The sequence below is a fragment of the Centroberyx gerrardi genome, chromosome 14, assembly GCF_048128805.1.
Source record: "Centroberyx gerrardi isolate f3 chromosome 14, fCenGer3.hap1.cur.20231027, whole genome shotgun sequence".
NCBI lineage: Eukaryota > Metazoa > Chordata > Actinopteri > Beryciformes > Berycidae > Centroberyx > Centroberyx gerrardi.
The window spans coordinates 26,537,201-26,785,357 of NC_136010.1; the positions used below are offsets into that span (position 1 = coordinate 26,537,201).

The following is a 248,157-nucleotide window of genomic DNA, read 5'->3' on the forward strand; positions in this document are numbered from 1 at the left end:
GACTAGAAACCAGTTGTTAACTGTCTGTCCCTGTCTCTCTCTCTCCAGCCGTGTTTACAGAGGTGCCTCATGACATGACCGCCCAGAGAGGTCAGGATGTGGAGATGGCCTGCTCCTTCAGGGGGGCGGGAACACCCTCCTATTCGCTGGAGATCCAGTGGTGGTACATCAGGAACCACCGCGACTGGACAGACAGACAGCCCTGGACAACCAATGAGGTCAGTTGTGTGTGAATGAAGCTTCACTTCTACTCTGGGCCTTTGCTGAAAATAAGAATGCATGGGTGTGGACTGGGGATGGCAGTTGGGTCTGTCTTAGCCTATGTGAGTCCAAATATGATCTTGTGATATTGCTTTAATGGAGAACAAAGATCAAGAAACGGTCCCCAGAAATCTATTTGGAAGCCATATCTAAAAAAAAAAAAATCATATCAGGGGAGCATTCAAGACCAAATAATATCTTGTCAGTTATCAGTCGTTCCACTTTAACCCCAGAAATGTAGTCAATATAAAGTGGGTTTGCAAGTTTTGGTGGCAAATGATATTAGATATAGAGGCTTTGCCACATCTTAGGTTTTAATGAACTGACACCCATGTAAGAATGTGTCCTTAGTGTGTCCAGGCACATTGCCATTTTATACCATATATGGTTTATTCCTCCAAATTGTATGACTTCTCAAAAGTTGATTAAGTGGAGTAATTGGATTAATTGGACAGTGTGAACCTAAAGGAACCAAATACAAAAATGCAGCGAAGTAAACTTTTCCATTATGGTTTGGACCAAAGACAACCAACTGTATGTTAGGGTTAGCACCCTAAGGTGCATACCGTGTACCTGTGACGTCAACTGTCCAAAGAGCAGTGTGTGTTCTTAGTCGACTTGTTTAGGTAAAGCTACAATATGCAACTTTTTGCCTTGAGACAGAAAGAATATTACATTCATAGACATATTTATCTATTGCATAGAATTTAATGTCTTGCATTCACACAAGGAGTGTTGGATAAATGTTTTATTTTTTTTTATTATTGTTTTTGTTTTTTTCCAGGTGGCACCTGAGGAAGAGATGCCAAAGGATGCTACTAAGATAAGTGTGAGTTAGCCACTATCTGCTGTCATTCTCTGAGAAAAATGTTATGTTTGCCTTGGTGTGCATCACACTCATTTTATATAATGTGATATGGCACAAAACCTTCATGTTCACATTTAAAGTTCTTGTTGTAGGTGTTCCACATAATATTCTAGTTCTGCCCTAGTGCATACAAAGGTGTGATTTTCAGTTTGTTGCAGCGTTTACCGCAATGAACGCTCCGGATGACAGATGAACATTCCCATTCACCCTCGATGGGTTAGCAGAAGCACAGCGTCAGCCGAAGAGCGGGCCGCGCTGGAGCGGGCCGCGCTGGAGCTGGTGGGCGGTTAAGTGCCTTGCTCAAGGGGACGCGGCCGTATAGCGCACGATCATCAGACTCTCATAAATCCTCCCTGCATCTTTATGACTGCAGCGCCGAGTCCCAATAATAAACCCGGGCGAGACAGCGGAGAGGTTGAGAAGTCAGCAGAACTTTTTATCTCCTCTGGTATCCATAGAGACTCCTAGCTGCTGAAACTCCAGGCTAATGGTTTGGAGAAGACAGCATGGCCTTTGCTGACACACATTATGAAATGCGTCCTACTAATTAACTGAAGCAGTAAGGAAAAATGTAGGAAGTACTACACATCACCAACCTATCCCTCTAGCTAAAGTCTCCTTCACCACCAATTAGAAACATTTCTAACCAACTTTGCCAGCTAATCATTGGTTTACAAGCAGTGATGTAGCAGTGACAATGATCATCATAGGGCAAACAACCACCAATAGAAAAAACAGTCAATTAAAATTTCAGGAAAGCATTAATATACGCTTTTTGCCTTAAAAGACCCATATAACTTAAATCACTGCTTACTATTTGTACCATTAATTTCTGCTATAAATATGAATGTCTCTTCATCAGCTACAGTATGTGAAGACTGTGGGGAAGCTTTCCTCAATATATTGCGTTCCGCTTCCAAATGCATGTACATGCGCGCTGACACACACACACACACACACACGAACATGAAGCCTCTCTTCCCTATGGATGCGCTCCCCATAGGCTAGCTGCTGCTGACTCGCTGTAATGAAAGCACCAGCTGTGGTTTGGGTGACTGTGTGTGTGTGTGTGTGTGGAGCCGTGCACTGCAGGCTGTACAGCTGGTAAAAATCATTAGGAGCTCTCCGCATACCGAATGATGGTAAACACGCGTGTTATCAAACAAAAGCATATGCTAGACGCTCACACGTACGCACCTGCCAGAGTCACACACTGATAGCGGTTATAACACTGTTAGGGCTAACACTGAAGCATGTAGACATCCGAGTCCCGCTTGCGACAGAGGGAGGAAGGTGGGTGATAAAGGAAGTAGTATTTATATCTCGGTGCGGTGTATCACGTGGAATGACGTCCCCAGACTCCCGTTATCTTTGTGAACTTGCAAAAATGTATTTTTCCTCCCAGCTGAAGTCTCTTCGTACTTTAAAGGGCCACAAATAGAATTTGTTAAGCAGCACCTGTATCTGAGAGAGTGTGTGTGTGTGTGTGTGTGTTTGTGTTGTACAGCAGGATACTGGCAAGTATAGATTTTTAGCATGTTAAAGGAGAACACCGTTATCATTTAGATTTAAATTTACTACTGTTTGTGTCTAGTTTACATTTCCCCCAATCATGCTGCATGTAATTAGGTTTTTTTTCACATTTACTTGTCTGTTTTTAAAATACAGACTTTTCAGTGTCACACCTACCTTGAAATTAACTGCTGTCCCGGCTAACAAAGATGGCCTAAACAAGAAGACAAGGAGGTGTCGATCAAGTTTTAGAGGCAGCATGTTTTTGAGGGATAATTTCCTGGAGGAGACTTCCATTTATTCCTGTGGGTGACTGACAGGAAGCGGAGCGTAACGTAATTTAGCACCGATATGAAATATGTGATGGATTATGTCGCTCTGTGGAAGTTGTTTTTCATACCGGAGAAGAATGAATAGCAGAAAATGGCTTCTTCTGAAGGGAGGGAAATGAGCGCTGATATCTCCAACTATGCTGACAGTGTGCAGACACCACAGAGGAACCTTATCCTTTAAGAATGTGTATGGAAGAAGTGTATTGGCCATTCATGCTATATACTGTACTTGTATCCCTGGATTGTCAGGGCATAGGTGGGTGTGAGATAGCTGAAGTGTATGTGTGTGTGTATGTGAGTTGATGCATTTTTGTGTGTGTGCGCTTTCGCCCACATCCCCACTCAACCTGTTTCTTTGCCAGACAGTTTTATTGACTGAGCGTCTCTTAGAGAGATTCCTGTGGGGCTGCCAGTACTGCTGAGCGCGCGTGCGCGTGCGTGTGTGTGTATGTGTGTGTGGGAAGATAAAGGCCGCTCTAAGTGTTGCATTATTGTGCATCTGTTGTGATGCGGCAAGTATTTCATTTTAAGGCTTTCAGCCACATATGCAATGAAGGACAAGGCAATGAAGGACAGGCTAATAAAGAGACGAGCTGATAGGCAGACGGAGAAAAACACGGGAAGAGACCATGAAGCAGAGGGAGAAAGACAGGGAAACAGAAAAAGACATTGCGATTCATTTTTCTGCCCCACGATACATATTGTCACATTTTTTAATTGCGATATATTGAATTTCGATATATCGTCCCATCAGCTGCTGTAATGCCCCACTTGAGTACTATATCTTTTTATGTAATAATCGGCACTTATCTTCATCTCTGTCTGCCAGGTTGTGAAGGTCGCCGGCAGCAACATCTCCCACAAGCTCCGCCTCTCCGCCGTCAAGCCGTCCGACGAGGGCACTTACGAGTGCCGCGTCTTCGACTTCAGCGACGGCGCGGGCGCCCGCCGCCACCGCGTCCGCGCCTACCTGCAGGTGGTGCCGCTGAGCGACGCCGCCGGCAACCGCAACGGCAACTTCGAAGCCCTGGACGACACCACCAAGAGGGGCGGCGGCCTCGGATTCGGCGACGGGGACGACGTCGGCTCGCACGGCGGCGCCAGGGAGCACGGTCACGGCCATCACCAGAGTCACGGGCGCCACCAGGAACACGGCAAGCAGCAGCAGCCGTCGTCGCCGGCCCACCACGGCCACAGCCAGCAGCACAAGGCGGGCAGGGAGCTGAGGAAGAGGGACGTGGACAGCAACCACAGCCCCAGTGACTGCACCAACGAGCCGAGCTGCGTGCTCTAGACGTCGGGGTTATTACAGATTACGCAAGGATCGCATAACTCATATGTATCGCAGCATGAAAACCTATTATTCCCGCACAGCGCAGGCCTGCGCGCAAATCCAGAAACGCACCCGTTCCCTTGAAATTTCTGGCTTTGTCGTAAACGGTGCTGGAAAAGTAGCTTTTTCTTGCTGCGCGTGGGTCTGGGTTAGACTGCTCATCGTCAATAAAGCCTGGCTGCACGACATTTGGCAAGGGGCTGACACGCAGGTCTAGGCAGCTCCACCGTTTCTGGTCACGGCACCAACAAAAAGACTCTAGTCTCACTATAAACCCGCTCTATTCCACTCTTGTATCTTAGATACTGTAAATGACACAGGCCTGCTTTCACCCTCATACCTCCTCCACTGCCTTATACTCTCATTTCATACACACTCAGACAAATAAGTATGATGATGTACCTTTCGGGTCCGTCCCCAGTAAGGGAAAATGTTCCTTTTTTTTCTTATCAGAAACTCCAGCTTCATCCGGCCCTATAATATCACCCGGAAATCTTCCACTTCTGTATGGTGTAAAGTCTGATTCCGTGGCTTTTATCTGCGTCGTTTGCTAGTTCCTTTCCTGAATTCCTTGAATTCCTTTTTGTCAATTCATAATAATAAGAATAATGGACTGAAACATGGTGCAGAATCTATGTACACCCCAAAGTTCAGCAAGTTGATCCATTTTAAATAAATTCACAATAAGCATGAGGAGAATAAAACATGCTCTCTTCAGCAGGAATTCATCAGTGGTAATTCCCTATTCTGCATTAGTACTGCAATAGTTTCCAACAGTACAGCAGCAATGCAGCAAGCACGTTGAAAGTGGGACTTCTATGACAGACGCGTTTGTACACTGTTTAAACTAAAGCACTATGGGCCGGAGTTTCCCTTCACTATCCCGGGTCGATCATTAGCTGCATTTACAACAGAACAGAAAATCGGATTTTTTTTTTCACCCCTCGTGCCACAGATTTGATCCGTTCGATGAAAAGATCAAATTTGTGCCACAAAGAGTTAAAAGTCAGATTTTGTGTGCCTCTAAATCTAGTCTTTATCTGACTGCAGGTCAGTAGAAGAAACGTGATCTTAGTGCATGATGCTTTTTGGGAAGAGCGGCCCTGAACTCCTATCCCGACTCGAGTCCCTATAAACTCGCTCTGTCCCAGTCCCCATCAGTCATTGACAAGGCCTCAATCCTCTCCACTACAAGCCTCTAATCCACACTGTATATATACGACTGTATAAACTGAAATAAAGTGAGTGCATGTTCAATAAGGTTTTCTTAAAAACTTTTTCAACCATACATAAGACAGCGTGTCGCTTAAGGATCTATTTTCTGTCGTTTCTTTGTCGATCATCGGTTGGGTTCGTTCAGACGTCGTCCCTCTCTGTCCTGTATATCTTTTTTCTACTATACGAGTCCAATAGAGACAACTTCTTTTCAAAGTGCAGTTTTTCTGTTGCTCTACTGCTCTCCAAAAGTGCTGTACAGACAGTTGAATGACACATTCTCTTCACAGCTGCTCAGAATGGGGTTTCCCAAAACTATCTTAGTACTTAAGGGGTGTTTCTTTTAAACGCTGGGCCGGGGTGCAAGCGCTATCTTATTTTAATAAGCCTAGAACCCGGGATGAGATGATTTTTTTTCAGTTTGGGACCTGGTCTGAAAAGGTTTAAGAGGCTGTGCACCAAATTACTCTCTCTGCTCTATTGTAAGTCGATGAATATCTCTTCTCTAGTCTGTAAAGGTGATGATACACGGGGAATATATGAGGCAATGCATATGGGAGATATCACATTCAGCGGGGATAAAAAGGGATCAAACGGGATGAAATCAATGTGGATAAAATAATGGTTAAAGCTTTGGACTTGAAGGTCTAGAGGTATGAAGAGAAAGCAGTCAGTCATCATTTTTTGGCAACAATTGGCCATCCGCACTGCCTCAAAACACTGTCTATGTCTCATGGCCATAAGGGGCTTTTCTTCTCCGCTGTATTATCCATCAAGAAAACATCACATGGCTCCTGTTCGGGGCGGTCCCGCTAGACTGGGAGGCTGCCGGTGTGCAAGAAAAGGACTGAACAATAGCGATTGTTTTTCAATCTGTAACTTTGCTTTGACGTTTTGTAAAGAACAGATCACTGTAAAAAAAAAAAAAAAAAAAAAAACATTGTACATTTCTTCTAGAATGTTTGGTCTCACACTAAGTGTATGCCTTTATCAAATCAAATAATAAATTGTATATGAAACAACAGTATGTCTAGTCATTTTCTCATTGGTTTGGAGATAGAGGATAGATAAGAGGGTCTAAATGAACTCTGAGGGGTTATTTGGGGTTGGGAGGTTTAATGACTTTCATATTCTATGTTTGTAATGGTTCTATGTCAAGAAGAAATAGCCACTGGCCATTGCTCTGTTGTGTGTGTGTGTATGTGTGTGTGGCTGTACAGGGCTGTCCCTGTGCGTTGAGGAGAAACGATATTAGGCGGTTGCCTGTGCGTAATAGGTGCTGCCAAAGCCCCCATTCCTGCTGATGACTAATGGCGCTATTGTCAGCACTGGCAGCAGGATAAATAGCAACAGCACTGGATGAGATAAAGAGGCGCCGCGCTCGCTAGCGTTACGCCGGGCCAGCTAAATACAAAACACGTGGCAATCTTGTTTCCCCCGAGCTGGAAGCCTCGCACATTCATTACGGTGCCGCGAGGTGGGGGGGCTGCGGGCTCTCCCGACGGCGAGGGGGACGGTGATCACGGAGGGGGTTTTCCCACATCCCTCATCCAAACATCTCTGACTCCAAGGGGTTTTAACGTGCCGTGCACTGACGGCGGCACGTGTGATAGCAGGTACGGTCTCCTCGTTAGTTTAGCGGACAGTTTCCCCGCTTGTCACGACACCGGGGTTCAGTTCCCTGACAGGGAGGCAAGCCGCACAAGCTACTGCACACTATTCCTACCAGATATGACGCATCTTCTGCCAACAGGCCATGCAGTGTGGGTGGCAGGACGGTGCAGTGGTCAGTGAGGTCGTCCCCTATCTGGAAGGGCCAGGGTTACGTCCCTAGTGTGGCTCTACCTGCTGCAACATGCTGAATCCTGCACCCCTACCAGAGGGACAAAAGAGAATTTCCCTCTTGGGGGAAAGTCAAAATTAAAAAGTACAGATTCTGTACAGTCCAGCAGCACATTTGTGTTGATGGTGTACAGTTCTTCAGATTGTGGGAGTTGTGTGAAAATTCACAGCTACGGAGTGAAGATTCAAATTTAAAGTTAAATTTGAGCAATAATACAATTTTTACCTCCCTTTATTAATTAGATACTGCTCAATAAAGACTAGACATGATTAGCAGAAAATGATTTTCTCAAGTGCTGTAAACCATGACGAAGTTTGATAGCATCCAGGTGTGGAGGAGGGAAGTCTCACCTCTTATTCGTTGACCTGAATTTACCTCTTCATGCCCACAGTGCCGTGACAAAAACTGGACTGATACAGATGGGATTTTGAGGCTCGTGATTGAATGATTCAAACCGGCAAAGTAGTTAAGAAAAAGGCATTATTTTAAGAAAACAGTGCATACAGTTTGCATACAGTATTTGCCAGTGCCTTCACATGACATAACATCAGCACTTCGACTGCATAATAATGTCTCCTAATGTAGAAGACCTGTCAGATTTGTTCCTGCTTTCGAGCAGTGCAGCTGGAGAGCGAATAGCAGCAGAGATGACATGAAGACATTTTTTAGTGCTCCTCCTACTGTATGTAGGTTATCAGACGTACATCTGATTGGCCTCAAGTAGAGCACAATGTTCAGATTTTCTTGGTTTCTTGGTGTCAGAAGTTCAATTTGAGTGATTCGTTCACCCGCTCATCATTTGACTGCCGAACTCCTCCCGCAGCAGTTTCAGGACGTTGTCGGAGCGCTCGTCCCTCGGTCGGCCGATCCCGCTCAGGTGTACGGGCCGGAGGTCGGGGTGGGGCGGGGCGTAGGAGAACGGGCAGTGCAGCTCGTTCAGCGTGAACCAGAAGGCGTCCGGGTCCGCTTGGATTAAGTGTCGGAAAACGCTGTGGCGAGGAGAGGAAGATAGAGAGAAAGAGCATGGGGGGGGGGGGGGGGACAAGGATTAGCGTCTGGTCCAAGGCACTGTATTCCTAAAGTGCAAAACATCTGGTATGGGTAAGACAACTTTCTGTAATCCAAAATGACAGACTGAGCACAGGGGGCACTCCTATATATTAGCGGCTGTAAGTGAACCAGCAATGTGTCTGATGGACATAATTACAATTTTTACAATAGCATGATTAACTCCATCCATGATTAAATCCCCTTCATCAGGGTGGCCTGGTGACCTGATGGCCTAGTGAGAGAGCGTTCCTTCCTGGTAAGGTCACATGTTTAATCCCCTCAACAGCCGGCGTCCTTCCTGAACTCTCCTACAGCCAGAACCTCTGTCTTGTTCAGTGCCGTCGTTCCCGGTTGCCCTTGTACTCCTCATATTTGGTGAAATGCTCTCATGTATTTTAGAGAGATATGGATGGCAAGAGACGAGTTCCCTAATTACAATGAGTCTGACTGTGTGTTGACAAGACAGCCGCTTTGCACCTTCAGTTTAACAGCTTAACAGTGTGCTCCGGTGCTTGGAAGACCTTAATCAGCATATCCTGCCCATTTGACTCTCTTCACCTGGACAAATGCTCTTGTTGCACAATACAGATAAAGGTCCATACACCTTCGGACACAGCATCCTTCGCTATGGGCTTTTATGGCTCAAGGAAGGCTCACATATTAAGTCAGTGTAACCAGGGTGAGCTCTCGGTAACGACACAGGCTTGATATTGTTTAGAGTAACTAAACCCCAAACCCAAATCTGTGTAAAGCCTGACATCTAATGGTAAAAAGCATGCTACTGAAATTACCATCCGCTATTGGCTGATCTTTGGTGCCAGGTGATGTCAGCTTCTCTAGAGTACAACAGGTGGTGACATCACCTGGCACCAAAGATCAGCCAATAGCAGATGGCAATTTCAGAGCAAGTGGGACGTTCCTCTCTGTTGCAGCCCCACTTTGTTATTTAGGCTAATAAGGTGTATTTTTACATAAAAATCTTACTTAGTGCAGCTTTAAAAGATAAAGTCGCACTGCACGGTCAATGGTTATCGCTTATATCACTGATGTCAACATCATCTGACGATTGTCAACATCATCTGACGATTGATTCGTTTTATGACATTGAGATTAAAAAGGTGAGAGTTTATGGTACATACCAAGACATGATAAACGCCTCCTATGACATGACATAGCATGCATTTCACCCAGTTCAATAACAGCTATATTTATGTCATCGAAACAGCACGGGCTTTAATACAAGGCTTTACCTTAGACAGGCCTCTTGCAGCTTGATGGGTTGTCTGCAGCTCAGGTAGGGCAGGCAGGCCTCACACACAGCATCCAGGTCTGCCTCAGCTGAGGAAACAACACAGGACCTTGGTTGCATTTCATCCTCTCTCCCATCTTTCTCTACTGCATACTATCTAATAAAGCTAAAAAAAAAGAACTGTAAAAAAGTATATATATATTTGTCTTGACAGAAACAGAGTAGAGGGTGGTGATCTTGATAGACTGAAGATCTTTATTTATATGGATTCATATATGAAGCATTTACAGTATATGACCTTGGCCTCTAATAATTGAAAGGGATGATGGAATTATCTATACTTTTGAGCTGTTTCATGATGAATCTCCAGTAACAATTTCAAAATTAGGTGTGCTAAGATCAGAATGCTCAATGTGTTTTCGTCCAATCAGAAGAATATTAGAATCACAATGGGGAATCAAACTAGCAAATGACAATACAGTACCACCTTCAACAATTCATTGAATCAAATGAACACATGACAATGAGAATGTGGAATCTGGCTAAGATGTAACAGCAAGGCACCAGCAGACAAGGACACTGTGGGAAGGGGTTGGCAAGAGAGTATATTTGAAGAAGGCGAGGGAGGAAGAGGGATAAAAGAGAGAAGATGGAGAAAAAAAAAAAAGGTGAGAAAAGGTAATGTCCAGATATGAGCTGGGGAGAAACTGCTGAGACAGCTGAGGGAAATTTCACAGCGGGCTATTTCCACACCTCTGGATTTCACACACACCCACTCCCCCCCACCCCCCCCACCCCCCCACCCCCTTCTCTTTACTGCACCTACCTCTTCTCCTCTATCCTTGCCTTCATCTTTTTCATTTTCTGCACTTTTATGTACACACACCCCCTCCCCAACCCCATCTCTCCGACTGCACCTTTCATAACCTTGCCAGCTCCTGCACTTTATAGCTGCTTCTCCCTCCATCCACTTGACTTCTCCCTCCCCCTGTTCCTCTTCTGCTCTTTCATCTCCTCTTCCCATCTCTCTCTCTCTCTCTCCATCCTCACGCTCCCAGCAGACATTCACCGATTCCCTAAGCTGCTAACTGGGCTGCCTTTCAAGCCTCATCTCAAAACATAAGTCTCCCTCTCTCTCTCTCTTTCTCGGCGCTTGCTCTTTATTTGCCAATTCAACCCACACTCCGCTCTAACCGGGGCCTGCTCGCTGTGTGTCGGCGAAGAAAAGCAGCGGTGCACATTTCAGAGTTAAATGGGATTATTTAGCGATCGCTTTTATCCCTTTTTTCTTCCTTCCCTTCCTCTGCCTTTCTGGTGCCTGTCGTCTTTTTGTGGAATCAAGGTGCTCGGAGGGAAGCGAGAAAAGCGAGAAATACTAAAAAGGAGAGGCCAGGTGCTTTTTTTTTGTGGTGGTAAATGAATAAAAGCTGGAGTCGGGAGCTGGAGCTGGAGAGTATTATTCAGTTCAGTCAATCTCTATCTCGCTCTCTCTCTCTCTCTCTCTCTCTGTCTTTCTCTCTCTGTGACTGAGGCTTGGTAATTGGCTTGCTGCGGGCGTCCCAGAGGTAAGCTGTAGCCAAGTCGGTATTCACATGAGTACCGCTGCAGCCTCTGACTCTTTCTCTCCTACTCTTTCTCTCCTACTCTTTCACACTCTCTCTACCTCCGTCTCCTTCGCTCTCCCCGCCTCTCCTTCGCTCTCCTTCGCTCTCCTTCGCTCTCTCTCTATCTTTCTGATACGGAGGAGGGGGAGGATAGTGTCAAAGCAGTAAAGCACCAGTAAGGAGAATCAGGCGCAGGGAGCAAAAGTATGAAGTAGCATCCTTCCTTTTATACGATAAGGAAGAAAGGAGCATTTCGTATTTTGTTACATCATATGAGAAGGTAGAGTGTGAAGTTGTAACTGTGTAAAGTGAAGATGCAACTTCTGAGGATCTAGTATGTGGCTGTGGTTGCCTTTTGTAGTCTGAAGTCCATTATTTCAAAGTTGCACTAGGTAATATTTTTGTGTAAAAACTCACCTAACTTATTAGCCTAAATCATAAAGTCCAAATAATCAAGTATATTTAGATAGAGAAATTATTTTCTTCAATGTTGGAAACATGAATGGTTAAGATGGATTCTCACCAGATTTTAAAATATCTTGGCTGGTGCACAAGATGCATTTTCACACCTTTAGTCACACTTGTTTTAAATAAAATAAAAGATGCAAGGTACAGACAGAACGCAATCAGGAAAGCAAGCAAGCGAGAAAAACTCTAAAGACTAATTTATAGAGATGTAATGAAAGTCTGTGACACGAAATTTCGCGCTATAAAAAATTGACAATATGCATCTTGGAGTTGGAAAAATGTTTGTGATTTCAGCTAAGAAATGAAATTATTTGAACACTAGAGAGTTTCAGCTCTGAGCCCAGCTGAACTCACTACTGTGTGACGCAGTAGGAGACCAGATGGACTCAGGCCAAACTGAACCTGAGGACGATCCATCAAGTTTTCAGTCTGCTGTGTGGCGGCATGTTGGCTTTCCAATTAAGGAAGATAATGGCAACAAGACAAAGGCTGTTTGCAAGTATTGTAAGAGAGCCTTGCTTTCAAGGTAACACCAGCAACACACTGCACCATGTCCAACCTACTCATATGTAGTTCTTCCCATCTATTCAAGGCTAAAAGAAAGAAGGCTTTCTTCTCTACTAATATCAGAACTAACTAGTACGGTAAGCATATTTGTGATTTCACATATTTTATTAAAGGCAACATGCTGATAGTAGGACATTATGCCGCCTTGGATTAACTGATTACAATAGTGCAAAGTATTACATATATTTTACATGCCCCTATGATACAATTAAGCCTGCAGCGGACCTGGGTCAAATAATATGTCCATATCATTTTTCTGGTTTGTTTAATCCTACTCAAGCACCCAGTGGGTGAGGTTTGCCACATTGGACAATACAAGTGCCAGAAAGTTGAGACAATCTGACAGTAAATTGGGTATATTTTTCTCTTTGATTGACCACTTACCTAACTGATCGGTATTGTCCACATGCATTATACCCCACCCATCTGGTACTCCAAGTAGGTTCAAATAAACACAAAGATTTTTTTGTGAATATAGTTTGAATTCAGGCCTTTTTTTGGTTTATCCTGTCAGAACGCAGTAGGTAGGGTGATTCATCCCGTTTAGAGAAGCTACCCACCCATCATTAAAAGCTTAACTTGAATGAGTATGCAACCTCTAAAGATCTAGTGTATGGTTGTGGTTGTCTTTAGTTCGGCTTTCCACCTGTGCCTCTTCTCCTTCATCAATAGTGAATTAACCAAGACAATAGACTGTCTGAGGTTGCTCATTTCTTGATTTAAAAATTTCAATCACAATACCGAGGAGGAACAACAGTGTACCAGTTCATCTGAGTACATCTAATCAAAACAATTTTCTTCATTGTTAGAGATCTGGAGGTGGACTGACTCGGCTGGTGCGCGTGATGGCTTTTCCCACTTTGTTTTTTCCACACTTCACTTAGAAGCTGCGAGGGTGAAAAGCAGTGTTTGAGGCAGCTCTAAAGAGACTGCCACAAATTGTGCCCGCCCAGGCGAGCATTTGTTCCAGAAACGGCCCTCTGCCAACCAACACCACCCACCGCCTCACCTCAACAGCTTTTGGACTGTCACCCTGTTAAACCAGCCCTGAGCACACCCACCCAGCACCCAAACCCCAGACTCTCAACCTGGATGCTGAAGTTGATGTCGTCTTCGCAGAACCTCAGTGCACATTCCAACAGACTTTACTACTGTGAACTATCTGCGTGAACTATCTGCGTTGTGTAAATCCATCAACTAAGTTCAGTTGTATTCAATATTTTCTGCATTGTCTGTTTGACAATAGAATAGTTGCAATTATACGGCATGCTAATGCTGCGGCTGATATAATTCGTTTTTGTGTAAAGTCTACTGTGTCTAACTGTATGTCTTTCACTGTCTCTTTTGCATATGTGAGTCTTTGTTTTTATGTATCAGTAAGTACTGAGTAACACTGTAACTTACTGATTTGTCTCTGCCCCAACCACACTGATAAATCCCAGAACACTCATTGTACTCGGCAAATAAAAGTGATTATGATTGTCAATAAATGTAAACAAAGCTAACTTAAATCTTTATCAAAGGAATGAGACCTATATCCATGATTGCAACCACCACATCCTATGTGATGAGCATGTTATTTAGCATTGGGAGATAGTGGCAATTTGGTCTCTGGGCCCAGCATTAGCCATCACGACACTGTACGTGGAATAATTAAACTGGTATTGTATTTGATTGTTTTGGGTAAACAATAAGACCAGATGATGATTTTTCATTGTTTTTATATGTTTCCAGCAGTCAGGTGGATGCCGCTGCTGGATGGATGTCAGAGAAATATTTGTAATATAATCATAGGTATATGCAGGCAACTCATAATTATATCATTTGTGACACACTGGCGCTGAGCCCTCATGCTGCTTTAGACGAATAAGTTATGATACTGACACTGTGTTATGCAAAACACAAACTACAGACTGTCAAATACGTAAGATCTCTGTACTAGTCACATTTAACAGCCTTCTTTCCTCTAGCTTCTTGTCTCGCCGACATAGCGCTCTGCACACTAAACAAGACACACATTAAAAGGTTCTTCAGTTGGATTTGGTGGTGAGGGACCTCGATACCCCGCTGTCTCACCAAAACAAATGTGAGACATGACTGTTTTTCACCTGATTATGCTAAAATGGAGCATTGAGAAGGAAGAGCAGCTTTCAGCACTTATTGTGTTTGCACTCATTTGTGCTGAAAAACAAATAAAACAGAAGAGGGTATAGGACATTGTTTGATGTTCACACTGAGCATGTAGTATCGTCTAGGGAATCCAATTCCATAACCAATCATTTCTAAATGTCAATTTTCCACCTCTTTCCACCAGCTCTCACTGGTTATTGCTGCTCATCATTCTCCAAACTTGACTTGACTACGTATCTCACACTATAAGTGCGTTGCAAGTTTTGTGCTGACAAAATCAAATGTTTGACAATGTCTGATGTCAGACTGGGCCAGACTGCCTCTCTGACCTGAGCTGCAGTGACGAGCCTCGAGTCGTGTAGTGTGCACCTGGCTTTAAGTGAGTGGGTGCAGAAGACTCACTGTGTAGCCCCAAAAGAAATAAACCAGTTTCAGTTTCTGAGTATGTGGTGTGGCTGTAAGACTGGGTATCACAGTACAGACTGTTGGTATTATTATTGATTGTAAGGAAACAAAAAGGTATCAAAAGTTATTAAAAACCTGCGATGTCATGGGTGGGAATCTGTCCCAGGACCTTTGTTGCATGCAAAGAATCCACCCACCCCCCATCCTTTCTCTCTCTCTTCACTGTGGTGATCCAATAAAGCAGAAATGCCATAAAAAATAATCTTACAAAATGTGTATGGTGAGATTGTAAAAAAAGCAAACAGCACATATACATGTACAGCAAATAATTCACTCTAATGCATTGTGAGACATGTTTTATAATCTGTATTTTATGAAGCATTTGAATTAGTATTGATATTGTGATGAAAAATTGGCCCAGTCCAAACCGTTGCTCATCCCAAATCGAGGAGGCTGACCAGGCTGACGCTCCACCAAAAATCTATATGTATGGATGGTATCGATGAAGAATTTTAGTGATGCACTGTGTCTCCCTTTGGCTTCCAGAGGCCTTTCCACCCAGCTACAGTCACATTTCTGGGGGAAACACTGGAGCACATCTGTCCTCAAGTCCTCAAGGGGGAACAGAGCAGGGGAATTGAGATGCACTAACACCTCTTATTGCAGTCTATTGAAAACACAGGAGAGCCAGGCTTCCATTATGATACAAGCCTGCCCTCTGGTGGTGAAAAAATACAGGTTTTTCTCTAAAGGCAAATATTCAAACCTAGTCAATTCAATGTTAGCAGCTTGTTCTGAGTGTGTGTGCGTGTGTGCGCCTGCATGCATGTGTCTTTGAATGTGTATGTGCAATGGCTCCTTCCATATGTATGAATATATATGTATATGTATGTGTGTGTGTGTGTGTGTGTGTGTGTGTGTGTGTGTGTGTCTTCACCAAGGGGCCAACCCTCGCCTTGTTTTTTGAAGACAGTCCCTCTATTGCCCTCTACTGGCTGGCTGCAGAACAACTCAATATAAGTCAATGTAACCAACACCCATCTTCTATTTAGAAATTTAAAGTCAAGAATGTTTTTCTGGAAGAAGGTACAGTCCGAATAGCTAATCTAGTTTCTGCTAAAGTGACAATTTTTAGGATATTTGCATGAATTTTAATGCATGTAAGAATGTCTGCATAATCCTGTTCTTGGCATTGAACGCCTTGAGCTAGTTCATATTAAATCAACACAGATTTCGTGGTACTCTAGTTATTTAACATAGCCCCCATAGAAGTAATTTATCCCTGATACATTCTCGTCTCACTTACATGGACACAACCGCATGCCAACTGTCATTAAAAATCTTGCAGTTTATTGTTTGACAGATTTCTGTTTGCATAGTGTTTGACAAGTCATACAAAAGCAGCATGAAAGAAATAACATTAAATATGACTGTATAGCACTGTGGGAAACCCTGGTGAGTGTGTGTGTGTGTGTGTGTGTGTGTGTGTCTGTTCTCCTACCCAGGTCGAGTCTCAGGCACAGTGAGCCCAGGCCCTGCAGCACAGCCAGCTGTAGCTTGTAGGCCAGGGTGTGTGTGTAGACGGGTCCGGCCCTGGCGCTGACCGGAGCCTGCCGGGCCAGAGAGGAGCTCAGCTTGGGGAGAACCTCTTTGGAAACCCTGCTCCTCAGGAAGTCACCGCACGACTCGCCCAGCGTGCACAGCACCTAGCGGGGACACCCGGCATGTAGCAACTGATATTGCAGCAACTACTGGATCATGTAATGACGTCTCAAAATGGAATAAAAATATATATGTTTGTGTACGTACCCTAAAGGCTCTGAGGACCGCTAGGGGGTCATCAGCTGTCAGTCTCTGTAGGAGGGCGGGCCAGCAGCGATGGGCCATAGGCAGCAGTTCGTTTTCCCTCTCACTCAACACACACACACATACCTCCAACACGTCCAGTACCTTAGGACAAAGACACACACAAGTTGATCAACATAATCAGCAATATATCATGAACGTATACACAATATAGCAATAACACCTACATACACATGTGTACAGACAGCTTTCAGGTGACTAGAGCTAAAGACAAGACAGTTTACTGTGTCACAGCAACCTACGTTTGGAAACAAATCCACCTTATCACACTATTCACTTTTACTGAGAGCGGTACTGAATGGATCTACAGCCACACCACAACAAGCTTTTTCAGAAATCTCTCCTTTTTCCAGCCTGGTTGTTCTATATTTAGACATTGTTAACTAAAAGCCAACTTTCATATGTTTCTCCATGATGGAGCCACACCTGGTTGGAAGCAGATTTGTGATGCAGCTGTGAAGCCGCTGCAGTATAGAAGGTGTAGGAAGTCTGGCCAGCTTCTTTCTACACTATGTAATGGTGAAAAGGATCCTGCACAGTGGTGTACAATCCTCACTGGAATAGAGACATCACTAGCCCCTATATACTACACACACACACACACACACACACACACGTAGTGTCAAGTACCTTGAGTCGGAGGCTAAGGCTGGGGTCGGACAGCAGGTGAATGCAGCGCTCCATAACATCTTTCGTGATGCTGAGGTGGGGAGGAAGCTCTGCTTTCACATCAGGACCGTCAACATCCTCATCACACTCCGTGGGGGGAGGGAGCACTGGAATGTCAGTGATTCATATATTATTCATATATACATTCATATATTATTACTTAATATGATGTAGTGTTGTAACTGTTGCTTGCGTTATGTTTAATGCCGCGTACAGAAACCATATTACCTGGGTCATCAGTGTCGTCCTCCTCTACTCCGATGCCCTCTGCCAGCTCTTTCTGTTTGCGGTAATCCAGCAGAAACTGGCGAACGTTGAAGACTTCCTGGTCAGTGGAGGACTTCCTGGGTCCGGCAGACTCACCGCTCTTATCAGGACTGGAGGGGAACCACCTTGCTTTAGGAGAAAAAACAACAACACTACTTAGGCACAAGGTTAGTGTGTTAAGGAGGAGGACAGATATGTGGTTATGTAGGTTCTTAGGTTAAATTAGGTTGGGCTGGGTCAGGTTACATCAGGTTAGATATGGTAAATTAGGTATGTAGGTAGGTACCACACACTCCTACCTGCTTCCAGCAACATCATTTCTATCTGATGCAACAGTCAATTTAAACTGTACTTCGTACCAGTCACTTTATTAATTGTGACTCTGTTAAAGCTGCGATACTTGAATTGTATGCTCCATCACTTTATACCTACATCCTCGACTTGACTCCTCAAGGTTTTGAAGGCCAAGACCAATATTTTAAGACTGAAGTCGCCGATAGCTGATATTTTGTGCTGAGATTGCCAAAACATTTATTCAGTGTTTTCCCCAGAATTTTATAGTTGGCAGGGTGGAAAACTCTCTATTGAAACCCAAACTAATGAAATCTTTTAGCTGGCAGGGTGACCCAAAGCATCTATTGAACAATGAAAATTAATAAATAACATGTGTAAAGAAAAAGTTTTGGTTAGCTATACCTATAGTTTTTTAGTTAGGATCACATTTGTTTTGAAATGAATCAGGTTAGTTAATATGTTAATATCCTCAGAGAGGCAATTTGCGTTGCAGCACATCACATAAAGACCAGTAAAGAAAAGACAACAATACAACATATATCACATTTGTAGTTCTAGTTCTAAAATTGCACCAGTATTCATGACTGTATATCAATCAAATAGAAGCACAGCTGACAATATAATAGGGAATATACTAATTTGGCTTCTTATCCTTTTTTGCAATCAACATATCTGTATGAAAATTAGTTTGTTAAAGCTCACCCAGTGCCTTCATGAGAGCGTGCAGCACGGAGCAGAAGAGAGCGGCTGTGTGGTCGTAGCTGAGATCCAGAGCCAACAGGACGTCCTGCACAATGTCCCCGACCAGGGGCAGCAGGCTGGGGTCAGAGTGGGCCAACATCACTGTCAGCACCCGTGGAGCCTGGACAACAACATGGGATAGGATGAAATACATGTTCAGGTCACCTCTCCATACTGAACCCCATCATGGTGTGCATGATTTCCCATAAGTCACACTTTATAGACTGTGCTAATTGTAAACATTGTCAAATGCATAATCTCCCTCTGTTAGATCATTGTTATTGCTGTTAGGTTTCCTGCTATTATGTTAATACCCACTATGCCACTTTTTATTCAATTGCAATGCCATATTAGCTAATAGTATCTCCAATTATAATACATTTGTAATATCCACTTTGCCATTTTCACATTGGATTTCTAGCTGAAAGGGGCAATAAGTACGTTTTTACTGCCCTGTAGCACAAAATGACCATAATATATCTGCAGGGGTTGATAGGGTTGTTGATCAATACCGATGACTCAGCGATTACTTGGCCAGGTGCTGAGATTTCTGGCTTTCAAAATTCACTTTCCGGCCTGTGCTCTGTTCTGGAACAAACATTCCCCACTCATTTCAAGACACTAGGTCATAGATTACTTAATGGCCCTTTAAAATGATGATGTAATGTTGTTAACGAGGTATAAGCTTAAGTTTCTACATCAGCGCTCTCCTGAAATACCACAAGGGATAATTACATCAGATGCTGTGTATTGGCAAAAGTCTACTTATTATTATAGAATTATATCCATCACATCCTTCACACTCATCCATATCCTGCAGGTGTCTGGAGTGATTAGGTTTCCCCAGTATGCTAACTCCCAGTGACACTGGAAAAGTCTGTACCATATTCATCCATTTGCATAGGTATAGTTGGGTATTGATTGCTATGTGCACAAATCCAAACAAAAGCTGAACTGAAAAAACAACAAATTACAATACAGCCACAAACTACACTTGCATGACACTTGTCCAGAAGGTTACAGTTATCTGCTTTATGGTCTATCATCATGGGAAATCATCTCAACTCTACCTGTGGATGCAGGCTGAGCCTCTGCAGGTTCAGGGACACGTCATTAAGCAGGTAATCTGAGTTGTCATTGATCAGCTCCTTCAGCGAGGCGTAGCCACAAGCCTCGCTGATACCCCACATGGAGCCCAGCGCCGCCTGGCTCACCAACAGCGTCTCGTCCCCGGCCTTCTCCAGTATGGGGTACAGTGACGTCATCAACAGGGGACGGAAGTTGCGCCCCAGGGCCTGGGCAAAGCAGGCCATGCCCTCGAGTTGGATACACAGCTGCCAGATGTTGCTGTTGAGCTGGTGGATCGTGGAGGTGGAGGATGAGGAGGAGGGGGAGGTGAAGGAGGAAGTAATCATTTGGAGGGGGTTGGCGTTAGTGATGTTGACATCACTGCTGGATATGGAGAGGAGTCTGGATGGGCTGAGCAGCTACAGAGAGAGAGAAGATAAGACGAGAGAGAGAACAAGACAAATGTCATTGTCTCATACAATGTATGTATGTATCATACAATTTTGCTAATACAATGCAGTATGTTTTATTTTGTAGACAGAAAAGCTCAAAATGAAGATGGCAGGTTTGAACGAGACAAAAATGACAGTTTTGAATGACAAAGAAACAAACATGCACCGACAGCTGGATTCACTGAGTTTTCATCACCACACACACAACAGTGCAGTGCAGAAGAACCAGCATAACTATTTTACAAGGGTGAATTTTGTTTTGATGAAGATGAAAGAGCTTTTCATCTCATCCTACTGAAAGATAAATAATGTTACATGTGTAGTTGACACTGACTGTATGATAGTTTGCTTATCCTGACAACATGATATGGATTTGTCAACACTGATTTTATCATAGAGACTTAGCTGCCTGTAGTATCTATCTTATTTTCCATCTCATGTTTATTTCATATTCCATTTATGAAGGCAAGTCATTCATATATGTAATTTGAAGTTTGGTCAGCATAGGGGCTGAATTAAAACAGGAGACCCATAATGGTCTCTGCTCAGGGACCCAAACCTCGCCCTCCACTCCTGTATATTGGGGCCCTGCATGTTTCTGGGATTAGGATCCCAGTGTGTCCACATGTGCACATTCCAAATGACATTAATGAGATATCGCAAATTTATCTACACACGAATGCAGTACTGCCAATCTTTCGGGGGCCTCTGGCGGTCCGGGGGCCCAGGGCATTTGCCCTGCTTGCCCGGTCAGTAATTCAGCCTTGCTAGTTAGTTTAGAGTAGACATTTCAAACCCCGGAGCGGTTTTCCCCTTAGTTCAGTTCGTTTGGGCATTAGAGAACACATCAATCAGACCGAGACCATGTTGTGAGGGAGGTCGCGGGACGTGTCCAAACGAACCCTGGAGCGTTTGGAGTGCAGCGAGTATGGAGTGATCTGACAACTACAGGAAGAGCTGTGCATTATGGGTTGAACATGAGGATCTGATATCACACTTTAATGTTCACAGACAAAATATTCACAGTTGTTTAATGGCAGGAATGTCAGCACAATCCCGTTTCTACAAAGTGAATTGTAAAACTGAGAAATTACGTGAAAAAGTATCACTTCAGAATCTCATTCCATAAACAGTGGCATATTTATACATAATGACCATTCCCACAGAGAGTTTGATGATCCACAAACTTAGCTGATGCTCAATGTTGGTTTACTGCACCAAATTTTCGACCAATTAAGGAACTGCCTGCTCCCACATGGCTGTGGTTGATAAAAACTTGTTCCCCGATTTGACTACAGGATTGAAAACGCTGTAAAAAGCCTAATGTTTATAAGTGTACATGTATAAATACCACAGTGTATCCTCACCTGCTGGTCCTGTCTGTCTCTGTCAGTCTCCTCACTGACAGTAACCAAGTGCCAGTTGTTCAGACTGGTGTATTCCTCGATGACAGACACTGCTGCTGCCTTCAGGTCGTCCCGAGTGGGCGGGGCACGGCGCCCCCGACCTTCGCCCTCCAACCCCCGACCCCCTGTTGCCACGGCGATGCCTGCCGCACCCCTGACAAGCTCGTTCAGCACCATGGCAGCCTGCTTTCTGTATGCTGAGGATTCTCGGTACAGATCCAGGAAGTGGTCAGTCAGCAGGTAAATGTTGCCGTAGTAACCTACAGATAGGCAGATGGAAAAATGAACTGATGAGTGAGTGAATGAATGATTGAATGAATGAATGAATGAATGAATACTATCTATAAATTTGACTTGACTATTAGGGTTAGACCAATATGTCAGTTTTCCAATATATCGGTTTGCCGATATTGGACTCCAGATCAGATATCGGCCGGTCAGTGAATCATTTTTTACTCTTTATGGGTGTCAGTCTATAAAACATTTAATAAGTCTGGCTTTCAATGGAGAGTTTTAGTGTCCCATGATGGTCTAAATGCTGTTTCAGAGGCTTTTCCACCCTGAAAACAATAAAAATCTGGGGGAAACACTGAATTCTTGTATTTTTTGGGGGGTGGGGGCATAAAAATGGTCAAATGTAAAGAATATTGGCACAAAATATCACCTATCAGCAATGAAACCTATCCAAAAATATTGGTATTGCCTTTCAAAAACTGATATTAGTCCAACCATACTATTTATCTCTGTTTTAGACTAATTTGACATACATTAGTTCAAGTAATACAGCCTCTCCCTCAAGTTCATACGAAACGGCACTCAAACCTAATGTCCGACAGATCTCCATGAGCGCAGAGAAGACCTTCTCATCCGTGAAGAACAGGAAATGCTTCCTCTGAGTGTGAGCAGCCTGGGGGTCAGGGGAGCCCGGCCCCGAGCTCGTTTCTATGGCAGCGGCGTAACTCCTCTCCTCCACGATGCGAACATCCATCACGTCCAGCTCCAGCACCTGTAGGGGGTGTGCAGCGGCCGTCATTGCGTTTTAAACAGGTCTGTATGTTCAGACGAATTGTAACTTCTCTAGAAGTTCCAACTCTTTCCTTATGCTGTTTTTGAGAAACAAATGCATGAACTGAAATTGTGCCCCTTCCCCTCATTTTCTATAAATATAGCTCCACCTGAATATGTGAAGAGGGCTGTGGCAGGTGAAAATTTGCAGATAAGGTGCGAAGATGTTACATTTTCACAGTAACAGAACTTTTACTCCACTTTTAGGGATGGGCCGATATATTGAAATTCCAATATATCGCTATACAAAAATGTGACAATATGTATCATGGGGCAGAAAAATGAATCATGATATTAGCTACATTTTATTCTGCTGTAGTAATCACAAATGAGACGCTTGACCATCACAATATCACAAGCTCTCCATTCAAATTATATTATTTGCACTTTGCAATGACATTTTTAAATTGTTGTTTACATCCTTGCAAGCCAATGCCATCGCTAGAAAGATCTGCGTCTCAGAAATAAACATAATTCTGCCTAGTCATACTTTGTTGTCACTGAACTTTTATTTATTACATCGTATCGTGGTTGTATTGAATCGTGAACCCCATATGGTGTATTGAATCGTATTGTGAGATAAGCATATTGCCCCATCCCTATTCATTTTATTAATCAGATACTGCACAATAAAGAACACACAGTAGTGTACCCAGGTATAGAGGAGTCAAGTGTTTCACTCTGATTCCCATCCACAGAGAATATGAAGTATAAAGTCCATTATCCGATACCCTGTCCCCGTTCCTACCTGCATCAAGGCTCTGGAAATCCTCTCGAGGTGCACGGCTGAGTTCAGCACCACAGTGACCAGGGGCCCCAGGAGTTTTAAATAGCCCAGAAACACATTGAGGACAAACAGCTTCTTCTGGTCGTCGGAGGTCCTCATCAGTCTGGGCAGGGAGGTGGCTAAAGCGTGGAGGTTTTCTGAGAGGACGTCCGTGAAGGTCTGACTGCTGCTGCCGCTTTTGTTGGAGCCGCCGCCGCCCCCGCTAGGCCTTTGACTCCTCTCTGATACCTCTCTCAGAACAACCTCACACCTAGAGGAGAGGAGGGGAGAGAAGGGGAGAGGAGAAGAGAGGAGAGGAGAGGAGGGGAGGGGAGGGGAGAGGAGAGGAGAGGAGAGGAGAGGAGAGGAGAGGAGAGGAGAGGAGAGGAGAGGAGAAAAGAAAGGAAAACAGAAGTGAAGATAAAACAAGAAAAGAGGAGAAAAACAAATACATCAGAAGAGAGTTAAAGGAAAGAGAATAAAAAAGACGAGTACGAGAGAAGAGAAGAGAGAGGGGAGAAGTGAAGAGAATTGGGGAAAAAACAGCAGAAGAGAGAAGAGAAGAAGACAAGGGAAGAGAATTGAACAAAAGAAGAGCAGAAAGGAGAGGAGAACTCAAGAGAGAAAACAAGAAAATAGAAGTAAAATTTATACAAGAGGAAAAAAGGAAAGACAAGACAATAAGACAAGAGCAGAGAGGATAAAAGAAGTGAAAACATAAGAATCTGTTCATCGTCATTAACCAGTATTGTTCCTATTATTCTGTTGTTGTCATCGTTTCTAGCTTTTGTTCTGTATTAAAACCATGCTTTTCCTCCCATATCACATCAAAATCAGTGTAAGTCACCTCTCTCTGACTCTGGGCTCCTCGTCATTGACCGCTCCCACCAGTGCTTCCAGCAGCGGCCCGACGCACTCTCCCAGTGACTGGCTGCACCTGGCCAGCAGGCGCTCAGCCAGCTCCACCATCTCCAGCCTCACCCTCCAGTGCTGGTGGGCCGAGGTGCAGGAGACGATCTTCTGCAGCAGTGCAGCCAGTCTCCCCGAGGTGCCCTTCGCCCAGTCCGCTGTCCGCTGAACCACCAGCTTCCCGATCCTCCCCAGGTCTGGAGATGGACTCTCCCCGGGCTCACAGGCCTGGAGCTGGCTGTCTTCCATGACAAGTCCCACCGTCCTGGACCACACCTGAAAAAATATTTGCATTACATTTGTTTTAGGATTTAGCAATTGTACCTACAGTTGGATTTCTTTGGTCCAGAAAGGGAAAGCTCACTTTATTGCATTTTTGTATTTGGTTCATTCAAGTTCACACTGCCCAATTACAAGCCAACTAGGGCAGATTAATAAAAGTCACATGACTCACAGTTTTGGTAATCTGTCATCCTGCCAGGTTAGAGATTTTGGTGGTCAAAACAAATCTGATTCCAGTCCCTTTAACTTTAGCTAAGCATGATGTCCCATTAGAATCAGTTGAGGTTAAGGTCTTCCCATAGACAGCCAGCGTAGTATTGATCAATTATACAAGAGGTATATCAATACTACCAGTGTTTCCCACACATAGACTTTACTTGGGCGGGCCGCCCAGGTATATTAACGGCCGCCAAAGTATATTTGACGACCCATTTTAGCATTTTTTATTTTTATTTTTTTATCCATCCGAGAGAACGACGCCATCCGCGATCAATTAACTAGTGGACAATCTCCCCTCGCTCTGCTCTACCCCTCCAGGGTTTCCCACACACAGAAAACTTTATATGAAACTATATAATCGTAAAACTGCGTGTAGCGCATTGATTCGCTCAGCCCCTAATTGCTCCACGCGACCTCTCTCTCTCGCTCTCTCTCTTTCTCTCTCTCTCTCTCTCTCGCTCACTCGCTCTCTCACCGGACCCGTCTGTTCGCCTCCCACTGCACACAGGTGAGGGAGATTTTTTTTCCATGCCAAGAAGACGGCCGACTGAATTCCCGAAAAGAACAACTAACAGTTAACGTTACTCGGAATACAGCTGAGTTTCCGAGATTAGCACGCTGTATAGCCTAGCTGCTAGTCAGTATCCACTGAGTGGACTGATAACGTTAATATTAACTGTTTAACTCTGACTCTGAATGTTTGCTCTCTCAATCAGGATTAATATTGAAAAATATTTTCAAAGAAGGAAAAGCACTCGTCCTGAGGAGGAGCAGGACAGTCTGGACCAGAGGAGCTGCTGAGCAGTAAAACAGAGCAGATAATAATGTCAAAGGCTGTAATGTAACGATGTAAAGATACAGGAGAGACTGACAGCAGAGAGATGCAGCAGGGCAGAGGGGCAGAAAAGCAGATTTCTCTGTAAAAGGGGACTCATTTCTATTCTTCACCTTGTAGACAACAGCAAGAAACAGACAGAACAGTGTAGCACTGTTTATATTTTTAAGTTATGTTATCTTTGACACAAACTACTTTAGATATATACAGGTTAGTTATTTGTTTGACAAATGGAACTATTTAAAATGGAGTACATTAGATAATTTTTCAGCCATCCAGGTAGTGGGCTCCTTTATTGATATTAGCCTATATATTGACAATATAAGAGAATACAAGAACAAAAAGGCACTCACCCCCCCCCCCCCCCCCCCCCCATTGCCAACCCACCTACCACCACAAGTACATTCGAATTCTGTGGGAAACACTGACTACATATATATATGCAGTATTGATCAATTATACAAGAGGCCAATATCATCCCGATACACCAGCAAACCAGTATATCCCTATAACCCTAGTTATAACTAGTTATGACACAATTAAAAATTCAACATTATACCAGGGAACATGAATTAATATATAGGGATGAGTTACCTTGATGGCCCTGACTGTGACTGCATGGCCCTGTCTCAGGTCTCCTGTAATTATCCTGGATAAAGCCATAGTGATCCCAGGTAAGAATGAGGCCATGGTGTTTCCTAGAACACGTTGCTCTTGTGCTGCTGGGACAACATGGTCCTGAGTGCAGTCACACTGCAGAGTCAAAGCCTGGAGGCACTTCAAGGCGGCTGCCTGTATTCCTCTAGATTTCTCCTGCTCTCCCAGAGCCAGAAGCAGGGATATGGCAGCTCCAAGTCCAGGCAGCATGCTCGGTTCAAAGAGTTTGAACACTATATCGCCATAAGCCGCGTGAAGCAGGGCGTCCAGGCACTTCAGCACGGACGATTTCAGCTCCTCCGACGTAGCCGCCGGTTTCCCCGGGTCGGTGGGAGAGCAGAGGCAGAGGCAGAGCTCTGAGAGGAGGTCACGGAGGACCTCCCAGCTCCGGACGCACGTGTTCTCCAGGACGTGACTCATGGCCTTGGTCACAGCCTGCACCAGGCCCTCCCTCTTGGGCCCGGGGACCTTGAGGACGAAGCGCAGGGGGAAGAGGACGTACTCCTGGAGCTGCTGCAAGGTGGCATCGTCGACGTCTCTCAGCTGGGCGCCCAGCGTCTCCACGTTGGGGACGGTGGGCTCACGGGTCAGCAGGACGCAGGCCGGCCGCAGGTAGGCGAAGGCGATCTTTGGATCGGTGATCTGAGCCATGGTTGGAGGCGTTACAACAGCGGTCAGTTCACTGAGAGAGGTGGGGAGAGAGATGAAGAGATGTGAGAAAGAGGCAGAGGGCTGACACAAACTAGTTTCCACTGTTTACTTTCGAAGTTGGCAGGGTCTGAAATTAACTCCCACCAAGTGCCAAATTTGTCTTTGGCGAATAAATCAGTAAGGGTCACTGCCACGCTGACCAGTAACTTTTTGAGATCATAACATTTGAATGCCTCAGTTATGGTCTTTGCCTGTTTGAAACTGCGCTTCAAAATTCTTTCTTGTAATTTGAGTGCTGCTGCACTTCATGACTAATAATTACAAACTTGATCCATTGTATAAGTGAGTGAGCAAGTTTTAAATGAACACACATGAACACACTTATTCTATACACAAAATATCATTAAAAACAAGTAGTGTATCATAATCTAAAAAAAAAAGTAAAATGTATATTGATTATTTTGGCCAGTAAAAATGACCCTCTCTGTGTTTAAGGTAGTTCATTCAGTCTACAGCTAAGAAAAACCGACATAAGGATTGCTTTATCCCTGCTAACAAGTTATAAAGGGAGGAGGAAGGCCATGACTATCATTTAGCTAGCTAGCATAGACTCAGTCAGTTAGTGGGCATTAAGCATGATGCTGAAGCTCCACAGAATTGCTGCCAATTCGTCAACAAACAAGCAGCTTACCTTTACATGGTATGCTCTAGTGACGGGCAGACTGCGCAAAACAACAAACACATGAAATTGCAATTATCTTAGACATAAAACTGATAATTCACATCACACACTGATGAAGTTATTTCACTCTGGTCACGTCATGATTCTGCGACGAAGACGGACGCACACGTTTTACATCATATTACATTTTGCGTCAAGTTACCAGGGTTAAGCAGAAATAACACTTCAGGTTTGGCGATTTTTTCCTTCAAAATAATCGCGTAGACAGTGCCGCTATTTGAAAAAGAAGAAGCGTGTTGTATATTTGGTGATTTTTTTTGGTAGTCCTATATCAAACAGAGGCTTCATTCTTGTTGGCCTTGGCACTGGCTACTGCATATAATCTCTAACTTGGTACTTTGTGTTACTGTAGAAACCGTTCAATGTTTGTTGAAGACTTTTATTTTGAAAAAAGATCATTCAAAGCGGAAGTCGTATGACTATTTGCAACTGCTAACTACTTTCACCTCAGCAGCAAACCTTGTCAAGTCTGTCATTTTTCTGACGATGCATATGAGCTCAGAAAATACCCCTAGTAGCTACGAAGGTATGATGATCACGGGTTTTTCCAACATTAAGAAAAGTTAGCTACCCAAGCGAAATACGGCTAGCGTTAGCTAAAAACTAGCCCCGATGTGCCATTCTGTCTAATGGAGAGAATTGTAATGTACACCATTGTCCATTCAAAAGGTGCCTACCTCATGTATGAGCTTTTACTAATCTTTAGGAACAACTCTTACATTTGGCATACATCCTATACACATTATTTCGGTAAAGTTTCAACTTTTAGAGTTGGTTCCACGTTATTCCTTCCCTTCCACCAAAATACAGTGGTGGGTGGTAGTGTGAACGTGAACGTTGAAATTCGTTTGAACTAAAGCGCTACTGGGTGAATCACTTGTATGCCGAATAAAATGTCTTCAACTGTGAGCTATGTATGTACATTTGCTGATAATAAAGGCATTAGTAAACTGTCAGATTTTGAATAGAATTTGATATGACTTGCCTTGACCGGGGCTAGCTAGCAGCGGGCCCTGGCGGCCTCGAGGTGGCGCGGTTGCTCATTTGTTAATGTTGCACGTCTTGGTCAAAATATGTAGCTAAATAAACCCAAACTGCATAACAACGACACCTTGAGGCTGTCCAAATTAACCAACAGCGAATGTTAGTTAGAACCCCAATGAGTTAGCTGTGTTAGCTAACGCTAGCTAGTTAGCAAATGTTATGCACAGGCAGTTTGTACAGTCAGACATTAGCTAGTCAGCGAATCAAGGAAATAGTATTATTCAGACTAATTTGAGACGGAGGTGAAATTCGTTATAGCATATCCCCTGTTGTGAGTAGCCACTCACCTTGTCTTTTTTTCCACTTTGAGATTATTGAGCTAACCGGCGTCTAGGCTAGCCACGGAGATCATACCTACTACAGCAACAGCAGCATAAAGGTACCCAAAGTTAGCGATATACCGTAGCTTTGGTTATTTAGTCAGAGACAGGGACTTTGATTTAGTTTCTGCCTGCCTTCACAAACAGTCAAATGAATTGCTAAATGCATTAGAGATAAGGTTAGTCCCAATACTTATCGTTCTCTTGTGTGGAGAGAACCTGCCTCCTTAGCTCCATTCAAAAACTGGCAATTTAATGTGGCCTTGCTTATCGGCACATACTGCATGAATAATAAAATATGACTCAAGACATTTTCTTAGTTATTAGGAGCCGCTCTTCATTTCGGCATATATATGAACCACCTAGCAGCACTTATTTCAATAACAGTTCAATTTATATAATTGGTACAGCCCACCACAGTGTATTTTTGGTGAAAGAAGATTGTGGGAATAATAGGTGAACCAAGTTTAAAAGTTAAAAATATATTAAAACAATGCTGCGTGGTGTAGCCGAATGATAGAGTAATAATTCAGCAAAGGTTTGGGGTCATATTTTATGAGGTGTGTACTTTTGCTGTGAAGCAAAGCCACATTAAATAGATTTTTAATGAAATTTGGCGTGGTGGTCCTTCCATTCAAGTGTGAACAGCACATAGCAGGGCTGTATCAAGGAGTCAGCTAATATCTCAGTCCTCTTACTGTTAAGTTATATTAACTTGATGACATTCTAAATCTACTGTCTCCTTTCTGTTTTGGGATCCCAGGGGCTTGATGTGGCCCTGTCCTGTCTGTCCTGCCCAGTGCCAAGTGACAGTATGGATGAAGAAACCCTCGAGGCGGCCATCGCTACCTACGGCGCCCAGCTGCAGCAGGTGGAGACGGCCCTGTCGGCAGGCCTGGATCCCTCTCAGGAGTCAGACCTGCTCAAACTGAAAGAGGACCTTTGCCAGCTGATAGAACTCACTGAAGCCAGTCTGGTGTCAGTCAAAAAGAGTCGGCTTCTAGCCAGCCTCGAGGAGAGCAACGGACTTCAGGCAAAAGCCTCGGAGGCAGCAGCCAACACGGGCGGTTTGGACACCGAGTTTGCTGCTTTCTACTCTGAGCTGGGGGAGAGTTCAAGCAGTAGCTCTGACACAAGAGAGAGAGGGAAGGAGAAGGAAGTTGGGGTGGAAAATGGCGAGGAGGAGGAGGAGGAGGAAGAAGACACACTGAGTGGTACCAAAGTGAGAGCACCCTACCGGACGACATGGGGGACACTGGAGTATCACAACGCCATGGTGGTGGGGACAGAGCCACCGGACGGAGACGAGGCACAAGTGAGGGTGCTGTACGTCTACCCCACCCAGAAGTCTATGAAACCCTGTCCCTTCTATCTAGAGGACAAGTGTCGCTTCCTGGATAATTGCAGGTAGAGTATCTTGATCTCACCCTGCTGTGTTTTTAAAAAAGTCACACTCTGAGCAGCTTGTCGGGTGAAGATGCTTTAGGGTCCTAGAAGGGACTAGCAGCCTTGACTTGCCTTTTGAAGCCAAAAGTACGAACCAAATCCTTTCCATCCTAAAATTTAGATTTGTTTTAATTAAGGTTAGTCCAATATATCGGTTTGCTAATATATGGGGAAGATTTGCCTTTTATTAAATAGCGGATATCTTACAGCAAGGGTCATCCATTGCCAATATGATAGAGGTTCCTCCCTGACCACAGCTGCATAAAAACAGTCTAAAATCTCAATGAAGTTTTATTTTCTTTGCACATTTTATTTATCCATTTAATTGCTTGATAATAGGTTTTGTAAATTAGTTCTTCATTTACAGTTTTTTCTCAGTCGCTTTGGTACATTTCTCAGATCAGAATTGAAATTCTCAAAACTACTTGTTCAACCTCCACATCATCTAGTCACTTGTGCACATCATAAAAGCAGTTTCTCATTCTTTTGAACAAATTGCAAATGCTTTGGCACATTCATGCAAATGATTATGTACAATTGTCTGCTGTTTCCTACATTATCAATTGCTCATGTCATGTTGATCAAAATGTATTATACTGGTTCTCTGTTGAATAGTCTTACCCCCCAAAACATCTAGGCATTAGTTCACTGCATAAGTCATTACATGCAAAATGGTTGAACCAGTTGTCATAATCTGTCAAGCATATTTTCTATACATTTCTATAAGACTTTTTTTGTAAATGTGTCCTGAATTGATGAATTGCTCTCAGGTGAATCTTGACTTTCACTAATGAAGGGGAATGTGTGAAGCGTTAGATCAACCAATGATCAACCAGTTCTCTAAAATAGCTCAGAGGTGCATCTCATGAACCTTCAATTGGCAAGCATATATAGACAGAGCACAACACAGTGTTACAATGTCTGACAATGGAAGAACAACAAGGAAATGAACAGGGTCAACAGCCGGGAAGAAGAAGAGGACTAAGGCTGCGTGGTGGAAGGGCAGGGAGGCAAAACAGAGGAAGGAGGTGTAGAAAGACTGCACTGTAATTCCCCATACAGCGCTGCATGTACAGTTCTGCCTAAGGGGTGTTTCCTATGTTTACATTTCTAATTTTGTATTTTTTTCCTTTGTGCTATGCAGTGCTGTAAAACAGTCTTGTCTTTTTCTTTTCTGTATCGCAATGACATGGTCTGTCAACAAATTACAGTACAAACAGTAAAAGCGTAAATGTGAATCCTGTCCAATCTCTTGCAATCAATCTCCCACATACAGTAATGTGTAACTTTGTACTGTTGAAAAATTGATATATGCCATACAGAAAAAGTGCAGCCTTGTGCATTTTCAATCATCGTCATCAAAGCCATAGTTTACATCAGAAAATACTTACAGAGTACACTGTTATATTGACAACATGGCTAAGCATTTTGACTATTTTGTTTGTAAACAATGACACAAGGACTTGTCATTCTGATGGCACTGACATGTTCATTGACATAAATATTTACTTTTGAGAGATAAACTAAGGATTTTGAGCAAGTTACAGGCTTTTGCAGGTAATCCATTGTGTGGTGCTGTTTGTAGGAATTGTTTCGAGAAATGCACTTACTGTTTTGCAAATGTTAAGGATGATTCGAGAAATGTACCAAAGCGACTGAGAAAAACTGTAAAGACCTAATCCCAGAGTTTAATCTACCATTGAACAGGAGTGGCAGGTCACCAGTTCCTGACCGTAAAAGAATTTCATTAGTCTGGGTTTCATTGGAGAGTTTTATTGTCACATGATGGTCTAAAATGCTGTTTCAGAGGCTTTTCCACCCTGAAAAGAATAAAATACTGTGGAAAATACTGAATATTTATTGGTAAAACCCTATTGTTAATCAAGGTTCTACATTTTTTCCTTGATCATTTGTAATCCATTTTTTTTATCTCAGGCTTCTTCATAGAACATTTCATAAGGTATTGTCCATTTTTTTCAGGTTCTCCCATGGCGAGGTGGTGTATGTGTCAGAGCTCAGAGAGTTCCTGGAGTTTGACCTCAGTAATCTCCAAGACGGCTCGCCCTGCTTGGCCCGACATGAGGACGGCATCTGGTACCCAGCCAAAATCACAGGTACTCCTCTGATACTGTACTACACGGTCAATGTGATGATCTGATACTATTGAGTGAGAACACATTATTACAGTACATTCCTTTGTTGAATATTCAATTCTGATTGGTTGGCCAATGAACCCATATAACAGACCTCCATTTCACATCTAATCCTGTCACTCCATAGTCAAGAAGTTTAGTCCCTATTGTGGATTTCTAATCAAGTAAATTTTTACAACACTTTGTGGCAAGAAGACTTTACAACGTGGTTACTGCAAACAGTCCTGCTGGACTAGTTTTTGGCAGAAGCTTGCAAGTTCGCTTAATTTAGCTTGTAATAAAATAATTTTAAATCAGTATTTTGTGTCAGATGGTTAATGACTTTGGTAAGTAGCTGTGTAATTAAGCTGAATAATGTACTGCGAGCCAGTCATTATTACAAAATATGCCCCAACAGGGTGATTGAAGAGCCCAATGCAAAGTTACACAGTAGCTAATACAATACATATCACAATTTCTGATATATTGAAGTGTGGCGACTTAGCCTGGGAATGGTAGACAGAACGACTGGACTTAGATTGGATGTTTTGGTGACTCTCAAATCTTTTTCCCCAATGTAGAAATTGATAATGGTTTCTATACTGTGAAGTTTGACTCGCTGCTGCTGAGAGATGCTGTGGTAGAGGCCGACGGCGTCATCCCGCCCCTGAGAGAAGACGACCCGCTGTCCTCTGACTCGGACCAGGACGACACTGGAGACGGGGATATGGCTTATGCCAGAGGTAGGTGTCAGTAACTGTTTTCCCACCCAACTGTCAATCAAATTTTGAGTGACCTTTTGAAATAGCACAAAAAAATAAAATGTGAATTAGGGGCGTTTCCATCAGAATGGTTGAAGCAAATAAATAAACTTGCTGAACGTACAATGTTGCGTCAAAAAAATGAAATGAAATGAGCCTTTCAAGAATAGATTAGTATTGGGCAAGTTGTTATTTGTCTTTAGTGTCGGCTAATGTTGTCCATATTTAATTCTGTCTGGAGACCAAAACAATTATCAACTTATCAACCAGTTCCATTCATGCCTCTTTGATACATCATAATTTGCATAAAAATATATGGATGGAGACCCAGCTGCTGTCTGATAATCTTAGTGCCCTTAAAGTCCTGAGTTGTAAAAATAATATGCATTCAGACAAAGTGGGTGCTCTTTTGGTGAATGACGACTGCTCAGAAGCAAAGTGATGGACATTCATATCTGTGAGATGATATGTCAGTGTGGAGGATGATATGAACACTTACATTCTAGTCCTAATTTCTGATTGATATTAGATAATGTAATTTTTCCTTTTATTTTCCCTTGTTACACTACAGTTTTGGACTCTACTGCTGAAGAATCCACGGCAACTTTGAGCAGCTCTAATTTTGGTGGCTGGGAGGCTCATACCAAAGGCATCGGCTCCAAGCTTATGCTCAAAATGGGCTACGAATATGGAAAAGGTGAGTGCAAGTATACAGCGTTAATCACATGTGAAGTACTCATGTACATGAGGTCCTGTCATCACAATACCCAAGTTATTTCCCTCCTTTCAGCATTGAGCAAGCTATGCTCTGTGTTGCCAAACCATGTTTTTCAGAAAATCACCTTTTTGAAGTTTGCAAAAAAAATGTTATTTACAAATGTTTCATAATCCACCCCAATATAACACATATGAACACATGAAACGGTGTGCGTCTCTGTATCAAAGAAAAGCTTGCAATCTCAATCCCATCTGTTTACAAGTTACAGACGCTGAAGTCTAAACTTGTATAGGTGCTCCATGTCCTTCCTACTCTGACTCTCACTATACTTAGTCATGCCTATCACACACACACACTCTCTTTATCTCTCTCTGTGCAGGCATGACTTACCAGGAATGGCCATTTAGCAAATCTGAGCGTGTTTCTTGGGTCAGCTCTCCTCTTGGGAAAGTGATCGTATTCCTTGTTTAACAAGTCTTGTTTAACACTAATGTCGTCAGCATCAGTGTGCATCCTCTTTGTCCTCTCTTGTCCGCCTGCTACACCTAGCCACCATTCAATTAAAAAAGCAAAAAACACACATGAGCCACAATTTGCGCCTTTATTTCCTCCTGCGTGCCGCTTCAGCACACACAGCTATAGGAGGAATGTTTCTATTTCGTGTGACGTGTTGCCCACTGTCCATACTACTGTCTTGCACTGTCCTTTTGTACTATATCTGAGGTCCTGTTCTCCTTGTACCCTGTATGTCCATATCTGAAACTCTGTAAGTAAATTTCTGTATGCATCTGCACCAATGTCACCAAGAGAAATTCCTGTACATATTAACCCCCCTTACACCTGAGATCAACTTGTTTCTCATCCACGTTGTGTCAAAATATGTTTAGGGCACATTCACACCAAACACATTTGTAGCGGTTTATTTGACGTAGAAGGAGCATTTGGCCAGGTGAGAACGATGCCATTTGAATTCTGGTGGCACCAAATAAACACACTGAGACACCTGAGAATGCGAGTTTCAGTCCTCTTGCAAGAGAACTGTGGTGTGGTTCGATAGGAGTGAGAACGTAATTCAAGCCAACTACAGGAAACAACCCCAAAACACAAGGTTTTATGGGTAACGGGAGACAGATGTTATATGTGATAGCTAGAAGTTACTCATGCATGAAAAGCCTAGCGTAACAAAATGAACCAAGGGGATGGTGAAATGCTACCTGATTAACCCCAGAGAAAGTAATTAAGGCAAAGAGCGCATCAGACTTAGCTGAAATTACAGGGACTAGAATCAGATTTGTTGGAATCTGGTTCTCTTGTAATTGGGCACTGTGCCCACATAAACAGACCAAATACAAAAATGAAACATATTAAACATTTCCACTATGGTTCAGACCAAAGGAAATGAACTGTAGGTGTGATCTCACCCTTATTATACTGGGCAATCAAAATTAATCTGATTGAATGAGAAACCTCATTTGTATGCAAAGCCATTTTGACTTCTGACAAAAAAATTTTTTTTAGTTAAATGTTTTTTAACTTTTCCCTGTATAAAGAAGTAAAAAAGAAACAGTGAGTCATGTATTCCTCACTCAGCCCCATTTTGTTTCCTCAGGTTTGGGAAAGATGCAGGAAGGTCGTGTGGAGCCGGTGATGGCGGTGGTCCTACCCAAAGGTAAGTCTCTGGATCAGTGTGCGGAGTTAACCCAGAGACGGACCCAGAGCAAGGCCGCCAAAGATGGCACCCAAACGGGCCCCAAAAAGAGGAGCAGAAAGCCTCGAGGCGGCGCCACCGGGGGGCGCCACAACGTCTTTGACTTTCTCAACCGAAAGCTGGGAGACGAGGGGACTGATCCCGGGGAGGGGGGCGCCGCGCGGCCAGCGGTGGCCGGGGTGGAGGCGTACAGAGGGGGGAAAAGCACCAAGAGGAGTTTGAACGTGAAGCTGTTCCAGGCTGCCGAGCGGGTCGCCCAGACAGAGAAGGAGATCCAAAGACTGAGCGAGTCGCTGGGCAGAAAAGTAGGCAGGTCGGTACCAGGAACGGTGTACATTATGTCACATGTTATGTTATATGTCTAATCTAATTTTTATTCTACAGAGGCTGGGAACTTGTCTTATATTAATCAGTCTTTCTGGATAGTTGTAAAAAAAACAAGTACAGATTCTGTACAGTCCCATGGCGCTATACAGACATAATCTATGGAGAATTCAGCAACATTAGTAAACATAGCATAACATATACCAGTACATACAGAGATGCACTGCTTATACAACAATGTGATTTTATTATAAAATGCTATGTATGTGCACGAGAATCGACACAAAGTAAGTTCTCTCGTCAAGTGAGGTTGTGAATTTATTTGCATATATGAAGAGGATTATGGGAGATGTGTGAAAAATTGCAAGTAAGGTGTTAAATAAGGTGTTAAGTTAAATTTCCACAATAATGCAAATATCACTTTGACTGTTCAATAAAGACATGATTTGTAGAAAATGTGTCTTGCTCCTGAGTAACATAATTTTGCCTCTTGAAGATCATAGAAGACCATGGCACTGGTTAAAAAAAAAAGAAAAAAACATGATGGACGACAAATAGAACTGGGTTTGAATTCTCCTTGATATCATTTGTTGTTTTCAAGACTGTCAGCGGGAGTTAACAGGAGCCTCTGTCGTTGGACAGCTTATTCAAGAACATTTAGCCAAAACAACTTTTCTCCATGTCTCCGTTCAGCTCCTAATCTGTCTGTACCGCGTGTCCACAGGGACGCGGCCGTGGTGAAGCAGCTGGAAGAGAAGCTGTCAGCGGCCCGCAGGCTGCTGGCCCAGCAGAAAGCCCAGGAACTGTCCATCCAGAGAGAGAACAAGAAGGCTGACACACACAAGAAAATGACTGAGTTCTAACCTCACTTCTCTCAAAGACTTAAGGGACTCGGGGAAACGCTGTTAGGCTGAAATGAACTCATGTCCCTTGCCTATTGGTGATCATTTGCTTTACCGTTTTATTTTTTAAAGTATTTTTTTATGATTAACCATGACTGGCAACATGCATTTGTATCTTCAGTATGAATTGGGGTGCTGGCTGTGGAGTTGACTTGCTGCAGGTTGGATCATTTCTGCTCCTGATATATTTTTCAAGGACTGAGGCAGTCTATTGATTGTGAAATGATGCTTTGGTTTCAAGCTCTAAGGTTCACACCGATGTTACAAACTTGTTTTTGTTTGTAATGTACATTTTGTCTCAGTGGATTTTGTTAGCGCTGAAAGCCAATGTTTTCAGAAGATGCTGTTTCTTTTCTTTCCTTTGTAATTATACACCATGCACAACTAAACTCCAGTGTGAAGAAGTGTTTCACCACCTTGCTTTCATAGAATGTTTTCTTTGTAATACTTTTCTAGGTTTACAGTATGTCAGAAGTTGCAATCATTGTGGCCAGAGGCTGCTTTTTTCGGTTACCTTGACTTGGATTTCTGTCTGATTTTGAAGTTACATCTTCAGGAGTTAGGAGACCTTTACGGAGTTTTGAAGTGAAGCCCCTACCTTCGCCCATGCCTCCTTCCAGCTCATACACAGCGTCTTTGAAGCTACAAGCGTAGCCTCTCTATTAAATAATGAATCTGTCTGCACACAGATTGGACAGACATTGTCTGTAGGCGGTGGGCGGGTAGTGATTGCATCTACCCTTCCAGATGGAAGTTTTTATCTTTACTGGTGCTCTTTTCAATTTCCCTCGTAAAGGTTGAAGTCGTTATTTTTGGGGTAACTGAATGTGGGGACGGGGGACACCTTCCTATGGGCTCATGAGGACAGATGGGCTTTTTTATCTTCCTTTTATGAGCAACTCCTGATCTGGAAGCGACAGCATAATTAGGAAGCTAATGAAATCAGAGAGGGAAGGAAAAAACTCAATAGGCTGCAGTGGAGACTGTAATCTACACAAGCCGCTAAATGCAAAGACCACTGATGCCTGTGTTCGCGGGTTCAACTTCTTCAGTGAATGCTTTACTGAAAGTTCATGGAGAACAGCTGGAAAACTGGTGACCATCAGCAATTGTTGGTTTGTGTCCTCAAGGGCATAGAGATACTATACACCTCTTGTCGAAGCAATAAGAGCTGCAGTATGATGCACTGCGCTTTGTAAGCCATCCATGAAGTCTCCGGTTGGACTTGGTGCCCTGAGGGAAGCCCTGTTCATGCTCTTCTGATCTGTTGACTGACGGCACTTTTAGATTGCTGGTGACTCCCAGTGGAGCGGCAGCACTTTATATGAAAGGATTGCACCGAATTTGCTGATTGTCGGGGAAATGGCAATGCACAGTGTGCGTTGATTTAATGGGATCCCTCGGGGGGGCGGTAGTTCACGCTTTACCCCATTTATGAGCCTTGCGTCTGCGGGGCTATCATTGCCCCCAGCAGCAGATTTTCTGTGTGTGTGTGTTCAGGTCTAGGTGTGTTGACTGCACTCATTCATAGGCGGCTGTAAGCACGTTATCTGTCTCATGTATAGAGTCTGACTGGCCCATTAGGAGAGTTTTCCCTGCTAATCGGCACCCATCACAGCCTGGATTATGTGATTAAGGAGGTGTGATGGGAAAATTGATTGGGAGGCCACCTTGACAGGTGTTTTACACAGGGATTCACACTAAGCTTTTCAACTCAGGGCTGCCAGGCTACAGGCCAAGTGGTTTGGGTTAGCCTTTGTAGAATAAGTCAAGCTCTCTGATGTTATTCTACCTGGCCTCCTCTTTTACAAATTTGCTATATCTAACTGATATACAGATAGTTATAGCAGTTGCTGAGACCTTCTCTTTAACCAAAATATTAATAGGAATAGGAACATTCTAATCCAGTTCTACCATTCGTCAATGTAAATCATGATTTTTATAACGGTTGATAATTTTTATGATTTTTTTCAACTATCCAGATTGTAAATACATTGCGAGTTCCCAACCATCTCTGAATATATATGTAGCAGTATTCCAGGTCAATCTTGTGCCAAGCATCTAATCACTGGATTTAACCCAAGTTATCACACAAATTAAAACACTTCTCTCCGTGTCCAAATTGATTATCAAACGGTTGGCATAGCCATCTGGAAAGAGAAGCCCTAAATTGAAATTAACACTGAAGGTCAATTTTTCACAAAGGTAAATTGAAAAACATGACATTTACTTGTAATAAAAAAAAATGCACGTACTTGTATGGCATTTTACATCGCTTCCTTGAGGCAGCCAGTACAGAGGACCTTGATGAGGCTGTATCACCTGACGTCATTTGTAATTTGTCTTTGTACGGGCATTTAATGACCTGAAATTATGCAAATCAAATTCTTACTGAAAGGCATGTCTTTATCTTTTAATGGAAATTAATTCATATTTTCATAAAGACCATTCTCGTTTCATTTAGGAAGCCCAACTCATAATGTACTACTGTATTGTGTTTCCAGAGAAAACTGAAAGGACAAATGAAAATTAATATCCGTTCAAATATGAATGGTTACACATGAACAAAAGACTAACTTAACCTTGTCTTATTATAAGGCAGTGTTTGGAGCTTACTTGGAACTTAGTTGCTAGAAAACCCAAGTGCTACTTTGTATCTCATACTATCCGGTAGCCTTTATTTTGCATTAACTCAAGCCACTGAGATGCAGATTATGTGCTGAAATCAATGAATAAATACACAGTACTGCAAGTATTTCACCTTGTTAAAAGTGCTGTGTTTCCATATTGTGCTTAATTGCCATTTTCTCCTCTCTGTGTTTTTCTATATACTGATCAATGGTTGGTCTTCTGCTGAGCCAGTAGAAATACAATAGTTTGTTGGCTGAGGTCAAGATTGAGGTCATCTGTTTGGGCATTCAGGTGTAACATTACATGCTTTTACCGAGGTTCAACAGCAGAATATATGGGAACAAAATTAAAATTGAAAGTGGTTGATCACTTGCTCATGTACAGTAATTTAATAATAAAAAGGCAAATAAAAAGGATACACAGAGAGGCCTAGGAACAAAGATTTTATTATTTTGAAAAGGGTTGTCATCAGATAATTTGTGTTGTTCACACTGTAAGGTATCAGTCTCCAAACAGCTGCCATTGGAGGCCCTCAGTATGCAGCTTTTCTTTCCAACCAAACACTACTACTGGCCCTCGATTGCACAATTGGACACCGCTGCTGTAAGGCATTAAGCTTTGTTCATAAGGCATTACAAAGAAGTCATGCTCCGCTGTTTGCGCACTCCTTGACTTGTTGCACATTGTGTTGTGCTACAAAATACTTTTAGGGAGTAGGATGGACTCACGTGGTTCACTTGGGGATTGCATTGCAGTCTAGTTCCTGTGTTCCTGTTCTGATGTCAAAGAAAGACAAAACAACACCTGCACTACTATATGTGAAAATACACAGAATACACTTTTGGTGAAGTTTTCTTGTGTAATTTTACAGTGAAAGTCAGTGGGGAAGTTGGACTGGAGGAACTGAAAGTGGACCCTCTGTATTTTTACTTTCATGTAGGATGGTAGTATTTATCAGGAAATGTACTCCAATGGCATCTCTAAGTAACCCGCATCCTATGCTATGCTCATATTTTCTGAATTAGAGTCAATCTTACCATTCAGATTTCATGGAGATCTATTGAAGGGACTTGATATCAGCTTTGTTGCCCAAAAATGCAGAGCTGTAACAATTTTTAATGGGAAATATTGTTCAAAGCCCATAAAAACAACCTCACTACACTATCAAAATTTGAGTAATAAAATGTATGAAATCATTTCATACCCTTTTAGGTTTAGCTTAAGTTTATTGCACATACAAATGACAAAAGCTGGAAAAAATGACAAAAGAAATACAAACCGTTCAGATGAGACAGGAAAGAAAAAAAAACACACAAGACACAGATGAATTGGGCACAAAAACCAAAGACATCAAAACTCAATACAGACCAGAATGGTACAAAAAACAATGTTTACACTGAAAGTAAAGGAACTGAAAAAAAAAAAAAGCCTCAATTTGATATCTAGATTTTTTTTTTTCACTTTGATAAAGACACGATTCAGAAAATTGTATTTTATAAGGTTTAAGTTCTCCATATTATGTGGGATAAAAAAAATTCTAGAAATGTTGGATTGTATGTATAAGGTTTACAGCCCGAGGATTTTTTGGCCATATCAGTTCTGAGTATAATGGTAAAATGACAGGTCCTCATAAAAGTTTATTTGTAGAGGGAAATGCTTTCACTTTTTCAGTATACTTCATGTTAAAACTCATGTTTATTGTTGCTGCTGTAAATCATCAGTTCATGTAGGAACTGCACCAGTCGTTTGTAAAATAGAAGGAGTGTCCTTACAGACAGATGTAATTAAAAAAACAACAAATTGGCACTTGCTACCTGATCAATGCTACACTAAAGTGTCCCTGGGGCCAAAATTGGATTCCCATTTAATATGTTCCTCAGGCTTCATCTTTTGGCTTTAATAAGGAAACTATTCAAACTTTTAAAATCCAGATTTCATGGAAATACAGCGAAACAATCTATTTCACATGACTGTTTTGGGCCACTTTCCGCCTTTGACCTCCATAGTAAAAATAGACTGATGAAACCCAGGTGCCAGTGGTAAATTTAAAGGTCATCACAACCTCATTATTACAATGTAATCTGATGACAATGTATCTGTTCCATGATGTGCTTACAATGTACGTGTGAGGCCTTGTAATGCCATATGAGCAATTATTTGAATGTTACCCAATTTCTTGATGGAAATTCAAAAAAGAGCACACTAGGTCAATTGGTATTTGCGGAAAAAATAACCAATCCTTGTTCTATTATGAATCCCAGATACACACTGTACGCAACCCATCGTCCTCTACCAAGTTGTTTCAATGTACAGTATAATTAACCTTTCCTTAACAGTTTTAGCAGTCTTTGTAAAGATCTAAGTGGTCTAATCAGTAGTCGTATTAAATTATATTCTTTTTTTGCAGTTGCAGAAGATATTAGGTAGATCTGTATTAAGAAAAGCCAGAATAGGTCAATATCAAAGTTAATAGACTGTCATTTTATTAACAATATTGGACATTCAGTTATAAATTCATAATCATTTCTGTCTCATTTCACGTATTAAAAGTAGATTTGAATAGTGTTAATAACTTAGAATGGAAATTGCTTAAAGGGGCTACGTGTAGCATTTTCAAACATCAATATGTCATCGTCAAATTATTTGTGATATCTTGGTATAATAACCATAAACAAATGAGACCATGGTGGAGACGATCAGCAGCCTCTATCTCACACCAGTGGTATTGTTAGTGGAGCATTTCCCAAAACTAAGACCACATTTCCCATAAACCCTGTTGATTCCTGTCACAAAGAGGATGTTGCCACTTGTCCCTCTTCCCTCTCCCTAGCGTCACTCCCGGTGCGTTTGTTTTCTATTTGCGTTACCTGAAGAGGATAAAATCTGAAAGTAGTATGAGAGTATATGATAGAGCGCTGCGTTCAAGCGCAATTGTCATGAAATCACAAGTTTAGCTGGTAAACGATGTTACATAGCTTAGCATTTAGCTTAGCAATAGTTACCATTTGTGTGTGACGTAGCTAACCCTCCAGTAGGAACAAGAGCAAAAACATCTCCAACAAAAGACTTCAGTGCAGCTATTTGTCTTTTAATGCATTTATGCCCTTGAATTCTGAAATGATAGACGATATGGCCTCTGGTATACAGCCAACTGCCATACTCCGCCATTGTTGTTTATTTTTCTGCTGCGTCGCGTCTCATTTACATCGCCTCGCCCCCCCCCCCTGATCAGCCTCCAAAAATCTGATTGGACTGTGATTGACAGGCCAGTAGATGCTGCTAATCTTCTTGCCAATGGTCTCCTTTATTATGGTAATTATACTTATATCTCAAAATTAATGTGGTAAATATTTATTGACGTTAAAATGTCACACGTAGCATCTTTAACTTCAAACATCAATGTCTAAAATGACCTTGATTATGGCCTGTCAAAATCATGCCTGACCAAAAAAACTGAATCAAATCAATTCTGCCAATTCTGTTCTACTCTTACTCAAACACTTGTAAAATGAAATAATGGTTAATCAGGTTGCAAAGGACTATGATTATTTTGTGAACAAGTGGTGGTTTCAATGCATTCAAAGCTACTGCACTGTCAACTGTGCTATTGTCAAGGTATGTCATTGGCAGCATGTGTGTTGTACGAATGTTAAAACCTATACCTAAAATGTACCTTTTTACATTCCACATAATCATATCAAAAGCTGGCAATGCCATTTCAGAAACATATTTTTTGTTTTTCTCTCTGGTCTTTCTGTGGTGTTTTCAGCATGTCGTAAATAGGTTAAGCCTATCCTTCACCCTTTACATGAAGGTGACAGCTTGAGCTATACAGCTCAATGTCAAAATGGAGTGGCGAGGAAGGATGTTTTCGCTGTTGGCCTTTTGCCCTCATAAAGAATTCATATGCCCACAGGAATCAATGAAAGATATTTCACCCCATTTATCCGTGAGTAACCTTTTGATAACCTGGGCAAGAGCGAAGAGCGGGACTCTTTGTTTCTTTTTAAAAAGAGAAACAGAGATCATAAATAACTGTAATAATACACAACATGTCTGTTTTTACAATACAAGAGAGAACATCGTCTTGTCCAGTGTTCTTGAATTCAGTAGTCCTATAACGGCGACGTCCTAGATCATTCCAGCCAGCCAAGGTGGAAGAAAGAGCCCCACAGATCCCAGTATACACACCAGTACAAACATCCAGAGGAATATCCTGTCAATGACCATAGCCACGTACTTCCAGTCCTCCTTCACCTATTGGAGAAGAAAGACAAAACAGAGAGGGGCATTTCAAATTTCACACCACACCACCTTCCTTTTTACCAGCTGTCAATTTCCACCCTTGATTGATTTCTCTCGAATGGCTGATTTTTTCATTATGAGGAAGCTATCTCCTAAATGTCAGTCAATCCTTGCTTGTCTTGCTTATGAAAAATTCAAGGTCAAATTATTGAAGTCCCATTGCCTGGCTAGAGCTATAAAGCGCATTGTAGTATTATACAATGACTTCCGCAATTCTTTTTCTTGAACTAATTTTACACACTCTGTCACTGCTGCTCAGAAATAACCCTCAATTCTCTCTCAAGGTTTGCAGTGACTCAGCAATTAACTGTGACTCAGTATTCTATACTTAATAGCTATTTGCTGCTTATTGGTTTCCTAATTGAAATGCATTTTCGCATTTCAAAATAATAAAAGAGAACCTTTTAACTTTTTGATGAAGGACAGGAGAACTTTTCATCAAATTATAAACTGAAAAACATGTTCATGTTTTATTACACTCTTATGGCTTGCAACAGTTCAGTCAGTGGTGTACAGTCTGGAGCTGCTCCATTGACAATGAATGGGAGATTGACTTCACAGATTCATAAATGTTTGCCTGAACTTTCACTTTCAAATGCATTTAAATACATAGAACCGGTCTAACCAGAAAGTGTACTCTTAAACTGTTAAAGTCATCTTTTCTACCACATCAGTATCACATCACTGTTCTCTTCTGTCTGGCTATGGGAGACAGTAGTGACTTTTCACTAGCACAGACGAAACTGCAGGAATAACATATCATTCCCCTTGACAACATGTGGCAGTTGCTGAGGGGATTGCAGTGTTATCAAAACTTACTGGATCAATGAATCTGGCAGACTGGATTTAAGCCAAATCAAGGTATAATGAGACCTAAGCCACTTTATCATAATATTTCTCCTAAGATTTCTTTAGATCTTTCGAAATGTATTACTTACAAGTTGAGAGATTGTTGTGTCGTATCAAGGCTGATACTGTGATAGATTGGTTATTGACATAAAAATCGTGTCTGTAAACTCACTGAAAAGTCGGCATCCTCTGCCCTGAGATGATCAGCGATGTACTGAACTCCCTCTATGGCCCGTTGCATAGCTGGGGATATAGTGGGGACTGTGGTGTCCTGCTGGGTACCTGGGTCTTTAGTGGGCTCTTTAGGGGTTTCTGCTAGGTGGTCTTTGAGGACCTGTTTTGTTACCCTCCCTGCCATCCCTTTGACCCCTGTCCCATCATCATGCAGGCAACAGTACTGGAAGCTGCGGGAGCGACAACGATGCCCAGCTCTCTGGGGGAGCTCCGTCTGCTGGTCACACATATGCTCTACGCTGAGTGAGCGGCCGTTCGGGGCCAGTGTTTTTGGTTCGTCCCTGGATAGGGTACAAAGGGGGCCCAGTGGCAGGGCTGGGGGCAAGGTGGATGACGGGGAAGACGACGAGGCCGAGGAGTTGTGTCCCCGTTGGGCCGGTTGCTCCGGGAGAACTGAATATTGGCTGGACGGGGACCGGCAGAAAAGCTGGGCCTTCAGCGGGTGCTCTTTCAGGTTGAGACCCTCAAGGGGCGAGGAGGATGGAGAAGGGGAGCAGACGAGGATGTTGGGGCTGTCAGATGGGGTGGTTGGGAGTGCGTCCCCTAGCTGGCTCATTTGCCTCAACCCTGTCTCCAACCCTGCCCAGAACGCCTGCGAGCTGCCTGTTGCGGATATCGTAGTCGGACGGTGCATCATCTCGATAAGCTTATTGCAGTTCTGCTTGGCCGTGGCTGGCGGCCGCTTCATGAAGAGGACTCGAGGCACCAAGTCCAAGAATACTCTTCGCACCCAATGAGGCATGCCGTGGGTTTGTGGCGATCGGTGATGTACGTTTAGCACAAAGACAGTAATTATAATTGAGAGCGTGACGAAGATCATGGTGAAGAGCAGGTACTCACCAATGAGCGGAATCACCAGCGATGTAGACGGTATAATCTCTGTGATCAGGAGGAGGAATACTGTTAGGGACAGCAACACTGAGATGCACAAGGTGATCTTCTCCCCGCATTGCGATGGCAAATAGAACACCAGCACAGTCAAACAGGAGATAAGCAGGCAAGGGATAATAAGGTTGATGGTATAGAACAACGGAAGTCTCCGGATGATGAAGTAGTAGGTGATGTCCGGATAGATCTCTGTGCAGCACTCATACTTTTTGGTATTGTACTTGCCCACTGCATTGATAATGACCCACTCGCCGCTCTCCCAGTAGTCCATCTGGTCCACATCGCTGGCCATGCTGATCAGATCGATCTTGGCGCGGTCGTAGGTCCACGAGCCGAACTTCATCTTGCAGTTTTGCTGGTCGAAAGGGAAGAAGGTGACGTCTATGCTACACGAAGACTTGTAGATGGCCGGTGGCATCCACTTTATCCGGCCGTCATGGAACAGGTGTGCTTTTGTCAGGTGGGTTACTGCAAAGTCACCATCGGCGCTGCAGGTGAACAACAGGATATAAACGGTGAAGGAAGGAGGAAACACATTTTTCAATGTGTAGTTATATATTACTGCATTTATCAAAAGTAACATACCACTTTAAGGCTTTACTCCTGGCTCTCTAAGTTCTTAAAGTGATTTTTTTGGATTGTCTTTTTTTAACTCACTACAATGTGAGGATCAACTTTCTGTATTGGGACTTCAGTTAATCAAAAACAAATTGTTGACATTCCTCATTACATCCATTGGGCTAGCAGCTAGTGGTATCCATTGGTTTGAATGAATGACTAATACAAACAATCTACATTTGGGTACCTGAAGGACAAATGATGAAACTTTTTTCCCATAGTGTGACATGTACAAAACAGATTGACCTTAAAATGTCAAGCTATCCCCTTACAATTTCACTCACTGTTAATGTAAGTGTACATCTCGAACACACCGTTTTAATGAGGAGCAGCCATTGCTGCTGGTTGGGTTCTAAATAAAAAATCCCCACAGCACTGGGAGAACCTGCCATTCACTGTGATGGTAATTATCCATACAAATAACTGACAGAGCTTTGAACTCAACCTCGGTATTTGCCTGGGTTATTTCATCATGAGAAAACACAATCATCTGTTTGTTTCATGACTGTGATGACATGGTGACCTGGAAATAATTATTTTAAATAGGAAATTCTGTCATGCGGTGTTGCTGTTGCGGTGTGATCCAGTTTTTCTTATGAGCTGACTTCCCTTATATAGAATGTTATAAATATGGGCCTACCTGAATCAGGCACATTGGATGCATGTTCATTTGTGGCCCTTTGAAACACAGCCAATTACATTTCATCCTCTATTTCCCAGCCTAATGTATTGCTTTGTACTATGTAGCAAGCTTTGTTTATGGCCAGATCCATTATGGCTGACCTTGTTCACATTTATCTCAGCTAAATTACTTTATGACATTGGCATAGGACAAAATATTTGGCAGAAATGCAGAATCTCCATGTTTTCCCTCCGGTCATCCCATCTGCTGGAATTAAATGATCAAACTTTGAACATTAGTTACTATGGTCATTTTTACCTTGGAAATGGCATTACTTTTTTAAGATCCAAAACTGAACCACTTTGAATGACTGTGTGAAAAGAATTTCTTACTTATTGTTGAACTTAATGACAGTATACACATCGAGCACACAAGTCCTCACTTGTTGTAGAGTACGATGTCAGGCCTCCAGATGATTTCAGAGGGAATGCGGATGGAGGTGACGTTCTCGTATTCCTCCGGGTTCCAGCGGAGTTTGTAGTCATTCCATTCCTGTGGGAGAACATACATCATCTGTAATGAGCACCACATTAATTGTATCCATATTTATTTAGATTTATGCTAGCTATTTCATACTGTATTGAGTCTGATCATTACGTACTTGCTTAACCCAGACATTTGTAGTCATCATCTGGTTCTTCTCGTCCTTATTTCACAAAAACAGAGAAGAAAATCATTGTGACATTCATCCTCTTTCAAGTTAAGGTTAAGTTAAGTCAAGAGCTTCATGACAAAGTTTTCATCGCAGAAGTAGAATTTATATAAGCATGCCGTGCAATTTCACTTTTTAAAGTCAATAACTGCATTCATTAATCATTTACTGAACAAATCAATAGACATATCCTCAATTTATAAAGATGGATTAGTTGTGTAACACACTCTGGTGAAAAATATTATGCAACAAGGCCCCCCCTGTACCTCTGATGCTTCGCTACCACTGCTGGCAAGCTCCCATACCCAACTCTTCCCCAACAACATCATGCTGTCTGACACATTGCAGAAAAGGCTATTTTGTCACTCCAGCATTGACTCTCACTACCAGGCGTGTGGAACGAGGACAGTTATCTAATTATATATCATGAGGATCATGCCCACAGGGATGTAGATCACACATATTTAGTCTTAAAGATGCACTAGACAACTTTGCATGTTGGTGGCTCCAAATGGGAGTGAAAGGTGTTTAAAAACTGTTTGAACTTCACTACCCAGAAGTCCTGTAAGGTACCCTCAGTAAACTGCACACAGCACACTCATGTTTACCAACCCGGCCGGTCTGTGATGCTTTATACCAAAGGGACCAGAGAGGAAAAAGATCTAACTTTGATGAGTCCAGCTTTCTCTGGACGGAGCGCTGCTTATTGACAGTTTCGATTTGTCAGATTTCCCGCCAGTGTCCAGAATTTAATTTGGGCAAATAGGGCAAATCTACAGGGTCTCAATTAGTGGGGATGGGACTCTCTTCTCTGTTGTATATTTTTACATAAAATCTTGCCTAGTGTAGCTTTAACCAATGGACGTACTGAGTAAAAACATGTGAAAGCAGGGGTGCTTTTGAAAGTATTATTTACACTGTTATACTGTACCTACCTGTAATAAATGGCTCCTAAACCTTGTTGAGAAAGATATCTTGTATTAAAGTCGAACAATTATGAGGCTTTACTCACCACGTCAATAAGCTGGGCGATTGACAGGCCGAAGTGGACTAGCACCACATCTGAAGTGTTTTCCACAGGCCGGGAAAGCTTATTGTAGTTGGCAAACAGATCCTGGAGCAGCCTCTCTTCAGCGTGGGCACGAGGCCCACCTTGGAGACAGGCTGAGGGGAGGAGAGGAGAGATTAGAAACATCTGGAAAGCTCAAACTAATTCTGGATGAAGTGGCCCTTGTAGCCCATAAGTATGTCAATCAGTACCTTTTTATTATTTTGTATCAGTTTCATTGTAATCATCCTTTGTGTAAGGCTGTTTTGTGCAATCAACATCTTTTATCTATGTGAAGAAATGTACTATGTTTCTATATACATGGGATTAGAATGCTATCTGTTATCCATTGTGCCCTTTTATGTCAATGGCCATCGATTTTTCTTGGGTCACTTAACAATATAACCATCACGTGTTGAAATTATTTATCTTTTTGCACAATTCTAATTAACTCTGTCTCTACTACTGTGTAGGATTTAAGTGGAATCTCTCTCTAGTGTCTTGTCATTATCTATTAATAGAAAACTGTCTGAAGTAGAAACCATGAGGTTACATACACGTGATATCTACATACGCCCAACTGTAATGAGTCTATCTCATGCGGCCATGCTGCCATAAAGAACCCAGCAGCTACAGAGTGTAATCTGAAAAGAGGGTGACCTCTATACACAGGTGGCGTATGGTTACATGAGATTGTATCTGAGAGGTGAGAGACACACAGCTGGGAGAGAGAGAGGGGGACAGGAGATGAGGAAGAGGAAAAAGAGGACGGATGAATCTGAATCGGAGGACATCCGTTGTGCCTCTAAACAAGACATGCTGATGGAGCGATCTGTCGAGACGTCTCATCCCTCGCTCGCCCCCTCGCTCTGTCTCTCTCTCTCTCTCTCTCTCCCCCTCTGTGTCTCTGTGCCGTCGGGCTCGGACGGAGGAACTCAATCACATTCCTCCTCTTTAGAATCGGCTCACATAGCACAGCCGATGACCTAACGAGGTCTGGGGACAATTAAAGAGACAAGGATCGTACAAAGGCCTGTGGAATACAATCTCCTTTGTATCCCGGTCCTCTTTTATTTATTTAATTAGACATTTTTCCATTCAGGACATTGTGTGTCTGTGCAGGTAATTTATTGGCACAGCAGTATATCATTGGCCATGATTTATCCAACCGTCCTCACTCATATTTCATAATGGCCTGGCACTACTGTATATTCCAATGTCTTTCTTGTTGTGTTCTATTGTATTTACTGCTTACTGTGCAGAATATTCATTTGTATACAAGGGGTGATTGTACAGGGACGCTGTTTTTATTTTTATTAGCTTTATTACAGCAATTTGTTATATTGTTTAGTGTCTCAAGTGTGTTGCTGTTTTGACAACTGATTTTTTTCCTCTGTGAAAAAGTTAGCTATCTGTCTATCTATCTATCTATCTATCTATCTTTCTATCTATCTGTCTGTGCTATGCTGTTGTAAGTTGTACCCTTAAAATAGGGACGCAGGTGTTGTTGGTATGCTGCTGGCCTTCCTCTCGGGTCCTCCTACCCACTCAATCAAAGCTGATGGGCTGTCCTTCAGTTGCCTGAAAACTGGCATCCTCAATTTTGAAAGGCTTAGGATCAATATCTTATTAAATGGATATAGTTCCCTTTTTTCCCCACATCCTCTCTTCCTGTTTCCACCTGAATCTGTTTGACATGCCCAGACGCATCGGCAACCTTGAGATGTCTCCAAGTTTTCAGATGAGAGAAATTGTAAAATAGCCCCTGACACAGGTATCTTTGTTTCATCACATCAGTTCAGCACGGAAACTGTTGAATGCTGCTGCTATAAAATCTGGCGACGCTACAGCGGATTCCAAAGCAACCTTGTAACTGATCCGTTTCGATGCGAGAGCTTGCAGGTTTGCCTGGCAATGAAAATGTGTGGGTCGAAGCAGTAATGCATGCAGGCCCTGTTCCTGGCAGAAAGTAGGTGAGTGTTGTTGGTCCTGGACTGGGGAAGAGTAAAAGCTCTGTGGATACTAGACCTGTTTTTTAGTTACACAGACTCTGGAGAATTGACCTTACATGCTGTAACTTTACCCTTCCAGTTGACTGGCTGTCCATTGAAAATTATGCAACAGTTTTCTGAGAAGCTCCAGTTCATCCAAAATAAAACAATTTAGTTCAATACTATTCTCTTGGATGCTGTTCAGGGGATGTTGACCAGTACATATTTACTTTTTTTGTGGTTTAGAGAATGAAAAACAAATGAGATAGATAATATTGAAACCATCCATTGATATCCACAAGACCTGGTACTAAAATTAATAGTAAGAGTATTATTAAAAGTATTATTTCTCATATAGTATATTCACAAACATTTAGTTTTACAAAGCAAACGGCATAACCCTTTCGTCCTAGTTAGTTATCTGCTATCAGTGCTACTGGACCTAGTTCTGTCCTCATTTGATTAATGCACTCTCATAGGCCAATAATGCATGAGCAGCAAATACCAATTTCTTCACACAAGTAAATGCTGTACCCAAATAAGGCAGACAATGTCTGTTGCCAGGTCAGTGAGCAACAGAGGTTTCCATCTGCAAAACATCCAATGGACAAAGTTTGTGTCCTGAAGGATACATAGCGCTTTCTGTGTTTTCGTAAATGATCTTCCTGCATTATTCATCATTTCTGATTAGTCTTCGCAGCAAACCTTTGTCTTCCTGACAGAAGAATAAATGGGACTGGAGCATCATTTTTTGCCGAGCAAAATATTGAGACGCAAAGCAACTGTAAAAGACATAAGGGGAAAGGATTTACCTTGCCAGGGGAGGGTGAAGAGAAGTATGCCCATCATTGGTAAACACTTGGAGGGATCCATAGCGCCTCCAGCAGTGAAGAACTCTATGAGCGAACTCCCTCCAACATCTATTGGACTTCAGTCATCCCAGGTCAGGTTTGTTGAAGGTGAAACCCAGGTGAGCAAATTTGGGAATCCTACACCGGAACAGCAGGTGATTCAGTTTAGGTGAGACAGTCGGATGAAGCGTTCATGTCCGTCCATGTCTCTCCATGTCTCTCCATGGCCCGGTTTCTTCCTGGTTCCATCTATCCAGCTCTTCAGTTCGTCTGCCGGCCGGTCTGAGTGTCAGTATGAAGGACCTCACACCTCTAGTAGAGTTTCCCTGATCCCACAGTTCAAAGTCCCTCCTCGTTCCCCTGGAATCCTTCAGCCAAGTGTGGCTTATCCCTCTCTCCTCCACCCTCCCTCTCTACATTACTCCCTCCCTCCCTCTCATCTCTCCGCCTCCTCATCTCCTCACCTCATCTCTCTCTCTCTCTCTGTCTCTCTCTCCCCCTCTGTCTCTGCGTTCTCTCTTTCCCTCCCACCTATTTTCTTTTCTCCCTGTCTCAGTTTCTGTCTCTCCTTCACTTTTTTCCCCCCAAGAACACCAGTGAACTTTGGGGGACATTTTTTTTGTTGACAGAGAGAGAGAGAGAGAATGTAACTATTGGATTTGAGGGGTTTCTATTATATATACATTCTGTCAGTGTGGGTTTCTGAATGTGTGTACTGAATGTGTGCAGACTGTTTATTTGTATGTGGGCTGTGTTATCAGTGTGTAAGCAGCCCTTGTGTGTGTGTCTATTCTAGTCCAGTCTGGTAGAAATGCCAGTGAGTCATAGGACCTCTAGATACTGTTCAATCTCCTCTCTAACCCATTGCCCAGAAGGATATCATCTTCATCCCTCGTTTCTCTTTTAAACACCCCTGACACCTCACCTGCTGTCAAACCTTTTTCCATGTAACGTCTAACGCACAGATAGAGATTTCTCTTTTTCCGCGACCTCTCTGCTCCCCTGCCACTCTGCTGTACAGCTTTTAATACGTCAGCAGAGCTCAATGCCAAGGCCGGCCATTCATTGAGGCAGTTGCATTTGCTGGAGGTGTAGGTACTGTTGCCATACATCTTTTCACTTGTCCCCGGCATCGCCAAGGATGTCTTATTTTGATGGCACGGCGAGAAAAATAGAGTATAAACGAAGAGAGACACTTGAAAAACAAAAAAACCTTGATTTTAGAATCGTCTGTTTACTTGAGATCGGCTCGGGCAAGCCGGCTTTTGACTTCCGACAGAAATCCATCTAACTGTGTGTTATACGACAGAGCGCAATAAAAGAGGTCTAGGCGGAGGTATCTTTTGCTGGGGTGGATGTCTTTGTCAGATGCATTTCTTTTCAATACACCGTGTGCCCACAGAGAAAAGCCTCCGCAGTGTACACATTGATTTTTTCTAATCAAAGACATGCTCTCCTGATCCAGTGATGACTAACAGTGACTTGACAGATGAAGAGATTCCTCTCACCGGTGTGCAGACACGAGGCGGATGTATGGTGTGGCGTGGATGCCTCTGACCGTCAGAGACTTGATACCCGATTATGTTCTTGGATTGCTGACAGGAAGCCAGCAGGAATACAACGCAGCTGAAGGGGGCCTCTCTAAGAAGCAATTTCACTTCCAGTATAAAGGACAGGGCGTACAAATGGCCCAGTTAAGTCCTGGTGGCTGATGCTCATACACTAGTCCATCTCACACCCACGCATAGACACATGCAATCTCACACGCACCTCAGCTGATGAGGAAAGCCATCTGTGCGCTCTGGGTTTTTGGATTGCGGGGGAGCATGAGGGGTGGCAGCGTTCACCTCTTGCAGCAGTCTCCTTAATAATTCAACTTGCCCTGATAGTGGCAAGGCTTTGGTGATCGCCGAGGAAGCACTGTGACCTTCTCCGCGTCAGGTCGTCACGACACGGCGGCGCTCACTGACCCATTCTGACCACGTTCGTAAGCAGCGGGGGGTTAGATGCAATCCCAAATGCTGTGCACTAACCTAACCTGAGTGCAGGGGCTAATCAAAATCTCAAAAACCAATCAATCTCTGAGAATGCCTTTGTCCTTATGAATTCTGAATGGCTGAATTCTTATTTAAGGCTACAATATGCAACTTTTTTGACATAAAAATAATAAATAATTAGGATATATTATACATCATCAGTGTGTGTCTGTCTGTGGCCCTGTGTGTATACCCCATTTGCCTGAAATTTGCTTGTCAATCATATTCGGGATGTTTTAAGAAACTAAACATGTGGCAGACAAGACCCATTCAGAAAGACAGTGAACATCAGACTTGTGTTTTTATTGCAGATTGGCTCCAATTCCGGTTACCTCGGCCTCAGGCTAGATGACAGCTCATCAAGATGAGTGAAAAGTGTTGGGGCGGGAACAAGACCAACTGAGGGGGAGGAGGGCGGGACTACCAATATTCTTCCTGCCTCAAGGTGAAAAGTTGCATATCGTCGCTTTAATGGATAATTATCTTCAACCTGGGCCTTTTTTCCTTTTTGGGGCTGGGAACCCCCATTATCAGAAAAAGCCCACATTTTCAAGAGAATAGGTATGTATGTATGTACATATAAATCTCAATAGGTGTTCCAAATTTCCAAGTTTCACTGAGTACAGCATAAATCTCTCACGTCGGTAACATGATGAACAAGTGCGTGGATTCTTGTGTGGCAAACTAGTGGAACTCCCATTTGGTGTGCATAATGGCCACTTTCTGCTGGTCTCTTCAATGATTTACATATTTTACTTAGAGCACTTCTAATAGTAATTAACTAGCTACCTAACCTAACTGTTGTACACCAACTGGTTTACAGTCGTTGGGTTACATTAGCCAAGGTTTGCTAGGTCTTGCTAGCTAGGTTAACATTACTACCTGAATTTGAAAGGCTAAACATAAGCTTTGTCTCTGTATGACCTTGGAAAACACTATTGCTGGTGGAATATTGACCAGAAAACACAACTATCTTCAGAAGTGGATGGAGAAAGCGGCACACAGGAAAAGAGGAGGCTTTTCATGATACACATTTTTGAAAGGTATTGAAGTGGTCAACTTGTTTTTTCAACCATGTTGTCACCATGTGTCAAAATTGTATTTATGCCTCAATTAGGCTATGAATGTAGTGTTTTTATATTAAAAAAAATTAACGCACCATTGATATCATCCAACACACACTTTAGAACATATTTAACGTGCATTGTGATGAATTCAACAGACAGGGCCAGAAGCTCAGTATACTCAGACCAGACCAGACCAGACCTGACCTGTCTGAGCCCAGCAGCAGCACATAAGTTCTGTAGGTTTTGTGGTTTCTTGTGATTTTCAACTTTTACATGACCATAGGCAGCAGGGGCAGGTGCCATATCAGCCTTGTACAATGCTGTGTGCTGTGGCAGGTTAGGGTTAAGTTAGTTAATTCAAACCCTGCTTTTTGGGTTCAACTGTTACAGCTTGCTTTGGTCCTTGAGTGTGTGTATTGGAGAGCAGCACTCCTGGGGAACTGGAGGTACATAAAGCTGAAGTAAGTGATGAAATTTTGAACACAATCAAACATCATGATGAAAATAAGGCCCAGGTGAAAATAACTGGAATTATCCATTATTAGTCATAGGTACAAGTAATATGTTCTAATTTATTTTATTTTAACAACAAATTTTAGCAACAAATTTGCTAGTAATGTATGTGCAAGCTAGCCAAGGCACTGCATGTAGGCCTGGAGGGAGGCTGTTATGTTTACCTGTTAGATGATTTGTGGTACAGACTGCATGGCAAAGGCATTTACATTATATACATATATAGATATAGATATACAGTATACGTAACCGTAACGTATATAGTGTACACGTGTTCTGATCATAGACGTATTACATGCCCATGATTATATGTACACAGTACATATATTACATATATACATATTTAACATTTCTTCTAAGGTGTAAATAAAGATAGCAGTTAAAGGCTGCTTTTTTCATATTTGTGAATGCTTCAGAAAATGCAATCTTAGAATTGCAGAGTCTGAAAAGTTTGCCATTGATTTTAAGACTTTCTACCATGGAAAGCATGGGGCCTTGCCTCTAATTTTCATTATTCATTAATGCCATAATATTTGAGCTCTCCCGTATGTGACATATCCTTGCGGCTAAGCAGAGGATAGTGTAACTAAACGTATTTATTGTACTTGTGTTGAATCAAGATGGAACGGTTTACTCTTTCTGAAAGCAAAGTAGAGTAGATGTATCACACCGGACTAACAATGATCCAAGAATGATGACCATCATTGGCAGAGATACGATGATAAGAATAGTGGGAGGGTGAGCTATAGATTTCATGTTAATCAGACAACCGACAGCAGTCATGAGGGAAATGCATCTTACGTGAGAATAGTAGCATTATTGATGCGCTCCCAAAAACCAGCGAAGCATCTGTAGTATTGATCAGTCCACAGTGTGTGTTCCCACTGAAGCAAATCTCTTTCAGGCTAGCTCCCTGGAACAGCCTTAGGATCTGTGTTCACCGGCTCAGCTAGCGCTCAACAGCGCATGCTTTGCCTGAGTGATTCACACACCTTCCTTTGTTCCTAACACACTGACATACGTCCACCTTCAGACACACCAACCCACACACAGTCATGGGGCTCATCCCATGCATGCATAAACAGGGATGCCGAGATCGCCTGTCAATCATGGGCACTGCTTCTCTAAAGAAGGGACAAAAACTCTGTGGCAGTTCCTGAATTAGCTGTGTAAAATACAGGGATTTTACATTTACTTTTCTGCTACTGAATTGTATGAATATGAATGAAAGATCAGATCTTTTGGGCATAAATAAGCATAGCATTGTTACCTTTGCTGTCACGTAGTGTTCTTTTTCCTCAAGATTGCTTTAAGAATGGAATCAAATTGGATGGAACCGGCTCCCTGAAGCAGTGGAGGTTGAATGCCATCCTGAATGCAGTGGGCAAAGGGAAATATTGACATGCTCTGATGCCAACCATGAACCCACCTGCAGCAGCCCAGGGGTGATCTGAGATGGGCAGTGAACAGGTGCCAGCAAAGACGGGGCATCTGCAGGGTGAATGCCATCTGTTAGTCACACACACATGGCCTAAACAAACTTCCATAGGAGGGTGCCATCGCTGTTGATTTCTGAGAAAAGGGTTGCATATAAATGAATGCAACCCCTTTTCTCTTTTCTTGAAAGACAGTGAGGATATTCCGGTCCGTCGAGATGATGTCATAAGAATTGAAAAGTCATCTATGCAGGCTGGCGGGTGCCATTTACCGGTCACCAGTTGAGACTGCTTCAAAAAACTCGATTAAAGCTTGACTAAGGTCATTCAGGGACAATGCTCAATTCTGATCATCCAGTTGACTTCACTGGCTTAAATTCCACTAATGTTTGAGATCAATATTATTCTGATGACAGTGAAAATCAATAGGCACAAATTCCATTAAACTAAATGATGCTATGTCCACGAACGACACAGTGGTCATGCAATTATATGTTGTATTCCATCGACTGTTTTTGGCTGATGGACCGATCATGGACATGATATTACATTCCCATGAGTGTCACATTATAGCAGTGTTCATGGATGTTAGAAGATAGAAGTAATGATAGCTATGAGATGTGCGGTGGGTCAGCTGTAGCATACACATATAGCAGAGTATAGCAGAATTAATGCTAGTGGCACCATTCATGTCACTATATATCTATATAGATAACTGGGAAAATTAACTATTTAGTTTCTAGAATCACAAATTGATGTATGTTTTAGAATAGAATAAAATGCCTTTAGTGTCATTGCACAGCAGTACAACGAGATTTTCGGAGGGCAACTCCCTAAAAGGTGCTTAAAAAAAACCATGTAATATGAGAATACAACATCAATTCAAGAAAATACATTTTTTAATCATTTTGAGAAAATAATTCCTCACTTGGGTAGCTGGTGAAGAATAGTAGATATGAGCCCAGAAATGAATAACCTGGCCTTTTTGCATTTTCAACATTGCCCTCATCATATTCTTCACCACATTCCCCCCATCACAAATATATTCTGTGCCACTCAGACTTTTAAAATAGAAGTAGGACAGGCAATTAAAATTTAAATAAGAACCACAATGAATTGATGTTATCTAATGCTAAAGGGATACCTTGACATTTTTGTATGCTATTTTTTATTTTATTTTATTTTTTGCCATGCACTTTCCACATTTTTGGAAAAAGTTTTAACATTTACTCCCCAGTGATATCTATAGCTCACCAGCTTGTGGACAGCTGTGCCCACTGGTTTCAAGGTACACCTTAAAAATGTGAACAAGCTGTTTTGTGCTGCATTTTAGATGCAGCCAGGTCTGCATACCTCTCCAACATAACTGAAAATGACTAGACTCCTTTGCTATACAATTGCAAATCTTACCAAATCACAATATGTCACTTCTCCTAGCACTCATTGCTTCAGCTTTGATGGTTTAATGGTATCTTTCAATGTAATCTTTCAAATAAATATATGAATTATATGAAGCAATTGCCTTGCCATACAGTAAAACACAGATGTACTTATTCTCCATAGTCAAACTTGCCTCTCACAGCATACATGCAGGACTTGTTTACTCCCCGTATTTGAAAGAAAACAGCCAGCAGCAGAGCCTTCTCTGTCAGGTCCCCCCTCCCTTTTGAATAATCTTCATGCATTTGTCAGGGAATCAGATGCTGTTTCAAAATTCAAGTCCACACTCAGGACCAGTACAGCCAACACTCTACCTTAACTCCCACACCAGCCATTCCTTTCCCAACCTGGCCTTCCCTGCTAAAGACAGCGTTAAATTTGCTTTGTAAATACATTGGATTTAAATTTGTTTTTGTTAACAGTGCTGAATACAGACACCTCTCCATGAAATCGAGACAACTGCCCAGTCAAGAAAAATAACAGATGAAAATTAAAAATGTTAAGGTTATTCTTTTGCGTTGCTGAGTAGCCCAGTAGAGCAGATTGGAGTTTTAGTTATAGTTTTATTTTAGTTCGCTTTCACTTCACTTACTTTTTGCCATTTGTAAGCACTCAAGGTACATACACTGTTTTTTTTAGCAGAGCAAAAGAACCACAGTTTTTCTGGCTAAGTAAACATGGCTAAGCCCATTAAAAAGACAAGGGGTCAGGGCGTCCTGGTGGGCTAAAGGCACGTACCATGTGGCAGCGACGTCCTTGGTTTGAATCTGGCCTGGAACTTTTGTCACATTTCATTCCCTTATTTCTCCCAATCTTTCCTGTCTCTCTCTACTGGGTGAAGATGGCCAAAAATAATCTAAAAATTTTTTTTTTTAAAAGTCAGTGGTAAGAGAGGAGCTAGCTAATATTATTAAGACTAGTGCTCTTTCTACTGACTGAAAAAAAAAGCAAGATATTGTTAGCTAGTTAGCCTAGCTTAGTTAGACCTTCCAAGTTCAAACTAGTCATACTTGTCATACTGCAATTTAGTTAAGCTAGTTTTCTAACCTGCTCACCTTCCAATGCGCATTATATTTTTTATTTATATTTTTTTTCTTTATTTTCCTTATTTTTTCTTTGCCATTCAAGTTTGCCAGTTAGCTAACTTACGCTCCAAAAAACTGTGGTTTCAACTGATTTGCCCTTTCCTGCCATTCTCTGATTGTTCAGACAAGTTTATCCCTTACTATAAAAATGCTTCCCTATAGGCTACTGTTTAGTTCACTGTCACTGCACTATTATTTAAACTGAGCTTGAATGAGATAACAATTTACACAACTTATTAAGTAAGACATTTCACTCAGCCTGCCAGCCCCAACATTAAAAAGGTTCTTAAAGCAATCAAACACAGACAATATTTTGAGGTAACAGCGATATTGCCTTAAGATAGGTTGAGGCACAGCAAATGGGCCAAAATTAATGTGAATAACACAGTAGGCCATATGGAACAAAAGTGTAATGAAAAAAGTGTTGGTCATAATTGTTGACAAAGTTGTATATGTCGCCTTAATATTTTCCTGTTGTAACTGGGCCTTTACTATAGCTATGGTCGTGTTGGGATTATGCAATGTCCTCATTGCACTTGTAACCTTGATTAACTCAAAAGCCACCTGAGGTTTAAGCTAATACAGTAAAATCAGTTGGTACTCGGTGGGTGCAACAAAATTCAATTACACTTTAATTACTATATACAAAAGATTCTAGCTGTACACTCTTCTGCTGCCTCTGCTGACTCAGTGTTTTCTATACAAGGTATATGTGCTTTCTGTTTAACTGCACGCAGAGGAACACCATCTGCGAAGCGCAGAGCCAAATAAGTCCATTTAAGTTTGGAGACAGACTAATTCAGCGACTCTGTTGGTTAACTTTTGACTTTATTAACTTCTATTGTATAATGAGTTTAATTACAGTGTCCCTCTACTCATACAGCTCCCTCTTTCTCCTTCTCTCTGTGAGTTTCCAGGTATCAGTGTGGCCCTGGAGGGGGGATTATCTGTCAAACACACAATATTGCTTTATATGAGACACGTTTGCATCATAGTGAGTATGTGAACGCTTGGGGCACAGCATAATTACAAATGGGAAATGAGAGGCAACTGCAAGTGTGCCACCATTGTTGTCATCCCAAAGGTATATGTTCATCCGCCTTGGTAGAGGACCACCCACTACAATGCCGATTTGGTCTTAACTGTTTGAGTGCCGGAGCCATCCTGCTGGCTCAGTCTGCTAATGTTTATCCCACGTACCTGAACTCTAGCTCACACTCTCCTATCTCACCTCACTTTCGTGTCTGTTTCCACTGTGCTGTCTGAAAATCAAATAATATTCCACCCAGTCTACAAAATTCGGGTTATTTTCAACCTGGCCTTATTTTCCTAGTTTTTGCAATCATGACAATTGATTGTGTTTGAAATTTCATCACTTACTTCACTGTAGAGTTTTACCAGTTGAACCCAAAAAGCGATTAAAACGTGGCTTTTCAACACAATAACACTCAATGGGACCTACCTACATCCGATTTCTGATTATCCATGGCCTGAAACTTGCATATATTGCGGTATTAGATATGCTATTTTAACTAGTGTAAGCTAGTTCAAGTACTCTGATGCTTTCAAGCTGAAGCAAAGAAAGCAAAGAAAGCCTGTTCTTCCCTTTCTTCCGATATGACCTCAACACAAGGAGTAAACAAGGAAGTGTGTGAGCAACCTGAAAAATATCAATTGGACTATTCAAATGAATGAACCGCATAACCTGACTTGAAAGTAATGTTGTATCTTAAAAACATCACGTTTTCTTAGGATTTGAATGAAGCCTTCCAGATCACGGGGAAAGCACAGTAACATCAGAACATCTGTACTATAGCAGAACAAGCCTGACAGTATAAGTTTCAGTCAAAAGACTCAAGCAGCAACAGGCGCTGTTAGCTCCTTAACATCCTCCAGTTCCACTTGGATTCAAGGAAGACATCCATTAGAACTGAATTACAAAAGCAGCAACAAAAGAGAGAACAATATCGCATGGGCTGAATATTATGCATGCGCGTTTTGATATGTAGGGATTTCCCATATATACATACATATTTCTAATGTTTTTTATTGCCTTATAAAGCAATAAAAAATGAATATTAGCCAACAATACGGCCATGCATCAACTTCTCATAATGCACAGAGTAAATAACCATGATAAATATTGCTCCAAGCAATGATGTGGCTGCAGAATGCGATATATCTGGAGGATGTGGTTAGAGGATAGTATAGTATGTGGGGGAGCATGGTGTGAGGTCCCTGGTGTGTCAGCAACATATCAGGAGAAACAGCTGAGGGGGCTCCTTGGGGAAACAGCGGAGAGCTACAAATGCCCTTTTCTCTGTGGGGGAAATTCAATTTGGGTTTTTTATTTTATTGTGCACGTAGGTTCATACATGCCAAATACTCCAGGAATGCCTTTATATGATCAATAAGGTTTATAATTCCTGGTGGATATAATATGGTAAAAATGATTAACTGCTAAGACTGTCAAATATGATGCAGATTACACAGTGTTCCCGTATTCTGCGCTCAGTGTGCTTTGATCGCCTTCCCAGAATCCCCGAAGTTGCTTGATGAATAAAATGTTGAATTAAAAAGACATCTGCAAAATGTCAAGCGAATTAGGGGAAATCTCCAATGCATAATAAGAGTCATTTGTCTCGGGCCACATGGAGGAGACCACACGCTGACACCAGGATCCCCGGCGTCCCTGGCTCCCTCTCTAGCATGTTGGAACAGACTCCCTCATCAATCACCAGTCAACACGACAACCCACTATGGCAGCATGTGCCGGGGCGACGTCTATGACTGTTAGCCTCTGATCCCCGTTTGCCCGTCCTGCTGTGTTTCCCAACAAGCCATGCGTGATTTTTCACAAACGGTGATCCATCACTGACATGATCAGAACGGGGAACATGTCACCATGCTGGCACCCTTGGTCCCCTGCTTTCCCCTCCATAAGGAACCTGCTGGCGAGGATGCACTGTGCCCAGTTTTGTGGCGACCCGCTGTGTGTGGCCATCGTTATCATCGGTTTATTGCTCTTCTCAGCCCAGGTTCATGTTCTCAGTCCATTTGAGAGGACTTTTCATCGCTGCTATATGGTCAACCTATTTTCTGACAAATTGTGTGAGTGTGATCCTGGCCAGTGAGGGCAGAAATCAGGAGCTCCTTGTGTTTTAATAAACTTAAAACCACTTCTACCCTAAGGTCCCTCATGCCGGTCCATCATTACAAACACATGTTTCACGGCCAAGCTTTGTTCAAACCCACAGAACTTGATTTTAAATTCTAGTCAAGATCCCAAGGTTTCCAAAGATACCAAACATGCCAGGCTGAATTACAGGGAAATGTGTATAAAATGATGCACAAACATCTAGATTGTTTTCCATTTGATGTAATGGCGCAGCCATAAAAAAATGGCATCTTGGGTTTGCACTCAATATAAGCAGCTATAGCTTCAATGAAGCGTTGTAACGAGCAGATACAGAATATGTATGTGACAGTGTCGTACAGTTTGGAAAAAATATTTTTCTAACTTTGAAGCTACTTATGAGGAAATTTAAGGGGAAACTCAGGGTCCAAGGGGTTAGAAAAGTAGTTAGAATGCAAAGTGATACATGTATCTTTTATAGCACAAAGCATATTATAACTCCAGCCCCACTACTACCCCATCACAACCCCACCCACTGCTCCACTGAAACATGAAAAATAATAATATTCACCACCTCTCTTATTAGCAGATATGTATCTTAAGTGGTGGCTCACCAACTGGAAGAGTAATAAACACAACGCCGGCGATCTCATTTCGTGGTCCTGCATAATAACAGAGGAGGAAGAGGCTGGCTGACTCCAGGCAGCGGAGCTCCTCGGAGATCGACAAGGAAGTCGTTTACGCTGCTCAGCTTTTTGGGGTGTCAACAGCCGGAGGGCTTGTTGTCTACAATTTCCACATCCACTTTATTCAGCTGTTAAAGACACTGTGGTGTTTGCGTTGGAAGTTGGGCAAAGTACAGCATGCAGCTCCATCATCATTTAAGGGATCTGACTATTTAGGAATGACGCTCCACCAGCTCTCTCCCACTCATTCTCTCATACACTTGCTTGTGTGTGTGTCTCTCTCTCTCTCCTTTCCCCTCCTCCCCTCACTCTCTCTCGTTCTCCCTCGCCCTTGTCTCACTCTCTGTCTCTCTCCCTCTCCCTTCAGCAAGCACACTACATGCAATAACGCAATAACTACGCACACCTGTATTTGCAGTGGGAGCAAGGTCAAGTTGCGGCCAGTCAGTATTTTTCATTGCAACTACTGCACAAAAACCCGATGAAGCCTTGATGCACTTCACCTCTGTATTCCCATGCTTAAAACTTGAAAACTCAGAAACCCTGGAAGGAAAGTAGTCCAACCAGGCCTCAATATTAATGTGCTACTAAATTTGCATTCAGAGTATGACTTCATGGTATTTCACATGCCTTAAACTGTATTATCTCTAACAGGATTTGAAAGATTTATTTATCTACAGGTGCTGTATATTCCCACAGCCGCTCATATAATAATCTTGGCCACTAATTTCCCTTTTTTTTTTTAGACTTTTGAGGTGAGTTAACCATGTGTTTCTTTTCAAAACAGTGAAAATGTCCTTAACTGAGAACAAAACAGTGATTAAAGGCTAATAAGATAAACTAAAAAAAAAACTGAAAGATAGAAAAATAGATGAATGTCTTCTGTGAAACTGTTGAAGAAGTAATATAAAAATGTCACTTAGTTTGACTTTCTTCCACCCTAAAACAACTGTTCAACACTAACCCAACAATCATACAGGGAGAAATCCATTGTAAAAGAAGCAGAGAGACCAATTTCTCCACCCACAGCTGCCTCTTTCTCCACTATCTCTATTTCTCTCTCCACTTGCACGTATATCCCACAGCTGAATGCAACAAGTTCATGCCCATTCTCTGGGGGTTGTCAAGGCATTCTGGGAAACGTAGGAAATCATTAACTGAAGAAGAAGTATAGACGAAGCAGGTTGAGGGAAAGTGGGTACGCCAAAAAAGTAAATTACAAAACGTCATCACAAAATAACTCCTGGAATGCATTGGACATCACAGATTTATGGGATCTAACAGTGTAAGTGTATCTGAGGGTGGTTAACTCCTCAGACAGGGACTTGGAAAGCTTATGGGCCCAGAAAGCAAAGGCCGACTACCTGAGCTTTTGCCAAGACTTCAGCTTCAACTTGAGCTCCAAGTGTAACTTAAACACTATTTCCGCTTTCTCTCCCTGTAAGTTTGTGCTAGTTTTATACTGCCTTCATGGCCACACAGTTCACTACAGGCTACCCATGGGGTAGCCTGTAGTGAAGGAAGACATCAATAAGCAAATTTGTTTAGCCAACTGAATTGAGAGAACCACATCAGTTATAATCCCAGGTGTGTCCATATGGTAACTTGCTTAAGTGCACTTTTTCTTCAATTGCATTGCATCTAGGATGTAATTTGGTCTTCCACTGGTAAGACAGAGTCACCCATGTGTAACAGAATGTGATTCCATTTTGTGTTTGGCATCTAGATAGCCGTGGACAATTTTTTTTTTTTTAAATAGCCAGTGTTCCACTTTAACTGTCATAAATACAGCCAATAACCTGGGCTGATAATTCAATTCAATTCAATTCAATTCAATTCAATTTATTGTCATTATACCAGTCCAGTATAACAAAAAGTCTTGTTCGCCAGTCTCTCTGGTGCAACATAAAAACATAAAAACATAGTGCAGACACTGACACAGTAAGAGACACACTTTCAAGACAGTTTTTAGACATAAAATACAAAAACAAAATAAGTAAATAAGAATAAGAATAGAAAAAAATTAGAATTAAAGTCATGTATAAAGAGTGCAAGTCGTCATTGGTAGCATTAAGTCATGGGTAATATTACATAGTCATCATGAAAAGTATTGCACAGTGCCATTAAAAATTCCCATTATTGCACAATCCGTGTGCATAGTCAGGTTTAGTAATCAGTGTGTCGGGTGGGTGGGGGTGGGGGTCACTAGCTTTACAGCTCTTGGGAAAAAGCTGTTCTTCAGTCTGCTGGTCCGTGACTGTATGGTCTGGTATCTCCTACCAGATGGCAAGGGGTCAAACAGGTGATGACTGGGGTGTGATGGGTCCCTGGTGATGCAACGGGCTCTTCTCAGACATATCTTGTCAAAGATGTCCTATATGGGTAGCAATGCAGTCCCAGTGATACGCTGGGATAATAATGATGCTGATATTTGATTAAAATTTGGTGATTTACCTAGAAGGAATTAATTTATGTACATTCATTTATTATATAGGCATGTTATATCCATAATACGTGAGAGAATGGAAGATTAGTAGCTACTGTGTGTGTGGGAGGGATATTTGCTTGATTTGACCTGCTTGAGAGATGATGACAGAGAGGGGAGCGGCAAAAATCGTGGACACTTGGCTACCAGATGAAATTGCCCTGGTAGGCTTACTGATTAAAGACCATAGACTGTAAAAAAAAAAAAGATGGGCCATTGAAGCCAAAAGATTGGGTTTACGATCAGCGCCATGTTGAAATTTTTTGGAGCCAGCGCAGCCAGAGCAAAGCCGAGGGTTGTCCATAGAGCCGCAGCTCCGCCTGCTAACCGGCCCGTAATCTGCGACCTGTCGATCACTCGACTGTTTTCCTAGTGATTGACAGGTCGCCTGTCGAGCGACCTGTCGATCACTCGACAGGCGACCTGTCAATCACTAGGAAAACAACCCCGTTTTATATCCATTATTTCCCGTTAATGACACAATTATTTTGAAATCGCCATAAGGACACACATTAGAAGACGTGAAATTAGCTACTGAGACCAACCTCTTGTCGAAAAAATGTATTGACTTTATATTTTGAGTGAGAAGTTGGGTTGTGGTCCCATTGACTTACATGGAGTCTTTTTGGAGCCAGCCTCTAGCGGAAGGAATTGTCGCCTGTCGCCACTTCATTATTGGCTTCAAAATTCACCCGTGGTTTTGGCTGCTTGTTAAAGACGAGCACTGTTGTTAGCTAAATTGGCTCAGTGCAGTACCTAGCTAGCTAGTGGAGCTTAGAGAGACTTAAGAACTGAGTTCAGAGGGACAGTGGATCTCTGCTGCCCTGCGTCCTAGTGCCGCCTAGACGAGCGCCTAATTCTGCCTAGTAGACAGGGCGGCTGTGGTGGCTATTGCTGGTCATGATAGCTATGACAACATGCTAACTTTTTTCTGTTTCTTCCAGACAAACTGCTGCTGCAAATGTAAAACACATCACTTCCTGTCACTAGACGATTGTTCCCAGGAAAGACATACCAGTGTTTAGAACAGCTTTCATGAACTGGCTATAGGTTGAATCACTGTTGTGTTCTCTGCACCACTAAAACGTCATCATTCAAATAAAGTCATTTCAACCGCTAGTTGCCGATGCAGCTGAAAAAAGCTGGTTGTCCTATCCCTTTCAGTGGGGAGAGGGTGACATGAGGTACTTCCTGAAAAGATTAGTTTTCAGCCTACAGTGGATGATAGCGTGACTCTACTTCTTACAAGTAGAGAGTAAGTTAGTAATTTATCAGGATAATGCAGTAAATGAATTCACTTGCCTGTTTACCTTTATAATTGTCTTACAACCTACTGTTTTGAAGCTAGGAGGATAGCTTCGCAGTCTGATTAGCTATTTCCTGCATGTTGCCATGACCAAGGTGGACCGCTAGAGACGGCACTACAAAGTGACTGGGCTGTCCATGGCTCTGCGTCTTGGGTATTCCTGTCGACAGTCTTTGGCATGAAATGTTGGAGACATTGTCTAGTTGTGTTAGGAGGTTTTTTTGTTTGTTTCATGGTGATCTTTTATTTATAAGGATAAGTCCCTCTGGAACTACAAGGAGCCAGTCCATTCTTTGTGAAAGTAGTAGGCAAAAAAGATGAATAAATAAAAAAAGTGTCATGCTTCTGGAAATGACCTCAATACTGTAAATCCCCCATTGGGTACCAAGCCAAGGTAAGTTAAGAGGATGGCGCTACTATGGAAAATATTATTATTCTTGCTGCACTCAGCTGTTTTGTGGACATTGGATGATTCCAATAAAAAGTGACACTTTCCAGTGTCTCTTTTTGTCAATTCATCTACTATGATTACTTTGTGGTGCGAATTTCTTCTGTTAAAGGTGCAGTGTGTACTATTTCTGCTTTCCTGAAGCATAATATGACTAGTAAGTATCAGCATGGGTTGATGAACGGTAGTGAGTGAAATGAAGTAAACAACTCACGATGCATCCACTCCGGAGATTTCCGCATTCAAAACCACAGGAGCGGGCCGAGGCTGTGTTTTTGTTGTTGTTTGAAGGCCCTCCTACCACTCAAGTGTGGTACCCTCCCACGCCTGTGATGCTCGGCCCCCCAAAAAAGCTTCTCTCTGAAGCAAAAAAGGCACGTGATACAGTGTTAAAAATTAGATGTATCGCAGAGAGTTTTTTGCTGGTTGTATTAATCATTGTCATTGGACCAAAATGTGACCAAATGCCATGAAATCAGGCTCAGTTTACAATTCACTTAATTCATTCAGGTCACTTTACAGAAGGCTCATGCTACATCAGAGATTTTAATTAAAAATACACTTTTCCATACATTATTATGGAATCAAGATCTCTCTAATAAATCACTTTCTACATTAGAGCTTAATTCATTCATTTGCTTGAGTGATGTCTTAAATTGGCCCAAAGAGAAGAATATACAAAAGAATATTGTATTGACAGCATCACATTTATTACATTGGAGACACATTATGTTCATGAATATAGCAAAACCACCCAAATACAATATCAGCACTAATCTTCTTTTACACATAAAACCCATAATCTAATCAACATAATACAACCTCAACATAAAAACTATTGGTACCCCACTTTCATAACTTAAAGACTTAAGCTGTGCTTAAACTTTAATTTGCCTGTTGTTTTGACTCTTTCATTAATGCCTACAAATTGCCCTATTTAAAGACCACCTCATTTTGATAGCCTTAATTAAATGGGGAATACTTAAGTGCAGCCTGAGTGACTAATGCTGCTTGAGTGATTTTAAGGTCACCCCCCTAGGTCCAATGGGAGTATGCTCTTGTCAATATCTCAGCATATTCTCAATAGATGGGTACGAGTCTTTGCTCCCTTGAGACACAGAAACATCGCTCAATGACAAATGACCACATGGCAAGTGCATTTAACAACTTCAACCCATCTTTGCTTAAGAAAGATAAGTGTTTAATGCAAATGACAGTCAGCTATGGCCAACTGGTCTATTTTTAGTCATGCAAAGTTACTTTGCTATGCAGTTAATTCGGAGTGGTGTTTAAGCAAAGCCCTTGGTCTTTATATACACCTCCTAATTCATTTGATGAGTCTTGGGCACTCGTGCCTTCGGGCTCTTATCCAGTGGCACTTTTAATTTAATGGACGTTGCTTCAACAGTGTCCAAATTGATGGCCAAACTGTTTTACACTTGTCTCACTCCAACAGTGCAATGAGGAGCCAACTTTCCATTCCTGAATAAGGACTTCTTGCAAAAGTTGAATGTTGAATGTGTGAGGTAAGAAACACAAATTGGTTCTTAAATGATTGAAGGTAATGGAACCTTGTGAGAAACCTTGTGTGGCAGAGATCCCAATTTCTCCACTGACAGTAGCCTCAATAGACCAGAATGCAATGCAGCGACAAGACATGTTGCGTTTTGAGTAAGGGACACGGCTGCGATCATAGGCCCGAATGTTCCTGAACTATTTGGCTATGTTCCTATGTTCCTTAACTATTGTATTTATATGTCTGTACGCTCTTTTTTGATTGAAAGCAACACGTTTACACCTGTTCTCTGGGGGTTGAAAGTCATTCTGGGAAATGAAGGAAATCACTAACTGCAGTAGACAAGGCAGGTTGAGGGAAAGTGGGTCCACCACAAAGGTAAATTACAACACTTCATCACAAAATAACTCCTGGAATGTATTGAACATCACAGATTTGTGTCTTGCGTCCTTTGAGATCTGAATAAGGAATTGGCAACTTGGCACTCAAGGTTGTTTCAGGACAGGTAAGAATTCAAAATTCACTCAAGCCAGTGTACCGACACTGGCTTGGTTAACCACTGAAGCACCTCTTACTTAAAGTCTCTAACTAGCCAATGCTTTTGGAGTGTAAAAACGATCAGAATGCACCGTTAATGTTGTCTACGTCCATTTGTTGTCCTCATCAGTCATTTATGTGAGGCAGAAGATCTGTTTCCTCCAATTTGGACGCCAGCTGTGATAATAATTACAAGGTGAGTACCTCTCTGTCAGTGGAGATTGAGAAGATGGATGAGATATTAAAGATGGATGAGCGATAATTGTGTTGCGGAGCTTGACAAGACTTCCTGGGGTTCGCGCTCGCGCCGTCCCTCACCACCCACGGTGGTTTGAGGCACACTTCACAGCACTGCCATCATATGCCTGGTACAATGTGGTAAAGTTCATAAAGTTGCGTGTTATTTGTTTTAGAATATATTCAACTGATATAGTGAGTTGTAATGGGCTGTCTGTGTTATTTGAGTCATAGGCTTATACAGCTCTTACAGTCAGGATCAATGCATTTCCTTGTTGGATTTAGATTGGGGTTGAATTTGCAGTTTCCCAATCTAAAATGGCTGAGAAGGTTACGTTCTCTTCTCCCATATGTCAGATCACTTCACTCAGGCTTCAATAGAAAAACCAGTATTCATTTGGAAGAGGTGTTTGCCCTCACGGATTCATCTCATTTCGATATTTCCATATGAATTAGATCCAATCCACTTGGGACTATCCCAGCAGATGACGAAAGAAGACATTTCAGCAACACAGCAATTTCTGAAGAGTCCTTTGAGCACATTAATGCTTAAGTATTGCCTTGCCAGGAAGACCAATTGCCATAATTCTACATACTGTATATTCCACCCCACCTCAAGCCTGAGGATTTTTATATTATACAGTAACTCACCGCTCTCCCAAATAACACTAATGCATCAGAGGTCAGAGAACATCACACTTGTTTTTTTTCTCTAAGAGAGCGCGTTAAATTATTTCCATTCCAAAAGCAATGACTAATGGCTAGAGGAGATGGCAGAGTGGCTGAGAAAGTTGCTGAGTTGAGATGTTTTTAAGGTGTGACCATTCCATATATCAGTCATGACATTCCAAAGCTAAAGTTTGAAATTATCCATCCTTGATATCTGAGATTGCTTTTTAATATTTCTCAATTTATTACCATACATGACCAGCAAGTATTTTGTCCCGACTCTCCTTTTCGATTGTGAACAAAAGGCTTGGAACAGCACCAATGGAACCGGTCCAAACCTTGAGAAGAGGAAGGACATTGTGTATAGACTATTCACATCAGACAATCACCATTGCATATTTCTGTTGAAACTGGTATTGATAGATGATGGCAGACAATTGGCTTACCCTGTTTGAGCTGTATCATTTTCCCAAAATGAAGGAGCACAAATCTGCACTTCTATTTCTAACATTCTCATGCTGAAGTCCTGGTTTGAAATGTCATGTGAGTAACCGTAAGACAATAGCAAGCACTAATGCAAATTTAATGGGTGATGTAGTGAAAGTTGCTCATCAATCTCATGTGAGCCAGTGTTGGGGAAATTACTTCAAAAAGTTACTTGTTAATTAGTTACATCACAAAGTTACTCTACTACTTGTTCAGTACTTTGTGTTACCCACTTCAAAAAACATGCTGCAGTGATATAGCTTGTGCTGCCAACTGTGTTGTCCATTAATTTAAAATGTAATGCAATCGCTGTTTTTAAAACAGTAAGCCAATCTCATTTATATCATGCACAGGTAGATTGCATTTTTTCAGTTAGCAGCATGTTTTCTGCACAAGATGCTGCAGGACTTTCACTTTCACTCTCACAAATGAAACAGTATGAAAGAAAATAAATAATGACATTCTAATTTTAAAAAGTAGCTAATAACATAGAAAAAAAGTAATCTGAGCCTACCCCCAACACTGGATGATTTTTTGTGACACTGTCTCTTTAGATCAGTCACCGATCACAATAAGCTGAATCACCACTTGGCCAAGTCAAAAACAAAGTAGATATCCACAACCCTAATCAACACACTCTTTATACATGCGGACGATTCCCAATGGCACCAATCGACCAGAACTAAAATCACATGACAAGCAATCCCACTGTGTGCCAGCATATAGATTAACCTTGGTCTAAACGCAGGAAGGCAACCGTGCGTGGAAACACACTGGACTATTGGGAACGACCAATTCAATGCGTCCATTATTGGAGCTCCACTGCTGGCTGAGTGTGTGATAGGAAGGCAGTGGGACATGTGACCGGTCCAAATACACTTAAATGATAACAGAGGCGCATATTGCACATTGCAGACATGCATTGGTTCTGTCACCGGCGAGGAAGATAAGGCTCACAAGATTCCTCTGCCAAGCTTGATAATGTGTTTGGCACTATTACTGTTGGAATCGCTGATATCAGGTTAGAAATTACACCGAGACGTGTCGCTGGAGTCATGCACACAGGCACTAATAAGGCAACAGGGCAGGATCGATGTTTCTGCCATCCAGTTTATAACAGCAGCTCACACTGAAGTCTGTTCACAGTAGCGGTACGCTGTGGGAGTCCACAAAGGTCATTATCACGCTATTCCCCAGAGGGACTTTTTTCCAAGGAAACTGAAAACCAGGGTTCAACCTACACGGGTTTTTTCGAAGGCCAGTACAGATATTTTTGTATTGCAGTTGCTGACAGTTGACATTTTGTGCCAATATTCAATATCTTCAAAATTTTCCATGTTAATGCCAAAAAAATTATAAGAATTTAATACATTTAGACCATCATGGGACACTAAAACTCTCCACACACACACCTATTCAGTGGTAGGGAAACTCTAGGATAGTTTACTACCTTTAAATGAGGAATTCATTTACAAAAAAACGTTAATAAATAAAATGGTCAAAGAAAATACAATTTCAGTGCAGGTTTTCCAGACTGTTTTTCTGTAGCTGTGGTCAGGGAGGAACCTCCATCATAGCAGCAGTAGACAACATGACTGGCCAATATCAGCTTGATATATCAGTCTAACTCTAGGGGAAACCACAGCCTGGTGGCTCTGACTCCCATCTGTATGAAGTGCCTGCAAGAGCAAGTCAGAGGCAAACGCATAACTAGACCTAAACACTATGCTGCATCCACATATACAGTAAATGTGGTACTGATGCCATCCTCAGCATCTCAATTCAATTCAATTCAATTCAATTCAATTGAGCTTTATTGGCATTGAACACTTCGGTATCTGTTGCCAAAGCATTCTCACGCACCTCCAAAACATTCTATCACTGTAAATAAAGGTCATGCCATGAGTGTTATTTGTGTATTTTAACTCAGCATTACTCCCCTACAGCTACCTCCACCTGTTGCCATCAGGCAGTACCACTCATTCCTGACCAGCAGGACCCAGCAGGTCCCTGTCTGAGTCTAGGGTCATCAGTATGGCTTCGCCCCAAGGCTGTGTGAGATCCATCATGCGACTCACATTGAATACTAATGAATGTACAAGCAGCCACACTGACAACTTCATCTTCAGCCGCTGCAGGGGGGGCGCGCTGCAGCTGACTCTACAGAGAATCTCACTTCAGGAATTAAAGTGCATCACGTAATCATTATCATTATTACCTTTATACACAATACACACAGCGGTCAGGTTCTGTCAGGTAAATGTTGGGGCGCACACAGTGACTGTTGAGAGTCTGACAACACCTTTACATGCTGCAGTGGTTCAGGCTGTCTGGAGCCCGGCCGGAAAGTCACAGAAAGCATTTCGCAATGTGGGATCGCTGTCTGGTTTGTCAATGTGACGGTCACAGTGAAATCTAAGCTTTCCTGTCTGGTTCAGACAGCCATGAAGGTCATCCTTCTCTTCAGTCCATTTCTGCTCATTTCAAGTGCCAGTGTATATACTCTTTCCTCCGGCTGCAGGCTGATGCTAAGGCTCCTCAGGTTGAAATTGAACACCGTTAATCAAAACTCTGTCTTCTTATAAACACGCATTTAACTGGACTTGTTTGTGCTTTTATTTTTGCTTCAGTAGCATTGGTGCTTTGTTTGCTTGGAGTTCAATTATGTTTTGTGAATTTTGCTGAGCAGGCTTTAGTGAGCCGTGGTCAGCAGTGCGAGTCTTCCCTTTGTTATAGCGGATTATAATATGTTTGTTCATTTCCTTCTATTTCACAGCACTTTGTTACAAAAAGTGACATACAAATACGTAGTACATTAATAATAAGGTTATTATTATTGCTATTAGCAGTAGTAGTAGTAGTAGTAGTGGTAGTATTTCTAATAATGGTAGTAGTGGTAGTAAAGGATGAGGCAGACCCTGGTGTAATTTGTTATTGTCACAGGTGTTATATATGGTACTGTTTTTTTTGTGTTGTTTTTATGCCGCACCATTGAGCCCAAAATAAATTTCTCCCAGGCGACAGTGAAGTAAATACTGGATCCTGACAGTATGCTGAGGCCTAAGGAACCTCTTGAGAATATAAACCAGCTGTCAGCTTGCCATTAAGTGGCCCAAACTGCGTGAAAGCAGCTCGACTACAGCGAAACTTTAACTATCTACTGTCTATCTGGTAAAGATCTGAGACGCAAGAAAACCCCACCGAGTGTGAAGTGTCACGTTATATAATTGAATATCCTTGACACATCTGTAATTCAGCTGGAGTGTTGGAGAAATCAAGGGTAAGTATGATTGGCGTGAGACATCATTAATTTTAATGTATGAAATGAAGACTAGACTTAGCTGTCAACTTCAATTTGGGGTTTTCAGTCTTAAAGGTAGCTACTGGCTATTTTAGTCATCTGTTCCTTGTATAACAACATTTTAGAGTATAGTTACCTAACTAAAAAGAACCTTTTCATGTGGAAAATGTTAACTGTAACTACCAGTGAGTGAAGTATGTTATTTAGTGAATAAGAAGTAAGAAGGGCCTTGAAAATGGCCAACAATGGCAGTAAAATGATCAATAAACTACCGAGCAGTTTAGAATTTTATGGAGTTCCTATTGTAAGTATTGATATAGCTGTGAAGACAATGGATGTCTATGAACTCTCCAATATCTCCTTGATCACTTACTTTCTTTCCTCTGCTGACTCAGAGCAACCGATCCATGTGTTTGTTTCATTTAGAAGAGATTTCTACAATGCATTACTCTCCAGCTGTCCCAGTTTTACATTAAAAAAAGTTCAATTTATTCTGAACCCAGCACTCGCATGAACCAGGGAACTTAATTGTCTCACAATTTTGGAACAAATTAATCATAAACTTCTACCTCTAACCCACAGAACATTAAATGGTCTTGTCCCACCATACATTACAGATTTGCTTACTCCCTATAAACCCACTCAGACGCTCCACTGAAAGACCACAGGACTTCAATTTCTACTTTTCCCCTTCCTTCCCTCCTCCTGTTATCAATCTGCCCTGGTGTTATAAATAACATTGCAGTTAGTTAAAGCTAGTAAACAACAGAAAAATGCCATCAGTGACCAACAGACATGGGTACTCTCTCTTTCTCTGTCTGTTGACCTTGAAGGCCTACTTTAAAGGTGCAAAAACATACAAAAGATTGTTTGTTTTCATGTTGTGTTTCATTGTGTTATGTATCTATTTCTTTACACTGTAAAATGCTTTGTGACCAACTTAATTTGAAAAGAAAAAAACACATTTCAAACTACTTTGATTTGATTTGATCATAAAAAAATAGATAGCTGCTTATGGCACAGTAGTTGAATAGGAGCTATAATTTAGGTTCAAATTAATTTTACTGGTCAAAAATGGAAAAATAGCTCAGTCCCATTATTCAGTTTGCATTATGACAATTTCTTCAGACACATTTATCTTTGTTCCTATTCATTTGTATCTAATTATATAATTATATAACTATATAGGACACTATTTAGGACACTATTTACTACGTGTCATAATAAGGGAGCAGGAAGTTTTTTGTTTTTATAAAGTAGGGTGCAATGCCCATTCATCAATTTTACTAGTGGTTCAAGCAGTGCAGTGCAGTGCAGGTACGAAGCAATGGAGCGGTACAGTAGTTGTGTCAGTACAGCATGAAGCACATTCAAAGCTATGCAAACTGAACATGGACAGTGTCCAAGATAAACAGCTGCTCCCTGAATCCACCTGGGCACCCAAGCAGCTGTAATCCCAATTCTGGCATCTGTTCACTGGTTACCTGTTGGGTTTAGAATTGATTTGAAGATTGTGGTGTTCAGTTTTGAGGCATGGTTAAGTCTTGCTGAGCTCTATCGCAGATCTTTGACCCCCTATGAGCCAGAAACCAGCCTCAGATCCTCGTTCCAGAGTTCAGGTTTAAGACTAAAGGTGAGCAGGCTTTTGGCTTTCGAGCAACCAGCCTGAGGATTTTAGGCTAAATCAGTTCTTAAAACTTATTTTTATAGACTAGAAGTAATGTATTTTATCCTATACTATTTAATTTAATTTAATTATAATTATATATTGTTTTTAAATTATGTTTTTATATTGGGGTGCCTTCTATTTTATGCTTGTTTAATTAATTTTATGATAACAATAATGATAATATGATGATAATGTCATTATTATTATTATCATTATTATTATCATTATTATTATTATCATTATTATTATTATTATTATTATTATTATTATTATTATTATATAGTGTGCATTATAGTTACACAGCAGTTTGATTCCTCTGCTGTTACAAAAGTAGGTTAGCATACCTGGTAGTGAGCGGACCTTGCTGTCTAATAACTAGTGTATCAAGCTAATTAGTCAAGTCAGGCTATACATCAATAAAATTGTCATATCCTTCCTCTTATCTGATAAATGGATGGCTACACTTGCCTCTGGCTAAAGCCTTGAGGGAATTAAGATCAATCCAATTCAGTAATTGTCTGATGATAAATGATAAGCTGTCTGTACTCAATTAGATTTAGTCTGAGGTATTATTCTCCTACAACCAATATCTGGATTGCAGAATTTTTTTTTAAATATTGTTGATACAGAATTTGTATATTGTCATTTTTAAAGAAAAGGCCGGCCACTTCACATTAATGTCTATTTTAAATGTCTGTATAAGACAAGTGCCAAGTCTAGAGGTCTAGAGGTTCACATTACATATCTGTCTGTTTTTCCATGCATTTGAAATGTGGTTACTACACATAATATTCCTTCACACATTAATGTCTCAATATCAAATTATAGCTTTTCCATTTGGGCTAGCAGAGAAAATCAAAATTGACACTAACCAAAAAGGCAATTGCATTCATGAAGTTGTTATGAAGCAGTAAAGCAATGCAAATTGCCCTTGTCACTTTACAAAGCCTTTATCTGAAACACAGTGGACGAGTAATAAATCTAAATTGTGATGTACGCTAATCGATATCATATACACAACATTTAATGCACACCTCCATCGTCATTATGGACCTGTGTGTGTGTGAGAGAGAAAGAGAGAGAGAGAGAGAGAGAGAGAGAGAGAGAGAGAGTGGGCACACATACCTGCCCTTGGTGGTCATCGATGGCATTTTGCTGATGCTAACCAACACTATACATAAATAAAATGTTTACATGGAGTCAGAGCAGACCGATACACAAACACAACACAGGGCCAAGGACACATGGCATGTTTTTCCCATCAGCACTTCTCCAGCAGCTTAAGGCTTCACATTTAATCTCGGATCGTTTTAAGAAACCAAAACAGCATAAAAGACCATTCATTCATCGTATATTCAACCCAGAGACACACAAATCCCCACCACTGATAATCTACCTCCTTGATCCATTTTCATTGCATTCATGTCTTGAGTGCCATCAGCGATGAAACATGTCAGCACACATGCCATTACCAAAATGCATAGAGTCCATCTGTTTTTTGGGGCCTCTCCTTTGACAGGCCTCTCGTACGAGTAGGATCACTAATGGTTTCATTGATTGCCGGGCCTTATCATTCATCACCGAGGGGTCAATGTCCCACCTCCACCTAATGACATTGTTTAAACACAAATCTCTGGTCTTTGAATAAATGTCCTGCGTGGATCCGTTCCGCATCACTGAATGGCAATATGACTCCCTGGTAGTAGAGAACGGCAGCAACCATAGGTGACCATTCGAATTGCATCAGCTTCAGTGAGACAATATGTTACATATATGTGAAATAGATCTCAGTCTCTGCTGGGAAAGACATGATTCTTGTCTCAAAACAGCAAGATTCAAACCTACAACCTCATACTGTATTTACTGGGGCTGTCTTCTGCACTTTGTTGTTGCAAACTTGCCCTTTGTCATGCTGATTATTGAAATTAATGGTAATGCACATGTACAATATATTCCAATTCAAACACACTGCTGGTTTACTATTAGATAACTGGCTACCTTGCATGGTCAAGATGTCTGTAATTCCCTGGATGCTGCAGAGAGTAAATAAGCCTTGAGGTGTTTGCATTACCATCATCTGACTTTTATTAATGAGCCAATCAATTCTTATTCGTATCAACCTTTCAACTAAAACCTGGCCTCAGAACACTTAACAAATTGCCTGACCTCGGGTTGAGCATATGGTATGAAAAGGCTCCACAGACTTCCATCTTAACACATGAAACCAGATGACCTATCAGTGATTTCTTTTACCAGCATCATTCAAAAATAACTGAGGCCATTGCAATTGCACATTCATTATAAATTGCTCTGGATTGGAGGATTAAATGCTTAAACTGTATGATGTTGCTGTATAGGATATTTCCTCTATTTTGAGTCATATTTTTGGTCAATGTAATTTCCAATGATTTTCACCCTCACTCACACATCCATTTTAACAAGGCCCCATATACTCAAATGGAGTTCTTGAGCGCCACCTAGTGATACTTGTGCACCATTACACCATGCTGCTAATGCCATTCTCACAATATTGTCCAACAAAGCTGGGCACGATGCACAACTGTTACTGTATTGACACAGAATGTGAAGAAGGAGACCAAAGACAACATGTTCAGTGATGTACAAAGTTTTATTATTGAAGAAGAAGAAGAAGAAGAAGAAGAAAGTGTATGCAGTTACATGACGGTGTTGAACTCGGAGCTACTGTATCATGTAAAACCTTGAAGGTCCTTTCTTTGGGTTGTAGAAAACATGCCAGCAAGCTTGTTTTTTTTTCCTTTTCAGAAAAATATGGATTGTGTGTCTTCTTTTACACGTGAATAGTCTCTATCAAAGTATGATTCCTCACATTTCATGTTATATTCAGGTGGTTCTTTGGAGTGAGAGCAGTTTGAAGAAGAGTGGATGAATGCAAATTATTAAGGTAAAGGAAAGTTTCAAGTTTGGGGTATAAAAGGCTTCCTAATTTTAACATTATTAAGGATTTAGGACTATTGGTGGCATTTGCTGAGACCCAAACGATGCATTCAAGTGTTACCTGGAACTTAAACTACTCTCAGGCCAAAGAGCCATCTAAATAATACTGAAAAATGTGTATTATTATTTCATTGGAGACTTCCACTGCTTTCATGAAATGCTATGAACTAACATGGTAATTCAGGTAGCTGTAACACCATGGATTTCGGCGTGAAAATTAAGGCCGTGTTAATTGATATTTGCAGAGGATGGTTCTCGATTGCCTCATTTACTTTGTATTGCATTTCTTCATTTATCCCAGGACTGACATAGCAGCCGAAAATCTGATTACTGCATGTGTTCCATACACTTTACCCAGTCTAACCTCGAGACTGCATGTTGCGGGATGACAATAAAAAATATGTGAGCTGTAGTCTCCATCTGAATCCATGTTTTGTTGCTATGTTGCATTAAATATTGGCCTTTGTATTGGCACTGTACATGATGTGAAGGCATATTTTGCCCGGAAAAGAAGAGCCATTGAAATCAGCAAGCCCATGTTGCATTTACATGATTGGAGTTCAAGCAAGCCCCATAATAAAAAGAACATATTCTAGCTTGAAACCAGTCATGCATGCGTATTTTCTCGTTTTAATTACCACCCTGTATGTCTGTGCAGAAGAAAAATACTTATGGAATTTTTCTGCTGAATTTCTGTTTCTGTTGTTTGGTTCGTAGCCTACTTGACACAGTCCTTAAATCAACCGTTTAACATGCCATGCAGGAGGTTCACCGGTTCATCGATGGGAACATATCTGCAATATTTTGAAGGAAACTGTTTTGTAGTATTCAATAAATGGCAAGCTGAATTAATGATGCTGAAAAACAAGCATATTCTTTTTTCTTTCTTTTTTTTAACTCAGCAAGAATCTAATTGATTATCATAAATAGGGTTTCGGCATCATAACATCTCAAGTCATTCAAAGGTATAGAAGTTATCAAGACACTATGCTAATCGTGTGATAAGATTTGAACAATCTTGCATCTGAAATACATTACTAGTTCCCACTGTGTTCTGAAAGTTCAAGTGGTGAGTGTTTAACATAAGAAGTGCTGGAATGCACTCACTACACTGACAAAAGCAAGGAGATGTTCTCTGTATGTTCTAAATAAATAAAGTTCAAGTATATGTTCAATGCAAAATAATTTGGCATACATCACACTCTCATACCAAAGTAATATTTTAAAAACCTTTCATCACTAGTAAATACAACAGAAAACATTCCCAACCACGTTAAGGAGATGTCCCTAAAGCTTCTGGTGACTGGATCTTGATAGATACAATGCTAATGCAATTTAGCATTGTATCTGAACTGTCACAGCAAAAACAAAAAAGGTGATAAAGGGCGACCACTTTGTTTCGTTTAAGAACTTATTTTTACCATCTTCGACATTAAACAACGCATCATCATCCACTTAAGTCTGCGCTATGTAATAGCATTATGAGAAACAATAGTGACTCAGTTTGGCTATGGGGTATCAGCTTGATGCATTGGCAATCCAACCACCAGCTCCTTTGACAATGAGCCAGGTGGAGCAGGTAGAGTCACTCTTGACCTATTTGCGTCCCAGCCATCCCCTCTCTCCACAGGAAGCCTCTCCGGTGAAGGACAGAGGCGAGGGAGCGTACAGGTCGGAGTCTGTGTCTGATTCGCCCTCTGCTATGAAGGGTCTAACCCTGGCGCAGAGCGAAGGTCCGGCTCCGGCTTCGGTCCCTGCCGCGTTCCCCCCTCCAGAGCCTGCGAAGAAAGAAGGCCCGAAGAAGTCCTCCTTGGCCTGGGAGATGCTGAAGCCGCTGAAGGAGCGCTCCAGCTCCTCGTGGTCCACGGAGGGGATGGAGAGCGACGTGTCGCTCTCCATGGCCGTCGTGTCCCGCTGGCCCCTCTGCCTCCTGTGGCGCCTCCTGCTCTGGGAGCGGTTGTCTCGGCCGCTGCCGCCCGGGCCGGAGGTGGAGCGGTCGTAGAGCGGGGCGGGTGGAGGGGGCAGGCGGAACAGGGAGGGCGAATGGTCGCCACTGCCCCCGATGGGCGAGGGGGTGTTGGCCACGCTGCTGTTCCAGGCCGGTTGGCTGAGTGGGTGATGCAGCTGGTGCTGCCAGGAGGTGGAGGGCCGGCCGTGGCTGCCGGAGGGAGTGCCCGCCGATCCGGCCACGGACACGCCCAGCAAGGGGTCTTTCTTCTCCAGAGACCCTTCGGAGCACACCACTTCCGCGGCCGAGCAGGTCTTCACCTCCTTTTCTTCTTTCACCTCCTCCTTCCCCTCCTTCTCCTCTGGGCTGTGGTACGGCGGGGCGGGATACGGCTCTTTGGAGTTGAAGAAGGCCTCTGTCTCAGAGTGGGGGATGCCCATGCGCTGCACATACACATTGACCAGGAAATCAAGCTTCCTGTCCATGCAGCACACCTACAGGGAAACAAACCACAGAATGAAAACACACTGCTTGTCAGGAAAAGTAAATCACAGACACTAATCTAATGATTTGACATCAGTGGAAACCAACTTAAAGTGATGTTGAACTTTGGTAGTACCTTGGGTTGTGTAACTTCCTGGCCATGATATAACCCCAAAATAGACGATTATCTGTAATTGCTGCGCGAGGGGACTGGTTAATTGCGTTATTTTTCTTTCTCCATTCACTGCCATTGTATGGCAGAACAGGTCTGAAAATCACACTTCTAGCACATAAACAAACGTGAACAAAGCAGATTCTGACAATACAGGCTTATACAAAAACTAGTCATGTTGCTCATTTGTGGTTAAGTGAATTGCTTTCTTTATGTTTATTAACCTTTCAGTTGTGTCACACCAAAATCCAGAAACTTATGCCGATGGAACGAAGAAATTAGCATGTTTACCAATAATTGTAGATAGGCGAAAAAAGTGGGAGACAGGACTTTGACAAAGCAGATTCTTCCAATGTCACTTTTGTTTCGACGATTTTGGGGTACTACCAAAGTTCAACATCACTTTAAAGGACTTTCATCTACCAGAGTTGACTGAGAAACACATTCTTACCTGTTTTTCCACTTTCACCAGACGTCCCATCATGCTCTGGTCGTCCACAGTCTCTCCTTCAGGTTTAGGACCCTTACCAACTATCTGGTCAACTCTAGCGTTTGAGAAAGGCAATATCTGAGATTTTAAAAAAAACACTCTGCCCTGCCACATCAACCTTTTTTGTAAACTTAAAAAGATTTTAGGTCATATGATGCCATAATGTGAGCAACTTTCACATGGAGAAAGAAATATTTAACAATCTACAAATAAAAAAAAAATGTTGTTGAATGAATGTAATGATGGCTTAACACTTTCTGAGAAGAAAAAGAGGATTTCCTGACAAAGTGTTGATTTTCGATGTGCAGGTGAGCAGTGTGGATGCATGCTTTATGTGATCAAGCATCATTCTTCATACAGAAAGAAAAAAAAAACACTGTCAATAGAGGGGACATTTTGTCAAATGCATCTCATGCTTTCGTTATGCTTCATGCTTCATTTCCATTGCATCCTACTGGGGGAGCTCTCCCTTTCTCTCTCCAATATGAGAGCAAGCATACAGTCATCTAGCACTGTCAAACCCCTGTTGAGTGCGGCTACATGACGCGGCTCATTAGCATAAGTGTTTGGGACGTCTCACACTATATGTTTTGCCTTTTCTTTTGAGTGGCTGGAATATACAGAGTGGATAGCTTACTGAAAAGAGCAACTGTTCCACATATATCAACCCATTTTGATTGATTTAATGTTCAAGTATAATTTGGACACAATGGGAAAGATTTTCACTCGGCCACACCATTCCCAACCCACTTATTCATTCAGACTCCAGAATCCAGAACCAACATTAAGCAGCAAATATGCATTCAGATTCATTCTGTTGGATCATGAACGTCTCATTCAAAGAAATATGAAATCTCACACATTGGTCATGTCACGTGGCTTGAACTCAAAAGGGGTTCTGTCAATCAAAACAATAGGGTAGCATGGTACCACTTCAACATTGGGACTATGATGTAAGTAGCATAATGCCGGTAAAATGGTTATTATATAGAGGTGCAGTCTATTGACCTAACCTAGGACCTTCAGTAGACTTCTTATGGCGAGGTGTTGATGGGGGAGGGGGCCCCACAATCATATCTATCCTGGCGAGGCACACAGAGACGATATGAGTGCAATGCAAATTGAAGCAACAACATGGGAATCACATCAACTATGGAAAATAAATATATATAATATAAATCAATATATTCCACGCACATGAGACATACAGCGATTCTGACTTGCTATGTGGATGAAAGTGTATACACACAGTATGCATTTCATTGTGGGAATATATTTATTCTGTGTGTTAGACCTCAAGTTATCAGAACATGTGTGGGGCTTACTTGTGGAAGACAGACCGATATAGCAAACAATGCCAATTTTACAACACTGTTATATCTAGAATGAATTTTTGAGGCGTACGTAGCTGGAGGGTTGGATCACAATATGTAGATAAAGCTCACTGAAATAAAACAGAAGCCTGAATACAACACATGTAGTTGGACAAATGAAACAGGCAATTCAATGATTTGTCTCAACATGTGTGTATCCAGTGACACCACAAACACTGATATCTAATCTCAAATGTAATCAAAGAAATCAGCCTCTTCAGTTGGGAGAAACATGAAAATGCTTAAGCCTTGAACAACGCCATACATATCATTATGAAAAATATTCTACACTATATGCAGCATGGTGTTTGATGTTTAACCTCACAAATAGTGAGTGATGATGTGTTACAAGTGTACACTAGTGAAAGCTGGAGTGCAACACGTGAGATATCCTGAAAAGGGGTGTGGCTTGGGCTAACACAGCTGCAGATACAGTATAGAGAATGTGCACTTGCCTGGACTGCAGGTTCTTGATGCGAGAGAGCATATCCAGGTGGCCGGCGGAGTACTGCTCGATCACATCCATCACATCGTAAGGCCGCAGGCTCTCTTTGAACCTCCGCTTTGACACCATGAACTTCATGATGCTGAGGGGAAGACAGCTCACTTTCAAATGTGACACACAGTGACGTGAAATCAGGGTGACGTTATACAGGGTTGGGGTCAAGTCATGAATGAACTCAGGAGTTCCAATTCACCTGAGGAATTGGAATTGGAATTTTAGAAAACCTACCAGAAACGGTATAGGAATTGAATTGGAATTTCAGGAAGTTGAATTTAATTCAATGAAATTGCATGTTTTTTTTTTTTTTTTCTTACCACATATCTGAGATTACACATAGTGCTATATATTATAAATACTGAATATCATAAAATGTTAATGGTACCTTTTGGGTAGTATTTGATGCATAACGTGTAATTGTAATATATACATTATGATTGAATGTATTTGATTTAACTATTTAACTTATTTGATTCATAATGATTATGATTTATAATGTTTAGCAAGACAAGACAAACTCTCTTAGAAGTGGAATTTCATTGAATTTAATGGAATTCAATTCAGTTCTGTTTCCTTAGAGCTGGGTGCAATTCCAATTCCAATTCATCAATGGCCCCAACTCTGGTGTTATATATTAGATGCAAATTAATGTGTGTTTTCTTTGGCCAAGTGATACTCTAAAAGACTATCAGAGCTAATAAACATTGCACCATAAATGGCCACAGCATAAAGAAAAGTCATAAACACAGACCATAAGTGCCTATTTGTCTCTGTACCACAAGCTTGCATGGGCTAAATAAACATAAAGATTGGATAGAAAACCTAACTCTTACCAGATTGCCCTTATTGTGACCTTCAAGCCTGGTGATAATTCTTGAGTGAGAAACTCACAGTGGCAACTCTTATCATCGCCTATGTCCTCTCCCGGGAGGCTGGCCTCTGCAGAACAAAGACAAGGACACTCTTAAAGCGGAATTCATTGGCCTCCACACCACTAGCGTCAACAGCAGAAGCAAAGCAAAATTGTTGTGTACGGTCTTTTTAGCTTCAAAGGTGCAAAATTCAGTTACCAAGTTGGTTTCAAGCCAGTTAGCCAGTTTGTGACCGTAGCATTGGTTGGGACTGAGGGGGCTTTGTGGAACAACAGAAAAGACTGGGTGCAGAACTGAAGGATAGTGCTGATCGGTTCCAGCTTTACAGAAACTTTTGATGACAAGTACTCTCTTCCCAACACCAATTACAGTCTACATTAGCATCTTAGCTAGCAGGTTTAGCTGGTCTGTGGGTGATAAATTGTGAAGCATATCGCATACAGGCAAGAGTGTCTAGGCATTGTTGATCAGGAATGCTATCAGAGTCAGGTAGGGGAAGTGAGGTCTCTTCATGCAAGGTAAAGTGAGGCTTTTGGACATTTTTGTCACTTTTCTATTTTCTTGGCACCACTTGACTTGAACCCACTATTAGCTTGGCCTACCGCTGATATACTGTAGCAGGAATACTTATCATGAATTGTGTCGAGTTGAAAGATCCTAATAGTTACTGGTTGTTAGCTACAGTTGCATTAGCAAAACATGCTGTTCATGTCAAGAAACTCCTAGTATCCCAATACAAAGGGTTCATGTCAAGTGAGCAAAATTCAGCGGATCTAGGCATGCATGGTTCCCACACTGGTGAAGGTGACTTGCTGTCTTTGGATTTTTTCCCCCATAGAAGCCAACCAACAAAATATCCCAATGTCTTACTTATTAAACCTTGAATTGCTGCAAAGAGAGAGAGAGGAGAGACATGGAAAGAGATTTGTTATGGATTCTAGCATGATGACAATGGCAGACAAATCAATTCCAAACATGGGAACTTATGGAGTCCACTGCATGGTTTCTGGTTCATGTTTGAAAGGGCTGGTCTCTCTTCTCTTAAGTTTACATTTACTGACTGTATATATGACATAACTGTAAAATGTGCATCTAGACATTCAAATCGTACAGTAACTAAATTGAAGACATGTCATGATGACTTGTCTAACCTGGAGAACTCTTCCGTCCAAAGTCTTCGTCCTGCATTTCAATCAGCACTTTAACATGCCATGAAGCGGAGGAAGAAAAACAACTAATGAGAATTGGTTTAAATAGTCAAAAGAAAAAAGGCAAAGAGATGGTGAAGGAGAGAATTATATTTGTCGATAGTGATACAGTGGCCTGGATGATATATGGATGTAGCTGGGCTGTCTAGCAATAAATGATGGCTGGAGATCGACATCCGGATCGATCGATCTCTAACTCCCCAGCAGAATACTGAAATGTCGGCCGAGGGAAAAGCGTCCTCGTCTTCCTCGCACGTCGGAATACGTGCAGGAAAAACTATAGTAGATGCTTTGCAACATTATCTGCATGTGCACAGTCTGCAACATGAGTGCATCTTCCGCTTGATTGTAATTAAGTGCCATCAACACCATCCTTCTAAAAACACACAGTTAGCAAGTTGTTGGGGTGAGAGCTGGCATGGAGCCATTGAGTACACTTCATCCTTCCACATCTACTGAATTTGGAGCTGAGGAATAGATCTGGTGTCAACAAAGTGAATGCTAGAAGTAAAGCTACTGTACCTAACCTTATTAATTAACAGTAGCAGCATAGACAACTTGTGAGTCATCTGAATGCTAACAGAGTAGGCTTAAAGAGCTGCTAATCCTAAAAGAATTTCATCGGTTAGGGTTTCAATGGAGAATTTTTGTGTCCCATGATGGTCTAAATGCTGTTTCAGAGGCTTTTCCACCCTGATAAGAATAAAATTCTGCAGGAAAGACTGAATCCTTGGAAGGCATGAAAATAGTCAAATTTAAAGATATTGCATAGTAGCACGAAATATTCGCCTATCAGCAGTTTCAATCCAAAAGTATTGTCATCGTTACTGGCCTTCAAAAGCCCATACCGGTCAAACCCTGGTCTGTAGATACTCTGTCACTCATTATTAAGCTGATCAGATAGTGTACTGTAATGTAGGTGGCAATTCAAGTGTGGAATTCCCTCACCCTCTGAGTTTTGGCGCGAGGTGCTACCTCGCACTCGGAAGGCGTGCTTGGGCCCTCGGTTCTTCTCATTAAAGCTGCTGCTCTTGGTGACCTTGCTGGGGCTTCCCTCGGCCCCGTCCTCTGCCCTGGGAGACTGGGCCTTCCCTTTGGCAACGAGAGTCTTGGAAGGACTGGGGAACACCTTGTCCTTCAAGCTGGCCTTCCGGCTACAGGGAACCAGGAAGCACAGCAGTGAGTGAGCAGGTAATAAGAAACGCTTGTCTCTCATTCACTGTTAAATAGCATTGTAGAACTGTCTGTAACTAAATGTTGTCTTCAGATTATCCTAATGCTGCAGTAAAGGCTAATCTTGGGTAGTGGTAATGTTCAACACTGATGCAATAGTAAATCTTACCTCGGTAGAAACGTAAAATGGGCAGCGGAAGGAGCCATGTCCATGTACGAACACAGTAGAGCATTCAGTGGATCAGGCAAGCAGCGGGAAGCAACAAGCAAGCATGCATGGGAAGCACAGTGACACTGCACGCCTCAAAAGGAAGAGCTGTGGTCTCGCTCTATGCAAAAAGTAAACACAAATCGTGCAAAAAAAGATTCACCATCATTTGCTCCACCTGATACACGGGAATCGCTCAAAGGAAATGTATGGTTAGGTACTCAGCAATATGCATCTTGTCTGCTGAACAGAAGTTTACAGGAGCTAACTGGGCAAAAAAGGCAGCAAGCAAATCAACTGCATAAAGACATTACTAAACAGAAACCATAAATCAACTGTGACAGGGCGATAAACAAAGATGTCCACCTGAGTTTTCTCGGAAATAAGGCAAGAGGTGTGGTGTTTATTTCTAGCACAATATTTGCTTGGTAGACATAATAGAATACTATACTCTAAAAACCTAGTGGCGGTTCTCAGTATCAAAGAAAGATTTTCTAGCTCAAGTGAGTGATAGACTGTCTAAGAATGGCCTAATTCTGTGCTTTCTCTACTGGGCTTTACTTCTTCGGACGTGGGAAAGGAGGTGGGAATGGAAGGTGACACACAGACTGAAATACTTGCAGTGCGGTTGTTAGTATCTGTGCAGCAACTATACCTAATGGTTCTTGGACAGCACCCACAAAGTCTGTCTCTGTGTGCATTTTCATTACTGGAGTGGTGGGCAGTAGAGGAGACACAAGAGATAGAATAGCAGTGGATCAAGTGAGTGCCTTCGTCAAATGAAAGAGCAGTGGATAAAGTGAGTGCCTTTGACAAATAAAATAGCAGTGTATGTCATACTGTGATGCCAGTAACACTTTATAATAGCTAGGTCTTGTAATTCATTTGTAAGCCCTTAGCCAATCAGCAATCAATACTACTAAATGATATTGGTTGTGCATGCCCTTTATGTTACTTTTCACATTGTTTAAATGGTTTTAAATGCCTACTAATGATTGCAAATATTCATTAATGATTGGTCAATAGTCAAGTAGGTCAACAAATAATTTGCAAATGGCTTATAAAGGACTAAGTCACCATAAAGTGTTACCACATTGTCAAAAATATTCACTTGGTTCTTTTGTCAGAAACAGGCTGATGTGGTCATGAACATTTTTCCAGAAGTGATGTTGAAAGCTACAGTATCAAAGAACAGCTTATCAGTGAATATTTAATAACGCTGTAAGTTGGTAGTCAGGCCAAAGTGAGCTGATCTTTGAGCATCAATGTGGGCAAATGCAGCATGACCGTTCTTGAAGGAGGCACTTAACACACAGCCATATCCATGTCTGACACACGTGAAGAGGGAGCATCAGCAGATCCTCTGACTCCTGGACTTACGGGAACCCCTCACACACACACACACACATACGCACGTACACACACATGCACACACTCCCCCAAGAAGAGTGCCTCAGCAGCAGCTAAGAGCTTAATTGAAGAGAAGCCAAAGGGGAGGTGAAGAGTGATAGAGACCAAACAGATCACAGACCTGGGAGAGGTTTCTGTCTGAGACTCCTTCCTGTGAGGTAGCACCCACACACACACAAAGTTAGACAATGTAATGCAATCATTCATTACGTGTCACCATGTAGCACCCATCACCAGAGCGAATGGTTAAAAAGGCCAACATTGCTGCAGGCCTTCCAGCTAAGGATGGATTAGAATCAAGGATCACTTATCAAGCAATAAGGAGCAAAAAAGGTCAAGATGAAATGTCAAGTCAAGTTGCTGGACTGTTACTGCTGCTGCAAATCTGTTTCAAGCTATTATGGAGAAAAGTATTTCAAATTCAGGCAACAATGTAGTCTGTTAAATCATTACATCATCATCATCATCCTTATAATCACCATCATCATCTTTCTCCTTATATTCATCATCATCATTATCTATCTACTTATAATCATCAGAATCATCATTCTTATCATCAGCATCCCAACATCATCATCATCATCATCATCCTTCTTACAATCATCAGCATCATCATCCTTATCATCAGTATCCCTACATCATCATCAGTATCATGAGATCATAGTCATACCACCCCATCACCAACTTAGTCATCTTTATTGTCGTATTCATACCTGAATGACTTGCCCTTCAGATTCCTCAGCAGGTCCAGTTGATTCAGCGGTGGAATCAGTCTGGGAAAAACAGACCGTTTTCTCAATCCATCAAGTCCATTTCACCATCTCGCCGCTGAAAGGCTAGAGCTCGCCTTTGGGCCTTTTAAAGCTAATTACATCCGCCAAGGAGGTTATGTTTTCGGTGCCCTTTGTTTGTTTGTTTGTCTGTTAGCAGGATTACGGAAAAACTACTGGCCCGATTTTCATGAAACTTTGTGGAAGGGTGTAGCATGGGCCAAGGAAGAACCCATTACATTTTGGAGCGGATCCGGATCCAACTCACGAACAAGCAATAATAGCACGAACCTTGGCGGAGGTCTGTGCTCTCCGAGTGCCCTTCTAGTTACATTTAGTTTAGTGGTCGTCTAGTCTCCAAGCCATCCACCTTTCCCCTCAAATTACCACTGGAACGAAACCCAACATGAAACCACTTCCAAATAGAATAGGCAAGCGGCGCTCCGACGATGCACTTGTAAAAGCATAAAAGGCAGAAATCTGCTTTGTGAAAGCCAAGCAGCTTATTTGCTGCATCCACATACTTGGACGGCAAAATAAGTGGCTAATCTTTCAGAGTAGCTACTGGCACTATTTGTCTTCTGAATGCCTTTTCAAAAAGGGCTCTGGTGTCGCTGCTAAGGCACCACCAGCACCCTTTCTCAAAATTACCCCTATTAGAGCTAAAAGTGAAAAGTCATACCAGTCTGTGTTTGTTAGATGGACTTTGGAATACAATAAGATGAGGATATTCTGTAGTTCTGGCTGAATCAGGGTCATTTTTCCAACTGGCTCCCCAACGTAAGCAAGATGGCAGAATACGATATGGGAAAACAGTGGTATTTACTGGACATGATGAATAATGGGACGTATTATTTAATTCCGGTTTGGTCAGTTACCTGTACATTGGAACAGCTACTGTCTGCTCATAGAACTCCCAAGTGCACAGTAGATCTGTACGGGAGAGGTTGGTCGCATAAAACCTCCAAGCGCCCTGGTTGGAGATATAAAAAGTCTGGTTAGCTATTTGTCAGGAGCACAAAACAGAGATTATCTCCACTAGATTGCTCTGTACAGTATGTTGCTGATGTATCTACCTGGATGAGGCCTGCTGCAGGGTTGCGTCTCTTCTCAAAGTGTTTCTGCCTGTGCTGCTCTTGGACTTTCAGGGCAAAGCCAGAACCCAGGATGCCCTGTGTGAGGGTGAGGGTAACACAGAGAGGCCATAAGATTAAAGGGGCATTAAGTGATCTGTGACCTTTATCGGCCTCTATTGGCAACCACTAGGAATTGCAACATCAGCAGAAGTAGTCTCCTCCTACACAAGTCTCTGGCACAGTCTCCCCCCCCCCCCCCCCCCCCCCACCTCTCCTGACCTTGAGGTGCTATGGCCTGTAATTGACACTTACAATAAAGTCACATTTTCACAACAGAAAAGAGTAAGCTAGCTAATTAGAGCAGAGATCCAGCAGAAACATCTAGTGAAGAGGTAATATATCACCATGCTGAATACTAGAATAATGATACTGCTTTGTCATCTGATTTATTTGGCTTGAGAACAAGCTTCCCTGATGAAGGCCAGGAGGCCACAACATGTTGGTTCAATGTTTTTAATACTCCAAGCCATGTAACCAATAAAGGCTTTTTAACTTTTGGAAAGAGACAGTGCCATTTTTTTTGGCATTTCCTTTTGATGATCTTTCTATGCATATTCTGTGGATTTTTCCCAATTGTTGTTCTTTCTCACTGAATTGACACCCACTTCCAAAGAGCACCCATCCATCCCACACTGAGGACCCACCGCAGCGCTCCTCACCTTCTGTAGTTGCTTAAGGCTTTTTAGCCTGCGGAGGTGACGTGTTACAACACCGGTCACTCACTAAGCTACACAGTCTGCCATAATTGAGCAATTGAAAATGCCAATGGTGTTTCGAAATGCCAATGGGCGAGGAGTACCGGTCAGAAAGTGAGTTTTGAAAGCCAGAAATCTCAGCACCTGGCAAAGTAATAGAGTCATTCGTATTAAACAACAACCCTATCACCGCCCGCAGATTTATTATGATCATTCTGTGCTATGGGGCAGAAAAAAATCAGACTTATTGCCCCTTTAAATGAGATGGCAGTAGTTGTAAGGTTAGAGAAGGAGGACTGTTAAATCTCTGGACTGGGTGTGAAAAAACTAGGCAGAGAAAGTGAATATATAATGCTATTGCCTCCTTCAAAAACTACCATTAAGGTGCCTTTGAGCAAGGCAACCAATTGCTCCAGTGAGCTGCTACTAGTGAATGTGTCTAAATGAATATGAGACAGGATGATGCTGAAAAAGAATGTGCTTAGCAACCCCTCCCTGGATAAATAAAGGTTAAAAAAGAAAAAAAGAAGTGTATATTGTGTATGAAAACTTATCATCTGAGTGTCTGGCCTCTTCATACTCTAATGAAGACAGTTTAATGAAGATAGTTTAGATTAAAAGAGAGATTCAAAACTGAAAATATGGCAAAAACAAATTTTCATATTTAATTTCAGATGGGACTTTCTGCCAAGCCTATAAGCAATAGAAATGTGAGAAAAAATAATGATTTCTTCCCAGCCCATTAGAAGTCAAAATGTGAAAGAAAATAGTGACTGCTTTCCTATTAACTAAACGCTAATGCAGCAGTCTACAGTAATCTTGTCCTCAGGTGACCCCTATGTGCGGCTGACAGAAGATGCAGATTGGACAGTGTCCCAAACTCTCCTGCACCAGACCAGAGCCGCTTACCCAAAGCTTACTGCTGACATCTTCAGATCTGAAACCCTGAACACTGAAGAGCCACTGACAAACACATCAGTGTGCGTATGTACAAGCTCATGGGACGAGAACATTCTCAATGTAAAGGGGGACTTCAGAACAGATAGCGGCGTTTTTGTCTCTTTAGAGGACTCTTTCAGCTTACAGCTAGGATCTAAGTACTGTGGAGGACAAATGTAATGTAACAGAATGGCTCACTAAGAGCACTTGCCTTTCTGAGTGCATTACTGTGACTAAAACAGCATCATCCAAGGCTGTAACATTATTAGGTGGCTGAGGTGCGTAATGGCACGTACCGCACACCCCCCTCCCATATATTCCTTCTCTACTTCCAATGGCAATGTTCCTTTCTGTTTAAAAAGACAATTTTCTACTTTTTCTCTCACTCTTTCTTTACGAAGCACCCCTCTATAATACATAATCATTCTAGGGACCCAGAAGTATTTGTTCCATGTATTGACTAATTAGCACTATAGCTTTAACTCTTGCTCTCCTTTCTATTGCTCCTCTGTATCGTTGATTGCTATAACCCCATAGTGATTCAACCTGTAGCCAGTTCATGAAAGCTTTTTACATTTGTTGTTCCAAACACCAGGTGTCTGGAAGGTCTTTCCCGGGAAAAACAAAGGGAAGCCTCTGCACACCTATGGAGCAGGTGACAGGTGCGCAGGAAACACCTGAAAAGAAGAAAAAAACCCTGCAGGTGCTGACTGTGCGGGAGTTTTTACTTCTTGTCAGGTCTTTCCTGGGAAAAATTATCCAGTGCACAGACTGTGATGTGTTTTACATTTCCAGGTAGTTTGGAATATACAGAAGAAGAACTAGGCAGTTAGCATGAGCAGTGATAGCCACCATGACTGAACAGACAAAGATGGAGACAAAATTAAAAAAAAAAACACCTCAAGCACTTAGCAACAAAGGTGGACAACAAAAATGTGAATCTCGCAGATTAGCACTTTAATCTTTCTACTGTTGTTCTGGGAAAGAGCATCTGCCAAATGTCTAAAATGTAAATGTAACTCAGTGAATATCCTAACCATAAATCTATAAAAACAATTCCTATACAGAAATAACGCTGGGTTCAAATGTAGCCCTGATCAGCACCCAAACTTACAGCGGGAAGTGCGAAGAAGGCCACTCCGATCATGCTGAATGCAGCAGCCAGCAAGCGTCCATTCCAGGTCTTGGGAACCTTGTCACCATACCCAATGGTGGTTAGAGTGATCTATTGAAAGGATGAATCAAAATCACTACTTGATTGTAGTGCAGTGTAGTATTGGTTGTAGAAAATGAGAAAATGAGAGGTAACTAGTTATAGATATTTTGTGGTGGAAGTAAAGAATGGAGGACATAATGGAAAATTGGTGCAATAACATTACAGTATAATAGTTTGACCCTTTTTCAGTGCAAGAAAGTTGATATTGTAGACCTTAGTACTCTCAAGAATCAGACAAGTCACTGAGAATTGTTTGCCCTTTACAATTAAAACAGTCGGTCTCACCAGCCCCCACCAAAGAGCATCGGCGTAGGTCTCAAATTCCTGATTCGAGTCCTTTTCCACAGAGTAGACCAGGAAAGAAGCCAGGATGAGGCACAGGAAGCCTATGTACCATGCAGTGATGAGCTCCTACAGGGAAAAACACAATGCAATAAGGGTCGGAGAATTCAAAGTAATAAAGTAAACGAATAAACAATTCTGGAACAATATTGGATATAATTATGTGAACTGGAAGCCCTCTGCCGCATGGCACACAGAGTATTAAGCAAAAATCTGTTCTCCGAAAATCTAATTTCCTTTTGCCCCCCTCCCACCCTCTCTCCCTCTCACACACCACACACAACCACATGTAGTGTCGCAGTTGCTATTTTTCCACAACATATTTGTCTCCAGGCTCTGATGGAAGCACAGTTGGCATCAGTACTGAACCCTGCCTATTTCAAATCTCATCTAAACAAAACCATTGCGTCACAAATCGTCTATAAACCACGGCTGGTTCCATCATGGTGGTACATCAGAAAATTGGCTGTACGGAAATAATGGTTAAATATAAAATAACCGGGCTATAAAAAGAGAGATACTTGAAAAATATTATTGTGGTGTTGGTATAGGTCAATTAATGTTTTAAGTAAAAGGGAATAGCCTGATAAGGTAATTTGTTTCCAAATTTAGATAGGCGGATACATTTGCCTTCAACTCTAACAACCTGTGTTCAATTCTTATCTGCTTATCTTATCTTATGTGAGGATGTTTTCTACTATGAGTGAAGTTTTTCTTTTTTTAACCATGACCAAAACTTTACTTTAACCTTTACCAAATAGTTTTAGTTGCCTAAGCATAAGCAAAGTTTGTTGACTAACCCTAACCTTAACCAAAGTTGTTTTACTTGCTTAACCTTAACCATTCGCTAACATTTTCACATGGCAAACAGGAGAAAATGTCAATTGTGCAAATGTGCTATTGTCATGTAATCCATATTCGTGGTGGAGGAACGTATTATCTTCACATTATTTGTGTCCACAACATGCGTTTCAGAGTTTGTGCTCATTTCATGAAATTTTATGAGACGATGACGATGAGATGTGAGCTAGCTAACTAGCAGGCTAATTTAGCAAAGCTAGAGTGCACAGCAGATGTGTTGACGACAAGACAGTGATGGTTAGCTAGCTAACAAGCTGACAAACACAAAATCAGTCAGATGTATCTCTTGAATTCTGTTGAGATGGCCAAGTCATACGTTTAGAGATACTAAACTGTTTACACGAGCTGAGGACCTCTACTATGGCCACCAGAGCGTGTGTTACGTCACTTACTTGCCCCCTCCTCTCCCCCCCATGTGAAAGGTCACCTTGCTGTGTGCGTAGACTACAGATCCCAGGAGCTTCCAGGTGCCTCCACGACGGTCCATACGCAGCATGCGGAGGATCTGGAGGAATCTCAGACTCCTGATGGCCGAGGTGGCAAACACGTTGCCCTGAGATCCGGCCGCCAGCACCGATACTGAGGCAATCAGCACCATAATGTCTGATGAGAGATAAGAGAGAAGCAACATCACAAAATAGCACACAGATGGCAGTTAGGGGAAAGCTAGAAATGTCCCTCCTATTTCTTTGGTCAAATCAGCTTCAATCAACACTTGCTTGCTTTGAAGTTTCACAATTTTGCTGATGTTTCCATAGCTATTAAAAGAGAACCAAACCACTCACTTCAGTTTCACCTTGTTTTAAGACTAACCTCAAGCCAAAGAATACAGAAAATCACATGAAAGCATAACAGAAATCCTTGCAGGAATGTGACTGGGCTGTACTCACCTTCATAGAGTGTGTGAGGGAGAGAGAAAGCAAGGTGAGAGTCGGGTGAGAGTAATGACACCCTACAGGTACAAGTTGCCCTGGTTTCCTCACCTATGACACAGAAGGGCTTTCTGGCAAATTTCAACCTCCCTCGCCATCCTCTGTATCGGCAGCAGCAGCCAGCAGCCCATAGCCTCACGATGTACTCCACTCCAAAGACAACGATGGTCACGATTTCCTGGGGAACAAGCCAAAATGGTGGGGTTACCCTCTACTGCACCACTGGGCATGGCTGCTCATTATATTGTAGTAAGACTCTGGGTGAGTATCAAATTTCCCCAAAGATTTGTCTTAACTACTACTTGTAAAAAGACTACATCAAGCAGCTCAAATGGTTCAATGAGCGTTGAACTTAAATTAAACGGAATAAAGGGCTACAGATTTTATGCAAATACATACCAGGATGTACAAGGCACTCTCTGAGCTATTTTTGAACTCTTTGATGGTGGCAAAGACTGACAGTATGAGACAGGAGAAGACCAAGAGGAATCTGAAAGAGATATGAGAGAGCACAAACACATTGATTGCTTCTTCTATCTAAAGTGTGTCAACATGTCAAACTAAGTCCCAGATTTAATAGCATGTACAGTACATCTAACCAAACAGCTGGCTTGATGTCATACCTGGCAACTTTTCCCCAGCTGCGCTATACTATAAAGAACAACTGCCATCTGTTCATGAATTTCTAAAGCCAAAGTGGGTACAGTAGGGGTTTGAGCGTATAATGAATGCTAAGGACACCGGGGCTTGGTGGTGGCCTCATCAGAGGAATCCACGCCCGATTGCATAAAGTCGATGTCAACATCTGTTAGAGTGAGTTAGTGAGAGAGTGAGAGAGTAAGTGAATGAGTGAGAGCAAAGAAGGAAGAAAGAAAGGAAGGAAGGAAGGCAGGCAGGCAAATGGACTCATTTGAAAACTTATGTTGTTCCCTGAATGATTCTGATTAATCTAATTCACTCACATCCGCCAGGAAAATAATTTAAAGCTGCTATATGAGAAAGCTCAAGTGAGTGTACACCAAGCGTACTATGTTTGCACACAACTGTACAGTAGAGTACAGTAGAATGTGGAGCCAAATCAACTAATGTCGCCATCAGCCCGCCTCCGTGTGCCAGAACTCGTTAGATGGACAGTATGTATCGGCTCTGTCGGTCAGTAGCTCCTCTCTGGAGGCACAAACACTTTGCCTGTTGACCTCCTCCCTTCAGTCTGAGCCTCTTATATGGGGCAGGACAGCGATGCCTTCTGAAGAAGTCATCAGTGACATAGTTGTTAACATCTTTGAACATGAGATGGGGGAAACAGGAAACCAACTGCATTGAGCTTTGACTTGATGAAGATGGCAGTTTATGGCAGAGGCTAATATAGTAGGTCTTGTTCAGACTACAGCAAACTAAACATCTCCTAAGTCGGGTGGAAATCTAATCTACGATCAATAAAATCTGTGATATCATTTTGATAAAATAGAAAAGTGATGGTCGATGTTTTGAGTAGACTGATGTCATTCCAGGAGAGATTGAGGAGATGTGGCCGGAAAATTGCGACAGGTCTTTTATTCGATTGGCTGAGAACATCAGGCGAGCACTTCATAGCACGGAAGCTTTAATAGAATGAATTAGCATGCGATTTGAGCAGGAAGAGGGAGAGAGGCTTGTCAAACAGTTGGAGCAGTCCTCGGGGATTTTCTTTAGAAGAGATCTTCTGGATGGGGTCCAATGCAGAGCTAATGGAGAAGGCCTAGTGAAACCTAATACTGGAACAGTGGGGGATTTTAGCAGAAGCTATCAGAGGCAGGGGCAAGCGGAATTAATCATTGCATAGAGATACTGGGAAAAGACAGCGAAGACCTCCTTAGCACAATATGAGACGTTACACTCTCAACCTCTCACACTACGCTAAAGTGATGGAATTTACCAATATACAGGATCAAATGTAACTATCCCTTGTGCGATGAGATGAGGGCATGCGTAAAAAACAGATGAAAAAAGAAGGGTAAGCAAGAAGTCACTGGTGTAATCAAGTTCAATTAAAGTCGACTCCCATCACAGATGTTAGGTTGAGTTCGGCTCATAATGAGTGGGCAACCATCCCAGGACCATCCGCTCTCAACACTGATAAAACCGACACTTACTTACCTTCGACTTACACTGCGCTGACAGTGCATTCACACTTTAGCCCACAACATCTCACCCAGTAATTTCCAACCTCACCATCAGTTTCAACAACAGGCTAAAGGGAAGGCTGATTCTTCTGGCTTGAAATAGTCTGTTAAGCAATTCAGAGGTATCATTACATCAGCAAAAAATAGTAAAAAATAATAACACCAGGAACTGCAGACAAAGTATGACTAACCACTGCTGCAATATCTATGCCATCATATGATAAATTTAGGCTCCTATCTTAGTCGTGAGATGCATTTCCATATTTTGGGCCCAGAGCCACTGGCTGCTCTGTTTGTTTGCCTCTGAAGCAGCCGTTATGGCCTTTAAAAAATCCCTTCACGTCAGAAATTGGGCTCCAGCAACAGGAGCAGAGGAGCAGCCACAGAAATGTTCTGATGAAGGCCTTCTTGGCCGAAACATCATGTTTTTAATATTCTCTTGTTAAATAGACATTTCTTTTCATGGAGAGAGTGTGGCGCCTATCCATTTGTATTTAAATAAGCCCTTATCAAATTCCTTACTCCCTGGGTAAGTTATTTGTACATGTGGCTCCATAGCATCCAATTTCCATCCTGGCTTTCCAGCCCTTCTGTTTTGATTTAAACCCTCAGTTACTGCTGCCCGACACTTGGCCATACTACCAAATATTTCTACTAAGTTATTGTGTTTGAACATGGAGGACATTTAGGGTCTTCACCTAGCCACTGGTTGAGGTTTTGGGGTGATGGCAGCACATCATCAGTTGCTCTGATGATGAACCTAATCCTAGATGCCTCCATATTCCAAAGTTCTTTAGAGCTGAAGTTCGTCCATCCATTGCGTGAGGCTAGCTTGAGAGACTGTTTTGGCTTCCTGCTAGCAAGGTATTTGCTCTCCTACTAATTTCTTCTTTTTAATGGCTGTTCCTTTGTTCCATGCAGGTTTGCTTGCACCAAGGCTTCCATGGTCCTGTTGCACTTGCCCTACCGTATCCCTATGTCTAAGTGCACAACTGTGCTTGCTGAACTGCTTCTTTAGGGGTTGAGTTGCTAGAGTAGGAGCTACATTTATTGTTGTTTAGACTCTGTCAGCATCAACTCCAGTCTCTCTGAGTCTATAAAGTTCAGGTTATACCATCTTTCGAAGCTGCTGACAGACCGCTCTGATATATTTGGAATTACCTCTTCATCAATATAGATTTGGTCTGTCAGTTTCCCCTGAACAGAAGAAATGCTTTTTGATTAGCATGCGTTAGCTTTCTTCCTGACCCATTCTAAGTCAGCTCAGTTTGGCAAGCAGTCTTTTTTGTACAGCTGCTTTAGGCATAGTTGTCAAATCATCTAGATGTGCCCCGAATGGCAAAAGGTGAAGGTGTTAAGGGGGGGATTACGCACTCTGCCATGCTGTGGAAAATTCCAATGTTGTGAAGCATATATGTAGGTCTTGAAATTAGCTTGGACCAGATTTGATGCTCTTTGGTACTCTAAAGAAATGGAATGCTACCCACAGAGTCAATTACATTTTCCAGGAACAGAAATACAACATGGGGATCCCTCTTCTGTTGTTTGTTTAGCTGAGTTAATTTGCTGCCAAGTCATGCTTTTGTACACTAAGCACCCTGAGAAGCCTTGTATTCCTGTTTTTTCCGATATTCAATCAGTCAGTCAGGAGTCAGACACTTCACTCTTTGTTAGGGTTCACAGCACTTGTGAAACTCATTTTCTACTAATAGTAGTAGACTTTATTTATTCCCTGTGGGGAAATCAACTCTGTTGTTTATTAAGCAATAAAACTTCCATTGCTGTGAAATTTTAACTCTCAGAGTCCTCTTCTTATATTCAGAAAGCTCTAGTCCATCTACTCTATCTTGATGACTCGTGTCAACATGTATGCTATTGGAAATGCATATTGTATCTACCAACAAGCAACAAGGACTTTTTGGTCACATTTCACAGCAATGTGTTTTTAATGTGTTTTAGCCAGCTTGCTTTCACTTGCAAATCCACAAATGCACCATGGGACTGTACAAAATCAGGACTTACTTGCACTGATGTGATGTGAGACTTAGTTTGTTCCTAATAATAGTACAACTAGTAATTTGACAACCTCTGCACCATTACACTAAAGAAATATCTAGACGGTCAATTAAATCCATATAAACCCAGGCGATGAGGGGGAAACACATTACATTCAATCATGTTAACACTTTAATCAAACTTCCACCTCTCATTATCCACAGTACCGAGAGGATTGTGGGCATTTACAAAACAGATAGTTTCAGTCCTCAGTTCTGACTGACTGAGCTGCACTGGACAATGTAAAATACCAAATAAACAAACACCTGTGATCATGTAACAGTTAATTTAGATAATAATGCGTTAACCAAAAATCACACTGGTACTACGTGTCACTGAGCAACCATGTTGTATAGCTACTCTTCAAGAACTACATAGCTTGGCAAAAGAGAAACATTCATTATTATTATTTAATTATTATCAATTAAAAATAAAAGATTTATTTGCATTCTTTGATTTTTAATGTAATGGTGAGTTACAGCTGTTTTTTGAAAGCAATAAGCCAGTCACTGTAGTGTTTTACAGTGATTTTAGAACAGCTAGGAGAGTGTTACGCAACACCAACACAACAATGCATCTTAGCTGTTCTTAAATCGGGTTTGCTTAAGTAAACATAAGCAATAAAATGAAATGTGGAGGAAGAAGCTGGCTGGCTTTAAGTGTAATTGGACGTCAGTTTATGCAGCACCCCTGGCCTGCCCCTGCCAAGCTCATCAGTAGCCTCTAATGAGGACACTTGCTAATGAAGGGGGTGAACACAACTTGCCTCCTGAAGCAGCCGAACAATTAGCTTCCAGATCAACTCGCCTATATCCTTCCATGGAGTCAGCGGATAAGTGCAGAGGCATCATCAAAAGACTGTGATGTCTAAAGACTCTTTTATACCTCTCCATTATGTACAGCTATAACAGTCTATGGAGGCGATCACACATAGGGGGCTATCATGGTCAAATATACATGAAGTCCTGTAGAGAGCAATACAGTAGACCAGTGGTTCTCAACGTGGGGTCCGGGGACCACCAGCAAATTGATGAATTGTTGAACTTCAGCATTATTTCATTTACAAGAAGTTAACACAATTAGAGAATGTAGAAGAATGACTGTTTTGATCATAGTTTCTCTGTTATCTCTCTACCTGCAATACAGATAGTCATGGAATTCTGGACGAAATCACATCTAACAATAAAAATATTCTCAGATTTGGGTCCGAGAGACAAACTCTCATGAAATGGAAGTCTGTGGCTCTAATGTGGACTAAATTAGGGGTCTTTGATATGAAAAAGGTTGAGAATCACTGCAGTATGCAATACACAGGAGCTGACAGCATTGCAAGTATGCTACAAACTGTCCAATTGAATAAAGCAGTTAATCTTCTATATAGTCTCAATGACATTTTAATAAAGAGCTTTGTTTTCACCAATGTATATCTTTAGACCTGGGAATGAACATAAAACAATATCCTGTATTAAATTGCTAATTAATTAAATTGCTACTCCAATATAAGTCAAATTGACCCTGTATTATTACATTATTATTCCAGACTGGTGTTCATTTGTGATATTGGCCCAATAACAGAAGGATGGATTGCTTCTGATTATATGCAGTTGGATGCACATTTCAATGAAACTCTTGATATAACAACATTGTGACGCACATAGTAGACTGGACACACACACACAAACAATAGAGCTCAATTTCCACACCATCTAATTTGGACCGCCACTTTTAGCCCCGCCACCCAATCAGAGCGAAAATCACATTCCTCTTGGATTTGCCACAGCCTCTGGGAACTAGATACCGATCCACTTGTTGCCGGAGAGGTCTAGACAGCATTTGTTGAAACGTGACTATCGATCAATCAAGATGAGGGGGCAGTTCTTGGAAGCAGGAAAAGCCTGCATTTCCCCCCCCCGAGCTTCAGATAAAGAAACATTGATTTGCCCCGCTCAGCAAGAGATTGCCCATCCAGACTCAGCCTTTCAAGCTAAATTTGGACTGCGACGAACCTGAGGAGAGCGACGGAGGAAAAAGGGGGATTTTCACTAAGCAAATTGTGCCTGTGAAGACCATGTGCCAGCACTGCGGCTTTCGCTCTGTGGGCTCCTCTGGGGAAGTTGAGGACGGTGATGATGACTTTCTGGAGCGCTCATCTGGTGTACAATAAAGACACGAGGAGGCCCGCTAACGGAGCTAACTGCTGTCAGCGTGCTGCTTATGAGTCACTGAGGAACCTGGCTCTGAATGCAAAGCAGTTTGAAGAAGTTTGCGGCCACTCAAGGTTTTTGGAAAGGTTTGCCAAAAGCTTTTATTAAGGACTCCTCACTTATATTTCAGGTTTAAGTATGCTTTTCAACAAAAGCAAAACATAAATCTGCCAAGCTCCCATGCTAAAATAATGGCCCTTGTAGCATTAGAGGGGTCAACCCAAGTTAAAGCTATCACATGATTACATGATTATTAACTGTACATGAAATAAGAGATAGAAGATGAACTAAGACTAAAGACAGGTTGCAAGAGTTATGGGAGAGAAGCCAGTTACAGTGGTTCCATAAACCACAACAGAGATCAAAGTTAGTTTGCATTGCTTATGTGGTGTGAAGTGGCACAATCAGTTCATGTGAATATCCTGAACTAAAAATTGTCTATATTGCTGACAGCATGTTTACATTTTAGAAGATTGAACAGCAGGCATTATAGACCAACTGCATTACACTATCTTACAGGTTTAGTTTTATTACCATTATTATTTGTAATATTCATTGTAAGTGGATAGATTTGAAAAGATGTATTGGTGCCATTTGGAAATTGAAGAGAAGACAGAGGGGCTTGTTGTTGTTGTTTTTTTATTGTTTCTTTTAGCTTGTTAGCAGACCCAAGAGATGGCAGAAAGAACACAATAACACAAAAATTGTGTGTATATATTTTCATGTATTTGAGAAAAACTGGATTTTGTGCTACTGACTTTTCAATGTAAAATAGCTCTCTAGAAAAGTTGTCATGTAGTTAGCTGGCTCTGCCACAAATGTGCCCATCACTACATTTACACTTAAACCAAAGTATGGACAATGTCTCTCAGTGAAGACAAAATGAGACATTGTGTCAACATCATGGAAGGAAACCTCTCCTCTCTCATAATCCAAAAATACTCCAGCTTTATGGGGCTTCTCATCCAGGGGCAGTGGGCTACAATCTCATTCCCATCCATTAACCCCATTGTCCAATATCCAGTTACAGCATAAATATTCCCTTCCTAGTCTTCCACTTCACTTGCACCTCACAGCAGAACTCTCTTCTCCTACAACATGGATCACATCTCACTGGGTTGTCAGCCAACATCTGTTGCCTCTGACTTATTTCTTCCCCAGTTTATCTTTAACTTAGTCTGGATTTACTCAAAGTAGTGCTGCAGAATGGTGAAGAACTGGACCACGTCCCCAATCTGTCTCTCTGAATCTCTTCAATAAAGTTCTACAAAAAACCAGTATCCTCTTTCACCTTCTGCATTGGCTGATTGATCATTGTCTGAACTCTTGTTATGCGTTCTCCAAGGTCTTGCCCTCCTCTCTTTGCACTCTTCTTCACTAGTTCCAGTCTGATGTGTCCTGTTTTCCATTCTGGTGCAGAAGTGACACACTTTGCAGAAGCATTTAATGTTTCTTGCACAGCTTGTATCTATGTGTGTAGCTTAGTATCGCTGCAAATATCACAGGCTATATCTCATAGCTTACTAAGTTAGGATGCCAGGTTGTTCCTCAGCTAGTCGAGACTTTCTGACAAATTTGCTATTTCAGCAATGAAAGTGTTGACATAGAGATCTGGTGTCTGAGTCTTTTTGCATATTGGACATTGACACAGGTCAGTATTGGCCTGCCTTACAGAAGTTGTGTCTACGAGGAATGCTGACAGACTGCAACTGTTCTTGCCTTTGCTGTTGTAAGCAGACAGACAAACTGTAAAATGTCTCTTCACAGTTCCCTCTTTCACTTCGTAGAAATGTTCAAACACAGGCACGGCGTGTTGGATTTTTTGCAGGACACTTAAGATGCGGATCCAAAGCAATATCCTTGACTGGAAATCTACTCCTTGAAAAATGAGGTACGCTCTGCAAGTTTGGGATGTTTTATGGACAAGCCCTCTCACGTTTGTCTCCCTGCTTTGACTGTTGTTGGAACGCTGACAGAACAGAAGGGGGCGGATGGCCTTGCTCAGAGACAGATAGATAGGTAGGTAGAGAGAGAGAGAGAGAGAGAGAGAGAGAGAGAGAGTGCTCTGCACATAAGTACTCATGTTCCACCTATCGATCATTCACACATGCATTACAAATCCGACCATGATATAAATCTCCTGCCTCACAACATAGGATACCAATCAAGAAGCAATAGCTATTGCCTAAACATGGCAACAGTGTCTATCTTTACTTTTGGAGTGGAGATAAGGAAAATGAGGGGAAGGAAGAAGGGGAACGATTTGACTGAAGTCAGCACATGATAGTTTTATAAATCAGCTGGCTGGAAGTAAAGACAAGAGTTGGGAGATTAAATGAAGTGTGGTGGCAATGAATTATGTATAGAGCAGACACAAATGGAATGGAGGCAGAGTCGTGGTTACTCTGTATGCAGATGCTCCTTTGCAGGGTGGATGGCATGTTATGAACACAGTCACTCAAGTTACTTAGGATACGCCTGCATTTAACACTATAGATCTGTCCTGGTGGCTTTCAAGATGGTCACGTGTTTTCTTGGATCAGATTTCTTTCTGACACTAATGCACATCTTGCCTTTGATAGGATTCTGGTTTAAGACAACACATATGCTGATGACCATGGCTCCAAATTCTGTATTATCCTATGACTGTGGTAGATTCAGGCCAACAGCATTGGTCAGTGATGGTTCCCAAAAAGCAAATCGGTGTGTGAAGGAGGAGCTGAGTTTTAATGGGTTGCTGTAGTATTCAATTAATATTTAAAGGGAACCCAGAGGGCCTGTGTGAGTGTGTGCAGCTTCACATTAAAGCACATGCTTACTTCTGGGCAATCCAACCGTCTCAGGGGGGCCGACATGCTGTGTATGAATTCCTTAACGCTGTGCCCATTTCAACTCCACACCAACTGTAATAACCAGCTTCTTTTACATCAGAAGGATAACCTGTCTGAGGCATATAGTGGAGGGTAAACCCACTAAAAACACTGTTTATCCACCTTTTTTTTGGCAGAATAGAGTTTACCCACCTTCCATCTTTGAACTAACTTCATAGCATGCAACATAAACTGATGTGACTTACATATGAGGGTATCTAAGAGGGTCTTTTAAGGAAATAGCAAGCAAAAATGAATGCTTTTCCCAAAATATAATAGATTTTTGCTGACATTGGTGGCTGTTTGCCTCATGATGACATAGATCACCAACCTTTTTATCATCACACCGCACCATCATACCATCAGGCATTAACTCTTGCATGACTCAGACAATGACTTGATCGCACTACACCAAACACACTGGCTGTATCAACCCACCTGAACGCTGATTTTTTATTGAGTTTTTTGCAACTAGACAGTCTTGTCGATAACTGTAACAGCCAGAAGACTTTCCTTCATTACACAGAGGCATGCAGTGGGACTCCAGCGCACACTGGGCGATGCATGACTGCAACGGCAATTAGTGAAAGTACTGACGCGGCGCGGAGCTGTCCACAGACCACGGTGCTGAAACCACATCGCACAGCACTGCCGCAACATATGGCGATAGACTACTAATCAAACTGAGTATCAATGAAAATCAATGGCGTGTGAAATAAAGGCCCATGTCAGATGTGGGCTATGGCCTACATCATCCAAAAAAACCAGTTTTAAAAAGCGACCGACGCATCATTGTCAATATGAAATAAGAGTTGCTATTGGTTATAGCCTATTATGAGTTATTGCAAGGAGTTATGCGGGAAAAGTGATAATATCCCACCCATATTCAGGCTATAGAGGTTTATAGGCAACATGCTTAACCCTTACACACCATGACCATCAATGTAGAACACCCGACACCCCCAGAAAACTCCACAACACCCAAAAATAACCGCGGCACAGTCAACAGCGACGACAGCATCAACATGCCTAAAGAAAACCCGCACTTACACATAAGCGTGGTAGATGAACGCCCATCCCCGCGGTCTCTCCAGCGCATTATAGAGGAAATTCTGGAGTTTCCGATAGCTGGCATTTTTCTTGGACGGTCGGGGTCTGCCGGCGGAGACGCTGGACCTCGGTCTGCTGAGGATGCCGCTCCGCTTGGTGCTCTCCGAGCCCGCAATGAGCAGCGCCCCGTCCCTGTTGGATTCGGGAGCGCCGGGGTCCAAGCCGACGAAGCCGACTTTGTGCTTCTTCTCTCCGGCTTGAGTTGGGTAAACCCCGCCGTTGAGAGATTTCTGCACCATTCTAAAGTCGACACGACTCTGAGCGAGAGTTTTCCGTGCCCTTGCCGCGGGGATGCATCACCGGCGAGGGGTGTGTGCTGCTGGTGAATGCAGTCGGTGTCGGACTCCCCTCGAAAAAGCAATTGCAATAACCGTGCGAAACTGCAATATGGAAGCTTTTACCTTAGCCCCGTCCGGCCGTTTGACACACACAGCGAGGGGGGAAATGCACCTGATTTTCACTCTAATCACCGAGAATTATAGCTGCATTTATTTAGAATGGCCCAGACATCTTGACTAATAATGCCAAGTTCAATAGAAGATGCAGTCATTCTAATTTCTGGCATATGGCTTGGCTGGTTGGTCAGCAGGGGGAATCAAACATCCCAATTACTTAAAGTTGCTGATTGATGGGAGAGTATTATTACTGTGTTCTGAGAATATTAACTTTTGTCTCCAAAAATCCATCCCAAGATACCCCTCCATACTCCCTCCACTCCCAAGAGAGCAAACTAGAAGGCTTTCATTTTATGATGCATGTTCATGCAATATTCATACATGGAGCTTCCTTCAGTTAGGATAATGGACACCAAAAACTATGTCAGCCTAATGTATTTTACATTTGCCTTCCTTAACATGGTCCTGCTTGGTATAGGACGTATAGGTATGCTTCCTAAAACCTGGAAATATCTCTCAACGTCAATAAGAGGTTAATGAAATAAATGGAATGGGCTGCCTAAACACTTGACTGGCTTATGAAAACCAATGGAGATCCATTTTCAGCAAACTCATACTCAGTGAATGGCCCCATTTCAATTAACGAGGATCAGTATATTTTGATTTAATTCAATTTGGCACAATAAGCATCAAGTCAGAGTGGAAAGCATCGGGTGATTAAAGATCTTGGGCACTATGACGCAACAAACAAACAAACAAACAAACAAAGTGATGAGTGGACTGAAAAAATAAACCACTTCAGCTGTAAGTCCCATTCTGCGAGGCTGAAAGCTGCACTTGTTCACGTCCACCACCGGTTAGTCAGAGGCTGCTTGCTGTAATGTGCAGAGGCTAAGAGATAAAACAGTTTTCAATGTGCACTCCTTTCCTTTTGAATCCCTTAGTGTGACATGGCAGTAATGGAGACTGAAGGCAGGATAAACATACAGGGCACAATCTGAAACAAGAAAATGACTAAATACCAGACCAACACATAGTACATGAAGGTTAGTTGCTGCTTACAAAGAGTCTTCAGCAGAGGCAAACCACTACAAATGTCTGAGTAAGCGTTTTGGCATTCCAATGTCATGTCCTCTGTTTCCTTTCTAGCACTGTAAAATATGCATATAGTCAAACACATGATCATACTGTGAACATTTTATTTACTAGCTTGTTAAGGTTCCATTTACAATGATAATTTTAGAAAGATTCAAAAAAATCCTTTGTACAGTTATTTTCAGGCAACGTAACATTGCAAATAAAGTATATACAATAATGAAACATTAGAATAAAGTAAATAAATGAGTAATCAGTGACACGTTTGCTTTTCCAGGTACACCATTAACATACTGCAGTCGTTAGCCAAATTAAACTTAAAATTGTAATAAAGCACTTAAGACCAAGATAAGGGAAAGTAATGCTGCATTCTGAGGTGAGAGCTAATATGAGAACTGGTAAAAAATGTAAATATCAGTTGATCGTTACTACATGCCTACTGTGGGACTTAAATTCACAGCGGCCATGCTAGTGCTGGGGGAGGTGTGGAGGCAATTTCAACATGCTCATTTGGGAGCCGACAGGAGCGTTTAAATAAATAAAGAGGGCTGAGTGATCTGTCTAAAGAGCGCAGCGTGTCAACACAGATCCAATGCACGCTGACACTTAAGTCGAGCCGCTTTAACAGTCGAGAACATCAACAACATCGTCAGTGAGGTTACACTTGGCCAAGAGAAACCGCTTCCCTTCAAAATGTACAATCATGAATACAAAAAGGATCAAAATGTTTTACACACTATATTATCTCCATAAAAATAATCCAATTTAAATTATAGCATTACTGTGCTGCCGTGACACATAGACCATATCCTATTTTTTTTTTCTCTCTGGCAGACATCGCTACGGTTTGTTTGTACAAGAAAATAAAAATTTCAGTAAAATAACGTTACTCAACGTGTCTCAGTCCTCAAATGATCCCTTTGTTCACATCATCCACAAACTGCTTACAGTACTTTGAGCTAACACTGCAACTTGATTGGACGAATCGTTGTGCTTTTTTTCCAATAGGCCTACCTACAGTAAATACTATGGTCTCAAGACAGTTTAAGAGCCAATTTAAAATCAACACAATGTCTGAGTTAACAGAGGGCGATCCTTCGCCTATTAACGAATATATTAATAACTTAATGATTCAATATCCCAACCTGCTGACTTGGCTGCCTATTGGCAAACATAAACAGCTCTGTATAGTTAGCTATAGCTTCCTTTCCCCTGATTCTGATTAGTTAGCTTCTATTCGTCTCCTCTCGTCTGCACTCCCTGAAGCTTAACACTTCCTGACATGATCAAATTCCATAGACATAAATAAAACGAAACACATAAGCAGTCGAGTCTAAAAAAATGGCATGCCATTGGTCCTTTAAATACTGTTCAATATGTAGGCTGGAATGCTTTTAAATTCTTTAATACCTGATATAAGTGAGGAATAAAAATGCTCCTTCCGGATACAATAAATAACTATCCTTCATATAGTGCAGTAATACAGTACTCACACTAAACCTACAGTAATTGCACATTAACCACATGCAACGGGGCCGAAGCAAGAGCAGCCCCTTTACCATCCGTCTTTTCATCTATCCCTCGATCCCTACTTCCATCCCTCTATCCTTTCACTTTCTCCGACTATTGATGTGATCGTTCAGCCAGCCATCGGACACGAACGCCTGGGTTTTCAGGTGTTCGACTTCACTTGGGGTCCAAACATCGCACCCTGCGGGACGCCGGCCTGAACAGAGAAAGAGACAGCTCTCTGGAGTTGCAGTCCAAGGCAAAATGGGCAACATTTGCATTTCGGACAAGAGTCGGCTACAGGTAGTTTGGTTAATCCAGTTAATAATAGCTCTGCTGTGAGCATAATCACTGTGGATCTCTTCTTTACTTTGAACCAGTTCCTTGATGACTTGTCAAGTCATTCATGTCAGCTTTGTCCAGACAGACAGCCAGAACGGTAACACTTCTATCTGGGTGGCTTCCCAGTACGACCGCACATGACTAGTTTTATGGTGTTTAGGCTGCATCAGTCCCAGGTAAGTGACAGGACATCAGTCGGCTGTACAGTCTTGTAGAGCTAGAAGAGTTAACCTCTGCGACTGTAGTGCCGCCATGTTGGAATGATCCCTGTGTAGTTGGAGGCAATGGGCAGGGGGGGCAAGGGTCTTGCCGTCGTCAACGTCTCTTGGAGGGAAAGCGGTGAGCCTCTTCCACTCTTCCTCACTTGTCATCTCTCATCCCATCTTCCTCTGCCACGCTCACCCTCTCATCGATGAGGCTCATGTTGATGAATAGTAAAAACGGAAAGAGTTCTAGAATGAAACCGAAGTGACACTCCTCTTAGAGTTCTCCGTCTGAGGGCGGCAAACACAGCTTGAAGAGCCTGTTGAAACAGAAAAAACTTTAAATGACAGATTCCATCTTGTCTAAGGTCACAAACGGTGCAATGTGCTGGCAGACAGAGGCGCCTGGAAGTGGTTTTATACAGTACCTTGGGGCGGTGGGGGGCATCTGGTCCATCACCTTGAGGTTTTTAGCAGAGAGCTCAACTCTTGTCCCCTGGTAGAGGAGAGAACATGCAACTGGTTGGTTAAAAGCTTCAAAATGAAAACATTCCAGTTAGTTCTAGCACCCAGAATGGTAAAGCAGCCAAAAACCTAGAATGTTTACACATACTAAGGCAGGAGGTTTGGTACATTTTCATGTCACAGATCCTCAATAGACACACATAAGACCCCCATTTGATATGTTTGTTGTCAATTTAGTATAGAACTGTATAACTGTTTCTGTACTCTGTAAATGGGAAGATAATAGTGATGAGAGTGAAACCTATGATCAGAATTGCATTCATTCTCTCATTGGGATCATTTCTAGTGAATCAAAATAGTGAAATCAAACTATTCCTCATTTTGCTGTGGGACCCCCTATAACCCCCTGAAGGACCCCTGGTGGCCCCCGGACCCCATTTTGAGAACCACTGCTCTAAGGTGTACCTGTTTGCGCATAATGTCCATGGTCTGCATGATGCAGCGGGGCATGAGGCCGTGGTTCCTGGCCAGGATCATAGCCTGCTCCAGTGTCACACTTAGGGTGCATCTGGAAAGAACACAAAGGTCAAAGGTCAACCAAAAGAAACACATAGAGTCTTGAAGGTGCAGGAGGAAATTAAGCGAGGCAAGACTGTGCCTTTGAGGTTCAGCGGCGCATGTCGGGCCGACAGAACTCGGCGCTGTTGTAAATCTTTATTTGAGCCGACAGTCCCGGCGATGCGACATGAGCGGTTTAGGACTGACCTCTGCATGCCGGTGCCGCACATGCTGATGTGGCAGGCCCCCAGGCGGTTGCACAGCTCCGAGGACACGCACAGCACGCTGACGCCCGACGGGTGGCCCTGGGCGCTGGGCCGCACGTTGACGTAGGACTGCATCAGGCGGCACAGGTCGTCCAGGGTGTTGAGGGGCCGCAGCAGCTGCGAGGAGGAGAAGGTGGAGGGGTGGGGAGGGGTGTCGGCGGTCAAATGGATTGGTGCAGAGGAAATACGATATTGCAAAATTGTCCATCCTAACAACTCATTACAGTCTACTAGTGAGTGTTAACATCTCTATTTCCTTAAAACAAGTGAAAAAAAACTTCACTTGTTTCCAATGCAGTTCAACCTGTTTTGACAATCGCAATTCACTTTTCTGCCCCATGATACGTATTGTCACAGATTTGTATCGCGATACATTGAATTTCAGTATATCGTCCCATCCCTACAAAATAATGTTACTTGATTAAAGATTGATTTATGATTTGTATTAGACACAAGTGAGATCATCTTACCCCATTGGCAGATTGTTTTCACTCGTTTTAAGGAAAACAACATTTGAATACTCCATACTAGACTAACTCACTTGTTAAGATGGATATTTCTTTCAGTGTATAATCACAGGCAGGTGGGAAATCATCAAGGATAACACAAGGAGATTTAAGAGTAACCCTTTGTGGTTTCTTTTTGAGAGGCAGACAATGAAAACTTGAGAATAAGGCTCTAGATATCGAGCTATAATCACTGGAGTCTATTTCAACTAGGGTCAGTTTGGGGCACTAAAATATTCACTCTATTCTATGAATAGGCTATTCATTGCTCAAACTCAAATGGAATCAGTTTTTAATGTTGAAGTGAATTCATTGACATGGAAGTGTTGAAGTTAGTTTGGGTTAATAAGGGAATCTTGACGAGCTACCGGGGAATAGTAATAATCCAGTGGGATACCAGGACACCAGTTCATCTTACTTTGGAAATGCTTGGTTGAAGGTCTCTAACTTCAAGGCCCAGTATCTGTGCTTGCATTTATATTCAGTCACAAAATGATAAAAGACCATACACACTGAACTGTACAGAATCTATAACCACAGCAAAAGCAGTAAACGGGAAATACTCTGAAATGACAGAAATCAGAATATGTGTGTATTTACCTGGTCAATCTTCATAGCTGTGGTGTTGGAGTCTGTAGGCAGATTGGACTTCTCCAAATAGAAAGCCCTGTTGGGACAAAAAAACACGTCTCTAGTCCAGTTTTTAGAACTCTTGTCTGACTTGATAATCTGTAGATGTGGCCTCTCTGACTCACTTTGTGTGGAAGCTGAGTCATCTAGTAGAGCGCTGCACTATATAGAGGGGGATTCTGCTACATATAGCCTTTTAGTTGATCAACAGACTTACCTGTCAGACTACAAGTTTTATGTTTGTCCACTGAGTAATTATTTTCCTTATTTATTCGTGTTGCATGAGTTATTTCCAGGATATTTAAATGTACGTCTGAAATAACAACCACACTCATTAGCACAGTAGCAATCATAGGAAATAAGGGAGAAAATAAAATAAATAAAACACATACATATATATAAATCTGAAGTATATAAATTTTAAATGCCGAAGGAATTTGTTGTTGTTTGTTTCACAGTTGTTTCCATACATGGTCTGTTACTGTAAACACATTGTATGAGAGGTGTTCTTTGAACAATTTTGAATGTTTTCGAATATGATATTTATTTATAAAGAATGATGATCAGGTTAATTATATATTTTTCACTATCAAAAATTAACTGGGTATTGTTCATGGTAAATTTGATCTGTTTTGCATAAATAGATTCTGCAAAAACATGTACTATAGTTTTCCACCTTCCACATGCACAAAAAGTACAATAAATTATAGTAAGTTCTTTAACTTTGTTTGGGAGTATATACTTATCATTCATCATTTTGCATTTTACATGACTAAATGGACTATTCATTTAGCTGGCAAAATCCTATGAATCCTATTCTATCATGTGATTTTTTAAATTTTTTTTATTTATTTTTTTTAGGGACAGGCCTGGGTAAATCCTACTACAGCGAGCGTTCACCTCCATTGAAAAATACCTGACTTTGAAAGTAGTTGAAAGACAAAAGCGACGCGGCGATCCAAGCGTGGTTTCTGCTTGCTTATGCAACAACCGGGGAGGGTGGGGTGTGTGAGTGTGTGTGAACTCTCCCTTTAAGGTGAACTATATCCAGAGAGTGCTAGTGAGTAAAGCCAGTGGAGGGCCGTGATGCAGTGCAGCGCGGCGTACCTGAGTCTGCGGTAGTAGGCCTTGACCCTCTCCAGGGAGACGGCGTTGGTGCGCTGCTGGAACTCCTCCATGGCTGTGTGTTCCTGCTGGCTCACTCCCTCCGGACGCTCCAGCGCTGGGACAGACAGAGGGGGGGCGTTTAGCTTGGCAGGCGCAGGCACGTTTGTATTAGGGAACTTGTGAGTACTAGATTCATCCCCTAACCCACATTCCCTAAACCTAATTCTAGTCTTAACCCTAAACCCAAGTCCTAACCCCAAACTAACCCCTTGCAAAAGTGAGGACCGGCCAAAAATGTCCTCACTTTGCAGGATTTTCCTCATCTTTCCATCCTTGTGAGGACACATTTGGTCCTCATAAGTGTAGAAATAGAAGAACACACACATATTCTGGTGAGCAGTGGCCACAATCTCACACCATACACCTGGGATTTCTTGAGCTGGGATGCCCGCATGCACACACACATCTGCACAAACACACACACTTCTGCATCTGCAATATCACCAAGTGCGTAATTCTCCCCCAAACTGCAGCCTGCACTATTTTCCTCTAGGTGGCGATGTTTCTCTAGATATCTGAAGCAGTGTGTTGCAGCGCTTTGCTCTGCTTTGAAGTACATGAGAACAATATGAGCTCTCTTATGTGGTTCCTGTACCAATTGGCACTTGTCTATGGAAAATGAATGGCTAGCTGGCAGACAGGAATGATGCATGATGCTATCCATTCATACTGGCCCAGCGGAGCACTGATGGGGAATCAAGAAGCGTAGCGGGGGAGGAGAACGTGAAGGTGGAGACTTTGAAATGGCCTCTAAAGGGCTTCAATATAATTTAATTAAAGCAGTTAAAACCTGACAGGAAATGTAGATGTGTGTAAAGAGACTGAGAATGATACTGGCATTTTTAAACAATACTAGCGCTTTTAAATGATAAAATGCTGCGTATTCCCTATTCAACATGTCCACTATGCTCAAGTGAGAATACACCTAATCTGACCATGCATTTGACTCTTGGACCTAACAGTAATAATGTGATATGCAGCTATGTGCATTCAAATTAATTCAAATAAACGTGCCTTTTATTTCTAATAATAACAGGGTTGTATTTTTTATCCAAAATGGCATCCACAGTGGGAACAGAGTCTCTTTAAACCCCAAACCCCTAACCCAGCCACAGTTTGTGTCATGCTCTACCCACTGAGCTACACACTGGGCTAATTTCTCCCCAGTTTCCCTCTGTCCCAGGTCGCCCAGCCGCTCACCCCTGGTGAAGAGGACAGTGTGCAGTTTGAGGCTGCCTCCATTCTGCAGCCGGCTGGGCAGCTCGCTGAAGTGACAGCTGTCCAGGTACAGGGTGACCCTCAGGGCCTGTCGGCTGCCCTCCACCTGGTAACACACCGGCGTGTCTGGAACACACACACACACACACACACACACACACACACGCACAGAGAAGTTAACATGACTTTACTGTCACAGCTTTGGTCCCTGGTAGCCTGAGCTATAAAAGAAAAGGTTTGCTGGGAATTATAAGAGCTATGAAGTTGGTTAACTTGAATTGAACATTTATTACAACCAGCTACAGAGTGAACTGTGAATCATTCATTCCACAAAAAAAGAAAATTCAACATTAATAGTTAAGATTTATCTGGAGAATAGTTTCATTCCAAAATGAGGTATGTACCATTTGGGAAATGTGATACCAACGCTGACAGTGTGATCAGCAACAAAGAATATCTCATTCTGGTGTTTTATTGAATTTTTAATTCATTTAATTTCAAAATTTAATTTACTAAATGTCTTGTTGAGAAATGAGGCAACATTTTTTTTTTAACCCAAACTGGATATATAGCATTTTGGAATTTAACAATTGGGGTTAAAAACTGAAATTTACCAAGAGAACAAGCTTAAGACATACATTTTTTTAGAATATTCTGTATTTTTGTGTATATGCGGTACACCATGCCAACTGTAGGCAGCTTGCACAAGCACCAAACTTCCTAGCCTCCTTGAAAATTGCTGCGATGCACAACAGCGACCTTTAATAATTCCACAAACAACAAACGACCAGCAATAACTCATAACAAGTTGACTTGCGCTGAATTTCCCTTTAACTAATAGTTTCCGACTGCGGCGCACCGACTAGGAAATGGAAGAGCTGACCTTTACTGAGCGACCTTTAGGGCCGGCGCTCTTTCCTATAGAGCCCCATCAAGCCGTAATGCTGTGGAATTGGCTGTGACGCTTCAGGCCGACCTCGGAGGCCTTGGACAGTATAGTGCTTACATGGCTCTGCCTAACCTATAGCTCCGAGCTCACTGAAGCCGCTTTTAGCAAATCAATACTGTCAAGTGTAGTGTAGAGCGACGCTCTGTCTGCGCTGCAGCAGCTCCGGCCGGTCCGACTGCTGCAGCCGAGCTGCTGAGGTACGCACCTTTAGTCAAAAAAATTGGCTTTTCGGCACAAAAATGGGGTTATGCATATGTATATGTACGCATGCCTGTGTTACATGCTTGTACAGTATGAATGTGTGAGTGTGTGTGTGTGTGCGTGTGTGTGCACCGTCTAACCTAGAATACCAAAATCCCTGCCCCATCCGCGGCTTCGCCTCAGATAATGGGAAGTGCGTGCGGTGCGTTTCCTTGAAGCGGCAATCTCTGCTGGCCACATTGAGGCTGCTGAAAAGAGAACCGATTCGGGATGCAGGCGCCTGCTTTTGTATCTGAACTCAGGTAGCCAGGAGCAGATAGTGAGGTAATTAAGGCGGAAAATACCCAGGTGTCTTTCGCTTTAAATAACACCGTCATGCCAGTGACGCTCGCAATTTGGTTGCACCCTCTGCTGAGACTCCGCTGCGTTCAAATGCTGACTCCCAAATAAACGCATTGTTCCCGCCTTAATGCTCCAACAGGATATTTCTCTACCGCAGCACATATATATGTTGATGCCAGTATTTTACATATTAAATATATGAATGCGTGGGTGTATTTAGTCGTATGCGTATGTGTGTGAGTGTGAAAACAGAGCAAAAGTCTCAGAAAGGGGAGCGTCTTATCTGTAACACAAGGACAACGAGGACGTTAAGAGACTGCATGCTTTGCCCTTGTTCGACATGATTTATGAAGCCTTTATAGTGTTTTAGCCTCCTATTCATCGGCTCTCCAGTGAGCAGAAAATGGAATCTGCGACGGCAAAAATGGCAAATTCTCCGTCAATAGCCGCCGCGCGCGCACATAATGGAACTTTATTCAGCACTGGTCGAGCCGCACAGCTGCTCATTACGGGCCGTCCGCTTTGAATGGGCCAGTCAGTCACGGTTGACGGAGTCTCTTACTTGCGACTAGACACTCGTCCTCCAGCGGCCTGAAGAACACAGTGACTTTGTCCAGGTCCAACAGGGCCGCCTTGGTGTCCTCCAGCATGGTCCGCTCCTCCTTCTGCCAGATGAGAGGAGAGGGAGAAGAGAGGGAAAGCTTCAGAAATCGGTCCAAGAAGAGAGCGTGGGGTAGTTTTTGAAGACAGCTGTGTGGCTAGATGAGCCGTCAAAACCCAGAACAGCATGGAGAGTAGTGGCGGCAGAGATTGTATTTGTATTGTGTGAATTTGGATTTGTCATGCTGAATTAAAAAAAAAAAAATTTGATTTTTAATTCAAAAATCCAATTTCTAAGGCACAATTTGAAACTGAATGCAATGGCTTGAAATTGAATGTGATTATTATTAAATTTAGCTTTTAGCTTTGCTTTTTCTGCTCAGCCTATGTCTTTATCCATGAATATACTGTATATAAATACCCACTATTTTGTAATCGTTTTTATATATTCATGAAAATGAGGAACGATATCCTACTGTATATGTGTGATTACTTCTGCTCAGTAAAAGTAAATCTGAGTTCACTCTCCAATAACATCTTCCCATATATCCCATATATACCTAAATGACCTATCAACCAAACCACTGTAACCCCTGCTGTCCCTCACCAGGTGTGGCGCCAGTGTGGCCTGGAAGTGCAGCAGCACGCCGATGACGGACACCTGCTCCAGCCACTTGCGGCTGGTCTCCTTGCTGTCCTCCTGGTACTCGCCGGCATTGTTGAAGCGCGCCCGCAGTGCCGCCAGCAGCTGCTCGGCCAGCGTGCACAGGGCGCCCGTCGCCGCCTGGCAGAAGATCACGTCCCGCCGCAGCTGCAGGGACGTGTCTGGGGTCGGGGGGGGGGGGTGAGGTGGGAGGATGGAGGGAGAGGAGGGGAGAATGAGTGAAAGGAGAACGATAAAACATGTTAAAAAAAAAACAGACAGGTAGCAGAGAGTGTGACAGAGATACAGACAAAACAAACAAGCTTAAAGATGAATTTCTCATAATTTCTTGCAATTTGCTGTATCTTCCCTCTCCCTTCCTCCTTGCATTGTCACGCATGTACAATCTCACCATGAATCAGCTAAGTCTCTTTTTGAAATGTTACCTGCATCCTAACCTAACCTCCCAACCTGCCACTGCAGCCTTTCTAATCAGACATGGCCTGGAGCTGCTCCAATGTGTTCCATTAGCCTGGATCCCCCAGGAGGATATCTCCCATTAGCCAGCACCATATGCCACACTGCACACTTCAAAGTGGCTGGAGCATCGTACCGCTTCCACACCTCCCTGCTCCCTCCTCCCTGTACAAACACATACGACCGGCCTCAACCCTATTCCCCAAAGACCTGGATACCACGATCGTATCTGCAGGTTTCTGAAAGTGAAACTTAAGACTTTTTAGGACCTTTTGATGTTACATGGAATTGAATTAAATGTAAAAAACAATTTGATGATGAAAGCAAAGAAAAAGGACATCGGGAAATTAAATGTTTAGGGCCATGATGCCCAACGGTTTATCAAAGCAGATGACATTTGGCACATTGTTTTAACCCAGTTCTGTATTAATCTAAAAGTGGATGTGCATGTGGATCACATTTATTGTGAAGAAAATAAGATAAAAGTAAATAAAACTGACACTACTGCCGGTTACATTCACATCTTTTGGTGAAATTCATGCCATTTGCTCTGCCTTGACTAGATATCAGTGAATGTCTAATATATAATAGATCTATCTATATCTAATTTCAGATATCAAAATGGAACTTAATTAAAAAAAATATATCTGCTTTTACATGGTGAAAAATTAAGGCTGCTAAAAACTGTTTTTAAGATATTTTAACACTATTTAGGCCTTAAATTTAAATAATTTAAGACTTTGTTCAGACTTTTTAACGATCTCCTGAGGTGAGACTGGCTGTACTGTTTCAGCATGATGGACGATCTCATTTGCAAACAGCGATACACGGCTGAAGCCATTTAAAATGCTTCAGGTACGAAGGCTTTCCTGCTGCCTGAGACGGAGGTATGCTGATTGATGACTCAGTCTGGCTTGACAACTCTCCTGGTAACAGCATGGAAACTTGAACTGGTCTATATAGGGCCTGACCATCCGCCCCACCTCGCTCTGAATATGAATGAGCTTCAGTTGTAAAAAAATCTCTACCTGTGCACTTGAGCAGAGCCAGGAGAAGCTGGTTCTTTCCATCTGTAGAAGAAGAAGAAAAACAAAGATGTAATGACGTAACTGTATATGATCACATGGCAGGGAATATGTGTGTGTGTGTGCGTGTGTGTGCGTGTGTGTGTGTGGGGTCCACTAACCGTCCACGAATCTCTGCAGGCTCTCCACCAGGGTTTTGATGGAGCTCGGCAGGTTCCAAGGGTCCTCCTGGATGTTCTTGTGGATGATGTAGCGATAGCGAACCGTCCAGTCTTCTGTATGGCGAAACTCTGTTTGCATAAGAGTGTGTAAGAGCGCTTGTGTGTATATGGTGTGTAATGGTTGCATAAATGGAAGCCTGTCGACACACCCTTTCACCTCACAAATGTAAGCAAGCAGCACACACACACACACACACACACACACACACACACACACACACACACACACACACACACACACACAGAGAAACACAAACATGTACCTGGCTGGCTGTGGTCAGGATGAAAGTGCTTAGTCTCCTCACAGGCCTTGGTCATGACAGGTCCTTTGAGTAGGCTGTTGATGGCGTCAACCTGTGCACACACACACACACACACACACACACACACACAGAAACACAGAGAAAGGCTGTCAGGTAACAATCAGTCTATGTCTGTACTTCACTCCCTCCATCAAACTCTGCGCACCTCTCTCTCGCAGCTACTTCTTTCTTTCTGTACCATTCAAACACACACACACACACACACGCTCACACACACATACACCACTCCCGAGTGGCTTCTGACTTAAGTCTGTCAATGTCGACAACAACAAGCCTGGAGTCTGAAGGCCCCCTGGGCTGCTGTTTACATGTGGAAAGAGCTGCGGGAGCCAAAGTGGTTGCGAACCCTCAGGGGGTCAAAGGACATCAAATGCCAGTAAGAGGAGATGAAAAGCTGGACGGACGCCTTGAACTTGAGCGACTGAGGCAGTGTATCAGTGCAAGTCTGCGTGTGTGTGTGTGTGTGTGTGTGCGTGTGTGTGTGTGAGAGAGAGAAACAGAAAAGAGGTCAAGTGAAAGCTGAGAGAGAAAAGCGGGATGCTCACCAGAGGAGAGAGCGCGCCACAAGGTAACTCAGCCCAGATGTTGACTGATTACTATCGCAATCATCTAAGCCAAATGGCTTGGGGGGGCTAATACTGGTGTGTATGTGTATGTGTGTGTTCACATTCCAAAACACATGACATGAGAGTGATGCTTCCTACAACCAGAAAGTTCAGCTTTGACACCAAACTGATCCCAGAAAGCTCCTTGTGTCAGCGGGCAGTGGAAGCGGCTGCAGTGGCTGCAGATGGTTACCTGGTTGAAGAGGTGCTCCAGGCAGCCGTGCAGCTTGTCCTGCTTGTCCGAGGGAATCCTCATGTCACACGGCAACTCGTCTCCTAGCAGGCAGAACCACAGAACAAGAAACAGTTAACGACAGGACAAACTTTCATTTATTCTACTGTTTGCGGTATTTTTATGATGCATCGAAACAGCAAACTTTGATTACATTTCAGTGCAAGAAATGCTTTACACTCACTTGAGGCTGACAAAGAAATTATGGGATGAATTATGATGGAAACATATTTGTCAAATAAGCTTGGCGTGATCAGCCAGACAAGTTCAATCTCATTGTACAACAGTTAAAAAGTCTGCAAAATATCTGTCCACCTCGTACATACTGCTTCGCCCATGTATAAGGCCCAGCTGTGGCTGATGAACATAAGTTGGTGTACTACAATATTGCCAAGCACATTTATGTTTTGCTCTTCAGACAGTATGAAATATGTCCAACATTAGCTGACAATTAGCTTGCACAATACTAATCAATTCTTCATTTTTTCCTTGTGGATGTCTTTTTTTCTGCCACTCAGGAATCCCCCTCTATTCACTTCAACCCAGCTGAGGGAAAAACACCTAATTCCGATTTTATTTTTTCCTTACTTTTGAAAATTTTGCTCAAACTTCACTTGACATTTTCAGTTATAGTAGTTATAGCAGGTACTCCGGATGAGAATGTCTTCCTAACTTACAATCCAATGTTTACAATATGAAAACCCCATAGATAGATGTCCGTCTCAATCCAAATTACTCTGCACACAACAGGTTGAACACTCCAGGGTCTGCCTAATAAAGTAATGGCATATATCATAGTTGGCTTGTCTTCTCCTTGAGCGCGGTGGACTACTTAAGTTTTGACAGATAGATGTCCTTTAAGTTGCACTAAAGGGGCAGTTCAACCAAATTTCCCTCCAGGACCTTCCTTCCTTACCTGACCCCATCTCGTCGCTCCCCAGGTAAGAGCTGTTGCTTCGCACACTGGTGTAGGACAGGACCGAATCTCTGTTGCTGTTGCATTCACTGGAAAATACACACACACAGAACAGTTAAAGTCCAATATCAAGCAAAGGGTTCATTCCCTTGCGAAACCGCAGGGAGAGAATTCGGAGGCTGTGTCTTGTAATTATACTGTCAAATAATCCCTCTGATTGTAACTGCCTCCGCTGATTTATGCGAGACCCAAGCTAATTAAACGGTTCTCACAAACAACAACAACCGCCGACATTCACTGCGAAGCATTCCAGTAAAATACCGTAATATGTGGCTGCGTTAACATTCCAAAACATTCAACTGATAATAAATGCGTACATGAAGCAATACAGTAAACGCTGAAACGGAGCACACTGTAAACTATAAACTGTAAAATTTTATAGATATGTTTTCTTTCTCCCTCAGTTGTCAATGCATTCTATTACTGTCAAGACAGTTTGTGTGAAATGGCTTAGTCGGGTATTTTTCGGTCACGCGTCTCCGTGATTCGACACGATTACCGTGCGCACGTGGAAGATTTATGTAGCTCAAATTAAACATTGAAGTGAGCGCGTTCTCTGTTCCCCCCCCCCCGAGCGATACTCTGTGATTCACAAGCCGAAATTACCGTGACGAATGTCCTACGAGCGGCTGCCCTGCTTGGCTGGGTGACAAAATGGGGGATAATGGGGGTGTGGGGGGGTAGGGGTAAGATATCACCTGCCGGGTTGTTTTGTGGTTCTCGACTGAGGGAAAAGGGGGGAGGTGGGGGGGGGGGCAGAGCTGCCACAAGTACAGGGACGGACCTTATATAACAAGCAGCCGGTAGTTTGGCTTGGATTCTCCCTCCTGGCTTTCATTCACACACACACACACACACACACACACACACACACACACACACACACACACACACACACACACACACACACACACAGGCACGCAAGCAACAGCATGCAAACAAACACACCGCGACACACTCATATCGACATGAGCGTATTCTAATCCACTCTTTCCCTCTTCTTCTACCTCATCCCCCCCTTTGCTTTTCTCTTCATTTGCTCTCTAATTCTCTCTCTCTCACACACACACACACACACACACACACACACACAAGCGTGACTCTCAAGAGGTGCTTTCCAAATTTAGCCTCACACACTTCGTGCCAAAAGTGTGAGCACCACCGTGACGATTATCCTGCTTCTGGTAGCAGATCTGGCTTACACACCCCTCTCTCTCTCTCACACACACACACACACGCACGCTTGGGCGCCAAAGCTCAGCGACAGACACAATGTATCCGAGTTTGGAACAGTGATTTCTCCACACAGCCTTCTCTTTCTGTCTTCTTCCCTCTTTCCCTCCCTCTCTCTCTCTCTCTGTACAAGCCAGTCTCTCCTGTCCTCGTTTTCACATAATGTTCCTCACAGGCTGTACTGAGCCGATGACCTCTGACTGCTGAGCTCTGTTGTGGTCTGTCACCACCTCCGGCTTTCATGTCTGCTTCTCTCTGCATAGTCAGGACTCCAAAAAAGAAAAAAAAAGACCCCCTCCCACACTCCCACCCCACCCCACCCCCCCGAAACACAGTAGCACTTTCCTTAACGTCCCAAAGCCTTTGAATTTCACAAGTGGGATGATTCATCCACGTCTATTGTGTTCTTATACCGCTACCATGTGTACAGCGCTTTATACACTGAGTGAATGATCTCACCAGCCGCTCTCTCTCTATGTGTGTGTGTGCAACATGCAATACACACACACACACACACACACACACACACACACACACACACACAGCAGCCTACATCTGCATTACATTCCAGTGAGGTAGTGGTGTTTCGCGCAGCGCGGCCTTAATGACAGAGTGGGCAAGGAGGCCGCACCCCGATCATTTGGCTCTATTATACACCAGCCCACCACACCAACGACCCATAACTATATCTTAGTGGGTGGTGGAGGGTGGGGCTCTGCGGAGCGCTACCCAGAGGACAGACACACACACACACACACACACACACACTCACACAGAAAAACATCTGAATGAACTCAGTGGCGAGCAACAAGCAAATGACATAACCGAGTTTGACCGAAACATTTTGAAGATGTTTTTAGCTCTCGATTCGGGTCGAAATGCCCACATCTGGAATGAGTTCCAGCCTCCGAGGGGGGGAAACGAGCGGCATCACGGTTGTGTAAAGTAAAGAGGGAGCTGCGTGTTGTTGTTCCCGTTTTATAGCCGGAGCCCGCGGAGTTAAAACAACTCCAGGTGCGAGGCAGAGGTGTCCCATGTCTCCGCTGCTGTTTTTAATGGACTGTTGCTGTACCAGGTGAATATAGCAAAATCCTACGGGTCTTTTTTTCTGACGTGAACGATTCATAGTGCTTTACATCAGGCAGCGTGCTGAAAAAAGTGGAATGACGTTAGTCCTTGGCGTAATTATAAGTTAAGATAAGAGGGTTCCATCAAAATAGTTCAGGTTGGAAACAGAGATTCAAACATGCAGAAATAACAAGAAACAGAAAATATCTCTGTTGGGAGATCGTTGTGCAATTCTCTTTCTCCAAATAAAAAGTTAGTACATTCTCATCTAAACTAGAACTACTACAGAACATCTGATTTATTGGTGGCACAGTGTTGAGCAGTCACCTGTAGGAGTCCCTGTAGCTCATGGTGTCATGGCCCGAGTCCTCCTGGTCCTCCTCGTTCACCTTGAAGCAGACCCTCTTGATGCCGCCGTGCTCCACCTTGTCCTGGTCGCAGCCCTCCTCACAGGGGGCCAGGGAGGGGGGCTGGCTGGGCTCGTACACCGGAGGCTCGCCCCCCTCCCCCTGGAGCTGCGTGGGCTCGGTGATGGACGATAACAGGCTATAGAAAGAAATAGTCATGTCGAGATGCTGATTAGTCATCGAAAGACTTGGTTAAGAACTCGTTTACATCAACAACTTAATATATTTTTCAAACACTCACTCTGAAACTCATGGTGTGCGTACCAGTGTTGGGCGGTAACGTGTTACTCAGTAATATGATTACTTTTTTCAGTAACCAGCAGTGTAAGGGATTACAATTTCAAATTTAGTGATTGCATTACAGTTACTAATCCCAGTAACACTGCATTAAACCTTAACCCCCCTTCAACCTTTTCTTTTCTCTACTTTGAAATGTTTGTGTTTTTTTTCCAAATCCCTGTTTTTTTCCTCATATGTATCTTAAGGACATGTACGGGCAGGTTAAGTCGCTTATTAGCTAAAAAAACAAAACAAAAGATGGAGGGGGAGGGAGAGATGCAGACTTTCAGCAGCTGGAAGTTTTCCCATTATTTTGAATTTATCTCAGTCAAGGATGCAAAGAACATTACGGTCCATTGTAAACTTTGTGTGGCAGTAAAACGCTTTCCACAGCGAAAAACACAACATCCAATTTATCAAAGCATCTAATAGGCAACACAGCAATGTGAAACAAGGAAAAACAAGGAGCCGCTACTGCAAACGAAACGGAAAGTAATGTAAGGAGTAATGGAACTAATTACTGCTCCTGTTGAGTAATAAGTAAAGAGCAATTGATTACATTTTCTGTGTAACTTGCCCAACACTGGTGTGTACACACCCTCACAATCACACATATGCATGTGTACATACACCTAATCACGCCCCTTCCTCAGCGCGCACACACACACACACACACACACACACACACAATACATGGTCTTTTTCTCTCAATGGTATGCTGGCTTCACTCCCTGTTCCTGTACTGGGCCTGGCCCATAAATATTTTGGGCCTGAAGAATGTTCCTTTTGTAAATCCTCAGCTTTAAACAAGGAAAAGGGCAGACAGACAAAGAGGGGCTGACGAATAGCCCCGGGAGGCTGGTCTGGGGATAACAGTTCGCGCCTTTTTATGCAGAGAGCTTTAAATGTCAGTGTGAAGGCTACGAAAATAGTCTATTCAGATATACACGCCGCTGGAATGTCAATATTTGATCACAGGACCAGCTGTTATAGCTGTGAATATCTCCAGAATGGATATGAGATGACATAGGGGCAGAAATGGCAGAAAGATGGATGCGTAGAATTGGGATTCAAAGGCATACTGTACATATGAAGTAAAAATGAAGTTTCAAAGCTGTTCAGTTGTGCGAAAATCAATATACTTACACATCGATCTGGGCGACGTACTGCCTCATCTCCCTCACGGCGACGTCCAGGCGGCTGTACAGGCGGATGTAGGCGTCCTGGGTCTCCATGTCCTCCTGTTTGAGCAGGTAGCTCAGCCCGCCCTCGCCGTGGGGCCCCCGCCGGCTGTCCGTCAGCCCGCCCTCGCCTCTGTCCGCCGTCACCTCGCCCTCGCCGTCCGGCTCCTCCCCTTCCAGGCCGGTGCAGCTCCAGGCGGGAGCTCCCATGCTGGTCACACAGTGCTGGGTGTGGGACATGGGGTTCAGAGAGGCTGGAGAGGAGAGGAGAGGAGAGGAGAGGACGAGGATGATTACTTTTCCCCCCAGTAATGAGTAATGTAACAAATTACTATTGCCAATATTACAGTAACCAATCCAGTTATTCAGCATTAAGTTGTTACTTTTGTTATCCCAGGCCTTTAAATATCAGATTCAAGTTGAATCAGTGTTTCCCACACATAGACTTTACTTGGGCGGGCCGCCCAGGTATATTAACGGCCGCCAAAGTATATTTGGCGACCCATTTTAGCATTTTTTTTTTTTTTTTTTATCCGTCCGAGAGAACGACGCCATCGATTAACGATTAACTAGTGGACAATCTCCCCTCGCTCTGCTCTACCCCTCCAGGGTTTCCCACACACAGAAAACTTTATATGAAACTATATAATCGTAAAACTGCGTGTAGCGCATTGATTCGCTCAGCCCCTAATTGCTCCACGCGACCTCTCTCTCTCGCTCTCTCTCGCTCACTCGCTCTCTCACCGGACCCGTCTGTTCGCCTCCCACTGCACACGCGTGAGGGAGATTTTTTTTCCATGCCAAGAAGACTGAATTCCCGAAAAGAAGAACTAACAGTTAACGTTACTCGGAATACAGCTGAGTTTCCGAGATTAGCACGCTGTATAGCCTAGCTGCTAGTCAGTATCCACTGAGTGGACTGATAACGTTAATATTAACTTTTTAACTCTGACTCTGAATGTTTGCTCCCTCAATCAGGATTAATATTGAAAAATATTTTCAAAGAAGGAAAAGGACTCGTCCTGAGGAGGAGCAGGACAGTCTGGACCAGAGGAGCTGCTGAGCAGTAAAACAGAGCAGATAATAATGTCAAAGGCTGTAATGTAACGATGTAAAGATACAGGAGAGACTGACAGCAGAGAGATGCAGCAGGGCAGAGGGGCAGAAAAGCAGATTTCTCTGTAAAAGGGGACTCATTTCTATTCTTCACCTTGTAGACAAGGTTGCCAACCCACCTACCACCACAAGTACATTCGAATTCTGTGGGAAACACTGTGAATTATCCAGTAAACTATGATTAACCCCATCTCCCTGATTCATTTTGCTCATAATTAGTTGGCATCTTCTCATACTACAATAGCTTAGATGAGAAATGGCAGGAATGTTGCATTCCTCTGGGTGGAAGTATTCCCATTACTTTGATTTCTTTGTGCAAAAAGATGACAAGGCTATCAACACTGTTTGGTTTCTTGATCATTCACAGAAGAGCAGTCACAATCTTTTACTGTTGTCACTGAGTAGCTTCACCCGAGCTGTGGGGGTTAAGTAGTTTGCTCAAGGGCACAACAACAACAGCTGCTAAGGGAGGAGTGTAGAAAGACTATTGCCTATTGAAGCTGATAGACAGTAAATACAGAGGGGAGGGAGGCAGTGTATAGAAAGAATAGGGCTGAATTGAATAGAAGCCTTCACTCTCTCTCTCTCTCTCTCTCTCTCTCTCAGACATCCATACCTACACCAGATGTTCAACCGCTATCAAGTAACATTCTGTTCTCCATTTTGACTCAATGCAAAACAAGTTCTTAAAGGGCATTGCAACTGTATATGCTCAGGGAGAAGACGATGTGCAATTATTTACTTGGGTAGAATGCCAGACTAAGCTGCAATAACCTCAGACATTCAAACACTGCAGACTGATTAAGTTCTTGCGACGAGCCCGGTGGGTGTAACATTAGCACACAGCAAACACTACCATTAAGTAGAGAAGCTCGTATATATTTTATGTACATTCCATGCATCCTTTAACATTCACAAAGCCACGGTATGGTGTGCAATTTTGCATCACCTCAGGAAATATCCCTCGTAATTCCGCGCGCTTTCTGGCCGCCAACGCAACGAAACTCGACGGTGAAAACCTCATCTCCGTGGTTGGTGGCCGGTTGAGCCAGCTGAATGCATACTGAAAAGCGCCAACGCTGAAGATCTCGTCGGTACAACTGTTGCGCAGATGTCTGACGGACAGACGGCGCTGAGAGGAAAGATGAGGACGAGGCGGCCTGGAACAATGCTAGCCGTCTGCCGTCTAGACAGCTGGACTGCGTTTTTGTCTTTCCTGAGACTGGAGGGAGTTCATCAGCCGGCAGACAGGCCCGAAGACACTGTTCATTAATTTCCAGCTCGCTCTCAGCAAAGCAGGGCTGTACAGACAGATGGTTCTTTAATAGTTGTTTCTGTATCAATGGAAAAAGGAATGTTTCTAGAAATGACTCCTAGGTGAGGTCACTTTCCATTTCCACTCTCTCTCTCGTTTGACCTCTGCAGTAGCAGCATGAGTGTACCGCACGCGCTCCTACATTGAAGCCTCGAAGCGCCATCTTTGTTGACGTCGTTCATTGCCTCCTCATGTCACTAACATGGGAATTGCCTGGGGCTAATGGAGGCTTAATGGCAGACCACCAAACTAATTTACTATGGGAATCCTGCTTGAGACTAATGTGGGAGGTTGGGGTTGACGCTCCCTACTCTTTGTTGTGGGATTTAATTGGTCATAGAGGGTAATTAGTCGAAACGATCACTGCGTCGATGTTAAGTGGGTTAAGCAGTATTATCATAAAGGGAACGGTTCTCAGTGAAGGCAAAGCTTAGTATAAGCTATGGACGTGAGAGACGGATTGTACTGATGTTCAAATCTTCTGGGTTGGAGTGCGTGTTGGTTGTGTGTGTGTGTGTGTGTCCTCTACCTTGGTCGGGGTCCAGGCCAAAGAGGGAGTTCTTGCGCCCGAAGCGGATGCTGAAAGTCCTGCCAGCAGAGGTAGTGCACTTGGGATAGGAGACCTGCATCAGGTTGACGTGGCAGTTGGTGGGCACAAAGTCCATGCAGCCCAGCGCGTGAGGCCGAACGCCAGCCTGCTTGAAGGTGGGCCACGCCTTGTTCCTCAATTCCAGGGCAAACTGGGCGGATAGGGAGGAAAATTATGATTCAATGACAGACTGTTGTAACACATGTGTGTAATAAGGTGAGTTTTACTGACCCAGAGGGGAAACTGGGTCATTGTAGCAGCAAAGAATAGGATATAGATAAAAATACAACACGTAAAACATATATTAAATCAAAAATATTCTGTCTGTATCAGAGGTTCCTATTGGCTAGAGATAGTTCATGACAAATTTACAGATGCTGGCAGTTTACAGATTTACAAATTTACAGTTAAGTACAATGGCCATGCATGGTGTGCAAATATACATTGTTAGGTATTCATATTATCAGATTTACAGAGCTGAAATACAGTGTGCATCATTAATTATTCACATTATCAGTTTTACAGATGTGACATATGTTCAGTAATCTGTGCTAGTCTTCAACAAAGGAATGTGTTTGAGAATATTTGTTGAGTGTGCCAGTGTGTTTAATAGACATTGACTCATGACCCAAAGGGAAAATATGAATCTGTTCTGGAGAAGCTATTTACACAGTGACAGGAGAGGCGGAGCTTTCTGAAACCACTGTAAAGCGTGGCTTTGAGTGGCGTAATGCTTTTGCAAATAAAAGCAGCAGTAAAATAAACAGGCCAGAGGAAAGGTAATAAATCTTTTATTTTTAATCAGCGATTACATTGAAATGTTGCTGTTCCACCAAGCATTTGGTATAAGTAGTCATTTTCAGTTAGTGTATTAGTGTTTAAATCTGTTTTGTGATCACAGGTATGTGTTTATCAGGTATTTTAAAAAGGCTTCAAACGTGACTCAGACAGTCAGAACTGAGGACCAGAACTATTTGTTTTCTAGACAACGTTAAAGCTGGGCAGAGAGAGCAGGATTGTTCCTCATACAGTACCTGCTGGTAGCTGCTGATCCGTCGTCGGATGCTCTCCAGCTTGGTGTCACAGATTTGTCTGAACTCGTACTGGGGCATGGAAACCACTCGGTCGCTCTGGGAGATTAGCTGGCTGCAGTTACGCACAAAGTGGCTGTCATCACTGGCGAACGCCTCCAGGATCTGTAGAGACAAGAACCACCGGTAAGGATGGGTCACACCTAGAGTGAAATTCCACATTCATTGAGAAGATGGGTTCAACGTCAACCACAGTAATCGGCTTGATTTAGTCCAGTGTTTCCCAATCTGGAGTCCAGGGTTCCAGGGAATCCCCAGAAAAATGTGTTGCCCCGTTTTTCATTCATTAGATAATGACAGTAGTCTAAAGCACCTGTGGTTGTCGGCTAGCTTAACTGCTAGCTTACCAACTAAAACTACAATTCCCTTACCTAGCAGTAAGGCTGAAACAGCTTTTTGCTGCCTTCAAATACTGTCATAAAAATAGTAATTACAAGTTAAGTGCATATGAACAACCCAACAAAGTGGTAAATATCACTGGGCAAATTGGTATTTTCTATGATTGCTGCGTTCCAGAGACGTGATGTTTAGGTGGCAGAGAACATGGAAGCCATGTCAACAACTGCTCTTACACGTTATGTATTATACAACTTTTGGTTCATAAATTGATTAAAACATCAATTACAGTCTTCATTCTGCCACTTCACTCACTGCTTAAGTGCTAAAAAAACATCAGCCACCAAAAAACTGTTTTTGTTACAGGGTCCAGTTCATTTTTATTTCTGAACAAAAGCACTTGAATGTGCACTAACTTGTATTTACAACTGTGAAAACAAGTTGGAAGTAGAAGCTTATGAGGAGCACTTGAGGGCAGCATCAGAATTTCAACTTACAGTTTACTACCCAAACACACAACAGCTAGCTTGACAACAACCCCAAAAACTGCAGCTGACCAATCAGCTTACCATGCAACAACTCAAATTCTCATGACTACCTTAGCGGTGAGGCTGAAGCAGCCTTTGGGCTCCACCATCTTCTCCAGGACGTGGCTCTTGATGCCGGCAGTGCTCACATACTCATAGACCACGCCATGCTCCAGGTGGACGTTGTCTACAGTCAGGCTGACCAGAGGCAGATCATCTGAGAGAGAAAGCCTACCCAGCCTGTAGTCTGGGGACGACAATGTTCATTTGTAAGTATATACAGTTTTACAGAAAATTAAGATTTAATTTTATGTGTACCATTTGAAAATATAGCTCTACGTTTAGTGTTTTGACTGGGGTAAATACTAAATCTCTACTGAATATAAAAGAGACACTTGAAATCTGTCCTTTGGTAGGTAATGGCCTCAACTCTCGCCAGATATTATAGCTGCATATGAAAGATGCACAAAAGACATGCTTATTAAATAAACCTCCAACATCCTCAGCTTTGTGCATACAACAGATATTAACTTGATAAATTCCTGTAAAAATGACAAATACACAGCTCCACAGCGCACCACAGTATCTTGCATGGACCATTCACTTTAGGCCTTTAGGCCACTTTAAGCCCTGTTCACACTGGATTAGTTTTACTGGGAGAGGTCCTGTAACTGTAATTATTACCGACAGCATGTGTAATTTTAATACAGAGAATCTGCCACGTCTAAGTTTTACAAGTCTGGAAAGTAAGAAAAAATCTGGAGCAAATTACCTAGTTTTCAGCAAAGTCAGAGGTCATCTGATAATAGCAATCCAGGTGGAACTTACATCTCCGTAATGTAGTAATGTTACGCTTTTGGCGACCAGCCAAAGACGTAAACCGATTTTTTATTTTTTTTTTACATCCAGGCTACAAGCAGTAATTTGAGGCAATGATACTTTATACCATTTAAAGGCCCTCTGGAATCACACACACAGAGGCTAAAAATGACATTAGTGGACATCTCCCATTTCAAATAGGGCTTTACTATTACAAAGTGATAGTTAGCCTTCAATTGTACAGCAAAATAGCACAATTTTAGAGGCTGTAACATTGTGTTTCACCTGTTCCATTGGTGCCGTTCTCCTCCTCGCGGTCGGAGCCATTCTCCACTGGGTAAGGCCTGAACGGACTCTCCTCCTTCTCCCCTGCTTCTCCTCCCTCTTGCTGCTGCTCCTCCATGTCCTCAAACGCACGGTACACCCACTGACACTGAGAGGGCACAGACTAGGGTTTAACAGCCACATTAAGTACTACTGCAACATAGAATAAGCCACGGTTGGGGGTGAAATAAGGGCACAGATGCATCAACAGCATCCTGGGAATTTATCCCGCAGTTGAGCGACCCGGCAAACATTTATCGGAACAATGAAGCTCCATAGCAAAACTGTTCAGCAGAGGCTGTTGACTGGGATTCAGCAAAGGGGATTTGCCAGAAAAGTAGGCCAGGGTAAATAGAAAAGTTCATAAAGTAACCAAGAGGACATCCTGCTCCGTCTCCAGCCCAGGGAAATACCGGCTGGAGCCAAATAATTGATGCTGTAGGAATGTTAAAACGGCCAGACGTGAGTTTCAGGGTTTCCAGATTTCACTTGGGCCATGATGGAGTATGGAGTGTAAATTAGATTTTCCTGTTATGATCACAAGATAGAAAATATGACGCTGCAGTGCTTGCTTTAAGATTGAAAGCCATAACAACACACACACAGTACAAATGTGGTTATGTCACATGGAAGAGTATTCTACAAAGCAAAATGTATGAATTATATCAATGGATTATACTACAAAGCATGCTTAAATTAGGACAGATGAAAAACAGCTGTGTGTCAGTGTGTGTATCCGTGTCTCCCTCACCGTACGGGGAGGCTCCTGGTGTGTGTGCTGTGCGGTGAAGTGCTCCAGGACCTCTTGGTAGTCACCGCGGTTGACGTTGTTGCCGTTGACCTTCAGGACGACCTGGCCGGCCTGGAGACCCGCCGCCGCCGCCTCCCAGCCTGCAACGAGTCAGCGCAGGGTCAGGGGTAAAAGGTGATACGGCATACAATGGTGGAAATACAGCAGAACTGTATGCAACATGGTGGTGAAGGTAAACGGTGACTATTGACCGTATTCACACAGCGGCCATTTTGAACAATCAGGGCGGGAAACTCCAGAGAATCCAGAGGGATATATAGCTTCACATTTTAATATATTTAGCCCATTATCGCTAGCTATCAGAGTCTAGCCTAGGTAGCTAGCTAGTAGCTAGTAGTACTAACTAGCTAGCTAAATTCAAGCAGTCTTTGTGGTTGTTGTTTCTGGGATTGCTAGCTTGAAAACTGTTAGGTCTATCTGAAGTCCTCACTTATGTGTTGAAGTAACACTAGTTTTTTATGATAATCTTCCAGGTAGAGCTTCCCACTCCGAGTGTTCAAAATGGCCACCGTGCGAATAAGGAAAATATTTCGAGAATACTGACCAAAATTCAAAGAGATAATTTAGACGTGGGGCTATAATAAAAACGTGAAATTTCAATCTGGGGAAAGGAGGGTATATACTGAAAATATACATATCTAAAACATCTAGTAAAAATATCTAAAATTAAATTCCTCATTCATTCCATTTGGGTCAAAACTTTTTACCCACTTTTTAGACCCAAAAGGCCTCCCTTCATTTTTCTGAGGAAATGTAAACAGCCTCCTCTGGAGCCGAACCACCTTATCTGTACAGAACCTCGCCCCTCAAGCATCTCCAGGAAAAGAGAAAATTACTCGGTTCGGTGCCGTAACATGCCGTCCCAATCTACTAATAACTTTACAGCCTGGAAGACCAATCAACACCTCCATCATCTTCCTCTCCCGTCTAAAAATACCCGCGCTGGCATCGCTTCCACACAGGAACGGCAGCAATTATCTAACTTTAACTACAGGATTGCCCGGTCTGGATTGCATGGAGGGGGGGACAGATTTAGGAGCGGAGAGAAAACAGCTGGAGACTCTGAATTCAGCCTGAAAGCCCAACTCCTCATGCGGGAGCAGGTAGCTGGAAGGGTAAAAGTACAGAGAAGAGGGAGAGAGAAAGAGAGAGGGAAGGGAAAGGACAGCCATGGAGAGAATGTGAAAGAGAGAGAGAGAGGTCGTGGAACATGAGAAGTCCCCCAGCCATAATAAAGAAAAGTAAAACCATGGCGTCAAATTCCCCAGATGCATCGAGCGGTGGCTCCTCTCCTTACTGCGTGTGTGTGCGTGTGTGTGTGTGCGCACCCCCGCCTGGTTTACACATTTGGATTGATCCCTCACTCACCTAATCATAAAACTCTCATCTTTCCTTTTTCGAGTCTGTCTATGCAGTATAAACATCTGGTTGGGAGGTTGCAAGGAGAGAGAGAGGGCCAGGTGGTATGTGTGTGTGTGTGTGTGTGTGTGTGTATGTGTTAGAAGGGGAGTTTGGTCTATTAAGGGTTTGAACTCTGACCGTAGGCTGGCTGGCTGACAGGTGGCCATAAAAAAAAACCCTAATAGAGTCTCAATAAAAGCAGAACAGAAAGTAACAGGTGTTTAGAAGCTAATGTTACCTCATCTTCATCCTTCACTTCACCCAGAGTTATTATACCTTCCTGATGCCTAATTGTAAACACTTCCAAAAGCATTTACTGGCACTGATGCCGCCAAAGTCAAATTCTTTCAAATCCCCCCACTAATGTCCATAAAGTAAAATATTACTCATCACTTGTTTCATTAAAGTATTATTAATTTACTTACAACTACCTGGGAGTAGTGGTTTGTTACACTACTTGCTAGATTACTTTTTACACCCACAAAAATCAGTCAGTTTCTTCTCATGTCAATGATCAGAAAACCAAACAGCGTCAATGTCCCAATTTTCTTGTCATAAATCTGTGTAAAGCCTGATATCTAATGAAATTGCCATCTGCTATTGGCTGATCTTTGGTGCCAGGTGATGTCACCCTCTATAGAGTACAACAAGTGGTGACATCATCCTGGCACCAAGGATCAGCCAATAGCAGATGGCAATTTAGGTAGCATGATTTTTACCATTAGATATCAGGCTTTACACAGATTTAGGTTTAGTTGCTCTTTAACGTGAGAGGATAAAAACTAATTAGTATTATAGTAGTATAGTAATTTCTAACACTACTGAGAAAAGTAATAACATTACTTCAATTAAAGTCCAGTGCTGTAGTGATCAAACTGGTGGCAGGAACCAATCGAATCTCACCTTTCCTGACGGCGTGGACGTGAGGAGGGGCGGAGCCACAGAGTCTGAAGGACAGGCTGTCTGGGTTGTCAGGGACCTTCACAATCCTGGTGTAGAAAAGACCAGTTAGACTAGTGTGTACGTATCTATGTGTGTGTGTGCATGTGTGTGTGTGTGTGTGTGTGTGTGTGTCCCTTACTCCTTGGCCTTGGTGGCGACCAGCAGGCGCAGGGAGCGTCGTATGCAGAAGGACTGGCTGACCATGGTCTCCACCTCGGAGAAAGGCCTGAGGAACAGCAGGTCCTCGTTGATGGTGAAGATCTTCCTTCCCACCTGCAGACCGGCCATCTGGAGGGGAGGACAGACGGGACAGACAGCGGACAAGACTGCTGTTATTTACAGCTTTCGGCTTGTTTCTGCTCCCTCTAAAGTCCTATTTGGACGGGACCTTGTGTACGTATTTAATCCCCCCCCACCAAAATTTGGGTTTCATAAAACACATTTGGCTGTTATAATGAATTTGCTGCTGCACTGGATACATCATATAAGGTCAAAATGTTACAGTTCGTCACTTTCTGATTTAGCAAAGCAGAACATGACATTTGCCCTGAAATGCATTTAAAACTTCCTCTATAGATTCTACCACTGCCTCTATTTTTCATGACAGGAGGAAGATAGAAAGCACGCATCTAGAAGAAGAAAAAGAAATTACACACGAAAAATAAATAACAGCTGAAATTAGCGAGAGTTCAAATCGAACAAGATAAGCATTATCAGGGTACCTCTGTCTTCACCAAAACATGGTATGTAATTTGTGCTGGAATATGCATTTATTACAAATCACTAGACATCCCCAGGTAATATTATTCCAGTGTGAATAAGGCTTAAGGCTGGGGACAAACTACACAACCTTTAGGCTGATTATAGCCACAAATTGGCCATTACAACTGAGTTTCAAGACTGGACTGAGACAGCGCTAGTTTAGGGCTAGGACTCGGATAACTTAGATAAGTCTAGTGTGTGTTCCCCAGATCCAACTCGTAGTCAAGTGAAAAAGCCAGTAGGTTTGTACTGTCCAATATTATTTCTGTTCAGTCGTGTAATGTGTCTCCAGCATAACATGGACAGGGCTTTCTGGAGGGACTTTTTGTTATAATTTCCTTGACAAATTGGAAAAGTTACACACTAGAAGCAATGGCTTTGCCTATGAAACCCAACTTCAGCGTTTTGAATGGGGAGAAATACTAAATTGATCATAATGAATTAATAAAAAACAACCTAGAAATCAGTTTTTTAGTAACTAATGGTCTCAACTCTCGGCAGGTTTTTCAAGCCCCCTTTACACCTGGTATTGATAAACGCCAGATTGCTTCTAGATATAATTTAGCTGGATTACATTTACACTCATGTTTCCTGTAAGCACAGTGAAATTGGATTTCTCTTTCACACACCAAAGCACCGTTTGCCTCTCGTAATATTTACGTCCTTTAAAATTGGCAGTAAACACCTCATCTCGCTCGTTCCCCACCCAGGAGTATGCTGAATATCCATTTTTGACAAGCATGTTACTATCCGAGCTGCCTGCCGCCTGTTTGATTTCCTGGTTGGAAAGTTTCTTTTCATTTCCATAGCTGTTACATGTGGATTGGAGATGCACTTTATTTCCACTTTGCTGTGAATATGGACAAATGTGTCTCTGACCACCTCCAGAGGAAGTTTGGCTGATCAAATATTCATCGCGTCTTGGGTGCATTTACATCTGGATTTTATGCATTTTTGCTCTATCCAAATCCAATCCAATCCCCTGGGATACATGTTAATGCCAAGTGAGTAAGACTGGTCATACATAAGACTGTTAAAAACTGAAAAACTTGCCGACGCCAGATATCAGCTTCTAGAACCCCTTTGAAAATGACAGATACACAGCACCACGCGAATGCAGTTGTCTCGCACATCTTCGGTCACGTTGTTAGAATAATGCCGCCTCTGTGTTTTCCCTGTGTGAGTCCAGTGTCCTGGGCACAGATCCGGTGGGGTAGCCTTGGCTTGGAAAGGCCTCTTAACCCTGGATACCCGCCCAGAATGGATGTAGGAAAAGGCTGGGAGGAGCTACAGCCGCCTGAATGTGGAAGGATGTATGTGTGTGTGTGTGTCTATACAGCATGGGTGACCGTGCACGTGACTTTCTATAATAGTATCATATAGTGAAAGAGCGCTCTCTCTCTCTCACACTCTCTCTCTCAGCCCTTTTCAGAGGCCCCATGGGAATCAGCTGAGCTTCATTCACTGGGCTGGCACAGTGAGGCTGTGTCACGACTAGAGGGAGGAGAGGCCCGGGGATGAATAAGAGAGAGAGAGAGAGGGGGAGAGAGAGAAAATGGAGAGAAAGTGGCAAGAGGGTGGGAAGGAGTGAGGGGAATCAAGCAGAGTAGAAAAGAGAAGGATTATCCAGAGAGAGAGAGAGAGAGAGTCCAGCGAATAGGGAGAGAAAACGATGAGAAGAGCAATGTGGGAACAAATTGCAATGAGCAAAACAACAGAAAGCATCGAGGACACACAAAAAATAATACATGATCCTTATTGTGTTACATCTATAGTTAGGGCCACATCTGCATTGTAACTTCCCCTGGATAAGTGTGTAGCTAAATGCCTACTAGTGTGTGTGTGTGTGTGTGTGTGTGTGTGTGTGTGTCTGAGGGTGATGTGAGGAGGCATATCTAATAGCTCTCCAGCCAATCAGATTGGAGTCCCTCCGCTGGGAACAGAGACAGAGTGACAGCGGCCGTCCAAACAGTCGACAGCCGTTACCTACTGGGACTAATGGACTGGGGCAGGGACAGGACATGTGTGTGTGTGTGTGTGTGTGTGAGAGTGTGTGTTGACCATTACCTCAGCGTGCGAGCCCCTGGTGACAGATTTCACCACAATGGCCTTGTTCTTCTCCTCAATCTCAAAGCCGTAGTCTTCCTCCTCAGGGTGGATCTACACAGCATAGAGAAATGACCAATTCACACACATAGTCCATATAGTAGAACCATTTACTATGGTCACCTTCAATACTGATTCACACACTTTCACGTGTGCAGCATTGCAGCAAGTTCAGAAGAATCTTGATGACGTATTAATTTTCTTATATGTACATATTTTTTATACATTTTATTTGCCTCAATATTGTCTTATGCTGTTACACTGAACTTCCTGCATACATGCTGTAATTCATACATTTCATTCTTCCGATTCTTATATTTCTACTTAATGTGTTCTAGTGCTGCTAATTGTCAGTTTCATTATGTTTAATACCCACCATTTACTCTATTGTTATTTATAGTTCATTTCTTTGCTGTATCTTTTGCCATTTGCTGCTGCCATGACCCAGTTCCTTATTAGGGATGGTTTGAGTTTGATCTTATCTTTGAAATGGTAATATTACATCACGCTTCCTGGGTGGTCAATGGTTTTATACATTATCTATCAACACGTGATAATGGTCTCACTCCTGCAGGTTGCATTTTGTGAGGTATAGATGTCATCACATGTCAGGTGTCGTGCTCCTGACGACGCTCTTTGTATTCCCCTGCAGGGCAAGTCTTAGCCGAACGCTGTCATCACCAAACACATTAGCCAGCTACCATTAGGGCAAAGCTACTGGGGCCGTCTTCCTGCTGCACAGCCCAGATAAGATGGGGATCTCTAATGTTACATCTGAGGAGATGGCCGGGGTAAATAAAGAGTTCCCGCAGCAAGCGTGAGTGAATAAGCTCCGTCACTGTAATAATAGCCATGAGGGAGGATTATGTTTTGCTAATAGTGGAGAAAAGGCGTTTCTACTTGTGGTGGCGCGCCAGATAGCGAGCCTACTTCCCACTCTGACATGCAAAGGGATGCTTCAATGCGAGCTAACATGCTAACATTAACCTGGCATAGTAGCTTCTGGGTTTCCCCAAAGATACTGGAATTCATATCCAGATTTAGATAGTTCACATTCTGTTCCAGCCTATGGAAACCCTTGTCCACTAGACCCAGGGCAGCATACACCTATCTTACATTATAATTTTAATAATTAGCCAGCTATCAGAATAGCTTGCTAATGCATACAGTGGCTAATTTCTGTAAGAACATCATGAATATTCATTGACAACAGTCAGCATATTACACTAGAAGTCACCATTATGTATGCAAGAAACAGGAGAACCTGCTAAACAAAACTGACTTTTTTTATTTTTTATTTAAAGACATTTCTAGGTCTAGGCTATCAGTAGCTTAGCAGTAGCTTAGATATTTTGACATATACCTTTTGGACTCATTGTTAGCAGCGAAAGGCTAGCAAAGGGAGCTCGCAGTTTCAACTGACAGCTGACTCGGGAGCCAGTATTCTCTGTGGGTCCAAGTACTACAGGTATGTAAGACACAAATTATATATAGGTCCTAAAATCAACAAACTTATCCTTTACACTGGCTAAATCAAATAAGCCTCTCAGAAAAAAAGACATTGGACCGCATGTGAGACACTCTCATTGACTCGCAGCCACTTAAGAGCGTCGAACCTTTCTCAACTTAAGGCATGTTCACATCATTATGCTTTTTTGTAGAAAAAGTGCTGCCTCAACCTCATTTTATGCTGATAAAAAAATAAATAAGTACCGGGTTGCACAACTTTGTTTTCATAAGGTCAAGCTGCAGTAGCCTCTACCAGTAAACATTACCACATATACAACTCTCAGACATTTGGGTTATTGGTTGGTCCAATAACCTGTCATGTCAAGTTAAGTCAAGTCAAGTCACGAGCCTCTAAAAACTTCAACTTTTCGCAATTTTAGAAAGCACTCCACTCTACCCAAAAAAAAGTCAGGTGCCATACTTTTTCTGTACTGTTGACCACTCCCCACTAACTTTAATGTAAAAAAAAACGCACTGACAGTTTGAAAAAAAAGCGAAGTAGCGTCAACAGAGCCGAACAAGATTTAAGCGCAGAAGGATGTGGGCAGGAGTGAAACCTCTCACTCTGCATGGATGCTTTCTGGGTTTCCTTCCTTTTTCGAGGTTTGACCTTTCCACTCCATATCTCCCTGCACCTGTTGTCACATGTCATGACTGAGAGCTGCTGGGCGTCAATGCATCGCCACGGAGCAAAAAGGGAGAAAGGGAGTAAAGTGAGAGTGGAGGAAAAGAGGGCATCTAAGAGGGAGGGGGGGAATGAGATACTGTCTCATGTTAATTTTAATTAGGCTCTGCATTTTCAGATAAGGGAACTAAGCTGCAGGTTAGTACATTCAATAAAAAAAAAGGTCAGTACACACAGAGAGAGGCAAATAAAACTAAAACGGGGCTGAAAGTGTGTATTATTTTTACTAGGCCCGGATGAAATGATTCAAACAGATGTCACCATCATATGAAATGGAGCCAAATGAGGATGAGCATAATACTGTATCTGCCTACAACGGTAATGTCAAATCAGCTCTCATCTCGCCTGAGTGCTTCCCAGGATGCTCGTCTTATCCACGGCACAGGGGGAACTCTATCACAGTCATTACAGCTGATTCCATTTCCGCAAGACAACGCTCATTAAGATGCACATTGATCAGAGCAAATTCAAAAGGTGTTTATTGTCTTCGAAGCAGGAGGAAGGGGAGACTCTCCCGGGAGGGGGGGTGTGTGTGTGTTTGTGTGTGTATAATGACGTTAATTACATCGAGCTGTGGAGATCAGAAAGAACACACACACAGGCACACAGGTCCAAACAGATTGGAGTGGAGGATATAGCAGTTGCCAACATGCCAGTTCAATTAGCCGGCAAACAGTCCAGTGAATCATTATGTAATATCGAGTCATATTATTATCATTGTTGTGCGTGCGTGTGTGTGTGTGTGAGTGAGAGAGAGAGAGAGAGAGAGAGACTGAGTGAGAGAAAGAAAGAAAAGAGTGCTTTGAGTAAGTGAGAGTGAAAGCGTGTGCAAGAGAGAGAGTGAGAGTGAGTGTGCGTGTGTGTGAGTGGAAAAGAGTGTGTGTGTGTGTGTGTGTGTGTGTGAGTGAGTGAGAGTGAGTGAGTGAGTGAGTGAGTGAGTGAGTGAGTGAGTGAGTGAGTGAGTGAGAGAGAGAGAGGGAGAGAGAGAGAGAGACTGAGACTGAGTGAGAGAAGGAACGAAAAGAGCGCTTTGAGTGAGTGAGAGTGAGTGTGAGTGTGCGTGTGTGTGAGAGAGTGGCACAGAGTGTGTGTGTGTGTGTGTGTGTGTGTGTGTGTGTGTGTGTGTGTATGTGTGTGTGTGTGTGGTCCAGCTCACCACCAGGGACTTGGCCAGGATGTTCTCGATGAGCTTGAAGTCATTGCGCTGAAGCTGCTTGCTCTTGGTGCTGGTTCCCTCCGTCTCCTCGTCGGCGTAGAAACGGAAGAACTGCGACTCGTCCTTGAACTCGCTCTTCTCCAGGACTGAGGGGAATAAACGGATACAGTATTGTCAGACAGTAGCTGGGTTTCATCCAAATATCATGTATCATGTATCAAAGGAACATGGCTGAACCTAAACTGCATCATTATCACAGAAGTGTTTGTACGCTTGCTTGAGGCGGAGAAGTGTTTTTGTCAAAGGAAATACTGCGGTAAATAGCGATGGAAACACATTTGTTGAATAAATAATGACTTAGGCTTGGCATGATCAGCCCGACGAATGATTCAGTGTCATTGCACAACCGTTCAAAAGTGGCTTTGAATATCCTGGAATGTCTGTAAAATATCTGTCCACCACAGGTTCCTAGAAATGCCTTGAAAGACCGTAAATGTGTTTATTATTGAGCAGCTAGCGGCTAGACATCCATTATCCGTTCGTATATCGTATTTCAAAGTACAAAGCCAATTTGATGTCTGCTTACCAAAATCGGACAGGCACATTCACCTAAGCTCGCTGCATTATTCTTAATGCTCTAGCTCAGATCCCAATCTTGTCAGCTAATGGTTGCTGAAGCAAGGGGAAGTGATGCTGGGAGAAGTGCAAAACAATCAGAGGGATTAAGCGTTAGCCACAACCGGGCTCGGCTGCGCGTCCGATTACGGAACTAGAGCTTCAACTCGGAGCTTTTATGTGCTGTGTCGGGAAATTATCCATCACATGAAAAACAGATGTAGGTTGCATAAACAAACAAAAGATACACGGCTTTAGAGCTACTTTGACTTTGTTAATCGGTGGTTTATTTGCGGTTACACTGACAAAATTGGAAAATTGGGCCTTGTAGTGTTAAGTGTGTTAGGGGTTTTGACACTTGGCCCAGCCACACTGCTTGCGGGTCGCTTGCAACTTCAAAGACCCGTAGAGCTGCGAGTGCGAGTTGAAAGAAGCCGCCGATTCATGTGCGGACATCTTCACACAAACAAGCGAACGGTTAATTAGCTCATTCGCTAATGATGCTAGCAAGAACATCTGGAGCCCAAATCACATCTGGGCCGTATCCAACGCAGGCCGGGGCTAGCAAAGGCTCTCTGGAGGACGTGGAAGGAACAGTCTGTCGTGTGTGTGTGTGTGTGTGTGTGTGTGTTCAACACATCAAAGCCACGTGTGTGCTTGAGTGTGTGTGTAAATCCCATTGTTGGGCTCAGCCCCCGCTCTCACACATGGGGCAGCTCAAACAGGTGTGGAGCACATTATGGATGCCTCTCCAGTCACGTCAGTTTTTTTGAGCCTGGACAGGCCACTGAACCAAAACACACTGTATCTTTCCAAGGTACATTTGTCTGATAAAGAGTAGGGATGGGACGATATGCTTATCTCACGATACGATTCAATATGGGGTTCATGATTCAATACAACCACGATACGATGTAATAAATAAAAGTTCAATGACAACAAAGTCTGACTGTGCAGAATTATGTTTATTTCTGAGACGCAAATCTTTCTAGCGATGACACTGGCTTGCTAGAATGTAAACAACAATTTAAAAATGTCATTACAAAGTGCAGATAATATAATTTGGATGGAGAGCTTGTGAAATTGTGATGGGCGAGCGTCTCATTTGTGATTACTACAGCAGAATAAAACGGAGCTAATATCGCGATTCGTTTTTCTGCCCCACGATACGTATTGTCACATTTTTGAATCGCGATATATTGAATTTCGATTTATCGTCCCATCCCTAATAAAGAGCTAGCTCCACTGAAATCAGGCCCTGGTCGATCTGGGCCTGCATTTATTCTGACAACCCTTTCTGTCAATTCCATCCTTTTTTTTGTAGCTTTGTATTGCATACGCTCTAATATGAAATGTATTAAAGAAAGTGTTGGGTAGATACATATACTACCCATTCACAATCATTTCCCATGAGTTTTCCTTGCAACGAGCATTGGATCCAACTCTACCAGGTGTAAACATACAACAAGTAAGTGTAAAATGACATGGCATCTGCTCCTCACTGTAACACCCACCGCTATATGTGGTTTTGACAGGATACAGTGACATCACCACGCCTCAGGAAGTGCTTTAACGCTGGCTTAGTGGAAGACATATGGAGTGATGGCATGATGTGGGTGTGATGTTTTATAGTGCATGGTTGGCATGGGAGACGTCCGGCCCAAAGCTCACATACAAGACACACACATACACAGCCATGTCCGAACATTACATGCATGTGTGTAGGTGTGTGAATGCAGAGAGTGTCTGTAGGGTAGAACGGAGCACCGAGGGGCAAAGGTACCCAGCTGTTTAGAGATTTAGAGAGCATCTGGCACCCTCAGTTGAACAAAAGTCTTAGCAAAAAACGATTACACACACACACACACACACACACACACACACACACACACACCACACTCATACTGGCCTTATGCCAACTCAAACGAAGCCCGACCTGAAGTTATTTCCTCTGAGTCACGGGGGCTGTGGCCATATAATACCTTAATACCACCTATTCAACTGGAGGGAGTACGCCTCCGGAAACTCCCCTGCTCCGGCACACTGACACACGCACACACACACACACACACACACAGACGTACGACTCACTCAAGCACTCTGCCACTCAAATCTGCCATCATGACGCAGAGTAAAATGCAGAGAGCGGCTGACAATATCCCAGGGACTTAGAAAACAGTGCCTGGTGTCTTTCTGTTGAACATTTATTCACAAGAAGCGAGTTGCACTTGACAGCAAGGATATTTTTAAGTAGTATTCAAGTGTTTACTTATACATTTAAGTGTCTGACACTGATGTTGCTGAAAAACGTTTTGTCGCCTCTGAAATAAACACTACTTAAAAATATTTATTTAGTATTGAATTGTATAATTGTTTACAATGTACGTAGGGAGATCATAGTGACGGGAGTGAAACCTATGATTATAAAAGTCATAATTATTCATTCTCAAATTGGGATGATTTCTTGTGAATTAAATTACTGTGAAATTAAACTTTTCTTTTAACTGCTGAGGACCCACTTGGACCCCCTCGAGGACCCTTGTGGGCCCCTGGACTCCACTTTAAGAAACACTTTGAGCCTTCACAGCAGGCATGACTGAGGAAAGCTGTCGGGATGCTAGAGGGGTAAAAAGAGAGAGGTGCAAAGAACGGAGTAGTAGAAGAAAGAAACAACACAGATACGAAAAGAGGAATGAGAAGATGAAAGGCAAATTAACTTTATTGCCTTCTTATCAATTAAAGCGAGTCAGAGAGACGGAGGCAAAAAATGAGAAGGAGAGAAAGAAACCGAAAAACGGCAGCAGTTCAAGAGAAACCAGGTGAAGAGCGGCAGATGTGCTGCCTAAGGACTGAGGAGAGGTTAGAGTGCAGACAGGCCGAGGAGAGAGAGAGGTGAGAGAGAACAGGTGACACTAGCCCACAGATGGGCAGTGGGAGGTGTAGGTGTGTGTGTGTGTGTGTGTGTGTGTGTGTGTGTGTGTGTGTGTACGTGCACGTCAGCGAAGTGACAAAAAAGTGAAAAAGGTTAAGCCACTATATGGATACCTGCATGTACTTTGAGTGTGTGTGTGTGTGTGTGAGTGAGAGAGAGAGAGGGGAGACAGCAGACAGTATTTACACAAGATACAGAGAGATTTGCTCGCTTTAAAATCACATGTACTCTTTGTAACTGAATACATATTCTAATTTATCACTTGAACTGACTTGTGCATGACATATTGTCAATATGCAGCCTATCTGTCTTCTAGTGTAATCATGTAGAATATTATTCATTGCTGCAACAATAGAGTTTGCACTGGACCTCTGCACTACCCAGATACTCAAACCACAACTGACAAAATGACGTATGAAACATTTTAAGGAATATTACTGGAAATTTTCAGTGTGACATCACACTTAACGTTACATGCAGTTCAATGGGATAACGTGATTTTGCACACATAAGCCATATAGTAATATATATCGATATCGAAAATAATCTTGATTTCAACCATTTCGCCCAGCCCTATGTCTATACAGTATGTGTATGTGAAAGCGCTTTCACCTTGGTACTACTTCTGTATTTCAGCACAAGCTACACTCATTCAAATGGTTTGCATTGCACATATAAAGTCAATAAAGATGACCCTGATTCTCATTTTATAGCACCAGGACAGCGCTGTCACTCTACTCACTCCAGACAATGTCATCTGGAGCTCTTTTTTTAACCAGTGGTCACAGCTCAGCGACCTGACCCAGACATCCGTGTAGCAAAGCCAAACAGCTCCGGTTAGGGTACAGTGCTAATGCTGTTTACGTTCAACACGCTGGGCTGGAACCAAAACCACTCTACTACACTGTGGTCAGCGGGGTTACTGGGACTCGGCTGGAATGGATACGCGACCACGCTTCGACCTAAGAAGGAATAACATAATAGAGGATAGGCAGATATTAAATATCTGGGGGGTGGAGAGAGGAGCTGAACGAGGGGCTAATGTGGCGGAATGCACACTGAGGGAGTCGGGCGGCGTAGAGAAGAGACGACCAGGGAATAGGAGACGGAATGAGCAAGAAAAACAACAAATAGCTTTAAGGAAATTTGAACCAGAGCTGTTGCAGGAGAGAGAACATTGTGAAAAACAAAAGGGAAATAATTAGAAACAGACAAGAGAGCGCACAGGATAAGTGTATTCACATTATGAGTGTTGCCCGGGGTGTCAGGGTGGCCTAGAAAGTGACAGGTTTGATCACCGCAACATGCGAGCGTCCTTGAACTAGACGCCGAACCCTTACCTGCTCACTCACGTCACTCTGGATAAGAGCGTCAACTGGATAGCATTGAAATTGGCAGTCTGTGTGTTTGTGTCTTTGTCTGTCTGTCCTCTAACCATCTGTGTACTCGTCTGTGTGTGTGTGTGTGTGTGTGTGTGTGTGTGTGTGTGTGTGTGTGTGTGTGTGTGCGTGCGCGTGCGTGTGTGTGAGAGTGGAACTGACCGTGGTGCATGAAGCCGTTGTTGCAGAGTCCCACCCCCAGCGTCACGGCGTCCTCGCGGGTCGAGCAGTCTCCCTGGGAAACCAAAGCGGATGACGCACACAGTCAGTCAGTCACAAAGCTTGTTTACACCTTCACACACACAGCAGAGAGCAGCACCACTGGCCTGAGGTGTGTGTGTTTGTGTCTGTCTGTGTGTGTGTGTGTGTGTGTGTGTGTGTGTGCTGGAGTGAAGATGGGGATGTGTGAGCCTGCATGCGTAACACTTACTATATATATACATTATATCAATACAGCATATATTATATTAAATACAGCATGTGTGTACGCACGACAAGAAGGAATAGACAACATGGAACAAAGAGTGGAAGAATTAATGAAAGACAGGAATAAAGAGAGAGAGAGAGAGAGAGAGAGAGGGGGGGAGGGGGGAGAGAGAGAAAGAAAGAAAGAAAGAAAGAAAGAAAGAAAGAAAGAAAGAAAAAGAAAGAAAAAGAACAAATGTAATGATGAAACACTGGATGGGTGCTTTGCAAGGGTGGAAAAATACCAAAATATCTTCTTCAAGTAGAAGATGCTTTGCAAAAAATCACTGGTGTAAAAATCTACTTAAAGTAACTCAATAACTTTAATCTAAGTACATTTTAAATGAGCTACTTGTTTGTTTTTTAAATATTTTATGATCATTTACACAAAAGAAGTGACTCAATTACAGTAAAGAGAGTAGATGTAATTGGTTACACCCTTGGTGCCTTGTGTGTCTCACTTCATGGGAATAGCATGTGGGTTTGGTTTAAGGTGAAAGCATAACAGACATCCATTTTACCTGCGAGAGAAGCCAATCCACCAGTTTGCTAGCCGGCACCACAGACTTAAAGGTCTTCAAATGGTGATCTCTGTCCCTGGAAGGAACAACAGAGAGAGTTCGCGGTTGTCATAGTCATGTGCACAGTACATGCGAAAACACAGAGTCAGCGACTTCACATGCAGCACGTGTCGAATAGAAAGCGTGACGCATTTGTGGTGAACAGCATCTGTCGACACGGACCAAGTCCAAAAAGCTTCTGTGTTGTATTTGTGTCATCTTATTAAAAGATGCATTTCATGGGTAGCAGACAAAAGAAGGCATCCGCTCTCAGTTCCTCAAATTCTCCACCCAAAAGTCAGGAAATATAGATATCTGACCCATCACCAAAGACAGTCGGGGGTCCTAAGGTTGTCCGACTCACCAGAGGACACAATCAAATTCCTGATTCTTTAATCTTATATCAGATTTGCTTAACATCCACCATTGGCCACTAAGCTAAAGGGGGAAGTAATGGTGTAAAATAGGAAATGCTGCAGAGGATGTGTGGTTGGATGTGTGACACATGACGGGCGTAACACGACCTGCGAAAAGAACAGCAGCTTCTGTTTGCTCTGCCGTCTCAATGCGGTGAGTAAGACGTTGACTGATTCTGTACCACCCATACTGTAAACTGGTACGGTCAGACCTGAAGCCAAAGGTCAGACAAGTAGCAAACGGGGCTACACCTTTTAAAGATAAAGACATTGAACGGTACAGCCCTACCTTGGCTTGATGAGAACATTCGGACCATAAGATCTAATGCCAAAAGATCCAATGCCAAAAGTACTGGAAAGGATATTAGATCCACATTTATCTCCTCTTATTTCAAAGAAGTGCACAACTCTACGGTCCTGTTTAATATATTCTTTTGTTGGCCCTTCATTCAGTCACAGTATTAAAGCTTCCTTAGAAAAAGCGTACAGAAAAGGCTTCATGCATCCCACTACCAATTGAGATAATTCTGTCATCTCCGATTTCTGTCATCTTCTGGCTTTAGAGGAAACTGCATCTAATGTGAAACCCTTGTCCTTCATGATTTGATGTAATTCCACCTAAATTCCTACAAGAGTGCCTTGAAGACAAACTTGGTTCAAATATGTCATTGGTGATTCCTAGTCCAATCCCTTCTTGTTTTAATCGTGCTGTAGTTAGACACCAACTGGAGGAAGCCAATTTGTCGCTCTTTGCAATTATAGACCTAGCTCTAGTCCGCCTATTTTATCTAATGTTTTACAGAAAATAATTTCCTCTCAGCTGATAAGGCTTATGAATGTTAGTTACCTCTTTAAGAACTCAGTCAGGTTTTAGAGCGTGCCGCAGAATAGAGATTGCCTTCCTTAAAGTTACCAATGGTCTGAACACCATTGAAAAGTGAGTTGCTGTGGATATTTCACTCAAAAGATCATTTTCTGTTGTAGGGAATGCATTATCCTCTCCAGTATAACTCATATGTGGCGTTCCCCAAGGATTGAGTCTAGGCCTCCGGCTGTTTTGATTGTTTGGTTGGACTTGATATGGCGTGACACCTCGTCACTCAACAAAATTCAATAAAATAGAATCTAAGTGGGGCAAAGACACAAACGGATTTATGATTATTTAGGATTCATCGAGAACATTAAGATTAATTAAAATGCAATACATCCATCACCCAAATAGCATAATTTATGGTTGCAATGGCAATTTACTGACAGATAAAAAAATAAAAAATAAAAAAATAAAAAAGTAATAATAACCCTGGCAATATTACATAATATTTGGCTGGCAGGCGGGAGGGTTTGCCTTTGTGTGTTAATGGGATTTGTCCCCAGACCAAAAGCTCTTTGTTTGCGCCAATAGCAACCCGGCCACTTCAATCAGTGGCCGAGAGATGGAGGGAGAGATAGAGAGATGAAGGGGGGAGTATGAGGGGGGTAGAGAGAGACAGAGAATGTGTGTGTGTGTATGTGTGTGTGTCTTATACTTCTATCCTTGTGAGAACCAGTTCTCCAGTTGTAGGCCTTCAGATTGAGGACGTTTTTGCAAAGCAAGTTCATTTTTGCCGTCTCTCTCTTCTTTGATGGGTTGGTTTAGCATTAATATTCGGAAGGTCCTCTTCACAAGTATAGTAAGACAAACAGGCGTGTGTGTGTGTGTGTGTGTTTGTGGTGTGTGTGTGTGAACCCCTGATTAGCGCAGCGTCTGCTCTGCTGTGAGACGGCTGGTGCTGAAGGTGACTCCTGAGAGACACATGAGGAGTGATGGAGCGCTGTGTTTGTCTAGCAAGGTATAGCGAGTTGAGCAGTCAGGGGGATGTTGTGTATGTATGTGTGTGTGTATATATATTTATGTTCATAAGAATGTGTGTATAGGTAAGAGAGAAAGTGTGTGAGAGTGTGAGACGGAGAGAGAGAGAGAAATTGAGACCGACTCCGACAAAACTCAAACCAGAATTCACAAACACATAACCCATAACATAGACCCATAACAATGCAAAGATCAAGAGACGAGTGCATGCCATTATCACAGCCTCCCAATAAACCTCCAGTCATGAGAACCTGGCACCCCTCAACCTGAATCTTAAATCCACGAGAACCTACAGCGGCGGATTAGAGAAAGCCGGGCTAGGTTGCCAGGTTGGAGAGGAGAGAGGTGTGAGAGGTGTCACTCCTGGCAGCGCTGCTATTTGTTCAGTCGTAAAAAAAAAAGGGTGGCGTGGGCCGACTGTGAATCCTTCATGAATATGCATGCTCATGCACCTGGAGAGAGGGGGAGCGTTAACATGAGGGGGGGGGGGGAGGGAAGGAGGGCGGGGTACTTACTTGATGACAGGTGTGTGGAGGCTGTGAAGGCGGCAGTAGAGCCTGACGCCCTGGAAGAGAAGGGAAACGAGGTTGTTGAGTCACGGAGCACAACCCACACGCCTTGAGTAAACAAGTACCAGCATGGCTTCAGGACAGGAGATTTAGCTGCTGCTGGTGAAAGGAGTTAACCTGAGGCTATCTCTACACCGCAGAGCCTCGACATGTGGTCTTTGCTTTTTAGTTTCTTTGGACTGATTCATCATAAACTCATTATTTGAAGAGTGTGTTCACGTCACACTAGGAGAAGTAGGAAGGAAGGAATCGAGTGAGTAAGGAACTGAGAATGTTGATCTAGGTCAAAATAACACACCTCAAAGTCTTTTTGGAAATCAGTTTCTACGTCTTTTCGTTGGAATAGAAAAGGAATCTCTGCACCTGCAGAGACTGTATTTGCATTGCATATATTTTGAATTTTTTCATGCTTATATTGACCTGTTGAATTCAAAAAAATGATGTGTTGAATAACTAAATTCAAAAATTGAATTTGCAAGGCACAATTTGAAATTGAATGTAAAATTGTATGGAATTATCATTGAAATTAACATAACTTTAATTTCAAATTAGTTTTCTCAATTCAAATCCAGTTTTCTTAATTCAGATTGAGCTCTCTGAGACACACATCGGGGACTAAGGAAAAGCAAACGAGCAAAGGTTCAATCCAACATCAAAGAGTATAATTTTTCTACATGTTCCCAATGGAAACAAAGCTAGTGAAAGTGCAGAAAGAGAGAACAAAACCTCAACTAGTGAGTGAAAACTAGTCGCAGTAGCACAAATACACTCACAGATGGATTTAATATTTGCTCATTTGCTTTTCCTAAGTTGCCAGATGTGTGTATCAAGTTGAAGGTTAAATTCAATAATGATCCATTAGATTTCATGCCTTGCAAATTCAATTTATTCAGCAAATTCATTGTCTGAAGTCTTTGCAGAAACTGATCTTTCTGTTCTTTTTCCTCTCTTTGCTCTTAAGTATCTTCACACACACCATCTAAAGCAGTCCAGACCAGCATGACTTACCTTAGACATGATGTCCTCCATCTCGCTGCGGGCCTTGTAGGTGCCGTCGTCGTAGCGGAAGCGGTACAACACCTGCTCGTTCTTGAACTGGTGTTTGTCTGACACTGAAATGTCAGCAGAAGGACAAAATGTCAACTCTGCAAGTTGGTGTTTCAGAGTTCATAACGTATTGTCTTTTTTACGTGTTTCCTTGCTTTGAGTTTTTCTACACTTCAAAAGTTGTCCATCTTAAGTAATTTAGTCTAATATTGAATCTGAAAATCCTGTTTTCATTAAAACAAGTGAAAAAATCTGCCAGTGGCTGTGATAATTTCACTTGTTGTTGAAATAAGGCAGATCACTCCACTAGCATTAAGATAATGTCAAGAAAAAATCTGAACAAGTTGATATTGGAAACAAGTGAAATTATCTCACTACCATTGAGAGATTTTTGTTCACTTATTTTTCCTAAAACAAGATTTTAAGATACAATACTAGACTAAATGGCTTGTTAAGATTCGTTTTTTGCAGTGTACAGAGAATTCAAGCAACTTAGTAAATGAGTAATGATGCTTGTATCTACTAGCTATGATGTTCTTTGCTTTATCCATTCAGTTTGCTGTATATATTTGTTGTGGGCATAGAAAAGAAAGGAAAGAGGCATGAAACCTAGTTAAAAGACTGAGCCGGGCTCCATGTCTATCAGTGTGTGGCACCGGGGAAACACTTCAGTTGTAAATCCACGTCTGTCTCTAGTTAGCCATGACACCTACATTATTTAACACAGACAGCCGCCAATCCCCGTAAAATCTCTCAACTAGCGCTGGAAACACTCACAGAAACATCTAAAACAAGCGCCTGTACATAACCAATCCACTCCAGTGTGGAAAATGACCAAGGAGTACACAAATACCTGGCTGTGGGTGCGGCCAGCACTGCTACCTGCCAAACAGAGGCAGTTTGGCTCCACCACAACAAGTTGGCAAGGGGCTCAAACAAGCTGCTGGCTTTCTTGAGTCTAGACTTAAAATGCCCTTATAAATGCGCTGGAATGCACCGCAAAAATCAGCCGGTGTGAAATGTCAAATGTGGCCTTTACAGTACATGAAATGATAGCTTAATTATCAGGAGAGCAAAGGAGCTGAAAAATTGCAAACATACAGTACAGTCAAGTATGAATTGGTGCATCTCAGCGGCTCAAACACACACTGCTGGCTGCGTTGGATCGAGGCCAAGTCTGCGCTGTGTTGCTGTAATCTCTACCCACGCTCAGGTCTGTCTTCACTGTTACTTTCACAAAGCTAATGCATAGCAGTGCTGGTAGATGCCCAGCACCTGTTTGCCACTTTGTCACACAACCTCTGCTTCCACATCATTGCTCCATTGCTTAAGGCCACAGACTAATTGGTGACAACTACACTGTCCCTGCAGGGCCACCGTCTCCCCCGCTATCCCACAAAGCCTCACTGCTGTCCCACAAACCCCTGTGTTTCATCACTGCGCCATCTGCGGTCACACAGGCTACTGTGACTGAGGATTTCAGGGGATTTTCCACAGGTATTAAGTGTCAGAAACATGAACACCGGGTCTCAGTATATTTTCCTGAGAAGGCGGTGTGCATAAATCGCAACGACGGTTTGCAATTACCGCGGACAACGGCCCCTTCAGCAACACCCTGGCAAACTCCGTTCATACATTATTTATAGGTGTGTGTGTGTGTGTGTGTGTTCCTCGATGCATAATTCTGGCGGGCGCACCTGTGAATGTTGCACTCAAGAATAACTACAGACTGATAATGTCTTCGGACCGTGTCGGTTTCCATCCCTAGAATGCGTGCTTCGATAGGTGGGAAGTGAGGAAGTGGATTCATGACATAAATGAGTCAAAAGAGAGAGAGAGAGAGAGAGAGAGAGAGAGAGAGAGAGAGAGAGAGAGAGAGAGAGAGAGAGATGAGAGTGTTTTGTTCTTTCTCACCATGGTGGATGATGCCATTTTCCAGCAGGGCTTGTCCCAGGTTGACTCCTTCGTCAGGTTTACTGATCTCTCCGCTGTCTATCAGCCACGACACGAACTCACTGAGGACACAACACAGAGACATAAACCATGAGGCCTGGCTTCTTAAAGCGGTAATCCATGAGTTCCTTGTTTCTTTGTTTTTGTTGACATCTCTGGTGCTCAGCGCTCACTGCTGTGGTGTTTCTGCACTGCTCATCCCAGAGATCACCTGTCAATCAAACAGTGTGGGCGGAGCTTGGATTTTCTGTTGATGCAGTTTGAGTTTCTCTTTTCTTTGTCTGTTCAGCCATGGTGGCTATCACTGCTCATGCTAACTACCCAGCTCTTCTTCTTCTGTTTATTCCAAACAAAACATAATGAGTTTTGCGTTTCACCTTCACCAAGCTCATTCCTTTTTGTCTACAATAAGATTCACCTTTCCTCATCTTTTCAATTCCTTTTCATTTGCAACCCTCCTCCTTGACCCCCCAACCCCCCCCCCCCCTGCTTAGGTTTATTCTTCTCCCTTGTCTCCTGCTACAAATACCCCTCAGACTTATTTTGGCAGATGTATTTGCCAGCCATACTCAAGCACTTCCGCTCGGCTCTCCTCTTTTCACACCCAGTGTGCGCTGGACAAATGTTTGAAGGAGCAAATTACATTCTCCCCTGCTCCCCGTTTCACGCTGCTGAGCAAAATCAGTTCCCCGGAGAATGATGAACAGTGAATAAGAGAGAGTGGGGGAGTAGTGTGTGTGTGTGTGTGTATGTGTGTGTGTGTGTGAGTGTGTGTGTGTGTGTTCGAGATTGCTGAGACTGAACAAGCAGGTTGGGAATTAGTTTGAACCACTTGGGTGTGTGTGTGTGTGTGTGTGTGTGTTTTTTTTTTCATGTCAAATCCGTCCTGGAGACTGAATATGCTTACAAGCAAAGTCATGCAAAAACTGTCCGAGTGCATGTGTCTGATTGCATACAGTACCATGCATGTCAATACAAAGAGTGTGTGCATGTGTGTGTGTGAAGTGGAGCCAAAAGCATACGATTGCTAGTTCATGCAGAACCGCGGACACCTTGAGCCATCTGCCACTACTACTTTTTGTTTGGCTGAAGCACAGAAGGAATATTTTAACATAATTAATAAGATCCTTGCTTGCGACCTGCCAACTGCACTCCAGGACCTCTGTGTGTGTGTGTGTGTGTGTGTGTGTGTGTGTGAGTGAGGGTCAGTCCCAGCAGGATTTCTTTTATTTTCTTCTGAGCCCAGGAGAAAATATGTTTTTGTGCCTGTGTCATTTGTGTGTGTGTGTGTGTGCCCTTCATCTCTCTGCGTGTGTGTGTGTGTGTGTGTGTGTGTGTGTGTGTGTATCTCTGTCAAAGCCAGTGGCTGTTAATTGACATTGACAGGGGACTCGAGTGGATGTGGAGGGGTGTTGGGGGAAATTGTGTGTGTGTGTGTGTGTGTGTGTGTGTGTGTGTGTGTGTGTGTGTGTGTGTGTGGTTCTTACGTAAGAGTCGGGTTAATTTTGGACACAGTGCCGTTGTGGAAATTAATATGATGAGCAGGAACAGTGTGTGTGTGTCAGTGAGAGAGGGGTAGAGAGAAGGGGGGATAGAGAGGGAGAGAGAGAGAGTGAGTCTTTAGCCATGTATGCGTGTGTGTATCTGAAGCAGTAGCAAGCCCGTTCTCGCATTCTTTTTGCAAAAGCACGATCGATGAGGTCATCTCAGTCAGCTATTGGAAATATGTGAGTCAATGGTTGAGGCTTCCTATCTTCTTGTCCCAGCTTGAGGCCTCGTCATTAAAAAAACAAAAGTACTCAAGGTACACATTTCAGAGAGGAAGCTCACTGGTGATTGGTGAATAGTCAGATTTCATAACGAAATGTTCAAATTGGCGGAGAGTTGTGCAATCGCTAATGATGCAATCGTACTATTCAACTTTCACACAAATATGAAATTCTAGGTGTGAGCATAGTGCCCTTAAAGTAATAATCCACAACATTTTCATGTAAGTAAATGTCTGTTTTTCTCCTCTCTATCTGCTATAACACAATAGTGATTCAACCTATATCCAGTTCATGAAAGTTTTTACATTTGAAGGGATTGCTATAAGCATTTTGGAAAATATTTGCTTAGGCAATATTTTCTTCCTCAAAAAACTATTCTATAAGCAAATGCCTTTAGATGACTCCTCCCCCTAACCTCAATACTAACCCATAATGTGCTTAACTTTCATGCGAGTAGTTTGTTTAAATGGTTGTCATCTCATTTTGGATCGAAGCTCTTAATTTGCTGTTCTAAACACCTGGTGTCTGGTAGCTCTTTCCTCTGCCGCACAGGTGATGCGACAGGTGATTTTATGTTTCCGGTTTATTTGGAATAAACAGAAGAAGAGCTGGGTAGTTAGCATGATAGCCACCATGGCTGAACAGACAAAGAAAAGAGAAACTCAAACTGCATCAACAGAAAATCCAAGGAGAAAGACGTCACAGTCCTGCCCACACTGTTTGATTGACAGGTGATCTCTGGGAAGTGCAGTGGAGAAACACCACAGCACCAAAGCTGGAGACAAAATAATAATTACAAAAATGAGGATCTCAACTTTTATCACTTTAAAGACCCATAATAATGCAATGCAAGCACTGGCATGTCCAAAAAAGTGCCCATTATCATCCAATAAAGAAATGTAAGGAGAGTTAAACGAGAACACCGACCGTCTTCCGAGGTCAACGGCAGACAAATGATGGAATTACGCTATCAAGATGACAGAGCGCTATCAAACCCGGCACTCAGCATCTCCATATAATGCAATAGCCTCTGAAACTATGCTTGCTGATAATTTCATCAGAATGACAGAATGCAGAGCTAATGCAGGCTGCACTCATCAGCGGGAAATGATTGAGTAATAAAAGGCGGGGGGAAAGAGGGAGATGGTGGAAAGCTAAAAAGGAGAAAGGGATGGAGGAGAAGAGAGAGGATGGAGAAGGGGTGAAAGAGGCAGACAGAGTGGAGTAGAACTGTAAGAGACGAGGTAAAAAGGTGAGTGAGGGAGTGAAAGAGGGAAGAAATAGATGGAGTGAGCGTCTGGTGTGCGGCAGGGGGGCCTGGTGCTTGGAGAGATCGCCCTTCACCCACAGGACCCGGGTTCAAACCCCCATGGTGGCAAGCAGCCGCCCTGCTGAAGTGTCCTTGAGCAAGACGCTGAATCCCTACCAGCAAGCGGCATTATCCTTACATATTATTATTATCTTGTTCTTAATACATTAGATGCTGACAGGCAGGAAGAGTGCGGAAAAAACACTCCAATGTTAATGTACATTGGTACTTAAATGGTCACGAGCACGCACACACACACACACACACACACACACACACACAGTGTAGCAGAGTGCAGTTCCTGGAAGGCCTTGGGATCCAGACCAACTACCTCGGGTATATTGGGCAGAAAGCGGAAAACGCCCAGACAAGCATCACCTGTGACGCCACTGAGATGGAGCTCGTCTCCCAGAAGCGCCATTACATATTTAAGCAACTCATTACATCCGCTTCTTGGCAGTGGGTAATTCATTCAAATTGAGCAAGGATGATAGTAGTTACACGCGTTGTCATCTTTCAGATTTTCCCCTAGAATATACAATTTAACATGGGGGATGGACATAAACGCTTGCTCCCTGGTTTCTCTTTAGAAGACCAGTCATCAGTCACCATCACGGTCTTGCCTCGTTTATTTTCTGTTTCCCCAAAATGGTGCCAGGAAGAATTTTAATTGCTCAGGATCTCACAAACACGGGTGTGTGTGTCTGTTTGTGTGTGTGGAGCTACGGGGCGCAGAGGAAAACTTCAGGCAAGGCCCTCATTGTCTATTCATGCCAATGAAAGACTGAGGGGGCAGAAAGGGGAATGGCTCGTTGCAGAGCCTCAGTTAAAAAGGGATGGTCTTGCGCTAATGAAAGTGTGTGTGTGTGTGTGCTGTGTGTGTACACACGTCTCAGTTTGATAGGAGCGAATATACAAGCCCCCTGACAAAGCGTTGTGGCTCTGAGCCAAAGTGGAAATCATTTTGAGTCTCCTTACTCAACTGAGTGGGCCTTGGGATGCTGATGGTAGTTTGTGTGGGTGTGTCTGTGTGTACTGCGTGTGTAAAACAAGAAAACCCAGCTGACTCAGGAAGTGCCTGCTTGATGATATGAGTGTGTGGGGAGCCACTTAGCCCTTTCTATAGTCTGAGAGGTGATTACAGTGTGGCTCATTAGGGACAAGAGGATGCAGTGATAAAAACAGTTTAGGCATTTTGCCAGGACTTGGGAAGACTGGGCACCAGTTCTTTTAAGTGCCTGCTAATCTTACTTAATAACAATTTGTCAGGATGTCCTTGTGATGAACGGCTGCCTGGGAACGACGATTCATAGCATGGCACTGAAGTCACATTCTTGGAACCTAAATGAACCAGGGGCTAAGGAGGCAAAGGCAAACTCACTTTCCCATGAAGCATTTGGGCACAATGCTGAGCTTCCTGCGTCTATCCTTGATCAGGTGCCGGCTCTTGGTCATCATCATGTGGTAGAGCTTCTCCCCCTTCTCCGCAATCATCACATAGGCGTCCCGCTCCATTCCCAGCTTGAGACCTACAAAACAACACAAATCAGATCCAAATGTATTTGTTGATTTGGCAGCTGTTAAGCAAACAGCTGAGGCTGAATTACGAACAACAAAGGATTTATGCAGTGGATTGCTGACAGTGTTGAAGAAACTGATCCACGAGGATCAGTGAGAACAGTAACGCTGACTATTTTGTAGCCGATGACTGAAGATGGAGGAGTGAAAGGAAATGTGCAAACAAATTCTGGGCCTAGAACAGTGACCACATTGCGATGCCAAGAAAAACACAGTGGGCCCATTACAGGACAAATTTCCACTCGGCAACCCCAGACACCCATATGTATCGAAGCCCAAGGGGAAAGGCTGTCACGGGGCTGTTAGGACAGACAAAGCCCTCGCCTGGACGGCTTGGTTGCGTTCTGGTATGGTGGCAGGAAAGGAGCGTGGCGGCTCGGGTCTGCCACCACCTTCTGAAACAAATCCAGATGTTAATCTGTCCGAGGCAAAAATCTTGTTTCTGTGTTTGTTTGTCAATGCGCTGTGGCGGCTGTTGGCTATTATTTCTCTATTGTAAGGCAGAACATGTGGGGGCCCCATTGTGAGGCCTACTGCCCCGGTAAAACCTCTCCATGGAGTTCCCTGTCTGAGCCACTTAACTCCGTCGTGGGGCTTGATGAACTCTGGAGCTGCACTGCGAGGCTTTCGGACTCGGGCAGCTCAACTCTGCTGCACCGTGAGACTCTCTGAGCCGCTTAACTCTATTGAGAGACTCATCCAGCCGCTAAACTTCACTTCACAAACATGAGTTTAAAGCTGCAATATGCGGGTGTCCTGGTGGCTCAGTTGGCAAAGGTGCATACCATTTATGTGCAACGTCTTGGGTTCAAATCTGACCTGGGACCTTTGTTGCATGTCACCTTCTTTACGGTCTCTATATGCTGTCCACTATCCAAAACCAGTGAAAATGACTCTTTTAAACTGCAAGATGCAACTTTTTTGTCATTAAAATAATTAATAAATAGCATATAGTATACATCTGTCTGTGACATTGTGTGTTCATGCCTAAAAGCCTGAAATTGCCTTATCAATGATGTTGGCATGTTTTGGGACGTATACCATTTACTGTGGGTGTGTCACATGGGTGCGGCCAGCAGTGAGCTGGTTGTGGCTATCAAGGCGAGGCTAGCAGCCACAGAGCAGGAAGCCACAGCACTAACAACAATGGTGGAAAGCAAGAAGAAAAGAAAGAACCGCGAAAATCAGCGTTGCTTTTCTTATTGCTGATTGGATGCGTTCGGCGTCTGCTTCTTCACCGCCTGTGGAGGCTTTATGGATGCCGGTTACCTCAGCCGCAGGCTAGATGACAGCTAATCAAGACGAGTGACAAGTGGTGGAATGGAAATGTGACCAACTGAGTGGGAGGGGAGCGGAACTAACAATGCACTTCCTGTCTCAAGGAGAAAAGTTGCATATTGTCGCTTTAGAATCCTATTTTTTCCTGTTGGGGCTTTGGGGGGAGATCATACTTCAGCGTGGGACTCAAACAATTCCAGCTCCGTAATGGCAGGCTCTGCACTGGCAGCCTCTGATGGAGGTGGGGTTAGATTACATTTGACAGCAGCTGGAGCGGACTTAAACAATGAGTGTCATTGAACAACAGACGGGGGCCTGTCCCGACGCGGAGGCCCCGCTGCTTCTGGTCCAGCTGTCGGAGTTTGTCCAGAACTGCTCTTCATCTTCCCACTCTCATTGGCACAAGCTAGTACCCTATCACATTATCTAACCGACACATTTTTCCCCCTCAACTTCCATGAAAACATCTGATAAGATAAAACCCAGGCACCTCCAGCTGGCAGTTGTTGAACAATGGAAGTCCTTTGGGAGGGTTTGAGGAGAGCCGAACGTCCAATAGAGGGAAGGGCTGCAGCAATTCACGGAAAAGGTCGCATTAAACAAGGTGTGTCAGGAAAAGAGAATGCGACAATGCGTGAGGGCGGGATGAGGGAGAAAATTGGGGACGTAAAGAATTATCGTGTAGCTGTCCAGATGGGAGCAAAGGGTTTGAGAGAAAGGTAAGAGCATTGAGAATGGGGTTTAGACTGGGGTGGGGGGAAATTGGGCACTGTGACTGATCTGGCATCTGTTAGCCCCAGGTCGATTTCCGCCGGGTTGTAACCCAACACTGCCGGCCGCAACACACTCCTTCATACTCCTTCATACGCTGTAACCCTCCACTTTCACCACAGGATCAGGTGCTGACGCCCTTGAACCCCGCTGTGACCGCGTACTTGTGTCCGGTCCAAATTACAAAGGCTAATTAGTGACATTTGAAATATTTAAGGTGACAGTTGTACTTGGCGAGAATACAGGTGTAGCTGAACTCTCGAGCCTTCTGTTACTTCTGGGATCAGTTTTGATTATTAGTCATCAGTGCTATCAGGTGACGTGTCGTCTACAGCCCCGAAATCCGGTCAAAGCCTTTCAAAGCTTTATTCACACCCTCTAATGCACATACAATAACAAAGACAGATGGCCAGTGCTGAACAGGTGGGAACACATTTTAGGTCAAAAGAAGGAAGTCAAACTACGGAGGGAAAACAACTTAAGGAGCAATAAGAATATCAGTTTACATCAGCGATCGAAAGGAAATGCTCTCTTCCTCAGATTATCATTTTATCCTTTTGTGTTCAATCCATTTTAAAAAGAATTCCAAGTAAGTTGAAAAGCAGAAGTAATGACAAGTGCTTCCTTTTCATAGTGGATCTGTCAAATCATTGTATGGCTGTTAATAAAAAAAAGGATACAACTCCGTTTCTATGTCTTGCACAGATGTTCAGACATACCAAGAGTTAAGTTACAGTAAAAATAGATGCTCCTGATTTTAATTAATTGTGGTACCATCCTCCTCAGTTGAGCTTCTCTTTCTCTGGCAAGCAAAAGCAAGTCTATTTCAAGTGCTGGCCAAGATCGAAGATGCTGTTTTTAGCGCATCTCGTGTTGTGTGTGAATGAGACATTTGATTGAACACTCACTACCCACTCGGGGCTTTGATTAGTCTAACACCTCGGCTGCATTGTAAGCAGGAATTGACTTTTTCCGTGTAAACAATACATTGCTGTGCCAGCTTCTACTTTGTTGCACAGGTTGACCGGGCCAGCGGTAAACGTCATGTCACCTAAGCCTCTATTTATGAAACAAAGCTGGACAGCGTGTTCAAGGTAGGACACAACCGTAGGACACAAACAAGGCAATCCAGGTCATAGCCACGTCCACAGTCATTACTATGTGCCAACGAGGGAGCCTCTTTGTTTTATATTTGAGACATTAAGCTGACACGCTTATGCAAGGGTGCGAAGGTCAAAGTTTCAGTGCCTTTACAATATTAATAGAATGATCATGTAAGGGCGAGGTGCTGGGAAAACAAATAGAGTAAGAGCTAAGGAGAGAGATAGAGAGGATTTTTTTTGTTTAAAGTAATATTGTGCGACATTTTCATTGAAATAAATGTCCAGTTTGCTACTCTGCATCACAGACTGTAATAAAAGAATAAAGCACAAAACTTGAATGGATAGAGCGGTCATTCCCATTTAAATCAACGTTCATGGATGGTCGAAACGGTGACCATTTTTATGTGTTCCGTTGGACTAGCTTCTGTATTTACGACTTACGGCAAGTCACTGAGCTGAGAGGTTTTACAGCAAGAACCAAAGCAGCTTCTCTGTCTCCTTGCTGCCATAGTTTGCTAACATGCTAATGTTGACTAGAAGAGCTAGAGAGAAAAGTACAGTCTTTGATGAAGCTACGTTAGCCTCGTCGCTAACGTTAGCTTTCAGTTGAGTTTTGACAGTTTGCTAACAGACTCATCTGCTCAGTTCTCAAGCAAGTGTGACACACTTTACGGCCTTAATGGCCAGAATTGCGTTGTCACCATAGTAACTAACCCTTAAAATTTCATAATCGCCATTTTATGCTCTACTAGCCAAATTACCATGACAAACTGTAGTAGGACCATTCTATCAATTCAAGTTCTGTGGATTAAACCTATAGCCAGTTCATCAAAGCTTTTACATTTGCTGTTCTAAACACCTGGTGTCTGGTAGGTCTTTCCTGGGGAACAATATTTGTTAGAATAAAAAAACAAGGATCTCACAGATTACCTCTCTCCCAGCCCCTTTCTGTCTCTCTATTGTATTCAATCCCATAAAGCAGAAATGCCATAAAAACACTCTTTAAAAAAACAAGGACTACTCACTCTCTCTCTGCTCCCGCTCCCTCAAGATGGCGTCCAGCCACTTCTGCTTGTCCTCGGCATTCTTGGCCATGCAGACAAACCACTTGTTCTTAGCCGTGTTGTGGATCTTCCAGCCATTAGTCACTGTGTAGTTGTTGCTGTGGTAGTCGGCTGCCAAAGTAAAAAAAAAAAAAAAAAATGGGTGTCATCAAAAACATTAAAAGGTTAAGGAGTAAGGTTAGATCAATGTATCAATTTGCCATTATATCAGGCCTATTATGGCTTTATATTAAAAACTGGATATCTGCCAGTGAGTGTCGTCCACCTCCATTAAGATGGATATGATGCATGTGCGTTTCATTACATATTTAGTGTATAAATGATCAATACTACACTAGTTGTCTATGGGAAGCCCTTAACCTGAACTGGTTCTAACATTTTGATTGGATATAAAGTTTGTTTGCATTATTATTGTCCTGGGTTTCAATGGAGAGTTCAGGGGAAAATATAATACTTACATTTTTTGGCATGAAAATGGAATGAATATCAGCACAAAATATTGTCTGTCAGCAGCTTCAGTCCAAAATATCGGTAATGGTATCATCCTTCAAAAACCCATATTAGTCCATATTGGAGTATGTGTTAGTCAAGATTTCAAGGCTGCAGACACATTCATGTTTTTACATCACTTTTATAATGAGAAACTCTGTTCCCTCTGTGTGGAACACACTGTGGAAAGATTTGAGACTTAGGGATATAGTTACTCTTAAACTAATAAACTAATTGAAATAGTTGTTCGAACTATGTGCAGGTTGAGCAGCAAATTCTCTAAGGTTCACTGTTTCTTCTTTGTGTCTCTCGTTCTCCTTCTCTTCTTCTCACTTTCTCTTATTTTACCTATTATTTATGATGAAATATTTATTTTTTAGATCATTTTCTGTCTGTCACTACTGTAAGGCTGCTGCTGTTGTCTTTGTCAGGTTCTCTTGTACAAGGACCTTGATGTCAACTGGATTCATCTGGATAGATAAAGAATACTTTTTTTTTTTTAAAGACAATTAGACACAAAAACCACACACATACACATACATTTACAAGCTAATTAAGAAGACAAACATGTTGCACCATGAGAGTAGTGAATCTTTCCACTGACTCGACAAAAAAAACAACTCTCCTCTTTCCCCTCTTGTCCCCATTCTAATTTTATCATCCATTTGGCTGCAGGTGAATATCTGCTGAATAATGAATGGCCCTGGGTAATGGGGTGCATTAGTCTTACGCTCAAAAGGTCATATAAATAGATCTGATACCTCAGACCCCACAGGGAGCAGCTCCTGCTGTCCTGGGAGAGCAGGGAAGTGGGTTGGGGGGGGTTGGAGAGGCGCGTATTCTTAGTCTTGTTTGTCGGCAAATGTAAAAAAAGATGAGTTCCAGTGAAATCTGATAGAGAAGTGAGTGACTCACAGTGACGGTGTGGACTTTTCTTTGTGTGGCAGTGAACAGCCTTGCACTCGATTTACAATACGTGAATAACAACAGGCGCACAGTATATATGGGTTATGACCTGTAAAATTCTATTAGTATGTGGCTTTCTAGGTTGCAGTGTGTAGTTTATGAACATCGGCTTATTACTGAAACACAAACTATGTTTTTCTGTCTGTATTTTTTAGTAAATGACCCCAACCACACTACCACTTAGTCATATCTTTCCCACTCAATCAGATAACCCTTAATCTGGGGGTGCACGAATTAACACATCTTGCACACTGGACCCATTAGTTCTCCGAATCAGGCATGTTTTTCTTTGTGGTTTCCCCTTCAGCGGCCCGAGTGTGACAGCCAACAGTCGAGAGGCAGAAAAAAAAAAAGGTCATGTGAGCTTGCAAAGCTATTCTGCCAGCACAGAATTGAAAAAAAAAGAGGAAACGTGAGAGAGAGAGGAAGACGGAGTGTGTTTTTTTACCCCCGAGGCCAAACACCAAGCAACCCCGGCATGGTGCCTCGCGAGAAACCGCAACAGCAAAATGAGCTGAGCGATGGCTGCATTACAGTCAGCTCAAAGGTGAGACATTTGGCTTTGGCACACTATCTTAGCAAATACGGAGTGGATCAAGTGTATCGCCGAGTTGTACCAACACCCGAGGCCCGACGCTGAATAGCTGACATCAAAAGGTGGTAGATGAGGCCGATGTTGCATCCTGTGTGAAACTAGGTGCGAGCGTGTTACTCCACCCAAACTGTCAACAAGTACCAGATTCATATCATCCACCCTTCGAGCACATCCAGAAACTGAAAATGAGCACTAACAGCCCCCTTTTGAAGCAGTCACTATCATTATTACTGCACTGTTTTCTATGTCAACTGAAGTCAAACTGAAGTTATACAGCAGTTACGTCAGGGACAACCAGGGACAAATGGGACATGGTTGACCGATTGCTCAGAGAAAGATGGATGAATGGACATTTAGACAGTTTCCAAGGGTAACGCTGCTCGACTTGGCAAAAACAAACCTGTTCCATCTTCCACGTTTTCCACCTCCATCACCTCGGTGTTGATCCGGCCTCGGAACACATAGAGGGGCCCGTTGATGGACTTGGTCCTCTTGGTGGACTTCTTGCCAGAAACCCTAGGAAATAAGACACAACGCTGCGTTTACACTCAGCAGGGGAAAATATCCGTTTGTTGCCAGTGCTACTGTAAGAAAAAGGACTTGTGTCTTTTGACACACGCACATTCATACAGGCGGAGGTATGGGTGGCTGCAGACGCACGTAGGTCGTTTTGTTTTGCTTGCATACTAATGACCTGTCTACGCAAACAGGAATTTGGACATTAGCTCTAATTTTCCCCGTCTGGCTTCTTTCTAGGAGGAAGCCATTTCTGCAGTCAATATAAATAGTGAATTTCTAGTCATATGTACATCATCTGTAGGTACTGAGCTGAAGTAAAATCCAATAACGATACATACGTACGTATCGTTATACGTATATGTACGTACATTATCCCATAATAAAAACCCTTCTTGAGCAACTTTCTTATTCCTTGTCCCTCGATACGTTCCACAGGTAGCTATGGTTTCCCTGACACTGCGTTTCTCACCTGGATTTCCTCTTGCAGTAGACCAGGAGGTTGTCGAACAGGAAGAAGACCCGTTCCTGGATGTTGCCTGCGGAGATCTTCAGGAGGTTTCCGTGGAGGAGCAACTCTGTGCAGATATCCGTCAGGTTGGTTCCCTGAAGGAAAAACACAAAAGACCAGGATGAGAGAGATCCACTACTGAGACAGAGTCTGCGTGGCCATGTGCTGCAGCCACAGTTTGTTTTAATTGAGTGTAATCAAAACATTGTTGTCTGCAGCACGACTCCAAGAGTTCACAGCCTCGGTGAAACAATATGAAACGCAGCTGCGACATTGTGAACAATCTGTTTTCATTCCATTGTCAATGATAGGAAGGAATGAGCACAGTAACACACACACACACACACACACACACACACAGCTTCAATCTACTCCCACTGACTGCAAAGCCTGTGGAGCAAAGCAGTAAGTGCACACAGTCCTCTCTGCCAAGACAGTTAGCCTAACCTTACTCAATCCCTGAACTTTTGACAAGTAAAACCAAAACTGAGCCTCGCTGCACTGAGTGTTGTCAACACACACACTAGCTGGAGGGCTCCCCAGCCGAACAGCAGGGTTATCTCCAACTGGGGATTTCAGGGAGTGTGTGTGCGCAAGGTAATGGGAAGCACCGAACACCGAAATAGGAGGGAAAAACTACTGCAGCGGCCAAGATATAGCTCCCCGTGGGACCCCTGTTGTAATGCACAAACAAAGACTTTTTCTTCTCCTCTCGTGATGCAAACACACAAATACATGCGCAGAGGAAGGAAAAATATTATAAACATGGCAACATATTCATTCTGTCAGTGTTAAGGCTTGTTATCCGCTGTTATCATGTGTTATGGCAGTACTGTCAGAGTTTCGACATTGCTCTGGCAGAGTGCTGAAGTCCTGCAGTAAAACCTCATCTAAATGTTTTGTTCCTCTGTGACCCCAACTGGAAATTAAAAAAAACAAATCTCAAGGTGATATATCTGTCAAATCTACTGCACTGATTCAAGAGATCAGTATGTGTCACCTTCACAGCATGTGATCATTTCTTCCTTTATAGCAGTTTCTTATCCGCTGTGCAGTGCACCGCAACCTGTTCAAACCTACAGAACCATTGCAGAAAAACATGTAGAGGCCCTTTACATAAACCACAGGCTGCTTTTTACACCAGAAACAAGACACTAGGCTTTTGCAGGCTACACACAGCGGACATACAAGACCTCATTGTAAAACCCTGCTAAACTATACAGTGTTACTCCATTCAACTTCTAATACTAGGTTTTCAGTACTGAATTGTCTGGATTACGTTGATTATCCTGAATCAGGTAGTGCTTCTTTTCTCAATTTAGACTTAGTTTTCTTCATCAAAAGTTCACGCACTTTGTGATCTCTGGTGATGAGGCTGATGATGTCATTCTGGATCTGTCAAATGTGCCTTGTTGATTCACCACAGCATGGCATCCAATTAACCTTTTCACAACATGGCTGAACTTCAGGACCAATTATGTTCTTAAGGCAGAAAAACATTTTCAGGCTTTTATTTTTTTCCCCTTTTCAACTAGAGGTCAGAATGCACTCTTAGAGATACAGATATACGCCGATACATATATATACACATGCAGAGATACAGATACATGCATGAGCAACCACACACACACATGATTCCTGGCAAGGTTGTCAATAAGAGATGAGAGCTGGTTGAGACTTCAGCCCGATATTTGGATTGAAACAACCCAGTAAATATAAAAGGTCTCAGTTAACACGGATGACTTTGGAGGTTTGGAGCACAAAGGCACATCAAAACAGGGCCATCAAAAAAAAATTTTTTTTTTAAATTCATCGCTCATTGTTAAACGGATCGTTCCACTCCAAATCATCTGGAACTAAGTACACCCATGTGTGGACTTGGGACAACCTCCCTGTTGGCTTGTCGAGTAACCCCCGCCTTCCACACACACACACATATTTGGACTTCACCCGCTCTCTTTGATGTCTCTGACATGGGTCCACCAGAGACCTGCGGAAACCCTCGCCCGACACACACCCCCCCCCTCCCTCCTCTCGAGCGTCCATAATTGATTCCCGCGAGTATATATTTATGACGGACGTTCACTGCTCCGGAGTTCATACGGAGAAAAATGATTCTCTGAGCTTTCTCCTGAGGTGGATACCGACTGGAGCCTGGGCAGGGGATAATGTTTCAGACGATCGATTCGACCTCATGTTAACTGCCTTGAAGTGAGGTGTGTGTGTGTGTGTGTGGGGGTGGCATGCCTCTGTGATGGGGGTGAGTGCGTGCATGTGTGTGCGAGGCATGCGTACACTTTCATGCATTTATAATGCCTATGCGAGCGCACACATGTACGAATGCGAGGTGGTGTGTGTGTGTGTGTGTGCGTGCGGTGTATCCGAGCAGCGGTAATGCGTCTGGGCCTGAATCAGCACTACTGGCGGCCTCCTCCATTAGGGCTGGAGGTGATTAGCCTGGAGAGTGGCTGCAGAGAAGGGAGAAGAGTGAGACTAATGCGGTTAGGATGGAAGGCTCTGCGGGGGGAGGTGGGGAGGGGTAAAGTGCCTCTCCGAGCCGTCGACCGAGCTATCGGGAGGGAGAGAAACAGAAATGAAGAGGCTCGGGGCGGCAAAAATAACAGTGTCAGTTTGAGGTCTTTCCCCGAAAATGAAATCAGATTCAGTCTATCCTGTTTCGAGGGTAGACTGAAGAAAACTGTGGATTTTGGCTCTGACCCAGTGTGGCATGCTGGTCTGTTTAATGGTTAATGTTATTTCAGGTATAATAGCCGATAATGTTCCGTTCACAACAGACTAGCCATTTACGTGAAAGACCATCAGCACCAATCTGAATGTGATCCACTTGCGGTAATACACTTACTGTGGGAGCGGGTTCAATTTGAGACGTAAATATAAAGAATTGGGGGCATCATGGTGGCTCACTTGGTCAGACTTTGTTGTCATTGAACTTTTATTTATTAAATTGTATTGTTGTTGTATCGAATCGTGAACCCCATATCGCTATTGAATCATATCATGAGATAAGCATATCATCCCATCCCAACTCCATTGTAAACTATCCAATAAAGCAGAAATGCCCCCCTAAAAATAAAGAATTGCACGACATGCCAATGATTTATCACTACAGGGAACAGAAAACATGTTCCATGATTTTTCGCCGTACGAAATAAACAACAGCTTCTTGTTTTGTGTTGCTTTGGTGGGCAAACAATTGTCGGGGTCAAATGGTGACATTTTTTCAAAAGGGAGGGAGGAGAGAAGGGGTCCGTTTTGGCAGGCAGATAGAGGGATGCCCCAGCGAGGCCCACTCTCCGGTTCCCTCGGTCACTTTTCTTCCCTCTCCCCCCTCCAAAAGTCCCCACATATAACCCTCTCTCTCTCTCTCTCTCTCCCTGCATGTGAGTCTAGAACCCGGCCTCCTCGGTCTCTCCTGATTGGGCTGTGTGCCCGTTGGCATCCCCCCACCCTCGGCGCCCCGAGTGGGCAGATTGTCCCGTCGGTGCCCGGCGAGGACAAGGCCTCCGTTGTGGCGGGTGAGGGAGGCGTGAAAAATGCAGCGGGGGCCCTTCCCAAGCCCCGTCCTGTGGCCCCTGCGCTCCGAGCGGGGCGATTTGGCCGCGGTGAGCGCTTAACTCTTAAGATAGATGGGGAGGGAAGCGGTCGAGGTCTGGCTGTTTTTTGTCACGGTTGCGGGCGGAGGCCTTTCTGTCTTTCTTTTTCTGAAACCCTGACAGGTTTGTGCTTGTGTTGCATTGGAGGATGCTCTATTAAAAGTCCATTTAGCAGGACCTTTCCCTCCCCGTCTCTCCCGCACCCTCTACCTCTTTCCCCTCTCTTTCCGTCTGATTTTCCCCCTCCAAATGTCACAGCACTTCCCAGGCTTCGCCCCCCGCCCTACACACACACACACACACACACACACACACACACACACACACTTCATGCCTTCTTTGTTCTCTCAAGGTTTCAGCTCTCAAACAAGCAATTCCTCTCCTATTTTCATCTTCCGTCGCCCTCTGTCTCACCTCCTCATGACTACTTTCTCCTCTCCTCCACTTTCTTCTTCCCCCTCTCTCTTTCTCTCATTCTCACCTCCCAGCCCTCGATGTGGGACTGCAGCTGTTCCAGCGCCTCCATTTTCTCCATCTGCCTCTTGGTCTCGTTGATGTTGGAGCAGACGGCCTTCATGGCCTGCAGAGCCTCCTCCACTGCCGGGTAGTCGGCGTGCTTTTTAGGGGTGCGCTTCAGCAGTTCCTATGGACAGGGATGGGAAAGAAGAGGGGGGTTGATTTTTACACTGTAACCTGTGGGATTTCCAGTAGCATACATACAGTATTTAAACATGAATCTATGACCTTAACCAGTTTCTATCAGCAACAATGCCAGTCACCTGCTCGAGGCACTGTCCTCCATCACTGAGCAGTTGAAAATGTGAGTAGGTGGGGAGAGATTGTCTTGAAATGCCAACGGAATGGGAAGTTTTGACTGACAAACTACAGGCCAGAAAGTGATTGTGAAAGCCAGAAATCGCAGTGATCAACAACCCTGAAAGTCCCGAACACTTCAGTTGTGTAAACAGGCGGTGGTGCCCCAAGAGTGGCTACTGGTATTGTTTTCTTACAGCAGGGTATGGCGTTAGTGCAGCAGTCTCACAGTACCTTCAGTAGTAGCGGGTACTTGCAGATCCTCTGGATGGGGGTCAGAAGGTAGCCCTCCAGGGGAATATCTGTGCTTTTCTTCCCTCCCAATAGCATACAGTGCTGAGGAGGAAACCCAAACACACAGACTTTAACACACAGCTGTAGACATACTGCATATATACATACACCTAGACATACGAGAGAAAGAGAGATTCACAATAGAAATACAGTTAATTTAGCATTTCAATGGTCAATACTGCATGGAGTGTGTTGAAAATACCTTTTTTACAGATACTAACTGAAAATTGTGCTTCGATGTATTGATCTAGGTCCATTCATTACAAGATGATTCTCTCTACGCTTCCCTCACAATATGGCAACAGTGAAGAGACTAAAACTGAAAAGGCTGAACTGAATTAAGGCTCATTTTTATTTGAGTTCTGCTAGATTTGAAAGCAGATGTTTTAGTTTGTTGTCATACACCTAGCTGTAATGTCAGTTTTCTGAATTTTTTTATACCTACTTTTAGTCACTCCATTTTTGTTAACAGAAGTGTCATTATACTGTATCTAAACTGTGGATTTCTCATTGAGGAACAAAACTCTTCACATGGCCACAACTGTACGTTTCTCTACTCTATGTCTAGGGGGAACCACCATTGTGCAGGGCTTCAAGAAAGTGCTCCCCCCAGAACTGGTTGAAAGAACGGGGCTTTCTTCAGAAGTGAGGGGTTACAGTTACAGTAATGGCTTCTCTGCGCCTTCTATTTTGCAGGAGCGTGGCCTGTCAAAACGCTACGAGCTCAAGGGATGAGATCAAAGATCAAAAGCAGCCATGCGAGATACGGCGCTGGAGGCGGGGAGAGGAGGCAACAGAAATCAGTTTAGAGGGGCGAGCGTGATAATCATATGCCAATTTCTTTCGACTCTGCACAGAGCAATAGGGGAGAGTGGGGGTTGTGCGGCGTTTTGGCAGCGGCTGTTTGGGAGAAGAGGGGGAAAGCTCGAGGGAGTGGAGGAAGAGAGGAACGAGAAGTAGAAATGCAGCCGATGATTGTAGAACTTCAGGATTCCACAGATTCCAGAAGGCCTGGCAAGACCGATGCATTCACAGTCTCTCTCTCCGTCTTTCTTTTCAATCACACCCCCCCCCCCCCCCCATTTCAAAATCGTCCTCGTCTTCCTCTTTTCTTCTTCTTCTCGTCTGCTGCTTACTTGTAATCTGCCAGCCCAGAAGCCAAAATTCCCTCCGCTCTTCACTTTGACCTCCTTTTAGCCGACTTTCACTTCTGCCCTTTCTTCTCTTCCGACCCGATGAGCGCTTCATTTTGACACACAATTTCAGACGTTCCCTTCACTGTGCGATTCAATTAGCATGGAAATAGCTTAAGCCACCACAGAGCTCCACTTGAATTAAGCAGCGCTGAAAAGAAGCCAATGGCAACACATGTCACCATGGCGTTAATTATACTGACAGCGATTCACAATGGTCATCATTTCAAGTAATTGCAAAACTGACTACTAAATTGTGCATGCTCTGCCATTTCAGCAAAACCAATCACCATCTTCCTTTGGTAAGTCATTCAACATATTTTGAATGGACTATACTTCCACTTGACTAAATTCTTAATGAATCAATCACGTTGATTCTACTGATGAGGACTCAATCGGACAGACTGCAGTCGGAAACATCAGTCAAGCTGAGACCATTTTTTACATTAAAGACACCATGAAACAGCATCTTCACTTCCTTGATTTGATGTATTTCCTGTTGAAACAGGATGTTGGGGCGGGACATAACTCAGCGAGGGAACATTCAAAAGTCTAAACCAATGGCAGATCAGTTAGGGAGAGAACGGCAGTTTTATTTGATGGGAGGGGTGCAGAGGGGCGGGACTGTTCAAAAATCTGATGGTTTTATTGGTTGGAATGTATATTCACGCCTACTGGTGAAGCATGAGGTCACCATTAAAGAGACACTGTTTTCCAGGAAGGAAAAGCAATGGGAGTTCATTTCATGGGGACTTTAATCTTCACAAAGTGCAAGAGCTAGTCCAGCGCTTGAGATGATACTGAGCAGGTCTAGCCAGCTGTTGTGCAATAAATTTATTTCGGACATATCGATGCTGCGTAAACTGCCAGACCGAACCAATTTACCACTCGGCGACCGGGCCAGGAGAAGCGAAAAATCACAAGCACACAGCAAATGCTCTGATCCCACCGTCCCCAGTCCTGCGGGTCAGAGTAGTGCCATGGAAGAAAACCATCAGGCAACGATGGACACGGGGGCCTCAGATCTCTCGGCCAATCTCAGAAAGGCTGCCAACGGTCCACAGCTGGCTGGCCCGGGATCTGTGGATGACTTCATTGGCTGGGCCCATGCTCAAAGGCCCTGCCACTATCCTGACTTCATTGTCCCGGGACCCAACGGCTTGGGTGTCAAAAACACGGAAACAGCTGGCGGCAGAAACGCTACGGCAGCGATGAGGGGTGACCTTGACGTCGGTCACGTCCTGCCCTGGGGAGGGGGGGGAAGAACCCCCCGACCTTGTTGTGGTTCCTGTCCTTTATTCATGTGTTAACGTGGAAATAGAGGTGATGTGATGGGAGGAAGAAGGAGGAGGATGAGGATGGAGAGGGGGAAGACCAAAAGAGGAAACGAGGGAGAGAAGAAGCGCGGGAGGAAAGGGATCTGGGGCAAAAGGAAGGAGGTAGTAAAGAGGCCGGGAAGAAAATAAGGTAAAGGGGTGAGGAGGATAAAAAGTGGAACTAGAGTTCACCTCTCTTAAGCAAAATGAATAGGAGAGAGAAAAATCATAACAGAGGGAGGAAGAAGGGAGCTCATAAAAAGACAAGATCAGAAGAGAGGACTGGAAGCAGTATAACGTAGAAGAAGTAAAGCTGGGGAGTCTTACCAGTAGGAAGGTCCTGATGTTGGGGATCTTGTTGAGCTCCATCAGAAGTCTTAAGGCCTTCTCATGGTTACTGCAGTACTCGCCATACACTGAGAAACTCCCCTTCTGGAAAACACAGGAGGAAAACACAGGTTGGAATCCTAGGTGTTACACTTCATATTATATTTTGTTGGCTGGTAGGCAGAATTCAAGCATCACCCCACTGGGATAACTGGCAGGAAAGAAGATTGACTGTGTAGTTACTACAAATCAGTAGGATTAGGTCAAACTCCAGCAAGGAAAGTGGTGGTCAATTGTAGTTCTGCAGCTATTATTATTCTTATTATAGTAATTGTAGTAATTGGCCTTGCCAGACTACAATGAGAGAGTGTAACTGCAACACTAATTAGAAAACTAATAGAAAAATACTGACACGGACACAGCTCTCTGTTCTTTATGTACAAGTATTCATAGAAATCATTTGTCACACTTCTGTTTTTGGAAAGCACTCTGCAGCCTACCCGGCAAAATAAATAGCATGCAACCATAAAAGGCTTCCTGTTTTTCCCCATGGTAGCGTCACACTGTGCAGCAAGACGGAACAACTCTACTGTTAATGCAGAAGCTTTTGAGAAGCAGCCTTTTGCCACCAAGGGACGTTTTTCATTAGAGTTCGTAACGCGACACCTGGGGCAGTGAATATAGGTTGAGATGCATTATTCATACGGCTGTACTGTAGACAACGACGTATGCACAGTATCGCAGCTGCACTTGAATTTACACCCTGGAGTTTATTTAAGCCTATTGTGCGTTCTGTACTATACTAAAGTAATTGGGGATGTGAAACCGCGACCGTTGTGGGGCCCGTGGTCCGAGCGTCGGGTCTGGAAACCGAAACTGTCATCCGAAACAGCCCAGTAAGTGAAATCCAAAACGGTAGGAGAGCCCTGGCAACCTTGACTGAAACGCCGCTTGCCTGAGGGCTTCGCATTTAAAGCTGGCCTCGCTCGGCCAGGAGTAATCAATAATCAGTTATTGAGACTGACGGGGCAGGCAGTGTTGTTGTTGTTGAAGAGTTGGGTGGTTGAATTTTCATGTGCTCAAAAAAAAAAAAAAAAAAATGAAAGCACCCAGCATCCTGTACAGAAACGGATGCACCAAAGGATTATGTAGCGGTTTCACCCCCCTCTTCCCCCGCAACCTAACCACCCACACACAACAAACTACATACAGTATGCCACTGCCGAATGCATGTGTGCATGCGTCCGTTCGCATGGCAACCTGGCGCTGGCAACAGCAGCAGCCAAACAAAAGCTAATGGGCTTTATATATAACTCTACCTCTCCGCTCCCTGCCGTTCCCATGACCAGGGAGCTAGAAGTCTTTTGTAGATGTATGACACGAGTGTACAGCGCAGTGTAAATGGTTGGCAGCTTTTACCGCACACCCAGAGCCGTGTTTGGTGGTGGTGGTGGTGGTGGTGGGGGGGGGGGACTCCAGTCCAAAGCACCACTGGGAGCAACAGCTGGGCCAGCATATGGCGCAAGACCCCCAAATCCTGTCAAACTGACTCAATACACTACGCAGCTAGAGGGAGAGAGAGCGGCAGGGAGGGCAAGACTTGCAAATGGACATCAAAAATGGACCAAACCAAGTCGATTATTCCCACTCTAAAACGTCTTGACAGCGGCTACGTATTCAGGCTATTGGCTCATATCCCGGTTACAGTCTCATTCAGGATAGACTGTTTATACTCACCTTTAATAACCTGCTCTCTTCCCAGCAGTAAACAGGATAACATCCTTACATGCGTCAGTATCCCAGATAATATCGGAATATCCCAGGTACCTCGTCCAAGTTTCTCAAAGAGTTTCCAGGTTATTGTAAATGGGGTGTGGCGAATATTTGAGCATCCCAAACAATAAGGGAACATTTGTGTGCATGTAAACGTAGCCACTGTTTATCAGTTTACACTTACATGTTCCTGGATACACTGACACGTCAGAGGCTAAGGCCTGAAATCAAGCTTTCCTCGCGTGACGGCTTAATAGTCAAGTCAAGTGCTCCTTAAATAGCTTACATGCTCTACCGGGACTTAAATGTGACCCTTTCATTTGCACAGGGTCAACTTTTAAAACGCCACGACCGCTCTGAAGGACATCACTTGTACCTAGAATAGCTCAAAGGCTGGGTTTGTCCCTTTTGATAAACATAAGTCTCTTTTTTTTTCTTTAATTCTCCATCACTGGAATGTTATGGCGGAGGCTACACGAGAGGGCAATATCACGCACCGAGGAGTCGCGCCGAGTCAAAGCATAATGAGTGTAGTTCAGAAAGTGCATAAGGAGATGACTGTTGCTTCTCGCATGGCCCTCGGTTGCACACACCCAGAAACAGAGTAAATATTGATGTCTCTGAATTCTCCTTTAACGTGAGATCTGTTTTGTTTGAATAATCCTACGCATGCCGGTGTGGTTGAAACATCTGTGTGTGTTAGTGTGTTCGCAGGAAATTGAGATTCAGCATTTCTGCTTCAAGTCAGTAAGATGAATATTTGGTTAAAGTTAAAAGATCTTCCCTTGCTCTTTAATACTGATGAGGAAACTAGCTCTAAGGGGCATATACATTTTATTTATTTATTTATTTCCCAACCCACTTGGCAACATCGGACTTCAGCAGGGAATGAATCTTCCCATTTCTCTCCCCTAACCGTGAGTGGCAGACAGTCTCTTGCGGAACAATGCAGGAGGTTAATCAAATCTCAGCCATGGCGTTGACCTCTGGCTGAGGTCAAGGGCTCGGGGTCGGAGGGCGCCAGACGGGGCCGGCCGATTGGCTGAGAGGAGTCAGTGTTGAGGGAGAGAAAGGTCACGGGTTTGGAGCGCGAAGTGTAATGGATACACAGAAACAAAGGTGGAGGCTGTGGGAAGCTCAATACGTCAACAGCACAGCAATACTGCCACAACACTGTGGCACACATAGTCACAGATACACACGTACACACACACACAGAAACATATATAAACACACAGAGATACAGATGAAGAGATAGACTTCCACAAGGCATGAACAAACCCACACAGAAAAAAGTGAGTGTGTGTGTGTGTGTGTGTGTATATATATATATGACATACACATATGTGTGTGTGTGTATACAAATATACCCATGTCTACATACACACACACACATATATATCGTTTTATATATCTATATGCCCTCCATTTTCAAGCATATCTATATACAGGGGTTTTAATTAATTGAATGGAATAATTGCATTGAAATATTATTAGATGATTATTATTATTTCTATAACACTAATATTTATTGACTTTGTTTAATTACTACTAGTCATTTGTTAATGCTTATGATTTACCTGAACTGATACGCTATATTGCTTTGGCAACATAGGTTTCTTCTCTGTCATGGCAGAAAAAGCTGATATGAAGGGAACTGAAAGAGAGAGTGCGTCAGAGAGAGAGAGAGATACCCAGACAATTCCTTTCAGACATAATGCTTCAATTAGAAAGCGAAGCGCCACCAGCTTCCCCATCACCCATCCAGGCTGACCTCTCTATCTCCCCGTCTGACCTCGGAGCGATGGAAAAACCATGTTGAGCTCCTTAAATCAATTCCCCGCTCTGACCCTTGGCCTTACAGACTCTCTATGGAATGACCAGGACGCCTCTGACGGCCGTGACGGCACATCTCCATGAGCCAATTCAACAGCTACCCGCTGATGTCATTAAATGTCATTCACGCAACAAGCAGGCAGATGGGAGAGATCAGTATTGATTATTTGATGTTTCACTACAGAGTGGTGAACCGGTTGAGCAAATAGTGCGCAGGTTGGATTTCTCTGAGGCAGAAATAATCTCATTGGTTAAACCTCAGTGGGTGGAGCCAAAGTAGCACTAGACTGGCTAAGTAGCGTTAGACTGAAGCCCAGTGAAAAAGACAAGAGGTAAGAGAGGAGGAAGCTAATATTATGAAGACTAGTAGTAGACTAGTACTACTAACTGAAAAAATACAACCTAGCCATCCTTATCTTGGTTAGCTAGTTAGCTTAGCTGACCTTCCAAGTTCAAACTAGCCATACTAGCCGATAGCTATCTAGGTAGGCTAGTTAGCAAGCCTGCTGACCTTCTAACAGCATGAATGCCAAAGTCATGAGTGAATGAAAAAAGAAGTCATTACCATTTGGATTTTTTGTTTATATTTTGACCAGTTTCTTCTTTGCCAGTAAAGCTTGCCAGTTAGCTAACATGCCCTCAGAAAAACTGTGGTTCTTTGGCTCCGCCCACTGAGGTGTAACTCAACCAATGAGATTATCTCTGCCTCCAGAGCAGCTCTGCCTCTGAGAAATGTTTGTAAAACTGAAACTCCAGTCTGCAAATAGTGTTCCACTGAAATGTTGTCCTACAGGCTGACAAGGTGGAATACCTTGTTGTGTGTGTGGGGTTTGCGTGTTTTAGTGAAAGTGAAAATCAGAGAGAGAGAGAGAGAGAGAGAGAGAGAGAGAGAGAGAGAGAGAGAGAGCTTGAGATTGAGCGCTACCAGTAGAGGCATTGTCCCCTTGCTGAGTGACACACCATCTCTTCCTCCCCGGACACAGGCCCTTCTTTGTTTGTTCCCTGGGGCCAAACGAGTTCAAACAGAGGGGAGTGGGGAGGGCGGGAGGGGGGAATTGTGGGGGGGCACAGAGCGGAGAGGAAGCTGTGGAGGGATGGATGGAGGGATGGATAGAGAGAGGAGGAGATGCCAGAGACAGAGCCTTGCATGGGTTGATGAAGAGGGAGGGAGGGAAGAGAGAGAGGCTCTCTCTTTTTGCCTGACAGGATGCGGGCTTGTTTGGAAAAAGAGGAAAGGCAGAGGGGTGGAGGTAGTCTCTGTGTGTGTGTGTGTGTGTGTGTGTGTAGGAGATGGGAGGGGGGAGCGCATGTGAGAAAGAGCAAATTAAGGGGTTTTTTCACAGCAGGCTTTGCACGCTTTTCCCGGATCTGTGGTTACGGGAAACCCATGAAAAGGAGTTTCTGTGTGCATTTGCATGTAAGAGGAATGCACGCATGTGCTCCCACATGAGTGCCCATGTGCCTCTGTGTGTGTGTTTGCATGCTTACATAGTATGCGTGTTGTCGTATGTGTGCGCATGCATGTGTGTGTCACTCACAAACTGGAGAAACACGTGTCCCAGTGCATGCTGAGGATGTGGTTCGGGCTGCAGAGTGGCCTCCACGGCGGATAACACCTTTTTGTGCACCTCCAGGATGTCCTCGATGTTGGAAAACAGAATCTACAGAGGGGGAATGATGGAAATGGAGGGGATGGAGAGAAAGGAGGAGAGAAGAGATGGGGAGGGACGGGAAATTGAAGAATAAATAGTAAATATTAGCTTTTTCAATCATCTTTGTATGATATTCATTCCCCCCGAAAAACAAAAAGCTGAAATTTCAAATCCGCTGGGACTTCAGGGTGTTTTGGCAGCGGAGTTCGGTTAGAGAAGGAACTCAAATGCCAGTCATACCTTGACATGTTCGGGTGAGAGACACTGTTGGTCATCTGCGGTCTGTCGGATTCGGTGCAGAAACGCCTGAGGAGAAAACAGAAACGAGGCAGTTGTGGTTAAATTCATTGTTGATACGCACAGTGGGATGCAGCATCAGGAGTTTTTTTTAAAAGCCTCTTAGCCACAAGATCATCTGTGTTATATTTACAAAGGAAGAAAAAAAAGAGTGTCAGTAAATGCGATGGCCATTCCATTTAGCTCTGTAAGCACTCCCAGTGACTTGCACTTATAGATGCTTATAGGAGCGTCTCAGAAATAAAAGCACAGCATAAAAACTTTTGAATGCCCTAAGAGGGTTTGATTGCACTCAAGTGCTCTGATGTGTTCTGTCTAGCGATGGGACGATATGAAGATATAATTCTCTATATAAAAAAGTATAGATATATAAAGTCTAGCTATAAAGTATGACTGTGCAGAATTCTGTTTATTCCTGAGACACAAATCTTTCTAGTGATGGCATTGGCTTGCTAGAATGTAAACAACAATTTAAAAATGTCATTACAAAGTGCAAATAATACAATCTGGATGATGATGATGCACAAGCCATTCATGATTGTTGTGTTTACTACAGAAGAATAAAATGTAGCTAATATCGTGATTCATTTTTCTGCTCCGCGATACATATTGTCACATTGTCATATTCAATATATCACAATGTGACAATATCGCAATGTGACGATACATATTGTCACATTGCGATATATTGAATTTTGATATATCGTGGTCTGGAACTGGAAGTCCAGCTTCCTTCCACTGATTATTTCACATTTGGTATGCACTTGCTTTGGGGGGTGGATACATTTATACAAATGCAGGTACACCAGTATGCATGAGCATAAACACACAAGCATATGAGCAGGAGGACACTCATGTGAAAGTACGCTCACATAGCCTACTTCACGGAAAATTGCCTTGCTTGGTAGCAGAGATAGATGCATGACAGTTGTTTGGCTTTACTGTCCCTCAGCTACCATTCTGTACAACTTTCCACTATATGACAGACGCTTTCTCATTGTCTTCTGATGGCAGACGGCAGACGCTCAGTGTATGGATCTTTTGTAGTGCAGGCCAAGCTACCTGTGCATTCAGCTGTGAGACACCACCTGAAATAACTGGCTCATTGTTGCAGCGTCTTCACACACCATTTCACTGAAGGGGACCATAATAAGCTCATGTCAAGTTGAGCTTTGCACGTGTGTGTGTGCGTGAGTTTGTGTGTGTGTGTGTGTGTGTGTGTGTACATGGCAGCCTCTAAGGGAGCTTTAACCTGCCACTCAAAATCCTGAATGATGAAAAAAAAAGGGGGGATGGAGAGAAGGGAACTGAATCTGCAAACAGTTTCTTTCATTCTCTATTCCCCATTCCTCTTTCTGCGTTTCTCTGTGTCTGAGCGACTTTACTCGTCTCAGTCTGACTGCCTGCCTCATCTCCAGACGTCAATACTGTCTTGAAAACAAAGGGATAGGGGAGAGGAGATATGTATCCCCAAAGCACTCTCTCCGTCTCTACCCTTCTCGCCTCCGTTGTCTGGCAAGTCTCCTCCTTTTCGCCTGCGTCTGCCTCCGTTTCTGCGTCTCAAGTCTGAAAATTGATAGCTTGCCACGTGGAGAAGAAGAAGTGTGTTACAGAGGGAAAAAAATGTGTAGGGCTCAATGACTAAATGTAAAAGTATTGGCAAAGCTTACTGCTGTTGTTCCATGCGGACCCCTTGCCTGCTTCACACCTACCAACCCAAAGCCACCATGCAGTAAGCAGCACAATGATCTATACACACAAGCACACACACATACACAATGTCCACAGACGTGAGAGAAAAAACCTTGCATGCTCTACACAGACACACATGCAACATGTGCACAGATGTGCGCATATATTACTTAACTCGCTTGCCTATAATGAAAGACTGACACTTATAATCACACATCGGCTCTAAAGATAGAGCGCAGCCAACCAGGCAGTCAAGCAGTTGTCATATCGTTTCCTCTCGAGACCTAACACTTTGGGAGGACTCGCTCCAGCTTTTTTTTTTTTTTTTCCCCTAACTAGCATTTACGCAGGTCGTACCAAAATAGAAGGCAAAAGGTCTTTAGCAGTGCGCTGGGACCTAATTAAAGCCGGTTATAAAGGGAAGTGGTAGTTGTAGTGTTCTTGACTGGTTTTTGGGAGGGGGGCTGATTGTGCTTGAGGCATACACTAATTAAATCTCCCATATGGCAACTTGTACCGTGTCCACACTGGAGGAGTCACTCATGTGAGAGATTTGCCCCCTGGCAGGGAAGACAAGACAGGCCAGGAAACAAGGCTTTCCTCAGTCTCTTTCGGATGGAGGAGATGGGGCACAACAGAGAGCTGGGCGAGAGGGGGAAATAAAAGGAAAAGCGGTGGTGCTGTTTGGATGGAACAGAAGGTGAGGTAAAAACTCCAAGTATCCAGACAGAGTCACGCCTTATTGACATCCTGTACTGCTACCGTCCAGGCGAGATTCACTCGCAAGACAAAATGTGCCACACAGATGTGGCGGTAGGGGTGGCGGTGGTGGGGGGGGTGGATGGTGGGAAGGAGCAACAAAGAGGTCCTTTCAGTCCAGGTCTCGCCCCGACGTGGCCATTCTCACCCAGGGTTGTATTGGCTGTCGGCATTGTTCCATCGCAAAGCACACAAGTTTATTTGAAGAGAAAAGGGGAAGCGTTTTTCTGTCCTCAAGTCACAAGGGAGCCACTGGCTTCAGAGGAGCGCAGTCAGGAGGCGTTCACGCCAAGCATGTTTGGAGCGGTTAATTCCAACTTTGGAGTGTTGACTTCTTTAATTCGGGTCATTTAGGCAGGAGAGAACGATAGCATTCAAACTCCAAATAATCGCACCGAGACGGCTGAAAATGCAGTTCTCGATCCTCTTCCAAGAGAACTGAGGTGTGGTTCGTTAGAAGTGAGAATATAATGCCAATTAACTATAGGAAACAACCACAAAACACCGATGTTGACATCTGATAGTGAGCAGTTCCTCATGCTTGGAAAGCCTAGCATAACAAAATGAAGTCTGGACTCATGCTCATATTCAGCTGTTTCCTCGTGTTCTTAACTGGTATGAACACCAGAGAGGAAGAGCGTCGAAGAGACCGTCACGCTTAGCTAAAGTTGCAGGGGAGCTTGTAATTGGGCAGCGTGAACATAAAGGAATACAAATACAAAAGTGCGACAAAGTCAACTTTTCCACTTTGGTTCAGACCAAAGGAAACGAACTGTAGGTGTGATTGTACCCTCAGATAATCCTCAGCCCATCATAGGTCACACAAAACAATTTGCATGGAAAGCACAGACACAAAGATGTGAGGTGAATATTGAAAGCGCCACCCTTTCCAAAATACTGGGTGTTATTGGAAAAAAAAAAGAGATCAATGAAGAACAACAAACGCAGTAGTCATGGCAAACACATTGTAACTCTACACGACCCACTGGACACAGTTCTTGAATGACTAAATTCAGGCTCATTACTTCCAAATCAACAGGCAGTGAGGCGGCAGGTTACGGCTGACACTCCTCGTTTATTTTCATACCCGCATCTCAGATGACCTTTCCGCCTGTTTTCCGACGTCAATACGCCGTCATCGGACAGCTCCAGTTCTAAGCTCGGTGTGATCTCTTGCTCTGGCTCATGGTGAGTAATCATGTTAAGGTAAGTGAAGGACAGGTTGTTGCATTGATGAATGCCATTTCCATTTTCAGAATGATGAAGAGACTGGTTGAGCTGGATAGAGTGATTGTCGGACACCCGATTCAGAGTGCCAGACCGGACAAAAGCAGCCTGGAGATCAGCTCTCGACCCAAACTGGTTAAGAATTGGATGAAAGAGATGAACCAGGAGATGATTTTGTTCTTAAAGCCCGCTGCCTGAAGCAAAACCTTTGGTCATTGAAAGGACAGATCTTGGATTTTCATAGATAAAACAAAGCTATACATTGTAACCGTTCCTAAACAACGACATCTGTTGCCCTGGGCAACTCACATCAGATTGTGCGGAAGAGCTGCCCATTTACTCCCAGACGTCTAAAAATAGTTCAATTCAATAGTGGCATCAATACGTAATGTGTTAATAATAGTTGGTCAGATGGGACACAAATTCATTTTCGATACCCTTGGATTCATGGTGATGATTCAGCTGTGCAGAGGCTCAGCTGCTGCACGGAGCAGAACAGAGATATTGCACATGACGGCCTCTTGCCAGAGGGGTGGTGGGCTGTTATGGGGAAAACTGCTCATGCTGCAATCCCACAGGAGAATAGTAGCAACACTCTAGACCTCCCAGACAAACCACAAAATAGCTGTCAAGGACGACACTAATGCAGACTTATACCGCCAAGATATCAGTCTGCTAGAACAGTAAAAGCTGCAGCAAGGGAAGTTGTCAAAGCCATAAAATATTCGCCATATGAGAGAAATTCATACTCCGAAATATGCATGTTCGCATGCTCTACAATGCCAAGAAGAGTCGATTATTCGCATTTATCAACCAAAGAAATGTAACAAAATGTGCATAATTAATAGGACACATTTTTGCAGCCTTGCATAGTTTATGCATTATGACTATGTGGTTGCCTTTAGATATCTGAGCTTTTGCTGGAATATAAAAATTGATCATTCACTAGGGCTGCACGATTATGGCAAAAATGATCTCAATTATTTTCCTAAATATTGTGATCATGATTATTAGCCACACTTTCATCTCAACATATATTTGTCATTTTTTTTTACTTTTTCAGTGAAGTATTTCTAGTAGCAGCAGCTGGAAAGTCTTGTTTTCACTCCTACTATATTACTCTTATTGTGGTCTATGAACTAAAACAGCTTTTCTGGTGCATGTTGCAAATGCAAAGGCTGTGACTGGTCAGGCGTAACAGCAACGCTTGATATACCACACCGGAACTTTCAGGGGAATTTAACACTTCAGTATTGCTGAATTACACAGTTATTAATCACGGAAACATAGAATCATGGCATATAAATATCTACGATTAATTGTGCAGCGCTATCACTTACTCATAGAGTGAGCAACCAGCATCATTTAGCATGAAGCGGCAGTAGCAGGTTCCAAACTCTTGGTGCTTATCAGTGCTTGTGTGGCAGAGACATCATTAATTAATTTGAGCTTAGTTGGCTGACTCAATGTCAACCATGGCCTCAACAGATGCAACATGCAGAAATATACACATACTGTAGTGAAAAAGACACACAGAAATAAACCTGGTCCACTTCATCACAATAAGCAACTGTGTCAACTACATCAACTACAAACCAGCCAAATAAAAGCAGGGATTTGTCATGTGCATCAAACCAGTTAGTGATTAATATTTAATCGAGAGCCCTCTGCATAGTGGCTTCCAGGTATGAGGCCCTCTTCCTCCTGGCAGTGGCGGCTTTAATAGTTAACACTGCGGGTGATGCAAGCACTGACAGCATTGTCAGGGTTTCCTTGGAGTTCTTTCTATTGCTCAACAATTGTTCTGAATTATTAATTTTCTCTCCCCGTGCCTCTCTCCATTTCCCCCTCGCCCTCAAAAGCCTGCGCACTTCAACTCCATTATCTGACGGGGGTCGCGCTAGGAGCAAACTATTAAATCCTGACAGCAATAACCAGGTATTAGCAAAATGTCACCTGATATTAAAATTCATGGAGGACATTTCTTGGCAACAAAGGAAGGGACCAGGCACTAGAGTGATTGCAGTGAAGTACGATAGCTTAGTGAAATGTAGGGAGAACTGTGTGTGTTAATTATATGTGGATTTCATGATCTGGGCTAAAGGTCAAAATATAGAATTTATACTCCGCTACAGAAACCTAACAGATGAAGTCCTTAGCACTTGGACATTTCCATCCCATGAAAAGAAAAATCAGCGACGCATTCAAGAGGTTTAGTTCAGACAGTGAGAGCCGATCCTATAGGACCCACAGGATCCAGTTCCCAGACACAAGCCTGTAAACTTTGCATAGCATGTTAGCTTTTCATTAGCATTTTCCACCAACCTGACACCCCCCCCCCCCCCCCCCCCATTTACAAACAGTTGTACGAGTCAATTAGTTTACATACAAGGTGTCAAATGTGTCACTTGGTGAATGGTAGGGTGGCCGGGGGGTGCGGGTCAGGGTGGGGGGGATTTCGACCAGCTGAGAGTCACTATTCCCTTTTATTGCAACTCTTCACATGCAAGAGTGCGCTGAAAGGCCTGAAGACAAGTTAAAAAATCACAAATTGCAACAGAGGAAGTGGACATTCACGTCTTTGTTGGTGTGTTTGTGTGTGTGTGTGGCATGCAAACAAGGAAGTGAAAACACAGAAATCCGATTGAACAAAAGCCACCACCTTTTTGTTTCCAGACACCTAAGAATTCTTTTTCCTTTCAAGCAGATAGGCAGCGGCTCGACTCAGCAGGGGAAGGGAAATAAACATTGTATGCAGAGTGAAGTGCTGCCTCTTGAGACAAAAGCAGCAGATGTCGTTTCTGGACAGGAAGTGTGGCTTTTGTGAAAGGGAAGTGGGCGATATGTCTGACTGAACACTGCAAACTAGGCCGTGTGCTAACAGAAGCCTGCTAGTTTTGTGCTAGCATGCAACCAAACTGTAACAAACTGTCACATCTCCGACTATATGTTGTAAAATTATGATTTTTGTCAGCATGCACTTCATCTTTAACACTGTAGTGCTGTAGCTACACTGCAGTGATATACACAAAAAAAACGAATTGCGATTATTTTGACAGAATATTGCAATTGCGATTTAAACTGCGATTCATATATCACTAGTTTTTCTTGTCATACATTTTTTAGAACTTTAAAATTGTTTAAAGAAAAGTATATTGTACTTGATTCATGGACCAAAGATTACCTAAAGTACCTTGTTTAGAAAACCATTTTGGATATTTTGCAATTTGGAAATTGCAGAAGTTCATTTTGCGATTTCTATTTCTTTTCAATTCATTGTTCAGCTCTAATACACAATCACAATCCAAGTTTGTGCCAATGATTACCTAATGAATGGGGCAACATCATGCATATTCTTCAATACCGTGATTACATTCAGCTCACAGAACTACATGAGCATTGTCTTTATTATGTACAGGCTGGGAAAGCTTTAGCCCACACCCTTCATCGCCACCACAGACAGAGCGATCTCCATTCAACACCAATAACTGGCATCACCGCTGACCAAGGCATAGTCCCATATGACCAACAGCCAAAGGGTCAGATGTGGGTTGGTGGGGTTGGCCGATTGTCGAGGTTTAGCGGAGCGGAGAGGGGCCAGACAGCGAGGTGCGAAGATGCAGATGGTCCATATGCTGGTGTGGGCTTGCTGTCCGCTCCACTGGACAGTGAGTAAAAGGCCTGCTGCCTTGGCGTCTGCCTCGTCTGCCTCTAAATGCAGCCTTCTACCTGCAGCTAGACTGACATGCATGATCTGAGAGGGGATTCACTTCAATCCAGTCAAGGTCTTCACTTAAGTCTAATAGAAGGAGATCGCTCTGAATCAGCTGGCATAGCTTTGATCACCAAATTTTGTCTCTTTAACAAGCGTTCTCGTCCCATCAACTCTTGGCGATGAGCAACACATCATCTCTCAACGTGGGAAACTCTGCAAAAACCCTGCTAAAAACCCAGCAGGGAGACAACTAGAGAGAAGTGAAGGGATGTCGCAACTCAAAGTGGGTCAAGTTGCGAAAGTGGTGTGCCTGGCTGAACGTCTGAATGTACTCCGAGTGGAAGCTGCTGTCATGCTGTTTTGCAGGAGGTGTTGCCACGAGGGTCACTTAGCATACAGTCATGAGGAGAGGGGCCCTTTAACTGGTATGTTTACGTTACAGCAAAGGTTAGCCAATGGGAAGATGAATAGGCTCATGAGAACTGGGCCTAGTTATGGACACGTTTGATCATGGTGCCTTGACTGGTACAACTGATCCACAAAGAGGATTGGGGTAGTAGTTCTCTGCACAAGTTAATAAAAGCATCCTGCTCTTGGACAATTACACAATAATGCAATAAAACATGAAAATGATTCTGTTGATGACTGTATTGCTCCTTCTCATATATTGCAACTAAAGAACATGCAGCATAATTTTGACAGAGGGCCTATGAGAAAACATTTTAACATTTAAGAAGGGTTCTGAGACTGAGCTCCAAATTTTTCTGGGTGCTCCACTGGAGAGGCAGTGCAATTTCCATTTACAGGCGGAGAAAAATATATAAAATATATAAAACCCTCTTTGATCCTTACAGTAAAAGCATGGCACCAAGCCTGGTATATTTTTTTGCGTACCCCATGTTCCTAATTCTGCTGTGGGGGCAAGAAGCAAAGCCGTAAAAGACGTGTGCGGGTTACAAAAGGGGGAAATGCGAGCGTTCGAATCCATTTCTAAGCCCTCTCTCTCTCTCTCTTCGCACAGCGGCTCTGGACTGCTGACGGTCAGATCTTCTCCAGCTTAGAGCTGAAAGAAAAGGAAGGGGGGAGCCGGGATGGCACGAGAAAAAAGCAGAAGTCACAAAAGAGGCTGCGCTGCCGTTCTGGTGAGGCGGAGAGGACAGAGGAGGGGATGAGTTCGGAGTCGGTGGTGGAGAGAAAAGAGGTTTTCTGCTACTTCTGGGATTAATTGTTTCCATGAAATCAATCCATAAGCTCTTTCTGTTGAAGCCATGAAGGTTGTAATGCAATGAGGGGCAATGTAGGTGGAAGTGGCCCGTGACCTAAATCAATCACAAAAAAAACAACAAATCAAATCAACTTCTGGTTTCCTGACACTGGATCATGGCAGAATAAACCAACAATGAAGTGATATGAGAAGGTGCCTCATTGATCTTGTGTCCCTGTGTTTATGTGAGTGTGTACGTGTGTGTGTGTGTGTGTGTGTGTGTGTGTGTGTGTGTGTGTGTGTGTGTGTACAAGCCTTAAACTGAACATGTAATCAGAGTTCACCAGTTCAAACAAATATTGCTAAATAATGTACTTATGGGTGTTTGTTCCTCTTCGTCTAAAAGGACAATTGATGGGAAATGTTTGTCTATTTATTGTTTACTTATTGTTCTACTGGACAAAATGATGAATAGTCTAATAACATTGAGAGAAACACATATATTGGTGTACTGGCAAGTGGCATTAACTTTGCATCAGTTAACTTGTAACTTGTGTTCATAATCCTCCATTTGATAAATAGATTCTGTAGTAAAGTGGAGAAAGGGAAACACCGAGATGTGGCATTGACCTGACAGATTGCATCCTTCCTGTTGGTCAAAGCTGGTTCAAATTGACAGGAAACATATGGGAAACGCATATGAAGATGTTGTAATGGCTGCATGTGCGTCAAGTGTGTCCTTGCGCCATTTGTTTGAAGCTGTCCTTTGCTAGTAAAGTACAGCCTTTAACTGCATTAGTCTGTGTTTGCTGAATGATCAAACTTGGTCTTGTTGAATTAGAGCAATTTTTGGGGAGTAGATCTCTCCCATTCTAGCAGTTCTACCATGATAAAACTGGATAGGATGTTTTTGGGGGTGGAGACTGGGACAAAACCGGAGTGTTTTCCTGTTTGTCCGTGGCTACATCAGCATTCAGCAGCGACGCTGGGCCATCTCACTCAGCTCGGCGCTGGCAGGGCCATCTCACAAGAGACCCCCGTGTATCCAGAACAGCTCTAACACTTGTCAAGGTTTTTCCACCGGGCCCTGGGAGCCCCTTTTCAATTCGCTTCGGTTCCCACACCTACTGAAAAAAAACAACCCAGATCCACAGATTCAAGACTTTTGTATGTAAGTTCTTAGGTCACCAGCCCCAAACTCTCTACCCCCCCACCCAACCCAACCACCTCCAACAGAAAACAACACCAAGCTAAAAACAGTGCGTCCATTAAGGGCCTCTCTTTATTTTGAAGAGGGGACGGGGGTGGCTGGCCACAAAGGAGGACAGGGCAGTTTTGGAGAGGGGATGGAGGCCATTTTGGGGTCGACATGGCATGAAATTGAATAAATAAATGAAGAAATCCCCTTTGTGGCCCGGGCGCAGCGGAGCCAGAGAAAGGCCCGTGGCGTTGCCACAATGAGGGACCCCAGCAAACCCGAGCAGACTTCTTTCTCTCTCAAGCCGTAATTCACAACTCTCCCCTACCCTCCCAAAACTCCCCCAACTCCCCCTTTACCCTCCCCTCCATCCTTCTCCCTCTTCCAAGAGAAACCCCTTTTTGGCAGTGCCCATCGCCAAAACACAAAGTCTTCTTTGAGTCTTGTCCTGTGTTTTTTTTCTCCCCCCCCTCTCTCACTCACTTCCGCTTTAAAGGACTTTAAAGTTCAGGGCTCTTTGAGTGGCTCACACGGGCGGAAAGGGAGCGCTACAGGGGGATGAGACAGTGTCTCCGCCACAGAGGTCTCTCAAAGACGGACAGACAGGACCGGACCAGAGACTTCCTGCTGAAGACAACACAGCACCCAGACTGTCTGCTCATCAAGCCCACATCAACTCTATTCCATTCATGAGTGGATCATGCACTTTTACTACCAATCAGATATCAGTCAGTGTCATCCACTTCCAATATAATGGATATGATAGTTTGTTTTAATACATACTTATTGTAGGATTCATCAATACTACACTGGCTGTCTATGGGAAACCCTTAACCTGAATTGATTCTAATGCAATTTTAGTGTCCCATGATGATCTAAATGATGTTTCAGGGGCTTTTCCATTCTACCAAGATTAAAATTCTGGGGAAAACACACATTTTTTGGCACAAGCATGTTCACATTTAAAGATATTGAATATTGACACAAAATACTTTGGCAGCTTTAATCCAAAAATATCCTCCATATTGGTCGAACCCTAATTTTGCGAACTAAATGATGGCGTGACGACAGTAATGCAAGTGAGCAGTCCCAGCATTTGCCTTCCCCTCGGTTCCGGTAATGATGAAGCGTTGCCTGTTGGCCAAGCTGGCATAAAGCGTGCAAAATTGAGGACGGCCCTCTTTACCGTCTCATTTAGCTAGGTGCTCCCATTTTCACAGTGGCTGCACGTGTAATGAATCCGTTATAAATATCCTTTATGATGGCTCCGCTCTTTCAAGTTTGTTTGGGCCGCTCCTGCCACATAATTACAGACACACTCTCACCTCAGTCATTACGCAGCCATAGGAACAAAACACACACCCTTGCAGAGGGACAGGACACTCTCTCTCTCTCACATACATTCCTTCTGATAATGATGATGTGAATAGCTTGCGATGCACATTTGCATTGCATCATTCAAGTTTCATCTCATCTAAATAGACGTCTAATTTCAGCTCCATCAGTGCCGACACTCTGAACGCAGGTTTGTCTGCGAGGCCTTGTTCGGGGCGGCTGTCCTGTCGAGGGGCGACATGTGGCGCGCTGGAGATAACATCGCGGGCCAGATTGGAGAGGCCATCTGGACGTTGGGACGTGTGTTTTTCGGCGGCGACAGACATAGGGATCAGAGCGTGGTGTTGAGTGAGCCGTCAGAGACCCACCGAGTTTCCAATACAGAGCAGACAGTGGCTGACGAAAGAGAGGTAGTGGAGTTGGCTGCTAAAGGACAAATCCACCCTCTTCTAGTGTTAGATCTCATCGGTCTGTGGTGATCAATGCATTCAAGGAGTTATTTTGTGTTGTAATTTACTTTTTTGGTGTATCCACTTTCCCTCAACCTGCCTCGTCTACTTCTACTTCAATTAGTGATTTTCTACATTTCCCAGAATGCCTTTCGACAACCCCCAGACAAGGCGGTTTTGCTTTCAGTCAACAGAGGGCAAAGAGGCATATAAATATAGCTAGCTAGCCAACTAGTTTGTGAACATTGGGGTGTGTCTACGATCACAGCTGCGCCCCTTACTGAAAACACAACATGTCTTCTGGCAGCATTGCATTCTGGTCTACTGAGGTGGAGAAATTGGTCTCTCTGCCTCTTCTACGACGGATTTCTCCCTGTATGTTTGTTGAACATAGATGCAAAATGGTGGCTCTAGAAAGAAGCTCTTGCTCTTTGATTCTGAGGGACAAAATCTGACATTTACTGTTGATGTTTTAGATCGCTGAAAAATTTTCTGCTACCAAACTCCATTGTAGCTGTGCTGAAAATATCTCAATGTGACATCAAGTTGTCTGCCTTTGGCCAGTTATCCACTGGAATAAGAAAAACACACATCCAAACCGAATGGGCCCAGAAATGCAAGATGCATTGCCAATAACTGTTTTTTAAGTGTTTTAGGGTTGGTTGTTCCCTTTAAAAAGATTGGCTGTTACACGCCAGTCCTGTCCTGATAACTATGATGAAATGAAGCAACTATGTGTAGGCTAACAGTATGGCAAAAAGTTGCATGCGTGTGTGTGTGTGTGTGTGTGTGTGAGAACAAAATCATGCGCTTGCTTCCATAAACACTGTGCACCAGAGCCAAGCCACTTAAAGTGCCACACCTGGCATTCAGCTAGGCAGACATAAGCAGTGTCATGGGCACAGACGCAGAGATGATGGTGGTCAGGAACTGAATTAGCATCCCACTATGCTATGATGGCCATCAGACAAGGCAGGGGGAAGATCAAAGAGGACACCCACTGGTATTGAATCAAACGCTAGACAGTAGCCGACCTGATAGGGAGAGCTGTATTCAACGGACGGGCCAAATAGCTGCTGGATAAAATCTTCTCTGCAAATGTCTTTTTCAGCCTAGAAAACACTGATACAGATGACCTACATTTCTCCCTCAACTTCTCCTTTTTGGCAGCAACAGCTAATGTTAGTTACCACTTCTAAGCGTGATGTTTCTAGGATCGCTCACACGAATCACACGACATGTACAATGGAGCAGCCACACAAACAGTACAGCTGAAAACCTCACTCAAGACAAGGACTCCTTTCACACATGCAGCCTTTTTCTATAAATGTCAGAGATCCATTCTGTTTCAGGAGGTCATGTAAATAACAGACGGGAGCAAAATCCTGAAAAATCGTCTGTGGTAATGTGGTAACATTTCGGTAAAAGTTTTGTGTCAACGCGAGAGAACGCAGCCATCACATTAACAGCTCAAGCATGTATGACTCAAGTATTTAACATGGAGTATTAGTCGGCAAAAATGTCATCACACTGGAGCGATGCCAAAATAAGAGCCCTTCAGCATCCAGGCGCAAGAAGAAATTTGTCAGCAGCTGTCAAAGGCAGTTAACGCACTTATGACAACAGAGTCAGCCTCCTTAACTCATGGGGTTAAATAGCACAAACAGGCCAAAAGCTCAGATAATTAGCAGTCTGAAATATTTTACCTTAGAGCTAATCTTAAAAAAAACCCAGCAATAAATGACAACCATGGCAAAAATCAAAGCATAAGTCGTCCCTAGTTTTGTAGTGAGAGCAGTCCTTAGCTGTGTTAACAAGCTATGTTTTGTATTCCCCGTGTGAATGGAGCTCAGGTACCTTCACACCACCTTTCCACCGCTCCACCGCTCCCTCAGGTTGTCCACTACGTTCTTAAGGAGGCGTGTGCACACACAGCACGCTCTATTAGCATTCTTAAGGCCAACCACCAATGAGGCATCATCAGACACACTCCCCAATCCATCACCTTTGTCACAACACACATACCGGCTTTTTGTCCTCCAGAGGACCCGGGGCAGCTAGATTAACATTAAAATGAGAATTCAACCTTAAGCCTAGGTCACACTAAATGATTTTGACTTGACCGTACCGATCGTGGGGGGGTCTGGTCAGGCTTGTGTAGTGTGAAACGGTCCAAGACTGAAATCTGAGAGTGACACTGGCAACAGCTAATGGGAGTGTAGATGCAGGGGGAAGAAAAAGAGAATGCACTGGAGGAGAACACCCACTCATGTAAATAGTTTGCATTAGTAAGATTCCCAACTCCATTTGCTCAACTCTTGCTAAGCTGCTATGCAATTTTGTTTGGAGGAATACATCTCATATAAAATGGCAATGTGCCCGAATCAGTTCACATAAATATGCAATTACTAATTAAGTGAAAGAAGCCCAATACAAAATTCTTCATTACTGTTAACCTTGCAACTACGTCACTTCAAAATACATTTGTAAACTGTAGCTTCTGCACCATGGAAACAATATAACACTCACTTTGTGATTGAATTCACAGTGAACTGTTCTGAACAAATGGGAGAATATTTTTGAATGACAAAATCGGGTAGTGTGTGATGCCTCATCTTCATGTGTGACACATCTTTGTCCCGTCGCATAGTGTGAACAGCTTCCCAATGGGACGGAAAGCAGACCAGTCGTTTAGTGTGAATTGTCCTGGTCGGGCAAGACTTGAACAGTCTTCTAGTGTGACCTAGGCTTTAATCGAACATCTTTGCCATATCATCCGTGCTTCAGCAGGGCTGTCTGGAGGTGGAATGCTGTTTTGTTGACTAGCATTTCTCAATGGGACAAATGACCTTTGACCCCCTCAAGAACCCACACATCTGGTTGTATTTGAGAAACCCAACAAACGTTGCGGGCCCGCTGCCTCTGTCCGTAAACCAAATAGGAGACCAGTTCCCTGGGGAGGGCAATGGTAATTCCTGGGAGTCTATGCCAAGCCACTTTACAGCCGTCCTTCCATTCCTACCTATTCACCTCAGGAAGAGAACGGTTAAAAACCTGGCTGCCCAATTACTGCGCCCAGCGTCTCACTCTGAGAAAGTACTTGTCCTGACTTTGTCTGGGTCATGATCTCTAAGGGGACATCGGTGATCTCATGTTGCCGTGCTTTTACAATCGAGGCCAGGTCACCGATTGTCTCAAATATCAGCCTGTTGAAAAGCACTTTACAAAGCTTTTCACATCCACGGTGGTGCTGTCTCTTTTTTGGCGTTTACTCCCGTCATAAAAATGTCCCTGTGTGACCCAAACTGCACATCTGAAAAGTCTCTTTGGTCTGCATTCTTGACAGAGTGTAGTCTGATATCTGACAGAGAGAGAGAGAAATCAGTAGTATAGTGCTATCCCTCCATTTTTAAAGGGTCCAAGATTTTCTAACCTTAGAAACCATTCCCACACACCTCAAATTCCACAGGACACACTCTTGAACAGATTCACTTCTGTAACCACTTAACCACTGCTTAACACAACTCACAGAGAAAGATTCATTTAATCCAATAAATGACAACTGTAATCAAATGGAGGGCAATATCAACATCATTTTCAGAGAAATCTTCAAATGCTGATCACGTAAAATCGCTTCCCCTCTATGCTAATTCACTGCTGTAAGCACCCACGGAAAACTAGGAACATTTGAAAACATCACTGTAGAAAAGGGGGGGATTTGTGTTTTTTTGACATCATATATGCCCCCGGGCGCTACAGTGGTTTAGACTTGTTAACTTGAATTCCTAAAATTCCTGGTGCAGTCTTATGCCTCTGAGAACTGGCTTATCAACGCACATGACTAAAAAAAGCACAAAGATTAAGTTGGGAACTGGCGTTTTCCCCCTTTTTTATGCACCACCGCGCTGTGATAGGTTGGCTCGGCACTGTCGCCGTGGCGACAGCCGTACAGACACGGACCGAGAGTGTGATGGCGAGGTGCACAGTGCTTAAAACATCGAACTACTCACAAAGCTCATGCGGTGGGAGTCAGACAGATTGTTTTGAGCACTGACAAAAAAAGCCCCAAGCCTGGAATTGATACACCCTTCTTATGCCAGCCTGAAACCCATTAGAGGATCATGAGAGATAACATCTGTACTGACTCATTTGGATGGGAGGGTAAGATTTTTTTTGGGTTTGAGTTTGGTTTCCTCTGATAATTAATTATTTCCTCAAGTAACTCTTCACCATCGTATCAGTCTTGACTGGATGCCGCCCGCAGCACTCGGCTGGTTAATCTGGGAGTTACGAGCTACATGATGAGGCTCCGTGTCCTGCCTCTCAAGTCTGATTAAGCTGCAGCGAGTTTTAAAGCCCAGTAACAATAAAATCCTCACAAGACCCCAGCAGTGCGCCATAGTAACTGCTCTGCCCTGCCGTAAAGACTCTATGGGCTGTTTTCCACTGTGTGTGTGTGTGTGTGTGTGTGTGTGTGTGTGTGTGTGTGTGTGGGTCCGTATGACTTCAGTGGGTCTGAGGTCGCAGTGAGTTGAAACCACCGGCGTTGTGGCCAGGGTGAGAGTCAGAAACTGGAGCTATTTATACCCCCGGCCCAGAGAAACCTGATGCTGGTGTTTCCCACTGAAACTGGGGAGGGCTGGAGAGATGGAGGAGAGAGAGAAGAAAGGAAGGGGGTAGACATAGGCTGAAGTTTTGGAAGAGGAAGCGCAAAGGGTGGCTTCCTGCATGATGTGACTTCCTGGGCACCGGTCGGTGTGTATGTACATGTGTCATCCTGTTTGCATAGTGAGCCTTGTTAATCGGAACTGCAGTTGTACCTATATAATAGTCAACACCAGCCGGAAAGAGGAAGCGAAAGAGGTGTGAAGAAGCCACAATGCTAGATACCTGCAGTCATACACTGGCACAGGGAAACACACGCCAACACACACACACACACACACATCCATCTTACATATATGCACACATGTGAAATCACACTTGTGTGTGGCCACAAGCAAGGGTCAGAGAGGGCAGGATTTCCAGATGTTTCCTATTATCCCATGGTACTGACAAGTCTTCCTGGTCATCTCTCTCTCCGTCTCTCTCTGTCTCTGTCTCTCTCATGAAGGTTGGTGGGAATCATGAAGAAAGGTCAAAAGCTGACTAATTTATCGACCGAATAATTCCAGTGTTGTCTTTAGTGGGCAGGATGCAGCGAGACGTGGGTCAACATGGTCACTCATTATAAAAACACCAACTGCTCCCAAACTGGCAAACCCCCGTTTTTTTATGGTTTTGAAGGAAAATCCCTCATGCCTACCAAGGATGACGCCACTAACCGTCTTCATGTCATAGACAGCCTACATTTTGGTGGATCATTTTAGGGGAAATCCAGTTGCGTGGATTAAGTCAACAAAGCGCTCCCCCGAAAGAAAATCCCCGCTAATCTATGGCATTAAGAAGTGACCAATTCAAACACAAACAAAGGATTCGTTGGCACAAAAGCTCGAAGAGAGCAGTTATCACCGCAAAGTTGGAATTGAATGGAAATAAGCTTGTTCAAATGAGAGACTCTACTTGAAGAGGCAATTGGTTTAGAGATTTAGAATGATAGCGCCGAGCGAAATGAATCCTCTAATCCCTCTTTTCACACCCCCCACCCCCTCCTCACCTCTCCTCCTCCCGCCTCCCCCTACATGCTTCCCTCCCTCCAGCGCATTGGATGAGCTCGTTGGCACTGGTAATTGCCAGGGGATGAGTGACATGCAGAAGGGCTGAGATGCCAAAGCCCGGATAAGCATCTTCTTTTGTGTGTCATCGCAATCGTTCGCCTATCGATCGAGAAGCGCCGCTGCGACGAGGCTAAAGATATAGGGGGGTTGAGGCGGAGCACAAAAGGGAGGTGGAAAGTAAATCAGTGATAAGGCGGTGGAGAATGGGGTGGGCGGTCAACAGTGAGCTGCCATTCATTCAACTGTTTGATTTCTACCCTGGATCTGAGGGAAAAACCCTTATAGAGCGCCGATGACTGAGGGAAACAAAACCATCGGGTGCCTGTAAATGAGATGAAGCTGGAGGATTTAAAGGGAAAATCCACCCTGAAACACTTTGTTTAAAAACAGCTATTGTAATGCACCAGTGCAGCTATAATGGACTTTGATAGAAAATGCTTCAGCGCTCTAAAACATCAACAGTAAAAGTCAGGTTTTGTCCCTCAGAATCAAAGAGCGAGAGCTTCTTTCTAGAGCCGCCATTTAGCACTAACGTTCAACAATCACACAGGGAGAAATCCATCGTAGAAGAAGCAGAGAGAAGAAGCATGTTGTGGTTTCAGTTAAGGGACGCGAGTCTCACTTTTCGTGACTGGAAAAACTCTTGCTCTCTTTCTCTTACTATCGTTATCACTCTCGCTTTTCAAAACCTACATGTGCAACCCACAGCTGAGAGCAACGCTCATGCCCGTTCTCTGGGGGTTGAAAGTCATTCTGGGAAACGTAGGAAATGGCTAACGAACGCCAAAGCACACGAGGCAGGTTGAGGGAAAGTGGGTACGTACCAGAAAAGGGAAATTACAACACAACACAACATCTAACAGTGGAAGAGGGTCCAAGAGGAGGAATTTGATTCCGTTCTTTTCACTGGCCCATCATTGGCTTCAGCCTCTTCTGACTGAGGAACCAGTTACCCCCGCCCCCCTTCCCCACACACACACCTCCACCCCCAACCTCCCTATATCTTTAGTGAAACCATATGTTCTCTGAGCTCCCACAGCCAGACTCCCCTTATCAACACCACGGTGAGCCGCATGGTGACAAAGCCCCGGCTCCCACCGATGGTAGGGGAAGGAGGGGAGCGGGGCTCGGCTGGACCCTGGAGGGTGGAGGGAGAGCATGGGAAGGATTAGCAGAGGATTGGGCAGGGGGAGGTTGAAGTAATTTTTTGTTTTTTTTAAATGTCCATGGACTCCTTTCACTATGTAAGCCGCTGAGCCATTGATACCATGACACACCGTCTCTAGCTGGAGATCAGTGGCCTTTATGCTGGGGCCCGCATGTACACACACATACATCCACATGCTACTAGATTACATAAATACACAGTACACAAAGCAGGCCACTTGTATGTACATATGAGCGCGAAGCAAAGCAGACACTGATTCTCCCTCTCCAAGAGGCACACTGAGATCTGTTACAGTCTTTCAAAAGCTATTTATCACCATCAGAAAATTAGAAATTCAGATTAGTACGTACGCACAGCCAGAGGCCGTGCAATATCATTACATCAACAACAAAGGCAAGCGTACAAAAGGTATTTGATTTGAATGATGATTCGTTTACCAGTGTCTGAATGGGGGTCGACTAAACCTTCCTTATGAGCCATTACAAAGATAGTATAAATGAGGATATTTACATGCATCTATTCCAGCCTATAGAAACATGCGTCCACAAGAACACACGCTCTTGCAAATGCATACATGATACAAAAAGAGAGATACAATGGTCCACGACTGACATCATGTATATCCAATCCAAGACCATTTTAAATAGGACCTTTGTTTCTTTCAGCTGGTAGCTAAAGTAAGCAGTGTTAGACATTGTCACACTGCACATGTGCAAAACGGGAACTACTGGTTTACTCCAACTTTGAGACGTTAATGCATGGCATGTTATCAGCGGCTTGCCAAGAATCTAAATAAAAATCAAATAAGCCTATCGCAAAAAGGAAGACCAAATCTGGACCAAATCTCTGACACTGCAGCTGACTGTCAAAAACCGCAGCAGCCGAGTCTGACTAAGGGGTATTTGGGTGGAGACGGAAGTGATAGCGGAGTTTATCTCGCACTTTTCCATATTGCTCCCCTCCGGCCACGATCCGTATGGCTTCCATCGAGCGAAGCGGCAACGGGGAGGAGTATGGCGGAGGGCAGGCCAGGCTCCAAGCTGGCACCGACGGGCTCCGGCTGTCCGCGGGAGAGGGAAACCAAGACTTCTCCGCTGAATCTTTAGTGTTCTCTCTTTATCAATATGCAGGGATTGGGGAGGAGGAGGAAGAGAGAGAGAGAGAGAGAGAGAGAGAGAGAGAGAGAGAGGGGGGGGGGGGGGGGGGCATGCCATGTCCTGCTGTTGCCTGGTCTGTCTTGTCGCAGAAGATAAGCTGGCTCTTGTGCAACTGAGAAAAGGAAGACGTGCTGCAAAGATCCAAGATTTGGGCCCCGAATGTTAATTGCTGCGTTCTCTCTGTACCATTGGCTTGAAGACTGAAATGTAATTGGAGCCTAAAAAGAATCTTTAAGGCACTATAGGGAACTCTCTGTATTTTCATGCATAGATGAACATAAAGAACTTTGAGGAAGTTCCCAAACACATGACTGCAAGAGGGAACCATGATCACGTTTGACAGAAAAATGCTTGCCAGATGTTAAAATGGGTGAATGCATAGAATCGTTTCCATGTAAGCAGCCTGTAATCAGCATCTTAAAAAAAAAAAACAACTGAGCAAATGCTGCCATTTTTTTTAAAGAGTTAGAACAGCAGCAGGGTGGTATAGTGAGTAGGGAGATACTGTGAATCCCCACCAGCTGCAGGGCTGCTGTTCTGTAGCTGACCATGACCTTTGACCTCCATGTAGAGGGGGGCGACAGAAAAGAGAATCCCTACAGGGAGCAATAAAGTATAGTCTAATAATAAAGTCACACTGTTATTGTCATGTTAAATGTAACCCTTTGTAGATTTTGCAACCAAGGCCAAGGACTTTGTTGGCAAAAAGGCATGGGTATCATAAGTGGAGATGGTGCAATGGCTCAGCTGGGAGACCAAACCACCTGCACTGTGCATACAGAGCAACACAGATGACAAGGCAGGGACGAGGGGAGGAGAAAGACAAAGAGATATGACAAGCAGAGGTGACAAATTGAACAGTCGCCTGCAGGTGGGAGCCCATCTCTACTGGCGCTGTGTCGGCGGCTGAAAGGAGCGTGTAAAATTACCGGGACACTCATTTATCACTGGCTGCTGATACACAATGTGTGAATAAGTGACTGCGCTGAAGAGTAGTGAGATGATTTCTTATCGTTGCCCGGAGAAAGGAGGCGGGGCGGCGCTCGATGCTCATGAATATCTATTAAATTGCAAAGCGAGTGTAAATTGTGCGCGCTCCTTTGTAAAGGCAGGTATTTGACTGAGTTTAATCAGAGAGTGAACACACAATGGAGGGGCGTTAATGATGTCGCCGACATTCATGCCCATGTGGTAACCACCATTCATGAATCCTAACAATACTTCTCTATTGATATATCCAATACTCCTATATTCGATTTTAGGTAAAGATGCAGTGAGTTACATTGTTGTGTTGGCCTCGCGCACAGGTAAGTCTATCATAGCAATGTCCAGCACCGCTGGAAGCTGTCAATCATAGCAGAAGAAAGCCACGTTATACAGAAAATACAGATTTATCAGCTGTAAGTCTATATAACAAGCTGTCTCTATCCTCTGCAGCCTGTTAAAATGAATCAACAGCTTCGTGGGATAAACAAGTTACTGTCATAGTGTCGTATGGAGAGAGGGCACGCCAAAGGCTATACAGAAATCGGATTGTTTAATGCTACCTTGCTTATTAGCAAAGCTAACACATCGTAGAGCATGAAAGAAGACGTTGTACGAAATGCCAGAGTCTACTGGTAAATTCGGCTTGTAAGTAACCCACCATGCGGCTATTTATTTCATTAAAATATCAACTTTTTGAATTCGTTCTCGTTGCTTTCTACGGCGCTCCACTGTGTGTTTTTGTGAAAGAAGAATGCGGGGGAAAACAAGCATATCAATTCTAAAAGTTGAAAGTTTCTTGAATAAGTGCTAACTGATATAGTGGATGTACGCCGAATTGAAGAGTGTATCATATCATTTCAGAAAATCTCACGAGTCTTGTTCTACAAGGTGTGCACGCTCGCCGATAAGCAAGGCAACATTAAATTGCCAGATTTATGAATGCCAATTTGGCGTCACGTTCTCTCCATGCGAGAGCGAGCGGATCAGGATCGGGGTTCTGTCATCATAGCCATAGGTAACGTAAAAGGAGAGTGTTAAATCTTACCGATTGAAGGAAAAGCAACGTCCGAACATAATCCCTCTCGGTGTTCAATATTTCATTTAAAACGCAAAGCCTGAGCCGCTGCTGTCGGTCCGAGTCCTTGGCGGCGTGGATACCGTTCTCCAGATGCCCGTCTTCCTCTTCCATGATGGTTATTCAACCCCCAGAAAGGTTCCTCTACACAAATACTATTCTCTTCCCAAAAGTATCCACACTTCGCGGAGTTGTTGCTTCAGTCCATGTTGAGGCAGCAAGTTTTCCAAAACCTCCCCTGCGGGCGATGATGCGCAATGCGCCACACTCTGGAGATAAAGTTCACCAAAAAAAAAAAAAGTACCAAACGCAAACGGAGAGCCTGGCTGTGTGATCGCAACACCAGCTGAGACCAAGCACAGCAGCAGAAGATCAAGTCAGACTGAAGGAGGAGGAGGAGGGATCCCGTCTTCCGAAAAGAAAAGTGAGATCAGCACCAAACACTTTTTTAGCAGCAGTGATAAATGAAACGCACACACGAGCTGGACAGCAGTGAGGAGCATTTGAACACACGGGACCCAGTGACACACACACACACACACACACAGGGGCCACGGCTCCACTTCTGCTCTGAGCGCACTAAACGTGACAATACGTTCACAGAGCTTAAGGGGTCGTGTGTAACGATGACAACAAACTAACGTTGAATGGGTGTAGTTTTGCCCCGGTCCCTAAAGTAACTAATGAAAAGACCCCCTTAGGAAAAAGAACTACAGGAATCCTATAGATAATAGGAATAGCCTAGTATATCACAGAAAAACTTTATATATACCATACAGATATTATATGTTAACACACTATAAGCTCCTAAATTAATATTATAGTGATACCATAAAGGGATAAAAAAAAAAAATACTGTAAGTTTACTATACTATTGAATACCACAAACACATTATATGTCCATATAGGGATATTCTTACATTATTATAGCGATACCATAGCAGACAAAAAATACCATAATATACAATAAGGTCACTATAAACTCACTTTTCTCTCTTTTTTTGTTCAGTGAATTCCAAATTATTAAGACAGAATGTAATTCATGAGTTGAATACATAATTGAGTCTTTAAATGAAGCTAAAAGGATCCTACATGGACCTAAGAGCATAACCTATCATTTAGTAAACAATTATTTGATCGCAATCTTTACCAAAATAAAAGTGCAATTGTTTCAGTCAGTGGATGAGTGTCACAGCAGGATCCCGTTTAGTAAATTTAAGAGGAAGGGGCCCCCTGGTGGATTCAGTCACAGGTGCAGCAGTCGGATCCAGAGCGAGCACAGCTGCTGCCTGTTTAACCGCTCAGCTGCAACCCAGCAGTAAACATGTCTTCCCTTATGTAGAAAAGAAGCGTCTAGTCTGTAGTACGAGTCACATGACTTGGACTCGAGTCATAATTTTAATTGCTTGAGACTTGACTTGATGCATGAAGAGAAGACTTGAGACTTGATTTGACTTGGGTTCTGGTGACTTGGGACTTGATTTTGACTTGAAAAGGTTTCTAAAGTTTTGACAAAAGATCTTGTGTTTGTGTAAATGACTTAGATTGCAAGTTATATTTTTATGATTATAGAAATCAAAGTCATGATGTACTTGACAAGTTTTTATCCCATTAAAACCATATTGCATTGAAAAGTCCTAGACTCTTGCCTGGACTCCTGATTTCTTCTGACTTGACTTGCTGTTCTACATTTAGACTTGAGACTTGACATTAATGACATGGACTTACTTGGTAATCTACATTTAGACTTGAGACTTGAATTCAGACTTGTGCCTCAAGACTTGAGACTTGAGCAAAGTTGACTTGGTCACACCTCTAAATTTAAATTGTTTCTCCACCTCACCTCAGTGATCCTCAAACTAATATGCATTGATTATTTGGATATTGAAGGGTATAACACAAAGCTCCTACAGATAAATATACATGTTGCCGAGTCTAAAAGTAGCAACAAGCTAATTTTGAGTGTTGCTTCATATGACTGAATAACATTTCACAATTAGATGTGTTCAATGTGTTTTTGTTAAATTCTTGAATTTATAGACTAGACTGGTCGTTATGGTAAATCAAATACAAATAAGAGTATTGTTCCAGTGTTTTATATTTTCAGTTAGTTCGCTTCAGGGAAAGGAGACACGCCTGCTTTTGCAGTTCTTGCCTGAGGAGCTGTTACGCTCCAGAGTCAAACACAGCTCATGTGTGTTGTATCAGTTCACATCCTGTTTGTGTTACTGCCAACATACCCGACAAGAGCACCGTTAACGCCACAAGCCACTTTCACAAACTCCATCTTCCCTTTTGTGCTGCAAATACTCAAATCAGAATGCCTGAACTGTGCGCCATTGTATTCCTTTTAAAGTTTTTCCTCCATCTGAGAAGGATGATTGTGATTTCATATTAGAGTTTCAGAAAATAAATGTAGTTTCTGAGGAGAAGATGTCAATCTTAAAATTGAGCATAAACATGTGCGACTGAAATACTAATCAAACATGAAAAGCATAAAAGTGGAACTTCATTTTATTCCTAATAGACATCCTGTAAACAAAAAGTCAAATATTAGGATGGGGAGAAATTAAAAGGTCATTAAGAGTTTTAATTGATGCATGTTACATTCAATACCCATTGTGATTCTCCCACACATAATTGCATACATACATAACTTTTCTTGCCATTTCAAACGAGGAATGCAACAGACAACTTGTATATGCCTTACACTATCATATATTTACATATCATCCTCCGTTTCTGTACATGGCAAAATCCTTAAATATGACCAAACATCAAATGAGTAATTTAGGATACGATGCATGATTGATTGTATGTAGTTTCTTTGAAGCATATTTAATGTACTTTTCCTTCAAAAAAGGCATGTGCACAAAGCACAGTCGTTAAAAAGTGAGTCACACGATTAGACATGATAGGTTAAAAACGTATCGACGATGCCTCCTCTTCATTCGTATTTCACAAGATAAAACTCTTCCTTCAGCAGGGTTGTCTTAAAATGCAGACAAGTACAAAAAGACATGTAGGGTAACCAAAGGGAATAGAAAATAAATGGAAAAATGTGCTCAGTGCATTAAGACTTTTCAATAGAACAAAGAAACTAGAGGCGTTTGTCCTGCTCCATCTCTGTGATAAATAAATTCACATTGTTACAGGCAGACAGTAAAAGGGCTTGCGTCAAAACCAAAGTACAGTGAGTAAACAAGAGTGGGTCAACTAATTGTGAAGCAGAAAGATTTGTGAATGCAAAAACTGCATCAATTTCTGTTATTCAAACTGAATCTCACTAATAGATTTATATTCTTTCTCTGGGTTTAGAATTCAAATTTTCAGTTTTGATGAGCCAAATGTTTGTTGTGAGCTACTTTGACAATTTTGCCCTTTCAATCCATCACTATAGATTTGTTGGGGGGGATGCAAGATACTTCAACTGTGCTACGGTTCTGTTGGGTCTTGGCAGAAAATAGACTTAAAACTTAAAACGTCACTGTATCTCTATCATTTCAGCCCTGTAACATCAAGTACTGGCTCCAGGAGCTCCGTAACTGCTCTTATGATCTGTAAACGAACATGTTAGCAAGCGTTAAGAGGAAACTAATTCTAGGGTGACGTCTTGCGTCAGAAGTTTGAAACGTTCAAAACTTTAGTATCTTGAGATTCTCCTTTGTTGAAAGTGACCGATAATCCATTTTTCCAATGTATCGGATTTTGAGGAGTCACTATGACTCCTTGTAGTGCCAATGATTTGACTGGCTGAACAAGCACACACACGCGCACACGCACGCACACAAACACACGCGCACACACACGCACACAAGCAAACAGTGTAGTGGCTGTCATGTGAGATGGGATGACTTTCAGACTGGCACGGAGACAGCTCAGGTGTCAAAATAACATCCACACACAGTAAAACAACGCAACAGTCCTACAAATTAGATGGGAAATCAGAAAAACACAAAACAGCATTATCTGTGTGCTCCGTCAGTTGCCACAATGGCCAACTCCGTTCCCACAAGGAAGACTTTGGACAGGTGTCTGGGTGTAGAAGACAATTTGTTGTAAAACTAGATTGTGGATTTATGCTGTCAATCGCTTCTTCGCTCCACTGAAGCCATCAACCCTGAAGCAGCGGCAATAAAGAAATTATTTAAACAAGACATTTTTTGCGTTGCTTCCAAATTTATCTCCTTACCAAAAATCCTCCTATAAAATCAACCTGTGTTTCGTTGATCAAAACAAAAACAGATGTGCGAATCTGGATTTTGGACACAACTCCCTGCTACCAAACCATCATACAATTCAGTCTAATCACAGGATTTCAAGGCCAAACAAACAGCTTTTTTTGACAGTTTCAGAAAGGCCAACAGGTCAACTATTCTATTGCGATTAAAAGAGAAGCAGAAACTCTTGCCACGAAGCGTGAGCCTAAACGAGGATAGACAGTCACTGTTGAACTTCAGCCATCCAAAGCTTCAATGAGTGGCTGAGACATGTAGAAATCTAGCTTTTTGCACCTTGGCATGGTTTTTGACACTTTGCTCTCGGGAGTCAATAGCAGACAGTGTTGATATATGTGTTGATATAAATAACAAAATAGTACAGTATAAATATAGAGATTCTGTGTGTGTATGCGTGCGTGCGTGTAAATGTTGTTCTATGTGTGTGTATGTACGTGTGTGTGTGTGTTCCTGTGTGCGCTTGTGAGCCAGTGTTAGGACAGGACGGGACGTCAGAGGTGGGGCCTTCCCTCCCCCACCTCGTGGAAGAGCGAGGTGTAGAACTCGGGCTCCAGTTGCTTGTTGCGGTAGCGCTGCACGATCTCGGTGATCTTCTGCTTCCGCCGCACGTGAGGCGGGTTGTACAAGTCGCTTTCCAGACGCTTCCGTCGGCACACGTTGATGACCGTCTGACGCACAAGGAACCCTGGGAGGAGGATGCCAGCAAAGGGGCTCATGAGTCAAGAGCAACCAAATGTGACAGTATTGTAATTCTTATGTGTACAAAGCAATTTCAGCAAATTATTCAAAGTATGTGAACAACCTCATAAAATTGCTTACAACCTTACTGATGGCGAGAGAAAAGCCTTAGATGAGCTGATTAATCATAAAGATCTTGTTATAAAAGTAGCTGACAAAGCTGACCCATCGCAGCTAAAACTGGTTCTCTGTTATCCCCTTTATCAGAGTTTGACTTTTTTTTTTTATTAAGGCCTGTATTCAGAAACTGCCATCCTATATGAACAATTCCACTGATTTCATTAAGATTTCTAATATTAATGACCTTCCCGAAGATGCCCTATTGTTGAACCTTGATATTACGAGCCTCTACACTAACGTACCACATGAAGGTGGTCTAGATGCTTTTTCCATGCCACAGCAGCTGTTTGAGGGCACAGGGCGTTGCCAAAGAGCCTGAAAATGTTGCCCTTCGTCTCACTAGCTTTGTTTCCCTTCAGGTTTTGCGCAAATTCTAAGCAAACTTTTGAAAAGTCAACAATCTTAAAATGCTAATCTGGTGCATTTCCATTAACGGCTTTTAACCGAATAAGTAGGTTTGCGTGTGTGTGGGGTGAGACAAGATCACAATGAGCTTTCCAAGAGTTATTTGCCATAGGAGAAGTAATAATAATTCTGTCATGTAATCTGCTGGTGGCCGCATTTCTTTCTTTCCGGCAATGACGACTAAATATTATGGGCAATATTATAGGGGAAATGCCCATTCAATGACGGTCGCCATATCTGGGAAAAGAGACACACAAAACAATTCTGGGAGGTCACCGTGCAAAGGCATTTTATGGAGAGGAGGATCCAGAACAACATTTGATCTGGGCAGGATTATTGGGCCGTTCTTTGGGCCGATCGGGCCACCGGTTCCGCCAGAGGAACACATCGCGACAGACTATACAAGCTGCCAGTTGTGCAGAATACAGGGTTAAGGTAATTCTACGTCATTATTAATTCGCAAAATACGTTTGCAACGCAGTTTTTCGAATTACCTCTTTATCGACAGACCAACAAATGGACCACCTCAAGCGAACGCAAAAACTTTTTTGCAATATTTGGGCAGTTTTTTTTTTTAATTTGATGTTTCCATTCAGCTTATTCTCATTCGAAACTTCAATTTTTTCATAAAATGGCTTGATGGAAACGCAACTACTGACAATAGGAAGGAAGTATCTTCTGGAACCTACACGAAAAGGGTCCTGTACCATTTATGGACAGAAAGTCATCGGTCAAATGTTTCAGTTCCTGACAGACAATGTTCCCCACAGGCTGCATTCACAGATGGCTAAACTAGGCTTGCCTTATCTTGTTTTTTTTGTCTATATGAGATGTATATTTGGGATGTATTCAGGACCCTCTCAGCCTCCAGGTGCAGCTCATTAACATTTGTCACCACTCGTCTGTCTAACAAGGTTAAAAACACTGGAAAAAGAAATCAGGGAGGGAGATAGCAGGGTTTCCCACAGCGCTATGTAGTCAAGGCAGGCCGCCTTAAAGAAAGGAATACTACTGCCTCGATTGAAAAATACTGAAAAAAAATGTAATTTCAAATTTTAATTACTCAAGCATTTATTTTCATTGAGATCAAAGCAACTGTCAAACACAGCTCCCAACCGTGTCATCTGCTGGCCTTTGGTGCCACCACAAGCAATAATTAAAAGCATATTTGGGAGCATCATGCTGTGAGTTAATTTTAAAGCCACAATATCAGCAATCCATGTCTAAAAGTCTTAATAACTGGTTACGTTTGCAATTAAGATAGAAACCTCAAATGATTTCTTTCATGCCATTGCAAGCCATGCTATTTGTACTGCCTTTTTCTCTGCATGCAACTACTGGCAGCCTTCATTAGCCCACAAGCAAGCTGATGCAAGTTCAACTTGTCAAACACAACACAAAATAAGTGAATGGAGTTTATTCCCCTTGCATATTAAACCAAAATGACAGCTAGAAAACATGGTGTGTGTGTGTTATTATTTAGGTGAGTTTATTCTCATTGATCCCTCCCTCCCGCCACCCTAACACATTTCCTGTAGGAACCCTGTGATGCATTAGAATCTGTCGCCTCTGCTCTTTCTGACAAGGCAAAAGCAGAGGAAATGGAGGGGAGGGAGAGACAAAGAGAGAGAGTCGTGTCAGCAATTACCTAGCGCTCTGCGGCTGACCACCATGCCGTCCACCAGGGGAATCACCATGCTGAATTTGCCCACAGCTCCGTGCAGCCGGATCCTGAACAGGCCCGTCTTCAGGGGGTGGATGAAGATCAGAGGGACGTCCTTCTCTAGTAACCCTGACCTAGAGCAACAAATGGAGGAAAACACAGAGAGAGAGAGAGATAGGAGGATGAGAATTTTCTTGAGAATCTTTTTTGAGACTAGTATCACTTCAGCCTGAGCCACTGGCTTGTCACTGTACCTGCAGGAAGCGCTGTTGCTCATGCTTGCCTCCAAGCCCGTGCTGGTTTCCGCCAAGAGATCAGACAACGGGAAGTTCTCTGGAAACAGAAACATAATGGCATTCATATACTTTCTCCTCGTTTCATTGGTCTCACACTTTTTAGAAATGAACTGAATTCACTGAGACTTGTAGCTTTATACTGTATAGGAGGGCATTAAAGCGTAGAGCAATACACCAGTATAGCAATATACTGTAGAACTGTAGAGCAGTTCATGGTAATGTAACATTTTTTCCACCAGTGAGTACATGAAGATAAAAGAGTTAGGATCGCCACATAAGACGAAACTCAAGGAGAAGAGGCAGTGAAGGCAATGTGCGTTTACCAATATCATCAAAGCGCTCCACCCAGACCACAAACACCTTGGTCTCAGGACCCAGCGCCGGGAAAGACTTTCCTGTGGATGACCTCTTGGTCTTCACCAAAGGACTCAGCTACAGAAAGAGCACAACACAGGTTAGGGTTCAACAGACACTAAAACATGTTAAACAATGCAGTTAAGCAATCACAATGAGTGCTACCGGCATACAGTTCATATACAATCACACATTACCTTTTTGGCAGACTCCAGGTTGTCAGAGTGGTTGGGGAACAGCTCCAGTGTGAGATTGGGTTGTTTCAGTATACTAGGCATGAGGTCTGAGTTGGTGTCTGCCTCCACTGTAGAGTCACTGTGCACTGACGACTCCTCTGGGAAGCACCAAAGAAGAAACGGCTGCTTTTTAAACCATGAGTGCCTTGCTATGCTTTCATTACATATCTATCAAATGTACTTGGAATTCATATTCAAGAAATTCAAACACTGACCAGAGTTTTCAGTTAAAGATGGAACAACGAAGGCAATCTCGGTCAGAGCATCGGCGTAGTACAAAACCTTCTTCTCCCCGTTGAACACTGAACCTCCTGTGTCCTCCGGAGTAGCTGCCTCCTCTATAGGAAGAAAATTAATTCACATTGTTCAACATTTACGCATATACCACAAACAAAGAGTTACTGTGATATGCTTTTGGCCATAAAGCTAGTGATAAAAGTGTGAGAAACTGGAGAAGTCCCCTTTCAACATGTGTCTAATGGCATCTTCAGCCACAATTAGATTTGAGGCTCAGTTCTTTCCTACATCCTGTTCACACACACACACACACACACACAAACCAAGAGTATTGTGGTATGCAGATCCAAATCAATCCCATGTAGCAGGCAATTCACACTGAGCCTTGTACACAGGAATGTAATATGGGCCATCACGATATAAGGTCATCAAAAGCAGATGCGTTTCCAGTCTGTGTTCAGCATGATGCTGCAGACACAAAGCAACAGCGGTTAAACACTGAACTCTTGATCTTGAAGAAGGCAGCAGGGCCGAAACGTCATCTAATAAAGAATATTTTCTATGGAGCTAGAGTGTGCGACACTGTATCTTGGTTTCTCCTATCATAAACACTGAACTTTGACACCAAGCAGACCAGAGTTTCACAGGGTCACTAGTCCAATGTGAAAGTGGTGTTAGGCTCAGTTCTTTTAGAGCTAATACTTTGTTCAGCTGAACAGCTTACCTGTTTGCTGTGCATCGTTGCTGTCAGAGCAGGAGTTGAGGGACCAGCTGGTGTCCAGGTGTCCCGTCCAGCCAGGGTGGTGTCCCACGTCCACGGGCCAGCCCAGGGACAGCAGGAACTCCAAGAAGTGGGGCTGGACGCTGGTCGATGACTCCACGTTCCTCAGGATCTGACCACCACAAGCACAGATCCATGATTATTCAGAGATTTTTATACAAATATTCCAACATAGGAAATAACATACTGAAAAAAGACTAACGACAGGGTGTCTAAGTTTTCAAGTTATATTCAAACTTTTTTAATGCCAGTTACAATGAAATATAATAGAAACATATGATATAAGATTTGTTAAAAAGTCTCTCAGGACCTGCAGTTACCCCATACAAACAACCCAAACCTTGCAATAGGCAAGCCTCTTTGTGACATTTTCTCAATTTTGAATGATCATGCATCATTTTTACTTTACTAACTTTAATTTTTTTTACATCATATCTTATTTTATACTGAATGCATTGTGTCTTGCTGGAACCAATCAAGCTGTATTCGCTCACCTCGTGGCTGCTTTTCTGTCCAGCCCTCACGTAGAACACAAAGACGGTGTCAAATGGTCGGCAGGGCAGCAGGTCCAGGTAGCTGATGTCATCGAAAAATCCTGGCAAGGATGACTCCAGGCCAATCAGATGAGGAGGTAGACGACTGTTGTTTGGTTCCTATAGAAATAATAAATAAATAATCGGACAACACACAGGTACATACTAGGTTTAGACTAATATATTCATTTGCCGATACTGGCATTTGATTAAAAATCAGATATTGGCCAGTCAGTGTCGTTCACCTCTGATATGATGGATATGATGTAGTTTGTTTGGTTACATATTTATGTAAAATGTATCAATAAACTGGTTGCCTATGGGAAGACCTTAATCTGACTGGTTCTAATGTGACATTTTGATCAATATAAGTATGCATGAATAGGCGATCATTATTTTTATGATTATTATTATGTGTTTCAGTGGAGAGTTTTAGTGTCCCATGGTGGTCTAAATGCTGTTTCAGAGGCTTTTCCACCCTGACAAGAATACAACACTGTGGGAAATGTTGAAACACTTTGGAAATCTTTTGGAATTTTTTGGCACAGAAATGGTCAAATTTAAACATACAACAGATTTTTTGAACTACAGTCAACCACAACAACCAAATAACCACAACAACCAAATAAACTAGAATTACCGACCTTCAGTGCCTCCAGAGACAGAAAGCCGAAGTGGGAGAGGAACAGGCGTGCTGTCTGGAACTCCTGGGAAGGCGCAGGGGGTTTGCAGTCTGTCTGGGGGTCGGGGAAAGGCTTGGACCTCCACACGTCCTCGCTGTGGCGCTCCAGGGTGTTCTCATAATCAATCTGCTTGGTCATCATGCTGCGAAGCCTGTCATGCTGAACCTCCAGCTGAAAAGAGCAGTTTTAGAGTTTGTAAGATGGCGTAGCTGATGGTGAATGGTGGTTCACTGGTGAATGGTGGTTCACTGGTGAATGGTGGTTAATGCACAAAGAGCAAGTTGTTGTCCCACAGTCCAAATACTGAGGTTTCACCTCCCAAAGTCAATGTGCACCAGAGCTTTAGTCTTCCTTGCTGCTGTTGGTACCAAACATTTCATCTGTGAACTAGGGCCAGACAGATATACTGAGATACCAAAATAATTGGCCAACATTTGCTAAATTTAAGAAATATATATTTATCAGCCAAATGTTGGTAATTCATATCAATGGTTCAAATGTTTGGCGCCAAACCGGATACTGGATTATGAGAGAAAAACAATTATTTGCTATGAAAGCCCCTTTTCCACCAGACACCCGAGTGACCTTTGAACCCTCTCCAACAACTCACGTGTGGGTGATTACACTTCAGTGTATTTGTAGTTCTCGCTTCATCCTGCCAGCCCATACAACACACCTGAGTTTGTATGATAATAAATAATATGAATAATACATTTCCTGTTTGGCCCCATTTCAGCCATGAAAACAATCTTTCCAGCATATACCTGTAGAATGATTTTATTTGATAATAACTGGCCATACAAGAACAACAACCGGATGATGGAGGGGTCAATAGGGAGCAATTCTCTCACCTCCTTATTGACAATGTCGTCCAGGTCAGGGATGCTGACATCAGCTTTGACAAGGGGGATCTTGTCCACCTCTTCAGGGAAGGGCCTCTGCTTGACGTTGTACTTGATCCCCACGTCATTGTTAGGTGCCGGACGGCCCTCGGGAAGAAACACCTGCTGTATGGGAGGAGAAAAGTGGATGGATATGGAATAGAGTTTAGTGTCATCAAGGAAATGGATGTGGAGTTTTACGATGACACAGTGCTAACATACGTTAAAACATTTTGGAGTCGATATTCTTAAATATTAGAGCCTTTCGTGATGCAGCAGTCTATGCTGTGTGATCTCACCCTCTGATTGGCCCGAGCTCCTCTGGGTTGGTGGAAGAGCTGCATGGTCCAGGCATGTCTTCCAGCCGTCCCTCGGATCAAAACTGTGACTGATGGGCTGGGGTCTGTGAGGACAGACACATCACCATTTATGGTGAAGCAGGATGGTCTATTGTTAGTGAGCCAATGGCTGGCAAACTAAAAAAGAACTACCTGCCAAGAATATTTTTCACCAACCAAAATGATTAATATACATTTTTCATAGAAATACTGTGTCACCCTACCGGTTTTCAGTGCTATTTTGTGTATAGTTGATCATGAAGTGCAACAGAGTTGAAATTACAGGAGAAAATTTTGACACACACACACACACTCAGTTGGAAGTCGGATTACACATTTTGTTATTAATCCTCAAGAAACATTAGGCTACTTAACCATCAAGGCAGTGGAGAAAAAAAAAAAGAGTAAAGGGTTACACTTTATTTGGATAGTCCAATGTTGATATAACTTGTTGGACAATTTTCTTTTTGTTTTTCAGATGTATGTCTGATGTATAAAATTGACCATGATCTTGCACCTCTTCCCTTAAAGGAGGTGTCTGACCCAAAGGCAACGTTAGGGAGACTACAGCTTCAGCAAGAGGTGACTGGGTACCACAGTTCAGAAAGTCAGCCTTTGGTCAACAGCTTTTCCTATCAAAGCACTTGAAAATGGGACTCCATACCTTCCAACATCAGTCTGAAAGCTTAAAGTTAAAGTTGTGGCTGTTGGATTTTTCATGTATAATGTTTTGAACTGCACTGTATAGTATGTACTGTTGATTGTGTGTTTCTATTGATTGCACCTCCTGCCCAGGGACTATAGATGCAAATTAGCTGAAAGCCAACTCTGGTGCAATTTTAATTGTGTATGGTTCCTGTAAAAATAAACAAAAGTAAAGTATCAGGTGAGATGTTCAACAAAGTGTCACTTCCCTATTTGGTACATCTCTACATATTATGTTACCCTAACCCTATTTCTAATATTAACCCCAACCCTAGCCCAGACACTGAATCTCTGTAAACTACTTTTCACACAATTATGAGGTTCACTTGAAACTCAGTAGACTTTTTAGTGACACATTATAGTCACTTGATAAGAAGTTCAGTGTCAACAATGGATATCCAAATAAAGTGTGACATACATAACAAGAAAGGAAGGATCCACAGTGACTGCGCTACTCACTCTGCTCATTGCCCAGAGGCTGCTCCAGCATGGCCAGGATGACCGAGTTGTCCAAGACAAAGTAGCGGAAGTTGCTGGCTCCTGTGGCGCTGAGCCTGGCATAGCGGATCAGGGTGTCTTCATTCAGCAGGCTGCAGGTGGAGGCTGGTCCGCTGGGAGAAGGGAAGGCCCCCAACACCTGCATGATACTGGGGAACACCACAGCAACACAAGGAGGGACAGAAATGTAAGGAAATTAGGTTAACGGGTACAGTGAAACTGTAATTTCAAGAGCATATTGAGAATGGGAGGACATAAGGAGCCTCACCAGGACAGAGTTGCCTCAGCAGCGTCCTTCACCCTCATTGAGGCCGGGTTGTGCTCCTTCTCCCCTTTATGTCGGACTTCCTGTTCCTGTCGGGACTTGCTACCAGAGATCCCCAGCTCCACGATTTCCAACACCTCTACCAGACAGTCCTAATGCAAAAAAAGAAGAACACCTGGTACAACCACTTACATTTGACTTCAGCCTCTCTTATTTGCATCCAGATCTGGATATAGCAGTGAAAACGAAAGTATGAAAATCATGTCATTAAACTTGACCTTTGGCATTTTTGACTATTTTTTTCTTCACCATTCATTTATCACAATGTGGGGGAAAGTTTGTGTATTCAAACTTCAGTTAACCAAAGAACAGATTGTTAGCATTTCTCATTCAAACCAATGGGTTCTGCTAGCCGCAAGCTAAATAATAACTCTGTGGCTAGTGGTACCCCAGTGGTTTCAATGAGAAATGCTAACAATGTTAACAAGATGTTTTTAGGGTAGCTGAAACACAAATGTATACGTTTTATTCCAACAATGTGACAACTGCCTGAGGTTAAAATCAAATTCAGACTAATTACTAAAAATAAGAATAAAGGTATTAGTAAAATTTTACTAACGTAAAATTAACATAACCCTACTACATAGCACTAACCCTACCTAACCTAACATATTTTGGCCAAACGAGAATCTAGCCTTAAGACTTACCTTCTCATCCAACATGTCAGGGTGTTCTGTGAGCCACACACAGAGAAACTGGAAGGCAGCTACAATCATGGAGTGGAGGTCTCTGGATTGAAGAGGAGCTGGACGGCTACACTGGTACACAATATACCCACATATAGAGCTGACAGCACGTTTACGGTCTGCAGAGTCTACCCCCGCCTTTACCTGGGGAACACATAGGTGGAAAGATACAAAACAAAAAGGTACACTGTGAAATTCTCCATTCTATCTATTTGGGAAGAATTTCAGCACATGGGTGTTGTGGTGATAACTGCATAACTTTGTACTTCAGAATTCGAGCATTTAAAGACAAGTTTCAAAGTTATGATTACTGTAATGATAGATTTACACTGAACCATTGTGGTTTAAGAAAGTTAAAGAGTAGTGGGGGAAGTGGCAATATAACAGTAGCTGGTTGAGCCTTGGTTGGGTAACATGGAAGACATGGTCTTACCTTGGCCAGGCCCGCTAGTAGTTATTGAAGACTGGACCTAGGTACGGTACACTGAGTCTCTGTGGTGTCTGGACATTGTAGCCTTACCTTGGCCAGCCCAGCCAGCAGCTCCAGGGCGGCTAGTGAAATGCTCATGTCCTGCCTCCACTGGGAGTTGAGCCTCTGGGTGACCAGGTGGATGCTGCGCACCAGCAGGCCTGCCGCTGTATCTGGAAGAGCTAGAGCATATAACACCCCGAAATACCAACCACCGCAGAGAAAAGAGCAGAGCAGGATAGAGGGGACAAGGCTGGGACATCAGAGCTAAGATTTACACAGCTGGTAGGATCCTGGATGCCCAGTTACTAGTTTTGTCATGCTATTAAAGAACATGCATTAGAAGAGGGTTTCAAATCAACACTGCACACAATGACTATTAAAAGACTGTTAGATTACAGAATATATAGTAAATACATTAGTGACCAGGAAAAGACTCATTCTTTGAAATGCCTTTGTTTAGGCAGCATTTCTTCAATTAGAAAAAAAAATCAAACTACAAGACCCGTTTGACCCAGCGGCAAACTGTTGTCCAATAGCACAGCATCACAGCAAATAAGTTTCACCTACAGAGACATTTTACCCAGCGCTTCTTAACTCTGCATACCACTTTAACCACGTTAGCTATGAAGAACAGAGGTGTTAATTCAATGAGTTGCATTTTCTATACAGATCAGCAGCCAGGTAATGGATCACATGAAATTATATAGTCTTCTAGCAAGGCTGTTATGCCTGATCTAACTAAAGCTGATTATTGGTGCTTATGGCTACCGTGTAAAACCATCATGCACTAGGACTATAGCTTAGTTTATGTGGAGTAGCTGAGTGTGTCCTTACCGTAGTCTCGGAGCAGGGCCTGGGCAGGACGCTCAGAGTCAGGGCTGGTGGCCTCAGTGCTGCCCCCGCTGGTGAAGCTAATGCCACTGCTGGTGCGGCTGTGGCTCTGGCTCCTCACTGTCATGTGGCTCCCATCTATACTGCCCTACCACGACAAAAACATGACAATCTTGACACCCAGCCCATCATACTGCATCAAGCACCAGTAAAAGGTTGGTTGCTTATCAATAGAGACAATAGTGATCACTCTTACTGTTTCAGTTTGTGCGCCTATGGACTCCAGCAGTGCCGAGTCTTGGACGATATTGAGCATTGCACCTGAAAAGGGGGGGACAACAATAGAAAGATATGAACACAGTCCAAAATTAATTGTGTCTGCAAAAACATGGCACAGGTAATATGGAGAAGCGGAATGAACAGATATTGAATATATAAAGAGGACAATAGATACCTAGGATGAGTTGTGTGTTGGTGGGGTCGGTCTCAGTCTGCAGGGCTCCGATCAGGATGTTGACCAGACGTAGTCTCAGGGACAGGAAGGACACGGGCTGGTCATGAGGACACCCATCCTCCTCACTGAACTTCCCCTCCAGCAGAACCTAAAACACAGTCAACACCCTGGATTTTACTAAAGGCTAAGGTACCCATGTGGTAGTTTGGGCACAAGGCTGGGTGGTTGAAGACCATCTAAGAGCACAAGACAACCTTCAGGAGAAAAGTCATTTGAAACATGTTCAAGTATGACTGGGAGTGATTTAAAGGTCTTTTGCAAGAAAAAGATGCAAACAATTACACTTTTTGGGGCTTAGAAGTTTCACATTTTTATTTAGGCAGTCAGCTAAAAAAAAACAAAAAAACTGACTATAATGTGTCACTAAAAAGTCTACTGAGAAAATATCGGATTGTTACTCTGTATTGGTAGATAGTCAAAATTTAATAAGCCGGATTGGTATCACAGCCAAAAAAACTGAATTGGGACATCCCTAGTTCATATCATGTAATTAACAAACATTGCAATTGAATCCAAGGCTGTATTATTAGCTTGAAGACAAGACAGACAGGAACCAAAACTGCACCTCTGATTTGATGTTGCCAAAGTGGTGTGGCAGGGGCAACATGGCTAGGAGGATGTTGATGGAGGCTCTTCTCAGATCGGTAGGGTTTACGTACATCTTGAACTTGGACAGCTCCCTGGTAGAGAAAAGCAAATTTGATCAGCTTGAGCTTCTCAAACTATACCAACATCCCAAAAAATGACTTCTAATGAGAACCACCACTGAAATCATAGGGTTTGGTGGGTAGATTGACAGATAACACATTCGAAAAGATACTAACCAGCTAAAAAGATGCTAATTATATGTTAACTATTCCTATAATTCTGTAAAGCACTACCAATCTAACCTGTCTGGTAGAATGGTCTCCAAGGCGGCTATGAAGTAGGGCACCACTACATTAATGCCCTTTAGGTCAGAGCAGAAGAGAGAAGATGAGTTGAGGATGATAGAAGCCAGGACTGGTCTGCAGATGAAATCAGAGATCTGGAGACCCTGAATCAGGACCATGTAGAACCTGCAGAGAAAGAGAAATATCCCTGAGCTTCTGACAAATTCAAATACAGTAGCTATGCTCCCTACTTGTTTTTGATGGTTTTTCAACAGCTCACAGCACTAAATCTGCATCCAAAATGTTCATGTTACCTGGACAGGTAGACGGGCAGAATTTCTTCTCCGGTTTTCTTGCTGCAGAAGATGCGGCAGAGAGTCCCGCAGGCCTCGGCTCGGCCTGCCTCGTAGCTCTCTGGGAACTCGTTTGCGTCAAACATGGGGTTGGACACCATGGAGTCGGTGGACATCTGGGAGCCCTTCCTCCTCAGCTCCAGACCCACTTGAGTGGCTATGGCTGTAGAGAACGGGAAGAGACAAAGAATGAAAGGACCCTGAATTGAAGCGTGGCCATCAGTATACATGCATGTAAAAAAAAAAAACACTGAGGCAAACATATATCTACTATATGCACACTGCAACAAAAAGTAAACATAGTAAAAACGCAAACTGAAACATCAACAGACCATAAAGCAGAAGAAAGAAAAAAAAAAATCACACTCAGAACAAGGAAGAACAAAGACTTCAATGACTGCAAACACACACTCACACCATTAACAGGCATACAAAGAAGGGACCTCTGACACAAAGAGTTTGCCACAAAAGTTCTGGCTATCGTTGGCACAAAGCATAAGCAAGTGTAGTGTGTTGATACCAAAATGTGACTCATTCCCCGCTGCAAGACCACAAAGCAAAATCCCTGTGTCAGCTCCCTTGCTGTTGCAATAATGTTACTGTCACTCAAGGTACAGACCATTCACTTCATGCATTGAGGCACCAAACCAATAGTCCAAACTCAAGTGAACTGACAATACAAAAGGAAATTACAATAAACGAAACATTAATGCTGAACTTGAGGGGGTCTGAGGCTAAATAATAAGGATTAGTGTGACCCAAAGAAAAGGAAATGAAAAATTTAAATATGGTGGCGTAGTCACAAACTGGCAACGTTATGGTCGAAACAAGTGGTGAGTTGGTGGCCCCATTCCATCACCATTGGAGAACGTTGAGAGAACGCTGGTGAACGTTCATGACAGGGAGTGGGAACAGAAAAAAATGAGGATAAAGAAAACAATGGCGATGGATCATGAAGAAATGAACTAAAAAGCAGGAATTTGTCAAGAACCGACTGCGAATCAAGTGAGAAAAAAAGCTGCCGTTCCTACTTACAAGATTTATAAGAAAGGAGAATTTGGATAAAAGAGGCTGCAAGATAACAGAAATAGTGGAGAGACACAAAATCAAAGCAGAATCCAATATTTTGGGGTCAATTCATATCAAGCATGAATTGCGTTTTTTGTTCTCCTCAATGGATGACCTTTGACCCACTACAACTGTTGAACATCACTCAGACATGGCAGACACATGCAGGACACTACACCAAAAAGAGAGGAAAATAAATGGAGAGCCACTGATATGCCCAATTTCTCTTCAAATACTTGTCTTATTAGCATAAATGTGTGTTGTTATTAACTCCTCCATTAATTATTCTACACTGTAAGGTTATGAAGAAGTCAATATTATGAGTGTCAGAATAAAATCTTGAGACTCCCATAGGATATGTAGAACGCATATGGTTATACCCTATATGCGGTATCAGCTGCGTTTAATTAGTGGGCAGATGTAAATGGTTTTTGAATCAGGCTAAACATCTCGTACCAGGCCACTTCTAACCAAGCCCTCCACTCACACAAAGGCACAAGGAACTTTCAACAACGGCGAAAAAGGAAAGGATATCCTGCACAACATACAGTAAAAAACGCAAACACTGAAAACACAGATAACTCCACAAAAACACGTACTAATGAACACAGCAACAAAACACCCACCTGTCCATGCACAAATGAAATGTCGGCCTAAACATGTTACGGCAGCTAAGCTATTGGCCGCTGTCTGAGGCTGGCTCCTTACCAGTCATGCTGGGGTCTCGGCTGAGGCCGCTGTGGAGCTTACAGTGGACGAGAGCGGCGTCAAAGAGCCACTGCCCGAACAGGTTGAGGATGCTGTTGACCTTGGGCCGGGCTGGGGCCGGCAGGGGCCGAGACTCCCAGCTGCTCTGGTTGGGGCTGGACAGCAGGGTTGGGGAGGACGAAGTCTGCTGCTGCTGCTGCTGCTGGGACGCTTTGGTTGGTTGTCCACCACTGCCCTGTGGGGTGGGTGGAGGTAGAGGTGGGTGCCTGATTAGGCTGCTGACATGACTAACATAGCTAACACAGCACCATACCTTCAAAATACAGAGCGCTCAGGCAAGAAAAATCACGTGATCACTTGAGATTTCTTCACAGGGTAGCCGTGGGCTTCAGAGAGCAAATTGTGTTTATTAAAGCTGTACAAAGCACTGTCACACGTTGGCGGCTCCAAATGGCAGCGAGAGGAAATCATTTGATGTGAACTGCACACAGTACGCTCACGCACATGTTTATCAACTCTGTCTGTGATGCTCGATACCAAAGAAACGAGAGAGGCAAAAGATTTAATTCTTAAATTTCAATTCATCATTTCCTGTGGGTGATTTCATTCAGGTGAATAGGGATAATCTACTACAGGGTCTCAATTAGGAGGGATGGGACGCTATTCTCTAGACAAGTGTATTTTTCCCTAAAAAATCGTGCCTAGTGTAGCTTTAAAGCTGATGCAATGAAAATGAAACCTGCTTCGCAAAATGTATCAACTGTTCTGTCTTAATCCAAGAGTCGACATTCATATGGGTCAAACTTGCAAATAATGTACTACAGCATGAGGAAAAAAATACAATTCCCTGTCTTGTGTGATCAAGGAGGGGGACAGTGTTGAATGTCTGATTAGGCTGCTAGCATAGCCTATACCCTCAACTTACAGAGCGACCAGGCAAGGAAAATCAAGTCATTGCTTGAGATTTCGTCACATATGTAAAGATTCCAACCTTTTAGAATCCAATTTTCAACTTTGCACTTCTGTTATGGTTGTCATGCTCAGACTTACAGTTGAACTCTTGCTGGTGGTTTTGGTGACCACGGTATGCCGCTGCTTGCGGCTGTGAGGGGGCGTGGTGTTGTTGACGGAGGGGGGTGGGGACATGCTCAGTCTGTTGACCGGGGTGGGCGGGGCACTGTCTGCTCTGGGACGTGATATACCTGTTGAGAGGAAGGTGAAATGAGATGTGCACAAACAGTTTTTCCCACATAGTGAGGAAAAGACGTCTTATTAGTCTTAACAAACAAATGATATTACAACTAATAAATTCCTTGTCCCTTCTCTCTTCCAGTGGACAGAACTTGTACTTTGGATAAATGTAGTAATTCTGAGGCATTTTGCCATTTGTAATGTTATGCAGGAGAGAGGAGAAAAGGAAGTGCTTTCAGATCCAGTTAGTTGATCATAGACAATATTAATACACCAGGCCTGCATGCAAGACAACGGTTAGACATGAATCACCCATGATCTTCATCCACCTTGATCAAATGCCTTTACTTTTTGTGCCTGCAGTAGACACCTTGTTGATGATCATCTTGTAGCTTAGCTTGTATGCAATTCCGGGACATGTAATTTTGCTCAAGCACAAAACTAACACCAAGTGTTAAACATCATCACCACCAATAAACATGGACAACTCCATATGCCCATGTTGTTATAAGGTGCGTCAGCTGATGTTTGTACCATGAGACAGCAGCACTGGACAAAAAGAGAACACCCTCTCCCGTACATCTCTCTTTTCAACAGAGACACCTACAGTGTAAAGAGAGAAATACACACTGACATGTTTCTATTCAAATATTCATGCAGGTATTCCTCACATTCTCAGCCTTGCTTTTACTCAGGAGTAGCGCTTCAATGACTATGTTGTAACAGCTGTAACCGAAAATTCCTGATGCATGGCATTGCCATGAATGTTGAGTTTTACCATTTTGATATCCGAGTTAGGAGAAACCGCTGCGCTCAGACAAGTCGGTTTGTGATCCTAGTAATCAAAACATCTAGGCTAATTGAAATGCACATGACAAAAATAGTTTCTAAATGAGGATTATTTTAATGTAGATTAGCGGTGTGTCCCCCTCTATGATGAACCCTCTTCAAAATGACAGGTGCATGAGATTGCTACATTTCAGGGAATCCTCAAGAGACATAACAATCAAATTCTTCAAGGTTAATCAATCATAGGCACATTGTATAATTTCAGTATTTACATATAAACCTGATACAATTAGATTTGAAAGACAGTAATGTATCCAAAAACTATAGTGCTGTCCATTTAACATCAGGCTTTGGGCCATTCATAAACTGGACTTTCCTATAGCCAATAAGAAGTTTGGGTTATAATCTCAAAACTCAAACTTCTATAAAAAGACCATCAAATTACACTCCTCATTCATGCCATTAGAATAGAGCATTTTAAGGGTGTGAATCCAAAAACATTGTCTTCTGAGTAAAGACTTTTCAATGTCACTACCTCTGTGATTTGGCCGAACTTTCTCAATTCCAATACATTTGAGGTCTTCTATCTCACATTCTATGAAGTGGTGGGCTACAGGTGAAGTGATATCACCGTGTTTTATATTGCTTCTATGTTCATTTAGTCTAATTTGGAGTTTCCGAGATGTTTGGCCACTATAATATTTTCCACATTGGCAGAACAGTAAATATATGACTTGAGTGGTGTTACATGTGATGAGAGATTTAATACTGTATTCTTTATCTGTGTTATTGTCAATGAACTTGCTAATTTAGTTTGTAGCAATCTCACGCACCTGTCATTTTGAAGAGGGTTTATTATAGAGGGGGACTAATCTACAGACACTGAGGAAGGCCGCATAGCAAACGTTTTGCCTGCTGGGACTAAAATAATCCTCATTTAAAAACTGTTTTTGTCGTGTGCAACCCCATCATTTCATTTAGCCTAGAGTTTTACCATTTTACCATTTCAATCTGAGATGAATCCCTTTTGTTAGCTTTGGCACATGCTGTATAACATCTGGATAAATGTGATAAAGACACTCAAATTCCTCCCAAATGACCAGTGAATGTGCTTTTCACCTTAACCCAGCATGCTCTTACCCAGGAAGGCATCCACTAAGCAGCTGATGCCCCTCATGGCCCTGAAGAAGATCTGGGGCAGCTGCTTCAGACAAGGATGCAGCACCACCTCCTGAGGGATGCCGCTGGAGTTGAGAAACTGCTCCTGAAACTTCGGGGTGGTGCTCACTATCGCCGGGTTGCTCAGGTCCACCGGATTGCTGGAAACCACAGAGAGGGTACCAGGTGCTAAAGTCCAGCGAAAAGCTTACAGATGCCAATATAGCCTGTTTGGATTCTATTTCTGAAGAGGAACAGACGTGTTTCATACATGGCTTTTTTGGAGAAGTTCAACTTAATTAGTTTGAAGTGATGAACTTCATAATTTCCACAAGATAGCAGCGAACAAAACATTCCTCTCACATGGGCCTACATCCTCAAAAAAATGCATGAAAAATCAGCCATATGTGCTACAGGTGTGCAATTTTCTAAGTTTTCAATTTTAGACGTTTGCTATAGCACCACCATTAGGAAGACTGGCCCCATATTATAGTATGCACCATTTTGGACTGGACTAGACTACTGTACAAAGTTTTGTGCATTTGCATTCATGGGAAAGCAGTTTTTGAGAAAGAAAGGAAAATTAAAACAGACAGAAAGATACAAAGAACATGTATAAACACAATAGGCTAGAAGTTTTTTTTTTTCATAGATAGGAAGTAGAGTAAGTAGAGAGGGGAAATCATTTAACGGGAAGAGGGTGACGTGAGGTACCATTGCAGGTCTACGCACCTGAGCATGTGGAGGAAGCGGTACCAGGTCTGTGCCACACAGTCGTTGTCCATCTCCACTGGAATCAGGTTGGCATCCTCGTCAGGAACTTTAAACGGAGGGAAGGAGGGGCCGTGGGTGAACCGCAGCAGTCTGGATTGAATAAGATAGGCAGGCATGCACATATTATCACATATACAGTTGAGTTGATGAGCATTTTGAGTGAAGTACCTGTATATGGGACAAATATCCCCATCAGTCTCTTACCTGGAGGTGAGGGCGCAGGCCACTCTGCTCCACTGCTCCACAACAGGTGGGTGGTGTCTCCAGTTGGCCAGCATCTCCCTTGCCGTCTTCCAGTAGGGCGGTGTAGGAAAGCAGCGGGCACACGCCAGCAGCCACACCTCAAACAGCACTGCCATCAGCTTCTCTGCCAGTTTCTCTGCCACCCCAACTGGACAGAGGGGAAAATATTAGGGGGGAATAAGCAACGAGAGACTGTGCTTCACAGCGATTTTAAAACAGCTAAGAGACGTTGTTAGGCACGATGCAAAGCAGAGTAAATGCCCTTCTAAAAAGTATTATTATTTTTTTACATTTGTAACGCACTGGGCTGGGTAACTTATTGCTTTTATAAAACGGTCTCAGCACACCAATATATAAAACGGCAAAAACACAAAAGAAAAAAAAAATGTTTAAGATAGATGACAGATTCATTAGTTTATTGAAAACATTGAAAACAACGGTGTGCACTAAAGGGACCAATGTTAATCACATGATGTAGCAACTGTGACCAGGAACCCAGTAAATAAACCTGCAAGTAGACATATTTTGCATTCATTCATGCTGCCATATAGATCTTAGCTCTGAAAGTTGGGGTCAAAAAACAACAAAACTTTTTATATAGCCATTAGCCACATAGTTAATCTGAAATTCTCCAGTCAGATTCCTGACATTAACACAGACAACACAGCATATTACATTTTAGCTCTATTTCATTGACTACTAGTACAATTTAGGATTGATTTTAAAATCTACCTTTACCTTTAATAGGTTTAAGTAATGCATTTTACATTTCCTGTAGCAGCAATAGTGGGTTTTTTTTTAAGAAAAGAAGAACTGCATAGTTAGCATGAGCAGTGATAGCCACCATGGCTGAACAGATAAAGAAAACAGAAACTCAAACTGCATCAACAGAAAATCCAAGGAAAAAGACGCCACAGTACTGGACACACTGTTTGATTGACAGGTGATCTCTGGGAAGTGCAGTGCAGAAACACCACAGTAATGACTGCATAGCAGCAACGATAAAAAAAAAAAATTATATATATATATATATATATATATATATATATATATATATATATATATATGTATATATATATAGATAGAATCTTGGACATTACCTCCGTAAAACACTTTTAAAATGCACTTTTCTACGGTTGCTTATACTTGAAATATGATCTGTATTTGGTTTTTATTCTACTTTAATTACTCTGTGCATTTGGCCATTGTATCCTGTCTAACTGTTTTCTATTGTTTACATTAATTTATTACATAGCACACCTCTATTTGAAAAATGCTCTAAAAGATTTATCATTCTAATTATTATGATCACTATTATTAATAAGGTAAATTAGCATGCGAGGTTGCGATGGACAAGGCGGGCCTTACCTCCAATAGTGGGCGGGGCCAGTAGTGTGTCATTGATGCGAAGCAGGAAGAGCAGCAGCACCTCCCAAGTTTCCCTCACCATGGAAACAGACTCTCGTGCCAGTTTCTGGACTGCAGTCAGAACCTGCTGGCACAGCCTGATGTGGTTCAGACTGTGCTGCTCAGGCCTGGAGGGAGTGGGGGAGTGGGCGAGGGATGAAAATGGAGAAATGATGAGACGGAAGGGGGTGAAAAGAGAAAGGAAGTGTAGATAGGAGAGCAGGCATTGTGAGTCACATCAAGGGACAATTGGTGGATGCAAAAACAGTCCAATAGTGAGAGGCTCAAGTGAAAGATAAGATGAATTATAACTTTAATGATCCCTGTGGGGAATTTGGTCATTGTAGAAGCAAGTTAAAGGATACACCAAATAAAAATAAACTAAGAATGAAGCAGATGAGGGCGACTACACTAGAACGTATTCTATGCAAATGCACAGTATGAACTACATGAACAGCACGTATGCAGGATGTGCAGAATAACAGCAGTAGGCATGCTGAAACAAAGAAATCAATGAAAAATATGTAGCATGTGAAAATATACAAAGTAAACATTACATATATGCAGTGTGCAAATAAATGAAAAACTATAAAAATATCAAAAATATGCAGTTTATAAAAGATGAGGAAAAATCTGAGAATATGAAGAAAAACAAATTCGCGAAAATCAATCAAAACACAAGATTAAGTCCAATGAAAGCAGAATTACTAGTTTGCAGCACTGATAAGAAAAACAGAAGCAAACTAGATGAGGGAAAAAAACAAACAACAAATGGAATGACCACAACTAGCCAACTGAACAACTCTAATAACTCATGAGGGTGGCTAATGAGGGATCACTAAACATCTGTGTCATACCTCGGTACGAAGACGTTGTAGAGATGTTTGAGGATGGTCTGGACGTACAAATTGGGCTCCTTGACCACAGGCTGAGGCATGGAGTCCCTGGGTGAGACCAGGGCCATCATCCAGTCTGTATACACATCCACACACAGCTTGACAGTGTCCCCCTCTAGGGGAAGGGTTAGGCCGTAACACAGCACCTCCATGGTCCACTTTACCTAGGAACCAAACATTTATCGAGTCATTAAAATTGAGTTTTTGATTTAGTGTGTGGTTAGAATGAAAGCCTGCAGAATCTTTGCTCATGATGGCACATGGTTGAGAACCACTGAGTTATAGTATATGTATGGGTCTGAGTTACAACAGCGTGGGCCTCTTCCTCACCTCCTTGTCTGTCTTGAGGATGTTCTCTGTGGCCACGGGGCTGACAGCCGTCCCCAGGGGCTTGACTACAGCGTTGGCTACTTCTGTGCCCACGCTGGCGGGATAGGTGTGCAGGACACTCAGGTGGCCCTGGTCACTCTGCACCACCAGGTGCAGCGAGCGCCACTCAGAGTACATGCTGCTGATATCTGCTGCACTCTACTCACACCACCTGCCTCCACCTGCAAAGACACACATATCTTCATATGGCAGGCTAGGAAAGCAGTGAATGGGCTATGTAGTATATAGCACCAATAACGTTACTAACTCTCTTGTGTGGAGAGAATGTCATCCAAAGTCCATTCAAAAACCTGGCAATATAATGTTTCCTTGCTAATTGAGAAACGTCCACACCTCGTACAACACGACTTAAGACCTTTATGCTAGTCGTTGTTCTGGTAAGTTCGGCATACAGGTGATCCACCAAGAAGCACTTTATTTCAATAAAACCTAAACTTATAGGATTGGTTGACACTGCCCGCTACCGCCTTCCACCCTGTATTTTGGTGGAAGAAGATTACGGGAATAAAAGGCAAATCAACTGTAAAAAGTTGAAATTTAATTACAATAAGTGTTGCTTGGTGTATTGTGTGTATGCCGAATTCAAGAGTGGATCCTAACCATTTCGTACAAGGTCTTACAAGGAGTGTATTTTTTTCCAGTTAACAAGGACACAATTACCAGATTTTTCATGGAATTTGGCGTGTTGTTCTCTCCATACCAGAGAATGGAACGTATCATGACTAACGTTACATTATATCTAGCTATTTAGTTGGCTTTATGCTCTCTAGGCCTTGAAATGTCAGGTAATGGCATGAACAAACCACACTGTAGCTGCAACGTCGGGTCGACAACAAGAGCTGAGGTATCACAACCAGGAAACAGCTCTTGAAATGCTAACGTTACTGGTCAGCTAGCTAGCGTCGATATCATCACATCTTCGTAATCTTGCTAATGACGTTAGCTGAAGTTAGCTGTTGACTAGGTTCTGTGTTAACAGATTGTCTCCCTGAATAAGACAGTAAAGTGTTGTCAAACATTGCAAGGATAACCAGAAGTGAACACATGAGCTATTATCTCTAACTACGTTGTAGTTGATTCGATGTTAGTAGCTAGCTTAGCTAATGTTCGCTAGCTCGTTTGCTGACATTAGCTGAGCTGGCTGTCATTTGTGCTAGCTAACTTTGCAATGAGACCAGTGTTAGCTCGCAAGCTAAGTAACCAGTAGTTTTATCATTACCTGGACCGACTGCAACTGTTGTCATAACAAGGGTCTGAAACTCACAATTCGTGCTTGCTAATGTATCCCGGTCTAGATCATAACAGCCTCCATCTTCGCAATGTCAAGGCTTGGATAGTGCAGCTTGGTTGGCTGTAACGGGAAGCAAAACCCGGAGGTTGACGCCCCCTGCTGTGCTGTTACTGCACCTGCACCACAGAACTTATGCTTGTCCTTACACTACCTCTTTCTTACCTTATCTCTTTCTTAAAAAGAAATGTGCCCATAAAAAGCCTCTTTATACATCATTCTATAACACTGACATTAGAGTTTATATAGGAAATTCATGTGAAAGCCCTGCTTTTTTGTTTTCATTTATTTACTTTTGTATTTTATTACTTGTACCTATAGGTTCGTACTATTGTGTAACCCCTATTTGTTAAGATGTCAATTTCTGTATGAGTGATTGTTTGTATGTAAGAGTTTATGCTGCCTTTAGGTGCTCCTCGTAAGCTCCCACTTACAACATTGAAAGTCTTCAGCAGGACTTGTTGCACATTCAAGTGCTTTTGGTCGGATATAACAAATGGACCCTGTAATAAAAGTAGTTTATGGTGGCTGTTTGATTTTACAAATCAAGCGATACAGAGCTGCTTTAATACTGAGGTAGCAGAAATGCACTTTGATTAATTTATCAGCCAAATGCTGTTTATAACTTTTGACATCAGTTCAGGCAGCATGATATATGGCTACAGCGCACTACACTATTCCTACCCCAAGAGGAGAATTCTCTGTATACACTCATAAAGGGTAACATGATATATGTATACTGTATATTTTTCCTGCCCCAAGAACAGCATTACCATGTATAAAATAGCCTAATTTATTTTTCCTTCAATATGCAAATTATGGTGGTGTCACTCAAACTCTTTGTGATTGGTCAATCTATGTCACACACAGCTTATAGTTTGATTTCTAGTGCCCAAGTAACTCACTAATTTCCAACTAACTACCATGGCTAGCTTTTGACTAATGGAATATTTACAACATGTTATGTGCGTGAAGTACACTTTTCCTGCCCCAAGAAAAGTATCACTATAAAGCATTACTACTAATCTTAAGGTAGCATTACAATATACAATGTCTGCCCCAAGAGCAGCATTATCCCATATACAATAAGCTGATACTATAGTAGCACGATATACACATACAGTACACTATTCCTGCCCCAAGAGCAGCATAACTGTATACAATTAGCTGTTACTAAAGGTAGAATGTCAAATGCCTACAGAACATTGTTTCTGCCCCAAGAGCAGCAATACTAGTATACAATAGACTGATACTAGGATAACATGTCATACACCTACAGTACACTATTCCTGATGTATGAATTAATTCAATGTATTCTTTTGATTCTGCAAAAAGGATACTTCAGAATAAAAAAAATAATAAACCCACAAATTATGGAATATGTGATAAAAGTAGTTTCAATTTCCCAATCTGTGCCCTCCTCCCCTTACAAAAAATTGGTTCGGTCCTCTGCTGCAGGTTCTGAAACTGCACTGCAGGTAAGCAGCGTTAGTACAATAGAGGACACAGGTGAAGTCAGGGTCGGTGGCAGGGGTCAGACAGCATCATGTCAGGCAAGAAACATAAATCTGGAAGTCAAAAAAGAAAAAGGAAGGACATGTAAGGAAGCAATGTTATAGCAGAGGGTTTGACACAAAACAGTTTGAGGACCCCTGGGTGCCAACAGTGGCACTGTAATCTAGGCTGGCATGAGGTTCATCAGGAGAGAACAATGTAATGAGGATTTTTAAAATACTTATGCTATAACCTTGTTTTGTATAAACCAATTGTAAATACATAGTCAACAGTAAGCCCTTGCAGTCTAACTTAATTTATCAAACTGGGTCCATCCATTCAGAGATGCTTTATTCTAGGCCGCTGCAACTTTATAAAATCATGCATTTCATATCAAGGCATTGAGTGTGAACTGTCAGTTATGTGAAACTGAAACTCCACTACACATAGGAAAAGTCTAGTCCTGATATAATGCTGTTCTCTTGAATGAAATGAAAAACATGCAGCCTTCAATTTCCCTCAGTGGAGGAATTATAAGAAATGTCAATGTAGTAAAGTCACACAGAGCAGTGGGAGACGAACAAAGTCCATTTCAGTCTTGTCCTGTGGTCTGACTTGAGGGTTGAGGCTTGAGACTCATTAGATACCTTTACAGAGAGATGTTTGGAAATTTGCTCTCTTAATTTGTTTTTCACCATACCAGACAAATACCTATGGGTGGCCATAGGTACTGTATATATACAGTACACACACACACACACACACATATAGATAGATACATATCAAACTTCAATGTATATACAGTATGTTTATGTCAAAGTTCATCATAAATATCAGAGTTCAATGTATATATATCACAGATCAATCAATTTTTCCTGTCCCCCCCATATTCCCCACAGTTTGGGAATTGTATTATCCTGTCATCTTCAGCTAAATTAACTATAGTAGGCCAAATCTTATAAATTATATTATAAATCTAATAAATTATAGACGGATGCCATACAGATACCAAGGGTGGGAGTGGGAAGTAGAGGATCAGCACTAGGCTACTCACTTTTATTTATTGCCTACAGGCCCGTCATTTGCTTGCCTCAATTGTGTTGGAGTAAACGTCACGCCAAACGCCATACACAAGTCTTATCAATTTTATATTCCATTGCTAATTACCAAAACTGCACACCTCGTAGTATAAGACTTCAACCTTTTCTAAATCATTAGGATCCACTCTTAAATTCGGCACACATCCAATCTACCATGCAACATTTATTTTAATAAGATCTCAACTTTTTAAATCGGGTCACACTGCTCGCTGCCGCGCCATCCAAGCTATAAACTGGAGGAAGAAAACGAACAGCCGAACTAGTTAATAAAATTGGAAATTTAATTGAATTCAGTGCTGTTCGGTGGATTGTATGTATGCCGAATTGAAGAGTGGGTACTACCGATTCGTGAAAGGTCTTAAGTTTTGTTCTACTATGTGTGTACGTTTGCCGATAATCAAGGCAACATTATATTAAGGGATCTTTGAATTGAATTTGGCTTGGATTTCTGCACTGCAGGGATACCCTGATGTTTTCAATGTCTTAGGTAATTTTCCGCATCAGACAGGCACTTGTCACATTATGGGAATTTATTGTCATGTGTCTTCTCTAAGGAAACATAACTATAATATGGTATTCCAATGGGGGCTTACAGTGTGACCGTAGTAGGCCTATACCCAGTGGTGAGTTTATAGAGACCAGGGTATTTTTCTATATCCTAAAATATTCCTATAGGGCTTTACTGTATAGTGTGACTGTGTTGCTAATTTGTGAGTTTATTGTGACTTTATCGTACTTAATAGTAGCCTATTTTTTTTTAGGCTACTCCTATGGTATCTCTATAATATCCCTATAATATTACTATACGGTCTTACAGTGTGTACAGTTCATTGTGACGCATCAATCAAGTCTTTCTAGAACAGCATGAAGTCCCGAAATTGTGTTTTTGGTGTCGGGCGGTGAACAGGCAGGTAACTGGAGGACGACGGTAGGCTTGAACTTGACTTCGGTTTTCTTTCGATACAAACGAAGACTCACCTCTCTGAAGGAGGAATTTCCAACAAGGGAAAAGCGCGCGCTGTGAGAAGGCTGGAGGAAACAACAGGAAAGCTCAAGTCAAGTTAAGTTAAGTAGTTACAACCTGACAAAGTGGTAGCTAGCCTACTTTAGCGGATATTTTACTTTCAAATAAACCTCAAGGGACATTTTGTTAAGTTATCACGACAGACTTAGTCATATGGCATCGGTAACATCAGTCATACGTAGAGGAGCCTCTGCCTCCTCATTTGGTCAGTGTGACAATCCAATGCAAAGTTGCTGCTGGTCTAAACTAGGACTTTCATGACAAAGAGAAACATGCGGAGGAGACATCTGGTGGTAGATAGCTGCTACTACTTAAAATGAATGTACAGTAATTATTTGGCATTATCATTTAGTTCATAAATTGCTTATATGGTGTTTACTGTTGTAAAAGGAGAAAAAAAGTTAATTAAATCCAATCTAGCCTAAATATTAAAGGCATACAGTAGACTACATATCGTTAGTAACTTATAGAAAGATCACCATCACACACACACACACACACACACACACACACACACACACACACACACACAGACACACACACACACACACACACACACGCGCGCGCGCACACACACACACTCACAAAATGTGAGAAATGTGACTGAATTTCTTCCATCCAGGCCATCTGTAAAATAATAATGTATTTTTCAGTGTGAGTCAAGAGGAGGAGACTTGAATGAAGGCGAGGACAATGTGATGGTGATAGCAACGGCTCTGTGAGATGATGGAGGAATGGCTGCTCTGCAAAAGGTCAGGTAGGAACATGCATCTTCTCTGCTGAGTGGAGCCAAGTGTCTGTAATCCCAAGGAAAATCACTAAATGGTACTGAGAGGGTCGTCTATAGGTACATGTCAATATACCACGATCACCACCACTGACTGTTACATAGGATCAAGAACACATGTTGAATCTGTAATGCTGCTTTAGTTTTTGCCATTACAAAACATTCACAGTGTCTAGCTCTACAGACATACACCATGATGATTGGAAGAGTTTGACTTTGGCTCTCTAGCACTCTCTCTCCTCTGTTTCTTGTTCTTTTTACACTGTACTGGCATGCAAATATCTGACATAAATATGCAGAACTCACCAAAGTGATAGCATTGTATTTGTAGCACTTATCATGCTATGGGATCCAGCACAGAAACCCAAAGTATTTTTGCTGGCCAAGAATTTATATCAGAAATCACAACAGTGATGCATATTAATAGTGCTTATTACGTTTTAGACTTGTTCATTTTAGAGTTGTTTAGGCTACTGATAAAAAAAAAAATTCTAACCTTGTAATCCTCATTCCTAAACCGAGGTATATTTTCTCTATTTAAATGTAATGTGATGTTTAGTTGACAAACGCATGCTGTGGTCTCAACTGTAGTGAAACAAGTGATCAACTGTACAGTACATAGTATCATTCATATTCATAGTTGATGTGATACAATACTTAAGCAATATTACATGATAGTGTGTTCTACTATTATTGCCGCTTTGGCAGTTTTTATAAACCTGGCAGACAGTGAGCTTTATTTTAAAAAAAAAAAAAAAGGTCACTAATGCTTTTAAAGTATTGGTATATTGCCTTGACAACAGAAAGATATGTATTATACCTGTATTGTGTTATATGCTATACTGAAACACAAAATAAGTGATCACAGACAGAGTCTGTTTTATCTGCAGATCCATAACTGTACACACAGCTGTATTTTAATAGTTTTGCATACTGATATTTAAAGACTTTTTTCTCATAGCTGGTTGCATATATTGTCCATGTCTGACTAGGTTAAATTGATTCTGTTTGCATATATTGGGTCGTTAGGCAGAAAAAACAAATGTTAAATGATGATGTATGTTTCACATGTTTAAAACACATTGCACAAATAAATGTACAGTGATTTGTAGGCCTATCTGTAACCTACCATTTGAAAAAATGTAAACTGATTTATAAATATCTATAAATATCTATAGCCTATTTGGCTCTGTACTCCAGCACACTGTATTTGAAATGAAACAATGACTATGAGGTTATAGTGCTGTGAGCTTCAATTTGGATTCAATTCAATTCAGGATGAGAAACACACATCTGATGAATGCACAATGCCCTTAAAGTCATTAAATGAAATGTTAGCCACAGACGTTTGTAACAAAATGGTATTTTAACATTAATATCAGAAGACATAAATCTGAGTCTGCTGATTAATAAAAAATAAAATAAAAATAGGCTAAATCTATAGTTGTTTGCGTTTAAACTTTTATGCTTTTATTTTGAAGGCTGAACGCCCAAACCGGAAGTCTTATATTTTGTTATTCTGTTTTAATTAACTCATCTATAATTTGTAAGTAAACATGTACACGAGGAATAGAACACTGACCAGCGAGTTTCTTAAAGAGACAGTAACTATTAGGCTACTACAGTACCTATGAACAATGATTACATTATTTCTAAAGTTTCAATACAAGTAACCAGGCTACACTACACTAAACAAAGAGGTAAATAATTGTCATCTGCGGTTAATTAGAGATATTAAGACTATATTTACAGTAAAGATTAAAAAAAAAAAGAAAAAACTGAAAGGTTTTGGTAACAGTGGCTTTGCATTAATGCAAAAAGTCCAAATCCTATTTTTTAATGTGAAAGACGGTAACATAATATTTGTAGTAGCCAATTGCAGCCAAGGTGCAGCCTCTGGAACTTGGTATATAACTGTAACTGTCGTTTTGTTTTATTTTGTTTTTTTTAACGCCCAAGATATGGGAGATATGGGAACGACCATGGATGGGAGTTAATTAGTAATTAGCCTCCTATAAATATTTATACAGGCTATACAATAAAAGAGATACAGATGAGCAATAGAGTTACAGTATGTATGTGCTCCCCACCATCTATGCAATAAAACTGCCAGTCAAGGCTTACTAAATTCCACATTCCTTTTATGGAGAGGGTCACGCCAAACCCCATTAATAAATCGGCAAACGTAAAAACCTCGTAGAAATGTTAAATTGCTATTGTCCGGTCTGTTAGGATCCATTCTTCAATTCGGCATTCATCTGATCCACCAAGCAGCACTTATCTTAATAAAATGCCAACTTAAATTATTGGTTCGCCTGTTATCCCTTCGTCTTCCACCAAAACACAGTGTGGAGGGCGACAGCAGGTGGTGTGAATCCAATCTAAAAATTCTTCTAAAATTAAGAAGGATCCAAACAATTCATAACTTCTGATTTAGCAGGTGTGTATGATGCAGATATGCAAGGTAAATGCATCTGCAAAGTTATATGCCAGCCAACCAGATGTTTGAATAGAGTTTGGCGTCACGGTCTCCATTTACGGAACGGAACATATCGGGGCTAATGGCGTTAAACCATATTTAATAACCTTGAATATAACTTGAAATTTGAAAATAACTATATGAATATTATAGTGACACCACAGAAGATAAAAATATAGTAGGCTATAATAGTAATAGTAGGTATACTATTAAAGATAATAGTAGCTATATTAAGGTCACTATAAAGTAGGCCTACCACAGACACAAAATCCCTATGGGGTTATTATTATAAGAATATTATCGTGATTTTTCGTTAGGGAATGTATGGTTCGATACATCACTTTTGTTGTGTTGATATAGTTTTAGTTAATCCAGAAACCAATACTATATCAGCTCTCTCCAAAGGTTATAGGACAATGGACAGTGAAAGAATAAATGTAGGCCTAGTTGATTGCACAAAGAACAAGCCAAATCAGTATCTGATCTCTATTGATTTCTCTTTATAGATTAGGCTACACATCTATAGTTCCAGATAGGGAGTCTGTGTGGAGAGAAATGATGACAGAAGACTAGTTTGGCTGCTCTTGACATCTCGGAATGAAACTGTGAGAGTTTACAGTTTAATTTATTATTGTCACAATCACCGTGGATTCAAGCCCTCCAAAATTTGAAAAAATAAGATTGGGTAGGCCATGTGAAACCAGATATGAGTTTTAGAGGTCAGAGCATTTTGATTCTTATCGAAGGGGTTTGGTTTTTATAAAAGCATTAGGCTATAATTCTTAGACTACATGACTTGCCTGCTGGCTCCATGTGCCCTGTCATATCCATATGTCTCCTTGGACTAGCACCCTACGAAACGAACTAAAGCAATCTTATAATACATTTTAGAAGTACAAGTAGGCTACTATAGGCTACAAATATCACAGGAAACTGAAGACGTTGTTTTTCGATTACGCCAAACTCTTAAAAAATACGGCAATTTAATTGCCTTGTTAATCGGCAAAACTACACACCTCGTAGTAGCCAACAGGATTTAGAACTTTTCTAAATCGCTAGGATCCAGTCGTTAATTCGGCATAAATCTGATTCACCAAGCAGCATTTATTTTAATAAGAAAACAGCTTTACCAATTGGTTCACTCTGCTTGCTGCCGTCATCCACGCGGTGGAAGAAGACGAATGAATAACAGGCGAACCAATTATATAAGTTTACATTTTATTGAAATGTGACCTGTTAACTGTATTATATTTATGCCGAATTGAAGAGCGGAGCTAAAGACTCGTGCAAGCACTTAGGTTTTACTCTGCTATGTGTGTCCTTTTGCTTATATGCAAGGCAACATTAAATTCCCTGATTTTCAATGCGGTTTGGCGTTACATTGTCGTTAAAAAGTCCCTATATGATTATTACAGGAATATTACAGTAATTTTTCGTTAGGGAGTGTACACTATGGTTAGTTACATCACTTAACTCAAAAACTAGGCAAATCTTCTCTTCATTGGGTATTTATAAAAGAATTGTCAATAATTCTTATATGACTTGTCTTATATAACACATTAGTAGAAACCTTATTGCTACTACAACAAAGACTAATGTAAGATCACTTGAAAGGGATACCCAGATGTTTTCAACGCCTTAGGTAGCCTAGGCTATATTTTCCACCAGACAGGCACTTTTCACAGTATACACTTTATTGTCCTGTGCCTTCATGAAGAAAAAAATAACTATAGCCTAATATTCCCATAGGGACTTCTTATTTTTTTTTTTTTTTTTTTTTTATATCTACGGTGGTTTCAATATATTCTTACAGGGTCTTTTGTATGTCTGTGTTGCTCAGTAGTAAATTTATTGTGACTTTATCGTAGCTTTGTTTGTTGTTGTTGTTGTTGTTTTTTTACTCCTATGGTATCTCTATAATATTCCTATAATATTAGGCTACTATAGGGTCTTAAGTGTGTACAGTTCATTGTGACGCATCAATCAAGTCTTTCTAGAACAGCGGTGAACAGGCATAACTGGAGGACGACGGTAGGCTTGAACTTGAAGTTGAAGACTCACCTCTCTGAAGGAGGAATTTCCAACAAGGGAAGAGCGCGCGCTGTGAGAAGGCTGGAGGAAACAACAGGAAAGCTCAAGTCAAGTGTTACAACCTGACATAGTGGTAGCTAGCCTATTCGGTTTAGTGGAAATTTTACTTTAAAATAAACCTCAAGGGACATTTTGTTATAAGTTATCACGACAGTTGACACTGTCAGTTTGGGGATTTTACTTTTCAGTTTGCAGTTAAATAGACCTGCAAAGAGATCTCCACATTTTGCATTTAATGCTGTGATGAAAACGTAAACTTTGTAGAGAGGACACTAAAGCACTAATAGGCTGTAACATGGATGTACAATGTGGTCTTTGCAGCTATCAGTAATTGAATGTATATATAAACAGAATGTACAGACTACTGATAATCCACACTCATAGCTGCAGTGGCCTATCTGTTATATTTCATGGAATCTCATTTAGAGTGGACTCATGTTATCTAAACCCAAATACCTTGTCCCCTCTACGTTTAATAAGTATCTACTTTAGAGTGGAAACTGAACAGTTAACCTAAACTGAAAAATCGACATGTATTGTAATGTCCATCCTGTTGAAGTGTCTTCTCTGTCTAAAGCACATCTCTGTTAAAGTGAGCATGAGGCCTATATTGCATCCATTAACAACTAAATAATGAAGATTAAACTGTAAATACCTAATCTAATATAGAAAATGGACATGTAGTGTGGCATCAGCCCCAATGACATGTCCCCTTATTTGAATATTGATATAATGTAAGGTGTAATCAATAATGATAATCTAATAATGCATAATAATATAATAATCCATTGATGTGAACTTGTACATAAAACATCATCAATGCTTCAGTTTTTTCTATTTATAAGCGCACTATATTATTGTACCAACGACAATGAAGTGTTGCCAAAAACCAGAGCGTATACCAAATAGGATTTGGATTTCAAACAAGCATCTTAATGAGTAGGTGGAGACAAGTGAGCATAAACTTTGGCTTTAATATAAAAGACATGCTCTATAGCATGTTTTGTTGTTGAAGAACATGAATTGGTAGATAGCTAGCTAGGGCCTGAATGACAAGTAAGACAAGCAGTGTATTTTGTATTTTGCATTCTGTAAATGACAGAGCTCTACTGTAGATCTTAAGTTCAGTTACAAAGTTAAAATGCCATGTAGGCCTATCAGTTAAGAGTTGTTGCAGATATGTGCTTTCTCTCTAATGAATGAATAAGCCGATGTCTTACCTATCAATGTATGTCCTCAGCCTCATAGCCTCAAGACATGATGATTGCAAATTCTGCAAGAATTTCTGGACAAACAAAAGAAATCTCAGTGAACATTGCAGATCTGTCCACTCAAGGGAAGTAATGCTGCTTTTTCATCTTCAAAAATCAAACTATTCTTGGTTTGTACATAATACATCACAACCATCAGCAACTCCTCATCGCTTGTCTGAATCTTCTGTTTGCAGGTTTCCTAACAAAGAAAGAAACTTTTCAAATGATGGAGTTTGAGGACACTGCCTTGTCAGAATGATCAAAAAGGACACTGAAAACAATGCCCTATGGATTTGAGGCTTGAGAAAATGCACAACAAGACATGTCACCTAAGGTAAAACATGAGAGTCTTTAGTTGGAAGACATTTACGACTGTTTCAAAGAACAGACAGTGGTTCAATGGTTCACCAGCATGAGATTCTGGTATGCTGGTCAGCAGCTTTCCAACATGGGATGCTGTGATTCTGGTCACCAGCTCACCAGCATAGGATGCGGGTATACTGGTCACCGGCTTACCACAGTTTACCAAACTTAAAAAACTTTGAACCATTGTCTGTTCTTTGAAACAGTTGAAAATGCTGGTTACCAGCTTTCCAGCATGGGATGCTGGTCAACAGCTCACCAGCATGGGATGCTGGTATGCTGGTCACCAGCTCACCAGCATGGGTTGCTGGGTTGCTGGACACCAGAATGGGATGCTGGTATGCTGGTCAGCAGCTTTCCAACATGGGATGCTGTGATTCTGGTCACCAGCTCACCAGCATAGGATGCGGGTATTCTGGTCACCGACTTACCACAGCTTACCAAACTTGAAAAACTTTGAACCATTGTCTGTTCTTTGAAAGAGTTGAAAAAGCTGGTTACCAGCTTCCCAGCATGGGATGCTGGGAAATGCTGGGATAAAAAAAACTTTGAGCCATCTTTGAAACTGGTGAAAATGCTGGTCACCAGCTTACCAGCATGTGATGCTGGTGACCAGAATACCAGCATTCCAGCATCCCATTCTGGTTACCAGCATACCAGCATACCACCATCCCATGCTGGTGAGCTGGTGACCAGCATACCATGCTGTTGAGCTGGTAACCTGCATAACAGCATCCCATGCTGGTAAGCTGGTGACCAGCATTTTCAACTCTTTCAAAGAACAGACAATGGTTCAATGTTTTGTAACTGTGAAGCGTAACTTCAAGGGAAACAATGCTACGTTGACGCTGTTTCATTTAGTGGATTGCGTTGTACGTGTGCTTCGGAGAACATTATTCTTCCAGTGATTCGGATGAATAATGAACAAGAGCGCGTGTTACATGTTGCCAACTGGGATTTTGTATTTTAAATTCTGTCTTTATTTTCTTCACATCGATTTTTCAACCTGAAACTACTTGTGAGCTTCATTTGACAAAGGTGAACATAAGCTTTGGCTTTAATATAAAAGACATGCTCTATAGCATGCTTTGTTGTTGAAGAACATGAATTGTAGATAGCTAGCTAGGGCCTGATTGACAAGTAAAACAAGCAGTGTATTTCCTATTTTGCATTCTGTAAATGACAGAGCTCTACTGTGGATCTTAAGTTCAGTTACAAAGTTAAAATGCCATGAAGGCCTATCAGTTAAGAGTTGTTGCAGATATGTGCTTTCTCTCTAATGAATGAATAAGCCGATGTCTTACCTATCAATGTATGTCCTCAGCCTCATAGCCTCAAGACATGATGATTGCAAATTCTGCAAGAATTTCTGGACAAACAAAAGAAATCTCAGTGAACATTGCAAATCTGTCCACTCAAGGGAAGTAATGCTGCTTTTTCATCTTCAAAAATCAAACTATTCTTGGTTTGTGCATAATACATCACAACCATCAGCAACTCCTCATCGCTTGTCTGAATCTTCCGTTTGCAGGTTTCCTAACAAAGAAGGAAACTTTTCAAATGATGGAGTTTGAGGGCACTGCCTTGTCAGAATGATCAAAAAGGACACTGAAAACAATGCCCTATGGATTTGAGGCTTGAGAAAATGCACAAGAAGACATGTCACCTAAGGTAAGACATGAGAGTTGATAAGTATTTAGTTGGAAGACATTTACGACTGTTTCAAAGAACAGACAGTGGTTCAATGGTTCACCAGCATGAGATTCTGGTATGCTGGTCACCAGCTTTACAACATGGGATGCTGTGATTCTGGTCACCAGCTCACCAGCATAGGATGCGGGTATACTGGTCACCGGCTTACCACAGCTTACCAAACTTAAAAATCTTGAAACCATTGTCTGTTCTTTGAAACAGTCGAAAATGCTGGTTACCAGCTTTCCAGCATGGGATGCTGGTCAACAGCTCACCAGCATGGGATGCTGGTATGCTGGTCACCTGCATGAGATGCTGGTATGCTAGTCACCAGCTCACCAGCATGTGTTGCTGGGTTGCTGGTCACCAGAATGGGATGCTGGTATGCTGGCCAGCAGCTTTCCAACATGGGATGCTGTGATTCTGGTCACCAGCTCACCAGCATAGGATGCGGGTATTCTGGTCACCGATTTACCACAGCTTACCAAACTTGAAAAACTTTGAACCATTGTCTGTTCTTTGAAAGAGTTGAAAAAGCTGGTCACCAGCTCACCAACATGGGATGCTGGTATGCTGGTATGCTGGTCACCTGCATGAGATGCTGGTATGCTACTCACCAACTCACCAGCATGGGTTGCTGGTCACCAGAATGGGATGCTGGTATGCTGGTCAGCAGCTTTCCAACATGGGATGCTGTGATTCTGGTCACCAGCTCACCAGCATAGGATGCGGGTATTCTGGTCACCGATTTACCACAGCTTACCAAACTTGAAAAACTTTGAACCATTGTCTGTTCTTTGAAAGAGTTGAAAAAGCTGGTTACCAGCTTTCCAGCATGGGATGCTGGGAAATGCTGGGATAAAAAAAACTTTGAGCCATCTTTGAAACTGGTGAAAATGCTGGTCACCAGCTTACCAGCATGTGATGCTGGTGACCAGAATACCAGCATTCCAGCATCCCATTCTGGTTACCAGCATACCAGCATACCACCATCCCATGCTGGTGAGCTGGTGACCAGCATACCATGCTGTTGAGCTGGTAACCTGCATAACAGCATCCCATGCTGGTAAGCTGGTGACCAGCATTTTCAACTCTTTCAAAGAACAGACAATGGTTCAATGTTTTGTAACTGTGAAGCGTAACTTCAAGGGAAACAATGCTACGTTGACGCTGTTTCATTTAGTGGATTGCGTTGTACGTGTGCTTCGGAGAACATTATTCTTCCAGTGATTTGGATGAATAATGAACAAGAGCGCGTGTTACATGTTGCCAACTGGGATTTTGTATTTTAAATTCTGTCTTGATTTTCTTCACATCGATTTTTCAACCTGAAACTACTTGTGAGCTTCATTTGACAAAGGTGAGCATAAGCTTTGGCTTTAATATAAAAGACATGCTCTATAGCATGCTTTGTTGTTGAAGAACATGAATTGTAGATAGCTAGATAGGGCCTGAATGACAAGTAAGACAAACACTGTATTTCCTATTTTGCATTCTGTAAATGACAGAGCTCTACTGTGGATCTTAAGTTCAGTTACAAAGTTAAAATGCCATGTAGGCCTATCAGTTAAGAGTTGTTGCAGATATGTGCTTTCTCTCTAATGAATGAATAAGCCGATGTCTTACCTATCAATGTATGTCCTCAGCCTCATAGCCTCAAGACATGATGATTGCAAATTCTGCAAGAATTTCTGGACAAACAAAAGAAATCTCAGTGAACATTGCAAATCTGTCCACTCAAGGGAAGTAATGCTGCTTTTTCATCTTCAAAAATCAAACTATTCTTGGTTTGTGCATAATACATCACAACCATCAGCAACTCCTCACCGCTTGTCTGAATCTTCCGTTTGCAGGTTTCCTAACAAAGAAGGAAACTTTTCAAATGATGGAGTTTGAGGGCACTGCCTTGTCAGAATGATCAAAAAGGACACTGAAAACAATGCCCTATGGATTTGAGGCTTGAGAAAATGCACAAGACATGTCACCTAAGGTAAGGGTATACCCGTTTTGTTTTCACAGCTATATCAGCAAAGTATGTCAGGTAAGTTTATGACCATTTTGTTTTCACTGCTATATCAGTAAAGTATGTCAGGTAAGTGTAAGTGTATAACCATTTTTTTTCACAGCTATATCAAGTAAGTATGTCAGGTAAGTTTATACCCGTTTTGTTTCCATCGCTATATCAGGTAAGTATGTCAGGTAAGTATATAACCGTTTTGTTTTCACTACTATATCAGGTAAGTATGTCAGGTAAGTGCATACCCGATTTACTTTCACCGCTATATCATGTAATTGTATGTAATATGTATGTAATATGTATCATGTATATCAGTAATCATGCCAGGGAAGTTTAATTTCATACTCGTTTTGGTTTCACGGCTATATTGTTTATTATATTGTTGTCAGGATGGCCGAATTGTCTAAGGTGCCACACTCAAGGTAATACCTTCCAGTATAATGGGGTTTGTGGTCTCCGAATGGAGACGTGGGTTTGAATTCCACTTCTCACAAATACGAAACAGAAACAGGACGGACAAACCCCGTCTTTATTTTGTCACATGCAACCATCAAGGCATGCACACACGTGTACGGCGGCCGGCACACACACAAACATGCTTCGGAATGGCGCCGTGAAATTTGTCCTCCGCGTTTCTCCCATCCTGGCTCATCCTTCCTCCACAGGGCAGGCCAGGAGCGGTGGGCAGCTTACAGCGCCCGGGGACCAACTTCTTTTTTCACCATCGCTGGTCAGGCGACAATCTTCTTGCATGTTGCATGTCTTGCAGGTTCTTATTGATGTTATATGGAGGGAACCCCAAGTGAGCACGGGGAGAACATGCAAACTCCACACAGAAAGGCCCCTTTTTACGAGATAACCCACCTGGGCATTAGGCACCTAAGGCATGGGGAGAACATGCCTCCAGTGCCAACAGCGACCCAGGCGGGAATCGAACCCTACTATCCTGGAATCCTATCCAGGAATACTATTCTGAATTTCCTGAAGGAGATCAATAAAGTGGCATCTTATCTTACCTTATATTATCTTATATCAGGTTTGTATGTCAGCTAACTATAAGTGTATACCCGATTTGTTTTCATAGGTGTATAAGTATATTAGGTAAGTGTATACCCGTTTTGTTTTCACAACTATATCAGGTAAATATGTCGGGCAAGTGTAAGTATATACCTCATTTGTTTTCATAGCTATATCAGGTAAGTATGTCAGGTAAGTGTATACCCGATTTGCTTTCAGAGCTTTAACAGATAAGTATAAGTATACTTATAAGTATAAGTATTGCAGCTAAGTGTATATACATTTTGTTTTCCTAGCTATATCAGCTAAGTATGTCAGGTAAGTGTATAACCGTTTTTTTTCACAGCTAAATCAGGTAAGTAAGTCAGGTAATTTTATATACCTTTTGTTTTCATGGTTATATCAGGTAAGTATGGCAGGTAAGAGTATACCCCTTTTGTTTCCACAGCTATATCAGCAAAGTATTGCAGGTACATAAGTGTAAGTGTATAACCATTTTTTTTCACAGCTATATCAAATAAGTATGTCAGGTAAATTTATACCCGTTTTGTTTCCACAGCTATATCAGCAAAGTATGGCAGGTAAGTGTAAGTGTATAACCGTTTTTTTCACAGCTATATCAAGTAAGTATGTCAGGTAAATGTATACCTGATTTGCTTACACAGCTTTAACAGATAAGTATTGCAGGTAAGTGTATATACATTTTTTTCCCCAGCTATATCAGCTAAGTATATCAGGTAAGTGTATACCCATTTTGTTTTCACAACTATATCAGGTAAGTATGTCAGGTAAGTGTATACCCGATTTGCTTTTAGAGCTTTAACAGATAAGTTTTGCAGGTAAGTGTATATACATTTTGTTTTCCCAGCTATATCAGCAAAGTATGTCAGGTAAGTGTAAGTGTATAACCATTTTTTTTCACAGTTAAATCAGGTAAGTATATCAGGTAAGTTTATACCCGTTTTGTTTTCAGAGCTATATCAGGTAAGTATGTCAGGTAAGTGTGTATACCTTTTGTTTTCACGGTTATATCAGGTAAGTATGGCAGGTAAGGGTATACCCGTTTTGTTTCCACAGCTATATCAGCAAAGTATGGCAGGCAAATGTAAGTGTATAACCGTTTTTGTTCACAGCTATATCAAGTAAGTATGTCAGGTAAGTTTATACCCGTTTTGTTTCCACAGCTATATCAGCAAAGTATGTCAGGTAAGTGTATAACCGTTTTTTTTCACAGTTATATCAGGTAAGTATGGCAGGTAAGGGTATACCCGATTTGCTTTCACAGCTTTAACATAAGTATTGCAGGTAAGTGTATATACATTTTGTTTTCCCAGCTATATCAGCTAAGTATATCAGGTAAGTGTAAGTGTATAACCGTTGTTTTTTCACAGCTAAATCAGGTAAGTATGTCAAGTAAGTGTGTATACCTTTTGTTTTCACGGTTATATCAGATAAGTATGGCAGGTAAGTGTAAGTGTATAACCTTTTTTTTTCACAGCTATATCAAGTAAGTATATCAGGTAAGTGTATACCTGATTTGCTTACACAGCTTTAACAGATAACTATTGCAGGTAAATGTATATACATTTTGTTTTCCCAGCTATATCAGCTAAGTATATCAGGTAAGTGTAAGTGTATAACCGTTTGTTTTCACAGCTAAATCAGGTAAGTATGTCAGGTAAGTGTATACCCGTTTTGTTTCCACAACTATATCAGGTAAATATGTAGGGCAAGTGTAAGTGTATACCTCATTTGTTTTTATAGCTATATCAGTATGTCAGGTAAGTGTATACCCGATTTGCTTTCAGAGCTTTAACAGATAAGTATGGCAGGTAAGTGTATATACCTTTTGTTTTCACGGTTATATCAGGTAAGTATGGCAGGTAAGTGTAAGTGTATAACCGTTTTTTTTTTTCACAGCTAAATCAGGTAAGTATGTCAGGTAAGTTTAAATACCTTTTGTTTTCATGGTTATATCAGGTAAGTATGGCAGGTAAGGGTATACCCGTTTTGTTTCCACAGCTATATGAGCAAAGTATGGCAGGTAAGTGTATAACCGTTTTTTTTCATAGCTATATCAGGTATGTCAGGTAAGTTTATATACCTTTTGTTTTCATGGTTATATCAGGTAAGTATGGCAGGTAAGGGTATACTCATTTTGTTTCCACAGCTATATCAGCAAAGTATGGCAGGTACGTAAGTGTAAGTATATAACCGTTTTTTTTCACAGCTATATCAAGTAAGTATGTCAAGTAAGTGTATATACCTTTTATTTTCACTGCTATATCAGCAAAGTATGGCAGGTAAATTTATATTTATATATAATATAAGGTTATATTTAAATGTATTCATTTCAATTATCCTCCTTATTTACAACAGTATCTTGTACCTTTTACTTCAAATTATCAAGTTAGGCACTCTGCTCAGCTCTATTTCTCTGTCCCTCATGCTAAGAAAACAATTGGCAAAAGAGCTTTTATGTTTAAAGCCCCAGCAGATTGGAATAATTTACCTGTTGATATTAGATCCATTTTATCATCTGGTATGTTTAAGCATGCCCTGTCTTCTTACTTTGAGATGGACTGCTCTTGTTATCAATGAAGCTGTCATAGTTTATACCTACTGATGTTTATACTTGATTGTATTTGGTGATCCACTCACACTCTACTGTTTATCTATTATTGGCCACTTTGGCCACCTCGTGGTTGTAATGTTTCCAATCTTTTCATTAATTAATGTGTGTTTGTTTTTTTTGTTTTGTTTTGTTTTGTTTTGTTTGTGTCTTGTTTTGTTTCTCTGTCGTCTGTCTGTACGTTGCCGTATTGATAATTGTATTTCTATCTTTTAATTTATTTTGACACTCCTCTGGTGTTATATAGTGATTGGGATATATGTTGGGACCCCCTTGAAAACGAGATGGTACATCTCAAGGGGTTTATCCTAATAAATAAATTTTGAACTAAATGTAAGTATATAACCGTTTTTGTTCACAGCTATATCAAGTAAGTATGTCAGGTAAGTTTATACCCGTTTTGTTTCCACAGCTATATTAGCAAAGTATGTCAGGTAAGTGTATAACCGTTTTTTTTCACAGCTAAATCAGGTAAGTATGTCAGGTAAGTTTATATACCTTTTGTTTTCATGGTTATATCACGGAAGTATGGCAGGTAAGGGTATGCCTGTTTTGTTTCCACAGCTATATCAGCAAAGTATGGCAGGTAAGTATGAGTGTATAACCGTTTTTTTTCACAGCTGTATCAAGTATGTCAGGTAAGTGTATACCTGATTTGCTTACACAGCTTTAACATAAGTATTGCAGGTAAGTGTATATACATTTTGTTTTCCCAGCTATATCAGCAAAGTATGGTAGGTAAGTGTAAGTGTATAAGCATTTTTTTTCACAGCTAAATCAGGTAAGTATTTCAGGTAAATTTATATACCTTTTGTTTTCATTGTTATATCAGGTAAGTATGTCAGGTAAGTGTGTATACCTTTTGATTTCACGGTTATATCAGGTGAGTATGGCAGGTAAGGGTATAGTTGTTTTGTTTTCACAGCTATATCAGGTAAGTATGTCAGGTAAGTGTGTATACCTTTTGTTTTCACGGTTATATCAGGTAAGTATGGCAGGTAAGGGTATGCCCGTTTTGTTTCCACAGCTATATCAGCAAAGTATGGCAGGTAAGTGTAAGTGTATAACCGTTTTTTTTCACAGCTATATCAAGTAAGAATGTTAGGTAAGTTTAAACCCGTTTTGTTTCCACAGCTATATCAGCAAAGTATGGCAGGTAAGTATGAGTGTATAACCGTTTTTTTTCACAGCTATATCAAGTATGTCAGGTAAGTGTATACCTGATTTGCTTACACAGCTTTAACATAAGTATTGCAGGTAAGTGTATATACATTTTGTTTTCCCAGCTATATCAGCAAAGTATGGTAGGTAAGTGTAAGTGTATAAGCATTTTTTTTCACAGCTAATTCAGGTAAGTATGTCAGGTAAGTGTATACCCGATTTGCTTTCAGAGCTTTAACAGATAAGTATTGCAGCTAAGTGTATATACATTTTGTTTTCTCAGCTATATCAGCTAAGTATATCAGGTAAGTGTAAGTGTATAACCATTTTTTTTCACAGCTAAATCAGGTAAGTATTTCAGGTAAATTTATATACCTTTTGTTTTCATTGTTATATCAGGTAAGTATGTCAGGTAACTGTAAGTGTATAACCGTTTTTTTTTCACAGCTAAATCAGGTAAGTATATCAGTTAAGTTTATACCCGTTTTGTTTTCACAGCTCTATCAGGTAAGTATGTCATGTAAGTGTGTATACCTTTTGATTTCACGGTTATATCAGGTGAGTATGGCAGGTAAGTGTATAACCGTTTTTTTTCACAGCTATATCAAGTAAGTATGTCAGGTAAATGTATAACTGATTTGCTTACACAGCTTTAACAGATAAGTATTGCAGGTAAGTGTATATAAATTTTTTTCCCCAACTATATCAGCTAAGTATATCAGGTAAGTGTATACCCATTTTGTTTTCACAACTATATCAGGTAAAGATGTCGGGCAAGTGTAATTGTATACCTCATTTGTTTTCATAGCTATATCAGGTAAGTATGCCAGGTAAGTGTATACCCGATTTGCTTTTAGAGCTTTAACAGATAAGTTTTGCAGGTAAGTGTATATACATTTTTTTTCCCAGTTATATCAGCTAAGTTTGTCAGGTAAGTGTAAGTGTATAACCGTTTTTTTTCACAGTTAAATCAGGTAAGTATATCAGGTAAGTTTATACCCGTTTTGTTTCCACAGCTATATCAGAAAAGTATGGCAGGTAAGTGTAAGTGTATAACCATTTTTTTCACAGCTATATCAAGTAAGTATGTCAGGTAAGGGTATACCTCTTTTGCTTACACAGCTTTAACAGATAAGTATTGCAGCTAAGTGTATATACATTTTGTTTTCCCAGCTATATCAGCTAAGCATATCAGGAAAGTATAAGTGTATAACCGTTGTTTTTTCACAGCTAAATCAGGTAAGTATGTCAAGTAAGTTTATACCCGTTTTGTTTTCACAGCTATATCATGTAAGTATGTAAGGTAAGTGTATATACCTTTTGTTTTCACGGTTATATTAGGTAAGTATGGCAGGTAAGTGTAAGTGTATAACCGCTTTTTTTCACTACTAAATCAGGTAAGTATGTCAGGTAAGTGTGTATACCTTTTGTTTTCACGGTTATATCAGGTGAGTATGGCAGGTAAGGGTATACCCTTTTTGTTTCCACAGCTATATCAGCAAAGTATGGCAGGTACGTAATTGTAAGTGTATAACCTTTTTTTTTTCACAGCTTTATTAAGTATGTCAGGTAAATTTATACCCGTTTTGTTTCTACAGCTATATCAGCAAAGTATGGCAGGTAAGTGTAAGTGTATAACCATTTTTTTTCACAGCAATATCAAGTAAGTATGTCAGGTAAGTGTATATAACTTTTGTTTTCACGGTTATATCAGGTAAGTATGGCAGGTAAGTGTAAGTGTATAACCGTTTTTTTTCACAGCTAAATCAGGTAAGTATGTCAGGTAAGTGTGTATACCTTTTGTTTTCACGGTTATATCAGGTGAGTATGGCAGGTAAGGGTATAGCCGTTTTGTTTCCACAGCTATATCAGCAAAGTATGGCAGGTAAGTGTAAGTGTATAACCGTTTTTTTTCACAGCTAAATCAGGTAAGTATGTCAAGTAAGTTTATACCCGTTTTGTTTTCACATCTATATCAGGTAAGTATGTTAGGTAAGTGTATATACCTTTTGTTTTCGCATTTATATCATGTAAGTATGGCAGGTAAGGGTATACCCGTTTTGTTTCCACAGCTATATCAGCAAAGTATGGCAGGTAAAGGTATAACCGTTTTTTTTCATAGCTATATCAGGTAAGTATGTCAGGTAAGTTTATACCCGATTTGTTTTCAGAGCTTTAACAGATAAGTATTGCAGCTAAGTGTATATACATTTTTTTTCACAGCTATATCAGCTTCGTATGTCAGGTTAGTGTATAACCTTTTTTTTTCACAGCTAAATCAGGTAAGTAAGTCAGGTAAGTTTATATACTTTTTGTTTTCATGGTTATATCATGTAAGTATGGCAGGTAAGGGTTTACCCGTTTTGTTTCCACAGCTATATCAGCAAAGTATGGCAGGTACGTAAGTGTAAGTGTATAACAGTTTTTTTTCACAACTATATTAAGTAAGTATGTCAAGCAAGTTTATACCCGTTTTGTTTTCACAGCTTTATCAGGTAAGTATGTCAAGTAAGTGTATATACCTTTTGTTTTCACGGTTATATCAGGTGAGTATGGCAGGTAAGGGTATACCCAATTTGCTTTCAGAGCTTTAACAGATAAGTATTGCAGCTCATTGTATAGTAAATACATTTTGTTTTCCCAGCTATATCAGCTAAGTATGTCAGGTAAGTGTAAGTGTATAACCGTTTTTTTTTCACAGCTATATCAAGTAATTATGTCAGGTATGTTTATACCCTTTTTGTTTCCAAAGCTATGTCAGCAAAGTCTGTCAGGTAAGCGTAAGTGTATAACCATTTTTTTTTCACAGATATATCAAGTAAGTATGTCAGGTAAGTGTATACCTGATTTGCTTTCACAGCTTTAACATAAGTATTGCAGGTAAGTGTATATACATTTTGTTTTCCTAGCTATATCAGCTAAGTATATCAGGTAAGTGTATACCCGTTTTGTTTTCACAACTATATCAGGTATATATGTCGGGCAAGTGTAAGTGTATACTTAATTTGTTTTCATAGCTATATCAGGTAAGTATGTCAGGTAAGTGTATACCTAATTTGCTTTCACAGCTTTAACATAAGTATTGCAGGTAAGTGTATATACATTTTGTTTTCCCAGCTATATCAGCTAAGTATATCAGGTAAGTGTATACCCGTTTTGTTTTCACAACTATATCAGGTAAGTATGTCGGGCAAGTGTAAGTGTATACCTCATTTGTTTTCATAGCTATATCAGGTAATTGTGTCAGGT

At 42.5% G+C, this 248,157-nt stretch overlaps 7 protein-coding genes across 31 annotated transcripts in view; 2 read left to right on the forward strand and 5 right to left on the reverse strand.

The window, feature by feature from the left end:
• The window catches only part of vstm2la (V-set and transmembrane domain containing 2 like a), a 45,059-nt gene extending 40,792 nt beyond the window's left edge, over positions 1–4,267 (forward strand). The window contains exons 2-4 of the mRNA XM_071911173.1: positions 49–218; positions 1,046–1,090; positions 3,803–4,267. Coding sequence (XP_071767274.1) covers positions 49–218; positions 1,046–1,090; positions 3,803–4,267 — 680 coding nt within the window. The remainder of the gene's footprint in view (positions 1–48; positions 219–1,045; positions 1,091–3,802) is intronic.
• A 3,356-nt stretch (positions 4,268–7,623) lies between these two features.
• Positions 7,624–27,795, reverse strand: tti1 (TELO2 interacting protein 1). The gene is made up of 14 exons (XM_071911150.2): positions 27,676–27,795; positions 26,271–27,015; positions 24,279–24,616; positions 23,414–23,702; positions 22,423–22,606; positions 21,562–21,860; positions 19,745–20,161; positions 18,636–18,795; positions 17,601–17,768; positions 17,334–17,479; positions 16,647–16,787; positions 16,339–16,543; positions 9,665–9,752; positions 7,624–8,353 (listed from the first exon to the last, which is right to left on the reverse strand). Exons 2-14 carry the CDS (start codon positions 26,982–26,984, stop codon positions 8,149–8,151), a joined length of 3,354 nt encoding a protein of 1,117 aa, XP_071767251.2. The 5' UTR covers positions 26,985–27,015; positions 27,676–27,795; the 3' UTR covers positions 7,624–8,148.
• Positions 27,796–28,182: 387 nt separating this feature from the next.
• Positions 28,183–40,170, forward strand: zgpat (zinc finger, CCCH-type with G patch domain). The gene is made up of 7 exons (XM_071911166.2): positions 28,183–28,252; positions 29,854–30,497; positions 32,517–32,650; positions 33,250–33,411; positions 34,001–34,126; positions 35,757–36,168; positions 36,904–40,170. The coding sequence occupies exons 2-7, from the start codon at positions 29,905–29,907 to the stop codon at positions 37,040–37,042; spliced, it is 1,566 nt and encodes a 521-aa protein (XP_071767267.2). The 5' UTR covers positions 28,183–28,252; positions 29,854–29,904; the 3' UTR covers positions 37,043–40,170.
• A 3,669-nt stretch (positions 40,171–43,839) lies between these two features.
• LOC139921027 (neuronal acetylcholine receptor subunit alpha-4-like) lies at positions 43,840–47,934 on the reverse strand. 3 transcript variants are annotated; one of them, XM_071911171.2, is made up of 5 exons: positions 47,890–47,934; positions 47,671–47,780; positions 45,728–46,476; positions 45,039–45,178; positions 43,840–43,969 (listed from the first exon to the last, which is right to left on the reverse strand). In XM_071911171.2, exons 1-5 carry the CDS (start codon positions 47,917–47,919, stop codon positions 43,844–43,846), a joined length of 1,155 nt encoding a protein of 384 aa, XP_071767272.1. In that variant the 5' UTR covers positions 47,920–47,934; the 3' UTR covers positions 43,840–43,843. The 3 variants fall into 3 exon arrangements, with proteins under 3 accessions (XP_071767272.1, XP_071767271.1, XP_071767270.1); XM_071911170.2 differs by having other exon boundaries at positions 45,039–45,127; positions 45,506–46,476; XM_071911169.2 differs by having other exon boundaries at positions 45,039–46,476.
• A 32,079-nt stretch (positions 47,935–80,013) lies between these two features.
• LOC139921017 (potassium voltage-gated channel subfamily KQT member 2-like) lies at positions 80,014–106,229 on the reverse strand. Of its 11 annotated transcripts, XM_078288207.1 has the most exons (20): positions 105,931–106,229; positions 95,989–96,079; positions 95,641–95,767; positions 95,085–95,260; positions 93,740–93,865; positions 93,353–93,463; positions 90,545–90,640; positions 90,347–90,441; positions 89,412–89,471; positions 88,820–88,849; positions 87,944–87,997; positions 86,856–87,061; positions 85,851–85,898; positions 85,570–85,587; positions 84,661–84,766; positions 83,781–83,912; positions 82,984–83,034; positions 81,914–82,007; positions 81,128–81,301; positions 80,014–81,076 (listed from the first exon to the last, which is right to left on the reverse strand). In XM_078288207.1, exons 1-20 carry the CDS (start codon positions 106,227–106,229, stop codon positions 80,456–80,458), a joined length of 2,715 nt encoding a protein of 904 aa, XP_078144333.1. In that variant the 3' UTR covers positions 80,014–80,455. The 11 variants fall into 11 exon arrangements, with proteins under 11 accessions (XP_078144333.1, XP_078144336.1, XP_078144330.1 ...); XM_078288210.1 differs by lacking the exons at positions 82,984–83,034; positions 87,944–87,997; XM_078288204.1 differs by lacking the exon at positions 87,944–87,997 and having other exon boundaries at positions 80,014–81,301; positions 82,966–83,034.
• An 872-nt stretch (positions 106,230–107,101) lies between these two features.
• On the reverse strand, positions 107,102–199,663 carry prex1 (phosphatidylinositol-3,4,5-trisphosphate-dependent Rac exchange factor 1). The gene is made up of 40 exons (XM_071911153.2): positions 199,098–199,663; positions 177,388–177,453; positions 177,034–177,156; positions 171,887–171,991; positions 168,991–169,092; positions 168,425–168,586; positions 164,291–164,424; positions 163,703–163,818; positions 161,214–161,363; positions 156,840–156,987; positions 152,342–152,442; positions 150,389–150,492; positions 149,327–149,376; positions 146,508–146,583; positions 145,684–145,756; positions 140,596–140,741; positions 137,207–137,299; positions 134,517–134,665; positions 134,339–134,424; positions 131,975–132,114; positions 131,185–131,332; positions 130,152–130,327; positions 129,161–129,322; positions 128,067–128,277; positions 125,072–125,360; positions 123,567–123,785; positions 120,879–120,967; positions 119,924–120,006; positions 119,066–119,156; positions 118,743–118,871; positions 118,585–118,626; positions 117,044–117,261; positions 116,399–116,501; positions 114,327–114,470; positions 113,067–113,181; positions 111,930–111,996; positions 110,765–110,940; positions 110,465–110,567; positions 109,963–110,030; positions 107,102–109,854 (listed from the first exon to the last, which is right to left on the reverse strand). Exons 1-40 carry the CDS (start codon positions 199,239–199,241, stop codon positions 109,812–109,814), a joined length of 4,944 nt encoding a protein of 1,647 aa, XP_071767254.2. The 5' UTR covers positions 199,242–199,663; the 3' UTR covers positions 107,102–109,811.
• A 1,962-nt stretch (positions 199,664–201,625) lies between these two features.
• On the reverse strand, positions 201,626–225,837 carry LOC139921023 (ral GTPase-activating protein subunit beta-like). 13 transcript variants are annotated; one of them, XM_071911160.2, is made up of 32 exons: positions 225,730–225,837; positions 224,451–224,671; positions 224,082–224,284; positions 223,186–223,352; positions 221,779–221,965; positions 221,533–221,664; positions 220,783–220,961; positions 219,388–219,456; positions 218,713–218,864; positions 217,663–217,897; positions 215,848–216,049; positions 215,552–215,719; positions 215,227–215,341; positions 214,602–214,749; positions 214,404–214,468; positions 214,151–214,295; positions 213,365–213,486; positions 212,806–212,988; positions 212,102–212,250; positions 211,795–211,982; positions 210,592–210,695; positions 210,263–210,418; positions 210,022–210,087; positions 209,373–209,582; positions 208,690–208,848; positions 208,139–208,307; positions 207,393–207,515; positions 207,139–207,275; positions 206,911–207,019; positions 206,546–206,624; positions 206,277–206,425; positions 201,626–204,050 (listed from the first exon to the last, which is right to left on the reverse strand). In XM_071911160.2, exons 2-32 carry the CDS (start codon positions 224,625–224,627, stop codon positions 203,857–203,859), a joined length of 4,641 nt encoding a protein of 1,546 aa, XP_071767261.1. In that variant the 5' UTR covers positions 224,628–224,671; positions 225,730–225,837; the 3' UTR covers positions 201,626–203,856. The 13 variants fall into 13 exon arrangements, with proteins under 13 accessions (XP_071767261.1, XP_078144349.1, XP_071767260.1 ...); XM_078288223.1 differs by having other exon boundaries at positions 210,263–210,415; positions 213,365–213,495; XM_071911159.2 differs by having other exon boundaries at positions 213,365–213,495.
• Positions 225,838–248,157: the final 22,320 nt, after the last annotated feature.

Coding starts and splice junctions, on each gene's coding strand:
- LOC139921027 (XM_071911169.2), bottom strand. CDS start 47,919: ATGATGACTACAAATGTCTGGGTTAAGCAA. Junction 47,781..47,889: donor CAAATGTCTGGGTTAAGCAA/GTACGTAATGAT, acceptor GTTCTCCCACAG/GAATGGAATGACTACAAACT. Junction 43,970..45,038: donor CAGAGGATGCCGACTTTTCA/GTGAGTTTACAG, acceptor CTTCTCCAATAG/GTGAAGGAGGACTGGAAGTA.
- prex1 (XM_071911153.2), bottom strand. CDS start 199,241: ATGGAAGAGGAAGACGGGCATCTGGAGAACGGTATCCACGCCGCCAAG. Junction 161,364..163,702: donor AAACGTGGAAGATGGAACAG/GTTTGTTTTTGC, acceptor TTACTTTGGCAG/CCGACTACCACAGCAACAAC. Junction 150,493..152,341: donor AAATGGCATCATCCACCATG/GTGAGAAAGAAC, acceptor CTGACATTTCAG/TGTCAGACAAACACCAGTTC.
- LOC139921017 (XM_078288204.1), bottom strand. CDS start 106,229: ATGGTGCAGAAATCTCTCAACGGCGGGGTTTACCCAACTCAAGCCGGA. Junction 83,035..83,780: donor ATCAAGAACCTGCAGTCCAG/GCAAGTGCACAT, acceptor GTGCCTCGCCAG/GATAGATATGATTGTGGGGC. Junction 82,008..82,965: donor AAGTCTACTGAAGGTCCTAG/GTTAGGTCAATA, acceptor CTCAAACGCTAG/AGTTGACCAGATAGTTGGTA.
- zgpat (XM_071911166.2), top strand. CDS start 29,905: ATGGATGAAGAAACCCTCGAGGCGGCCATCGCTACCTACGGCGCCCAG. Junction 33,412..34,000: donor GGATATGGCTTATGCCAGAG/GTAGGTGTCAGT, acceptor GTTACACTACAG/TTTTGGACTCTACTGCTGAA. Junction 34,127..35,756: donor GGGCTACGAATATGGAAAAG/GTGAGTGCAAGT, acceptor TTGTTTCCTCAG/GTTTGGGAAAGATGCAGGAA.
- LOC139921023 (XM_071911159.2), bottom strand. CDS start 224,627: ATGTACTCTGAGTGGCGCTCGCTGCACCTGGTGGTGCAGAGTGACCAG. Junction 212,989..213,364: donor TGCTGGCTGGGCTGGCCAAG/GTAAGGCTACAA, acceptor TGTGTTCCCCAG/GTAAAGGCGGGGGTAGACTC. Junction 206,625..206,910: donor GGAGCGCTTTGATGATATTG/GTAAACGCACAT, acceptor TTCTGTTTCCAG/AGAACTTCCCGTTGTCTGAT.
- tti1 (XM_071911150.2), bottom strand. CDS start 26,984: ATGGCTCAGATCACCGATCCAAAGATCGCCTTCGCCTACCTGCGGCCG. Junction 9,753..16,338: donor GTGCCTGAGACTCGACCTGG/GTAGGAGAACAG, acceptor TTGTTTCCTCAG/CTGAGGCAGACCTGGATGCT. Junction 8,354..9,664: donor CTGCAAGAGGCCTGTCTAAG/GTAAAGCCTTGT, acceptor TCCTCGCCACAG/CGTTTTCCGACACTTAATCC.